The sequence below is a fragment of the Nycticebus coucang genome, chromosome 7 (assembly GCF_027406575.1).
Source record: "Nycticebus coucang isolate mNycCou1 chromosome 7, mNycCou1.pri, whole genome shotgun sequence".
Classification (NCBI taxonomy): Eukaryota; Metazoa; Chordata; class Mammalia; order Primates; family Lorisidae; genus Nycticebus; species Nycticebus coucang.
Window position 1 is genome coordinate 98,146,613 of NC_069786.1, and position 263,999 is coordinate 98,410,611.

General features: G+C 41.2%; 7 protein-coding genes, 1 non-coding gene and 3 pseudogenes across 21 annotated transcripts; 7 read left to right on the top strand and 4 right to left on the bottom strand.

Annotated features, from left to right (window-relative positions):
* Positions 1–503: 503 nt before the first annotated feature.
* Positions 504–16,420, bottom strand: PPIL3 (peptidylprolyl isomerase like 3). Of its 3 annotated transcripts, none has more exons than XM_053596655.1 (7): positions 16,353–16,420; positions 14,306–14,388; positions 12,777–12,851; positions 11,692–11,785; positions 9,277–9,344; positions 4,555–4,673; positions 504–2,452 (listed from the first exon to the last, which is right to left on the bottom strand). In XM_053596655.1, the coding sequence occupies exons 2-7, from the start codon at positions 14,306–14,308 to the stop codon at positions 2,326–2,328; spliced, it is 486 nt and encodes a 161-aa protein (XP_053452630.1). In that variant the 5' UTR covers positions 14,309–14,388; positions 16,353–16,420; the 3' UTR covers positions 504–2,325. The 3 variants fall into 3 exon arrangements, with proteins under 3 accessions (XP_053452630.1, XP_053452629.1, XP_053452628.1); XM_053596654.1 differs by lacking the exon at positions 16,353–16,420 and adding an exon at positions 16,219–16,314; XM_053596653.1 differs by lacking the exon at positions 16,353–16,420 and adding an exon at positions 16,065–16,204.
* LOC128589849 (40S ribosomal protein S2-like) lies at positions 9,464–10,370 on the top strand. The gene has a single exon (XM_053596652.1). The coding sequence runs from the start codon at positions 9,483–9,485 to the stop codon at positions 10,362–10,364; it is 882 nt and encodes a 293-aa protein (XP_053452627.1). The 5' UTR covers positions 9,464–9,482; the 3' UTR covers positions 10,365–10,370.
* Positions 16,355–37,308, top strand: NIF3L1 (NGG1 interacting factor 3 like 1). 2 transcript variants are annotated; one of them, XM_053596650.1, is made up of 7 exons: positions 16,355–16,487; positions 19,060–19,520; positions 22,603–22,765; positions 26,865–26,991; positions 30,916–31,054; positions 32,749–32,832; positions 36,873–37,308. In XM_053596650.1, exons 2-7 carry the CDS (start codon positions 19,085–19,087, stop codon positions 37,055–37,057), a joined length of 1,134 nt encoding a protein of 377 aa, XP_053452625.1. In that variant the 5' UTR covers positions 16,355–16,487; positions 19,060–19,084; the 3' UTR covers positions 37,058–37,308. The 2 variants fall into 2 exon arrangements, with proteins under 2 accessions (XP_053452625.1, XP_053452626.1); XM_053596651.1 differs by lacking the exons at positions 16,355–16,487; positions 22,603–22,765 and having other exon boundaries at positions 17,901–19,520; positions 26,855–26,991.
* Positions 37,309–44,704: 7,396 nt separating this feature from the next.
* LOC128589854 (serine/threonine-protein kinase Sgk1-like) lies at positions 44,705–47,403 on the top strand (annotated as a pseudogene). Its single transcript, XR_008381140.1, has 2 exons — positions 44,705–45,545; positions 45,811–47,403. The product of XR_008381140.1 is annotated as a serine/threonine-protein kinase Sgk1-like (transcript).
* A 4,198-nt stretch (positions 47,404–51,601) lies between these two features.
* ORC2 (origin recognition complex subunit 2) lies at positions 51,602–113,236 on the bottom strand. Of its 2 annotated transcripts, XM_053596623.1 has the most exons (18): positions 112,960–113,236; positions 108,464–108,508; positions 106,855–106,958; positions 105,978–106,127; positions 98,406–98,495; positions 89,781–89,873; positions 88,534–88,565; positions 85,274–85,331; positions 81,610–81,803; positions 80,687–80,785; positions 73,934–74,043; positions 69,036–69,168; positions 68,355–68,451; positions 62,098–62,244; positions 60,707–60,878; positions 57,481–57,542; positions 55,954–56,072; positions 51,602–52,812 (listed from the first exon to the last, which is right to left on the bottom strand). In XM_053596623.1, the coding sequence occupies exons 3-18, from the start codon at positions 106,949–106,951 to the stop codon at positions 52,726–52,728; spliced, it is 1,740 nt and encodes a 579-aa protein (XP_053452598.1). In that variant the 5' UTR covers positions 106,952–106,958; positions 108,464–108,508; positions 112,960–113,236; the 3' UTR covers positions 51,602–52,725. The 2 variants fall into 2 exon arrangements, with proteins under 2 accessions (XP_053452598.1, XP_053452599.1); XM_053596624.1 differs by lacking the exon at positions 106,855–106,958.
* Positions 113,237–124,634: 11,398 nt separating this feature from the next.
* HYCC2 (hyccin PI4KA lipid kinase complex subunit 2) lies at positions 124,635–221,923 on the bottom strand. 6 transcript variants are annotated; one of them, XM_053596617.1, is made up of 14 exons: positions 221,180–221,258; positions 221,055–221,084; positions 188,756–188,851; positions 180,301–180,379; positions 179,022–179,123; positions 171,653–171,832; positions 164,171–164,251; positions 161,255–161,370; positions 144,550–144,645; positions 138,769–138,885; positions 138,160–138,247; positions 132,403–132,562; positions 131,478–131,645; positions 124,635–126,925 (listed from the first exon to the last, which is right to left on the bottom strand). In XM_053596617.1, the coding sequence occupies exons 4-14, from the start codon at positions 180,349–180,351 to the stop codon at positions 126,324–126,326; spliced, it is 1,761 nt and encodes a 586-aa protein (XP_053452592.1). In that variant the 5' UTR covers positions 180,352–180,379; positions 188,756–188,851; positions 221,055–221,084; positions 221,180–221,258; the 3' UTR covers positions 124,635–126,323. The 6 variants fall into 6 exon arrangements, with proteins under 6 accessions (XP_053452592.1, XP_053452595.1, XP_053452593.1 ...); XM_053596620.1 differs by lacking the exons at positions 221,055–221,084; positions 221,180–221,258 and adding an exon at positions 221,880–221,923 and having other exon boundaries at positions 180,301–180,380; positions 188,758–188,851; XM_053596618.1 differs by lacking the exons at positions 221,055–221,084; positions 221,180–221,258 and adding an exon at positions 221,724–221,873 and having other exon boundaries at positions 180,301–180,380; positions 188,758–188,851.
* LOC128591101 (small nucleolar RNA ZL8) lies at positions 169,048–169,129 on the top strand. The gene has a single exon (XR_008381528.1). It is a non-coding gene; the product is annotated as a small nucleolar RNA ZL8 (small nucleolar RNA).
* Positions 175,539–176,797, top strand: LOC128589853 (cytochrome c, somatic). The gene has a single exon (XM_053596660.1). The coding sequence runs from the start codon at positions 175,601–175,603 to the stop codon at positions 175,916–175,918; it is 318 nt and encodes a 105-aa protein (XP_053452635.1). The 5' UTR covers positions 175,539–175,600; the 3' UTR covers positions 175,919–176,797.
* Positions 182,215–193,945, top strand: LOC128589757 (tRNA-uridine aminocarboxypropyltransferase 2-like; annotated as a pseudogene).
* On the bottom strand, positions 211,270–212,511 carry LOC128589758 (60S ribosomal protein L37a-like; annotated as a pseudogene).
* A 148-nt stretch (positions 221,924–222,071) lies between the features above and the next one.
* Positions 222,072–234,608, top strand: NDUFB3 (NADH:ubiquinone oxidoreductase subunit B3). Of its 4 annotated transcripts, none has more exons than XM_053596658.1 (3): positions 222,072–222,247; positions 231,096–231,237; positions 234,316–234,608. In XM_053596658.1, the coding sequence occupies exons 2-3, from the start codon at positions 231,098–231,100 to the stop codon at positions 234,470–234,472; spliced, it is 297 nt and encodes a 98-aa protein (XP_053452633.1). In that variant the 5' UTR covers positions 222,072–222,247; positions 231,096–231,097; the 3' UTR covers positions 234,473–234,608. The 4 variants fall into 4 exon arrangements, with proteins under 4 accessions (XP_053452633.1, XP_053452632.1, XP_053452634.1 ...); XM_053596657.1 differs by having other exon boundaries at positions 222,076–222,372; XM_053596659.1 differs by lacking the exon at positions 222,072–222,247 and adding an exon at positions 222,457–222,587.
* Positions 234,609–263,999: the final 29,391 nt, after the last annotated feature.

Genomic DNA, 263,999 nt, shown 5'->3' on the forward strand with positions numbered 1-263,999 from the left:
AAAGGGAAGGAGGGGGGTGGGTAGGGTCTTGGTGTGTGCCACACCTTTTGGGGGCAAAACACAATCGTAAGAGGGACTTTATCTAACAAATGCAATCAATGTAACCTGGTTTCTTGTATCCTCAATGAATTCCCAACAATAAATTAAAAAAAAAAAGGCCAACCTGAGGGCTGTAGTTTGCCAACCTCTAGGGTAAGGTGGGAAAGTTACTTTCTTTTTTTTTATTTTATTATTATTTTTTTTTTTTGTAGAGACAGAGTCTCACATTATGGCCCTCGGTAGAGTGCCGTGGCCTCACACAGCTCACAGAAACCTCCAAGTCCTGGGCTTAAGCGATTCTCTTGCCTCAGCCTCCCGAGTAGCTGGGACTACAGGCGCCCGCCACAACATCCGGCTATTTTTTGGTTGCAGTTTGGCCGGGGCTGGGTCTGAACCCGCCACCCTCGGTATATGGGGCTGGCGCCTTACCGACTGAGCCACAGGCGCCGCCCAAGGAAACTTACTTTCTTTTTATTTATTTATATTTTTTGAGACAGTCTCACTTTGTTCCCCTCAGTAGCATGCCATAGTGTCACAGTTGACAGCAATCTCAAACTCTTGGGCTTAAGTGATTCTCTTGTCTCAAAAAACCAAAACAACAAAAGACAAATATTTGGAAAAGTTTTAGGAATACCCAAATCTAACCAAGGTGATCTAGTCAGCGAGTAGAATGTGGATCTAAGTAAGGTGATCAAGGCAGTAAGGGGATTATGTGGTTCTTTTTTTTTTTTTTTTTGAGACAAGAGTCTCACTCTTGCCCTGGGTAGAATGCTGTGGCAACATCATAGCTCACAGCAATCTCAATCTCTTGGGCTCAAGCAAATCTCTTGCCTCAGCCTCCCAAGTAGCTGGGACTATTCTATGCCCAGCTAGGAATATGGTTCTTTTTTTTATTATTATTTATAATCTTATTTTTATTTATTTATTTATTTATTTTTTGAGACAGTCTCAAACTATTGCCCTGGGCAGAGTGCCGTAGCATCACAGCTCACAGCAACCTCCAACTCCTAGGCTCAAGCAATTCTCCTGCCTCTGCCTCCCAAGTGGCTGGGACTACAGGCGCTTGCCATAATGCCCGGCTATTTTTTGGTTGCAGGCATCATTGTTTGGCAGGTCAGGGCTGGATTTGAACCTGCTAGTTCAGGTGTATGTGGCTGGTGCCCTAGCCACTTGAGCCACAGGCGCTGAGCCATGGAATATGATTCTTGATGTAATCAATGGCAGAGTCTCCTAAATGGCTTGATTAGATGAGATCCCTATGGTGGATATGAATATTTAGGAGAGCAGTTTCCATTTACTGACTACATGCTAGAAGCTTTACACACATTATTTCTTTCTTTTTTTTTTTTTTTTGTAGAGACAGAGTCTCACTGTACCGCCCTCGGGTAGAGTGCCGTGGTGTCACATGGCTCACAGCAACCTCCAGCTCCTGGGCCCACGCGATTCTCTTGCCTCAGCCTCCCGAGTAGCTGGGACTACAGGCGCCCGCCACAACGCCCGGCTATACACACATTATTTCATTTAAGCCTCACAATAGTCTTATAAGGGAATATTATTTGTGGGTGAGAATATTAATGAGAGATTAACTTGCTTAAAGTCACACAGCAGGGAGCACAGCTGTGATTATAACATAGTCCAGGACTGCACAACTGTTGCTCTTAACCAAGTCACTGCATTTTTCAAATGGATCTTCTGTAGAGCTCTATTGTTCAATATTTTAAAAGACATGATTTTTAAAAATATACACGAGCAAATCAGTTGGGAAATGTTGTGTGATTACTTAGAGATTACTTAGAGCACTTCTTAGAAACTTTACTACAAATCTAAAGACCAGAGAAAATAGTGAATGGAATGGCTGGCCTTTCTAGATAATCTCTCTACCCTGTCTCTCCTTTTTCTAACTGTATACAGCAAATAATTAATAGAAAATAATACTTCCAGGATATGGACTATATATGGTAAGAGTATGTAATTAGGGTACTCAAAAATGTCAGGACTTAATTGAGGCTCAGCATATAAAAATAAAAGTTTATATGTAACAAAAATTAAAAAGACATTTTTAAGATTTAAAAAATACATTGGATAGTAGTTGGTGTAAGAATATGCTCTAAGAATGGGGATAAAAACTGTTGGGCTGCCTCCCCTCCATACCAACATTTCATCACAGATCTTAGCTGTAAACAAGCAGAAAAATGATGCAATCTCTGACATAATTAAAACTGGGTAAACCACAATAGGTGTGTCCTGGCAAATAGTTTGTCAAGTATTTGTCCAGGTCTATTATAGTTACTGAGCAAATGGATTGGCATGAATAGTTATGTCCTTAATGTGCACATCATTAAGAGGTCGATAGGTCTTCTCATTTATTGGTAACTTCTCCAATTCATCTAGAGTTTCCAGACCATCTATTACCCTGAAAAAAAAAAAAACAATAAAATGCGTGAAAATCTGCTCAGAATGAAACACGATATCCACATTTTTATAGCAATTATAATCTCCTTAAAAGAAAAGGATCATGTCTTACAGTTCCTTGAATTCTTTAGTTGAATGTGTAAGAAAATGCTGACTTAGAAAATTTTGTTATATGCCATAAATATGGATCACAATTCAGAAATACAACTTTTTTTTTTTTGAGACAGGGTCTCACTATGTTGCCCTGGGTAGAGTGCTGTTGCATCACAGCTCACAGCAACCTTCAACTACTGGGCTTAGGCGATTCTCTTGCCTCAGCCTCCTGAGTAGCTGGGACTACAAGTGCCCACCACACCACCTGGTCATGTTTTGGTTGTAGTTGTCATTGTTGTTTGGCAGGCCCAGGCTGGATTCTAACCCACCAGCTCCAGTGTATGTGACTGGCACCTTAGCCGCTGAGCTGTAGGTGCAGAGCCCAGAAATAAAATTTTTCATGCCTTTAGTCAACAATACAAAGGGTAGGAATACTTCTATCAATTTACCTAATACTACATTCTATCTCACTCATACAGTCACACAGAAAAGGAAAACAAATTTGTTTATTTTATTTTATTTTTATTTTTATTTTTTAGAGACAGAGTCTCACTTTGTCACCCTCAGTAGAGTTCTGTGGCATCACAGCTCACAGCAACCTCCAACTCCTGGGCTTAGGCAATTCTCTTGCCTCAGCCTCCCGAGTAGTTGGGACTACAAATGTCCACAACAGCACCTGGCTATTTTTTTGTTGCAGTTTGGCTGGAGCTGGGTTTTAACCCACCACCCTTGTAGAAGCCCTACTCACTGAGCCACAGGCGCCACGCTTTTTTTTTTTGAGACAGAGTCTCACTTTGTCACCCTTGGAAGAGTACCGTGGCATCTTAACTCACAGCAACCTCAAACTCTTAGGCTCACGCAATCCTCTTGCCTCAGCCTCCCAAGTAGCTGGGACTATAGGCTGCCACAGCACCCGGCTATTTTTAGAGACGAAAAGTCTCTCTCTGGCTCAGGCTGGTCTTGAACCTGTGAGCTCAGGCAATTCACCCACCTCAGTCCCAGAGTGCTAGGATTACAGGCGTGAGCCACCACGCCTGGCCTTGAAATAAAATTGTTTTTATATACTCTCACAAAACTTCTGATACTAAATATGTGGGTTTTTCCAAATCTCTGGGCATCCTACAATTTAATTCTCACAATGTTCAGAACAAGCAAAGACCCCACAGGTTGCTCCCTACTTCGGATGCCAGTTCATATGAATTGTGGGGACCCATATCACCCCACTCTGTTCAATAATTTGCTGAAGTGGCTCTAAGAACTCAGGTAGCATTTTATTTATTATTATGGCTTATTATAAAGGATGCAACTCAGAGCTGGTAGAAGAGCTTCACAGGGCACGGCAGAGGAGAGAAACACAGAGCTTCCACACCTGCATGTGTTCACCAACCAAGAAGCTCTCCAGACTGAGGCTTTCAAGAAGGTTCCAGCACCTGGGACCTGTAATTACACCTGTGATCCCAGCACTTTGGGAGGCTAAGGTGGGTGGATTGCTTGAGCTCAGGAGCTCGAGACCAGCCTGAGCAAGAGAGAGACCCCATCTCTAAAAACAGCCAGGCGATGTGACGGGTACCTATAGTGCCAACTACTCGGGAGACTGAGGCAAGAGAATCGCTTGAGCCCAAGAGTTTGAGGTTGCTGTGAGTATGATACCATTCTACTCTACCAAGGGAAGCTAAAGATGGTTGTGAGAAAGACAGAGGTGCCTGAACTCACCATGTCAGTCCATCTTATTTAATCCACTATTATTCAGCTCTGTTAGTTGTTGTGAGATGCTATTCTTAATGAAAACAGATACATTATTGATTAGCATAACAATCCTGAAAAAACAATTTTTGGCCCCTCTTTTATAAAACAAGTAAAATGAGGCTCAGAGAGGTTACAACTTTCCCAAAGTCACAGTACACTTGCTGTTATATTGCTCTTATCAATGTCACTTATGCTACTATCATAGCTAAGCACATGCACTTCTTGCATTGAAGTGTCAAAGAAAACCATAACCAAAATACTCACTTTCCAAATACTGTGTATTTCATGTCCAAATGTGGCTGCTTGCCATAGGTGATGAAGAACTGAGATCCATTGGTGTTGGGGCCATTATTAGCCATAGATACAACACCTCTAACGTTGTGCTGAAAAAGACCAAAGTATAAAGTTCTGTTTTATTCAAATATTCCAAACATAGGATTAAAGCAACACATGTGCTTTAACAACCTTCTTAATATTTAAGGAACCAAGAAAACTTAACCACTTTCTCGGTATTAGACTAATCCAAATGTTCAGGTTCTGTATTATCCATATCCCTGAAAACTTGTATGTAAATTGTTTACATAACAAATCCTAATGCTCAATTAATGTCATTCACTTTGAAGAAGTATAGCCACAAACACTTTTAGCAATAGCAATGTACTAATATAAGAAGAACAATCCTTACATTTATATTAAGGGATGGTGTGATGGAATGAACGATTAGGCAGATTTTTTCTTTTTTGAGACAGAGTCTCATTATGTCACCCTTGGTAGAGTGCTGTGGCATCACAGCTCACAGCAACCTCAAACTCTTGGGCTCAAGTGATATTCTTGCCTCAGCCTTCCAAGTAACTGGGACTACAGGTGCCCACCACAAAGCCTGGCTATTTTTTGTTGCAGTTGTCATTGTTGTTTAGCTGGCCGGGGCCAGGTTCAAACCCACCATCTTTGGTGTATGTGGCTGGTGCCGTAACCACTGTGTTACGGACACCGAGCCTCTTGTTAGTTTCTTATCTATAAAATAAAGGAAGCTGGACTAGTTCAGGTGTCTATTCATAGTTCACATGCTCATAAGGGTCATGCAGATAAAGCAGATAAAGTGAGAGAGTGGAATGTGAACATTAGGGAGAGATGGAGCCTGGCAAAACTAATCATGGTCTTTTTGCTAATGGCATTAAAAGTTTTTTTTGGTTTGTTTTTTAACTGTTAGCCAATGATTCAACTGAGAATGCATCTGTGGGTCTTCCACCCATGGGCAGTTAGTTCATAACTCCAGAACTGAATGATCTAAGGAAGAGCTCATTGAGCTGTAATAACATAATACTATTTGTGTATAGGAATTAAGGGCATGTGTATAGGAATTAAGAGGGCCTTACTGATAAAACTAAAGACATGAGCACGTATGTGTTATAGCAAGTTACCCAAATATAAAATACACTTCAAATAATTCCACTGATTACTCTAGCTTTAGCAGGTGACACTAATTCAACATGGCATGGAGATGTAGCTACATAAAAAAATTAATGCTGTTTCCCTAAAGGTACATTTTTAAATTAATAAAATAAATATCCATTAACATATCTCCCAGTTTTCAGAGTTAAATTTACCAATTTGTTGCAAATGCCTATGAGCTCCTCTGCATTACCTCAACCTTTCCAAGAGGTTGCAAGAGATTATTAAGACGTAACCACTATTTCTTCTTCTTCTTCTTTTTTTGAGACAGTTTTATTTTGTCACCTTTGGTAGAGTGCTATGATGTCACAGCTCACAGCAACTTCAAACTCTTGGGCTTAAGTGATTCTCTTGCCTAAGCCTCCCAAGTAGCACAGGCACCCACCACAACAGCCAGCTACTTTTGGTTGCAGTTGTCATTGTTGTATAGCTGGCTGGGGCTGGGTTTGAACCACCAGCCTGGGTGTATGTGCTGGCAATGTAACCACTGTGCTAAAGGAGCCAAGCCTCTCCTATAACCACTATTTTGATGCGCTTATATATGCCAAAACAATACATTGTTTCCTTTTCCTTCTGAACTCTGTAAAATGACATTACACAACATTAGTCTTCTGGGAAATGCTTTTTACACTTCACATTGCTATAGTTTCTTTTCTTATTTTTATACACTTCACATTGCTACAGTTTCTTTTCTTTTCGAGACAGAGTTTCACTTTGTTGCCCTCTGTAGAGTGCCTTGGGATTACAGCTCACACCACCTCAAATTCTTGGGCTTAAGCACCGATTTTTGCCTCAGCCTCCCAAGTAGCTGGGACTACAGGCACTTACAGCCCGGCTATTTTTTAGAGATGGGGTCTCACTATAGCACAGGCTGGTCTTGAAATCCTGAGTTTAGGCAATCCACCTGCCTCGACCTCCCAAGTGCTGGGATTTATAGGTGTGTGCCACTGCACCAGGCTGGCTAGTTTCCAAGATTCATATATATAAATGTAGCCATAGTTCATTGACTTTTTTTTTTTTTTTTACTATGAGATATTTCACTACTGAATATGTTAAAATTTATCCACGCTACAATCAATGGACATTTGGGTTGTTTGTAGATTTTTGTTATTGCACATGGTACATCAGGAACACTCCTGTATTTGTCTTTTGTGCTCACATACAAGTTTCTCTTGGGCAAACATTTCAGAATGGAATTACTGGGTTAGACTACGTGAACATTCAGTATACTTCCACAACGTTGTGTATTGTATAAAATAATGGTTCTTAACCCTGGTTGCAAAGGAATCACCAAGAAACCTTAAAATACAGTCAAGGTCCTAACCAGTTCTACTGATAACTGTTCACCTCTATTTTGTGGAGGTTAAGGCCCTAATCTTTTAGTTTTAAAATGTTTAAAAGGTGATTTTCTTGCAATCACTTGTTTTCAACGGGTATAGGGAAGCAGTCATTAATGTAGTAATTAATGCCTAGAAAATTTAGTTCCTAATTCAAATTATTCCTAGTCTCATCATCCAGAGATACACACAACAACGAATTTTTTTTCAGAATTTTTGTGGGCATATTTGAATGTAACTGAAATATAATACACTCAATGGCATATTCTGATTGAGTATTACCTTTCTACTAATTACAAAGTTATCATTGTATGCAGATATAAAGTTTGAAAGACCACTTTTTTCTTTTTTTTTTTTTTAGAGACAGGGTCTCACTCTATTGCTCTCAGTAGAGGGCCACGGTGTCACAACTCACAGCAACCTCCAACTCCTGGCTTAGGCAATTCTCTTGCCTCAGACTCCAGAGTAGCTGGGACTACAAGCGCCCGTCACAATGCCCACCTATTTTTTTATTGCAGTTTGGCAGGGGCCAGGTTCGAACCCGCCACCCTTGGTATATGGGGCCAGCGCCCTACCCACTGAACCACAGGTGCTGCCCAGTCATGGCCTATTTTTAATTTTAGAAAATAACTCTTTAAAAAGTTTGAAAAGGGGCGGCGCCTGTGGCTCAAGGAGTAGGGCGCCGGTCCCATATGCCAGAGGTGGCGGGTTCAAACCTAGCCCCGGCCAAAAAACAAAACACACACACAAAAAAAAGTTTGAAAAGGGCGGCGCCTGTGGCTAGGTCTGTAGGGTGCCAGCCCCATATACCGAGGGTGGCGGGTTCAAACCCAGCCCCGGCTGAACTGCAACCAAAAAATAGCTGGGCGTTGTGGCGGGCGTCTGTAGTCCCAGCTACTCGGGAGGCTGAGGCAAAAGAATCTCTTAAGCCCAGGACTTGGAGGTTGCTGTGAGCTGTGTGATGCCATGGCACTCTACCGAGGGCCATAAAGTGAGACTCTGTCTCTACAAAAAAAAAAAAAAAAAAAAAAAAGTTTGAAAAGACAGAAAAATATAACAAAAAAATTAAAAATCTCTACTTTTACCACGGTGCAGATCTATTTATACACATACCTCTTTGACCTAGCTGAGATCTACCACAAGTATTAAGTCAATACAGAAATTCCAACTATCTAACGGAAAATAATGCCCTGACTTCACCACTATGCAATGAATCAATGTAATAAAACTGCACTTGTACCTGATGTATACTAATAAAAGATAAGTGGGGGAGGCAGCACTCGTAGCTCAGTGGGTAGGGCGCTGGCCACATTCATGGAGGCTGGTGGGTTTGACCCGGGCCTAGGCCTGCTAAACAATGACAACTGCAACAAAAAAAATAGCTGGGTGTTGTGGTGGGTGCCTGTAGTCCCAGCTACTTGGAGTTTGAGGTTGCTATGAGCTGTGACACCACAGTACTTTACCGAGGGTGACATACTGAGACTCTGTCTCAGAAAAAAAAAAAAAAGTGGGGGAAAAAAGGGAAAAGGATGAAAGTTGGGGATTGATTATGGGCAATATTGCAACCAGGAGGTTTGATGGTCTTTCCTCCCACTCTCAAAAAAGGCCACTGAGGGTGGCACCTGTGGCTCAGTGAGTAGGGCACCAGCCCCATATACTGAGGGTGGCGGGTTCAAACCTGGCCCTGGCCAAACTGCAACAAAAAAATAGCCAGGCATTGTGGTGGGCGCCTGTAGTCCCAGCTACTCAGGAGGCTGAAGCAAGAGAATTGCCTAAGCCCAAGAGCTGGAGGTTGCTGTGAGCTGTGATGCTATAGCACTCTACTGAGGGCGACAAAGTGAGACTGTGTCTCAAAAAAAAAAAAAAAAAGCCACTGATTCATGTCATTCAGCATGAATTTTATAGTGAGATATTAAGTTCTTTCAGTATATTACTAGTCGAATACTTCAGATTGGGCTCAAAGATGAGCTCGGTTACTGTCAAGATCTATGAGATGGTGAGATTCCAGGATACATGTCAGGCCAAAACTGCCAATGATATTTTCCTTCTTCCTGAGATCATTTAATAAGTATGCAAAACTACAAAGAAGTATACTAATTTAGTAATAATGTTTACTTGTATTACTGTAACACATGTATCAAGTTTCTCAGTGTAACTAGGCATGAGAAAATAGATTATTTGAAACACTGGGATATACCTTAAGATATTCACTATATTCATCCTCAAACTTCTTGCCCCAGATACTGCTACCTCCTCTTCCAGTACCTATATTACAAAACAAGCAAATCAAAAATTACCTAAAGTTGAAAAGGGTTCATTTCCTAAAACTTAAGGCTACATTATAGTGTAACTCTTTTAAGTACAAATAAAATTTGATATGGCTTTTCTGACGAAAAACACCAAATGGCGGATGACGCCAGTGCAGCGGGAGGGCCTGGAGGCCCTGGGGGCCCTGGAATGGGAGACCGTGGTGATTTCCGTGGAGGCTTCGGCAGCGGCATCCGTGGCTGGGGTCGCGGCCGGGGTCGGGGCCGGGGCCGAGGCCGCGGAGCTCGCGGAGGCAAGGCCGAGGACAAAGAGTGGATGCCCGTCACCAAGCTGAGCCGCCTGGTCAAGGACATGAAGATCAAATCCCTGGAGGAGATATATCTTTTCTCTCTGCCCATTAAGGAATCTGAGATCATTGATTTTTTCTTGGGGGCATCTCTCAAGGATGAAGTTCTGAAGATTATGCCAGTGCAAAAACAGACCCGCGCTGGTCAGCGGACCAGGTTCAAGGCGTTTGTTGCTATTGGGGACTACAATGGTCACGTTGGTCTGGGTGTTAAGTGTTCCAAGGAAGTAGCCACTGCCATCCGAGGTGCCATCATCCTGGCCAAGCTCTCTATTGTCCCAGTGCGGAGAGGCTACTGGGGGAATAAGATTGGCAAGCCTCACACTGTTCCTTGCAAGGTGACAGGCCGCTGTGGCTCTGTGCTGGTACGTCTCATCCCTGCTCCTAGAGGAACTGGCATTGTCTCAGTGCCTGTGCCTAAGAAGCTGCTAATGATGGCTGGGATTGATGACTGCTACACTTCAGCCAGGGGCTGCACTGCCACCCTGGGCAACTTTGCCAAGGCCACTTTTGATGCCATTTCCAAGACCTACAGCTATCTCACTCCTGATCTCTGGAAAGAGACAGTGTTCACCAAGTCTCCTTACCAAGAATTCACTGACCATCTTGTCAAGACCCATACCAGAGTCTCTGTGCAGAGGACCCAGGCTCCAGCTGTGGCTACAACATAGGGTTTTTATGCAATAATAAAGTGAATTGAGTCTGTTAAAAAAAAAAAAAAAAATTTGATATGGCCTCTTGTACTTTCCCAAATTTAACTTTACAGAAATAAAGAATAAAATACCTAAAAAACAGATAGCTTGGCAGTGCCTGTAGTTCAGTGGGTAGGGTGCCGGCCACATACACCAAGGCTGGTGGGTTCAAATCCGGCCTGGGCCAGCTAAAGCAACAATGACAATTGCAACAGAAAAATAGCCAGGCGATGTGGTGGGTGCCTGTAGTCCCAGCTACTTGGGAGGCTGAGGCAAGAGAATTGCTTAAGCCCAGGAGTTGGAGGTTGCTGTGAGCTGTGAAGCCACGGCACTCTTCTGAGGGCAACAAGGTGAGACAGTCTCAAACAACAAACAAACAAAAAAAAACCCCAACTAAAATACAAAACAAAACAAAAACAGACAGCTTTGGGCCAGGAGTTGAAGGCTAGCCTGAGCAAGAGCAAGACATCATCTCTACAAAAAATAGGAAAATTTAGCTGGGCAGGTGTGGCACATGCTTGTAGTCTCAAACTACTCAAGAGACTGAGGCAGGACACTCATTTAAATCCAGGAGCTCAAGGTTACTGTGAGCTATGATGATCCCACTGCATTCTAGCCCAGGCTACAGAGTGAGACTCAGTCTTAAAAAAAAAAAATCTTGCTATGGTAAGGTGGCTCAGTTATAAAAAGTCCACATGCTGGGCAGTGCCTGTGGCTCAGTGAGTAGGGTGCTAGCCCCATATACCGAGGGTGGCAGGTTTGAACCCAGCCCCGGCCAAACTGCAATAAAAAATAGCCAGACGTTGTGGCAGGTGCCTGTAGTCCCAGCTACTTGGAAGGCTGAGGCAAGAGAATTGCCTAAGCCCAGGAGCTGGAGGTTGCTGTGAGCTGTGATGCCACAGCACTCTACTGAGGGCCACAAAGTGAGACTCTGTCTCTTTAAAAACAAAAACAAGGGCGGCGCCTATGGCTCAGTCGGTAAGGCGCCGGCCCCATATACGGAGGGTGGCGGGTTCAAACCTGGCCCCAGCCAAACTGCAACCAAAAAATAGCCGGGCATTGTGGCGGGCGCCTGTAGTCCCAGCTACTTGGGAGGCTGAGGCAAGAGAATCGCTTAAGCCCAGGAGTTGGAGGTTGCTGTGAGCTGTGTGAGGCCACAGCACTCTACCGAGGGCCATGGAGTGAGACTCTGTCTCTGCAAAAAAAAAAAAAAAAAACTCCATGCTTTCCTTTTGTATGTTTCTTTTACTCTCTTCTTTAGACTATCTATCTAATTCCCTAGGTTTTAGTTAATGGAATAACTTACCTGTTGGATCTCCTGTTTGAACCATGAATCCTTTGATATTTCTATGAAATATACAGCCATTGTAGTAATTACTGGCACAAAGAGCCAAGAAATTCTGAAGAAAATAAAAACAATGATTGAAAAATGATATAGCAGAAATCCATTTAAGACAAAGAATCAATTATACTTACTGAATATAACTATAGCAGCATGTTTAAACCATGACTTTTAGGCACTTTTGAACAATGCTACTTCCCTGTCTAAAACCCTTCAATAGCTTCCTTTGCTGTTGGAATAAAACGCAAAATTTTCAGGAGGGCCTAATAAGCCCTGCAGGACTGGCTTCTCTCTACCCCTTCCCAGTTACTTACTACATCAACCCGATCAGCATGCTGACAATTTATCCACACAGGGCAGATTTCCCCACTCTGGGGCCTTTGTGTCTGTTATCTCTAGACCTACAATGTCCTCTCTGCACCTCTTCCCACCGAGATGACTTCATACCTCCTGCAATGAAAGCACTACCCTCTTGACTATACCTGCCCTCATCTTTTCCCTTTAAGTCTTTCCTTTCCCATTATTCTCTATCTCAACCCTTATTTCTCTCAAGGCATTATCACCTTTTAGAATTATTTAATTGTCCCACCCTATTTTCCCAGCTAGAATATTAGGTCCAGGAGGGTAAGAAACATCTGCTATTAATCACTGTAACCCCAGACCTTGGCAAGACAACTTTTCACAATTCAAACATGAATGTATGAATGAACACATACATGCAGCTGACTCTTTTTCCTTCTATCCTTATCATTTAAACTGGTGAAATAATGGATAGGACAGTTCATGAATATCCTGATGATTGTGTTTCTGAGGAAAAATGAGCCGAAACAGAAAGATGGTGGCCATTCTACGGTTACAGAAAAATTATCCACCTTCTCTTTGATCCATCTTTGACATCAGTGGGAAATCAGGCCAGAAAACTTATGGCTAGTTTTTCCTTACAGTGCTTTTACAGAAGCTTTTGTTGTTGTTCAGGTTAGATACTTTGATTTCCAAATGGTTATCCTGTTGCTTTAGCTGATATTTAATGTGTAAATAATGGTACTCACCTCACATGTCTTGGGTGTTCTCTCACAGAAGATTTCTATTTTAATATCACCTACATCTGTATGCAATGTCACAGACTATAAGGAAGAAAGAATGTGAGAACAAATGAAATTTCTTCAGGTGACTTTACGCACTGTATTATTTCCCTAAATGTTCAAGATGATAATGTGAATTAAAAAGAGACAGTAAGAGGCCAAGGCAGGTGGATTGCTTTGAGCTTAGGAGTTTGAGACCAGCCTGAACAAGAGCGAGACCTAAAGATAGCTGGGCTTTGTAACAGGTGCCCGTAGTATCAGCTACTCCATAGGCTGAGCCAAGAGGATCGCTTGAGCCCAAGAGTTTGAGATTGTTGTGAGATACGATACCATGACACTCTCCCCAGGCAGGGCAACAGTGAGACTCTGTCTCAAAAAAAAAAAAATGTGAGGGCGGCGCCTGTGGCTCAGTGAGCAGGGTGCCGGCCCCATATACCGAGGGTGGCGGGTTCAAACCCGGCCCCGGCCAAACTGCAACAAAAAAATAGCCGGGCATTGTGGCGTGCGCCTGTAGTCCCAGCTACTCGGGAGGCTGAGGCAGGAGAATTGCCTAAGCCCAGGAGCTGAAGGTTGCTGTGAGCTGTGTGATGCCACGGCACTCTACCGAGGGCGATAAAGTGAAACTCTGTCTCCCCCCCCCAAAAAAAAAAAAAAAATGTGTTATCTTGGTGCCTGTGGCTCAGGCCGCCAAGGTGCCAGCCACATACACCTGAGCTGGCGGGTTCAAATCCAGCCTGGGCCCGCCAAACAACAATGCCAGGCTGCAATCAAAAAATAGCCAGGCGTTGTTGTGGGCGCCTGTAGTCCCAGCTACTTGGGAGGCTGAGGCAAAAGAATTGCCTAGGCCCAAGAGTTGGAGGTTGCTGTGAGCTGTAACACCACAATACCCTACTGAGGGCAACATAATGAGACTCTCTCAAAAAACATAAATAAATAAAGTATTACACTTGTTTATTTTCTTTTCATCCAACTTCCCCTTTCCATCTCTAACTTGTCAACAATCTTTTCCCATAAAGATAAATTCTGTGCATTTTAATTGAAAACATTACAAATTTAAAAATAATTTTGCTTATTTCTGGTTTTCTTTTTTGTACAGACAGAGTCTCACTTTATGGCCCTCGGTAGAGTGCCGTGGCATCACACAGCTCACAGCAACCTCCAACTCCTGGGCTGAAGCGATTCTCTTGCCTCAGCCTCCTGACTAGCTGGGACTACAGGCGCCCGCCACAACGCCCAGCTATTTTTTGGTTTTGCAGTTCAGCTGGGGCCGGGTTTGAACCCGCCACCCTCAGTATATGGGGCTGGCGCCTTACCGACTGAGCCACAGGCGCCGCCCTTATTTCTGGTTTTTAATGAATCATTCAATATTGCATGCCTACAGCCTACATTTCTGTCTTGCCACTAAAATTTCCCATGTACATTTCCCTTGACTGAATTTCTAAAAAATTACTAACAATGTTTTATGAAATATTTCATAATAATTCTACAAAGCTTACCATTTTTCTTCTTGATGGCTTAAATATTCAGGAAGGATTATTTAATATCTCACTCTTAACCGGAGATGCTCAAAAATAAGTCTCTATGCCCAAAAGAAAAAAGAATTAAGATCACTTTTCTCTCGCCTTAACTCACATACACTGATCTTTACCTTATATTTGAAAGAAAACTCCTGAACTCGGCTCCCATAGCTCAGTGGTTAGGGAGCCAGCCACATACACTGGGGCTGGCAGTTTCGACCTGGCCTGGGCCTGCTAAACAATGACAACTACAACAAAAAAACTGCCCGCTGTTGTGGCAGGCACCTGTAGTCCCAGCTACTTGGGAGGCTGAGGCAAGAGAATTACTTAAGCCCAAGAGTTGGAGGTTGCTGTGAGCTGTGACCCCAGTGAGACTCTGTCTCAAAAAAAAAAATCCTTGAGAGGCATCACCCTAATAAAAATCCCCCTACATAAGTGATGAGAAACCCTACCGGACTCACATCCCCCAATTCCCCCTTCTCTTACTCTTCTTTGAGAGCCTCCTTGCAAGTCTTCCAACAAGCCAGGTATCTTCCCAGCTTAGGGAGCAGGCACTGGTTTTGCCCTTTTCCAGGAACACTTACACTCGACATCTGTTAATTTCCTTACCTGCAAGTCTCCTCTTAAGTTTCAAGTTTAATTTTTTGGGGGGAGAGGGGCAGAGTCTGTGTCATTGTCAGTAGAGTGCTGTACCATCACAGCTTACAGCAACCTCAAACTCTTGGGCTTCAGTGATTCTCTTGCCTCAGCCTCCCAAGTTGCTGGGACTACAGGCGCCCGCCACAATGCCCAGGTATTTTTTTGTTGCAGTTGTCATTGTTGTTTAGCAGGCCCAGGCCAGGTTCTAATCCGCCTGTCTCGGTGTATGTGGCCGCGCCATAGCCTACAGGCGCCAAGCGAAGTTTCAGGTTTAATTGCCTTGACAACCGTATTTAAAACTGTTTTAGGTGGGGTGGATGGCTCATGCCTGTAATCCCAGCACTTTGGAAGGCAAAGGCAAGAGGATTGCTTGACACCAGCAGTTCACTTTGAGCAAGAGCAAGATGCAAAAAATAGAAACATTACATGCAAGATACAAAAAATAGAAAAATTAGTCAGGCACAGTTGTGTGTACTTGCAGTCCTAGCTACTCTGGAAGGTGAGGCAGGAGGATCCCTTAAACCGGAATTTTGAGGTTGCAGTGAGCTATGATGACACCAATGCACTCTAGCCTAGGACAGAGCAAGACCCCTGTCGCAAAGCAAAACAAAACTTTTTTTTGTTTTGTTTTGTTTTTTTGTAGAGACAAGAGTCTCACTTTACTGCCCTCGGTAGAGTGCCGTGGCGTCACACGGCTCACAGCAACCTCCAGCTCTTGGGCTTATGTGATTCTCTTGCCTCAGCCTCCCGAGCAGCTGGGACTACAGGAGCCCACCACAACGCCCGGCTATTTTTTTGTTGCAGTTTGGCCGGGGCTGCGTTTGAACCCGCCACCCTCGGCATATGGGGCCGGCGCCCCACTCACTGAGCCACAGGCGCCGCCCAGCAAAACAAAACTTTTAACTCTAGGACCTGGCCTATTTCCTTTCCCTATAGCGCTTACCACTAAATACTATGAACTTTATTTACTCTGACGTTCCAACAATAGCCTTGCCGCCCCGAATGTCCACTCTGAGTATACTAAAAACTAAAAGTGCAACAAAGAAGTCAGCAAGCATCTGAGTTAATGAAAGAATGCATGATGTTAGTCCATACTTACTTATGCAGTATGGTTTGCACAGCCGTTGTTAAAACAGGAAAGATGCAACCACAGATGCCCACATAGGTCAACTGGTTCAAAATGGTGATTTTTTTTTTTGGACTAGCGGAAGTTGAGCGCGGGACTAACAGAGAATGGCCCGGTACCTTCTCACCTCCTTCCTCCTTTCTTCTTATCTCAAACCAAAACGGCTAGAACTGTCATTTATCCCCACCCACTTGAAATCTGACGGCGAAAAGGAGCTTTATTAACAACGACACTGGGACGAGAAGCATTACCCGAAACTACCTCTAAGGGTGCCCCATACTTCGCGGTAAAACGAACAGAACCACGTCCGCCCGGCTCCTTCCCCCAACCCAGAGCCGCCGCGCCCGGAGCTCCGGCGCAGGATCGGAAGTGACGCAGGAGCAAGTGGCGGGTCTGGTGAGTAGTGGGCGATTTAAACAGTCGCGTGGATAGTTGTGACGCTCGTGATAGGTGCTGATTAGGGCAATTTCTGACTGTTATGGTGGTGCTGCAGAGGACAAGGACAGATGAGATTGGGGCAGGAAACTGTCCTGCCTCACGAGAACCTAGGGCGCTTTGGGGGCGGGGGTCCTGCTGACTCAAGGACTTACTGTGTCACCTTCCTCTTCACTGTCATGGAAAAGGCCTGAAGTGGCTCTGAAATGAGGAATAGATAAAGTAACTTGGAGGGAGCACTTTGCAAATTGTAAATGTTACTGAACAATAGCAAACACGGGGGTTACTCTACCATAGTCATTTCCAGCTTTACAAATGTGTAAATCTCGCGACAGCGTGAACTGGGTACCATTTCCTTTCCTCAGAGGAAGAAACTGCAGAGTTTAAGTAGCTCACTGTTACAATCGCTACTGTGCCTCTGAGAGTCATTGTATCTTCAGCATTAGTGCTCTTACCCACAATGCTATGCACCTTTCGATTGTCTTTATTAACTTGGGAGCTGGCTAAATTTAGAAGAGTCTGGAGAGTGGAGTAGTATCAAGACCACTAGATAAGGGGTCCTCAAAATGCGGCCCGCGGGCCACATGAGGCGGCGTGATTGCATTTGTTCTCGTTTTGTTTTTTTTACTTCAAAATAAGATATGTGCAGTGTGCATAGGAATTTGTTCATAGTTTTTTCTTTTAAACTGTAGTCCGGCCCTCCAGCGGTCTGAGGGACAGTGAATTGGCCCCCTGTTTAAAAAGTTTGAGGACGTATGCACTAGATAGTTGAAGACCTCAAGTGGCTTTTGGAGGTCGCACATCTCATTAAATATTTTTGCGGTAGAAATGTTGAAAATAATTTGCTTTTGAAATAAGTGGGTTATGGATATTTCATTAAATTTACAATTGGTTAAGCTGGCTGTTAATTATGATACATAACCATGCATGAAATGTCTTTCTTCAAAAACCAAAATGTGGGTGTGAAGTTTAAGAATGAAGTTGACAATGTTATCCTTTGTAGATATTTGATTGAGCATTTACTAATTTTATGGTTTTCATATTTTACAGTCAACTATTCATTTATTTATTTATTTATGACAGTCTTTCTCTGTTGCCCAGGGCTGTGCCGTGGCCTCAGCTCAGCTCACAGCAACCTCAAAATTCTGGGTTGAATCGATCCTTCTGCCTCAGCCTCCCAACTAGCTGGGACTACAGGCTCTGACCCCAATGTCCAATTAATTTTTTTTATTTTTTGAGACAGAGCCTCAAGCTGTCGCCCTGGGTAGAGTGCTGTAGCATCACAGCTCACAGCAACCTCCAACTCCTGGGCTCAAGCAATTCTCCTGCCTCCGCCTCCCAAGTACCTGGGACTACAGGTGCCCAGCACAACGCCTGGCTATTTTTTGGTTGTAGTTGTCATTGTTACTTGTCAGGCCCAGGCTGGAGTCAAACCCTCCAGCTCAGGTGTATGTGGCTGGCGCCTTCGCTGCTTGAGCCACAGGCGCTGAGCCTAATTTTTTTATTTGTAGTAGAGACAGGTCTTGCTCTTGCTCAGGCTCATCATGAATTTCAGAGCTCAAGGGATCCTCCCACCTCAGCCTCCAGAGTGCTAGGATTAGAGGCATGAGCTACCATACCCAACCAGAGCCAACAATATTTTTCCAGCTCATCCACCTTCCCTATATTACCAAGCTTTCCAGTCTTGTGTTGGATGTAGAGACGTTTAGAAGGCTTATAGGCTGTGTGGGCTAAATGCTTGGCCTTTTGAAGATGTTGGTTGGTTCAGGAGCAGCAGCTTCTGCCTTGACCCTGCCCATTTGTAAAGTGACTTACCTATGTTTCCCTTAATTCTTGTTGTTGATAAAGCACTTGAAATTTTAAATTTTTCGATAAAGCATTTTTTAGTCCCATTATACGTCATGCCAACTCAATATTGTTGCAGTCACGAGAGGGAGACTGTCAGTCTCTGCAGCAAGCATTCAGTGCTGGCTTATGCTGGTGATACTGAGATTTATTAAAGGTAGTTCCTATCCTCCAGTAGCTTTACCATACTAAGGGAGACAGACCAACAGAACTATGTAACATGAGAATAATAGGGGGAGGGGAGGGCTAGAGAAAAACATCAAAAAGGACGATTTGTCAAGAAAAGCTTTATTTAGGAAGTCAAAGTGGGGTCTTGGGAAAAGGAATGGTAATATTATAGGGAGGATGGTGGTTGAAGCAAGCGTGGGGAGAATAAGAACAAAACTGTGGTGGTTATGTGGAGGAGATAAACATTTGTGTACTATGTACCAGGCTGTGCTAGGTGACATTAATTCATTTGCCCCCCTGGGTCACCTGTGAGGTAGGTTTTAGTGTCTCCAATCTGTAGGTGAGAAAACAGGCTCCAAGAGGGTAAATGACTTACTTAAGCTACAATGTGCTTGCAAGTGTCAGAGCCACTGTTTGAACCCAGATCTCTAATGGCAGCTCCTTTGCCCATATTCTTTGATGCCTCAAAGATCTGAGCATAAAGCGTCTGTGTGTACCATTTTCTGTGTTTTGACTTCAGACACCCAGGTTTACCTGATTTCTGAATGTTATCATCTTGTGTACGCCTGGGCCTGACGACAATCCGACTTGCAGATTCCTCTATCTGTACTTTTTCCCGTTCCTTCATGGACTTGAAGGCTCTCCTTTCCTCCTTGAATGACTTTGCATCCCTCTCATTTGCTGAGAGTTGGGACAATGTTGGATTACTGGTGGAACCAAGCCCACCACATACTGTAAAAACACTCTTCCTAACGAATGACTTGACTGAAGAAGTGATGAATGAGGCACTGCAAAAGAAGGCGGACCTCATTCTCTCCTACCATCCACCTATTTTCCGACCCATGAAGCGCATAACCTGGAAAACCTGGAAGGAGCGCCTTGTGATCCAAGCTCTAGAGAACAGAGTTGGTATCTACTCTCCTCACACAGCCTATGATGCCGCACCCCAAGGAGTCAACAACTGGTTGGCTAAAGGGCTTGGTGAGAAGCCTCTTTGTTCATAATCAACATTTTCCTATAAATCTGCAACTTTACAAGAATGGTTTTCTTGTAAAGTTTTAACTGCTTTAGGAGTGGGGAGGGGATTGTATTTTTTTTGTGTGTGTGTGTGTGTGTTTTGTTTTTTCTTTGGCTGGGGCTGGGTTTGAACCCACCACCTCCGGCATATGGGACCAGTGCCCTACTCCTTGAGCCACAGGCGCTGCCCTGTATTTTTATTTATTTATTTATTTTTGCCAGTTGAGTGCTATGGCATCATAGCTCACAGCAACCTCAAACTTTTGGGCTCAAGTGATCTTCTTGCCTCAGCCTCCTAAGTAGCTGGGACTACAGGCCCTCTCCACAATGTTTGGCTATTTTTTAGAGATGGGGTCTCACTCTTGCTCATGCTGGTCTCAAACCTGTGAGGTCAGGCATTCCACTTGCCTCAGCCTCCCAGAGTGCTGGGATTACAGGAGTGAGCAATGACACCCAGCCTTATTATTATATATTTAAAAATAATGTTGCTAGGTTGGGTGCGGTGGCTTGCAGCAACCTCAAACCCTTGGGCTCAAGTAACCTTCTGTCTCAAAAAAAAAAAAAAGAAAGAAAAGAAAAGAGAGAGAGAGAAGAAAGGAAAGAAAAAAAGAAAGAAGGGAGGGAGGGAGGAAAAAGACTGGGTGGTGGCTCACGCCTGTAATCCCAGCACTCTGGGAGGCCAAGGCAGGTGGATTCCTGAGCTCATGAGTTCGAGAGCACCCAAGAGCAAGACCCTTGTCTCTAAAGAATAGCTGGGCATTGTGATAGGCACCTGTAGTCCCAGCTACTTGGGAGGCTGAGGCAAGAGAATCACTTAAGCCCAAGAGTTGGAGGTTGCTGTGAGCTGTGATCCCACAGCACTCTACCCAGGACGACACAGTGAGACTGTCTCAATAAAAAAAGAAGAAGAAAGAAAAATGAAGCATTTTTAATCCCTTTTTTTGTTTTTGTTTTTGTTTGTTTTTTGTCTCACTTTATAAAGTGACTGTGTCTCACTTTATCGCCCTCAGTAAAGTGCCATGGCATCACAGAGCTCACAGCAACCTCCAACTCCTGGACTTAGGCGATTCTCTTGTCTCGCCTCCTGAGTAGCCAGGACTACAGATGCCCACCACAATGCCCGGCTATTTTTTGTTGCAGTTTGGCCAGGGCTGGGTTCGAACCCGCTACCCTCGGCATATGGGGCTGGCGCCCTACCCACTGAGCCACAGGCACCTCCCTTTTGTTGTTTTTTGAGACAGAGTCTCATTCTTATCATCCTGGGTAGAGTGCCATAGTGTCACAGCTTACAACCTCAAACTCTTGGGCTGGATCAATCTTTTGTCTCAGCCTCCTAAGTAGCTGGGTCTACAGGCATGCACTGCCATGCCTGGCTGGTTTTTCTCTTTTAGTAGAGACAGGGTCTCACTCTTATTCAGACTGGTCTTGAACCCTTGAACTCAAGCAATCTACCTGCCTTGGCCTCCCACAGCACTAGGAGTACAGAGGTGAGCCACTCTGCCCAGCCATTTTTATCCTAGATCAATAAAGAGAGCATGAGAAGTTGTTTCTTTTTTTTTATTTGTTGTTGTTGTTGTTGTTGTTATTGAGACAGAGTCACTTTGTTGCCCTTGGTAGAGTGCCATGGGGGGTCACAGCAACCTCAAACTCTTGGGCTTAAGTGATTCTTTTCCTTCAGCCTCCCAAGTAGCTGGGACTACAGGTACCCACCACAACACCCGGCTATTATTTTTTGTGTTTGTTTTTAGCAATTCTGGGCTGGGTTCAAACCCACCAGCCCTGAGGCATGTGGCTGGTGCCCTACCCACTGTGCTACAGGCACTGCCCACATGAGAAGTCTTTGTTGCTACATTGAGCTTTGTGATTTCTCACTGTGTAGCACAGTACCTAGCATCAGGCCCTCAAAAAATGCTCGTTGAATTGAAAGCTCAGGCCTTTACAGAAAACACTTGATATGTTGATTAAACAGACATCTGGGTTCTATTGAATGCCTATTTATACCCAGCACAATAAGGGAATTCAGCATATTTATTTTAATAAATCTTTGTAATTTATTCACTTTGGGCTGAAGCTTTTATGAAAATATGATCTGGATTAATGTGCTCAGATTATGAGCATTTGCCACCTGAATCATGGTTTACATGGGTAGATTTACCAAGCAGTAAACAATTCTAGGTATTATATAAAAATCCATGAGTCATGCGGCGCCTGTGGCTCAGTCGGTAAGGCGCCGGCCCCATATACCAAGGGTGGCCCCATATACCGAGGGTGACGGGTTCAAACCCAGTCCCGGCCAAACTGCAACCAAAAAATAGCTGGGCATTGTGGCGGGTGCCTGTAGTCCCAGCTACTCGGGAGGCTGAGGCAAGAGAATCGCTTAAGCCTAGGAGTTGGAGGTTGCTGTGAGCTGTGTGAGGCCATGGCACTCTACAGGAGGGCCATAAAGTGAGACTCTGTCTCTACAAAAAAAAAAAAAAAAAATCATGAGTCAGTCTTCAAGTTTTTCTGAAATTTAAAAATCTTCTGGAAAATAGTTCTCTAAATTGTATGTTCGTGCCAAAGGCCTACATTATGGGGACTGTGTATCTAAGGGGAATATGTGTGTGTGTGTGTGCACGCACACTATATAAGCATAGGGAATGGATCTTTTAAAAAGTCATTTCTTGACTCAGCACTCGTAGTTCAGTGAGTAGAGTGCCAGCCACATACACCAAAGGTGGCCGGTTTGAGCCCGGCCCAGGCCTGCTAAACAACAATGACAACTGCCACCAAAAAAAAAAAAATGGCCAGGCATTGTGGGGGTGCCTTTGGTCCCAGCTACTTGGATTGGAGGCTGAAGCAAGAGAATCGCTTGAGCCCAAGAGTTGGAGGTTGCTGTGAGCTGTAACGTCAGGGTACTCTACTCTGCTGAGGGCAACATAGTGAGACTCTGTCTCAAAAAAAAAAAAAAAGTAATTTCTTACAAATTTTGTCTATCATAGCTTATCTTTTTAATCTTAAAAAATAAACCACAGAAACTCCCATTTCCCCACAATTGTTTCTTTAGGTGCTTGTACCTCCAGGCCCATACAGCCTTCCAAAGCACCCAACTACCCTACAGAGGGAACCCACCGAGTAGAATTCAATGTTAACCATACCCAAGACCTGGACAAAGTCATATCTGCAATGAAAGGAATCATAGATGTTTCTATCACTTCTTTTTCTGCTAGGTACAATTTATTTTTCTTTTTTTGTGTGTGTATTTATGTGTAAGCATCTTCCTTAAGAAAGTCTGTAACCCTGATATTCAGGTTTGAAAGAAATCATTTTCCCTAAGGTTGGTTTATAAAGCAGCATACTACTCATTGGCATGGGGATTGTAGAATTAGAGAACTATGGCTTCTTTTCCAAACAATGAAAATTATAGATAACACTGAATATTTTCTACATGGGAGAGACTATGCATTTTATATGCAACATTTATAATTCTCCTGGTAATGTTGAAAGGTAGTTGTTTTTACTTCAGAGGATAAAGATAACCCTAGTGATGTAGAAATAACATAAGGTGTATCTTACCCTCATTGATTCCTAGCAAATCACTGAGTCCTAGGCCCTTTAGAGGAAGAATATGTTTAAGTGCCTCTTAAGAGGTCAATCATTGGATAATTTAGGGCAGAGATAGGAGATTTTCTCTTAGGCTTATTTATCTTAATGTCTGTGGGAACATCAAGGACAAGTTGTAGAAAGCTGAGACTTAACAATTTTTTTTTTTGCAGTTTTTTGGCCGGGGCTGGGTTTGAACCCGCCACCTCCAGTGTATGGGGCCGGTACCCTACTCCTCTGAGCCACAGGCACCGCCCTTAACAATTGTTTAAATAAAAAACACAGATAAATGTAATGCCTTTATTAAAATTAAAACCTATGTTGGCTAATACCAAAAAGTGATCTCTTCAATGAGTGATTTTTTTTCCCCATATATAAAACTAAAATTTATTTATTTATTTTTTTTGTGTGTGTTTTTTTTTTTTTTGGCGGGGGGGAGCTGGGTTTGAACCCACCACCTCCGGCATATGGGACCGGCGCCCTACTCCTTGAGCCACAGGTGCTGCCCTAAAATTTATTTTAATATTATTGGTAATATCTCAAATATTTACCATCATAGATGATTTAGATATGTCCTTTCTTTAGAAATCTTTAAAATGAATCACATAATCTCAATGAGTGAGTTTTAAGTATAGATTGCTTATAGTAAAATCATTGCTGGCTAGGGCCATAGCTCAAACCTGTAATCCCAGCACTTTAGGAGGCTGAGGCAGGAGAATCGCTTGAGGCTAGGAGTTTGAGACTAGCCTGGGCAACACTGTGACACCTTGTCTCTACAAAATATTTTTAGTGGCACATGCCGTAGTACTGTGGCAAAATAAATTTTTTTAAAGCCAAATACAGGGTAATTTTAAAATATTATTTTTGTTTTTATTTATTTATTTATTGTTTTGTTTTATATTATTTTTTTTTGAGACAGAGTCATACTATGTTTCCCTGGGCAGAGTGCCGTGGTTGCTTGAGCAACCTCAAACTCTTGGGCTCAAGCAATTCTCTTGCCTCAGCCTTCCAAGTAGCTGGGACTACAGGTGCCTCCCCCAACGCCCGGCTATTTTTATATTTTTTATTTATTTATTTATTTTGTGAGACAGAGTCTCAATTTGTTGCCCTTGGTAGAATGCTGTGGCGTCACACAGCTCACAGCAACCTCCAACTCCTGGGCTTAGGCGATTCTCTTGCCTCAGCCTCCCAAGTAGCTGGGATTACAGGTGCCGCCACAATGCTCGGCTATTTTTTTGTTGCAGTTGTCATTGTTGTTTAGCTGGCTCGGACCAAGTTCAAACCCACCAGCCTCAGTGTATGTGGGCAGCACCCTACCCACTGAGCTATGGGTGCTACCCTTAAAATATTACTGAATGAACAGAAGAATCTCCTGGCAGGTTGTCAAGCAAACCCCATTATAATTACAAAGATCTAGGATGAAGCCAACGATCTGCATCTTTAGTATATACCACATTAACAATGAGGCAGGAGGTTCTTGAATCACCCTCTGAGAAGCAATGCCTTGCCAGGGGTCCTCAAACTTTTTAAACGGGGCCAGTTCACTGTCCCTCAGACCGTTGGAGGGCCAGACTATAGTTTAAAAAATAAATTGTGAACAAATTCCTATGCACACTGCACATAATCACACCACCGCATGTGGCCCGCAGGCCATAGTTTGAGGACCCCTGCTAGAGCCTCCAAAAAGATGGGCATCAAGAAAGTTTTTTATTTATGGCCGAGAGTGGTGGCTCACAACAGTAATCCCAGCACTTGGGAGGCTGAGGCAGTGGATTGCCTTGAGCTCACGAGTTCGAGGCCAGCCTGAGCAAGAGCGAGACCCCCACCCCCGCCCCCGGTCTCAAAAACATCTGGGCATCATGGCAGGCGCCTGTAGTCCCAGATACCTGGGAGGCTGAGGTAAGAGAATCGCTTGTGCCCAGAATTTGAGGTTTCTGTGAGCTATGATGCCAGGGCATTCTACCAAGACAACAAATTGAGATTGTCTCAAAAAATTTGTTTTTGTTTTTTGAGACAGAGTTTTACTTTTCGCCCTCAGTGGAGTGCTCTGGCTCGCAGCAACCTCAAACTCTTGGGTTTAAGCAATTCTCTTGCCTCAGCCTCCCAATTAGCTGGGACTACAGGCATCCTCCACAACTCCCAGCTATTTTTAGAGATGGGGTGCGGGGGGGCCTCACTCTTGGTCAGGCTGGTCTCAAACTTGTGAGCTGAGGCAATCCACTGCCTCAGCCTCCCAAATGCTGGGATTACAGGTATGAGCCACCCGACCTGGCCTTAAAGGACTCTTAAAGATAACCTGGAAGCATCTGTAGAACTTTAAGAAGGAAAAACAATGTCTGGACCTCTGTCTAATGGTAAAACCCAGACATTATCTCTAACACAAAAAAACTGGAACCAAACTGAAAAGCACATCAGTAGGAAGAGGAGTGCTATAGAACATGAGTAATAAGAAACACTACGCTGTAACTAAGAAGGAGATTGTAGGCTTGCTCCTGTGGCTCAGTGGCTAGGGCGCCAACCACATACTCTGGAAGCTGCCAGGTTCGAACCTAGCCTGGGCCTGCCAAACAACAATGACACCTATAACCAAAAGATAGCTGGGCATTGTGGCTGGTGCCTTTAGTCCCAGCTACTCGGAAGCTGAGGCAAGAGAATCGCTTAAGCCTGAGAGTTTGAGTGCCACAGCACTACCAAAGGTGACATAGTGAGACTCTGTCTCAAAAAAAAAAAAAAAAAAATATATATATATATATATATATATACACAAAGATCTCTAAGACCTCCTATTATGTTAAAAAAAGGCAAAGACATATCATTAAGAAAAAAGTGTAAAACAAAACTATATATTTCTTCATGACCCTGTACATGTTTGGAAAGATACCAACATCTCTGGATAATTTTTATTTTAATTCCCTCAACTATTTCAGGACATTTGCAATGGTGTTTTTTTTTGTTTGTTTGTTTGTTTGTTTGTTTTTTTGTAGAGACAGAGTCTCACTCTACTGCCCTTGGTAGAGTGCTGTGGCGTCACACGGCTCACAGCAACCTCCAGCTCTTGGGCTTACGTGATTCTCTGGCCTCAGCCTCCCAAGCAGCTGGGACTACAGGCGCCCACCACAACGCCAGGCTATTTTTGTTGCAGTTTGGCGGGGCTGGGTTTGAACCCACCACCCTCGGTATATGGGGCCGGCACCCTACTCAGCCACAGGCGCCACCCTGCAATGGTGTTTTTTTTTTAAGACAGGGTCTTGTTCTGTTATCCAGGCTGAAGTGCATCATAGCTCATTGCAGCCTCAAACTTTGGGGCTGAAGCCTCCCAGGTAGCTAAGACTACAGGCATGCACCACTGCCCAGCACAGCCAATTGCTGATGCACAATTGAGATTAAGAACAGTTCTAGAATAATGGTTTCCAGGTGAGGTCCCTGGGCTAGCAACGTTGGCATCAGCTGAAACTTGTTAGGTAAATTCTCAGACCTTCACCTAGACCAGAAGCTTGAGGGTGGAGCCAGCATTGTTTCAGTAAATCCCCCAGGTGATTCGGATGCATGCCACAGTTTAAGAAACACTTCTAGAAAATGGATTGGTTTGGGATTAAATGGGTTCTGTTGGTTAAATCCTTAGTTCCATGTTAATCTAATCTCTCATCATACAGCAGGTTTGTAAACTGGAAGTTTTTAAAAATACATTTTGTTTATATTTATCCTAAACTAATGAGTGATCTCTAGGATTGATGATGAAGAACAAACACGGATCAGTGTGAATTGTACTCAGAAGGCTTTGATGCAGTTGGTGGATTTTCTCTCCCAGAACCAACAGCTTTATCAGAAGACTGAAATTCTGTCACTAGAGAAGGTAATTAAAATGTTTTAGCATTTGATTTTGTATGGCTGTGCATTTCCTCACAGCATTATTGATTTTTAATTTTCTTAATTTTTTATTTTTTTGGCCAGGGCCGGGTTTGAACCCACCACCCCAGTATATGGGGCTGGCGCCCTAGTCCTTGAGCCACGGGCACCGCCCCTCACAGTGTTATTGAAGTGTAACTGGTACACCAAGAATCACACATGTTTAGTGCATACAATTTGAGTTTCATTTCTCTGCATTTTTTTTTTTTTTTTGTAGAGACAGAGTCTCACTGTACCGCCCTCTGTAGAGTGCTGTGGCATCACACGGCTCACAGCAACCTCTACTCTTGGGCTTACGCATTTCTCTGCATTTTTCTTCAGCAAATTCGTTTATAAATTGTTTTTTTGCTTTGTTTTGTTTTTTTTGAGACACAGTCTCACTCTGTTGCCCTGGGTAGAGTGCTGTGATGTCATAGCTCACAGTAACGTCAAACTCCTGGGTTTAAGTGGTCCCCTTGCTTCAGCCTTCTGAGTAACTGGGACTACAGGCGCCCGGCACAACTCCCAGCTGTTTTTAGAAATGGGATCTCATCTGGCTCAGGCTGGTTTTGAACTCCTGAGCTCAAGCAGTCCTTTTGTCTTGGCCTCCCAGAGTGATAGGATTACAGGTGCCCTGTTCCTTACTAATTGTTAGATCAACAGGCCATTTAACTATTACCTAAGAAGTATAAAGTGGCAGTGAGAACTTAATTGTCATGCAAATGAGCCGATTCAGACAGGCTGACAAAAAACTTAGGAACTGAGGGCCAGTATGCCTTGCCTTTATTCAGCTTGTGGGCGGGAGATGAAGCATGGGAAGTCTATCCAGGCAGAAGGTCCTGTACACTTACACATCCAGGGGAACAACAGTGACAAAGTGGCAAGCAGCAGTTGCATAATCATGACATTACAAATGTGCCCAGTTATGGCTAAGAAAACCATAGCAACTTGCAGCAGAACCGTGGACGAGAAAGATCAAACAACTTCTTCTTGCCCCACGTTAATATTCCCTGGAAAGTACATTGAAAGGGAGACATTCCAGGAATAGGAATATGTTGGTACTTCTTCGTGTTACAGACTTGGTTATAGGTTTGGTTTGATCTCTTCCTTTTTTTTTTTTTTTTTGCGGTTTTTGGCTGGGGCTGGGTTTGAACCCACCACCTCCGGCATATGGGGCCGGTGCCCTACCTCTTTGAGCCACAGGCACTGCCTTGGTTTGATCTCTTCTTAAATGACCCTTTCCTTGGACCATGTTATTTACTCTTCTCACTTGACAGCCATTCGTGTGATGATGGTTCTTCTATCTTTACTTTTTGTGTCAGAATGCTTTCTTGAGGTAAAAAAAAAAGTATATAGGGTGGCGCCTGTGGCTCAAAGGAGTAGGGCACCGGCCCCATATGCTGGAGGTGGCGGGTTCAAACCTAGACCTGGCCAAAAATTGCAAAAAAAAAAAAAAAAGTATATAAAAGAATATCCAACTACTTTATTACTTTATTTTGTGGGGTTTTTTTTTTTTTTAGAGACAGAGTCTCACTCTGTCGCCCTCAGTAGAGTACTGTGGCATCACAGCTCACAGCAAACTCCAGCTCTTGGGCTTAGGCGATTCTCTTGCCTCAGCCTCTCAAGTAGCTGGGACTATAGGCGCCTGCCACAATGCTCAGCTATTTTTTTTGTTGCAGTTTGGCAGGGGCTAGGTTCGAACCTGCCACCCTCAGTATATGGGGCTGGCGCCCCACTCACTGAGCCACAGGTGCCGCCCCGTTTTTGTTTTTTATTTTATTTTATTTTTTTGAGACAGACTCTCACTTTGTCACCTTTGGTAGAGTACAGTAGTGTCATAGCTCACAGCAACCTCAAACTTTTGTGCTCAAGTGATCCTCTTGTCTCAACCTCCCAAGTAGCTGGGACTACGGGTGCCTGTCACAATGTCTGGCTAGTTTTAGAGACAGGGGTCTCGCTTTTGCTCAGGCTGGTCTTGAACTCCTGGAGCTCAAGCAATCCATCTGCCTCGGCCTTGCAGAGTGCTCTGATTATAGGCGTGACCCACTGTGCCCTGCCTGCTTTTTTTTTTTTTTATTGAGTTAGGCTCTTACTCTGTCACCCAGGCTACAGTGTGGTGGCATCATCACAGTTCAAACTCCTGGGCTCAAGCAATCCTCCTACCTCAACCTCCTAGTAGTTTGGGCTACAGGTATATGCCACCATGCTCAGCTAATTTTTCCATCTTTTATAAAGATGGGGATCTCTTGCTCAGGCTAGTCTTGAACTCGTGGCCTCAACATCTCAAAGTGCTAGGATTACAGGCATGAGTCACCTCACCCAGCCTTCGACTACTTTCTGAATGTCTTCTGCTTACTGAGCCCATAAGTGTTTTACATCTAGTACATACAAAATGACTTTATCCCCAGCCTTAATATCTTAATATCTTTTGTTTTATTCTATTTTGTAGTAAGGTATTATTGTCTACTTTATTTTCCAAGTTTCCACAGTTCTTCCTTTGGTACAAGCCCTGCTAATTCTGTCCCTCAGTGTTTTTTCTCCCCTTTGGTAGCTCTGCCACCACAGTAGTTGAAACTCTCATCTTTCCTCTTGGGATATTAGTAGTCTCCTCACTGGGTGTCTACAAAAGAAAGTCCAGGCTTTTTAGCACACTGTGGGAAATGCTTAATGATCTGCTCCAGCCCCAACCTCCTTCCCCATCACATGCTCTCCATATCAGCCGTACTGGCTACTTCTTTTTCTACCCACATGTTCCCACAACACTGGCTACTTTTGAGCCCTTACAGGGTATTCTCTTGGGCTGCTGGCACCTTCGTACATTCTCTCTGTTTAACATGCCTTTATCTTGCCAATAGTCACCTGCCTTTACATTACCCCATGCTTTTTTTTTTTTTTGACTCGGTTTGATTTTTCTCTAATCCAAGTCCTTGTAAAACTTTTTTGAATGTACTTTCTCCAAGTACCACACCCCTACTGCCAGCTTATTTAGTTTATTACATTGTGCTCCTGTAATAATAGTACTTACTTTGTATTTAAACACTTTTAAACTCCCCCCCTCCTAGAAGCCAAAATGTTTTTGTTAAGCCAAGGTGGGTGGATTGCTTGAGCTCACGCGTTCAAGACCAGCCTGAGCAAAAGCGAGACTCCATCTGTACTAAAAATGGAAAAACTGAGACAAGAGGATCACTTGAGCCAAGTTGGATGTTGCTGTGAGCAATGATGTCACAGCACTACCCAGGGCAACAGATTGAGACTCTTTCGCGCAAAAAAAAAACAAAAAACTGTTTTTTTGTTTTTTTTTTTTTGGTAGAGACAGAGTCTCACGTTATGGCCCTCGGTAGAGTGCCGTGGCCTCACACAGCTCACAGCAACCTCCAACTCCTGGGCCCAAGCGATTCTCCTGCCTCAGCCTCCCGAGTAGCTGGGACTACAGGTGCCCGCCACAATGCCCGGCTATTTTTTTTTTTTGGTTGCAGTTTGGCCAGGGCTGGGTTTGAACCCGCCACCCTCGGTATATGGGGCCGGCGCCCTACCGACTGAGCCACAGGCGCCGCCCCAAAAACTGTTTTTGTTAGCTGGGCATTGTGGTGGGTGCCAGCTACTTGGGAGGCTGAGGCAAAGAGAATCGCCTAAGCCCAGGAGTTGGAGGTTGCTGTGAGCTGTGTGACGCCACGGCACTCTACCGAGGGTGATAGCGTAAGACTCTGTCTCTACAAAACCAAAACAAAAAACTGTTTCTGTTAAGTTTGCACCCCATACTTTAGCATGGAGCTTGCTATAGTAAGCTCATAGTGTGCGTGTTTTATTGATTTCAATATTTGCTGTTTGTTTAACAAGTTTGTGTTTTTAGGATTGATAATGGTCAGCATTTCTAATTTGTGTTTCTTTTCAGCCTTTGCTTCTACGTACTGGAATGGGGCGATTATGCACACTGGATGAATCTGTCTCCTTGGCAACCCTGATTGAACGAATCAAAAGCCACCTGAAACTATCTCATGTTCGCTTAGCTCTTGGGGTAGGGAAGACCTTAGGTAAATATATCACCTTCATTTATTCGATATAACTACTGATAACATTGGACAAAAGTTGAAACTCTTGGTTGTATTAATGTAAATGGTAGAAAATGTGTGAGCAGCTCATAGATGTTTTATCTGGCAGTGTGAGCAAGGTTCCACTGTGTAATATATCTTTTTTTTTTTTATGTAGAGACAGAGTCTCGCTTTATGGCCCTTGGTAGAGTGCCGCGGCCTCACACAGCTCACAGCAACCTCCAGCTCCTGAGCTTAAGCGATTCTCTTGCCTCAGCCTCCCGAGTAGCTGGGACTACAGGCGCCCACCACAACGCCCGGCTATTTTTTGGTTGCAGTTTGGCCGGGGCTGGGTTTGAACCCGTCACCCTTGGTATATGGGGCCGGCGCCTTACCGACTGAGCCACAGGCGCCGCCCTGTGTAATATATCTTAATGGCTTAATCAGTGAGGTTTAGTTCTCAGTCATGCTGTGTTTTCATCTCAAGTCAGTAGAGAAAGTCTGATGATGGTGGACTTGGTCACTATTGCAGAGAGAATATTTTGGAGGGTTTTAAAAAGCCACCAGTTAACTTCCAGGCTGGAAATGAAATATGTTATAAGACTTATGCTCAGACTTGGCCCCCATAGCACAGTGGTTATGGTGCCAGCCACATACACTGAGGGTAGCGGGTTTGAACCTGGTCTGGGCCAACTAAACAACTGCAACAAAAAAATAGCCGGACATGGCAGGCACCTGTAGTCCCAGCTACTTGGGAGGCTGAGGCAAGAGAATCGCTTAAGCCCAGGAGTTTGAGGTTGCTGTGAGCTACGATGCCACGATACTCTACCGAGGGTGACAAAGTGAGACTCTGTTTCAAAAAAACAAACAAACAAAAAAGACTTATGCTCAACTCATCTTCCAAAATTAGTCACATTGCCCAGCTCTAAGTCTTGTAATCACTGTCTTCTGGTTTTCTTAGTATTTTGGAGAACAAAAAGAATGAATAGACGTTAGTTGGATACAGGCAGAGAGCCCAGCACTGTCCTGAGTCTTTCCTAGCTCTCTGTTGCAGCAGCAGTGGGGCATGGTGGCTGTAGATGTGAATTCTGAGTTCAGACAACATTCAGATAATGTCCTATCTGCTGTATGATTTTGACAGGATTTTTAACTCCTCTGTGTCCCAGAGTGGTCTTATGGTCCGTGTGACATGGCATAGTGCCTGTGCATGTTAAGTACAGTCGAAGGGCCAGCTGTTGTTAGTTATGGGGCAGATAAATTACTCCCATTTACAGGTCAAAAATCGAGATTCAAGGAAATGAGTAATATGTCTCAAAGTACACAATTAGGTCAAACTATTCATGGGAGTTAGTTTCCAGAAAAGTGGACGGCAGAGGTGGGATCTTAGTTTTGATCCAGCTCCAAAGCCCTCCTGCCTTGACACATCACAGTCCTACACTGCAGTGACCGCTGATGAAGTGTCCATTTGAGAAACTTAGATGCTGCAGAGTGAAGTCTGCATTACATCAAGGATTTTTGGTACAAATTGTATTATTAAAATGAAAAGGAGGGCGGCGCCTGTGGCTCAGCGGGTAGGGCGCCGGTCCCATATGCCGGAGGTGGCGGGTTCAAACCCAGCCCCGGCCAAAAAAAAAAAAAAAAAAAAAAAATGAAAAGGAATTGTAAAACATTGGTCTCTTGTTTCCTTTATCTTGAAGAGTCCCAAGTCAAAGTCGTGGCCCTGTGTGCTGGTTCTGGGAGCAGCGTTCTGCAGGGTGTAGAGGCTGACCTCTACCTTACAGGTAGGGCAGGCTTTGTGTCCCTCTTTCCCATCTATGGTTTACTTTTTACAAATATAAAAAAATAGCAGATTTTAGGACAGTGCCTGGCAGATAGAAGATGTTAATAAATACCTGAATTAAACAGGAACTACACCAGCATTAGGGATGTATTTTAATCTTTATGGAGGAAGGAGATCATTGAGTAACTTATTAGGTTATCTCAAAGTTGATGTTTAACATTTATTTAACCTACCTTCTTCCGAAACCTGATTCCACTCAAATTTCATGTCAGTTAATACTTTGTACCCTGTCGTATAAGCTAGAAAAATGGCTTCTCTTCCTCACCACTCCTCCACTGGCTGCTTCCATGACTGTCCTGCTTCCCACACCCATGCCTTGTTACATGTCCAGCTCTCTTAGAAAGGCTGCTGTACTCAGAACGTCATCACATCCAGAAGAACAGGAGCAAGCCTGCTGTACTAGCTCTGAACCAATAAACTGAAAATGTATATGACTATTGTCTGTTTTCTTCTGAAGATGTAAGATTTTTATGAGCCTTCAAGTTTGTACTAGAATGCAATGAACTTTCAAAATATAGGCAGCCTGACCATATCTTACAGCACGGCATGTGACTATATTAAAATTTATTTTAACATTTTATGTAGAAGGAACATTAAACCTTCTACGTAAGGTTAATGTTAGATAGTACAATAACCTCCTGAGTGTCCTTTACCTAGGTTACTAATGGTTATATTTGGTCACATTTGTACACTGTGTACGTAGATGTGTATGTGTGTATGCATGTATATACACATCATGTATATGAGCTAAAAACATTTTTTACATACATACATCAATGTGTGCATGTATATATATTTTTTATGTATTTTCCCCAGAACCATTTTGGAATAAATTGCAGAAATAATGGCCTTTTACTTATTAGTACTTCAGCATATAATCACTTAAGAACAGGACATTCTTGTATAAGACCATGGAACAGTTATCAAATTTGGGAATTTAATATTGTTAAAACACTTGATATACAGCCTATATATCATTATTATTTTTTTGAAACAGTCTCACTTTGTCACCCCCTGGTAGAGTGCGGTGGCATCATAGCTCTCAGCAACCTCAGACTCCTGGGCTCAAGCAGTTCTCTTGCCTCACCCTCCCACGTAGCTAGGACTACAATCACCCACCACAATGCCTGGCTATTTTTAGAGGCAGGGTCTCACTCTGGCTCAGACTAGAACCAGTGAGCTCAGGCGATTCACCCAACTTGGCCTCCTGGAGTGCTGGTCTTTTTTTTCCTTTTTGAGATGGGGTCTCACTGTATTGGCCAGGCTAGAATCCTGTGGCATCATCATAGCTCACAGCAACCTCAGACTCCTGTCTTCAAGTGATCCTCCTGCCTCAGCCCCTCCAGTAACTGGGACTACAGGCACCCGCCACAATGCCTGACTAATTTTTTAAATAGTTTGTGGACATGGAGTCTTGCTCTGTTGCTCAGGCTGTTCTTGAACTCTGGTCTTAATCGATCCTCCCAAAGTGCTAGGATTTCAGGCATGAGCCACCATGCCCAGTCTATAGCATTTCTTGCTCTGATCCATATCCAATCCATGATCACATACTGCATTTGGTTATTATATCTCTTCAGTCTCCTTCAAGCTGGAATAGTTTGTTAACTTTATTTTGATAGCATTGACATTTTAGAAGATTACAGGCCATTTGTTTTATAGTTATCTCTCTATTTGGAGTGTGTGTTTCCTCACAAATAATTTTTTTAAACTAATTTTTTTTTTGAGACAGAGTCTCACTTGGTCACCCTTGGTAGAGTGCCTTGGTGTCTTAGCTCACAGCAGCCTCAAACTTGTGGGTTCAAGTGATTCTCTTGCCTCAGCCTCCCAAGCAGCTGGGACTACAGGTGTCTGCCACACCGTCTGGCTATTTTTTTAGAGATAGTGTCTCGCTCTGGCTTAGGCTGGTCTTGAACCTGTGAGCTCAGGCAATCCACCCGTCTCAGCCTCCCAAGTGCTGAGATTACAAGCATGAACCACTGCGCCCAGCCTTAACTAATTTTTTTAAAAACGGAAAATAGTATGTACATAAGATACATTCAAACAGTTTCAAAATGTTAAAGTATCTTTCCTATTTGACTATCAGGAGAAATAAAACATATTACCCGGGTAACTTTAGATGTCTGTTTTCCGTGAACTATCACTTTGAATATACTTCAAGGCTGGAAGCACTAACTAAAGGACCAAATATTGGCTTCTGCCAAAGCTCATCACCCTTCCTGAGAGCCTGAGGCAGTCAGTGTTTGTGTGGTAATAGGTTAAGGGTAATATCCTATAAAGACCAGCAGATGGGGAGCTTGCTCCTTGGCAAATGTAAATTCTCTCTCACTTAGCTCTTTCGCTTTCTATTTGCTCCTTTTCTCCTACAGCCACCATCCTGAGCCAAGCTCTTCGCTCCTTTGGCTTCAGCTATTATTGCAGAGTCCCCACATTCATGCCTTCTCCAGCTAGTGAGTTTATAATAGTCCAGGCAGCCTCTTAACTAAAGCATGGCTTCTACCTAGGCCAGCTTAGTGTTTTTTTCTCCCTTTTACTTTACTGTTATAGATAAAATATTTTAAAAGGTACATGAATAAAAACAATTCCTTATAGTGAAATGACACATACGGGGGGGAAAAGTGTGAGGAACTGAAAATTTCTGGGAATAAACAAATTCATTTACTTTTTTTCTTTTTTATACCCTTTTTTTTTGCAGTTTTTGCTGCCACTTCCAGTTTATGGGGCCAGCACCCTACTCCTTGGGCCACAGGCGCCACCCCCTTTTTTATAACTTTATGTTTCTAATTATATTTAATAGTTAAAAATTATGCTTTTACAAACAAAAGAAATTGTGTAAAATGCATTTTTGCTCTTTTTTTTTTTTTGAGACAGAGCCTCACTTTATCACCCTCTGTAGAGTGCGTTGGCGTCACAGCTCACAGCATCCTCCAACTCCTGGGTTTAGGCGATTCTCTTGTCTCAGCCTCCCGAATAGCTGGGACTACAGGCACCTACCATAGCGCCTGGCTATTTTTTTGTTGTTGTTGTTGCAGTTTGGCTAGGGTTGGGTTTGAATCCGCCACCCTCGGCATATGGGACCGGCACCCTACTCACTGAGCCACAGGCGCCTCCCGCATTTTTGCTCTTAAATTAGAAGCCATAAAATTCACAAATGGTATTTATAAAAATTCAAAACATTATGTTTAAATTTTCCCCGGATCTTTTAAGAACATACAAGATCCCCTTCTGCTAATAACTTCAGAATTTCTAGGAATTCTGCCTAAGTCAAAGAAAAATACTTGTTTGTTTTTTTGCCAGGGCCGGGTTTTAACCCGCCACCTCTGGAATTTGGGGCCAGCACCCTAGTCCTTTGAGCCACAGGCGCCACCCAAAATACTTGTGTTTAATGTGGAAATAATCATAAACTCATTTCATCCTTATGAGTTGGATTAAGGTTGATAGTGAAAATATTGGAGCTCATAAAGCATAAAAGTCTTCTGGGAATTATACCTAGGATTTTCTCCTGAGGTATTTATTACTTACATAAGAAGCAGGCTTTCTGAAAGCCCTGCTTTGCTTAGCATTGTTTATTTTATTATAGAAACAGTTTGAATGGGTGTATACAGATCTGGTTCTGACTAAATATGCTGTTTTTGTTTTTTTTTTGCATTTTTTGGCTGGGGCTGGGTTTGAACCCGCCACCTCCGGCATATGGGGCGGGCACCCTACTCCTTGAGCCACAGGCACCACCCACTATGCTGGTTTAGATACTTGTCTTGGGGTCTACAATAGAGAAAGAAGTTGGAATTCTCAGCGGGATGGTCTCTCTCTTGTTTTAAGTCAAAAGACATACATAGCTGTACATAGCTTTCTAGATTTATATGCAAAGTAATTCTACAGTGTTACATTTACTTTATGCAGAATATAAACTCCATGCTGTTGTGATTTAGCATTCCCCAGATTCCATGTCTAATATGTAAGTATTTGCTGTTTCCGTTTTGGCAGGTGAGATGTCCCATCATGACATTCTGGATGCTGCTTCCCGAGGAATAAATGTCATCCTTTGTGAACATAGCAACACTGAACGAGGCTTTCTTTCCGACCTTCGAGATATGCTGGGTGCTCACTTGGAGAACAAGATTAATATCATCCTGTCAGAGACAGACAGGGACCCTCTTCGTGTAGTATAATATATATCGGAACATCAGGATAACAAAATCTACGAATAAATTAGATCCCAGCTCAAATTCATAATATGAGTCAGCAGAGTTCCTGTCCTTCCTAAAGAATGTCTTAGAATGTATTATCATTTCCAGTTTGTTAATCTGGTTCACCAAATGTTCTGTAGCTCATAAGGTTAAAACTGTAATGTAGCTACTATATTAAAGAACGAATACTCATGATACGCTCTAGGAAAGATGGACGAAAATCTGTTCACTTACTCTTAGGAAGTAGCTCAAATAATAGTTTAATTATAGATAGGATATGTCGATCTAGATCTTTCTGGCCTTGTTTAGTTTAAAAATATAGTTAAGTTTGGGCGGCGCTTGTGGCTCGTGGGTAAGGTGCCGGCCCCATAGGCCGAGAGTGGTGGGTTCAAACCCAGCCCCGGCCAAACTGCAACAAAAAATAGCCAGGTGTTGTGGCAGGTGCTTGTGGTCCCAGCTACTTTGGAGGCTGATGCAAGAGAATCACCTAAGCCCAAGAGCTGGTGGTTTCTGTGAGCTGTGACGTCACGGCACTCTACAGAGGGTGACTAAGTGAGACTCTGTCTCTAAAAATATATATATATATATATAGTTAAGTTTGAACACTTGTTTCTAGTAGCCTCTTTGGGGTGATAAGGTCTATCTGTATGCCCTGTTCTACTTCGGCCTAAATTCCAGTCCCCCACCTAAATTCCAGAATCAGGATGGAATTTTTCTAAACATGTACTAATCATATTACTATTACTTTATTGCTTTATAGGTGACTCCCTTATAATTTTCTTTCTCTCCATGGTCCTTTGTTCCTGCTTTTTCTTTCACTTCCTTCTGGGGCATTGAGCTTGGCTGTCTTACCCAGTGGTCAGGGTCAGGGAGTGAAATTCCAAGGAGAAAGAACAAAGACAGACATCTCAAAATATCATCCTGTCCCATTTAATTCGGAACCTTTATCCACTTGGATGCTCCTTTAACAGGCCTGTGCTCTGCTGTGGGGCTTACTGCCTCGCTGCTGCCACTGTGACAGGGCAAATTCCTTTCTTTACCCTAAGACTACTGCTTGTTCTCAAGTCATCTGGCCAATGCAATATTCCGTAGACTTTGAACTTTAGGCATGCTTGCCCTTTTGATTTTGTAAAAAAGAGAGAGAATAGAAAGTTTTTGAGAGTTTTTGTTGTTTGTTTTTTTTAAGAGACAGTGTCTTATTCTGTCACCTAGGCTGGAGTGTAGTGGCATGGCCATAGCTCACTGCAGCCTTGAAGTCCTACACATAAGGGATCTTCCACTGAGGCTCCTGAGTTGTTGTGACGTTAGGTATGTTACCACACTTGGCTAATTTTTTACTTTTTTGTAGAGAAGAGGTCTTGCTCTGTTGCCCAAGCTAGTCTCAAACTCTGGCCTCAAACAATCTTCCTATCTCTGCCTTCCAAAGTGCTGGGATTACAGGCGTGAGCCATAGGACCCTATCACATATAATTTTTGTTTCATGTTTTTTTCTTTTTTTGCATTGATGTTAGACTGGGGTCTAGGTCCCTGGTCACCCTTGCACCACAGCAGGAGCAGCAGTGTTTTTGTTTAGTTTCGTTTTGAGACAGAGTCTCACTATGTTGCCCCGGGTAGAGTGCTGTGGTGTCATAGCTCACAGCAACCTCCAACTCTTGGGCTTAAGCAAGTCTCTTGCCTCAGCCTCCCAAGTAGCTGGGACTACAGGCACCCACCACAACGCCTGGCTATTGTTTTTTTTATTATTCCCTTTGGCTGTAGTTGTCCTTTAGCTGGCCTGGGCTGGATTCAAACCCGCCAGCACCGATATATGTGGCTGATGCCCTAGTAACTGAGCTATAGGAGCCGAGGCTGTTTCTCTTTTTTTACCTTATTTTGTTTATTGTAAAATTCAGATAATATAAAATTCACCATTTTATCTTTTTTTTTTTTTTTTTTTGAGACAGTCTCACTATGTCGCCCTGGGTAGAGTGCTGTGATGTCACAGCAACCTCAAATTCTTGGGCTTAAGTGATTCTCTTGGCCTCAGCCTCCCAGGTAGCTGGGACTACAGGCGCCCGCCACAGTCCCTGCCTATTTTTTTATTGTAGTTGTCATTGTTGTTTAGCAGGCCCGGTCGGGCTTGAACCCACCTGCCTGGGTGCATGTTGCCGGCACCCAACCACTGAGCTAAGGGCACCGAGCCTTTTTCTTTTTTTTTTTTCTTGAGACAGAGCCTCAAGCTGTCACCCTGGGTAGAGTGCTGTGGCATCACAGCTCACAGCAACCTCCAACTCCTGGGCTTAAGCGATTCTCTTGCCTCAGCCTCCCAAGTAGCTGGGACTACAGGTCCCACCACCACACTCAACTACTTTTTGGTTGTAGTTTTCATTGTTGTTTGGCAGGCCTGGGCTGGATTCGAACTCACCAGCTCTGGTGTATGTGGATGGTGCCTTAGCCACTTGAGCTACAGGTGCTCATCCCCATTTTATTTTTATTTATTTTTATTTTGAGACAAAGTCTCACTCTATTGCCCAGGCTAGAGTCCCATGGTGTCAGCCTAGCTCACAGCAACCTCAGACTCCTGGGGTTCAAGTGACCCCCTGCCTCACCTCCAAAGTAACTGGGACTACAGTCATAACTTTTAAATATTTAACTCATCTTCAATGCAGGATTATTAAAATACAAAAGAATGCTGTTTAACAGTAATTTTTTAAAATGTCATTTTTCTCGGGCAGCGCTTGTGGCTCAGCAAGTAGGGCACTGGCCCCATATACCAAGGGTGGTGGGTTCAAACCTGGCCCCGGCCAAACTGCAACAAAAAAATAGCCGGGCGTTGTGGCGGGTGCCTGTAGTCCCAGCTACTCGGGAGGCTGAGGCAAGAGAATCGCCCAAGCCTAAGAGCTCGAGGTTGCTGTGAGCTGTGACTCATGGTACTCTACCCATGACGACAAAGTGAGACTGTCTCTAAAAAAATAAATTAAAAAATGTCATTTTTAAGCCTAGTGTCTAATGACATATTTTTCTTTGTTTTGCTGATTTAATATATAAGGCCCCATTTTTACATGAAATATAATAGTTGTTTAGTAAAGCCTAGTCTTCATGGGGTGGCACCTGTGGCTCAAAGGAGTAGGGCTCTGGCCCCATATACTGGAGGTGGTGGGTTCAAACCCAACCCTGGCCAAAACCTGCAAAAAAAAAAAAAAAAAAAAACAAAGCCTAGTCTTCACTAGTTTAATAGTTGTTCAATAAAGCCAGAAAGCATTCTCTCACAGGGTTCAATGATCCCAGGGAAACAGCCTTAGTCCTATAGCACTGACATTGCCTTTGATGCCCAAATGGACTGTCTGCATTCCAGGTGGAAGGTTGCAGATCGTAACAACAGGTGTCCCCATCTGTGTTCTGCACAAGTCCAACACATTCCCTTTGGCCACACCTTGTGTAATTCCTTGTGCACTTGCGTATGTTCATGCTTCCAACTGATCTAGATTGGGATCCCAGTCAGTCGCCTATGGCAGGAAAGGAGTGAAGCCAGCCAGATGGTGAGATCAATAACTCAGTTCAAGGCAACTGCTGCTGGGAGAAGGAAGGGCCAGGGTGGCCAAGTCTTCCTGATCTTTCAGGGGAGTACAGGAAATGTGGGTTTTTGATAGGTCTCCAGAGTCTGAAATGTTAACTAAAAACGTTGTTTTTAATGTGGCTCAAACGGACCTTATTATCCAGAAGAGGAAAAGGAGGTAAATGAGAGGCAGCTGTCCCAAGAAGCCACACAAGCGAGGGCGACAGAGCCCAATGTTTCAAGAAAGGTTCTCTGGGGGATGTGAAATACACCTCCTGAGATGCTTAGAAGCTCAGAGGACGGTGACTAAGACCTTGACGCCCAGCCGCCCCATCCCAGCTGAGTGACTCGCAGCCCTCTGCGCGTGCACGGCGTCCTCCATTCCCTGAGTGCCACGGGTTCCTCTGCCTCTGGACTTTGTCCTCTGTTCCTTGGTTGATCTCCAAAGCTGTTAGCTGGCACTGGCCTCCCAATGCCTGCTGCAAGCCAGACTCCTGCTCCGCGCTCCCAGAAGGGCCCACACAGACCCTCTTTTCTGGCCCTAAGGCACCCAGAAACAGGTCCCGTTTACACCCAGGGCAGAGTGACAGTCCCAGCAAACACACAGCCCACCCCAACCATTGCACAGAGTCTAGCCCAGGGTCTGGCCAGGGTGGGAGTCCCAGCCAATATGCAGGGACTGGCAGCTAAGTGCCTATTACTGTTACATGTAAAGACATTTAGCTCTCAAAATAATACCAGCAGTTACTTACACTACATTAAGTTTCTGCAAGGCACTCTAATGGTTGCCTTACACACATTAACACTTACAATCATCAAGCTAAGTCCCAGACACTGTGAATAAGTTCTTGGAAAGTGCAACTTCAAGCCAGAGACATAAAGAAACCAATTTAACCATAGGCTAATTTGTGGGCCTTTCAAAAGCCAGGGTAAAGCTTGCAAGCGGGCCACCCTTGTACTGCTCACTGGGAAGAAAGGAGCCTGAAGGGGCCCAGTCCGGGGAATGTCTACGTCACTATGCCTGTGTGGGGAAAACAGCAGTGGAGGTGGCTGAGGCCCTCAACTAGTAGCTTAGGCTGGAGAAGCTGAGATGTCTGCCTGAGGTGATGAGACTTGCTCCCCCACACTCTCGTGCTGGCATCCTTATCTGGCCTCTTCAGATGTTCCCTTACCCTATGTCCCTGTTTACCCTTTACCCACCCTCCTGGGGGCTGGAATCTCCCCTCTCTCATTCTTCACCTTGACTGCTGTGCATCCCTGCACGTATACTCTGTTACATACCCAATAAAAAGACCCCGGTAAACAGGACGGGGGCTGCATTGTTCTCATGCGGCCACTTGCTCCATGCAATAGCATATGCCCTTACAGGTTTCCAGTTTTATGCACTAAATTTGGTGTAAGTTTCATCCTTTCCTCAGTGCGTCTCCCTTGCTGGCCCTGTAGCAGGTTGGGGTCCACTAGATGCCCAACGCTAATTGATATAAACAATAGTTAAATTCCTGGCCCAGCACCATGGCTCATGCCTTTAATCCTAGTACTCTGGGAGCCCGAGGCAGGAGATTCACTTGAGCTCTGAAGTTGGAGACCAGCCTGAGCAAGAGTGACCCTGTCTCTTTTAGAAATAGAAAATCAGGGCGGCGCCTGTGGCTCAGTGAGTAGGGCGCCGGCCCCATATGCCGAGGGTGGTGGGTTCAAACCCGGCCCCGGCCAAACTGCAACAAAAAAATAGCCGGGCATTGTGGCGGGCGCCTGTAGTCCCCGCTGCTCGGGAGGCTGAGGCAAGAGAATCATGTAAGCCCAAGAGTTAGAGGTTGCTGTGAGCCGTGTGACGCCTCGGCACTCTACCCTAGGGCGGTACAGTGAGACTCTGTCTCTACAAAAAGAAATAGAAAATCAGCTGGGTGTTGTGGGTGCCTGTTGTCTCAAGCTACTCTGGAGCTTGAGCCCAGCAGTTTGAAGTTGCTGTGAACTAGACTGACACCATGGCACTGTAGTCTGGGTAACAGAGTGAGTCTTTCTCAAAACAAACAAACAAAAAAAAAAGTGTGTGTGTTTGGGGGGGAGGGGATGCTCGGTGCCTGTAGCACAGTGGTTATGGTGCCAACCACATAGACCGAGGCTGGCAGGTTCGCCAGCCGGTTTGAACCCAGCCTGGGCTAGCTGAACAATGACAACTGTAACAACAACAAAAAATAGCCGGGTGTTGTGGCGGGCGCCTGTAGTCCCAGCTACTTGGGAGACTGAGGCAAGAGAATTGCTTAAGCCCAAGAGTTGGAGGTTGCTGTGAGCTGTAATGGTACAGCACTCTACCCAGGGTGACATAGTGAAACTCTGTCTCGAAAAAAAAAAAAAAGTGGGGGGTTTCCAATTCTGAGAATTCTCCACTCTTTTCATGAATATCCATCCCCAACTTAACATAAAATTAGAGAATCAGAATAAAAGGAGAAATCTTGTTAAACTCAGGGTCTCCTCTACTCTAGGGTGCTGACCCATTCCTTCTCTGGAATGTACTATGCTTTAAGGAAACTCTGGCACTTCACCTGCTTGCCTGCTCTGCTCATTTATTCTGTGGACTCAGTATCAGTAACCATTCTTCAGTACTATAAAGAACCTGGAAACATGGGGACCTGATATCTGGTACTAACACCTAACACTACCATGTAGAAAACAAAAGATTCTTTTCAAAATATTACTGTTCAATGATAACGCAACTAGTCATCCAGTTTTGCTGGAGATGTACAAAAAGATGTGTTTTCATGCCTGCTAACACAACGTTCATTCTGCAGCCCATGAATCAAGGAGTAATTTTGATTTTTAAATCTAAGAAGTATGTTTTGCCATTGACAGTGATTCCTCTGATGATTTTCAGCACAGTTGAAAACCTTCTGGAAAGCAGTCACCATTACAGATGCCACTTAAAACATTAGTGAATCATGGGAGATCAACATATCAACATAAAAAGGAGTTTGGAAGAAATTGATTCCAACCATCAGGGATGAATTTTAAGTGTTCATGAATTTTAAGTGTTCAAAACTACAGTACAGGCCGGGTGTGGTGGATTGCCTGAGCTCACACGTTCGAGACCAGCCTGAGCCAGAGCGAGACCTCGTCTCTAAAAAATAGGCAGGTGTTGTGGCGGGCGCCTGTAGTCCCAGCTACTGGGGAGGCTGAGGCAAGAGAATCGCTTAAGCCCAAGAGTCTGAGGTTGCTATGAGCTGTGATGCCAGGGCACTCTACCAAGAGCGACAAAGTGAGACTCTGTCTCAAAAAAAAAAAAAAAAAAAGACTTCAGTAGAGGAAGTAATTGCTGATATTGTGGAAATTGGAGAAAGAACAAGAATTGGAAGTGGAGTCCAAAGGAAACTGTGACTAAATTGCTGCAATCTCATGATAAAACTTTAACAGATGAGGACTTTGGTTTCTTGAGATGGAGTCTATTCCTGGTAAAGATGTTGTGCAGTGTTGCAATAATAACATAGGATTTAGAATTTTATACAAACTTAGTAAAGCAGCAGCAGGGTTTGAAGGGACTGATTCAAATTTTGAAAAAAGTTCTACTGTGGATAAAATGCTTTTGAAAGCACTATGTTATAGAGAGAAATCTTTCATGAAATGAAGAGTCAACTGATGTGGTAACCTTCACTGTTATATTAAAATTAATTGTCACAGCCACTCCAATCTTAGCAATCACCACTCTGATTAGTCAGCAGCTATCAATATTAAGGCAAGACCTTCCACCACCAAAAAGATTATGACTCAGCGAAGGCTCAGATGATAGTGTCTTTTAGCAACATTTTAAAATTGAGGTACATACTTTAAGACATAATGTTATTATACACTTAATAAACTATGTTGTAAACGTAACGTTTTACATACATTGGGAAACCAAAACATTCATTTGACTTGTCTTGTGATATTTGCTTTATTGCAGTGGTCTGGAACTAAACCCACAATATCTCAGAGGTATGCCTGAATATATTGAATATAGTATGAATATTGCATAATTAGAAAAAAATCTGAAACATTTCGAGTTCCAACCGTTTTGGATAACAGATACTCAACTTATATTATTTTAAGATGTTAGTTGTATGCCTTTGCTTTTTATACTTTAACCCGCGTGACAGGCCACATGTGCTGGCTCATGCTTGTAATCCCAACATTCTGGGAGGGTGGAGGTGAGAGAATTGCTTGAGACCAGGAGTTCAAGATGAGTGGACAACACAGCAGAATCCCATCTCTTAAAAAAAAAAAAAGAAAGAAAGAAAGAAAAAAAATTAAGAAAAAAGGTGCGGTGTTGGCTGAGCCGGTGTCCAGTCATCAACAGCCTGATTTATTCCCTCGGAAGCGATGACGGTGAAAACTGAGGCTGCTAGGGGTCCCCTCACTTACTCCAGAATGAGGGGAAAGGTAGCAGTTCTTATTGCTTTCATGAAACAGAGGAGGATGGCCTGAACTACTTTATTCAGAGGATTGCTAATAACTCCTATGCATGCAAGCACCCCGTTCAGTCCATCTTGAAAATCTCCCAGCCCCAGGAGCCTGAGCTTATGAATGCCAACCCTTCTCCTCCACCAAGTCCTTCTCAGCAAATCAACCTTGGTCCATCATCCAACCCTCATGCTAAACCATCTGACTTTCACTTCTTGAAAGTGATTGGGAAAGGCAGTTTTGGAAAGGTTCTTCTAGCAAGACACAAGGCAGAAGAAGTGTTCTATGCAGTCAAAGTTTTACAGAAGAAAGCAATCCTGAAAAAGGAGAAGCATATGATGTCAGAGTGCAATGTTTTATTGAAGAATGTGAAACACCCTTTCTTGGTGGGCCTTCACTTCTCTTTCCACACTGCAGACAAATTGTACTTTGTTCTAGACTACATTAATGGTGAAGAGTTGTTCTACAATCTCCAGAGGGAGCGCTGCTTCCTGGAACCACGGGCTCGTTTCGTTTTTTTTTTTTTTTGTAGAGACAGATTCTCACTTTATGGCCCTCGGTAGAGTGCTGTGGCCTCATCCAGCTCACAGCAACCTCCAACTCCTGGGCTTAAGCGATTCTCTTGCCTCAGCCTCCCGAGTAGCTGGGACTACAGGCGCCCGCCACAACGCCTGGCTATTTTTTTTTTTTTTTGGTTGCAGTTTGGCTGGGGTCGGGTTTGAACCCGCCACCCTCGGTATATGGGGCCGGCACCCTACCCACTGAGCCACAGGCGCCGCCCCACCACGGGCTCGTTTCAATGCTGCTGAAATAGCCAGTGCCTTGAGTTACCTGCACTCTCTGAACATGGTCTATAGAGACTTAAAACCTGAGAATATTCTGCTAGACTCCCAGGGACACATTGTCCTTACCGACTTTGGACTGTGCAAGGAAAACATTGAGAACCATGGCACGACGTCTACCTTCTGTCGTACACCTGAGTGTCTGGCACCTGAGGTGCTCCATAAGCAGACTTATGACTGGACTGTGGACTGGTGGTGCCTGGGGGCTGTCTTGTATGAGATGCTGTATGGCCTGCCTCCTTTTTATAGCCAAAACACAGCTGAGATGTGACAACATTCTGAACAAGCCTCTCCAGTTGAAACCAAATAACACAAATTCTGCAAGGCACCTCCTGGAAGGCCTCCTGCAGGACAGGACAAAGTGGCTTGGTGCCAAGGATGACTTTATGGAGATTAAGAGTCATGTCTTCTTCTCCCTAATTAACTGGGATGATCTCATTAATAAGATTACTCCTCCTTTTAACCCAAATGTGAGTGGACCCAGCAACCTGCAGCACTTTGATCCCGAGTTTACCGCCAGTCCCCAACTCCATTGGCGGGTCCCCTGACAGCATCCTCATGACAGCCAGCGTCAAGGAAGCTGTGGAGGCTTTCCTAGGCTTCTCCTATGCACCTCCCATGGACTTCTTCCTCTGAACAACCTTGGGGTTGCTTTTGAAGGATTTTGTGTGTTTTAAATGTTTTAGTTAGGCTTTTGGTGGAGCTGCTGGCTGACATCTTTAAAAGAGAATTTGCACATCTCTGGAAGCTTAGCAATCTTGCACAGTTTGCTGGAAGCTTTTGGAAGAGCACATCCTCAGTGAGCTCATGACGTTTTCATTTTCATTCTTACTTCCAACATGGTGCTATCTCTGAAATGAGCATTACAGTGCCACCTTAGACGCAGGAGTCTTGTCAGAAGGAAGGCAGTGTTCTAAGAAGGTTCTCCTGCAGGTTTATCTAGGCTGTGATAATAAATATTATGAAATGTGCCTTTTCTGAAGAGATCGTGTTAGCTCCAAAGCTTTTCCTATTGCAGTGTTTCAGTTCTTTACTCTTTCCTTGTGGACTTACTCTGTGAACAGTGGAATGAGTGTGGTATGCTTGATCACAGACGATGGATTTTGTTATAAGCATCAATGTGACACTTGCAGGACACTACAACGTGGGACATTGGAAGATATTTGGAAGATAAATTTATGTGTAGACTTTTTTTTTGTAAGATACAGTTAAAACTAACTTTATTGAAATGGTCTTGCAAAGACTTGTATTCAGATGCTTAAAGAAAGCATTGCTGCTACAAATATTTCTATTTTTAGAAAGGGTTTTTATGGACCAATGCACCAGTTGTCAGTCAGAGCCGCTGGTGTTTTCATTGTTTAAAAATGTCACCTGTAAAATGGGCATTATTTATGTTTTTTTTTTTTTACATTCCTGATAATTGTATAAAGAAAATCTGTACATTGGGTTATAACACTAGTATATTTAAACTTATAGGCTTATTTGTAATGTAAACCATTTTAATGTACTGTAATTAACATGGTTATAATATGTACAATTCTTTTCCCACCACACAACTTTTTTGTGTGTGATAAACCAATTTTGGTTTGCAATAAAATCTTCAAAAATATTTAAAAAAAAAAAAAGGTGCATGAGAACATTTGTTGGAGATTTAGTTAAAATGAAGATTGACTCAGACGTTTGCATACAGTCCAAGAATTTTTGGGCTCCCAAGAGACGTAGATGTTGCCATTTTGAGGACCACGCTTTGGGAAAGAAAGGTAAAGATGGTGACCTAAATACAGGGTGTCCCAAAGGTTACCATACATACATAGGGAAAGTGGGAAATTGTAACTAAATGTACCTTTATCTATAAAATAAATAAAATGATAAAATATTTCTCCATGTGTTGATATATAAATATAAAAAATATAAAATATGAGCTTGTGAACTTTTCCTATGTATGGTGACTGTTGGGATGCCCTGTACGTGGGAAAGCTTGGGGCCAAAATGTTATAGAACTATTATGAAATTTTGGTAATGAGTTTCATATTGTATTCATGTTTAAAGTTATGTTTTTCATAGCATGAATTATCTCAAATTTAATACATTGAAGATACTACAAATTTTAATGTTACTAAAACCTTTTATTTTTATTTTTTTTGTAGAGACAGAGTTTTACTTTACCGCCCTCGGTAGAGTGCCGTGGCGTTGCACGGCTCACAGCAACCTCCAGCTCTTGGGCTTCCGCGATTCTCTTGCCTCAGCCTCCCGAGCAGCTGGGACTACAGGCGCCCGCCACAACGCCCGGCTATTTTTTTGTTGTTGCAGTTTGGCCGGGGCTGGGTTTGAACCCACCACCCTTGGTACATGGGGCCGGCGCCCTGCTCACTGAGCCACAGGTGCCGCCCAAACCTTTTAAATAGATGTTTCATGTTTTCATATCCTTAAGACTCCTGGCAGAGCCTTCTATGTAGTAAGTGCTCAACGTTAATTAAAATGGTTTAACAGCAATTTGAAAAATTAAAATGTAGGACACCCCCTAAGGAAGAAGTCAAGTAATTACGGTACAGAAAGCCTGAGAACAAAGTATAATTTATTCATCCCTTGGTTTTCAGGAGCCACAATCTGTGATAAGGCAGGCTCTTATGACTCACTGTTATCTGATAGCTATTCAAAATTAAGCTGGAAGAGTCATCTCACCTCCTAGAATGTAGGAAAGTACATTTTGAACAATGCTACTGGTTTCAAATTTGAATTAGCTAGAAAAAAATAAGTAAACTTCTTTTTTTTTTGTAGAGACAGAGTTTCACTTTATGGCTCTCGGTAGAGTGCCGTGGCGTCACACGGCTCACAGCAACCTCTAACTATTGGGCTTAGGAGATTCTCCTGCCTCAGCCTCCTGAGTAGCTGGGACTACAGGCGCCCGCCACAACACCCGGCTATTTTTTTGTTGCAGTTTGGCCAGGGCTGGGTTTGAACTCAAACCCGCCACCCTCAGCATATGGGGCCGGCGCCCTACTCACTGAGCCACAGGCGCCACCCTAAAAAAAAAAATAAGTAAACTTCTAAAGTTAGAAATTTTGTTTAAAAATTACCCCAAAACCTATGAACCATCCCCCAAAAGCCACTGATGTTTTATATGAATGAAATGATCATACATTGAAACAAACATGATGCTTAAAGTTTAGTTTCTAGACTACTAGAACTAATCGAGCTCCTCTTACACAAGAAATCCAGGATTATGCCAAGTTATAAAAAGTAAATGTTTTAGGGCGGCTCCTGTGGCTCAAAGGAGTAGGGCGCCGGCCCCATATGCTGGAGGTGGCAGGTTCAAACCAGGCCCCGGCCAAAAACTGCAAAAAAAAAAAAAGTTAATGTTTGAAATACTTTTTTTTTTTTTTTTAAGACAGAGGCTCAAGCTGTCACCCTGGGTAGAGTGCTGTGCTGACAGCAACCTCCAACTGTTGGGCTCAAGAGATCCTCTTGCCTCAGTTGTTCTATTTTTATTTATTCATTTATTTAGAGACAATCTCACTGTGACCCTGGGTAGAGTGCCATAGTGTCACAGCTCACAGCAACCTCAAACTCCTGGGCTTAAGAAATTCTCTTGTCTCAGCCTCCCAAGTAGCTGGGACTACAGGTGCCCGCCACAAAGCCCGGCTATTTTGTAGAGATGGGGTCTCGCTCTTGCTCAGGCTGGTCTCGAAGCCCTGAGTACAGACAATCCACTTGCCTTAGCCATCCAAAGTCCTAAGATTATAAGCATGAGCCACCACTGTGCCTGGCCCTAGGCTTTGTATATTTTTTATACTGTAATGGTTATTATAAACCAGATGTACTAAGCAAAAAAGTAAGGCACAGGGCGGCGCCTGTGGCTCAGTTGGTGGGGTGCCGGCCCCATATACGGAGGGTGGCGGGTTCAAGCCCCGTCCCGGCCAAACTGCAACCAGAAAATCGCCGGGCGTTGTGGTGGGCGCCTGTAGTCCCAGCTACTCGGGAGGCTGAGGCAAGAGAGTCGCTTAAGCCCAGGAGTTGGAGGTTGCTGTGAGCTGTGTGAGGCCACGGCGCTCTACTGAGGGCCAGAAAGTGAGACTCTGTCTCTACAAAAAAAAAAATTAAGGTACAAACCAGCAAATATATATTACCATTGGTGTTATTTTATTATTTTTTTTTTTCTGAGTCTCACTTTGTTACCCTTGGTAGAGTGTCGTAACATCACAGCTCACGGCAACCTCAAACTTTTGGGCTTGAGCGATTCTCTTGCCTTAGCCTCCCAAGTAACTGGGACTACAGGTGCCTGCCAGAACACCCGGCTATTTTTGGACACAGGGTCTCACTGTGGCTCAGACTGTTCTCAAACCCATGAGCTCAGGGTAATCCACCTACCTCAGCCTCCTAGAGTGCTAAGTAAGATTATAGGGATGAGCCACTATGTTTGGCCTTACCATTTGTGTTTTTAAAACGGGACCAATGGATACATAATGCATAGACTATTTTTTTTTTTTTGAAACAGAATCTCATTTTGTCACTGTCAGTAGAGTGCTATAGCGTCATAACTCATAGCAACCTCAAACACGTGGGCTCAAGCATTTTCTTGCCTCAGCCTCCAGAGTAGATGGGACTACAGGCGTCTGCCACAATGCCTGGCTATTTCCAGAGGCAGGCTCTCACTCTTTCTCAGGCTGGTCTTGAACCTGTGAGCTCAGGCAATCCACCCTCCTCGGCCTCCCAGAGTGTTAGGATTACAGGCATGAGTCACCATGCCTGGCCTTTATAGACCATGTCTTGATCAATACCTAAGAAAATGCTATTAGTGGTTGCCTAAAGGACTGGGGATTAGGAAGTGGGAACAAAATTCATGTTCATTGAATTTTTTTTTCTTTTTTTTTGGCCGGGGCTGGGTTTGAACCCGCCACCTTCGGCATATGGGACCTGCGCTCTACCCCTTTGAGCCACAGGCGCCGCCCATGTTCATTGAATTTTGATACTATCAAAAACTTTTTTTTTTTGGTTTAGCACCTGTCGCTCAGTGGTTAGGGCATCGGCCCCATACACTGGGGCTGGCAGGTTAGAACCAGGCTTGGGACTGCTAAAAAACGACAACTACAAAAAAAATAGCCAGGTGTTGTGGTGGGCGCCTGTAGTCCTAGCTACTTGGGAGGCTGAGGCAAGAGAATCACTGAAGCCTAAGAGTTTGAGGTTGCTGTGAGCTGTGATGCTATGGTACTCTACCGAGGGTGGCATAGTGAGATTCTTGTCTCAAAAAAAAAAAAAAAAAAAGTCTTAAATCTGTCGCCTTGGGTAGAGTGTGATGGCATCATCATAACTCACAGTAACCTCCACTTCTTGGGTTCAAGCAATCCTCTTGCCTCAGTCCCCTCAAGTAGCTAGGACTATAGGTGTGTATCACTATGCCTGGCTAAGTTTTTCTATTTTTAATAGAGATAGGGTCTAGAACTCCTGAGCTTAAGTGATCCACCCACCTTAGCCTCCCAGAGTGCTAGGATTATAGGCGTTAGCCATAGCTCCCAGCCATATTAAACATTTTTTAAAATCAGATTCATGTACAAATTTAAATATTTTGATTAGCAGTTATATACTTAAGACTAAATGCTTAATAGATTTAACATAAAATTACTTAATTATATGCCACAAGGAAACTATAAAAAAAAATTCCAAGCATTTTTATAAATATGTTCATGAAAGAGGTCTATGAAATAAGAAATAAGTGAAAAATGCTGATGTAGTACGTATTTTATTATAGTGGTATCTTAGGAAAGAATTTCATTTCCAAGTATGAAATATTTCAGGGTGTCTAAAAACTATAAGCTGACAACGGTAGCCTCAGTTGGCCTTTTTCCTTAGTGTAACCTCAGCAAAATATATAGCAGACTTGAAAGCATCATTTTATGGAAAAAAAAAACATCATACATTAAGTGTTGAGTCTATCTGACAGAAGGATTAAGATTAACAGGCAGCCATTAAAATGCTATTCAACTAAAAAAAAATGCTATTCACCTGCATGTTATTCAAGAAAAAAAAAAGTCAATATACAAGAATAAGGAATGTTTTTATTTTCTCTTGTCTCGAAATGTAATTCAGGATTTTATTTTTCTAGCCTGGCTTCTCACTTGTATCATGAAGGTCATGGCATAGACATAAACTGTTCCAAATATTATGTATTGTTTATGTGCTTTCTAGGTTGGGTATATAACCCTAAATATTCCTTAGGTTTTTTCTACTATCCCAACAGAAATAGTAGTATATTCCCTGCCTCAACCCCTAAGTACATAGCCTAAGTCCAAAAGGAGAAAGCTGGATCACCTACTTCTTCCCAGTCTGTACCTTTTGATAAGCTGTTTCAGACACAGTAAGAGATGATCTACCTTCTCCGTTACACTCATTGGTTTTGAGACACACAGCAGCAAAGACAGCCAATTTATGTGGTGCCCGTGTCTTTATGCTTCCACACTCTGGAACAAGCACACTTGCAAACAATCAGCTCGGGGAGTGTTAAAAGGCCCTCGAAAAAATCAGGAATATTATCTCTAGTATAAAAGAATTCAAAAACATCCCAGTTCCAAATAATCCCTGAGCACACTGTTCATTCAAGCAAGAAGTCTCCAGAGAGGTAATGAATGAAAGGCACATTTTCTCCAACTTGAGAACCGCTGCATAGTACTAGAGACTGTACACCAGCCAGGCTAATCAGAAGTTCTAAATGATAACATCCGCACTTCCCAAATTGAAATCTTATACCCTGGAAAAATAATCTAATGGATGTAAACACAACTTTCCACCAGAGGAGTGGCAACTGGGGTACAACAACTCTTCCCTGGAAGGTTCAGGAGTAAAGCATAGCTTCAAGCTTCCTCCTCTTCCTTTTCCAAGAAATCAGTCAATGTTTCGTTGTCAACAGGAATTAATAAATATTCCACTCCATCAGTTCCCTAAAAGATGAAAGAATCCTCTGTAAGTCATTCATAGCAGGTATTTGTTATAGGTTAAAGGGAAAATGGATTTGATTTCTTTGATGCAATATTTGAAGTAAATATGTAAGTATAAAAATTAAGGCAACAGGGTACACAGATTTATATGTCTATTTACACACACGGAGTTAAACTACTCTACAGTGGAAAAGACGACTAGTAAGAGGGTAGGTAGGGGAACACTTACTTTCTTCACTGTGCTGTAGGTCCTCCTTTGTCTCCTGCCCTGTCCAGACTCTGACATTACTCATTTCTCTGTTCTTTTTTCCCCCCCTTTCAGCAAACTTGTTCTCTATTGGCCTCTTTTCCCCCTTCCTTTTTAAAGCAGGGCCTTGCTCAGAGGCCAACCTGAGTGTATTGCTTGAGCTCAGGAGTTCAAAAGAACAGCCTGAGGCAGAGTGAGATTCCATCTCTACTAAAAACAGAATAACTAGCCAGGCCTGGTGGTGCATACCTGTAATCTCATCTACTTGGGAGGCTGCGGCAAAAGGACTGTTCTAGACGGAGAGTTTGAGGCTGCTGTGAGCTATGATGCCACAGCACTCTACCTAAGGCGACAGAGTGAGAATGTCTTTTTTTTTTTTTTTTAATCTTTTTTTTTTTTCTTCACAGTTTTTGGCTGTGGCCAGGTTTGAACCCACCACCTCTGGTATATGGGGCCAGCGCCTTACTCCTTTGAGCCACAGGCGCTGCCCGTGAGAATGTCTTAAAACGAAACAAACAAAGAAAAAAAAAGAGGATCTTCCTCTATCACCCAAGCTAGAGTTCAGTGGAGTTATCATAGCTCACAACAACCTCAAATTCCTGGGGCTCAGTGAAGCTATCCTCTTGACTCAGCCTCCCAAATACCTGGGACTACAAGTGCCTGCCAGGCTAATTTTTTCTATTTTTAGCAGAGATGGGGTCTCACTTTGCTCCGGCTGGTTTCAAACTCCTGAGCTCAAGGGATCCTCCCACCTTGGCCTTGTAGCGTGCTAGGATTACAGACATGAGCTACTTGCACCTGGCCCAGGTATATCCTATTTTTTTTTTGTAGAGACAGAGTCTCACTGTACCGCCCTCGGGTAGAGTGCTGTGGCGTCACACGGCTCACAGCAACCTCTAACTCTTGGGCTTACGTGATTCTCTTGCCTCAGCCTCCCAAGCAGCTGGGAGTTGTGGGACTACAGGGGCCCGCCACAACGCCCGGCTATTTTTTTGTTGCAGTTTGGCCGGGGCCGGGTTTGAACCGTCCACCCTCGGCATATGGGGCCGGGGCCGGCGCCCTACTCACTGAGCCACAGGCGCCACCCTCCTATTTTTAAATAACCCTCACTAAACCTCATCCCTCTCCATCTATCATCCTACCTCCTCAACTTACCAGGAGACTTGTCTATATGGCAATCTCCACTTCCCCACTTCTCACTTGACATAGTTCAACACAACTTCTGCTCCTATTAGTACATCACTTGCTCAGACCACCTGGCAATTCCATATTCCTAAATCCCATAGACATTTTCAGGCTTCATCTTTTTGGCCTCTCAGCAGCATCTGACACTGCTGACTATGCTCTCTTCCTTGAAACATACTACCCTTGGCTTCTGTGACATCACATCCACCCTTCCCAGTTCTCTGTTTCACTCTTCTCTGCAGGCTTATCCTTTACATGGCTGTTAAATGTCAGACATCTAGGCTTAGTTCCTGGTTTTCTAATTTCACTAAACATCTTCCCTCTTGGAGATCCCCCCCAATGCCTGGTTTCAGTTAAAATCTAAATGCATTATAATCATAATATTTTATCTCCAGCCCAGATTTTCTTCTGATATTTTGTGCCAGGTAACCAACTGCCTAGTCGGAAATCTCAAATGAACCTCAACAAGAGTAAGTCTAAATTTACTAAGATCATAAAGTCATCATCTGTCTCCCCAAATGTTGCTCTTCCAGTTTTTCATTCAATGATGGTGCGATGAAAAACTGGAAGAAACCAGGAGTCATTCTTGACACATTCCTGTCCCTTGGCCGCCATATCCCATCTATCATCCATTCTTGTATATCTTGAATCCAATTACTTTCTCTCTTCACCATCAGCTGACCCAGAATAGTCACAGATTCCTGGCTGGCCTCTGCACATCCATTTGTGGCAGTCCCATCCTATTCTGCCAATTCCACTTTCCAAAATAATTAGAATAATTTTAAAAATGACTATTGATTATTTTAGAATAAAGATTAAAATCCTTTCCTTGCACTGAAGGACGACATGCCCTTATATCATCATCACTGGCCTTTTTGTTCCAGGGACTCCGTGTGTGTTGTTCCTGGCCGAGAATACTCTTCCCTTCTGGTTTTGACTCAGCTCAGTGGTCTCTTCTGATATCCATAATTAGGTCAAATACATCTATCTTATTATGCTCTTTCAGACCATGTACCTTCAGATTATTGGACTTACTCATACAGTTGAACTTTTACATGTGTGATTACTTGACTAACGTCTATCTCCCGATTACACTTTAAGCTCTGTGAGAAAAACAATTATGCTTTGTTTACTACTTATCCTAACACTGAGTATAATATCAGAAATACAGTTTGTACTTAATAAATATAGACTATTATTGAATAGAGGGAAGAGATAAGGAAATAGAACTATTTGGCTCATATATATATATATATATATTTTTTTTTTTTTGAGACAGAGCCTCAAGCTGTCACCCTGGGTAGAGTGCTGTGGCATCACAGCTCACAGCAACCCCCAACTCCTGGGCTCAAGCGATTCTCCTACCTCCGCCTCCCAAGTAGCTGGGATTACAGGCACCTGCCACAGTGCCTGGCTATTTTTAGAGACCAGGTCTTGCTCTGGCTCAGTCTGGTCTCAAACCTGTGAGCTCAGGCAATCCACCCACCTCGACTAGGATAATAGGCATGAGCCACTGCGCCCAGCCCAATGTTTTCTGCTCTTAAGCAGAGTACTTCTACCATGGCTCTTTTTATATAACTCAAACAGCACAATGCCTAAGTGAATCCTTGTGACCGATCATGGAACCTCAGTTTCAAAATCAGGTTTGAGTCAAAGGTATACACTGGATATACACGATTCCTGGCATACAACGTTATAACACAGAATTTTACCTTCTTTGTTCTTATAAGCCTGTGGTCTCTAAATTCAGTTAATTGGGCTCGGAGTGTCAGATCACTATTGACGAGGAATGCCTCCCGACACTGCTGGTAAAAATCTTGAAAAGAAAGTCCTGGTGAGTTCAAAATGACATGTGAACCTAAGTTAGTATTTAACACACAACCCCATGTATAACTACACAAAAGGACACAGAACAAAAGTGCTGCTAGCATATTATGCCAGAGCAGTCAACAACTCCTGATTCAAAAAAAAGTAAGTATTTCTGAAAAAAGCAAAATTGGAGAACATTTAGGCAGATATTGTGGCTTATAGTTTTTAAAGAGAACTGACTAGTGAAAGTAGTCAGCTGAGTGTAACATAACCTGTAGGAAGTTTTAAATAGCATGAATAAAGTTAACTTTCATTTTACTTATTTTTAGAGACAGCTCCTTGTTATGTTGCCCTGACTGTAGTATGATGACTATTCACAGATGCAGTTATAGTGCACTATAGCCTTGAACCCCAGGGCTCAAGCAGCCTTCTGCGTCAGCCTCCGAGTAGCTGTGATTATGGTGCCTCCTACCATGCCTGGCTAGTTTTTCTAAGACAGAGACTTACTTTGTCACCCTCAGTAGAGTGCTGTAGCATCACAGCTCACAGCAACCTCAAACGCTTGGGCTCAAGCAATTCTCTTGCCTCAGCCTTCCAAGTAGCTGGGACTACAGGTGCCTCCCCCAATGCCCAGCTATTTTTATATATTATTTATTTATTTTTTGTGTGAGACAGAGTCTCAAGTTGTCACCCTGGGCAGAGTGCCATGGCGTCACAGCTCACAGCAACCTCAAACTCTTGGGCTTAAGCGATTCTCTTGTCTCAGACTCCCCAAGTAGCTGGGACTACAGGTGCCCGCCCACAAAGCCTGGTTATTTTTTTTTTTTGTGGTAGTATTTTTAGCTGGCCTGGGTCGGGTTCAAACCCACCAGCCTAGGTGTATGTGGCCAGCACCGTACCCACTGAGCTATGGGTGCTGCCATCTGGCTACTTTTAGAAATGGGGTCTCGCTCTGGCTCAAGCTGGTCTTGAACCTGTGAGCTCAGGCAATCCACCTGCCTTGGCTTCCCAGAGTGCTAGGATTACAGGCGAGAGCCACCGCGCCTGGCCCTACTTTATCTTTTAGTAGAGATAGGGCCTCAGTCTTGCTCAGACTAGACTGGAACTCCTGAGCTCAAGTGATCCTCCTGCCTTGGCCTCCCAAGTCTAGGATTATAGGTGTGAGCTTCCATGCCTGGACTATTGAATTTGTCTTTGAACTGATGTTGGACCTGGACTATTGAATTTGTCTTTGAACTGATGTTGGAAAGCAGCCTGTTCAGCTGGGCTGCTTGCAAATTTGCTATGTGGCAGACATGCCCCTCATGGAGTGATTACTAATTCACTGCTGTGAAAAACTGCAGTGTTACCTTATCATTAGATTTCAGAAAAAGGGATTTATGGGGTGAAATAAAAGCTATATAACTTAATATATCATAAGTATTAGATACCAATGTACGAAGGGTTATCCTGGTTATCCAGCTGATACTTTATTAGTAGCCTGAAAATTCCCCTAAGGATAAAAAGAAAACAAAAATTAAATCCAGAAAGTTAACATCCAAAGACAAAAATTAGTAGTACGTTACACTGAGAAAATGCTAACACGTAGCCTGTCTGCATTATCTTCATTCCTTTCTGTAAAGAATATGATCTTCTTCCCCACTTAAACAGAAAAAACTTTTTAACTTCCTTTTATGAAAAATCTAAAAGTATTTTTGGTTTTACTTCTGACTATAAATTGGTTTTTGTAGAGAACATAAAATATATACTACCACCTAAGGAGGAAAATAATAATCCCATAACCTTAACATAACGGCCATACATAACAGCCCTTAATATTTGGCATTGAGATCATCCTGGGTGTGCTATCTTAAATCTTTGTGAGCTGAGACAGGGTAGAAATACATAAATTCATACATTTACATCTGGCATACACCGTTTTCTTTTTGAGATTCTTTTGAATATCTATTGTTCAGGTTAGAGTGCTGTGGCATCAGCCTAGCTCACAGCAACCTCAAACTTACGGGTTCAGGTGATCCTCTTGCCTCGGCCTCCCCAGTAGCTGGGACTATAGGCATGCACCATGACCTCTGGCTAAGTTTTTCCTATTTTTAGTAGACTTCATTCTACTGGCTTCATTCTTATTAGGCTTGTCTTGAACTACCTGAGCTCAAGGGGTTCTCCTGCCTGAGCCTCCCTGAGTGCTAGAATACAGGAGTAAGACACCACGCCCGGCCCAATTTTATAATATTAAAAATAACCTTGTATTAAATGAAACTATATATGTTTCTCTGTATTTTGAAAATTCAGTTTCCTAAAAAATAAGTGAGACTAGCAAAGACAGTTTGTTTGTTTGAGAAGAGTCTCACTTTACTGCCCTTGGTAGAGTGCTGTGGCATCATAGCTCATAGCAATATCAAACTGTTGGGCTCAAGTGATCCTCTTGTCTCAGCCTCCCGAGTAGTGGGACTATAGGCACCCACCACAACACCAGCTATTTTTAGAGATGAGGGTCTCACTCTTGCTCAGGCTGGTGATGACTGACACCATCTGACCGACAGTTTGTTTTTCAAATAAGAATGAGGGGGGCGGCGCCTGTGGCTCAACGGGTAGGGCGCCGGTCCCATATGCCGGAGGTGGCAGGTTCAAGCCCAGCCCCGGCCAAAAAAAAAAAAAAAAAAAAAAAAAAAAAGAATGAGGGGACACTTCTAGGTAAGATAGCATAATACTTTCACCATTAATTCCCATTTATTCCAAACACGCAGTATAATAGATAAAAACAAAACGGAAGGCCAGGCATAGTGGCTCACACTTGTAATCCTAGCACTCTGCAAGGCTGAGGCAAGTGGATTGCTTGAGCTCAGGAGTTTGAGACCAACCTGAAAAAGAGTGAGATCCCTTCTCTACTAAAAAACAATAGAAAAAATTAGCTGGGCCTTGTGGCTATACCTATAGTCCCCGCTACTTGGAAGGCTGAGGCAGGAGAATCCCTTGCGAACAAGAGTCTGAGGTTGCTTTGAGTTAGGATGACACCACAGCACTCTACCTTCGGCAACAAAGTGAGACTTTGTCTCAAAAAATAAATCAAATATATAGTGTGGCTCAAAATAAGAATAGTTCAGTGGAACAGAACCTACAGTGGTAAGTAAAGTTGAAGCCACAGCCCAGCTGATTCTGGGTGTAGAAGCAGCATTAGCAGCTAGGAATTTGACTTACTTATGTGGAGTGACAGTAGCATAACCATAACATTTATAGTCCAACCGGTATTTGTTTAGGACAAATGCTAAACCAGACAGATGGTAGGTGTGAAAATACAACCACATAAAACAGTGTTATATAGTGTTCACATTTATATATCAATATGAATAGAAATTAATAGTATGCACGGAAATGAAAAGTACCATTTCTGAATGGTACTAACCCAAGGAAATAGAGAAGAGTAGGCAGAGGACGAAGTACACAGGGATGCTCAGGCATATCTTTGCTGTTACCCCTACTGATTTCTTTTTTTCTTTGTATTATTTTTTTTTTTTTTTGAGACAGAATCTCACTTTGTAGCCCTCTGTAGAGTACTGTGAATTCATAACTTATAGCAACCTCAAAGTCTTGGGGTCAAGCGATCCTCTTGCCTCAGCCTACCGAGTAGCTGGGACTACAGGCTCCTGCCACAATGCCCACTTGGTTTTATTTATTTATTTATATTTATTTATTTTTGGAGACAGAGTCTCACTTTGTTGCCCTCGGTAGAATGTCGTGGCATCACAGCTCACAGCAACATCAAACTCTTGGGCTTAAGCGATTCTCTCGCTTCAGCCTCCCAAGTAGCTGGGATTATAGGCACCTGCCACAAAGCCTGGCTTTTTTTTTTTTTTTTTTTGCAGCTTTTGGCCGGGACTGGGTTTGAACCTGCCACCTCTGGTATATGGGGCCGGTGCCCTACTCCTTTTAGAAGAGTATTTCACAATACTTTTTATCTATTTAAATCTTAATGATCTATTCTTAGCAATTTTTTGTTTCTTGTTTTTAAAGAATTCATCTTGATAAATATAGTTATAGAATTTAATTCTTGTGTGCGGGGGTAGAGTTCACTAGTAAAAGCCTGTTTCAGCAGGCTAATTATATAATTTACATTTTGCGGGCTTATGCTATATCTAGCTTGTCTTAGCTTTTATTAATTTGGATATGCCTCTTGGTTAAGCTGCTGAAAGGGCTTCAGTGAAGACATACAGAGATGCTTAAGAGCATGACATTTGGAGCTAGACAGATCAGTATCAAAATCTTTGTGCAATTAACCGTCCACCTTAGTTACAAGCATCAAATGACCTATTGCATATCACAATGTTCAATATGTAATTAAAAATAACAATAAAATTTAAGTACAAGCCACCAAATTCTGCTTTTTTCCCATGGTGATCAGTTAGATACTCTTATTCAGAACTATCAAAATGTATTAAGAAAAAAATGTTGGTACTGTTGTTTAATTATTGGGCAGTTTCATAGACAACTACTGAGTACCCTGCCTAATGTAATACAATAATGGCAACTATTATTACTATTATTTCTCTTCATTCTTCAAACTAAGCAGAGATCTTAGTATCAGTATTAAAACCTAGTAGTGTATAGTGTATTAAAATGTGTAGAGTATTTTTAAAAAAGAAATACAGTTTTTATCCTTACCTTGCATTAGGGGTAAGGCTTCGTAAGACATGAGTCAAGGAATTAAGTGGTAGGGATCCAGACTGTTTAACCAGAAGAGAATTCTCATAGGAGGTTTCTTCAGTATAAGGACTATATGTAGTAGTTTCATACCATAGCCAGTTATACAGACTTTGCTTTGCATGATCCCACACTAAATAGAGCACATGGTCAAAAAAAACCCAAACAAACAAATAAACACACACACATAAAGCCTACCAAGAATTAGAAAGCATTTTCATGTTACTAAGTTCCATCCTAGGAAACAATGAGAAAGCATTAAATCAAAATGAATCCTAAAATTTTTCATTTTTCCTACCTCCCCATCCAGATCAGTAACTCCAAATTTCGTTGTCTACCAATAACTGAATCTTTACTTGTACATTAATTATAAATTAAAATATCTTAGCACTAATAAGGCACTGTTTAAAAAAATTAATAATTTAGGCTGGGTGTGGTGGCTGACATATGTAATCCTAGTGCTCTTGGGAGGGCGAGGCAAGAGGATTGCTTGACTTAGGAGTTTGACACCAGCCTGAGCAACAGTGAGAACCCATCTCTACTTAAAATAGAAAAAATTGTGCAGGCATTGTGACAAGTGCCAGTCCAAGCTACTCAGGAGGCTGAGGCAAGAGGGTGACTTGAGCTCAGGAGTTTGAGATTACTTTCAGTTAGGCTGATGCCACAGCACTCTAGCCTAGACTGGACAAGAGAGTGAGACTGTGTCCAAAAAAAAAAATAATAATAATAATTAATTAATAATTTAACATTTGGGCAGCGCCTGTGGCTCAGTCGGTAAGGTGCCAGCCCCATATACCGAGGGTGGCGGGTTCAAACCCGGCCCCGGCCGAACTGCAACCAAAAAATAGCCGGGCGTTGTGACGGGCACCTGTAGTCCCAGCTACTCGGGAGGCTGAGGCAAGAGAATCGCCTAAGCCCAGGAGTTGGAGGTTGCTGTGAGCTGTGTGAGGCCACGGCACTCTACCGAGGGCCATAAAGTGAGACTCTGTCTCTACGAAAAAAAAAAATAAATAAAATAATTTAACATTTTGTTCTGCAGGATTATCACAAAGTCTGAACTGAGTTCAAAATTAAGTGTTATAATACCACAAAAGGATAAAAACCTAAAATAATAGTTGGTCTCTCTCTCATGTAACTTTAGGTATAAAACACACTCCTTTAGTGTGAATTTTTATTTCCAAAAATTATGTTCTAAGTAAGCCTGGGATGCATTTTAGCAACCTGTGCTTTTAAACATGTAACCAGAGAAAAGTATACTAAAAACACAATAAAGAAATTTTCTTAAATCATTAAGAAAATTAATTTTACAACACTGATAGCTCAAGAAAGAAAAATAGTAATATTTTACTTACTGAGAGGGGCATTGAGGTGATCAATAGATGCTATAAGGTATATGTTATGCAAAGAGGACAACTGTCCAATGATTTGCTGGCTCTTGTCTCCTCTCAACATTTGGCTATCCAAATTGTGGATAAGAAGGAAGAGTTCTAAAGAAGAATCTAAAAGGAAAGGGAATGCAATTATTATTTTTAACAACATTTCAGTCATTATTCCCTTACCTCACATAATGCCTAAGTATTAAGGAACATATCAAAGGAGTATAGGATAAAATAATGATCGCTTGGGGGTATGTAATTTATTTAAGAAGATATGTCATTGACTCATAAAATAGGCAAGAGACGGTTAGCACTTACATCAAACCCTAAAGAAAGCAGTTAGTTAATAAGGCATAGGGAAAAAAGACAAAATGCATATAATAGATGGGAGGTTTAATCTAAACATGTTGCATTACAAGGTCAGAGTGGAGGGGATACCAAAAATAGAAAACAAAAGTTTTCTTTTTTTTTTTTTTTTGTAGAGACAGAGTTTCACTTTATGGCCCTTGGTAGAGTGCCATGGCATCATACAGTTCACAGCAACCTCCAACTCCTGGGCTTAAGCGATTCTCTTGCCTCAGCCTCCCGAGTAGCTGGGACTACAGGCGCCCGCCACAACGCCCAGCTATTTTTTTTTTTTTTGGTTGCAGTTCAGCCGGGGCCGGGTTTGAACCCACCACCCTCGGAATATGGGGCTGGCGCCTTACCGACTGAGCCACAGACGCCGCACGAAAACGAAAGTTTTCATTAAGCATTTAAAGATTATGTAGCAGACCTTGTTTATTTTTTACTTTTTTTTTTTTGAGACAGAGTTTCATTTTGTGGCCCTCAGAAGAGTGCCATGGTGTCATAGCTCATGGCAACCTCAAACTCTTGGGCTCAAGCAATCCACTTGCCTCAGCCTCCCAAGTAGCTGGGACTATAGGCGACTGCCACAACACTTGGCTATTTTTAGAGACAGAGTCTCCCTCACTTAGGCTAGTCTTGAACTTGTAAGCTCAGGTGATCCACCCACCTCAGCCTCCCAGAGTGGGCAAACCTTGATTATTACAAAAGCCAAAGGAGACTAAAGAAGGGTGAAGGGACTTAGAATATCACACAAGGCATCAGAAAGATCATAGAAATTACTGTATTTAGCCACGTATAATGCAAACTTTTCTGCCCAAATTTTTGAATGAAAAATAAGTATGTGCATTACACATGGGTAGTAAACTAACTCCATATCCATGTACATTTTTTTTTTTTTTAGAGACAGAGTCTTGCTTTGCCACCCTTGGTAGAGTGCCATAGCGTCACAGCTCACAGCAACCTTTGTCACCCTCGGTAGAATGCCATGGCATCACAGCTCACAGCAACCTCCAGCTCTTGGGCTTAGGCGATTCTCTTGCCTCGGCTTCCCAAGTACCTGGGACTACAGGCACCTGCCACAAGAACGCCCAGCTACTTTTTTGTTGCAGTTTGGCCGGGGCTGGGGTTGAACCTGCCACCCTTGGTATATGGGGCAGGTGCCCTACTCACTGAGCCACAGGCACCACCCAAATTCTTTCATTTACGTTTATGCATTGAAGTGTAACTCTAGAAAGCAATATTGAAAATAATACCCTGGAATATGATAATAGATTTTGTTGAACTTATGACAAATCTGCAACAAAAGCATTTTTGGCCAATGTAGAATAACATACTTCTTCCTCAAAATTTGGGCCAAAACTGGCATGTGTGTTATACACATGAGCACATTATATATAGCAAACATAAGTCAGTGAAGGAAACATTTAGAGGATGGAGCTGTTGACATCAACAATACAGCAGAGATCAAGATAAAGAATAAACCAAGGTCAATGGCTTAGTAGAACAGAAATTAGAGTGATTATCAAGCAGTTCACAGAACAAAGAAATTAAAGCAAATACATTTTAAAAAAAGGGTGATGCATTTAAAAACTCTGAAATCAAATGAAAATAGGAAAATACAACTGTAAAGTAGCAGCAGTATAAGGTACATTTTTTTCTATACATGTTTAAAAGGCAAGGGTATTTGGCTGGGTGCCCATAGCTCAGTGTTTAGGGCGCTGGCCACATGCACCAGGGCTGGCAGGTTCAAATCCAGCCCCCAGCCTGCTAAACAAACAAACAAAAAAAACCTACTTGGGAGGCTGAGGTAAGAGAATCGCTGAAGCCCCAAAGTTTGAGGTTGCTGTGAGCTGTGATGCCACCGCACTCTACCAAGGGTGACAAAGTAAGACTCTGTCTCAAAAAAAAAAAAAAAAAAAAAAAAAGGCAAGGGTATTGAGAAGTCTCTCAGAGACTGGTAAGAAATGGGACACTTGGTGTATACAATGGAATATAAGCCTTTTAGAGGCTTAGGGTAAATGGACAAGAGAGACAACATAGTGACAAAGATTCTGAGACGATCTCAAAAACTCAAATTCTTTGAATTCTGGAAGTCACCACAGTTAACCGTGTTAAAGACAAATTCACACATGTATATAAAAACACATTAAAAAAAACTTAGGCACCTATTTTAATGAACATATAAACAATATTGGGCTATTTTAATAAGGATCCGTGCTAAAGGGATAAACAGTAATGCCTTTTCTATTCTATAGGTAGAAGAACATATGAATTATTAAAATGGACATTGAAATCGGGTGGCACCTGTGGCTCAGTCGGTACGGCGCCGGCCCCATATACCGAGGGTGGTGGGTTCAAACCCGGCCCCGGCCAAAACTGCAACCAAAAAATAGCCGGGTGTTGTGGCAGGCACCTGTAGTCCCAGCTACTCGGGAGGCTGAGGCAAGAGAATCGCTTAAGCCCAGGAGTTGGAGGTTGCTGTGAGCTGTGTGACGCCACGGCACTCTACCGAGGGCCAAAAAGTGAGACTCTGTCTCTACAAAAAAAAAAAACAAAAAAAACAAATGGACATTGAAATCTAAAGAGGGGGGTGCCGTCTGTGGCTCAGTGAGTAGGGCGCTGGCCCCATATAACGAGGGTGGTGGGTGTGTATATATATATATATATACACAAAAAAATTGCCGGGCATTGTGGCAGGCGCCTGTAGTCCCAGCTACTCAGGAGGCTGAGGCAAGAGAATCGCCTAAACCCAGGAGTTGGAGGTTGCTATGAGCTGTGACGCCACAGCACTCTACTGAGGGCGATAAAGTGAGACTCTTGTCTTTAAAAAAAGAAGAAATCTAAAGAGGGATCAGAAAGATAAGCTAAAATTTGGGCGGCACCTGTGGCTCAGTCGGTAGGGTGCCGGCCCCATATGCCAAGGGTGGCAGGTTCAAACCCGGCCCCGGCCAAACTGAGGGCCATAAAGTGAGACTCTGTCTCTATAAAAAAAAAACAAAGAAAGATAAGCTAAAATTCTTATAGGAGTAAAATACTGTAGCAATTGATTCTTTTTTTTTTTTTGTAGAGACAGAGTCTCACTGTACCGCCCTCGGGTAGAGTGCCGTGGCGTCACACGGCTCACAGCAACCTCCAACTCTTGGGCTTACGCGATTCTCTTGCCTCAGCCTCCCGAGCAGCTGGGATACAGGCGCCCGCCACGACACCCGGCTATTGTTTTGTTGCAGTTTGGCCGGGGCTGGGTTTGAACCCGCCACCCTCGGCATATGGGGCTGGTGCCCTACTCACTGAGCCACAGGCGCCGCCCGCAATTGATTCTTAATTAAATAATAAGGTTGAAATAACCGGAAACAAACTAAGCAAATTTATTTTATGAAAAACCTGCCAGTAATTCACTATATGCCTACATAATCAATGAACAAGGAATGTTCATACATGCAGTTAGTTCTGAGGTTCAGTGAAATATATATATATGTGTTTGTTTGTTTTTTTGAGACAGAGCCTCAAGCTATTGCCCTGGGTAGAGTGCCATGGCGTCACAGCTCACAGCAACCTCCAACTCCTGGGCTTAAGATTTTCTTGCCTCAGCCTCCCGAGTAGCTGGGACTACAGGTGCCTGCTACAATCAATGACTGGCTATTTTTTGGTTGTAGTTGTCATTGTTTGGCAGGCCCAGGCTGGATTCAAACCTGCCAGCTCTGGTGTATGTGGCTGGTGCCTTAGCCGCTTGAGCTACATGTGCCAAGCCAAAATATATATACTTGACTATTATTATGTTATGTTCTGTAAAGTTGTTGCAAACACTGAAACAGTTAATACCGAACCAGTGCTGCTAGAGGAAATAGAGGTGAGGTTCCTGTGGGAGCATTTTTGGCAGTTTTTGGCCAGGGCTGGGTTTGAACCCACCACCTCCGGCATATGGGGCCGGCGCCCTACCCCTTTGAGCCAGAGGAGCCGCCCGGGAGCATTTTTATCAGCTGATCAATATGTAGGTTTGTTTTATGTGTATTTCTGTTAAAGACACCGTTATTGTTAATACACACTGTTAATCCATTAACAGTGAACTCACAGTCAATAGCAGGTAAGTCATACCTGAAGGAAATTTATGAAACACAGGTGTTTTTCCCACAAGGCACATGACAGCTTTCTTGTGCTTAACAACACTGGATAGTACTTTTAGCACTATGCTTGGGGACCATTTTAAATAGCCAAATCACTAATAAAAATCATAGAAGTCTGGGAAATGTGGCATTAAATAACGCAAAAAGGACACTTGTTTTACAGTATGAGAGAAACCATTTGACCTCTGGGAAATGTATGCAGTGGGTGATTCAAATATTTTGCCTCTCTGAGAATGCCTGCACATGGCTGTGAAAGTGTCAAGAATATTGATTTGGGGATTTTCTTTTTTTTTCAGCACAGTTCTGTACTACAAATTATTTTGATAATTTTGGGATTACAAATCAATGTTAGTAAATATCGAAATTTGGAATTATGGAATTTGTGAGTAATGAGAATCAATGGTACTTGTTTCAAATGTGTAGTTTGTATAAGAACGTATATTGTCAATGTCTATAAAGGACAATAGATAAAATGGGTTTAGAAGCCTGAAGGGAAGAAATTTGGAACAGAAAACATTTCAGCTAGGAAATGAAGGGAAGGGAAAACTTAAGAATGCACTAGGATATTGACAAGATAAATAAAAGTGCTATGAAAATGAAGCTAGGATTATTATCATTCTAAAAAATCTGTTAAATCAGGTAAGCATATCAATTACTCCTTTTAATTGTGGTTTTTTTTTTTTTTGAGACAGAGTCTCAAGCTGTGCCCTTGGTAGAGTGCTGTAGTGTCATAGCTCACAGCAACCTCAAACTCTTAAACTTAAGCGATTCTCTTGCCCCACGCTCCTAAGTAGCTGGGACTATAGGTGCCTGGCTATTTTTTGGTTGTAGTTGTCGTTGTTGTTTGGAGGCCTGGGCTGGATTCAAACCCACCAGCTCTGGTGTATGTGGCTGGAGCCCTACCCATTGAGCTACAGGCGCTGAGCCTACTCCTTTTAATTCTTAAACAACGACTAAATGACAATAAATTATTATAACCCAATTATTATCATCTCCAATTTTTCTTTTCTTTCTTTCTTTTTTTTTTTTTTTAGAGACAGAGTCTCGCTTCGTCACCCTTGGTAGAGTGCCATGGTGTCACAGCTCACAGCAACCTCCAGCTCTTGGGCTTAGGCGATTCTCTTGTCCCGAGTAGCTGGGAGTATAGGCGCCAGCCACAATGCCCGGCTATTTTTATTTGTTGTTGCAGTTTGGCCGGGGCTGGGTTTGAACCCGCCACCTTCAGTACTGATGTGGCGCCCTACTCACTGAGCCACTGGCGCCGCCACATCTCCAATTTTTCGATATACTCATGTAACCAAAACATTCGTACTAAAAGAATAATAACAATAACAACAACAACAAAATAGTCTTTTCTTCATTCCACAGATCTTAGTATATGAGAGTATCCCATTGTAGGATATTTACTCAATAGAAGAAAAATGAGAAAGTTTCATAAAATATTAAACAATATAAAAATATCAGACAAAGATATAGCACTCAGCTGGAAGCACTTTACATTGGTAAAACAAAAACTTACATTATTCTGAAATAAGAAGCTTTTGGCTATACAAATTTAAGATAGTAGGAGTAACTATTTCTTTTTAGATAAATGAAATTCACAGAAAAAGTTCATAGAAAAAGAATGAATTATCTTAGAGAAATCAAAATCAGCACTGAGATAAGTGCCATTACTAAAATAATCCTTTTTGTGTATAAAAATACATGAATAAACAGAAGTATATACTTAACTTCATCCTAAAACTACAGAACATCTCAAGTTACCTTCTTTAAATTTGTTTATTATCCACTCTAGCTGATCCAGTACACTTCGGAAAGTACCCATATAATCCAGGACTTCTTCTGTTATAGAATTCAGGACCTATAGGTATAAGAGGTACCAAAATAATTTACTCTGTCATACAGGACAAACATAACTAACGAATCAATCCTTTACACTAAGGACACTTTTAAAAAGGAATACTATGTTGGTTAATATCCAGTATCCAAAACCTTTACATTAATTTTCAAATGATAAAGAGATTCAAGCATTTAAAATATAATAATAAAATAATCCATGATAAATGTAGTATGAAACTCAAACTATTTGTATTTTTATTATTTCTAGAGTACTAAAGTGACATAAAAGTACAATAAAACTGAAGATCCCCAAATCCCATCCTTCAGAGAAATACCAATGATATTTGGTATAGTAGACAAAGCTAACATTTTCCTACATTTTAATACCTGTCAGATACAAAGTAGGAAATCCAAAGATGGAGTTTCAAAGCTAAATTCCTGAGTCCACACACATGATTCTAAGCACCATGCAATCCTACTAGTATGAAGGCTAAAATAAGAAGCCTTTAAATTTAATTTTCCAGGATGAAAAACAGTATCCTCATGAATGTGGGCTATGGATTGGCAGAAGTAGATGCTGTTCCCTTTAACATTTTTGAAACTTACGGATTTTACACTGATTCCAGGAAAGAAGCCATTGATGACAACATGAGTAGAATCTTGCAGCATGGAAGTTCGGAATCTTTCTAGTAAATCTCTCTTAGAGCCCAAACCATAAAGCACAATGTTGAACCCAAGGCTGTTAGGAAAGATAGTATTCATGAAATTAAAGTTTAATATCTCTCTCTCTTTTTTTATTTTGAGACAGAGTCTTACTTTATCGCCTTTGGTAGAGGGCTGTGGTGTCACAGCTCACAGCAACCTCAAACTCTTGGGCTCAAGCGATTCTCTTGCTTCAGCCTCCCAAGTAGCTGGGACTACAGGCACCTGCCACAATGCCCAGCTATTTTAGAGATGGGGTCTTGCTCTTGCTCAGGCTGGTCTTGAACCGGTGAGCTCAGGCAATCCACCTACCTCATCCTCCCAAAGTTCTAGGCTTGCAGACATGAGCTATTGCACCTTTTTTTTTTTTTTGTGATTTTTGGCCGGGGCTGGGTTTGAACCCGCCACCTCCGGCATATGGGACCGGCGCCCTACTCCTTGAGCCACAGGTGCCGCCCTGCACCTTTTTTTTTTTGGAGACAGAGTCTAGCTTTGTTGCCTCAGCTAGAGTGTAGTTTCAGGGTAGCTCACTGTAACCTCAAAATCCTGGGCTCAAGTGATCCTCATCCCTCCGCCTCCTAAGTAGTTGGCACTACAAGGTGCTCTGCACAACACTCAGCTGATTTTTCTATTTTTAGTAGAGACGGGGTCTCACTCTTGCTCAGGCTGGTCTCAAGCTCCTGAACTCAATCTTCTCACTTCAGCCTCCCAGAGTGCTAGGATTACACGTATGAGCCACAGTGCCCGGCTTCCTTAAAGTAATCTTATAAAGAATTCTAGGGAGAACTGGGATGGTTAAATAACTAATTATTGTTTCCCAAGTTACACAAAGTAAAGGCATAATTTCATTATTTGTACACAAAGTTTACATATAGTTCCAATTTTTTCAGCAACTTTCTCTCCAGTTCTCATTACCTTTCAAGTAAGAGATACCTAGAGGCAAGGGAGACCATACCCAATAATGTACTGTAGACAGTTCTAAAAGTTGAAGCAAAGTTTAACTTAATGAATTAAATTGGAAAGATAAGTCTTAACTACCCAACTAGAACTTTACCTTAGAAATGCAAACAATGTAACCTAATCATATGTGCCCTCATATTAATTTGAAATTTTAAAAAATTGGAAAAATAACCAGGAGCTAAATAATAAAGGTCTTACTAAGTCATACTAAGATGTTGGACTTAATTTCAAAGGCAATAAGCACTTAAAAGTTACTAATAAGTTATTAACAGAAAAATTTTATTTTTATTTATTATTATTTCTTTTTATTTAGAGATAGTCTCACTTTATCACCCTCAGTAGAGCGCTGTGGTATCACAGCTCACAGCAACCTCCAGCTTTTGGGCTTAGTGATTTTCTTCCCTTAGCCTGCTGAGTAGCTGGGACTACAGGCACCTGGCACAACGCCTGGCTATTTTTTTTTTTTTTTTTTGGTTGCAGTTTGGCTGGGGCCAGGTTTGAACCCGCCACCCTCGGTATATGGGGCTAGTGCCTTACCGACTGAGCCACAGGTGCCACCCCGCCTGGCTATTTTTTTGTTGCAGTTTGGCCAAAGTCAGGTTTGAACCCACCACCCTTGCTATATGCGGTCGGCACCCTACTCACAGAGCCACAGGCACTGCCCTACTTTTTATTTTTTGAGACAGAGTCTCAAGCTGTCGCCTTGGGTAGAGTGCCATGCTGTTACCACTCACAGCAACCTCAAACTCTTGCTTAAGCAATTCTCTTGCCTCAGCCTCCCAAAGTAGCTAGGACTGCAGACACCTGCCACAACACTGGCTATTGTTGGTGTTGTTGCAGTTGTCATTCTTGTTTTAGCTGGCCTAGAATAACAGTGCCGGGTTCGAACCTGCCAGGCTTGGTATATGTGGCCAGCACCCTACCCACTGAGCTACGGGTGCTGCCCAAGAAAAGTTTTAGATAGTAAAGTAACATGATCTTTTTAGAAAGCTTACAATGGACAGGAACGAGGAACAAAACTGCACAAATGAAGAGCTTAGGTGTCTTGGAGGAAAATGTGAGGTGTCAAAAGCTTTAGTAGTAGGTAAAATCAGTAAGATTTTCATTTGAATTTGGAGACTGAAAGAAATGGAATATTTAAGAATGATTCAGTTTCCAGGAAACCATATGAATGGGACAACTAACATTCTGTTCTGGATTAGCAGAATCAGGTGAGAATGATTGGTTTAAAATGTATGTTGAATTATTTACAAGATATCCAAGTAGAAACTTTCAATATTCATTCAGATATCCGTGTCGGCTGCTGAGGTGTGAGGACTGGGTTGGAGGAAACAGTAGAAGTCATTCATACACAAAAAGCAACTGAAGCCAAGAGTGTGAATGAGATGACTCAGAACACCAAGAATTAGGAGGTCAGGCTAAAGTCCAACTCCATGAATGTTTATGAATGAAACAGTATTTATGTGATGCTCTCTGACAATGCAGCCTAGAAATAGAAGAACAAAAAAATAACACCAAGGGTGGAAATTAGCAATATCTAAGCATCAGAAAGAAACAGGCAAGGGAATTCACAGAGCTAGCCAATTCTACTGAAGTAGCTGACTATTAGGTCCAATCTGGGAAGTAAAGCAAATCAAAGATATCTAAGGTGACACACTGGGAGAGGGAAGAACTTATGGGCTGAGAGACAAGATTAAAGCAAAGGGCTGCTTTATGTATTTATAATGCATAGATGCACAAATATTTATTGAGAGAAGCTGAGGTTCTTATAAGGAAGATGATCATTTTCTTCCTAGCATAACCCTGGGACATACTGGCAAAAGAAAACCAGGATTAACTGCAGGAAATTGCAATAATTTCTATGTTTGGTTTTTTTTTTTTTTTGAGACAGAGTCTCACTTTCTTGCCCCCAGTAGAGTGCTGTGCTGTCATAGTTCATAGCAACTTCAAACTCTTAGGCTCAATTGATCCTCTTGCCTCAGCCTCCCTAGTAGCTAAAACTATAGCTACCACCTACAATGCCTGGCTATTTTTTAGAGATGGGTCTCACTCTTGCTCAGGCTGGTCTTGAACTCATGAGTTCAAGTGATCCACCCGCCTCCACCTCCCAGAGTGCTGGGATTACAGGAATGAGCCACTGCACATAGCCGATTTCTGTTTTCTTCTGCTTGGTGGAGCTGCCGTCTTTTTTACCCCAGTGACAATGTATGTTAGGGTACATTTTAAGCACTTCCTTATATTATTTAAAATAAAAACACAGAAGTAATTATAGTTTAATGGCTGCGTACAGTGGCTCACACAGTAGTCTCAGTGCTTTGGGAAGGTGAGCCAGGATCACTTGAGGCCAGGAGTTTAGGATAGCAACATAGTGATACCCCGTCTCTAAAAAAACTTTTTTTAGGGTGGCACCCATAGCTCAGTAGGTAAGGGCTGGCCACATACACCAAGGCTAGTGGGTTTAAACCCTGTTAACTGTGAGCTATGAAACCATGCACTCTATGGAGAGTGACATAATGAGACTCTGTCTCAAAAAACCAAAAAAATCCTTTTAAAAAAAATTTAAAAAATAATACACTTATTCACCTTGAAAAGTTAAATTTTCAAGTATTTTTATGACTAGTAAGTTCTAATTCTAATAGAGCCAGGCACAGAGGCTCACCCCTGTTATCCTACCACTCTGGGAGGCTAAGACGGGTAGATAGCTTGAGCTCACAGAGTTCAAGACCAGCCTGAGCAAGCGTGAGATCCCTGTCTTTAAAAAGTAGCTGGGCATGGGCGGCGCCTGTGGCTCAAGGAGTAGGGCACCAGCCCCATATACCGGGGGTAGCAGGTCTGGCCAAAAACTGCAAAAATAAATAAATAAATAAATAAATAAATAAATAAATCTGGGCATTGTGGCAAGTGGCTGTAGTCCCAGCTACTTGGGAAGCTGAGGCAAGAGGATCGCTAAAGCTCAAGAGTTTGAGGTTGCTATGAGCTATGATGCGATGGTACTCTACCAAGGATGGCAAAGTGAGACTCTGTCTCAAAAAAAAAGTTCTAATCTAAGAAATGTTATTTATTTTACCAATGTCTGTAACGTCTGATAAATTTAAAACCACATACTTTTTTTTTTTTGTGAGACAGAGTCTCACTATATCACACTCATGAGTGCCGTAATGTCATAGCTCACAGCAATCTCAAACTCTAAGGCTTAAGCGAGTCTATTGCCTCAGTCTCCCAAGTAGCTGGGACTACAGGTGCCTGCCATAAGGCCTGGCTATTTTTTTGTTGCAGTTGTCATTGTTGTTTAGCAGGCCTGGGCCAGGTTTGAACCTACCTGCCCTGGTGTATGTGGCTGGTTCCCTAACCACTGAGCACGGGCACCCGGCCAAAACCACATTTTCTTTTTTTTTCGTAGAGACAGAGTCTCACTTTATGGCCCTTGGTAGAGTGCCGTGGCATCACACAGCTCACAGCAACCTCCAGCTCCTGGGCTTAAGCGATTCTCTTATCTCAGCCTCCTGAGTAGCTGGGACTACAGGCGCCCAACACAACACCTGGCTATTTTTTTGTTGCAGTTTGGGCATATGGGGCCAGCGCCCTACTCACTGAGCCACAGGCGCCGCCCCAAAACCACATTTTCTTACAAACTGTAAAATTTTTGAAAAGAGTCATATAAGAAAATAAAATTTCTATATTTGAATCATAAAACAAGGAAGTATCTATCTCTTTATTTGTACATATAAAGAAATATACAAGGCCATTATAAAAAGAAAGTTAAATATGTTAAATTACTCTAACAGGAAGATATATATAAATATATTATTAACTTTGCAAGAGTTTGTAATGATAATACTCACTGTAACTGCAGCATCCATTTATGAAATAATTTCTCATATTGTTGATTTAGTTGTGTAAGTTCAGAAGAAAAGGAAGGTGAAACCGTGCTCAATAAGTTATGCAATGTTTGCTTAAAAAAAGAGGAGGGGAAAAATTATTCTCAAACCACATACATCAAATCAATCCAAATTAAAACTATTTCCTTTGAAGCTGAGGTTAGAAGAAGCCATCAGTGGAAATATTAATCAGGTTTGACTGTATCAACTGAATATATAAAATACTTCAAAAATGATTTAAATACTTTTCTTAAAACTTTTTAACATTCTTTTTAGTACAAATATGTAATAATAATAAAGAATTTGCTAAGTTTTGTCCAGAACCATTTAAATGATTATAAATCTCAAATATAAGGCTTTAATTTCTAAAAAGATTATTGCTATAAGATGATTAAATTTACCCCCCAGCTTTAACAATAAATCAATCCAGACAGACTTTTAAAACCCCATGGATTGGCTGGGTGCAGTGGCTCATGCCTGTAATCCTAGTACTCTGGGAGGCAGAGGTGGGTGGATAGCTTGAGTCCACAAGTTCGAGACCAGCCTGAGCAAAAGCGAGACCCCATCTGTACTAAAAATAGAAAAAACAAAAACAAAAACAAAACTGGGGCAAGAAGATCACTTGACCCCAAGAGTTGGAGGTTGCTGTGAGCTATGATGCCATGGCACTCTACCCAGAGCAACAGCTTGAGACTCCATCTCCAAAAAATAAAACAAACAAAAAAATCCCCACAGATTTCAAGCCAGGCATGATGGCTCATGCCTGTAATCCTAGCACTCTGAAAAGCTGATTGTGCTGAGAAGTTGGAGACCTATCTGAATAAGAGTGAGATCCTGGGCTCAGCACCCGTAGCACAGTAGTTATGGCGCCGGCCACATGCACCGAGGCTGGTGGGTTTGAACCCAGCCTGACCTGAGCCAGCTAAACAACAATGACAACTCCAACAAAAAACAGCCAGGCATTCTGGTGGATGCCTGTAGTCCCAGCTACTTGGGAGGCTGAGGCAAAAGAATCGCTTAAGCCCAAGAGTTTGAGGTTGCTGTGAGCTGTGACACCACAGCAGGACACTCTACCACGGCGACGTAGTGACACTCTGTCACAAAAAAAAAAAAAGAGTGAGATCCTGTCTCTACTAAAGATAGAAAAAATTAGGGCTGGGTGTGGTGGCTCATGCCTGTAATCTCAGCACACTGAGAGGCCAAGGTGGTTGGATCTCCAGAGGTCATGAGTTGTAGACCAGCCTGAGCAAGAGCGAGACCTGCCTCTAAAAATAGCTGGGCCTTGTGGTGGGAGCCTGTAGTCCCAGCAACTCGGGAGGCTGAGGCAAGAGGATGGCTTAAGCTCAAGAGTTTCAGGTTGCTATGAGCTATGATGCTACAGCACTCTACCCAGGCAACAGTTTGAGACTCTGTCTAAAAAAAACCCAAACAAACCCACAATTCGACACCCCACTACTAAATTTGACTGGGCTTTGTAAATTTGTTTTTTATTTTTATTTTTGTTTTGAGACAGAGTTACACTTTATTGCCCTCAGTAGAGTACTGTGGTGTCATAATTCACAGCAACCTCACTCTTGGGCTCAAATGATCCCCTTGCCTCAGCCTCCCAAGTAGCTTGGACTATAGGCGCCTGCCACAATGCCCAGCTATTTTTAGATATGCGGTTTCAATCTTGGATCAGGCTGGTCTCAAACTCATGAGCTCAGGGGATCTACCCATCTCAGCCTCCCAGAGTGCTAGGATTAAAGGCATGAGCCACTGCACTCAGCCTAAATTTCATTGGCTTAAAAAAAAAATCCACTTAGTGATTTGAAAAAATGTAAAAGCTTAAGGAAAGAGTTCAGTTGTTTTTTTTTCTGAGACAGCCTCAAGCTGTTGCCCTGGGTAGAGTGCATCACAGCTCACAGCAACCTCCAACTCTTGGGCTTAAGCGATTCTCTTGCCTCAGCCTCCCAAGTAGCTGGGATCACAGTCGCCCACCATAACACCGGGCTATTTTTTGGTTGTAGCTGTCATTGTTGTTTGGCAGGCCCAGGCTGGATTCGAACCCACCAGCTCTAGTGTATATAGCTGGCACCTCACCTGCTTGAGCGACAGGCACAGAGCCAAGAGTTCAGTATTAATGCTCAGAAAGAAAATATTAAAGTTTCTATATAGTTTATTTACTGTTATCATTAGTAAAAAATAAATCTATATCACCACTCTTCTTTTTCTAGCAAATTATTTTTAATAAGTATGGCTAATTTTTTTTGTTTTTTGAGACAGAGTCTTATTATGTCATCCCGCGTAGAGTGTTGTGGCGTCACAGCTCACAGCAACCTCAAACTCTTGGGTGTAAGTGATTCTCTTGCCTAAGCCTTCCAAGTAGCTGGGACTATAGGTGCCTGCCACAACCCCTGGCTATTTTTTGTTGTAGTTGTCACTGTTTTTTAGCAGACCGGGCTGGGTTCAAACCCGCCAGCCTCAGTGTATGTGGCCAGCACTGTAACCATTGTGCTATAAGTGTGCCAAGTATGGCCAATTTTTAAAACCAACGTAAACAAACTTAGGAAAGTGCATTGCCCTGGACCCAAAGCTTGGTAATTTATAGTGGTGAATCAAGCACAGTTCATTTTTCTTTTTTTGAGAGTCTTCCTATGTCACTCTCGGTAGAGTGCCATGGTATCACAGCTCACAGGAACCTCAAACTCTTGGACTTATGTGATTCTCTTGCCTCAGCCTTCTGAGTAGCTGGGACTACAGGCGCCAGCCACAACACCTGGCTAATTTTTGGTTGCATTTGTCATTGTTTAGCAGGCCCGGGCTGGGCTCGAACCTCCAGCCTTGGTGTATGTGGCCAGCGCCCTACTCACTGAGCTATGGATGCCGAGCCCACAGTTCATTTTCTAAATGAACACTCCAGTCAAAAGCAGCATATGCACCGCTATTCTGGCACTACCATGTTCGCATGGTTCTACCTTTCAAGTAAAATTTTCTTTTTAATTTTTTAAATTTTTGATTTCAGAATGTGATAGGAATACAAATGTTTTGATTAAATGCGGCACTTTTTTGTACAGTGTGAGTCAAGGTTATAATTGTGTCTATCTCCCAGATAGTGTACACTATGCCCATTAGGTGTGAATTTGTCTGTCTGCTCCTGCCCCCTACCACCTGCTTGATTTCCATTGAATTTTACATGTGTGCGTGTGTGTCGATCATTTAGATGTACTTTAAAAGTGATAACATACTCTTTTATTTTTATTTATTTATTTATTTTTTTTTTTTGTAGAGACAGAGTCTCACTTTATGGCCCTCAGTAGAGTGCCATGGCATCACACAGCTCACAGCAACCTCCAACTCCTGGGCTTAAGCGATTCTCTTGCCTCAGCCTCCCAAGTAGCTGGGACTACAGGCGCCCGCCACAACGCCTGGCTAAAAAGTGATAACATACTCTTTTAATACTGAAGAGTAGAGCTGCAATCGATATCCCGGGCATTTTGGCCTGTACAGTGTTTATTTACCTATATATTTAAAGAGAAATAGTACCAATTTTAAGTAAAACTGTTAAGTAGGTAGCTAAAAACATTTCTCTTCTCCCAATGGTCATTTATACTGGATTATCTGAGCATATTCACACTTGAGTGTTAACTCTGGAATGCTACTTCCTCTATGCGCTTTCATTTCAAACTTTAATAGTTAACAGTGAATTGTACTATTGCCCCCAATTACCCTCTCCCTGTATCACATGACTTAGTAGTTCCTCCCACTAAAAGGGTTGAATATTGTTCCCTGCCCTTTGACTTTGTATTTAGCCATGTGATTTGCTGTGGCTACTAGAATGAGGCAGAAGTGACACTGCCAGTTTTGAGCCTAGGCTTTAAGAGGCCATGTGTTGTTCCACTTTTTCTTAGGCTTCTGCCACAGTCATGAGAAGAATACGCCTCAGTCAGCCCACTGGCCCAATGAGGAAGAGACATGTAGTAGTAGTAAATCCTGGAGCAGTCAATCCCAGCTGACCCACAAATATGAGAATAAATGCTTATGGTTACATCATACTGAGATTGTACTGGCTGGCTATGCTATGTCTACAATCAATGAAAGGTGTTCCCTTCCCTCATTAACAGGTGTTTCTTTCATCCTCCTAGAGATCATTTTGCCCCCAACTCCTATAAGGTAGTATTTTGACCATAGATTCATTTGTTCTTCTCTCATTTTGCTAATATAAAAATATAAATTCTGGGCGGCGCCTGTGGCTCAGTCTGTAAGGCACTGGCCCCATATACCGAGGGTGGCAGGTTCAAACCCGGCCCCGGCTGAACTGCAACCAAAAAATAGCTGGGCGTTGTGGCAGGCGCCTGTAGTCCCAGCTACTCGGGAGGCTGAGGCAAGAGAATCACTTAAGCCCAGGAGTTGGAGGTTGCTGTAAGCTGTGACTCCCCAGCACTCCGCCCAGGGTGACAGAGTGAGACTGTCTCAAGAAAAAGAAAGATAGAAAGACAGAGAGATAGGGCGGCACCTATGGCTCAGTCAGTAGGGCGCCGGCCCCATATACCGAGGGTGGCGGGTTCTAAACCCAGCCCCGGCCAAACTGCAACCAAAAAATAGCTGGGCGTTGTGGCAGGCGCCTGTAGTCCCAGCTACTCGGGAGGCTGAGGCAAGAGAATCACTTAAGCCCAGGAGTTGGAGGTTGCTGTAAGCTGTGACTCCCCAGCACTCCGCCCAGGGTGACAGAGTGAGACTGTCTCAAGAAAAAGAAAGATAGAAAGACAGAGAGATAGGGCGGCACCTATGGCTCAGTCGGTAGGGCGCCGGCCCCATATACCGAGGGTGGCGGGTTCTAAACCCAGCCCCGGCCAAACTGCAACCAAAAAATAGCCGGGCGTTGTGGCGGGCGCCTGTAGTCCCAGCTACTCGGGAGGCTGAGGCAAGAGAATCGCTTAAGCCCAGGAGTTGGAGGTTGCTGTAAGCTGTGTGAGGCCACGGCACTCTACCGAGGGCCATAAAGTGAGACTCTGTCTCTATTAAAAAAATAAATAAATAAAATAAATAAATTCTAAGCAAATGTTAGTGGCATAATCTGGAATAATCTGGCTTCTTGACACTAATTTTCACTTCGTTTTTGTTCTGAGTCTCAATACTAGTGAGGCAGGTGAGCAGAAAACCTCAAAAAATATGTAAACCCTATTTTTCAAGTCATAGAGACTTATCCCATATTCCCTTCTCTCTTTTCTATAGCTCAAGAACTTCCCCAAAAATCCCTAAAACTCACTAAATTTTAGAAAATTCACTTAGAAAATTCAATAATTCTGATTTGCAGAGTAGGGTAAAATCTTGACGATCCTTTATCTCATAATAACCTCTTCTAGACTTAGATTATCAAATCCATGTACTACTGACTTAAAGATTTTCTCTCTGATGGTTCTGTCTTTTTTCTTAGATAGGTATCAGTCAAAACCACAAGTATGACCGATATATTTTTGTAAAATGAGCTACTAGAACCACCATACATAGGAACTTTGTTATCCTACTGTGCCAGACAGGTTTTCCATAATATCATCAAGCAGGATAAGCTCTACTTTTTTTTTTGAGACACAGTTTCACTATGTTGCCCTGTGTAGAGTACTGCGGTATCACAGCTCACAGCAACCTCAAACTCTTCGGCTTACACAATTCTCCTGCCTCAGCCTCCCGAGTAGCTGGGACTATAGGTGCCCGCCACAATGCCTGGCTATTTTGTTGTTGTTGTAGTTGTCATTATTGCTTTAGCTGGCCCAGACTGGGTTCGAACCTGCCAGCCTCGGTGTATGTGGCCAGCACTGTAACCAATGTAGTGACAGTACCGAGCCAATAACCTCTAGTTTTTGCAAAATTTGTAACTGAGAAAAAGCAGGTTACAATCATTTTTTTAAGTTTCAGATTAATATGAGGGAACGATTAGGTTACAATGTTTGCATTTGCTAGGCAAAGTCCCCACTGTAGTTGTGTCCCAAACCCAGGAAATGTACCATATACCCTTACACTGTGCCCATTAGGTGGGAGCCCACCAATCCTTCTCCCTCCACCCTCATCCCCCCAATTAAATTTGAGTTTTTCTCTTGTGTGGGCATGTTCCAATCATTTTTTTATGACCAATGTGCAATTCAACGAACACCTGGCTTAAATAAATAATGATGGTAGTTCTACATGGATTATCAAGAAACTGTGACCCTAATGACTTTTTTTTTTTGAGACAGAGCCTCAAGCTGTCGCCCTGGGTAGAGTGCTGTGGCATCACAGCTCACAGCAACCTCCAACTCCTGCTCTTGAGTGATTCTCCTGCTTCTGCCTCCCAAGTAGCTGGGATTACAGGCACCCATCACAATGCCCACAACGGCTTTTTTTTTTATTGCAGCCTTTATCATTGTTATTTGGCAGGCCCAGGCTGGATTTGAACCCGCCAGCTCAGGTGTATGTGGCTGGCGCCTTAGCCGCTTGAGCCACAGGAGCCGAGCTGACACTGATGGGTTTTTATAGATCATGAACAAATGATAAAAATGTACAATTATAGTATATCAAAAAGAATTGTAATTATTTAGCATATATAATGAAACACACAATAATCACATCAAATTTGTGTCTCATTTGATAAAGGCAATAATTGTGTTTGTGTACACTTACTCTTTAGATTTGTTGTTTATGCAGTATACTTTTCAGGAAATGATAAAAAATAAGTTAGAAGTAACATTCCTTGCAACATACCTGATCCAGTTTAGCTCTCCTTAGCTTCTGCAATGTTCTATCAGAGGTTAAAACTTTTGAACTGCTATGAGCTTCAAAGTATTCTTCTACTAAGTTGCTCTGAAATTAATAAAGTCAGTTCTTGTAGTTTCAGACATGTATTTGTCTTATATTAAAACTAGACAGTAATATTAGTATAAAAGGACACGTAAGACTCTTGGCCAGCTGTGGTGGCTCACACGGGTAATCCTAGTTCTTTGGGAGGCTGAGGTAGGAGCATTGTGTGGTCAGGAGTTTTGAGACCAGCCTAAACAAGAGAGAGACCTCATTTCTTCAAAAAATATATACTTGGGAGGCTGAGGAAGAACTCCTGACCCTAGGAATTTGAGATTGCAGTGATCTATGATACACTACTGCACTCTACCTAGGCCAAGGAGCGAGACTCTGTCTCAAAAAATACATTTATTATTATTATTAATTTGAAACAGAGTCTCACTCTGTTGCCCCATTAGCCAGGACTAGAGGCACCTGCCATATTTCTCTGTTTACTAGAGGTGGGGTCTCCCTCTTGCATAGGCTGCTTGCTCTCAAACTCCTGAGCTCAAGGGATCGTCCTGCCGTGGCCTCCCAGAGTGCTAGGATTACAGGCATGAGCCACTGTTCTCAGCCAAAAGAAATTATTTACAAGTTCATTTTTATATAACTGAATTAAGATGTCACCTTTAGTATAGATTGTAGTATTAATTCATGAATATGTAGACAAGGCAGAGTAGAAGGTCCCAAAATAAATAAACAAATATATTTGGGGATTTATGTGTAAGGCTGAGAAACAGAAAAGTGTGGAGAATAATAATTTTGATCCCTCACATGGATCTCTTCTCTTAGGGAAGGCCACTTTGCAGTCTTACATAATTTTTCTTTAAGGTCAAAGTCTCTCCACTTACTCTTTTATCTCTTTTTATTTTCTTAGAAGGTGTTTCTTTGCAATCAGGGGCTGAAACTACTCTATTCTGAGCGTCCATCTTTTGGCTGAGTACAACTGCACTAATGTCCTCTTCAGACTCCTGTGCAACCCCTTCGTCATCCTCTGAGTTAGAAGCAGAATATTCACTTTCACTGTCAGAATGAGATCTTGAAACTGTGGGAGGAAAAAAAGCAATTGGGAAAACCTCATAGTTTGACAATGGAAATAGTGTGGATGTTGAAGAAAGCCCCACCCTGGAGGGTGACTCCTGGTAACTATCTTTTTCTTCTGCCACATTCATGTACTTGCTTGCTAAGCTTCCCTCACAGCTGGAGTTGGCTATGTCATTACTTAGTCCTAATTTCATGAAAGCTAATTAATAAATTCTGTGAGCACCAGTCTCCTCATTTGCTAAATGAGACTCAAAGTGCCTAAATGAATAAGCCAGTGTGAAGATCACACTGAAATATATAGGAAGTAAGTAATAACGCCTGACGCACAGGAACTGTGGTGGAAACCGGCAGTCATACCTGAAACCATTCTCCTTCCTTCTTCCTTGCAAACAGAACTTCATTATTTTTATTTATTATTATTATTATTTTTTTTTGTAGAGACAGAGTCTCACTTTATGGTCCTCGGTAGAGTGCCGTGGCCTCACACAGCTCACAGCAACCTCCAGCTCCTGGGCTTAAGCGATTCTCTTGCCTCAGCCTCCCAAGTAGCTGGGACTACAGGCGCCCGCCACAACGCCTGGCTATTTTTTGGTTGCAGTTTGGCCGGGGCTGGGTTTGAACCCGCCACCCTCGGTATATGGGGCCAGCACCCTACCGACTGAGCCACAGGCGCCGCCCAGAACTTCATTATTTTTAAATGGGGCAGTATGCTTCACCCTAGAGGATGACTCATGGTAACTGTCTTTTACTTCTGCCATACTCATGGACTAGCTTCCTAAGCTTCCCTTGCAAATAGAGTTGGCTACGTAACCCTATGTAGCTAGAAGCTTCTGGGAAAGATGCACCTCACAGAAGCCCTTGTTTTCACTCATAGCTTAAAGTTATGAAAGCCTCATTGCAATATGAAGTATCAAACCTAAAGATGAAAAATGCTGGTGGCAGAAAAAAACACAGGAAGAATCTGGGTCCTTAATGACACTGCGTCATTATAGCAAGGATGGAATTTCTGTCTCTATACTTCATATGATGTGAGATACTTAAAATGCCCATGACTTAAATCACCCCTGTGGAATTTTCTGTTGCTGCCAGCTAAGAATGCCACCCTAATAATACAGCATTCAGAAATCATAGCTACTATTAATACTACTACTAAAACATACACATTCTAGCCCAGAATTGATTTCAAGAATTAAGTTTTTCAATAAACCACAAACCCACTCCCACCACTCCCCAGAAATAACACAGCTAGTTTTATACTTATTAATGAGGATAAAGCTAGTTTCATACTTAACAGGTATAAATTGTTTTTAAGAATTAACTTCCAAAATATGAATAACTTTAACCGATCTGTCATATTTATTTTGAATAATAGATATATTTCAGAGGATTATCCAGAATTAATATACAACAAATATAAATACTAAATAAGAAAAAAAGAATAGGGACAATGGGTCAAGCGTGTGATCCTAGCACTTTGGGAAGCCAAGGCAGAATTGCTTGATCAGCCTAGGCAATAAAGTGAGATTCCACCGTTACAAAAAATTAAAAAAAAAAAAAAAAATTAGGCAGGGTTGGTGGAGTGAACCTATAGTCCTAGGTACTCAAGAGGCTGGGGGAGAAAGATTGCTTGAGCCCAGGAGTTTAAGGTTGCTGTGAGCTATAATAATACCATTGACTCATGGTAACTGTCTTTAACCAGGCAACAGAATGAGACTGTCTTACCAAAAAAAAAAAAAAACAAAGGCTAAACTGAGAGGAATGCCGGCTTATACAGCTTAGCAGATTAAGGTGTGCACTAACTGCTGCCCATGGTATGTGCATAGCTTAGAAGTGGAAGCAGGCTCCAGAAAATGTCTCTGCCTTATTTACACCTATACCTCCTACATGTAGGCATATATGCTTTTTGAGGTGACCCAGAAGGAAGAGGGAAATTCCCCTTCTCTCTAAAGAGGTCTCTTCTTCAGAGTAAGGAGAAAACAGGTAGATAGATTTGACAGAAAATAATAATCATGGGCAGCGCCTGTGGCTCAGTCGGTAGGGCGCCAGCCCCATATACCGAGGGTGGCGGGTTCAAACCCGGCCCCGGCCAAACTGCAACCAAAAAATAGCCGGGGGTTGTGGCAGGCGCCTGTAGTCCCGGCTGCTCGGGAGGCTGAGGGAAGAGAATCGCGTAAGCCCAAGAGTTAGAGGTTGCTGTGAGCCGTGTGATGCCACCGCACTCTACCGAGGGCCATAAAGTGAGACTCTGTCTCTACAAAAAAAAAAAAAAAGAAAAGAAAATAATAATCATAATTGTATGTTGTCTTTTACTACTTCAGATACCAATTTATTCAGCATTACAATTTTTATAGTGATTAAAAATATAGTTTTAACAGCCCTTTGAAATTCATACCTTGAAAAGAAAGGACTACAGCATAAAGCCCTGATGTTTGGCTCAATTTAACAATGTTAGCTAATATTATTATTCCCAAGGAGTCAACACCAAGCTAGGAGCTGACATTTTTCTGAAATATAAAAGTCAGTCTTACCACTGAGTGTAAGGAATTAAAAAAAAAAAAAGAAAACAAATATAAAGGTCAATAAGTCATTTGCTCCTAAGTTAAACATTCCCAAATCTGAAACTATTTTTAATTTCCCAAAAGGTAGGACCCACGTCTATTTAGTTGACTTTGTATGGCATTCAATACAACTATGAATATTTAATATTATTTCATTGTAAAATTGCTAAATAAATCAGTAGAACCACTTCCAAACTATCTTCAAAAAGATTAACAGGCGTGCTATTTAATTGGAGAGATATTTTAACTGACTTCAATGTCCATTAACTATAATGTGAAAGATACAGCGCTGAATGTTGGAGTTAAAAGATAAGATATAGTACTTGCCCTTAAGCAATCTACAGTTGGAGGACACGAGCACATCCTTTCTTTCATGAAAAGAAACAGCAATAAGTAATCATAATAATTATTACGATAACAGATAACTAATAGCTAATAGTTGTTAAGGTCATAGCAATGTCAAGCACTACACTAAGAACTTTTGATGTCCTTTATTTCGATTAATCTTCAAAACATCTCTGAGGCTGGTAGTAGTATCATTATACCTATTTCAAGAATGAAAAATTGAGGCACATAGAGGTCCCAGTAAATAGCAGACCAAAACCAAGCAGCTGAAGTCTAGAATCTGTATACTTAACTATTACTGCCCTTAATTTTTTTTAATTTAAAAAAATTTTATCTTATTTATTTAAATTTCAGGTTAACATGAGGTTACAAACAACTAGGTTACAATGTTTGCGTTTATTAGGTACAGTCCCTCTTGAAGTTGTGTCCCACACCTAAGAGGTGTCCCATATACCCTTATACTGCCCATTAAGTGGGACCACACCAAACCCCCTCCCCCTCCATACTCCCATGCCCTTTGTTTAGATGTTACTTTTTACAAAATCTTCAGGTAAAAAGAAATACATACCTATTAATCTTTTTCTTAGACTACGAGGTGTTATTGACAGAAGTTCACTTTTGTCATTCTGTTTAAAAATAAAAAAGCGTAATAGCTAAATAAGTTAATATTATAAAAATGAATGACTAATGTGAATGAAAGAAGCTTGAAAACTCCCATTAGACTAAATTACAACTAGATGAGCCTAGTTCCTAGAACTAGAAGATAATGACAAATGAATTTGTTGAAACAAAAAGCAAGAATCTAACAACAAAACAACTTAACAAATTTCAAAGGATTACAAAAGCGACTCTAGAAACCGAATTTCAGACATTTGTATAGTATATATATAAAAAGTATTAAGTGGGCAGCGCCTGTGGCTCAGTGAGTAGGGTGTTGGCCCCATACCAGCCAAACTGCAACAAAAACCCAGCCCCAGCCAAACTGCAACAAAAAAATAGCCAGGTGTTGTGGCAGGCACCTGTGGTCCCAGCTACTCGAGAGGCTGAGGCAAGAGAATTGTCTAAGCCCAGGAGTTGGAGGTTGCTGTGAGCTGTGATGTAGGGCACTCTACTGAGGGTGACAAAGTGATACCCTGTCACTAAAAAAAAAAAAAAAAAAGTATATAAAGTATGTAAAGAACAAAACATGATTATATCAGCCTTTGAATCTCTTTTTACCTATCAGATTGGTATTTTTTAAAAGGAAATAATGTGAAATGATGATGACCATGAAAGGAAATGGGCACTCCAGTCAATATTATATGGCAATGGACTTTTTAATGTGCTAGAAATTTACTGATGTTTAAAATATTACATTCTATAAAGAAGAGAGAAATAAAGATGTATACATTTTTACTTTCTGCATTTAAAAATTTTAAACTTTATGGAAGTACAAAGTATGTTTTCTTCTCATATACTTTGACACTATTAAATTTCTAGCATATTAAAATGTTTACTGTTAGATACACATTAATTTCTGGCACTACTGATAAAAAAGATAAAGTACATTACGTTTGGCAAAATATGAAAATATGACAAAAAATGTTAAGTCTATCATCTTGTTACTAGGTTTATGGTACTAGTAACAAATGTCAATAAAATCTGATTTGGGATATTAAGAATAGTACTATAATGCCTAAGCTGATTCCTCACCAACAGGTTTATATAGTATGTTTCAATTTTTTTTTCTTTCCTGAGACAGAGTCTCACTATGTCACCCTCAATAGTGCCGTGGCATCACAGCTCACGGCAACCTCAAACTCTTGGGCTTACTCTCTTGCTTCAGTTTCCCAAGTAGCTGGGACTACAGGCGCCTGCCACAATACCTGGCTGTTTTTTTGTTGCAACTGTCATTGTTGTTTAGCAGGCCTGGTCTGGGTTCCAACCCTCTGGCCTTGGTGTTATGTGGCTGGCGCCCTAACCACTGAGCTACGGGTGCCGAGCCATGTTTCAAATTTTTTGATAAAGATCCTCAAGATTGTTTTTACATTTTGGCTCAGTGCCCATAACTCAGTGGTTAGGGTGCTGGCCACATACACCGAGGTAGGTGGGTTTGAACCTGGTCCAGGCCTGCTAAACAGTAATGACAATTGCAACTGAAAAATAACTGGGTGTTGTGGAGGATGCCTATATTCCAGCTACTTGGGATGCTGAGGCAAGAGAATCTCTAAAGCCCAAGAATTTGAGGTTGCCGTGAGCTGTGATGCTACAGCACTCTACCGAGGATGACATAGTGAGACTCTGTCTCAAAAAAATAAAAATAAATATATTTTTTTACATTTTGCCATCTTGATCCAGTACACATGTGTATATGTATATATAAAACTGAAAAAAAAATTAAAACAATACTTACAAAATGGAAATTTTAAATTCTTTTCTATTTCATTATTAAAAATAAGGCTATATTCTACTAAACTGGTTTCAAGAATGAGAATTGAGACAACCATCTCCTTGCTGTTTCTATCAATACTAAAGCATCACATCCCCAACTTTACCCAACATCAATTAGTTCCCCATCTTGAAAAGCCTTCCTTATACCACTTGAACATAGGATCCCAAACCCTATAGATTATTTTCTATTTAACTTGCTTTTCTAAGACAGTATAGTAAGACTCTGTCACAGTGATGTTGTTTCTCATTGCAGTGTGTAGCTTTGTTTGAGCAACAAGTTTTCTGACCATCATTCAGGAGTGCTGACAAGATCTATGTGCTGTAAATACAAATTGAAACAAGAATGCTATAACGTATCTAAGTTTTTGAATGGATTATGGCAATGAATTTTTTTTTATAGTGATACAATAAGACTTATATGAGACATAGGGAAATAAGCATTATTAAAGACAGAGAAGATTCTCACATAGCTAATGCCACTCCTAGACTTGCCTAAACAGGGCATTCTTGCAAAGGCCATAAATATCTAGACTCACATTTTTATTTAAGGGTCTGCTTAACTCAATCTGTATGTAAGCCCAAGCATGCCTAAACCTACTGCCACCCAGGGTTGACACTCTGACCACCCACATACTTAATGTCCTGGATTCGTCTCTGACTACTTGGGTGTGGCCAAATCAGGTAGGGCCACTTGACAAGGCATAGTGAAAAAATAAAACCAGAAACACAAAGGATGAGATGAGAACTGTCAATTTCTTTTAGATGCCCTGGAATGAATTTACCTAAAATAGTTTAGTTTTCAAATATAAAAGGAAAGCAGGCTCAGCACCTGTGGCTCAAGCAGCTAAGGCACCAGCCACATACACCTGAGCTGGTGGGTTTGAATCCAGCCCGGGCCCACCAAACAACGATGGCTGCAACAAAAAAATAGCCAGGTGTTGTGGCGAGTGCCTGTAATCCCGGCTACTTGGGAGGCGGAGGCAGGAGAATCGGGTGAGCTCAGGAGTTAGGAGGTTGCTGTGAGCTGTGATACCACAGCACTCTACCCAGAGCGACAGCTTGAGACTCTGTCTCAAAAAAAAAAAAGAAAAACAAAACAAAACACTAAAAATTTCAGGCCAGCTGCACTAAATTAAAAATACCCAGGGATAGTTCTGGAACAGCAAAAAAAAGAACAACAGTTTGGTCCAAAAAGCCTAGCTTCATTTTCCAGCATTTTTCCTTCTGGTTACATGAACTCGAGCAAGTCATTTCATCTTGCTGAACATCAAATTCTCCATCTATTACTTAGCACTATATAAATTAAGAGATAAAAATTTCCATGAACTTTTGGCTATTTGTTAGCATGTCTTACTTTGTAACACTAAAGGTGTTGCTTGTTTTTAGTCAGTTGCTTACCTTCAGTTCAACTCTGTCTGGAGCAGAATGCTCTAAAGAATGAAACAAAAAGCCATGACTTACTACAAATATTTTAATTACATCTCCACTAGAGGTTGTATTATCACTACTAATTACGTGATTACTCTCATTAATTTCAGTGACTTCCTACATTTCTATAGCATTCTAACAAGAAAAAAATGGAGCCCTCTTTTTTTTTTTCTTTTTTGAAACAGAGTTTTACTTTGTCGCCCTCAGTAGAGTACTGTGGCGTCACAGCTCACAGCAAGCTTCAACTCCTGGACTTAAGCAATTCTCCTGCCTCAGCCCCACCCCCAGTAAGCTAAAAATGGAGCCCTTTTTATTTTTGATTATTACAAAGGTCACAGGGATAGAGGCTCAATGGCGCAAGCTACTCAGGAGGTTGAGCAGGAAGATCACTTGAGCCCAGGAGTTCGAGGCTACGATACACTATGATTACACTTGTGAATAGCCACTGCATTCTAGCCTGGGCAATACAGTGAGATCCCATCTTGAATAAAAAATAAATGAAGATTAAAAAGCACACTGTTTAGGGCGGCGCCTGTGGCTCAGTCGGTAAGGCGCCGGCCCCATATACCGAGGGTGGCGGGTTCAAACCCGGCCCCGGCCAAACTGCAACCAAAAAAAATAGCCGGGCGTTGTGGCGGGCGCCTGTAGTCCCAGCTGCTCGGGAGGCTGAGGCAAGAGAATCGCCTAAGCCCAGGAGTTGGAGGTTGCTGTGAGCTGTGTGAGGCCACGGCACTCTACCGAGGGCCATAAAAGTGGGACTCTGTCTCTACAAAAAAAAAAAAAAAAAAAAAAAAAAAAAAAAAAAGCACACTGTTTAATCTAGTGGGAATGGGTCATTCAAAATAGCTGCTCCACAATCCTCTGCAATCTATAAAACATATAAACCTCAAAAGCGTTTTATTTCATATAGCATTTGCCAGGGCCAAATCTTCCATTAATAATTGTGTAACTCAAGCAAATGACAATGGGACTTAAAAGACTACTTCTAGTTGGCCTTGTCAACTTGCATAATCTCAGTTAGCATAGATATATTCCCCTTTTGTTGACTGCTTAATATGAACAGTAAGGTACACAGGTCAGAGTATTAACTGCACTCTACTGAATGAATTTTCAGAGTAGAAAAGAATATTTAAAAATTCACATACATGAGAAAAAAGTAACCTCTAACTTGAAGCAACTACGAAAACTCCTTTTAAAAAACTGAGGTAATGTCTTACCTTTGCTACTTTGAGGAATGTTTATCATAACTTCAGGATCATTCTTCAAACTGAATGAATCACTTTTTCTTGGTGTTTTTGCCAGTTCTGAAGCTATAAACAAACCATGAAATATATTTAAAAACCCTTTAGAGGACAACAGCACATGAAAAAGGGAAACAGCCTTATTTCGTTTATATAATTCTTTTTTTGAGACACAGTCTCAGTCTAACTCATAGCAACCTCAAACTCCTAGGTTCAAGTGATACCCCTGCCTCAGCGTTCTGAGTACATGGGACTACGGGTGCCTGCCACAATGCCCAGCCAGGTTTTTCTATTTTTAAAAGAGACAGGGTCTCACTCTTGTTCACAATGGGCTGGAATTCCTGAGCTCAAGGGATTCTCCCACCTTGGCCTCCCAGAGTGCTAGGATTATAGGCATGAGCCATCAGGCACAGCCATTTACATAAATTCCTCTTTTTTTTTCTGAGACAGAGTCTCAATGTGTCACCATTGGTAGAGTGCCATGATGTCACAGCTCATAGCAACCTCAAACTCTTGGGTTTAAGTGATTCTCTTGTCCCAGCCTCCTATTAGCTCAGACTATAGGCGCCCGCCAAAACGCCTGGCTATTTTTTTGTTATTGTTGTCGTTGTTTAGCAGGCCTGGGCTTGGTTCGAACTCGCTAGCCTCAGTGTATGTGGCTGGTGACCTAGCTACTGAGCTATAGGCGCCAAGCCTACATAAATTCTTTAAAAAACCAAAACCTACTTTCACCAGATTGATTACTAAACCTAGTCATATTAAAAGTACTACTAGGCCAGGCACAGTGGCTCACTCTTGTAGTCCCAGCTACTTAGGAGGTTGAGGCAAAAGGATTACTTGAGCCCACAGAGTGTAAGGTTGCTGTGAGCTAGGCTGAAGCTAAGGAATTCTACCCAGGGTGACACAGTGAGACTCTGTCTCAAAAAAAAAAAAAAAGGCATTACTTTTTTTCTCATCTATTTAATTAGCTGTCTTCTCCATATCTTCAAATCTTCCTTCAATTATCCATGTTTCTCAAAACAAAGAACATGGACATTGCTGCCTTCTCTAATTATCATACTCTCTTCTTGCCTTTAACCACTTACATTCCTTCCATTTCTGACCATTATTTACCTGAGGCACATCTTTGCAAGGGGGTAAGAAAGAAGGGCCAGAAAGTGGGAACTAAGATTAAATAAAAACTATGAGTAGTTAAAATCACATTTTAAAATTTCTTACATCTTCCACAAAGTGTGGTACACTTTATTTTGTGTCTAAAGCTCTACAATACATATGAATAATGTATAAAATATGTTATAGAACAGATGGCCATTTCTACAATCGAGCAGATGAAACAGTGAGTTTCCGTGTAGGGGCCATTTTAAATGAAAAATATAACCTTTAATGATGCTCCCACTCGCACTGTGAGATGCATGGGAGAAATGATCCCAAATGAAAGAACAGATTTACCTTTCCCAAGTTAATATCAACACTGGGATATTGCTCACTGAGAAAAAAGGTACATACTAAATTATCTCCCTTTGAACATTTTTAATGGAGAAAATATAGTTGAATTTGCATAAGTTAAAGCCATTTTACTGGCTCCTAAACCCTTTCTAACCCTGCTTCCATTTTTATCCTCTAATCTTGAAACTGTCGTAAGATACTCAGGATAAGCTCCACAAATGCACTGGCTTCTTGTTTTTTCTTAAATTTCCTTGGTCAATTATATGATTCACCAGGGATTTTTTACTTAAATCTTCCCTGGATAATATTTGTATTATTTGGGTCTTATAACTATATGCCGGTCACCTGGCTACTTTTGGTATTTATTCCATCTCTTCCTCACTGTCCTCATGCTTCCCAACATTCTAGGCACTTGGATTAAAGGCTGCTGATCAACAGGATAGGGGAAAAAACTCATATCAACAAAAGCACATTAAGTACAAAGCAACTTAGCTGAGATAATTTCAGTTTTCTATTGAAACATTAAAAAGTCTCTGATTTAGTAACTATTAAACTACAAAGGAACAGGGAAAAAGAAAAGAATTGAAAAGGAAAAAGAAGAAGATAGTCATTCATATGAGCATATAGAGATAGGCAGATATTTGAATATCTCTTGGACGAATCAAACTCAGCATGTCTAAAAAGCCCTAAGAACAATGCTAGTACAATTACTTTCCCCCCAAAACGCCTCTTCCTACTCTATTCCCTCTCCTATCTCACAGTACCTATCTATAAAGATGCTAAGTCTAGAAATCAGAAGATCATCCTAGAATCCAGCTTCCTTACCCTACCCCATTCTTTTTTTTTTTTTTTTTGAGACACAGTCTCAAGCTATTGCCCTGGGTAGAGTGCCTTGCAGTCACAGCTCACAGCAATCTCAAACTCTTGGAGCTTAAGCAATTCTCTTGCCTCAGCCTCCCAAGTAGCTGGGACTATAGGTGCCTGCCACAACGCCCAGATATATATCTATTTTCTTGGTTGTAGTTGTCATTGTTGTTTGGCAGGCCCAGGCTGGATTCGAACCTGCCAGCTTTAATGTACGTGGCTGGCGCCCTAGCCACTGAGCTACAGGTGCTGAGCCTACCCTAGCCCATTCTTGACTGCATCTCTAGTTTATCACCTCACTCTACTCCTACAGGTCCCACCTTCACTGTCACCATTTCCACCTGGACTCTTTTAAGTGTAGCTGGTTCACATCGCCAGCATGAGCATTCTAAGATTCAATTCTAATCAAGTAACCTTTCTACTAAAAACCACCCAATGACTTCTCCTCACTTTATCCATACATGGAATATATACTCCTTTGCTTGATATACAGACCCTTCATTATTCAGCCCTACCTTAACAAGTACCATCTTTACTAGAATCCATTTTGCAGTTTGTGCTCCTATCATACCTTGGGACTTGCCGTTTCCTGAATGAATCATGCCTTTTCCTCTTGAATATCCCCATCTCCTAGTCTTCCTGACACTTTTTTCCTTTGGTCAACATATCTTCCTAATTTTTATTTTAATTTCAGATTAATATGAAGGTACAATTAGGTCACAATGTTTGCATTTGTTAAAGTCCCTGTTGTAGTTGTGTCCTGAACCCAAGAGACGTGCCATAAACCCTTTCATTGTGCCCATTAGGTGGGGGTACCTCAATCCCCCTCCCTTCTCCCCTCTCATCTCTCCCTCCAATTTGAATTGAGTTTTTCTCCTATGTGGGCATGAATTAGTTCATCTACTGGCTTCACAATAGTATCAAGTACCTGGATGTTTGCTTTTCCAGTTTTGCACACATATAACTTATTTTTTTGCAGTTTTTGGCCAGGGCTGGGTTTGAACCTGCCACCTCCGGCATATGGGGCCAGCACACTACTCCTTTGAGCCACAGGAGCCACCCCTGCTTTTCCAGTTTTGTGACACTTTACTACCTGATACATGCTTATTCATCCCTTAAGAACTTGCACTATCACCCATTATCCTTGTTTTCTCTCAAAAGAATTCCTTTTTACTTTGGGTAACCACTGTAGCTTGTATATAACTCTATGAAAGCTGTGTGTAATAACAGTTACAGGTGCAACCTTTGAATTAAACAGGAGTGGGATTTAAACTCAGCTCTACCACCTCTCTGTGATTTTGGACAAGGGCTCAACCTCTCTAGTTTCGGTCTCCACAGTATCATCTAAATAGATGGACAGGTAAGTCACTGAGCACAAATCCTAGCATACTGAAACTGCTTAGCAGAAACTTACAAACAATTCTTTTACTTCTGTTTTTATTTCTATCAATAGGTATAATCGTCACTAATCTGTGGAAAAAGTGTCTCATTTTGTGGAATCCTTTGTCTTCTCTTCTGAGAAGTCAAGAAATGACTGATGAATGGAATACTGTCACGGAACAGGAGCTCCTCAGATACACTTTCAAATGCAGGTCTTACATGACTTAGAATTACTTTTTATAAGTATTAGCAAAAATACAGATACTACTGCTTGGCCCTATCAAACCTCCTGTCCAACCTGCTTCCCTTCTCATCACAGCTCACAGCAACCTCAAACTCTTGGGTTCAAGAGATTCTCTAGTCTCAGCCTCCCAGGTAGCTGGGACTATAGGCGTCTGCCACAACACCTGGCTATTTTTTCCTGAAGTTGTCATCACTGCTGTTTAGCTGCCTGGGCCGGGTTTGAACCTGCCAGCCTTGGTATATATGGCCAGGGCTGTAACCACTGTGCTACGGGTGCTGAGCCGCAAGGTGTTTTTTATATTTAAAATAAACACCCTTCATTCCATTTCTAACCTCTTCTCTAGGGCCAAAGTACAATAATGCTATGATGAACATTTTCCTAATTTCCTTATTCCAAATCACCCTATATTTTAGTACTACTCAAAGTATATGGTCCATGAGCTAGTATCAGTCCATAAACTGGTACTGATTTATGGTAAGTACAGAAATTAAGAATAAATGTTTAGAAATCTTTAGTTATTTGATTTGCTGCAATATTCAGATTCATGAACACATTTCACTGAACAAGGAATCAGCTCAAGTTATGCACAACAGGACACGTTCAACACGGGATATTTCCAAGTTAATTTGTCAAACTCAATTCAAAAGTATATATGGCTGGGTTCAGTGGCTCACACCTGTAATCCCAGCATTTGGGAGGCCAAGGCAGGTGGATTAACTGAGTTCACAGATTTGAGACCAGCCTGAGTCAAGAGTGAGACCTCCTCTCTAAAAATAGTCGGGTGTTGTGGCAGGCACCTGTAGTCCCAGCTACATGGGAGGCTGAGGCAAGAGAACCACTTAAGCCCAAGAGTTTGAGATTGCTGTGAGCTGTGATGCCACAGCACTCTACCAAGGGCAAAAAAGTGAGACTGTCTCAAAAAATAAAAATAAAAAAGGTGTATAAAACGTGGAATCTGTAAGTTCACCAAAAGATAATACAAAATGTTTGCTGAAAGTGTACATATAAGCATATAATATGGTGAATCACTACTTAACATACAACTTAATTAAAAATGAAAGTGACAAATAGTTCTAAATAGCGATTCTCTATGTCAGGGGCCGACAAGCTATAAGCCTAAGACCTAATCAGTCTTTCACTTATTTTAAGTAAAGTTTTATGGGAACACAGACACAGCATCATCTTCCATCATCTATATCTGCTTTCGGGTTACAACAGCAAACCTGGCCATCACAGAGACTATCCGGCCTATAGAGCCAAAAATATTTACTGTCTGGCTCTTTACAGAAAAGTGTCTGCTGGCCTCTCCTCTATATCAATCACCTATATGCATACTTTCAATTCATGTGTAAAGCTTTTGTAATTTTTTTCTGGCTCCTACTTCATATTTGTTTTGATGATATTAAGTGAAATATAATGGTAAAGCTGTTGAACCTGATAATAAAAAAGTAAGAGTATTGGGCGGCACCTGTGGCTCAGCGGGTAGGGCACCAGACCCATATACCACGAGTGGTAGGTTCAAATCTGGCCCCGGCCAAACTGCAACAAAAAAAATAGCCAGGTGTTGTGTGTGGGCGCCTGTAGTCCCAGCTACTTGGGAGGCTGAGGCAAGAGAATTCCCTAAGCCCAGGAGTTAGAGGTTGCTGTGAGCTGTGTGATACCACAGCACTCCACTGAGGGCCATAAAGTGAGACTCTGGTCTCTACAAAAAAAAAAAAAGGGGGGGGGTATAAAATTTGTGCATCTTTTATTTTTCATTTCACTAATAATTCATCTCTATTGCATTTTACACAACAAACTAATCTGTGCCAAATTATAACTTCTCATCAATGTATTATCTGGCCTGTCTTACACACACACACACGGGTCATTACAAATGTTTTGAGATACACAAAAATCAAGAAATGTAAGAAACAAACGAAGCCCTCCCAGCAACCCTGAGAAGCCAAGCAAGTTAAAACTTGCATGGGTGGATCAGAAAGGACACTATTGGCTATTTCTTGGGAGTGAAATAATGGACTGTAATAGTCTGTCTCAAAACTTTTGTAGTGTGTGTATATACACACAGAAATAAGTCACTATGAAAGTTTTATGTTTCTTGATTTTTCCATATCTCAAAACTTTTGTAATAACCAATATTTATGTATATATATATATTTTAAAGATAATTATTTTACTTCACATACTTATATACATTTGTAGCAATAACACTTAAAACTAGCATCTCCCAAACCATCTCAACCCCAGCACCTGGTAACTACCATTATTTTCTTTGCTTCTACTATGGCTTTTTTTTTTTTTGAGATACAGTCTCACTCTGTTGTTCCAGTTTAGAGTGCCATGACACCATCCTAGCTCACAGTAACCTTGAACCCTTAGGTTCAAGTGATTCTCCTGCCCTAGCCTCCCAAATAGCTGAACTCCACCACAATGCCTGGCTAATTTTTTCTATTTTTAGTAGAGATGGGGTCTTGCTCTTGCGAAGGTTGGTCTCGAACTTTTAAGCTCAAGCAACCCTCCAATCTCAGCCTCTCAGAGTGCTAGGATTATAGGTGTGTTCCACTGTACTCAGCCTTATTATATGATTCTTTATGTCAATAATTCAGTTTGGCAAATGACTAACTCATGTTCAGAAACACAGGTTTTATAACTGCTTCCTTTACGTCATCAGTGTTAACGTGTAACGAGTGTGATTTTTACATGACCAGAAATGTTTACACAGGTCATTGGCTAATGACTGAATAAAAAATGCACCACTTAAGAAATATACATATGTTGGGCGGTGCCTGTGGCTCAGTGAGTAGGGTGCTGGCCCCATATACTGAGGGTGGTGGGCTCAAACCCAGCCCCGGCCGAACTGCAACAAAAAAATAGCCGGGCGTTGTGGCGGGCGTCTGTAGTCCCAGCTGCTCGGGAGGCTGAGGCAAGAGAATCACATAAGCCCAAGAGCTGGAGGTTGCTGTGAGCTGTGTGACGCCACGGCACTCTACCGAGGGCAGTAAAGTGAGACTCTGTCTCCACAAAAAAAAAAAAACCTAAAAAAAAAAAAAAGAAATATACATGTTTTATAATTACAGATTATAAGCCCTCTTATAGAACTATTTTTTACCAGATAGACAACTACATACTCTTGACTTTCTGGTACTACCAAACCTTTGTGTATTATGGATCTTGTTAATTTTCAAAGGGCTTTCGTGTATATCATTCCCTTCCCTTAAAGCTTTCAAAAATGGGCCAGGTGCAGTGGCTCATGCCTGTAATCCTAGCACTCTGGGAGGCTGAGACAGGTAGAATGCTTGAGCTCAGGAGTTTAAGACCAGTCAAAGCAAGAGCAAGACTTCATCTCTATTAAAGATAGAAAAATTAGCTGGGCGTTGTGGTGAGCTCCTATAGTAGTCCCAGATACTTGGGAAGCTGAGGCATGAGGATCCTTGAGCCCAAGAGTTTGAGGTTGCTGTGAGCTAGGCTGATTTCATAGCACTCTACCCAGGGTGACAGAGTGAGACTGTGTCTCAAAAAAAAAAAAAAGCTTTTAAAAATGACATCAAACTACAAGATCCAATTCCACTGTCATCTGAATTTTTTTTTTTTTTGAGACAGAGTCCCACTATGTTGCCCTCAATAGAGTGCCATGGTGTCACAGAGCACAGCAACCTCCAACTCTTGGGCTTAAGCGATTCTCTTGCCTCAGCCTCCTAAGTAGCTGGTACTACAGGCGCCTGCCACAATGCCCAGATATTTTTTTTTTTACTGTTGTTGTAGTTGTCACTGTTGTTTAGCTGGCCCAGGCTGCATTCGAACCCACCACCCTCAGTGTATGTGGCCAGCGCCCTACTCACTGAGCTATGGGCACCGCCTTAGTTTAGTTTTCTTAAAATCACCAATTCAGGTGTAATTGATATAGGTGGAAACTTCAGTTAGAAAAACCATTTCTAACAATTTTTTTTGGTGGGAGTGGGGAGAAGACAGGGTCTTGCTCTGTTGCTCTAGCTAGAGTGCAGCAGCAGCAGCATCACGTTCGCTCAAAGCAATCGCAAACTCCTGGGCTCAACTGATCCTTCCGCCTTAGCCCCCCAAGTAGCTGGGAATTTAAAAACTCAAACCATCATGCCTAGCTAATTTTTCTTTTTGTAGAGATGGGATTTCATTCTTGCTCAGGCTGGTCTTGAATTCCTGAGCTCAAGGAATCCTCTTTCTTTGGCCTCTCAAAGTGATAGGATTATAGGTGTCTGGCACTGCACCTGGCTTTATTCCTAACAATTTTATGTAAAAGGTTTTCTATAATACAAACAACATTTTTCTAAACAAAGTGTAAAACTATTATTTAATCACTTCAGAATATCTTAAGTCATTCATTACTTCACAAAAATTTATTAAGAACCTAAGCTAGGTATTTTGGGAAGAAGAAAGGAAAAATGAAGACTGGGTTCCTACTATGAGAAGCTTATAATTTAGCTAAGAACAGAAAACATCTGAGCATGAAATAAAAATAATTTTACATACCATTTAAAATGACATCACTCTCTTACTCTATCATCATTCACTAATTGTAGGGACTCTCTCATCATTTTTCTAGGAAATGCAATGGGATGATAATCATGGGGAATGTGGTTATATACACCTTAGGAGAGGTGAATAGTAATTACAGAAACAGGAAAGCAACATACCTAATTTTGTCATCTTTTCAGAGTGTTTTCTATTCTGAAAAGAGTAAACTTTATTCCCACCATCTGTAGCAGAGCCATTTTTCAATGATTCTGAAAAAGAAAATGCAACATACATTTAAGATGAAAGCAAAAAGTTACTTACCAGGGGAAAAAAGATAAAAATCTTTTTTTTGGCCGGGGCTGGGTTTGAACCCACCACCTCTGGCATGTGGGACTGGCGCCCTACTCCTTGAGCCACAGGCGCCGCCCAAAAAAGATAAAAATCTTAACTAAAACTCACAGCCTTGCACACAGTTTTAGTAACAAATATATATGTGTGTAATATTTAAAAACACATAATAAAGAAAACAGACTATGACACTGTATATAAAATTTAACACACAAAACACAGATACACACAAAAATACAGGTAAAAACAAAAAACAAACCATAGACTACAATATATATTCACTTCATGACAGTAATTGCTTTGGGAGGAATAAAAGGGATTTTATTGGTTATATTTCTTTCTTGAATCAAATGTAGAAAGTACATCTGAGCAAGAGCAAGACCCTGTCTCTAAAAATAGCTGGGTGTTGGGACGGCGCCTGTGGCTCAGTGTGTAGGGCACTGACCCCATATACCGAGGGTGGTGGGTTCGAGCCCGGCCCCAGCCAAACTGCAACAAAAAAAAGCCGGGTGTTGTGGCGGACGCCTGTAGTCCCAGCTACTTGAGAGGCTGAGATAAGAGAATCGCCTAAGCCCAGGAGTTGGAGGTTGCTGTGAGATGTGTGACGCCACGGCACTCCTCTACCAAGGGTGATAAAGTGAGACTCTATCTCTACAAAAAAAAAAAAAAAAAATAGCTGGGTGTTGTGGTGGGCGCCTGTAGTCCCAGCTACTTGGGAGGCTGTGGCAAGAAAATCGCTTGAGCCCAGGAGTCTGAGGTTGCTGTGAGCTGTGATGCTACAGCACTCTAACTGAGGACAAGTGAGGGTGCCTCAAAAAAAAAAAGTACAATTGCTGAGGATGAAATTTAAACAGCTGTTGTATGGCAGAAGCTCTCTTAAAAGACCTGACTTACATGACATTCTTAAATCTCTGCTTTAAATATCAACAAGTGCTATCTCTAAAATATAGAAGGTTCATTTCTAATAGCCTACTCTCTAGCACAGCGATTCTCAAAGTGTGGTCTGGGGACTGTAGAGGTCTCTAAGGCCCAAACTACTTCATAATAATATTAAGGCATTAATTACCTTTTGACTCAGTCAAGACTGTACAGTGAAGTATTCCAGAAAGTACACAACATGTTATGATATATCACTTGGCTAATGGAATGTGTGAAGCAGATGTTAAAGATATTTTTTAAAATGTAAAACAATACCCTCCTCACTAATTTTCTTTTGGAAACAGATATATTTAAGTTCAATGAACAGTTAAACCTTTATAAGCTGACCACTCAAGGGACTGTAACAAATCATCAACATAAAAGGTGGTTAACATAAGGAACTAGGCCTGCTATACTGATACATACATGTGGTGTACGTCTAATACATGTAAATTAGGTCAACTTAAGGAGGTGGTCAGCTATGGAGGGTCTACTATATGTAATTTATGTTCATACGTAATAGTAATAGTCCCAAATTCTTCCAAAGTAGGTGTTCCCTTCAGTCTGTATTTGCACTAATATTTGATTTTAAAAAAACTCCTTAATCTTGCCAAACCAGTGGTAAAAAGTGCATCTCATGAAGAGCGGTATCTTAATTTCCATTTCCCTAATCACCAATTAGCTTCAAAGTTTTTTCACAAATGTTCTCTTTTAGAAGAAATATCTTTTCTATGCTATAGCCTGACTTTTCACTCTCTTATAGTATCAGATGAAAAGAAGTTGTTTTATTAAAAAAGACTTTGCACTAATCCTTTTACTATCTCCATAGTTGTCTTTTTTAGAATGTCACATAGTTGGAATCACACAGTAGGTAGCTTTTTTACATTGGCTTCATTCACTAAGTAACATGCTTTTAAGGTTCTTCTATTGCTTTTTAATGGCTTGATAGCGCTCTTTTTTTTTTGTAGAGACAAGAGTCTCACTTTATGGCCCTCGGTAGAGTGCCGTGGCATCACACAGCTCACAGCAACCTCCAACTCCTGGGCTTAAGTGATTTTCTTGCCTCAGCCTCTTGAGTAGCTGGGACTACAGGCGCCCGCCACAACGCCCGGCTATTTTTTGGTTGCAGTTTGTCTGGGGCTGGGTTTGAACCCACCACCCTCGGTATATGGGGCTAGTGCCTTATCCACCGAGTCACAGGCGCGGCCCGACAGCTCTCTTTTTATTTAAGCACTGAATAATATTCCATGGTCAGGTGGATGTATCAGTTTGTTTATCCATTCATTTACTGAAGGACATTTTTCTTGCTTCCAAGTTTTGGCAATTGTGAATAAAGCTACTGTAAAGGTCGACATGCAGGTATTTATATGGACATAAGTTTTTAAATAATTTGATTAAACACCAAAGACAATAATTGCTGGAATGTGTGGTAAGGACTGTTTGTAAGAAACTGCCCAAATGTCTTTCCTTTTTTTTTTTGTAGAGACAGAGCCTCACTTTATTGCCCTTGGCAGAGTGCTATGATGTCACAGTTCACGGCAAACTCCAGTTCTTGGGCTTAGGTGATTCTTTTGCCTCAGCCTCCCGAGCAGGTGGGACTACATGCGCCCGCCACAACGCCCGGCTATTTTTTAGTTGCAGTTTGGCTGGGACCGGGTTTGAACCTGCCACCCTCGGTATATGGGGCTGGCGCCCTACTCACTGAGCCACAGGCGCCGCCCCCCCAAATGTCTTTCAAGTATACCATTTTGCATTCCAACCAGTAATACAAGAGAGTTGTCATTGCTCCACAACCTTGTCAGAATTTTATGTTGTCAGTGTTTGTGATTTCTGCTAATTTTACATGTAATAGGTTTATAATGGTATTTCACTGTTTTAATTTGCAATTCCGTAATAATATGATATTAAGCATCCTTTCATATCCTTCTTAGCATTTGCATATTTTCTTTAATCAGGTGTCTATTCAGGTCCATTGCCTTTTTTTATGTGTTTTATTTTTATTTATTTTTTAGAGACAGAGTTTTATTTTGTCCCCCTCAGTAGTGTGCTGTGGTATCACAGCTCACAGCAACCTCCAGCTCTTGGGCATAAGCAATTTTCTTGCCTCAGCTTCCCAAGCAGCTAGGACTACAGGTGCCTGCCACAACGCCCAGCTATTTTTTTTGTTGCAGTTTGGCCAGGGCTGGGTTTGAACCCGCCACCCTCAGTATATGGGGCTGGTGCCCTACTCACTGAGCCACAGGTGGCACCCTATTTTTGTTTTTTCCTAATATAGGGTCTCACTTTATCACCGTTGGTAGAGTGCCGTAGTGTCTTAGCTCACAGACAGCAACCTTAAACTCTTGGACTCAAGAGATTCTCTTGCCTCGGTCTCCCAAGTAGCTAGACTACAGGCTTCTATCACAACGCCCGGCTATTTCCTTTTTTTTTTTTTTAAGAGATGGGGTCTCACTCTGGCTCAGGCTGGTCTCGAACCTGTGAGCTTAGGCAATCTACCCACCTTAGCCTCCCAAGTGCTGGGATTACAGCCATGAGCCACTGTGCCCGGCCCATTTTTTGAGATAGAATCTTAGTCACCCTGGGTAGAGTGCCATGGCATTATAGCTCACAGCAACCTCAAAGTCCTGGGCAGAAGTGATCCTCTTGCCTTAGCCTCCAGAGTAGCTGGGACTACAGCTGCCCACCACAGTGCCCTGCTAGTTTTTCTATTTTTAGTAGGGTCGGGTTCTTACTTTTGCTCAGGCTGGTCTTGAACTCCTAAGCTCAAGCAATCCTCCTGCCTCAGCCTCCCAGAGTGCTGGGATTATAGGTGTGAAGCACTGCATTGGCCTTTTTTAAATTGAATTCTTATTCTTGAATTTTAAGAGTTCTTTGTATATTTTAGATCAACAGTTCTGTATCAGATATATTTTTTTGCAACTGTGTACAGTGGCTCACAACTATAATACCAGTAACTCAGGAAGCTGAGGGGATCACTTGAGCCCAGAAGTTTGAGACCAACTTGGGCAACAAATTGAGATACTATCTCTATAAACAAACAAACAAGGGTGGCGCCTGTGGCTCAGTTGGTAAGGCGCCGGCCCCATATACTGAGGGTGGCAGGTTCAAACCCGGCCCCGGCCAAACTGCAACAAAAAAATAGCCGGGCGTTGTGGCGGGCGCCTATAGTCCCAGCTACTCGGGAGGCTGAGGCAAGAGAATCGCTTAAGCCCAGGAGTTGGAAGTTGCTGTGAGCTGTGTGAGGCCACGGCACTCTACCGAGGGCCATAAAGTGAGACTCTGTCTCTACAAAAAAAAAAAAAAAAACAAAAAAAACAAACAAACAAACCCACAAAAATTAATCAGGCATGTTAACATGTGCCTGTAGACCCACTTATGCAGGAAGCTAAGGCTATAGGATTGCTTAAGTCCAGGAGTCCAAGGCTGCAGTGAGCTATGATTGCACTACTGTACTTCAACCTGAACAACAGACCAAGACTCAGTCTCTAAAACCAACAAAAAGATGTCTTTTGCAAATATTTTCTCCCAGTCTGTAGTTTGCTGCCTTATTCTCTTGAGAAACACTGAATTTTAATTAGTTAAATTTATTAATTTTTTTCTTTTGATTACACATTTTTAGGAAAATTTTCTACAATTAAGACCAAAACAATATTTTCTCTTAAAAGCATTTGCCATTTGTTTTTCATATTTAAGTGTTTAATTAATTTGTTTATATGGGAAATAGACATCCAATTTCTTTTTTTCATGGGAATATGCAATTGTACAACACCATTTATTTATTTATTTACTTATTTATTTTTTTGAGTCAGAGTCTTAAGCTGTTGCCCTGCCCTGGGTAGAGTGCCATGGCATGATAGCTCACAGCAACCTCCAACTTGGGCTCAAGCGATCCTCTTGCCTCAGTTTTTCTTGAGACAGAGTCTCAATCTGTTGCCCCGGGTAGAGTACTGTGGTGTCACAGCTCACAGCAACCTTATTGCCTCAGTTTTTCTATTTTTAGTAGAGATGAGGTCTCGCTTTTGTTTAGGCTGGTCTCAAACTTGTAATCTTAAGCAATCCACCTGCCTTGGCCTCCCAGAGTGCTAGGATTATAGGAGTGAGTTCTCAACACCATTTAGCCTAGTGATCTACTTCTATCATATATCTAGTTTCTATATATGCAGTTGATATGAGAGAACTTGTTGCTACAATTATATAACTAAAGAAATATTGTACACTTGTTTATAGCAGCATTACTCACAGTAGTGAAAAAGTAGAAGTAACTCAAGTGTCCACCTACGAATGAGTGGTTAACAAAAGATGTATATACATACAATGAAATATTATTCAACCTCTAAAAGGGAGATTACATGCCACAATATGAATTAACTTTTTTTTTTTTTTTTTTGCAGTTTTTTGGCCGGGGCTAGGTTTGAACCCGCCACCTCCAGCATACAGGGCCGGTGCCCTACTTTCAGCCATAGGCGCCGCCCGAACTTTTTTTTTTTTGAGACAGTCTCAAGCTGTCACCCTGGGTAGAGTGCCATGGCATCACAGCTCACAACAACCTCCAATTCCTCGGCTCAAGCGATTCTCCTGCCTTTGCCTCCCAAGTAGCTGGGACTACAGAGGCCCGCCACAATGCCTGGCTAGTTTTTGGTTGCAGCCGTCATTGTTTGGCGGGTGTGGGCTGGATTCGAACATGCCAGCTCAGGTGTACGTGGCTGGTGCCTTAGCCGCTTGAGCCACAGGTGCCGAGCTGACATGAGTGAACCTTAAGAACATTATGCTAAGTGAAGTAAGTCAGTCACAAAAAAATAAATACTACATGATTCTACTTATAGGAGGTATATACAGTAATCAAATTCATAAAGCACAAAGTAGAAGGGTGGTTTCGAAAGTTTGAAAGAAGAGAGGTCTAGAAAATTGTTTAATGGGTAAGAATTTCAGTTTTATAAGATGAAGAGTTTTAGAGAGTGGTCTTAAAACAGTGTAATGCCATGGAACTATACACTTAAAACTCATTTAGATGCAAGGTTTTATGTGTATTTCACCATGATATCTTAAAAATATTTTTTGTCATTATACTACTATTTAAGTGAAGCTATACGTATTAAAATCATAATATTTTAAAACATTTAAAACTATTTTTATCCATACCTTGCATGCTTTATATGAGATAGGATTTAAAGTTGTATTCAGGGATATGGAAACTATAACCATAGGCAGTAAATTGAAAGTCAGTTAGAAGGGTCCTCATTAAAATATAATTTTCTTTTTTTGACACAGAATCTCAAGCTGTTGCCCTGGGTGGAGTACCGTGGTGTCATAGCTCACAGCAACCTTCAACTTTTGGACTCAACTGATCCTCTTGCCTCAGTTTTTCTATTTTTAGCAGAGATGGGAGTCTTGATTTTACTCAGGCTGGTCTCAAACTTGTGAGCTTAAGTAATCTGCCTGCCTTGGCCTCCCAGAGTGCTAGCATTAGACATAAGCCAATGTGCCCAGCCTCACTAAAACATAATTTAAGCTTAAAAAAATGTTTTACATATAATCTGTCAGGAAGCTGGCTGATGTATTTAGGAAAAAAAAAATCCATAATATCAGCATGCCTGGGTTTGAACATTACTTTTTGGAATCTTCTTTCTAAATAATTCTATAGGCACAGCACCTGTAGCTCAAGAGGCTAGGGCGCCAGCCACATACATCTGAGCTGGTGGGTTCGAATCCAGCCGGGGCCCACCAAACAATGATGGCTGCAACCAAAAATATAGCCAGGCGTTGTGGCAGGTGCCTGTGGTCCCACCTACTTGGGAGGCAGAGGCAGGAGAATTGCTTGAGCCCAAGAGTTGGAGGTTGCTGTGAGCTGTGATGTCACAGCACTCTACCCAGGGTGAGAGCTTGAGGCTCTGTCTCAAAAAAAAAAAAAAAAATAACAATAAAATTTAAAATATATATATATATATATTTCTATAAAGAAGATCAAGATATCAAGGAACAACTTGTTTTTTTTTTTTTTTGTGGTTTTTGGCTGGGGTTGGGTTTGAACCCGCCACCTCCGGCATATGGGACAGACGCCCTACTCCTTGAGCCACAGGCGCCACCCAATAACTTGTTTTAGGGCGGTGCCTGTGGCTCAGTGAGTAGGGCGCCGGCCCCATATGCCGAGGGTGGCGGGTTCAAACCCAGCCCCGGCCAAACTGCAACAACAACAACAAAAAAAACTTGTTTTATAAGTTATTTTAAGTAAGTTAAAAATGTAAGTATGTTAAGAAATAACATTAGAGTAGTTGGGCTACAAGTTCCTTCTTTTTAAAAATAATTAAGTGTAAGAATGGTTGTTTTAATAAAAAGAACTGTGGAGAAGAAACCTGAAGCAGATACTTTCCAGATGAGAAACACGGTAATTAAGTATACCACTGTTTAACCCACCAGACTACGTCTGTGTACCCTGCAAAGCAATTTCTGTATATACCTGTAACTATACATTTTTCTCCCCCAAATACCTTGAACATCTCTTCCCAAAACTTCCACATAGTTCCGATCTTTTAAGACTTCCTGGTCATCTTCCTCCAAATCAAAATCATATTCTGGCGTCTTTATTATTTTTTTTGTGTTGACCAAAAGCTGAGCTCGCTCCTTCTTTAATTTAGTTCCTATTAAGAACATCCAGAGAATTACAATATGACAGGCACACATTCTTTCTATATAATACATTTAAATAAGTAAACAAACGGTACTACTTACACTATTACTTAAAAGCTAGGGAAAAAGTGTTTTCTCTTTGATTATAACTAAGTTAAAAAAAAAATACCTTATTAAGTGTGTGTGTAAGCCTTTTTTTTTTTTTTTTTTGAGACGAGTCACACTATGTCACCCTCAGTAGAGTGCCGTTGCGTCACAGCTCACAGCAACCTCTAACTCTTGGGCTTAAGCAATTCTCTTACCTCAACCTCCCAAGTAGCTGGGACTACAGGCGCCCGCCACAACACCCGGCTATTTTTTTGTTGCAGTTGTCATTGTTATTTAGCAGGCCTAAGCCAAGTTTAAACCCACCAGCTTCAGTGTATGTGGCCAGCACCCTAACCACTGAGCTACAAGGGCTGAGCCTGAAAGTATATATTTTGGGGAATCAAAATAACCACATATTTTAAGTTATTACTTATGACTACTACTGAGCATTTTATATTAAATGAGGCTTTATTTTAAAATTTCAATTAAAGTTTCAGATAATTAAACTAAAAATTAAAGCTTTTATTTAGTCTTCGTAGATCAAATATTTTGTACTGTATTTCCAAATTAAAATGTTAAAGTATTTTTAAAAGTGATATAATCTATGAGCATTACAATAACCATCTCTTCAATTGCATAATCACTTAGTACCTCCTTCTCTATCAAGAATGTGATTAAGAACATCATCATCTCCCACAAATTGAACCTCCAGCATCTTGTCTTCCTTTATTTCCAGTTTACTTGCCATTGTCAACCTAAACAAAGGCAAAAAAATCACTCAAAATTGATGAAGAATTCACACTGTCAATCAAACATTCACATGATAAATACATGTCTTTATATCATATTTTAAAAAGGCTTTTTAAATATAAAAGGGATAGCTGGGCAAAGTGGCTCACGCCTGTAATCCTAGTTTGGGAGGCTGAGGGGAGTAGATTGTGCACACAGGCTTAAGACCAGCCTGAGCCAGAACAAAGACCTCATTTCAAAAATAGCTGGGCCTTGTGGCAGGGGCCTGTAAGTCCCAGCTATTTGGGAGGCTGAGACAAAAGAACCACTTGAGCCCAGGAGTTTTAGGTTGCTGTGAACTATGATGCCACGCACTTTACCAAGGGTGACAAACTAAGACTCTGTCTCCAAAAAAAAAAAGTATAAAAGGGACGCTATGTATTATTATATTAATATATATCTGACTATAGGTAATTCTTGATCTGAAAAATGAGGGACAAGGGGAAATAATGTGAAGATGTGAGAGGAGTTCAACTCAATTAAAGTAAGGAAACTATGTTGAGAAAATAACTTATTTGTAAAGAAAGTTCTAACTAATCCAGATAATAACCTCATTAACAGAAACAGGATAGATAGTTGATACATGTGTTTAGAAAAGGGGCAGCAGCCTGAAACCCTAGCACTCTGGGAGGTGGAGGTGGCGGATCACTTGAGCTCAGGAGTTCAAGACTAACCTTAGCAAGAGCAAGACCCCACCTCTTGAAAAAAAAAAAAAAAAAAAGACACCAGACATTGTGGTGGGTGCCTGCAGTCCCAGCTCCTTGGGAGGCTGAGGCAAGAGGATCTCTTGAGCCCAAGAGTTTGAGGTTGCTGTGAGCTATGACACACAGCACTCAACCCCAGGGTGACTAAGACTCTGTCTCCAAAAAAAAAAAAAAAAAAGAGAAAAGAAAGGGGGCAGAAGAATTAATGTTTGGTGGATTTTATTATCTGTTTGATACAAAGATATATTCCATTGAGGGAAGTCTGCCATACTTCATTAGTGTTCCAAGCCTGGATCAAATAACCCTCAAGCCCCTTCTTTTACTTTTATCGAATACTTATCAAACAACTTTATGAATATGGCATTCTAGGTACTTTGCAACTAAATAGTAAATGTTAATCTTTCTGACACTTCATAGTAGTTCCTTACTGAACAAAATTCAGAGTTCGGCAAGCGAAAGTTTGATCAACTCTCACTATTTTGACAAAATTCAGTTTCCAGAATTTATACTGCTAAGGCCTGAAACTAACTAACGATAATTCCAACTGCTGCCAACTAATCAGTTTATCCCAAAAAAGACTCAGCATTCTTGAATTTTTTTCCTCTCCTCTCTTTAAATCCTGTTTTTAACTTTTCTTTTGACAAGAGTAACTATTGATTGTATCTCTCATGAGTTAGTATCTACATGCAGATACTAATAATTCAATATTGCCAAGTTTTCTTTTGACAGCTGGCACATTTAAATAACTTGTTTCAGATTTCATTTACCTTTTAAGGTACTACATATTCTGCAGCTGGAAAATTTAGAGTCACCTGTAATTGGAAAAAAGAACTCAGTTAGGGTCAGCGTATGGGACAATGAAAGCAATGAGGCAAAATTAGGAAGTGCTCAAATTTTAACAAACATGGATGAACAGACAAATGTAGACCTTACAAAGCTAAAGCTGTCATGATAGTAGTTAAGAACAAAATAATTATATCAGGCGGTGCCTCTGGCTCAGTGGGCAGGGCGCTGGCCTCATATACCAAGGGTGGCGGGTTCAAACCTGACCCCGGCCAAACTGCAACAACAACAAAAAAATAATAATTATACATTTGGACAGGAAGCTCTAGAGACTGATAACAACTGCATTTGGGGGTGTAGGAAGACAAAATCTGAGTACTTACAATGTGCTAGATATTGTTTGAGTGCTCTAAATGAATTCTCATTTAATTCTCACAACAACTTTATGAGGTTTACACTTTGTACACAAATAAATACTTCATCTATAATTTATGACCACTACTTATAAAACGTGTCCTCCTGGGCCATATTTTTGTCACGACGCAGGTTCCTATTATGGGGAATCTGGGTGCAGTAGAGAAAAAGTTTAATGCACTTACCTGATGTTTGTATAAAATAAACTAACAATTTCTTTAATAGTATTTGTATAAAGAAGTAAGTTCTGGTGGCGCCTGTGGCTCAGTCGGTAAGGCGCTAGCCCCATATACCAAGGGTGACGGGTTCAAACCCGGCCCCGGCTGAACTGCAACCAAAAAAAATAGCTGGGCGTTGTGGAGGGCGCTGTAGTCCCAGCTACTCGGGAGGCTGAGGCAAGAGAATCGCTTAAGCCCAGGAGTTGGAGGTTGCTGTGAGCTGTGTGATGCCATGGCACTCTACCAAGGGCCATAAAGTGAGACTCTGTCTCTATACACACACACAAAAAGAAGTAAGTCCTGTGAGGGGCTGTTTGTCAGGTATTGTATTAGGCACTTCTACATATACAAGGTCATTAAATCTGCGGGTTCTTTGAGCTAGATAGTTTGCATCTCTATGTATTATATACAGCAGAACCTCCATAGCTGACTATCTCCTTACACTGACAACCTCTTTAAGTTGTCCTAATTTTCATACACCAGACCTGTACCATGTGTACATATCAGTACAGTACGGCTAGTTCCTTATGTTGACCACCTCCATATGTTGACCAATTTGTTATAGACCCTTGGGTAGCCAACTCACAGAAGTTCTACTGTATATAATCTATCCAATTTAAAGATGAGTAAACTGTAGCTCAAGTGGCTAAGGCGCCAGGCACATACACCAGAGCTTGCAGGTTCGAATCCAGCCTAGGCCTGCCAAAGAATGACTACAACAACAACAAAAAAATAGCCGGGTATTGTGGCAGGCGCCTGTAGTCCCAGCCATTCAGGAGGCTGAGGCAAGAGAATCGCTTAAGCCCAGGAGTTTGAGGTTGCTGTGAGCTGTGAAGCCACAGCTCTCTACCCAAGGCTATAGCTTGAGGATCTGTCTCAAAAAAAAAAAAAAAAAAAAAGATGAGTAAATTGAAGCTAAAGATTAAATAATTCATCCAAATTCACATTAGAAAAGTGTACTAGAGTTGAAACCTAAATTTGATCAATTCCTAAATTCCTGATTATTATACCACATACTTCTGCCATTAAATAAAAATGTATCCTACATGCTTGTTTTAACCTCTGCAAATTATTCATAAAGTCTAATCATTTCCCACATAACGGTATACTTCAAATACCCAAAGATTGAGAGGTTAAGGACTGAAAATGAGAGGTTATTTCAAGATATGAACGAAAGGAAGTGGAGTCCAGGTTCTGTGTGGGCAACATGGCCTTTATGCACTCTTGTGGGAGCGGACTGAGTTTGAAAAAGAAGTCAGCATGTGGGTTAAGGCAGGGTGGGAATATAAGAGTGCGGGGTGGTGGTGGTGGTGGTGTAGGGATTGGTGTACTCATTTCTTCCTGGGCAGGACATTCTTTCCTGGGCTGGACGGTTCTATTTGGGAGGGTCCCAACATTCTCTATAGTCTTCTAACTTTTCATTTGATTGGTCATGGTTCAAAGAGTATGGCCAGATTCAACATAATCTACATTATTTTTTTTTTTTTTTTTTGTAGAGACAGAGTCTCACTTTATGGCCCTCGGTAGAGTGCCGTGGCCTCACACAGCTCACAGCAACCTCCAACTCCTGGGCTTAAGCGATTCTCTTGCCTCAGCCTCCCGAGTAGCTGGGACTACAGGCGCCCGCCACAATGCCCGGCTATTTTTATTTTTTGTTGCAGTTTGGCCGGGGCTGGGTTTGAACCCGCCACCCTCGGCATATGGGGCCGGCGCCCTACCGACTGAGCCACAGGCGCCGCCCAATCTACATTATTTTTATTTACTTATTTATTTATGTTCTGCAGTGATAATGAGCAAATGCAATAAAACAAATTATAAACTATAAATGCTAATGAGGTATCTGGATTAGGGAAAATATAAAGAAAATAAAAGCATGCAAAGAATTTTGGGCTTTGAATTTCCTGGCAACCAAAGTGAAAAAGGAATAAAGGTCTGTTACATAATTCTCATTAGTAAAAGCTTAGTATAACAGGCAGTGCCCTTGGCTCAGTGGGTATGGTGTCGGCCACATGCCCCAGGGCTGGCAGGCTCTAACCCAGCCCAGGCCAGCTAAACAACAGGGACAAGTGCAACAACAACAACAACAAAACAGCCAGGTATTGTGGCAGGTCCCTGTAGTCCCAGCTACTAGGGAGGCTGAGGCAGGAGAATGGCTTGAGCTCAGGAGTTGGAGGTTGCTGTAAGCTGTGATGTCACAGCACTCTACCGGGGGCAACATAGGGAAACTGTTTCAAAAAAAAAAAAAAAAAAAAAGCTTAGTATAATAGTTCTTTCAGGGAGGTAAAAAAGACTTTCTAGGAATTTAAAAACAAATATTCTAGGCTACTAAATATTGTCCTAGGCAATTTCCCAATAGTATTTTACTTAAGAATTGCCAGGATAGCAAGTGGATTGCCTGAGCCCATGAGTTCAAGACCAGCCCCAGCCAGAGCAAGACCTCCTCACTAAAAATAGCCAGGCATTGTGGCAGGTGCCTGTAGTCCCAGCTACTTGGGAGGCTCAGGCAAGATAATTACTTGAGCCCAAGAGTTTGAGGCTGCTATGAGCTGTGAGGGCACATGGCACTCTACTGAGGGCGACAAAATGACACTCTGTTTGAAAAAATGAAGTGCCAGATAGAAGAAGCATAACTCACTCTGAATGCACGTTCACAAACATGTTTTCTAGATTTTAAAGCATCTTATTAGTACAAAGTAGCCAAACAGAAGAAATTCCTAAAAAGACCTCATAAGAAACTTTCTTTTCTCTCCAACAGTTTCTGAAAAAAACACTGCTTAACAATCACCTGGTAAAATGCAATATTTAGTGGTCATCTATAATCCTTCAAGGCACTTCCTTGGTGCTTAGAGATCAACTCCTTTCATGGAATTAACTTCAAGGCAATTTAGCAGCACCACGTGAGGAATAACAGCAACCTACTTTCCTTTGAGAGCAAATAAAGGATTAGCTGCAATTTAAAAAAATGTAACCCTTTTAAAAAGAAAATGGTATGAATTAGTGGCTAAGTACTAATTTTAATATTGGAAAAATGTGGGTTTCTAATCTCAATGCCACACTTTATAACCGTGTAGCTTTGTCCATAGTGAAGATTAAATGAAATCATGTGCCTGACATGAAAAGTGTTCTTTCAGTGCTCCCTATTACCAATATCTTTACTTTTAAACTTCACAATGCGGATCTCTGTACACCTCTACCTCATGCAACATCTAATACAAAAAGTGCTCAGTACGTGATGGAATAATGTCCCTTTAACGTGCAGGGTGCCATTACACAAAGTTTAGGGCCATGCTATTTTTCTTCAGGTTGCAGTTTAACTAGGGGAACGTGTACTGGTTTTATTAGGATTTTAACTGCTAAGTGAAAAGTAATGCTTCAACATCCTTTTAACTCTACCCAAAAAGCCTGGTCTATCAAATCCGAGCATGGTCCGAAGGTGACCGATGGCGCTTTTACGCTGGGATGACATCAAAGGTTGTCGCTATCATGGTAATTTTCTGGGGCATGACCTCTGTCTCCTCATCCCTCACAGGGAGACTTTATACTTTCGTAACATTTCTTCTGTTGAATCAGAGGGCTCTGTAGCCGGGAAACAGGTATGCTAACATCAGGAATCCCTCGCACACAGTCTATCACAGACTGAAGAGCAGTCTTTGGCTGGTGCCTCCAGCCGCTGACCAGTAGGCTGCGTTTCACCAGCCCGGGGTTCCCGGGCCCGCGGGCACTCTGCAGAGGGCAAAGACAGAGGCGCAGAGACCTTGTCCCGAACACCCAGGGAAGCCTCGAGACGCGCGACCCGGGGACACGGCCACCCTAGGCTCGGCCGCGGGGCCGGGCGCACCTGGACTCACCTCACAATCCCGGAGCGATGCAGGAAAAGGAGGCAGCCTGCCCCGACGCCCCACGGCGCCCTGCTAGGTTTCCGCCCAGCGCGGCTCCAGCCCCCACACGCCTGCCGACGATACCCTGCTGAGTCGTCGCCGCAGAGAAGGCAAGTTCGGCCCTAACAGAAGACCACAACTTCTGGTAGTCTGCGCAGAGCCCGACCTAGCAGGGAACGCCCGGAGGGCGCCTAGGAGACTGGGGGCCTGCGTGCGAACACCGAATCTCCCGCCCTGGTCAGGGGGCGGTGCCTTGCGAAACCAATAGGAAGCGGAGTCGGCCAAGAGCGACGGCTCCAGCGGCCATTTGCCGCTGGCCAGTCGGCCCCGCCCAGCAGGAAACCGGCGGAAAACGAATTCTTTAGGCCTGAGTTCGGGGTCTTTCCTGTCCTCTTTCCGTTTCCGGGGAAGAGTGGAAGAAATGTAGCTTGAACAGGGAGAAGTTCGTGGAGGGAAGGGGGCTGACAGGTTGCTCTGTCTGCGGCAATCTTAAAAGTGTTCGTTGGTTTATCTAAGTACCTTTTCTCGATGAAAAACATGAGAATGGTTCGCTTTTTTTTTTTTTTTAAACATTTCCTCATTTGGTGTGAAAGGTAGGATCTTGTACATCTCAAGGATTTGGGGGAGGGAGGAGAGGAGCCGGTCCTTCCTATGCAGAGAATTAGGGCCCGAGCGCTGAATATGGAGATGAGAGCAGACTACTAATGTGATGAAGAGGGAGGGAGATAGAATCAATAGACGTAGAGAAAATGAGGAACAAAAGGAACGAACCTGGACTGGGGTACGCACAGTATAACTAGCAGAATACTGTTTCTTTTGGATTCATTTATTCCTGCAAACTAGACGATAAGGATACAATATTGAGCGAGGCAACCACGATCTCTGCCCTCACAGTATATACCTAGCACGGGAAAATATTTAAAGGACAATATTGAGAAAAATAAGATTGAAGAAGTGCAAGCATTTATTGGAGCTCTTGGCAGGAGTATCTAAATCTTGGCAGGCCATAAGGAGTCAAGAACAATTTCTTTGGAGGAAAAGATGTTTAAACTGAAACATAAGGGTTGGATAGATTTAGACCAAGCAAAGAGGAAGGGTAAAATTTTCCAGGTAGAAAGTCTGAATCAATGTAACAGGTGTGTAAAGTTCAAGAATCGGTTCTGAATTTAGGGCACTGGTCAGATTTGTAGTGAAATATCATTGGATAAAGGAGGTAGGAGTGGAAAAGAAGAGATGAAGTCACACAATTTGGAAGCAGTTTAGGAAATACATTTAGAAAGATATGTGATAGTAGCCTTGATTTATTTAGGGAATACATTTGAGAAATGATAACAGCTTTAAGAAAACGAAAGGAAGGCCGGGCGCTGTGGCTCACACCTGTAATCCCAGCACTCTGGAAGGCCGAAGCAGATTACCTGAGCTCACTGGTTCAAGACCAGCCTGCGCCAGAGTGAGACCCTGTATTTAAAAATAGCCAGGTGTTGTGGTAGGTTGTGTGTAGTCCCAGCTATTTGGGAAGCTGAGACAAGAGAATCACTTGAGTACAAGAGTTTGAGATTGCTGTGAGCTGTAATGCCACAGTACTCTACTGAGGGTGACATAGTGAGACTCTGTCTCAAAAAAAAAAAAAAAAAAAAGAAAGAAAATGAAGGGGAGCCCAAGTACAGTGGCTATAATTAGCACTCTGGATGGCTGAGGCTGGAGGATCACTTGAGGTCATGAGTTCGAGACCAACCTGATTGAGAGCAGAACCCCATCTCTACAAAAACAGGAAACTTCGCCAGCTGGGGTGGCATATGCCTCCAGTCCCAGCTACCCAGGAGGCTGAGGCAGGAGGATCACTTGAGCCCAGGAGTTTGACATTGCAGTGAGCTGTATTGAGGTCACTGCATTCTAGGCTGAGCAACAAAGCATGACTGTCTCAAAAGAAGGAAAAGGTAATTTTCAGTTCATTGTAACTTTAAAGAAAAAATTGGGGGGATGAGTAGAGACAAAAGATAAAAAAAAACATAGCCGAACAGTTAACAATGGCTTGCTGGGCATCTCTTCCTGTAGTCCCAACTACTCACGAGGCTGGGGCATGGAGGTTGCTTGAACTGAGAAGTTCCAAGCCGCAGTATGCTATGATCTTGCCTGTGAATAGCCATTGAGCCCCCAGCCTGGTCAGCATAGCGAGACGCTGTTTTTTTTTTTTTTTTTAGAGACAGAGTCTTACTTTATCACCCTTGGTAGAGTACTGTGGTGTCACAGCTCATAGCAACCTCAGACTCGGGCTCAAGTGATTCTCTTGCCTCAGCCTCCCAAGTAGCTGGAACTACTGGTGCCCGCCACAATGCCTGGCTATTTTTTGTTGTTGTTGCAGTTTGGCTGGGCCTGGGTTCGAACCCACCACCCTCGGTATATGAGGCCAGCACCCTACCCACTGAGCCACAGGCACCATCAAGACACTGTCTCTTAAAAAAAAAAAAAAATTGTAACCTAACAATTGCAATCAGTGTAACCTGGCTTATTGTACCCTCAGTGAATCCCCAACAATAAAAAAAAAGAAAAAAAAATTGTAATCACAGCTACTTGGTAGGTTGAGGTAGAAGGAGTTCGAGACCAACCTATTATCTGTTGCCTGAGTCTAACTCTGTTGAAGAATTGAAGATCTAAGAATACTGAATAGATATGTTCAACTTTATGTCAGAATTTTACAGTGTGTATAAAGTCATAGCAGTTGTGAATAAAGTATATATTTCTTAGAATTCTGTAAGAAATTCCCTACTGAGGGGCAGTGCCTGTGGCTCAGTCGGTAAGGCGCCGGCCCCATATACCGAGGGTGGCGGGTTCAAACCCGGCCCCAGCTGAACTGCAACCAAAAAAAAAAAAAATAGCCGGGCGTTGTGGCGGGCGCCTGTAGTCCCAGCTACTGGGAGGCTGAGGCAAGAGAACCGCTTAAGCCCAGGAGTTGGAGGTTGCTGTGAGCTGTGTGATGCCATGGCACTCTATCGAGGGCCATAAAGTGAGACTGTGTCTCTACAAAAAAAAAAAGAAATTCCCTACTGAATATTAGAATTAAAATAAAATTCTTACTGAATCTTAATAGTTTTCAGTTAAATAATGATTCTGAGCTAAGTTTGTACTGGTCAGCATGACTGGGGCTGACCATTTTGTTAATGAAAACATAACTAATAAGGCAGAGGCTCCTGCCTGTAATCCTAGCACTGGGGAGGCTGAGGCGGGTGGATTATCTGAGCTAACAGATTTGAGACCAGCCTGAGCCAGAGCGTAGCAGGGCGTAACAGGCACCTGTAGTCTCAGCTACTTGGGAGGCTCAGGCAAGAGAATCGCTTGAGCCCAAGAGTTTGAGGTTGCTCTGAGCTATGATGCAACTGCACTCTACCAAGGGTGACAAAGTGATGTCTCAAAAAACAAACAAAAACTAATGTTTCCATTTTTGACATGTGTCAACTTGTTCTCTAAGGTAAAGTCCCTAAATATGGGTCCTTCAAGTGAGTTTTAGGAGAAGCCAGTCCCACTCCTTTCTGCTGTTAACATCTTGAACAAGGCTAAAAGCTATTATCATAGATTATCCTATTTGCAATATAACCCAGGGCCCAAACACAAGACACTATTTCTGTCCTCTCCCAAATACTTAAAAAGAACATTAAATCATAATGTTTAAGTCAGTCCAGCGAAGTTCAGATTTCCTTTCATAATACCTGGCAACTATTTTATATGGATGGGAGAAGGGATGGGGAAAAGAACTGTCAGGTATTTTAAAGTTTTATGTTTTGGGAGTCTCTTCTGCTTTATTATGGTGTAAAAATGGTTTTCTCAACTGAGGTGCCTTTATGGAACCAAATAAGGACAATTTTATCATTTCTCCCAAGATGGTACTCAACTACAACTACTGTATATGCATAGAAGAGTAAATTTGTAACTGAGGTTGCCTAGGATATTAAGACTGTATTCTTTCGTGGATTTAGTTTGTCTATTAGTAATCTAGCTTTGTTGGGATCTAGCTCTCCCTTTCTTCACATCCCCCACAGGGGGCTTGGCCTTACAGGGATAGGGAAGGTGTCTGGCAAATATACTTGGTTGAAAACAATCGACACTATTATGAAGTATTACAATATAATAATGTTTAAGTTCACAAGTGCATGAACCTAAGTGGGTTCAATCTTATCTCTATGACTTTGTATTATATATTGAATGTACTTTACTTTTTTTTTTTTTTACTTTTCTTATAAAGGGAGAATAGTAGTACTTTTATGTAATGCAACTGTATTAAGAGAATTACTGCATTTTCTTTAAAATATTTGGGATGGCTCAGTGCCCGTAGCTCAGTGGTTAGGGCACCGGCCACATGCACCGAGGCTGGTGGGTTCGAACCCGGCCCAGGCCAGCTAAACAACGACAACAACAAAAAAAATAGCCGGGCATTGTGGTGGGTGCCTGTAGTCCCAGCTACTTGGGAGGCTGAGGCAAGAGAATGGCTTAAACCCAAGAGTTTGATGTTGCTGTGAGCTGTGATGCTACAGTACTCTACCAAGGGTGACATAGTGAGACTGTCTCAAAAAAAAAAGTAAAAATAAAATAAAGTATTTGGGATGGTGCTGAGCACATCCTAATCACTCAATAAATGTTAGTTGTTACAGTTTTCATATGAGAGACTCTTTGGACCATAAAAAATTGTAACCTACCTGGATGAGAGAAGTATGTATGGGGAGGAATAGTGCCTCCACTATTTTATTAATATCACAGCTGTATTATAATACCTTAAAGGAAAATGGCTTTTCCCATTGTACTTCTCTGAATTGTCTAAGGTTTTCAAAATGAGCAAGTATTCCATATCTGATAAAAGCAAAAATTGGAACTGTCAATTGGTGAGTCTTACCCTTCCTAACAAATGCAGATCCAGAGTTAAGAACTGTTAGTATTTGGATTAAGGCATAATAAACAAGATATCAAAAAGACAATGTGCTTTATATTGCTTGAATCTAAAATAAAATGGAGAACAAAAGCTTTTGTCCATAACAAGCATAATAGTCATAAGGAAAAAAGGCATAAAAGATTTTTCTAGAAAATGCATGTAAAGAAAGGGAAAGGAAAAGAAGGCCTAGGCTCAACCCTTAATTAAACCCATGTTACAAGAGAAGACTAAAGTATTTTTAGAAAACAATGTGGGAAAGATCAAAAAGTTTAATTGCTGGTGAGGGTGTGAGGAAACAGGCACTTTAACACATTGTTAAATGGAATGTAAATGGTATTTAACAATGTTGGCTCCTCTTTATAAGAACCCAAGAAAGAAAACTTTCTAACATTTCAGTATTAGAAACACTTATGTTTTACCTGAGAAACTGATTTAATTTTAAGGACATCTGAAAATCATATAATCTCTCTTTACATTTGTCCGCTTTAAAATTCAGTGCTGAATTGTTAGTATCCTTGCAGTTAACTAGAAATATATTGCATATGTTATATGTATAAATCTCATGCCTACCTTTGTTTTTTCTTATTTTATGGTGTTACATGTAATTTTACATACTGCCTTAATAGGGTGTGACACAAATTAAAAGTTCAGATATACACATATAAAATGGAGTGCTTTGAAAAAAGATAACGATGAAAGGCCCTTTTAAGATATAAAATTTAGGTAGGATAAAAATCAACTCAGGGAAATTCAGTTAAAAGCCAAATAAAGCTGTATTTTTATACTGTACAAAAGAAAATTTACATTCTTAATGTAACTAGATATACTTAGGGAGAAATTACACATCTCTCAAGAAACAATATTTAATATCTTAGATATGTTTCTGCATTGCAGACTGATATTGATTGAATTTTATACATCTTTATTTACATTAACTTAAAATATTTTTTTCATCTCTGGCAGATATTTACAAAGTCAACAGTGACTACTACATTTCACATTTCAACAATCAACAGCATTAATCAGTTCAGTAAGACAAGATAACGGCTTACATGCACCAATAAATATGATCTTAAATGTGTGGTTTTTTTCCTTCAGTTCTGAAAAAAATGAAGGTTTGTACTAGTCCTAGGTTAAAAGGACATCACTCAATAGGGGTCATAATTTCTGTGTGCCTATCCTATTTATATTTCACCAGCACTATTCTCTGAATACTTGGTAAGTTTATAACAAGCTATAGGTTGAAGCTGGTAAAAACCCTGATCTGTACTTTCCATATCCTTTCATAAGGCAAACATAAAAAATGGGACATTTCCTGTTTGCCTGTCCATTGTGACAGAGATCAGATTACATAATGACAAAAGTAGTAAAAAGTCCTTCAGAAATAGTAGCTCAGGAGAGCCACATTATCATGAGAAGAACTGAGAAAATAATCTTTGCACCCTAAAAACTGTTTCACTTTAACCAGTTAAACTGAATGTAAAGCCAGCATGATTTTTAGAATAAGAAAGATTTAAAGTAAAGTAGATAAACTTACTACAAATATTTTAAAACATCACATGGAGTACAAAGCCGTCTCAATTTGGTTTGGATGATAAAACTTAAAAAACAAAAACAAAACACCCCAAACCAGTATCAGTGGTTGTTAGAAAGCTAATTTTTTCTAGCCAGGCATTGTGGAGGGCGTCTGTAGTCCCAGCTACTTGCAAGGCTGAGGCAAGAGAATCACTTGAGCCCAGGAGTTTGAGGTTGCTGTGAGCTATGATGCCACGGCACTGTACCAAGGGCGACAAAGTTAAGACTTGTCTCAAAAAAAAAAAAAAAAAGCTTTCAAGATAACTGATCAATATATTCATTACTTTTTTTTTTTAATTAAACTTTTTTTTTTTATTATGTTCATTACTTTTTAACTACCACCTATAAGAAAAAAATACATAGAACCTATTTGGAACATTGTTTAATATATAATTATACTTCGTGATTTTACTGGTCCAAACATTTAAAAATGAACATTTGAGCTTTTCTTAACCTAATCATGTTTTTCTGCAAAGGAAAAAAAACAGTAATCATGTACATAAATTATGTAAACAAAACTATACTAATTTAACCAATATCATACTTATTTTTTTCCAATATCATACTAGAAATAATTGCTATTGACCATTGTAAAACGTGCATTTCCATAATTTCTCTCCTCCATTTTACTTAAAAAAATCTCACAATATTATACAATATACCAATTTGAGGAATTTCCCTCTTTTATGCAATACTGATGAACAAAATTCTTATTTAAGGAGACGTGAAAATGTGCCATAAGAAATATTTGGATATAACCTTAAACTGGTACTTCTACTGGAAGTGTAAAATATTGACATTTTACTGACATAAGAAAACCTCAAATGGAATTTTTTTAGCTACCGTAAACCTATTTTTAGGTCAAAGAATCTTTTAATATTTATTTGGGTTAAATAGGCTTCATTCCTTAATAGTTCTGTACTTTAAAAATATTTGGTAGGTATTTTCTTTGGTAAACTGTGTTGTCAATGAAGATGTAAAGAATTTCCTCTGATACCACTAACACTGAGCTGTTTACAGTTGATACAGCAAATCAGATTAGTATCAATTTGTAGTTGGGAATGGATTGTCCAGTTAAGTTCATTTCTCTTTGAAAACAGAAGATTCTTTATTAGACCTACCTCCAGATGCAATTTTGAAAAACTCATTTACACTTTAAGCTAAACTTAATTGTTTTTGTAGAACTGATAACTAAACATAATAGCAGACATGTGAATATGCCTCAATTTGTAAACAAGATTAACATACTTTCTCAAAATATGTTAGACCCTAGCAAAACATAGACCCTACAGTTCTGTACTGTGCTGCCAGTTATTTCACATCATTCCCAGCTTTCTGTTAACTTCTATCCTGAATTGTTTGCTCTTATGTATATTTCTCATGGGACTAATGGCTTAGATTACAAAAATACTGGAAAGATTGAAGTTTCCAAACTTTTGTAGTTGTATGGTTAGGTCTAGAAGGAATGTGCTTACATGGGCAGGGAGGTTGGGTGATGATGACTCCTCTGTGAATAGTATTTCCTATGTATGCTCAGTGCCAGTATGATACGCCCATTAGGTACACACAAAGCAAATAATACTAAAATTTATGTTTTACATTATCAATATGACCACCTGTACATGGAAAATAGTACCAATCCGTTGACTCATTATGATTTTATTAGCACTGTTAACAACTTTACACTGCATTCATCTTCCTGTAATCTGGCAATATTCTAATTTATAAGAATTTAAGTTATCAATTTCTAGTTGATATTCAAACAACTTGTTTCTAAAAAGCACTATTAAAAAATTAAAGTACAAATAAGTGTCTCAACCAACTTAGTGGTGAAACAATAACGATAATCATTCAACTTGAAAGATAAAAAAACCTCATGTTCAAACTGTTTAACATAGCCATACTATAGAAAAATTGCCCTAAAATACTTAGATTCTCATATAACTGGCATGACTTATTAAACTTTTTAAAAGTGGAAAACAAGTGTGTAACTGAAATACTGATTTTTTAAAAAACCAAACACATAAAACTCTGTAATCCCAGATCAGAAATAGAGAAATCCTTGCCAGCCAGTGTTCATAAAAATAGACTACTACTCCTAAAGACAGATACTGTTATTTTTATTTACAAATGAACATGCAGAGAATTGAATGACACAACTGATTGTCAACAACTAAAGTACTAAAAAATGGACCCATACAAACCTCACAAAGTGAGGTAGGAAAAATACCCCACTTCATTAAAATATTCACAAAAGTAGTGCAAAATAATCTGAAAGAGGTTATTCTCAGTATTCCAGTGTCTAATAAATAATTGTAATTAATTAAACTAAGAGGAATTTGAGAATATAGTTTGGAAATAATAAGCTTATATAGCTGAGACTACTGCCTTTAGAACATTTTATATGTTAAATGACATGGTTACCATTCTGCAATGGAATCATAAGCTTTACACTACAAATCTTTATCAATCACATAAAGAAATATTGCTTGTATCTATTCTCAGCATAAGAGTCAATCCCTTTGTCTACATTAGAAATTAATAAGATCAAATTTATTTAAAGTCTATTTTCCAATATCCCATTGTGCAATATAATTAACTTGCCACCGTGGTGACTGAAAACTGGCTGATTTAAAAATTACTTTAAGGGCGGCGCCTGTGGCTCAGTCGGTAAGGCGCCGGCCCCATATACCGAGGGTGGCAGGTTCGAACCCGGCCCCAGCCAAACTGCAACCAAAAAATAGCCGGGCGTTGTGGCGGGCGCCTGTAGTCCCAGCTACTCGGAAGGCTGAGGCAAGAGAATTGCTTAAGCCCAGGAGTTGGAGGTTGCTGTGAGCTGTGTGAGGCCACGGCACTCTACCGAGGGCCATAAAGTGAGACTCTGTCTCTACAAAAAAAAAAAAAAAAAAAAAAAAAAAAAAATTACTTTAAAATATCTAGAAACACTGATCAAAGCCATTTATTTCACTGGGTTTATTTTGCATTAAATAAATGCCCAGAAATATAATTAACTATAAAATGGCAGCATACAACTGTTGTGTGGCAGAAAAATAGTAAGGCATAAGTTAGAATAAATAATAATGTATCTGGGCGGCGCCTGTGGCTCAATGGCGTAGGGCACCGGCCCCATATGCTGGAGGTGGTGGGTTCAAACCCAGCCCCAGCCAAAAACTGCAAAAAAAAAAAAAAAAAAAGAATAATGTATCTAATGTATGTACCCATCTATCCATATAGATTTCCAACACTTCCCCATCCATATTTATTATTCTTTTTTCTGGATTTGATACTTTTCGTAATATACTGGGTTCACCAACTACTATACTAGAATCTATAGAAATTCAGAGGGTTATATACCACATTTATCAGAGTAGCATAAAAGCAGGCATTGGGGTTGTTAATATGCATTTGACAGGAGACTGGGTTTGATTCTGACTCTGCGTTAGTCATGTGGTCTTGATCACATCACAACTTTTTGAGCCTCAGTTTCCTGAGGATGAGTGTGGATGCTGAGAGGATGTGGGAGACTAGCTAGATTATCCCTAGGATATCATCCAGCACAGAAATTCTGGTTCTATAATAAATAGGCACAGATTGGGCAGCGCCTGTGGCTCAAAGGAGTAGGGCGCCGGCCCCATATGCCGGAGGTGGCGGGTTCAAGCCTCAGCCCCGGCCAAAAAAAAAAAAAAAAAAAAAATAGGCACAGAAGAGTGAATTGGAATGGGGTGGTGGTAAAGTTCAGGATTTAAAATTATAGCCATTTTCCCCCTAGTGTCTTAAAATATTTTCTTATTTAAAAATCTTACTTGCAAGTTAACATTTTACTTTACATTTTAGTTTGTTCTCTAGTAATTAATGTCATAGAGAAGAGTTCCCCAAACCTTTAGATATTTCTTTGTATTCCTTAATCCAAGCTGGCATAGATGGCATCAACCAAATTGTTTTATTATAAAAAACAAGTATTTTCTCTAATATCTTCTGTATAGATAGATGGACTTTTTATGGTAATAAGAATAAAATAGGGCAGCACCTGTGGCTCAAGGAGTAGGGCGCCAGTCCCATATGCCGGAGGTGGCGGGTTCAAACCCAGCCCTGGCCAAAAAATAAAAAGAATAAAATAAAAGGTTGTTAAAGTTTGAAGTTTGAATACTGCTGGCATATATTTGTAACAGCTATTCTATATCAGAAATAAAATTTTAACTAAACTCTAATAAGTGATGCAAATGCCTATCACAAATCTCTTAGAAAATTTGACTTCCAATTTGTTAAACTAACTCATTTCATTTTAACTTTCTCTTGCACAAGAAATCTGCTCTTAAGATCCTGAATGCAAAATGAAATGTTTCTTCACTGGGGCCAAATCATATCACTTAAAAGAACGGGGAAAAAAACATGTTGCAGAGTCATGAAACATTAATGGGTACGTATACATACAACATATGTACATGCAGATAAATGAAATCCTCTAAGATGAAAATCATTTAAAACCAACTTTTCAGGTATAATGTAATATTTCTAACCAGAGGAAAATTTTATATTTATTGTATCTTTTGCTGTAATTTGGCATTATTTGGTATTTCTTTCTTGCTTTAACTAAAATCATGCTAGATTTAGATGCCAGTAAATGCACAATTTGTTGAATTAAAAACAGTTCTTTAGGCTCCTAAGTAAACCAGGTATTTCTGCCATAAAGTGACTAACTTCCAGCCAAAGCCAAGATCTCACTCCCAGATAAATACAATGCTTCTTTCCTTATATACCTGCCCCCCTTAGCATGTTATAAACCTTTATACCTCATTTATTTTGGCTGTTTTTAAATTCTTTTTCTTTGACATCCCTTAAATTAAAAGAAATAAGGGAAAGCTAAAATATGTCTCCGTGATATATACATATACACATCATATATATAAACACACAATCAAGTAATTGTCTATCAATTTGATCTTTACCACAGACTTTGGCAATGTTGTAGATATTAGTTCGGGTTTTAGTTTTCCATTTTCATATAAGCTGAAAATGTTATAGACTACTAAATTCAAACAAGCATCATTGTTCTTATAAAGATTTTAACAGAAAGTCCCTCTTTAAAAAAAAATGTTCTTGCAATAAATAAAAGGGGAGACTTTTAGGTGTGAGAAAAAAAGGCATTTTTCTGTTTATCAAAATCTATGGTAATTTTAATTGGTAGAGATAAAATTTTAAACTCTGTTAAGTGAATACTTGCTTTCTATAAATTAAGGATTTTTTTTCTTTCACAATAGTAAAGTAAAAACATCTACATGTACACAGCACTAACAGCTCTGATGTATTCTGTGGAAGGATAACTTACAGCAGTTCAAGTCACAATATGCTGATTTTTAAAAACTGAATACATTCCCTTCTTTTTTAAACATTAGTGCCTGAGACCCAGAAGAGGTTATAATAAAATCTTATTCAGCCAAATCAGAACTAATTTTTTTTTTAACTGATAATGTATTTTTTAGCCTTTCAGCAGTTACCAAATGCTACTTACATACATTCAACATCTAGCTTACTGGCATGATTTCCAAGTTTTATAAAAATGAAAAACTTTGTAGATATATGATTAGAATGTACACAAATTGCATTACATTAAACACAAAGGCAGTGTGGTCCCTGTAGGAGAAATCAAGTCAGTACCCCCTGGTAGAATGTTCTATAAAAATGTGTCACATTGAAGCATCAGTGTTTTCAGCCAATTATCTCTCCCTGATGTATTTCCTTGGAGTATGTAATCTATCAGGACTTCAGGTTTCTTAATCCAAAATATCTGACTGAATTTAGGTACACCTAGAAAGCAGCTGAAAGGGTTTCTCTAATAGTCTAATGTAAAAGTGGACTGAGAAATCCCTCTCTTTACCTGAAGATGTACTATTCTACTTCAGTCATCATCAGCTCACAAAGGAAAAGAAAAAAACAATCAAAACCTCCCCTCTCACACACACAATCCCATACAAGCTAAACAAAAACCCAGCACCAAAGTGTCAATCATTCCTGGGAAATAGAACTTGCCCCTTGGATTCTCTGATTTGTTAGCTGTTCAGACTTTAAGGACAGAAATGATCTTATGTCCTTGTGGGGAAGAGGGAAGACATGTTAATAATGACTATAGAGCCATTGACAAAGTGCATTATCAATTACACAATCAACTTGGAGCTCTGCCCCTCTAATGAAGGTGGTCACAATTTGATTTAAATGCCTCAGTATTTGAACATTTATGTCCTTGGGATAAAGGAGATGGGGGAAAAAAGAGCTACCCTCATTTTAATGAAAAGTGCAGCACTACCACCTTTCCCCATGGTTTTCTAGAAAATGATTGCACAGACTCAGAGAAGTCCAAAGTCATAGCAGAATCTCTGAGGCACTCCTGGTTAAGAGAGAAAAAATATGATCCAGAATCTTCATAGTTCTGTAGATTATGAGAACAAACCCGTTTTGTTTTGTTTTTAAGCAAAAGCCAAAGAATCATTTCATAGGGATCATATACACCATTTCCTCTTACATATCCTCAATCTCACAGTGTTGAAATGGGACCGATCAGCCTACGATGGATTGCACATCACCCAAGGAGAAAGGAAGGCATGGAAAAGGCAAATATTTTATACTGCTTCACAAACACATTTACAAGGAAAGGTGAAGGGAAGATATAGGAAAGAGGGAAAATAAAACCTTATTGCTGTTTCCATACAAAAAAATGGTATGAAGATACCTAAACTAAATCAGATCTGATTATGGTCACCAGTATTTTCACAATGTGTGATGAAGTGTCTTCTTGCACAATGAAATATGTTCAGTTTAAGCAGAAAGAGGAGAGAGGATGTCAAAACTACACCTGGGATATTAGCTGCATATTGAAACTTGGGGATCGAGACTGCTTGGTTAAGGGGGCTCCTGGACTGAGGAGCTCTTTACCTTCACCAGCTTGACCTAGCCGGTCTTCCTGTAGACTGATAGTTGAGTATCGATTAGCACTGTTAGCTGCTAAATTAGTAACTCCCTCAGTTCCAACCCCAATGCTGGTACTTGCTTGACTGCCATTTACATAGTCAAATGATTTACTTGAGGAAGCACTGGCTGTCCGGATTAGACTTATACTATTGGTTTTTGGCACCACCTGGCCAGCAGGCAGGCTCAGGTGTTTTTTCATCGGTGTCAGCTCAACTGAATCTACACTAAGATCAGCTGGTTGCTGTATATACTGCTTGCGAACTACTGAATCTCGAGGGCTCTCAATGGATTTGATGGCAGAGGCTGTTTCTTTATCCTTGGCTGAACGCCCAGTTGCTACTTTCCTTAAGCTTCCCCTCTGAGAAGAAGAGGATGGTTTGGTCCCAATTGGCTGACTGCTGAGGGAAGCCCCTGATGAAAATCCTTCATCTGCATCATTTACGTTTACAGACTCCTCTCCTCCATTTACACCCTCAGCACCTAAAAAAACAAATCAGACAAACTCAGAAGTAGCTAAATTAAGTAAGTAACATCTGTGAATAACAACACTGACCTTATCTTTTGAGTAATAGTTGCTATAGTTTGGCAATAGCCCCACTATCAACACTGCCACTGAATAGAGGAATAAATCTTAATCTACACAGAATTCTAACATGCTATTCATTCTGTTAATTCAGCTTTAATTAGTATAGCTTTTGTAGAACTACCCAGAAACATATTTAGTATACTATCAATATTTAAGCACATAAAACAACTAGGTAAAATAACAACTTTTTAAAACATAAATCCTTATAATATACTCTATAATTCATTTGCAATGACGATATGTATTTCTTTAAAAAAAAACAAAATAACACGTTTTCCCTCACCTTCTTTAACCTACCATAAGATAGACTTTACAAAAAAAGACCCTCTTCTAAAAACTCATTTATGCCTCAAGCCAAACCCGTTTTACTGAAATAAAATTTTGTATTTATTCAACAGCTATTTCTATATGGCTTTAAAACCTTCAATGTAGAACAAGTAATTTTGTAACTCAAAACTAAAAAACTACATTGCTTCCAGTAACTTCATACTCATATTTTGTCTTATGGACACATCTACTCACTGGTTTCCACTTTTTCTCAATCAATTAATGTCGAAAAAATATCAGGGAGCAAGGTAGGGAACCAGCAGGATATTTTAAAAGGATTTGTATTTTTTGTATTGTGCATATAATATCTGGGACTCTTAACATTGAAATATATTATTGTCATAATCACAAAATACTATCATGTCCCATCATATTTCATAAAGAAACTGCAGTTAATGAAAAAAAATCTTATCTTGGATTTTTGTGGGAAGAAGAGAAGCATATATAATATAGTGAGCTTGTGATATCCAAATAGCCCAGTTCTCTTACTGAAAGTATGATCAGTATTCTCTTAAAAAGTAATACATTTGCTTCTTTCAAAAACTGATATTGGTTTGCTCATTATATAAGTTTCCCAGCCTGCAAGAAATCTGAATCTACATAACACATATCACCATAACAGTTAAGGTAAAATATTAGGAAAGGATCTAAACAAATGTTACTTTGAGATACAGGTTACCTAAGCAAAATATATATCAAATATTTAAGCATAATTTTTTATTTGACATAGAACCTAGAAAAATAAAACTTTTTTTAGCTATATTTTCTAATATGGGTTATTTTCTTCCTTCCAAAGAAGAGTGAAATAGTCTTTTTCTAAAGCAAAAGGTACCTGTTATATCCAGCAGTTTGAATAATCTTTAATCATCATGCAAAGCATATGAAAATGCATTTACTAAGAACAGTAGCAGCTGACACCACTTCTCTCAACCCCTTCGAAAGAATTATATGTAATGTACCTCAAAATGAAAACTTTAAATTATATTCATGTTATTTTAATAATTTACTTACAATTTGTATAAAGAACTCCAAAATGCCCAAGAAAAGATAGTTACTGGTTCAGAATTGATATTAGTAATATAAAACTGGGGGGAAACAGAAACATATTATTGGGTGTATCTATTTAATTAGGAAAGGAGACTGAGAGATTTAGTGCAAGCTTCTGAATCTTGCTACATGCAGATCTGATGCCCAAGCGATAAAGACTGTAAAAAAGATGATAACATGAAAGCCACCATGCAAGAGAATCTACTGATATTTTATATATTAAGAAATGCTGCTTCAATATAATGGAACACTGACTATATTTTAATTACAGATAATGACCTCAGCTTAGTAATTTTAATTCTACTTTAAAAAGTCACAAATAGAATATTATTTGTAATCCTAGCACCCTGCGGGGCTGAGGCGGGTGGATTGCCCTGAGCTCACAGGTTTGTGACTAGCCTGAGCAAGAGCAAGAGCGAGACCCGTCTCTAAAAAAAAATAGCCAGACATTGTAGCAGGCGCCTGTGGTCTCAGCTACTTGGGAGGCTGAGGCAAGAGAATCGCTTGAGCCCAAGAGTTTGAGGTTTCTGTAAGCTGTGGTTCCACGGCACTCTACCAGGAGCAACAAAGTAAGACTCTGTGTCTCAAAAAAAAAAAAAAAAAAAAAAATGTTATCTGACAATCATGGTAAAGTTAGGTGATGGGCATATATTCTCCCTTCAATTTCAACATATAATAACCCCAAATTTTAATTGTAAAACCACCTAAATCCATCATAGTAAAAAATGTTTTCTTTTTTCTTCATGATTTTTAGTCATTTTCTTCCTGCTGTTTAAAAAACTTTAGGGAATAAAAAGGCAATTGTGTCTCAAAACATTCTTCCTTTGTAATTTTAGGTAACAATAACTCCATTCATGGTCCAAAAAGACAATTGAAAAGAATTTTTAAAGAACTTTTCTATTGATAGCTGGTTTTTCTTGTAAATTTAGGTTATACTAATGTTGATTTAAAAAAAAAAAACATTTAATCTAGATTAAAAGATAAAATAACATTTTTAGAAATTTCAAACATTCAAGAAACTTCTCTTTCCTCCCAGCTATACCATCTTACAACTGACTTTTATCAGTGATGAGGTATTAAAGTAGGCTGTTTGAATATTTAGTAGGATTGTACAGGATTAAAAAAGAATTACTACTTTGGTTCCTTTGTTTCAAAGTGTATGACTTTCGATGAATTGGAAGAAATACTTCAACTTAATCCCACACTTTCTAGAATTTTATCAACTGGTAGTTAATACAGTACTACATTTAGCACAAGTACTCCCAACATTCTAACAATGGTAATAGATATTACCAAGAATGTTGAGAAATAGACTATTGTTTAGGCCACATTTGGATACATCTCATATTCTCATTTTTATGTGTTTACACAAGATAAAACTGACTCCTAAGGAAAACATAAAGAGATATATAAAAAACAAAAAGAGAAGGCTGCATCTTTCACAGCCATATAAAGGATTTCTAAAACAGAACCAACTCTTTTGTGTCCCTAGGTCATGCACATGCAACAGTGTTAAATGATATAAGGTCAACCTGGGCAAATGGGCAAGGGAACAGAGAGTAGATTTAGATTCTTACTGAGCATGCTCAAATTTCTAATGCACCAAAGAGCAAGAGACTTCCCTAAGGAGGAAGTTAACTGCTTTATGTATGTTTGGGGGCTGGGGGTGGGGTTGAGACAGAGTCTCACTATGTCGCCCTGGGTAGAGTGCCATGGCATCACAGCTCACAGTAACCTCTAACTCCTGGGCTCAAGCCATTCTCCTGCCTCAGCCTCCCAAGCAGCTGGGACTACAGGCGCCCGCCACAATGCCCAGCTATTTAGTTTTTGGTTGTAGGTATTATTGTTGTTTGGCAGTCCTGGGCTGGATTCAAACCCACCACCTTTGGTGTATGTGGCTGGCACCCTAGCTGCTGAGCTACAGGCACTAAGCCTGCTTTATGTGTGTTTGGCCTTTAAAATAAGTAAACACATACTTTGAAAACTACTTGGCTTATTTCATAAACTACCCTGTTTCCCCGAAAATAAGACAGTGTCTTATTTTAAGGTGTGTTCCCAAAGATGCACTAGGTCTTATTTTCAGGGGACGTCTTATCATTCCTGTAAGTAGGTCTTATTTTCAGAGGAAGTCTTATTTTCGGGGAAACAGGGTAGTGTAAAGTTTCCATAGTAGCAATATATTGGATAATTTAAAAAGCTATTTGGCCTATAATTCCCTCTTTCACAAAGCTAACATGTAAAACAGCAAGTAAACACTACTCTGAGAGAAGTGTTCTTTTAAGGTAGTGGTGGTAGGTATATGTGTAAAAAATTTCTGATTTTGAGATATCTACATTGTAGAATCAAGGATCTAGTAGAATATCTGACCTTAACAATACACTTCAGTTCTGTTAGGGAGCTATATAACCCTAATTTACAATAAAGTACATAATGAAGTGTGCAGCAGAACAGCATATTTATAGAGGAAAGATGTCAATAGTTCACTAGCTAGACCTAAGCAATTTGATCTGCAGATTCTGAAAAACCAATCAATACAAGCAACTTTGTCAAAGAGATAAAAAAATTCTGAACTGAACACCAAAAGATCAGATAAATTGGTCGGCTCCACTTCAGTTTCTCAAAGATAATATACTAATGTCACAAAACTCTCTTCACAGATTTTTAAAGAATTACTATATAAATGAAATCATTCATACTGACTAATTGGGCTCATGTCCATTGGGTGCATTTTTCTTTCCTAATGTTAGAATAAACATGCTCAGTAATGAAAAAATTCCAAGCATTTGCAGATCTTTTGGAGAGAGGCCCCTGCCTTGTTAGTAGCCATGCCAAGCTGTTCTTTGATTACACAGGGATGCAGATTCCAGGCCAGCACAAATGGCAACTAAAAATTATACCTGACCTGGTCCTAGGCATATGGGAAGGGAGGGTGCTTTTCAGGGAGGAACTAATACACCCTGAAGTAGTAGAAACACACACTGGAATGGAAAAATATTCTGCTTGGGAATAGAGAGCCAGAATTTTTCTCCAGCAACTGCCTCACTGACTTCTGCCTCCTCATCTCTGTCCTACCCTCTGTTGTGGCTGCTGCCGAGTTGGGCTCCGGCGAGCCATGCTCAGGGGTCCTGCGCACCAGCACCTCCCCCTCTTGCACACGTTTGATCCCTAGGTCAGTGGAGCCGAGTTGGATCGGGGAGCCAGGAATACTCGAGTCAGCCTCGTTTGAGAAGTCAAAGCCATCTGGGATTCAACATATAAAATTTTAGTGCTTTTGTGCTGCTCTATTCTGTTCTGAGCATTTTGACCCAGGCAGATAAGAGAATGTATATATATGGATATGATATAAACACAAATACTATTTATAGAGTTAACATGTGTGTGCACAGCATGCACACACATAAGGCAGCAGATGAACAATGTGAGGTTTGCAAATGAATAGGACAGAAAAATTTGGATCATTAAAATGGTAATTAGTATCTTTTAGGCAAGACAGCTTGACTATTCAAGCACCATATGTCTATGAAGTACTGCTGGATTCAGCACTTACAAAAAAAGGAAAAGCAAAGATAAATATCAAGAAACAATTCTTTATGAATACTGTATGTAGTATACTGTTAGTTTGGTCAGTTATATAGTTTTTTCCCACAATGCTCATACATGCACCTTCCCTCCTCTCCCCCCAGTATGGTAACAGAGTTATAGCAACTTATTTACTATTATGACTGCTAGTTAAAACAGAAAAAATTAACCTGATCTTATTTCTTACTTTCTGTCTTGACATTCATAAAGCAGTCTAAATAGTATCCTTCTACTTTATAAGTATACAATACATTTATATTAAAATGACTTTAGGCATTTAATCACATTTCTAGTGCTATTTTTAAAAATTAAAAAAATTTAATTATACAGAGTCCTATTAATACATGCTAAAACAGTCGTAAAGAAAGTGATAAATTTATATGAATCCTTCAGTAGACTACAGGGACTTTGCACTCACCTTCTCTCCTCCATCTATGACGACGAATTGAAGCTGTTGTAATTGCAGTCCGAGAAATCCTCGGCACTGTTGGGGTGACTTCCACTTTAAGTACTTTCTGGCCTTCTTGTGAAGAATCAGGAGCATCAAATGGTAATGAGTTTTTCATGGCATTGGCAACCTAAAAAGATAATATAAGTCTATACAAATTTACAACCTATATGCAGATTTTGTATATTCTGTACTTTATGTTTCCATAATATTTTGAATATCTAAAACTTGTATTATAACATATAAGAGTACATATTTGTCAGAAATATATCTGACATTGTTCTGTATTCTATTTTTCTATTTTATTTTTTTTTTTTTTGAGAGAGTCTCATGCTGTTGCTCCCAGGCTAGAGTGCCGTGGTATCAGCCTAGCTCACAGCAACCTCAAACTCTAAGGCTCAAGCCACCCTCCTGCCTCAGCCTCCTGCGTTTAGATTCATTTCTCCCAGTCTCAATTCCCAGTTGTCCCAAATTCAGCCTATTTTACTCTTTCTCCCCACCTCATCCCTCAGCTGCTTTTAACAGAAATCACTTAGTGTCTCTAACATCTTAAGTACAAACAGGAATTTGACAAACTATATTACTTTTATGTCAAAACAAAATTTGTTAGTCAATTGATTTCACATATGTGTAACTCAAGGAGAGAAGAGAAAACTTGACAAAGGAGTGTCACAGCTCAAAGAAATTTTGGAAATTGTGAATCTGTGGGGGGGGGGTAGAGAAGGGAATGTGCAATTGATTAGAAAAAGAGTACTATTTCATTAATGTGATCATAAAACATCATGTCCCCCATCTTTTGGTAAAATAAAGTCAGGGACACCATGACCTTTGTTTGGAAGCTGCTGGAGAAGTTAAATATGTGTAGTGATATTTTACAAGAAATAAGAAATAATAAGCAATACATCTGTGGCTGCTACATAAACAGACTGATGTGCAAAGAAAATAACATTTCAGGACTTTGCAAATTTATTATGCAAAAGGGAAAAGTTAATCCTTGGAGTCATGAAATTCAGCTCTGGGTGCATGACCATTGCTTCCTGACCTTTGTGTTGACATGTGGTACATTAACCAGACTCCCTAGTCTTCATTCAAACCTAGGCTAAATGATTCTGGACATAAAAACCCTTGTGAGGGCGGCGCCTGTGGCTCAGTGAGTAGGGTACCAGCCCCATATGCCGAGGGTTGCAGGTTCAAACCCGGCCCCACCGAACTGCAACAAAAAAATAGTCAGGCATTGTGGTGGGTGCCTGTGGTCCCAGCTACTAGGGAGGCTGAGGCAAGAGAATCGCCTAAGCCCAGGAGTTGGAGTTTGCAGTCTACCAAGGGTGATAAAGTAAGACTCTTTATCTCTACAAAAGAAAAGAAAAACCTTGTGATTGTTACTTCTTTACAAGAGAATGTTAAGAAGCCCCCTTTAGGGTGGCGCCTGTGGGTCAAAGGAGTAGGGCGCTGATCCTATATGCCAGAGGTGGTGGGTTCAAACCCAGCCCCGGCCAAAAACGGCAAAAAAAGAAAAAAAAAAAAAAAAAGAAGCCCCCTTAAAGTGTAATCAATAATAGCCAATCAAATCTTCTATCTGTTAGTCTTATATGGAAAATGTAATTCTGTTCAGCACTTCCACTTTTGCCTATAAGTAGAATAAATGATTCTCACTTTCCCCTCACCAGGAGTACTGACCATCATTCTTTGGCTTTTGTGTTTACTTTGGACAACCATCATACTTTCAGCTTGAATAAACTCATTTAACTGGAAAAAAACCAGAAACTTCAGGGTTCAAGTGATTCTCCTGCCTCAGCCTCATCAGTAGCTGAGACTACAGGCGCCAGCCACAATGCCTGGGATAATTTCTCTAGTTTTTTTCTTTTAGTAGAGACAGAGTCTCACTCTTGCTCAGGCTGATTTCAAACTCTTAAGCTCAAGTGATCTGCCTAGTTCAGGCCCCCAGTTGCTAGGATTACAGGCATGAGCTACCACACTCAGCCTATATTCTACTTTTTTTTTTTTTTAATGAGCCAAAGTTCTGTACATAGGCTTTTCAAATGAAAAATGATTTTTTAAAATGTAAGTCACATACCCCACTGATTCCTTGAAGTTACTACCAAAGAGAAAAAGCATTCCAAAGAAAGAAAATTATTTAACATTTGAATCCTGATAGAGGTCAATTTAGAATAAGTTTCTTTCTTTTTCTTTTTTTTTTTTTTTTGAGACAGAAACAAGCTGTTACCCATGGTACAGTGCTGTGGCATGATAGCTCACAGTAACCTCCAACTCAGGTCAAGCGATCCTCTTGACTCAGTTTTTTTCTATTTTTAGTAGAGACGGGGTCTTTCTTTTTGCTCAGGCTGGTATCGAACCCATGAGCTCAAGCTACTACCCACCTCACCTCCCACACTGCTAGGATTACAGGCAGAAGCCTCCGGGCCCGACCAAAATAAGTTTCTTTTTTTTGTTTTTTGAGACAGTCTAAAGCTGTCGCCCTGGGTAGCGTACCATGGTGTCACAGCTCACAGCAACCTCAAACTCTTGGGCTTAAGCGATTCTCTTGCCTCAGCCTCCCAAGTAGCTGGGACTACAGGTGCCGGCCACAACACCTGGCTATTTTTTTTTTGGCGGGGGGGTGGTTGTAGTTGTCGTTGTTTGGCAGGCCTCCTGGTCTGCATTCAAACTCGCCAGCTCCAGTGCCCTAGCTGCTGAGCCACAGGCGCTGAGTCTAGAATAAGTTTCTTAAAGTATCTCATTCTTCAGATGATCAAAACAAAATAACAAAATTTAATCTCTGATAACATTAGGATCATCTGTAGTACTCTTTTTACATGAGGAGATATTTTCCCTAAATTCTTCCAACATTTTCTCCCACCATTTTTGGCTCCCTAAGGAAGAAAGTGAGATACCTCATTGGTGCGTAACTGCCACTTAACTGGTCCGTGTTTCTTAACTGGGTTGTCTTAATCTAGCAAGGATCTTGAGCTAAAGAATTGTCTTTCTTTCCTCTCTTTCCACCTGGATAAGAGCAACTGGAAGGTAGCAAGTTGGATGGGTGTACTTGATCTTCCCACTCAAACCTTCTCTCCAGTGGGTTGTTCCATGATTGGGAATGGAGAGTTAGGTCTTTCAGTTTAGCCTTTATCAGTATTTCTATTTGTCAATTATTTTCTAGATTTGAATAGGAAAAAGGGTTATTATTTATTGGATCCCTCAGAGATTCCTAACAAAAAAAAAAATACTCTAGAACTAGAAATTACTAATCTCTTTACCTATATTGCCTTGGAAATGTCACCTTTACTTAATTTATAAGATTGTTGCAGGCATAAACTATGAATTTTAAGAGTCCCATAAATGCAAAGTATTATTATGATGATACAATTTATCTTTGTTGTAATATAACCCTTAGGGTAATATTAGGGATACTGGGATAAGAAAAAACAAGAATTCAAATATCAGAGAATTACTATAAATGCTAATTCAATAAATTTATATTTAGCTTAAACTATTAAAAACCAATATAAATAAAATGGCTTTTTGAAAAGTTGTACTGTACTCAAAATGATACAAGTAGAAAATTACATTACAAGAACACAATTATAAGAATACTATAGGCTGGGTGCAGTGGCTCATGCCTGCAATCCTAGCTCTCTGGGAGGCTGAGGTCAGTGAATTACTTTAGCTCAGGAGTTCGAGACCAGCCTGAGCAAGAAAGACCCCATCTCTACTAAAAGTAGAAAACCTAGCCTGGAGTAGTGGCACACACCTGTAGTCCCAGGTACTTGGCAGACTGAGGCAAGAGGAGTGCTCAAGCTCAGAAGTTTGACATCACTGTGAGCTACAATAACTCCATGGCACTCTACCCAGGGTGACAGAGTAAAACTCCGTCTCAAAAAACAAACAAACAAACAAAACAAAACAAAACTATAAAAAGCTTAATCAGAAAGAAGTAAAAACATCCACATTTGAATCACCCAGACAATTATTAGCATTTTGTATATCTCCTCTGTCCCATCAAGTTTAAAAAAAAAAAAAGTTACATAATATTTTTTCTATTACAAGATAGCATTTTTCTTCAAAATCTCAAATATATAATTTTATCAAATAAATATAAGTTAAATAATTCTCTGTGGAATTTTTTTATTCCCTTGCAATTAAGAAAAGCACTGTAATATTGTCCTTTTTTTTTTTTTTTTTTTTTTTGTTGCAGTTTGGCCAAGACTGGGTTTGAACCCACCACCCTTGGCATATGGGGCCGGTGCCCTACTCACTGAGCCACAGGCGCCGCCCTCTAATATTGTCCTTATAATACTTTTTTTTTTCTTTTTGAGATGGAGTCTCACTATGTCACCCTCATTAGAGTACAGTGGCATCACAGCTCACAGCAACCTCTAACTCTTGGGCTTAAGCGAGTCTCTTGCCTCAGCCTGTAGCTGAGGACTCCCAGCTCAGGAGTTCGAGACCAGCCTGAGCAAGAAAGACCCCATCTCTACTAAAAGTAGAAAAACTAGCCAGGACTGGGACTACAGGTGCCTGCCACAACGCCCGGCTATTTTTTGTTTTTGCTGTCGTCATTGTTGTTTTAGCTGGCCTGGGCTGGGTTCGAACCTGTCAGCCTCAGTGCATGTGGCCAGTGACATAACCACTGTGCTATAGGTGCTGAGCCCATAATACTTTTTTTGGAATTTAGTTTCCTGGAATACATTGCTAGACGTGGGACAGAAGGTTAAAAAAAAAAGACAAAAAGCCCACACATACACACATTACAAAACTACTTCTGCAGAGGGATGTTTAGAGCTGTTTCATACTGCCACTGTAAAGAATGCTTTACTCACTCAGCTCTTGGATGTTTACATTTGTTTTTTAATTGATTACTTACCATTTGGACATATACTTATTTTGTGGTAGAATATGAAGTTTTTTTATTTAGAATAAAATATTAACTCTCTTTCATGTCATGCCAGCTAAAATAATTTTCTCAGTATACTGCATGTTAATTTTGCTTTTAGAAAAACCGATGGTTTAGAATTTAGATGATTCTAAATCTAAATCAAGGGAGGAAAAAAAAAATCAATTTTTTTTTAGTGACTTGTCAGCCTAGCTTACAGCAACCTCAAATTCCTAGGTTCAAGTGATCCTCCTGCCTCAGCCTCCCAAGTAGCTAGGACTACAGGTACCTGCCATTTCCACCAGCTAATTTTCTGTTTTTAGAAGAGGCAGGGTTTTGCTGTTGCTCGGGGTGGTCTTGAACTCCTCAGCTCATGGGATCCTCCCACCTTGGCATTCCAGAGTGCTAGGATTACAGGTGTCAGCCACTGTGCTTGGCCAACATGTTAAATATTTTTTCACCACAATTGGGCACAGTGGCTCATACCTGTAATCCCAGCACTTTGGGAGGCTGAAGCAGACAGATGACTTAAGCCCCTGAGTTCAAGATCAGCCTGGACAACATAGTGAAACTCCATCTCTATAAAAAAAATTTAAAACTTAGCTAGGCATAGTAGTGTGGGTCTATATTCCTAACTACTCAGGAGGCTGAGGCAGGAGGATCATTTGAGCTCAGGAGTTTGAGACTATAGTGGGCTATGATCACGCCACTGTATTCCAGCCTGGGAAACAGAGAAGGACCCTGTCTCAAAAAAAAAAATCAAATTTAATTTAATTTTTAAATAATAATTTTTGATCCAGTAGTGCCATTTTAAAGTACAGTTATATTTAATAAGGAGTAAAAAAAAACCAACTTACCAATAATGGTTGAGAAAAAAGTTCTAGCTGAGCTCTATAAATGATGTCATCAAGAACTTCCTGGCCAAGCTCCCACTGTCCATTATACCTATGGAGAAGCAGATCATTCACTATCTTAGGCAAATATCTCTAATCTTCATCACAACTTTTTTTTTACTGTTCCAGGTCCCACTATTTTGGTCATGAAGATTTTCACATCGAATTTTACATCATTTCATTTATAAATTATCCCAGTTATAAGAAAAAAATGAAGACTTCAAATACTATCTTTAAAATAGGTTACAGATGTTTCTTCACATAAATTGGTTTTTATTATGCTGATATTCATAATAATCTATTTAATGCATTCATGAAAACCAGGGTTACGAACTATGTAGCGATACAGTTTTCCACATAGAAAACATGACAATTTCTAGACTTCAATTTTAATGACTAATTATACTTTGGCCATTTATGTGTAAAAAGTACTAAAAGAAAGCCATATTAGAAAAGCAAGATAACAAGCTCATCATGGAACAAAGGATTCGGTGTTGTGTGTGATGAGGAAGAAAGTGAAATATCAAAAATTTCCAAACATTATTCATAAAATGTTGTGCTCCACCTACTTACATAGCATAATAAACCCCTGTGAGAAGTTGCACCATAAATTCAGGATCCAATACTATTCGACCACAGAGTTCTTTCCAATGTTTTTCATGTTGCCGTGGAAACCCACTTACACAAACCCTAGGAAAATATAGCATTTAACATGTGTGACCTTCTGATTCATTACGTAGTTTTTTCATTCATAAGTTCATTTATTTGGTTTATTCATTCCTCAAATATTTACTAAGTGCCTGTTACATTCCAGTCACTGTTCTGGGACTAGGCTATATCCATGAACAGATAAAAATAAATAAATAAAATCTGAACCCTCAAAAAGTACACATTCTAGTGGATTGTATCCATAAAAGCAACAACTTTTCTCAAATAGCAAACCACCTCTTTCAGTCATCCTTCTCTGTCTTCCCTATCATACACACAAACATATGCATAACTTTCACTCATCTCAACTTGTATCAAGCTGAATTATTGGGAAGTACATAAATCTCAAAACAAAGACACATTTTAAAATACAGTTGTCTGTGAGGCCATCTTTAATTAAAGTACCATAAATAACTTCCTGCCTTTTATCTCACTAAGAGACACTTCCAAAAAATTTATGCTTGATAATTACCAAAAGTTATACTGTAGTTATATTTCATTTTATTATTTTTTATATATATATATGTATTTTTTTAGAGACAGAGTCTCACTTTGTCACCCTCAGTAGAGTGCTGTGGCATCGCACAGCTCACAGCAACCTCCAACTCCTGGGCTTAGGCGATTCTCTTGCCTCAGCTTCCCAAGTAGCTGGGACTACAGGCACCCGCCACAATGCCCGGCTATATTTTTCGTTGCAGTTTGGCGGGGGCCACATTTGAACCCGCCACCCTTGGTATATGGGGCAGGCACCACCCTATTATTTTTTATTTTAAGACAGAGTCTCATTATGTCACCCTTGGTAGAGTGCCGTCACTTCACAGTTCACAGCAACCTCCAACTCCTGGGCTCAAGCAATTCTCCTGTCTCAGCCACCCAAGTAGCTGGAACTATAGGCGCCCGCCACAAAGCCCGGCTATTTGTTGTTGTTGTTGTTGTTGTTGTAGTTGTCATTGTTGTTTAGCAGGCCCAGGCTAGGTTTGAACCGCCAGCCTTGATATAAGTGGCTGGTGCACTAACAACTGAGCTATAAGCGCGGAGCCTACTTATAATTTTTAATCAATTAACTTATTACTATAATTATTATGATGAGTCAAGAAGAAATTTTTTAGTGTTTAGTGCCTTAAGGTCTCAGGAAATTTTTTAAAAAGTTCAATTCATACACTCATTTTTTGTAGGAGATAAGTGTATTAAGTGATCAGTAAAAGACTTTCAATTGAAAATGGCATCATGTTAAGATATAATTACATGAGGAAAGTAGGCTGGAAATTAAATTTCAAGAAGAAAAATAAACAATATAATGTCAGACTATTTTTGCTTTTTGTTTTCCAGAGACAAAGTCTCTACCCCCTGAGCTATGATTGTACCACTGCATTTCTGGGCTTCGAGTAATCCTCCTATATGACCCTCCTCAGGAATAGGGACTACAGGCATGGGCCATCATACCAGCTAACTCTTTTTTTTGAGACAGAGTCTCACTATGTCACCCTTGGTAGAGTGCTGTGGTATCACAGCTCACAGCAACCTCAAACTCTTGGCCTTAAGTGATTCTCTTGCCTCAGCCTCCCAAGTAGCTGGGACTACAGGTGCCTGCCACAATGCCCGGCTATGTTGTTGCGGTTGTCATTGTTGTTTAGCTGGCCTGGGCTGGATTCGAACCTGCCAGCCTCGGTGTATGTGGCTGGCACGGTAACCACTGTGCTATAGGCACTGAGCCATGGCAGCTAAATTTAAAAACTTTTTTAGAGACAGTGTTTATGTTGCCCCAGGTGATATTGAACTCCCGGCCTAAGTGATCCTCCTATCTCAGCCTCCCAAAGTGCTGTGACTATATTCGGCATGAACTATCATCTCTGGACAAAACATGTTCTTTTATTCCTCGAATGGATGATGGTGGCTATCATATCATTGTGGATTTATATTATGTACATTTAAAATACTGACTCAACAGTTATTTTTTATTATGTCAGCATTTACATACTAGAAATTAAATAATAGACAACTATTTAGGGTAGAATTAAAATTTTTAAATGAAACTTAAAAATGTACAAGTGGAAGGCCAGGCACAGTGGCTCACGCCTATAATCCTAGCACTCTAGGAGGCCAAGGTGGGTGGATTGCTTGAGATCAGGAGTTTGAGATCAGCTTGAGCAAGAGTGAAACCCTGGTACTTGGGAGGCTGAGGCAAAAGGATCAAATGAGCCCAAGAGTTTGAAGTTGCTGTGAGATATAATGCCACACCACTCTACCAAGGGTGACCAAATGAAATTCTGTCTCAAAAAAAAAAAAAAAAAAAAGTACAAGTAGATACATAGGTTTTCTTTCTTCTTTTTTTGTAGAGACAGAGTCTCACTTTATGGCCCTCAGCAGAGTGCCATGGCATCACACAGCTCACAGCAACCTCCAACTCCTGGGCTTAAGCGATTCTCTTGCCTCAGCCTCCCAAGTAGCTGGGACTATAGGCGCCCGCCACAATGCCCAGCTATTTTTTGATTGCAGTTCGGCCGGGGCCGGGTTTGAACCCGCCACCCTCGGTATATGGGGCCGGTGCCCTACCCACTGAGCCACAGGCGCTGCCCAGGTTTTCTTTCTTTAAAGCTTTTTTGTTAATGTCATCTTGGCTATAGGTGTATTTTTTTTGCAAAATTCTTTAGGGGATATGAACAGAAGTTTGGGGACTATTAAACTCTGCCATTGCTTTCATTATTAAGAGACTATTAAAGGCCATGATGTGTTGCCAATAAAAGACCTGGCAGATTTCTTTTAATGAACCCAAAATTATCACTCATAAATAAATTTATCTCCAAATAGGCAGTGAGTAGCCTCTAGATTCGAGATAAGAACTTTGTTAGCCATTAATCATCTTATTACAGGCAAGAGAAAATAATATACTTATTTTAAGATAATCTATAAAATCAAAGTTATAGTTTATTTATTTATTTGAGACAGAGTCTCACTTTGTCACCCCCAGTAGAGTCCCGTGGCGTCCTAGCTCACAGCAACCTCAAACTCTTGGGCTTAAGTGATGCTCTTGCCTCAGCCTCCCTAGCAGCTGGGACTACAGGCCTGGCTGTTTTCAGAGATGAGATCTCACTCTGGTACAGGCTGTTTTTAGAAAGGAGATCTCACTCTGGCTCAAGTTGGTCTCGAACCTGAGAGCTCAGACAATCCACCTGCCTCAGCCTCCCAGAGTGCTAGGATTGCAGGCATGAGCCAACGTGCCCAGTCTCAGTTATAGCTAATTTAGGTTGGTCTTCCCCCGTTTAACAAAATTAGTAAGTTTTGTTATAAACAGGATCACATTCTCTTCCCAGCAATACAAAAGCATGTGAATTTGAGCAAAGCATTTGTTGTGGATAAGACTCTTGGGGTCCAAGATCCCTCCTTCTGGTATTCACCTCGTGTCATCCCCTCCCCTTTGAGTGAGCATGAGATCTGTAACTTGCTTCTAACCAACAGAACACAAAGGTGATGGGATTCCATGATTATGTGATTATATTACATAAGATCTTGCTGCAGTCACTCTCACTCCTCTGGCTTCGAAGAAGAAAGCTGCCATGTTGTAGGCTGCCTATGTTGGGAGGCCCACATACAAGGAGCTGAGGATGGCCTCCAGCAGACAGCTACAATAACTGAAGCACTCAGGATGGTGCCTGTGGCTCAGTGAGTAGGGCACCTCCATATACTGAGGGTGGTGGGTTCAAACTCGGCCCTGGCCAAACTGCAACAAATAAACTAGCCGGACGTTGTGGCGGGCGCCTGTAATCCCAGCTATTCGGGAGGCTGAGACAAGAGAACTGCCTAAGCCTAAGAGCTGGAGGTTGCTGTGAGCTGTGACACCACAGCACTCTACCAAGGGCAACAAAGTGAGATTCTGTCTCTTAAAAAAAAAAAATTAATAATAACTGAAACACTCAGTCCTAGAGCACAGGAACTGAATTCTGCCAACAAAAGTGTTGAGCCTCTGATGAGACTGCAGCTCCAGCTACTATCTTAACTATAGCCTTATAAGATCCTAAGCAGAGGGCCTCAGCTAAGATATGCTCAGATTACTGACACAAGAAACTATGAAATAATAAGTGTGATACGTTATGCTGTTAAATTTGTGATAATTTGTTATATAGAAATAGAAACTAATATAGTATTTAACGTTTCTAGGAGCTTGGTTTCCTTAAGTAAAAATCAGCTGAAAGGATGAACGCAGAATTCCTTTTTTTTTTTTCTAATTTTTGAGACAGAGTCTCTCCCTCTGTCACTTTAGGTAGAGTACCATGGTGTCATAGCTCACAGCAACTTCTTCCTTTTTTCATTTTAAGAGACAGAGTCTCACCTTATTGTCCTCGGTAGAGTGCCATGGTGTCACAGCTCACAGCAACCTCCAACTCCTGGACTTAGGCAATTCTCCTGCCCCAGCCTCCCGAGTAGCTGGGACTACAGGCGCCCTCCACAATGCCCGGCTATCTTTTGTTGCAGTTTGCCTGGGGCCCAGGTTTGAACCACCCACACTCGGTATATGGGGCCGGTGCTCTACCCACTGAGCCGTAGGCGCTGCCCCATAGCAACTTCAAACTCTTGGATTAAAGTGATCCTTTTGCCTCAGCCAGGTACCAACCACAATGCCCAGCTAGTTTTTCTATTTTTAGTACAGAGAGAGGGTCTCATTCCTGGTCAGGCTGGTCTTGAACTCCTGAGCTCAAGCAATCCACCTGCCTCAGCTTCCCAAAGTGCTAGTTTTACAAGTATGAGCCACTGTGCCTGGCCAGAATTCCTTTTATAACTGAAATTATTTGTCTCCAAACTAATTTGTATTATTAAAGTTTTTTGATATGATGGAAATTTCTATTTCCACACGTCTGTCCAAATTATTAGAAATTATTCTTTAGTAAGATTATGATCTATGAAACATATAGAGTACTCCCCCCAACACACAAAAATAAGATACACAGATAATTGGTGCTATTGCTAATCAAATTCTCCAACACAGAGACAGTTACTTAAAAAATGTATGGGGAGGCTGGGTGCCTGTGGCTCAACGGCTAAGGCGCCAGCCACACACACCTGCACTTGCGGGCTTGAATCTAGCCCAGGCCTGCTAAACAACAATGACAGCTACAACCAAAAAATACCCGGGCGTTGTGGCGGGCACCTGTGGTCCCAGCTACTTGGGAGGCTAAAGCAAGAGAACAGCTTAAGCCCAAGAGTTAGAGGTTGCCGTGAGCAGTGATGCTACAGCACTCAACCCCGGGAGACAGCTTGAGGTTCTGCCTAAAAAAAAAAAAAAAAAAAAAAAAAACGTATAGGGAAAGGGTGACATTCTTTAAGACTCTCCTCATTTATAAGACTATTTAGTCAAAGCTCTCAAAGTGATTTATAAAAACTAGAATCCAGGGAATGATTAGGTATATTAGTAAACAACTCCAAACTGAGATGTCCTGGTAGAGACCCACATTCAGCTAGAAAATATTTCATCAATGCTGAAGTCACATTTCAGAAGTCATGAGGATAAGGATTCCTACAGGAATCTGTGAAATTTGTTTACTACTATTGTCACCAGAAGTCAGAATTGTGCCTAGTATACAGAATGTGCTCAATAAATATCTGTCAAATAAATATACAAATACGAAGGTTAATAATAATTACTCTTCTCACCTGGAGCCCATCCGACAAAGAGACTGGTAAGATGAGGCAGGCATATACACAATAGCTGAATTATAACACAGCATGAGAAAACTTAGAACTTCAAACCTTAAAAAAAAAAAAGAGAGCAAAGTATTACAATTATTTCTACTAGAGACTGTAGTAATTGAATTATTCAGGGGATGGTTATAATTATGCCTTCATATTGACCTTCATGATTTCTCAATCAGATTACAATAGAACATCCTCAAAAGATTTCTGTTTCTGATCTCCTCATTACAAGTCATATCTCTTGCCCCTTCTATATTTTATTCTCTAAAAAAATAAATCATCGGGCGATGCCTATGGCTCAAAGGGGTGGGGCACCAGCCCCATATGCCGGAGGTGGCGGGTTCAAACCCAGCCCTGGCCAAAAACTGCCAAAAAAAAAAAATCATCATGCTTAAACAGATGACTCTCCTATCAACAAAAGTCCACCATCTCCCTACTGACTTCATGATAAGGCCCAAACTTAACCATAAGATCCTTTAAAATCCATCCTCAATCTACCTCTACAGCCTTACTTCCCTCCACCGCCCACCACATATACTACACTATGTCAGTCTTACCACCCCACCAATATGCTTTCATAATTATTTGCTTTTATGCAAGCTGCTCCTTCTTACTAGAATATACTTTTTCGCTTGGGTGATTCTTGCTAAGACCTCAAGTCCTGGCTTAAATTTTTACCTTAGCCACATAGCTATTCTTATTTTCTTTGCTAAAATAGACTGTTCCTTTATCTGTGTAGCTCTAACATATTTATCCCATTGAACTGTTAGTTCTTGGGCTCTACCTCTGTTTTACCCATTTAAGTAATAAGCAGCTTTAGAACCAAGACTCTGATTTATTCATCTCTAACACTAATGTCCAGTGAAGTGTCTAATACATTATAATTGCTCAATAAATATTTACTGAATGAATAAATGTTTTTCTAATCTTTATAACCTCTAAGAAAGTTACTCCTAAAACCACTTAATGGATGTACATTAATTAAGAACCTTTTAAAAACATGTGTTTCTGTGTTTTAACAGACACTGACTGAATTTCCAAGGCAAAACCAAGGAAAATTGTACTTCTAAAAAGCTTCGGGCATGATATATGAAAACTCTTTATACTATTGTCACAATTTTTTTTTTTTTTTGAGATAGTCTCATTATGTTGCCCTCATAGAGTGCCATGGTGTCAAGCTCACAGCAACCTCAAACTCTTGGGCTTAACTGATTCTCTTGCCTCAGCCTCCCAAGTAGCTGGGACTATAGGTATCTGCCACAACGCCCAGCTATTTTTTGGTTGTAGTTGTCATTGTTGTTTGGCAGGCCTGGGCTGGATTCGAACCTGCCAGCTCCGGTGTATGTGGCTGGCGCCCTAGGTGCTGAGCTACAGGTGCTGAGCCTATTTTTGCAATTTTCGTATTATTAAATCTGAAATTTTTGTCCATTTCAAAATGGAAAGTTAAAAATCCAATTCAAAAGCACTCATACCTTCAAAATCCTTCTCTTTCTCTGTACAGGGGAAGGTAAGGTATAGGTAAGACAGGAGGTTTATTTTCTGAATGGTTAAAAAAAGAATTTCTATCTGAGAACCACTAAGCACAACCATGATTCTTGAGGGGGTAAGTACAGGGGATGGATGAAGATGGAGGGAAACACCATACTGAAATATGTCTGAGTGGATATTGAGACCTCAAGCTCTTTCCCTACTTGGCCACCAGAATACTGTCAGCCAGATCTCTAGATAAGGGAGTAGAAGAGTTTTTCCTAGGGAATTTGGTCACCCTGAGAAGAATGACTTAAAGATAGGACCTGCAATATTTCTCAACTGAATATCTCTATAAGACCACCCTATGGTGATGTTCATAGTCATACTAATATGGTCAGAACATCTCAGTTTTTATTCCCCTACTCTTAAATATGAGGGGGAAAAAAAAGATTACCAGGTATGTAAGAAACTCTAATAAAAAAAAAGAGACTAGGGCGGCGCCTGTGGCTCAGTCGGTAAAGCGCCGGCCCCATATACCGAGGGTGGTGGGTTCAAACCTGGTCCCGGCCAAACTGCAACCAAAAATAGCCGGGCGTTGTGGTGGGCACCTGTAATCCCAGCTACTCGGGAGGCTGAGGCAAGAGAATCGCTTAAGCCCAGGAGTTGGAGGTTGCTGTGAGCTGTGTGATGCCATGGCACTCTACCAAGGGCCATAAAGTGAGACTCTGTCTCTACAAAAAAAAAAAAAAAAAGAAAGAAAAAAGAGACTAAAATAAAAAGGGGGAAAAGGAAACAGCAAAACGAAAAAAATACTTTTGAATAAATAAAATTATCCTTAATGTCCTCAAAAATATGAGAAGATACTGTTCCTTAAAAAAAAGATCATTTCAGGGCGGCGCCTGTGGCTCAAGGAGTAGGGCGCTGGTCCCATAGGCCAGAGGTGGCAGGTTCAAATCCAGCCCGGGCCAAAAAAACCACAAGAAAAAAAAAAAAAAAAAAAAAAGATCATTTCAAAAGAGCACTCAGGGAACAAAAAAAATCTTTTGATATACAAAATATGACCATGGGAATGACAAACTCAAAGAAAGACTGGCAGATGAAGAAATATCCCAGCTGTGCCAGAAAGTACAACAAAAGGGAAAAAGATAAGGCAAATAAGCCCACCAATCCCGGAGATCTAACATCCAATGATAAAAGCTCCAGAAAGGCCAGGCATCATGGCTCACACCTGTAATCCTAGTAGTCTAGGTGATAGCTTGAGCTCACGAATTTGAGGTCAGCCTGAAAAGAGAGAGACCCCCATCTCCACTAAAAACAGAAAAACTGAGGCAAAAGGATCACTTGAGCCCAAGAGTTGGAGGTTGCTGTCAGCTATGATGATGCCATGGCACTCTACCCAGGGTGACAGCTTGAGATTCAGTCTCAAAAAAAAAAAAAAAAAACAACAAACAAAAAAACAAAAGACCACTAAGAGGCCAAACTAACCAACAATAATAATTCAAGAAAATTTCTCAATCTGAAGGCAATGAATTCTCAAATCAAAAAGGTCCACCTAGTATTCAGCATAATAAAAGAAACAAACCTATACCAAGAAATATCACAATAAAATTTCAGAACACTAGAAACTGAGGATGAAGAAAATGGGGGGTGGGGTGGGGGTTTACAGGAAACAGTAGATCCGCCCAGGAAAAAGGCAACAAGAACTCCCAGGATAATGGTGAAGAAAGATTTCAAGATAATAACTGTACACCAGGTAAAGAGGGCAACATAGTCCAGATCAGAGTCAAAAGGCTTCAGGATCACTTGAGCCGAAGAGTATAAGTTTGCCGTGAACTATGATGCCACAGCACTCTACCCAGTGACACTCTACTTTTGTTTTTTGTGTCAAAAAAAACAAACGAACAACAACAACAAAAAAAGACACAACCAGGATTTTTCAGCTGTGGCATTATGGCATTTGAAGCCAGACAAGTATTGTTGAGGCTGTCCTATGTCCATTGTAGGATGGTGAGCAGCATCCCCGACCTCCACACACTACATGCCTGAAGCAGCTTTTTCCTCACCCAGTTCTCCCAACCAAACAAGTCTCTAGGCATTGTTAAATGGTTCATAAGAGGAAATAGGAGAGAGAGTTAACAATTGCAGTTTTTCTTTTCTTTCTTTCTTTTTTTTTTTGAGACAGAGTCTCACTATGTCGCCCTTGGTAGAGTGCCTTGACATCACAGCTCACAGCAATCTCAAACTCTTAGGCTCAAGCCATTATCTTGCCTCAGCCTCCCAAGTAGCTGGAACTACAGGCGAAGATTGCAGTTTTTCTTAATAAACTGCCTAACACATTTTTAACTTGGGGGGAAATGTGTATTCTTGATATAATTAACTATATACAAAACTAAAACATGCAGCAAAAACAACAGCACAATGAGATACTACTCTTCATACACACTAAGATGGCTACAATCAAAAAGATGGAAAGTAAGTGAGGATGTGGAAAATCTGTTACTCTCATACAGAGCTGATGGGATGTCAAATGGCATACATACTCTGGAAAGCAGTATGATAGCTCCTCAAATTTAAATGTTAAATTACTATATGACCCAGCAATTCTACTCCTAAGTATGTACTGAAAAGGAATGAAAGTATATGTTTACACAAAAGTTCCTAAATAAATGTTCATAATAACTGCTAGGGTCTGAATTTTTGTATCTCCTCATAATTCTATGTTGAAACCTAATCCTCCATGTAGTGGTACTGAAAGACAGGGCCTTTGGGAGTTAATTAGGTCATGAGGACTCTGCCCTCATCAGTCCCCTTGTAAAAGAGACCCAAGGGAGCTTATTCACCTTTTCTGCTATGTGAGAACACAACTGACAAATGGATAAATAAAAGGTAGTACATGTAGGAAGTTAGTCCCCATACAACCATGAGTATCTCCGGTGTTCTGTGGCAACAAGGAAATGAAGAAAATAAAGACAATAGAAATAGAACAGAATTTATAGAGTGGGTGAGGTCGGGGGCAATGCCCTTTATGTGAGAGACAGTGACAACCCCAAACAGTAGATGTACTCAGTTTTTATTATTTTTTTGATCACTAAATGAATGTTTGTAATAACAATATTGTAATTTTTGTAGTTTTTCATGTCCTATTTTATTATCCACTCAATTATCTTTTAGTTATTTTTTAAACATTTATTAATCAATAACAGGATTATAGAATCTATAATTTCCAAGGCAATTGGAACTAGATATAACTCAGTTAATTTTTTGTTTTTCTGTGGGCATATCAGTTGACAATGTACTCGTATCAAGAGTCAGGGAGAAAAATGTTGAATCTTCTTACCTCAAACCTACAAGAACTAGGTTTCTTTTTGTTTAATTAGTCAGTTGTATGCGTTTTCTTAGTTAATCTTAAAATGGCCTTTTAAGCCCTTTTAGGCCCTAATGGACCTTTTGTCTGGGGTCCTTTCTGGCTTCAGCCAGGCCCTTGTAGGCCTTTTTCCTGAAGCCCTCCCTGACTTCAGCCAGGCCCTTTAGGCCTTTTTCTTGATGTCTTTTGATGTTCATGTCAAGTTGTCTCGTGAAGCTCCCTATATAGTATGTCTTTTTTTTTTTTTTTTTTTTTTTGAGACAGAGCCTCCAACTGTCGCCCTGGGTAGAGTGCTGTGGCATCACAGCTCACAACAACCTCTAACTCCTGAACTCAAGTGATTCTCCTGCCGCCACCTCCCAAGTAGCTGGGACTACAGACGCCTGCCACAACGCCGTGCTATTTTTTTGTTGCAGCCATCATTGTTGTTTGGTGGGCCCAGGCTGGATTCGTACACACCAGCTCAGGTGTATGTGGCTGGCGCCTTAGCCACTTGAGCCACAGGCGCTGAGCCATATAGTATGTTTTTTTGAAAGCTCATGTCCTCACCCATTGTTCTGTATACCTGATCCTGATCACAAAGCTTTTGCATAATTATTTTATTATTATATCAATTTAACACTATTCCAATAATCTAACCTCCCTAATGTTCACCCACAAGTACATCTATACAATCAAATATTTTTCAAATATAAAAAGGAAGTATTGGGTGGCACCTGTGGCTCAAAGGAGTAGGGTGCCAGCCCCATATGCCAGAGGTGGCTGTTTCAAACCCAGCCCTGGCCAAAAACTACCAAAAAAAAAAGGAAGTATTAATACATGACGCCAAAAAAACCTGAACAACATGCTAAGTGACAGAAGCCAGACCCAAAAGGCTACATGCTATATGGTATATGAGTCCATTTATATGAAATGTCAGAGATAGTCAGTAAGTGGTTACCCGGGGTAGCAGTCGGGTGGGGGGGAGAACTGACTATAATGGCTATGGAGTTCCTTTTTGGTATGATAAAAATGTTCTGAAATTAGATAGTGGTGGTGGTTGTGCAACCTTGTGAATACACTAAAAACTATCCAATTATATTTTTTTAATTTTTAGCATAACATGAAAATCTAAATTTATTCAATATAAGAATGGCTATAAATTGATGGTACATATAAAATCTGGAATAATTAGTCATTGAAAAAGAATGAGGAAAAAAATAAAATAAAGAATGAGGAAATCTCTATGTGTTGCTAGAGAAAGAAGTCCAAGACTTTTTCTTCAATGAAAAAAAGCAAATTGTAAAATATATACAACTGAATCCCAAGTATATGGGCCTGCATGTGTTTAAGGTTCAAAATATCCTTCTGTATGCATTAAAACATTCTAGAAGGACATATTAAAAATTGCTAACAGTTTAATTACTAGGAATAGAAATAGGTGCTTAAAAGGGAAAGGACACATTTACTTTTTTCTTTGTGCTCTTATCTATTTTTCCTTTATACCCTATTCTATTTTAAATTTACTACAGTATATAATTTTATACTTTTTAAAAATTTAAATTAGAAAACCCCCACAGCACTCTACCAAGGGTGATAAAATAAGACTCTATCTCTTAGTGTAAGTTCTATGTACCAAGGTCATGTCATAAACTATATTATGAATTTATAGTTTCAAAAAATAAATAAATAAATAATAAAATTAGAAAACAAAAAAGGAATCATGTAACCAATTTTCATGCAAGCTAGTATGCAGACTGTACTTATGAACCAATATTCTTTTTTTTTCTTGAGACAGAGTTATTTAAGCTGTCGCTCAGGGAAGAGTACCGTGGCATCACAGCTCACAGCAACCTCCAGCTCTTGGGCTCAAGCAATTCTCTTGCCTCAGCTTCCCAAGTAGCTGGGACTACAGGTGCCCACCACAATGCCTGGCTATTTTTTTTTTTGTTATTGCAGTTGTCATTATTGTTTTTAGCTGGCCCGGGCCGGGTTCAAACCCGCCAGCCTCAGTGTATGTGACGGCACCCTACCCACTAAGCTACGGGCACCGCCGAAAACCAACATTCTTATATAAGTTTATAATGCAGAAAGATTTACATAAACCCAATATCACTATATAGAAAAAACACAGACTGCTACTTCACGTTGGCATAAGGCCTCTTCAAGTGTTATATGTGTACAGCACCTTGCACACTAACAAAGGACAAAAACAACGCGTCAGGACAGAAGGGAAGCTGTTGCATTTTCTGTCATATGTGTGATACTGAGAAGACTAAACAAAAAATCAGAATTCCAGATTGAAGCACTTCAAAGGCCAATGACTATGGAAATTTGCTTGAACCTATATTCTTTCTATAACTTTAGCAGTATAACCAATAATATAAGTGTATTATTATACTACAAACAAAATATTACAGAAAGAATAGTAGTATCAACCAACATTTATTAATGTCAGGTACTAAGCAGGTTTTGGGCACTACCTCATTTATTTGTCACAACAACCATGTAGAGTAGTATGTAGTAAAGAATTTGGCCTTGCCTAAAGAGAGTTCTGGCCTTGGTCTCAGCATCTGCAGAAGCTGAGTAGAACATATGCCATACCTGATAAGTATCTTTGTTTAGGGTAGAGGCTAGTGACACAGGATCTTGTTGGTAAACAAAGGCTATTACTAGATTAGGAAAATATGGGAATGGATGGTTGATGAGATTATGTGAAGTGACTGTATAAGTTAAACATCACTAATACATAAATTTGAAATGTTACAAAATGTGAGATTCTGAGTGTCAACGTGATGCCACAAGTGGAAAATTTCAGATCTGACCTCATATAATGAGTTGTAGTCAAAATTTTGTATCAGCTGGACGTGGTGGCTCACACCTGTAATCCTAGCACTCTGGGAGGCCGAGGCAAGTGGACTGCCTGAGCTCACAGGTTTGAGACCAGCTTGAGCAAGAGTGAGACTTCATTGCTACAAATAGCCAAGTGTTTTGGTGGGCACCTGTCATCCCAGCTAGTAGGGAGGCTGAGGCAAGAGAATCACTTGAGCCCAAGAGTTTGAGGCTGCTGTGAGCTGTGACACCACAGCAAATTGCAAAAGTGACTCTGTCTCAAAAAATAAAACAAAACTTTGTTTCATACATGAAATTATTATAAGTATTACATAAAGTTACCTTCAGGCTATGTGTATAAAGTGTATATGAAACATAAAAGAATTCCATGTTTAGACTTGGGTTCCCATCCCTAAGATATCTCATTACACATATACAAATGTATTCTGGAAAGAAATCTTTGCAAACAGTTAGACATGCTGCCTGGGAACCAGTAAGACTGCCCAAGCTCATGAAGGTGTACAATAGTGCTGTGTAGTGTACAAATTAGAGTTAATGGTAAAAGCCAGTAAGTGCCACCCAGCAACAACTGCTGGGATTTAAGACCAGAAAATTTCCTTTTAAGAGACAACTAGTTTGCCATTATGCCCTGAGATTGCCCCTTCGACTAAATGACACAAAATAATCCTGAAACTGAAGTGATATTATGTCTTGGGTGATGTCAGTGAAACGCTCAAATGGGAAGGGCAGTACCCAAGAGATAGAAAATAAAACAGAAATGGTTTGTGCAAGGATGAGAGAGGATATCTGGGGCAGAATGTGTTCTGATTTGACAAAAAAAACAAAGGCTTCTCACAGAAGCCCAAGGACACTCCTACAAGGTCCTCCCCATGGTAACTCAGCTGTTAGGAATTTGTAAAACTTAGCTTCCTGGGTCCTTGAAACTAACACTTGCTGCTTGCTTCTGTTTCTATGAACCCTGCACATGATTTGACACCTCCAATGAGAGGTAATACGGTAATTCCTTTGTCTGTCTACTTGTGAGTCCAAGAAAAGGTCAGGAACAGAACTGATAGCTTGGCCATTTTGGATTCTAGTCTGCCACAGCTCCACCGGCTGAAATAAAACTCCTTCCTCTTCTATCACTGGTGTCCTCCGGGTGATTCTTTTTCTTTTCTTTCTTTTCTTTTTTTTTTTTTTGGTCACTGTCTTTTTTATCAGGTGAGTCTTTTTTCTCCCCTTTCTCTCCATTGGGCCTAGATTCCTGCTATAAGGACACACTACCAAAAGAATGCAAAGAGAAACTCAGTACTCAGAAGCAGGAAGCTGCTTGTTCCCCTGGGCTACTGCAACCACCCCAGGAGCTGCCAGATTCTATTACTTCCTAGAAAATACCCTATAAACAGTTCTCTACTGACCAACAAGGAGCTGTTTGGTTTATGGATGGCAGTTCCAAGGTGAATGGTCAGTATATGATTTGGAAGATTGCCACTCTGATTGAAAGAGATAAAAAAAAAAAAAAAGAAAAAAGAAAGAAAAGAAAACAAAACAAAAAATAGGCGGCGAATAGGATGCCAGCCCCATATACCTACCGGAGGTAGCAGGTTCAAACCCAGCCCAGCCAAAAACTCCAAAAAAAAGAAAGAAAGAGATAAAAACAAATCAGCTAGCCAGGTCAGCTGAACCACATGTAGTCTGCTACTACCCTGTTTTCCCGAAAATAAGACAGTGTCTTATTTTAAGGTGTGCTCACAAAGATGCGCTAGGTCTTATTTTCAGGGGACGTCTTATCTTTCCTGTAAGTAGGTCTTATTTTTGGAGGATGTCTTATTTTCGGGGAAACAGGGTAGTTGGGTTTTCATTAACTCCTCAGAGGTGGACAATAGCCTGACCACGTGGTTAGGCAGAAGGATAATGAAAAATTGGGTGCCTATATGAAGAACAGCCGTATGGAAATCACAATGGGAAACTGAGGAGTACATTCAAGTAGGATATATTGATCCACATCAGGAGAACCCCCTTCCAGAATCAGGTGACTGGTACCAGTGAGCAGAGATCTCTGTGTGCTCACTTGGAGTAGCCACTTGGGTCTATGCAATGAGTGCACATGGTGGAATGCAGCAGTGCAGAGATGGGTTGAATTTAAAGATATTCCTTTTGTACCCTATGTGGCACAAAATGCCAATGAAAGAGACAAAGACTACAGATGACTATGGGGCACATTCCCATGGGGGAAGGTCTGCACATAACTGGCAAGCTGAACTAATGCCATTAGGCCTGGAGGCTACAAATGGGTCTTGACAGGAACAGACACTCTGCTTTGGGCTTTGCTTACCAAATTGTAGATCAAATGTCCAGAGTGGTATAAAAGAACCAGAAGATAATATGCCAATATGGACCAATGAATTACATTTATTGAACAAAGAACACAATTACAGTTCATAAGGTCCAACAATGGGCAAAGAAATATCCCCATAGCTCAGTGAGTAGGGTGCCAGCCCCAGATACCGAGGGTGGTGGATTCAAACCTGGCCCTGGCCAAACTGTAACAAAAAATAGCCGGGCGTTGTAGTGGACACCTGTAGCCCCAGCTACTTGGGAGGCCGAGGCAAGAGATTTGCCTAAGCCCAAGAGCTGGAGGTTGCTGTGAGCTGTGACGCCACAGCACTCTACTAAGGGCAACAAAGTAAGACTGTCTCTTAAAAAAAAGTAATGGAATTGAATGGAAACAACAACAAAAAAAAGGAGCTAGAATGATCAACTGAAACATTTGTGGTCTGAAAGGAAGAAGGAAAAGATAAAGGAAGAAAGTGCTCCCTCACAGGCCTTCATGATTGTACTTAATATCAGAGGGACCAGAGGGGGGATTATCAGCTTATAGGTTCCTCTTTTTTTCAGAATTTGGGAGGAGGAGTGAAGGGATAATGCTGGTATGACTATGCAGTTCTTCCCATGAGGTGAGGCTAACATGAGGTAGAGATGGTGGTTGATCAGGCTTTTCTCTTTTCTCCCCATATCACCTTTTTTATTCCTACTAAGGCAGTGGTACCATACCAAGGCTGCAACTGTGGGTGTGGGAAGCAGAAATGACTCCCAATCAAGAAACTAGAACTTTAGAATGTCAGAATTCCTAAAGGCCTAATGAGGTGGGTTGGGTTGTGCCTTGACGTTACCTAACAAACTGGGCTTGACAGAATGGAGATGTATCACCTAGTCAAGATAGCACACTAGTTCTGTAACTGTGTAAATCTACCCTGTATCACTCAGCCAGAGGCATGGTTAGACTAGTATTGCTGCCAGTCTGGACCAACACAGTGCACAAACCTAACATCTCTTCCAAAAGTAGAAAAGTTACATACAAATGCAGAGAGAGAGGAACAGAAGCAGAGATTTTTTTTTTAAATGAATAAATTGGGGATTTATTCAGGATTACATTACCACTTGTAAAGGAAAAGTAAACTCAGGACCACCAAAACTCATAATGCCAAAAAGGACTGCACCTTCTTTCCCATACAAGTAACTATGAGTTCACGATTCTGTGTCGTGACCTTATACATAAACCAGATTTCCACAACAACAAAGATCCTTTGCCCCTCCAGATGGCTTTCCTCACAGATTGCTTACAGGGAATTGCCTTGTTAGTCCTAAAACCGTTCAGGGTCTTTGGCCCCAAAAACCAAATACATGCAAATTTAACATTAAAGCTACAACCTAAATAAATCCTTAAACTTGAGTTCAGTTAAATTTCCCATTAATGATGCTGATTACAAGTTTATTTCCACAGATACAAACCAAGAACAGATGAGATCAGCTACTCCTATGCCTATTGTAAGACTATGAGCTCTGACAATTAAGTTCATAAACTCATCCTAGAAACAGTACTGATATAGGGGTGATATTCATTCGTTAATATGCTCATTAACATTGAAAAGGTGTCTCCCCTCTACCAAGTCCTGGCCAAATGTAATTCTCAAGACCTTATACCCCTAGACAAAGGACCCTCTGTGGAGACTTCCCACTTGAGTCATCCCTCTGCCAGAAGCTCTAGTGCTTTTTATTCCTTCTGTATTCCTTTCTATCTACCTTTATCTTATCCCTGGATCTCCAGTCTGTGGGTTCATTCTTCCAATCCTGAAGATAAAGGACCAACAGCAGAAAGAAACTCCAGTAACAGTACTACATTCTTCACTGCTAAATATCACTATGGTCACCTTCAAAGTAGTCCCCTTGGGAAGCTATGCACCGAGACCAGTGGAACTCTTTTTTTGGAATGGCCATAAAAGCTGTCATTGTGTTATCCTTCATGTCCTGAATGTCATCAAAATGTCTTCCTTTCAATATTTCCTTTATCTTCAGGTAAAGAAAAAAGTCATTGGGGTCTGGATCAGGTGAGTAGGGAGGGTGTTGCAACACTGTTATTTATTGGCTAAAAACTTCCTCACAGTGCTGTGTGAGCTGGAGCATTGTCATGATGCAAGAGACATCAATTGCATTAACCGGTCAGATTGTTTTTGTCTAACTTTTTCACACAGCCTTTTCAGCAATTCCAAATAGTAAACTTGGTTAACTGTCCAGTTAGTACAAATTCATTAATGAATAATCAAAAAAGTTTAGCAACATCATTTTGACTTTTTTTTTTTTTTTTTTTTTGAGACAGTCTCACTCTGTCCCCCTGGGTAGAGTGCCGTGGTATCACAACAGCAACCTCAAACTCTTAGGCTTAAGCGATTATCTTGCCTCAGTTTCCCCAGTAGCTGGGACTATAGGTGCCTGCCACAATGCCCAGCTATTTTTTGCTGCAGTTGTCATTGTTGTTTAGCTGGCCCAGGCCGGGTTCGAACCCGCCAACTTCTGTGTATGTGGCTGACACTGTAACCACTGTGCTATGGCGCCAAGCCGCATTTTGTCTCTTGATTTGGACTGATGGAACTTTTTTGGTCATGGAAAATTGGCTGACTTCCATTGTGCACTCTGATGCTTTATTTCAGGGTAATAATGATAATACCCATGTTTCAGCACCAGTGATAACATGACTCAAAATATCGTCTTGCCACTACAAAAGGTCTTGGCAAACTTCAACTCTCCTGTTTCTGTTCTTTGGTAAGCTTCATTGGGAACATTTTTGCACACACCTTTCTTGTGCCAAAATTTTCAGTTAAGATTTTCCTGTTTGTCTATTGCTGTTTACTTGGTCTTCTGGGCTTATTATACTCAGCCGATGATTTTGACACATAACTTGACAAATTTTTGCAATGTTTTCATCAGTTCTGCTTATTACTGGCTATCCCAACCTCTCATTAGTGATGCTTTCTTTCCCCTCAGAAAAATCCATTTATACACTGCCATTTTCTTCATGGCATTATCCCCATAAACTTGCACTAACATGTCCCTGATTTCATTTCCACTCTTGGCCAAGTTTAACAAGAAATTTAATGTTTGTTCATTGCTTTAAGCTTCAACAGTCTCACAATGGCACAGAAATACATGCAATAATGAATGCCATTCAGGAGGACACCACCACACATCAACATGAGCATAGCTGTGAGACACTCATACACCGAGGTTATAAAATCTTATTGAGCTGTTTGTACAGTGCAGACAAGGTAAGCACATGGTAAGTTTATGAACTTAATTGTCAATCCTAATACATAACTTATCTTCTTTCCCTTTACTCCCTTTTTGAACAATCACATTATCTTATGTAACAAGAACATATCCATTTGCCTCACTGTCTACCCTCCTCCATTTCCTTTCTCTTGTTTACCCTCTCCTTGAAATGCCCTATTTCCAAATCCCTGGAAAGACAGCCCAGGCCACAGAGATAAGTTTGTGGTTTGTGCTTATCCCAGCTACGTCCTTAGATTTTGGCTTAATCATTTAAGCGTGACTCTAGATTTCAGTTACTCATTATTTAAGTTATCAGACCTTGAAAGAGGCTTAGAGAAAGAGATAAAGTCTATTAGTTCATTTATGCCAGATGCCTGAAAGGGTAAAGTCATAGTTAGTGAGACTACTCCTGCTTTTAAAACCTAATAAAGTTGAATACAATATTGTAAACTTCAGTGGCACCATTCTGGGAGACAGTTTGGTCATATGAAATGCCGATTAACTGGAATAATTGTTAATGATTGGCTAGGATTCCAGTAATGTGCCAGTATCTTTGGCTCTTATTTTTCAGGTTTCATCTACTGCCATTTTGTGACATAACTTAGCACTATTGGTTAGATTAAAATACTAGTCAAATGTATTGGTAAATTGAATTCCTTCTTTGGATGAATACTAATAGAATATGACTGGCTTGAGGAAGTAGACAAATCATGAGCCAATTTCTATGACAAATAGTTCTGCACAAGTTTATCACAAGTAACAACAAGAAGAGGGGTGAGAAAGAGTAATCACAAAACATGAAAATGTATGTGGTTGCTTTAGAGGATGAATTGATTATTTCCTTCTTTTTTTTTTTTTTATGTCGCCCTTGGTAGAGTGCTGTGGCATCATAGCTCACAGCAACCTCAAACTTTTGGGCTTAAGTGATTTTCTTGCCTGAGCCTCCCAAGTAGCTGGGACAACAGGCATCTGCCACAACACCTGGCTATTTTTGTTGTTTTGCAGTTGTCATTGTTGTTTAACTGACACAGGCTGGGTTCTCCTTCAGTGTATGTGGCTGGTGCTGTAACCACTGTATTACAGGTTCAGTCTATCCCAAACCTACATTGGCTCTTCCAAATGTTAGGCTTTTCTTTTTTTTTTTTTTTGGTAGAGACAGAGTCTCACTTTATGGCCCTCGGTAGAGTGCCGTGGCCTCACACAGCTCACAGCAACCTCCAACTCCTGGGCTGAAGCGATTCTCTTGCCTCAGCCTCCTGAGCAGCTGGGACTACAGGCGCCCGCCACAACGCCCGGCTATTTTTTGGTTTGCAGTTTGGCCGGGGCCGGGTTTGAACCCGCCACCCTCGGTATATGGGGCCGGCGCCTTACCGACTGAGCCACAGGCGCCGCCTGTGTTAGGCTTTTCTTAATGACTGTATTGATGTGTTTGTCAAATAAATGCTATACTAAACATAGACGCCCAGATAAACATGATTATATTTGCTTGAGAGCTTTGGCCAGAGACTAGGGGATGGCCTGTGGAGTAAATACAGATGCTCCTTGATTTAATGGAATTGCATGCCAATAAATCCGTCACAAATTGGAAATTTCATAAGTATAGGGTCCCTTCATGGTCGCCACTTGTCGGGTCCCATCTGGGGTGCCACTTGTCGGGGCCTGGGCCTGGCCAGGTCTCTGGCCCCAGCTAGCTATGTTCCCTCGGACCTCTATGTTATTATCTTGCTTGGAAACAATTACCCTTAGGTGCCTGAGGGCTATTCGCCTTAGCAGAAGGGAGAGAGAGAGACAGTATTCAAGGGAGAAAAGCAGTCTTATTAGAAGAGTACATCTTAGCAGTCTTTCATAGAGAGACACCATGCAGGCATTCTGCAGGCAGGAGAAGCGAAAGAGTAAGAGTGAGCGGGTCCATGAAAGAAAGTGTGCACTCTCCCTGACTGCCTTCTCCTGCAGCTTCTTATAGACGTGATCCTGTGGTTACTTACACCACAGGTGTAGTAACTGCCAATTACTGATATTCTTGTTTCACGAGCTCTCTGTGTTCAGGAGAGTCAAATCCCTTCCCCATGCCCTTATCACCAAGGTGTCATATTACCAAGATGTTACAGGTGTTTCTTATATTTGCAGAATGTTCCAAGCATAACTCTTGTTTCTCCTTTCCTTAAAGCTATATGGTCTGCTACACATAAGACAAAATGCATTTAATACATTTAACTTACCAAACATCATAGCTCACCTGGCGGACTTTAAGAGTGCTCAGAACACTTGCAGTAGCCTACAGTTGGCCTATTTTATAACAAAGTGTTGAATACCTTAATTTATTGAATACTGTGCTAAAAGCAAAACACAGAATGGTTATATGAATTTGAAATATGTTTCTATTTCAAATTCAAGTATTGCTTTCTTTTAGACCACTGTGAAGTTGAAAAGTTGTAAGTTCAACCACATAATTCGGAAAATGTCTATAATTAGGCCTTTGCTGCTAGGAAGGAATCTATGTCATATCTGATAGCAGTGTCTTTGCTTAGGGCAGATGCTGGTGACACCAGGACTTAGGATGGGGCTGGCCATATCTGACACTCTTAGGTAGGAGTTGGTTGGCCACATCAGAAAGAAATACCATGTGTTTTAAGGCGGTAGCTCTGGGTCACATGGTATCAGTCCACCTGGAGGCTAAGATCAACCAGGCAGGCAATCAATCTAATCAATCATGGCTATATACTGAAGCCTCAATAAAACCAGAGCTTGAGTGAACTTTCCTTTTGTCAACATTTTGTGTTTACTCTCACACAATGATGACAAAAGATTAATGTATCCTGACTCTATGAGAAAGGACAATAGAAGTTTTGTGTCTAGAACCCTCCATTCTCTACCTCCTGTATGCTTCTTCCTTTGACTGATTTTAACCTGCATCATTTCCCTGTAATAAACCATAATTGTGTGTATAATGGCTCAGTGAATTCTGTGAGTCCTAATAAATTATCAAACAAGAGCTTGGTTTTGGGAACTACTCAAAACAGTTGGTGTCAGAAGTGAGGTCAGTCACTGTTGAGGTAACTGTACCCTCAAACCCTGCAGTTTGTCTAATTTCAGTTACTAATCCCATTTTGCAAAGAAAGCAAGGTGTCGAGAGTAGATAAACTGCCCGAAGGGGCAAAAGCCCTAAACTGCAGTACTAGGACAGGAATGAATCCTGGTTTGGCTACCTTCCCATTCACATTTTTAGTCTTCATATTACATTATACAAGATGACATACCATAATACCAAACATTAGACAGATGAGTATATCACTACTATGATGTATTTCATAAGTATGAACTCCTGGACACGTCTCATACCACGCTTGAGCTAAAATACAGTCAACTATTAAGTGTAAATTAACAATTGTTATTGTATACAGTTTTCACCATTACCGGTTTTGCGCAGTGAATGTTTCCCTCTGAGGATGAAGATCACTATAAACAACTCTGATGAGATCATGCTGACACAATGCTCCTTCTGTCAAAGCCATGGATCCAATTGTTGAGGGCTACAAAAATTAAGGCATAGTATGAGACAGTGTCTCTCAAAGGAAGTAAAAATCCGTGTCATGTAATTTTTGTTTCAACAAAAGGCAGTTTCAGAATTACTTATTCTTCTTTCCCAAATTATTTCCCATTCCACAATTACATAATTTTTGTTTAACTTTATTATTCACAACAGGTCACTAATCCTTTCGAAAATTACAAATGTAAAATATATAAACTAAAAATATACCTATTTTTTGAAAGATTATGAAATAAATCTCTATGTTTAGGAAAGAGAATAAGTGGCTGAAAAAATGAGAGGTTAAAAATAAATCAATTTTTTTTTTTTTTTGGAGACAGAGCCTCAAAAGTGGCGTCACAGCTCACAGCAACCTCCAACTCCTGGGCTCAAGCAATTTTCCTACCTCCACCTCCCAAGTAGCTGGGACTTCAGGTGCCCGCCACAACACCCGGCTATTTTTTTGGTTGTAGTTGTTTGGTGAGCCTGGGCTGGATTCAAACCCGCCAGCTCTGGTGTATGTGGCCGGTGCCTTAGCCACTTGAGCTACAGGCACCACCAAAATACATCAATTTTGGCTAGGCCCTAGAGGTCACGCCTGTAATCCTAGCATTCTGGGAAATCAAGGTGGGAGGATCCCTTGAGTTCAGGAGTTTCAGACCAGCCTGAGCAAGATTAGCCACGTGCTGTAGTGGGTGCCTATAGTCCCAGCTACTTGGAAGGCTGAGGCAGGAAGATCTCTTGAACCTAGGAGTGTGAGGTTGCTGTGAGCTAGTCTGACACGATGGGACTCTAGCCTTGGGCAACAGAATGAGACTCTATCTCAAATAAACCAAAAAGAAACAAACAAAAAGAAACCCAAACCATAAATTTTGTCTATATTCTAGAATACAACAGAGTTGCTTATAACACAAACAATATTGAAGACCATGATTAAATGTCTCTTTAATACTAACATAATTGATTTCATGTTTCTAAAATCAAAAGAACCATCTATTCATTAATGCTTCACTACTCCTCTCCATTTTATTTCATAACATGATACACAGAAGTTAATTAAAATAGATTACTGAGCAATATTCTATGGTTAAATGATTCTCAGCTAAATAGGAGACAGTCTATTTCCAACACAGAACAAAGTCCCAGGGGAATTAATTAAAAATTTAACAGTTATATAGATCGATGGGACAAGCAGGAGTCTGTGTGTTACAGGGAAAATGGAATATAATGTTTAGCCTACTAATAAAGTTTCTTTAAAAATACTTTATGCACTAATGGCCACCACAGATCAGAGGTTTGATTCATAACACATTCTCTTATTGCATTTTACTTAAAGAAACCAGATAGAAAGAGTTCAGCTTAAAAGGTATCTATCTATATGATTATCAAAGTTCCCACACTCTTCGACCAAATAAATATAAACAAAAAAAGTACTTTACTGGCTCGGTGCCCATAGCTCAGTGGATAGGGTGCTGGCCAGGTACACTGAGGCAAGACAGTTCAAACCTAGGCCTGGTAAACAACAATGAAAACTGCAAGGCGGCTTGGCACTTGTAGCTCAGTGGCTAGGGCACCAGCCACATATACTGGAGCTGACAGGTTCGAACCCAGCCCAGGCCTGCCAAACAACAATGACAACTATAACCAGAAGAAAAAAAACAAAACAAAACTGCAACAAAGAAATAGTTAGGCATTGTTGCGGGCGCCTGTAGTCCTGGCTACTCGGGAGGCTGAGGCAAGAGAATCACTTAAGGGCGGCGCCTATGGCTCAAAGGAGTAGGGCGCCGGCCCCATATGCTGGAGGTGGCGGGTTCAAATCCAGCCCCAGCCATGAACTGCAAAAAGAAAAAAAGAGAGAGAATCACTTAAGCCCAAGAGTTTGATGTTGCTGGGAGCTGTGAAGCCACAGCACTCTACCCAGGGTGACATAGTGAAACCCGATCTCAAAAAAAAAAAGAAGTACATTACTAAACAGAACACATCAATTAAATTCCTTTAAACTTAAATACAATAATTAGAGCATTAACATTCTTCTAAGGAGTTATTTTTCTAAAGAATAAAAATAACCCAATCTAATATACATGATTTTCAAGCAATATGAGAGACTTTAAAAAATTAAAGATTTATTTTGGAGATAAAAGTCTCACAATGTTGCCCCAGGCTAGAGTGCCATGGCGTCATAGCTCACAACAACCTACAACAACTTCAAACTCCTGGGTTCAAGCAATCCTCTTGCCTCAGCCTCCCAAGTAGCTGGGACTACAGGCCTGTACCACCACACCTGGTTAACTTTTTCTATTTTTAGTAGACACACGGTCTCACTCTCGTTCAGGCTGGTCTCAAACTCCTAAGCTCAAGCAATCCACCTGCCTCAGCCTCATAGAGTGCTAAGATTACAAGTGTGAATCACCGTACCCAGCCTAAAAATTAAAGAATATTTTGAAAATTCATAGAAGATTAATAAAAAAGCTTTAAAAAAAGATACTGGTAGAAGAATAAAGAAATGAACAAGAAAGAAAAAGAAAATTTTCCAGTAATTACTTTCTGCCTCTCTGTAACAGCTCAGTCTTATATCACTATTAATAAACACCTATTTTTAAGAAGCAAATCAGTAAAGTTTTGTTTGTTTATTTGGCCAGGGCTGGGTTTGAACCCACCATCTCCGGTACATGGGGCCACTGCCCTACTCCTTTGAGCCACAGGTGCCACCCAGTAAAGATTTTTAAAAATATTTACCTCTGGTAAGAAATTGACTTTTTATCTCTTACTCAATATAATTTTAAAACATTTCCAATGTCACTTACTTCATGATATATTGAAGGCTTGGACAAGGAAGGGATAGTGAAAGATAGAACTTTATTGTTTCCGTCTTTGTCAGCAATTTCCTATAGCCCAAAAATACACAGACATAGTGAAATAATCACAAGGCTACATTATAAGGAATAACAATTACATTCTTAACTTACAGAATATATCACTGGCAATTAAAGATTTTCAGAAACACTAATATATAAAAATATTTCTGCCATAGTATATCTTTTCTAACTTAGCAAATCTGTACACTTTCATAGTAGAGTTATAATCCACAAAGAAATACCAAGCAAAATACTATACTAAATCAAATACAATGACAGCAAACACATGAAGCAGGTACACAAATCGATTTTATGTTAAATTTACATATAGAACAGGGAGATTACAAGTGACTATTAGACCTCTTAGTAGAAATATGGCTGAGCTAAACAGATTAAAATCAAAGGTTAAGAGATCCACACTTAGTAAAATAAGAAAAATACATTGTCCTAACAGAAAACAATTTTTTTCCAACTTTAAAGTGTAACTGAAAAAAATTACATGTATTTTTGATACACAACATGATGTTCTGATATATGTATACCCTAACATATACAATACCTCGTATAGTTTTTTTAAATGGTGAGAACATTGAAGAATCAATCTTATATAAAAGAAACTCTTAAAATCATTCAGCAATAAATTACCTGAAATTAGCTATAAATGAACAATTACTAGTCCAAGTGATTAAAAATAAATTTGTAAATTTTACTGAGCTGCAAGAAAATGCTTATGATATTTTAAAAAGCACTTTCTCTCTCTCTCTCTCTCTCTCTTTTTTGTGGGGGAGAAGAGCAGAGTCTTGCTATGTCCCCCTGGATGGAGTGCTCACAGCAAACTCAAACTCTTGGGTTAAGCAATCCTCTTGCAGGTCTCCTAAGTAGCTGGGGCTACAGGCACCAACCACAATGCTCCAGATAGTTTTTCTATTTTTAGTATAGAGGGGATCTTGCTCTTGCTCAAGCTGGTCTCGAATTCCTGAGTTCAGGCAATCCACCTGCCTCAGCCTCCCAGAGTGCTAGCATTACAGTGGTAAGCCATCGCATCTAGCCAACATTTTCTCTCTTCATAAAAAGGGCAATGGGCTTGGTGCCCATAACTCAGTGGTTAGGACATGAGCCACATACACCGGGGCTTGAAGGTTCTAACCCAGCCCAGGCCTGCTAAACAATGATGACAACTACAACAAAAAAATAGCCAAGTGTTGTGACGGGTGCCTGTAGTCCCAGCTACTTTGGAGGCTGAGGCAAGAGAATTACTTAAGCCCAAGAGTTTGAGGTGCTGTGAGCTGTGATGCCAGAGCACTCTACTGAGATCGACATAGTGAGACTCTGTCTCAAAAGAAAAGGGGGTGGGGGGGACAATGGTATCCTTAACTTCTGTCTCTGGCACCTCCCATCTTCCTTGGGTATCAATAGGTATGTGCCTACAGATGACAATATTAGAGAAGTCAAAGTTGCATCACTTCTTTTCCCCACTGTCTTACTTTTCTGTTTTCTTTTACAACTTACATTAGTATGCATCACCAGCAGAAAATCTACAAAGAGCTCCCTTGAGCTCAGACACTGAGTAGTAAAGGAAGAAACAATAAAACCAATAGAGCCCAAAAGAATTTCCCTATAGGGCTCATTTCTGAATTTGTTGTGTCATAGTAGAGTACTGATCATATACGAATAATGGTCATACCTCTACTTTTGGCAGGAATATAGGTCCTATGAGAGCCTGGCACAGTGGCTTACACCTCTAATCCTAGCACTCTGGGAGGCTGAAGCAGAAGGACTGCCTGAGCTCACAGATTCAAGACCAGCCTGAGCCAGAGTAAGACCTGTCATCTCAGTTACTTGGAAGGCTAAGACAAGAGAAGTGCTTGAGCCCAAGAGTTTGAGGTTGTGTGAGTTCTGACACCATGGCCCTCTACCAAGGGGACAAAGTGAGACTGTCTCAAAAAATAAACAAATAAAATAAATAAATAAATAGTCCTATGAAAGGTCATATAACTTCTCAAACTAGTTCCCACCCCATCATTTATCCCACTTCAGATAAATCCTATGCTAAGAAGAATGGGTCTGATTTAAATTAGGCAAAAATACTTCACTTATTTATTTGTTTATTTTTTGGAGACAGAATCTTACTATGTTGCCCTCGGTAGAGTGCCGTAGCGTCACAGCTCATAGCAACCTCCAACTCCTGGGCTCAAGCCATTCTCTTGCCTCAGCCTCCCAAGTAGCTGGGACTACAGGCACCCCCACAACACCTGGCTACTTTTTGCTGCAGTTGTCATTGTTGTTTAGCTGGCCTAGGCCAAGTTCGAACCCACCAGTCTCGGTGTGTGTAGCTGGCGCCATAACCACTGTTCTATGGGTGCCGAGCCAGGCAAAAACACTTTAATTTTTATTCCTAAATTTCAAATTAAGCCAAGTACTTTTGATTTATCTCTGTGTGTATTTGTGAAGAGGGTATGGTGAAATCTGTTTGAACTGAAACAATATAAAACTCGCTGTAAACTGAAACAATATGAAACACGCTGAGGTTATCTGAGAACAGTGGAATTGGGGAAGGAAAGAAGAAAAGGAGAAGTGAGTATTCAGAAGAAACCCAGTGGGGTAAGAAAAACAGAGAACCAGGGAGAAGAAAGAACACAGACCTCAAGATAATAATTAAAAGAAGTTAGAAGCCTAGGATTGCATTTCTGGCATACAACAGAGCATTTTTTCATAGTATACTGATTGTGAGATGCCAAAAGATAATTAAACTATACCACCAACAGTACTGCCAACAAGCTTTGCAAAATATTTTTGCTTCATTTATCCTATTACTAAATTTTATTACACTAAACAAATAAAATGACACCTTAATGTTAAATATGATCTAAAACACCAAACTCAATTTTTATATCAACAAACATTTACTAAGTGTCTATCTATCCTAAGCACCACAGAAAACAGTAATATATAAAACAAATTTCCTTCTTTAAAAGAAAAAAATCAGGCAAGTTAAGAAAGTAGAGAATTTTATTCTTACACTAGCTTTTCATTTTAAGAAACCCACTTATAATTTTAATAAAATGATAAACATTTATAAACATCTTAGGCAGCATGTTGAATTCTTCAAATTGTTTTTAATCCTAAAATATTTCATTGCTGTTTTACAAATGAGGTAACTGAAGTCAAGATATTAAGTAATATGCCCAAATTTGAAATAGCCAATAAGAGGCAGGATATGATTTTGAACTCAATACAAGTGAGTTTAAAACCTATGCTCCTTCCTTCAGTCTTCTAGTGATAGAAATGTATTCTAAGTATTTTTTTTTTTTTTGGTGTATGTTTTATTTTATTTATTTATTTATTTATTTTTTTGTAGAGACAGAGAGTCTCACTTTATGGCCCTTGGTAGAGTGCCATGGCCTCACACAGCTCATAGCAACCTCCAGCTCCTGGGCTTAAGCGATTCTCTTGCCTCAGCCTCCCGAGTAGCTGGGACTACAGGCGCCCGCCACAACGCCCGGCTATTTTTTTGTTGCAGTTTGGCCGGAGCTGGGTTTGAACCCGCCACCCTCGGCATGTGGGGCCGGCGCCCTACTCACTGAGCCGCAGGCACTGCCCTATTCTAAGTATTTTTTAAGTGCTAATACTTAGAGGAGTAATGACTGGCACAGAGACTATTTCTTGTAAGACTCAACTTTCTTATCCTTACTATTTTTCAACTGTAAAACTAAACTTTATTATGTGAAGCATTTGTTTGCAATGTACTGAGTATACAGAATATAAGACTCCAAAGGGCAGGGATTACAATACCAATGATGCCTAAACTGGCATCATGAAAAACACAAAATAATATTTAAGGTACTTAATTCCTTAGAAGAAAAGAGTTGCATAAATAATGTAGCATCGGGTGGCACCTGTGGCTCAGTCGGTAAGGCGCCAGCCCCATATGCCGAGGGTGGCGGGTTCAAACCCGACCCCGGCCAAACTGCAACCAAAAAATAGCCGGGCGTTGTGAGGGGCGCCTGTAGTCCCAGCTACTCGGGAGGCTGAGGCAAGAGAATCGCTTAAGCCCAGGAGTTGGAGGTTGCTGTGAGCTGTGTGAGGCCATGGCACTCTACTGAGGGCCATAAAGTGAGACTCTGTCTCTACAAAAAAAAAAAAAGTAGCATCAAATTCATTAAGAAATTATCAAATAATTACTAATTTACCAATTTTATCATCAAACTACATTTTGAATTGGAAATTTACATAAGCAAGCTCCAAATTCTAAAGCTAAACAGAATCAACAGTATTATGCCAGTAGTTTCTCAATTCCCTGCTCAATGACTTCAAGATACATACATAAATTCCACAATTCCTGATGAATTCAGGTAACTGTCCAATTTTGTAGCAGTGCATGAAGGTGGAGACATGACGTGCTATTTTGTTTCCTTGCACTGCATGTGAAAAGGAGCCCTGCTGCCAAGTCTTCAGAAAGAACCTACGTATTAATAGATGTTCCCATGTTCCCAAACGTTCCCACACCCTTTCACTTTGCTTCCTACAGTCCTTATAAACTTTAAGGACTTCCCTTCCTTTCAGGCATGCCCCCCTAAACTATAAAATTAATCAAGCCTCAGTCTTCAAGTTCCATGTAAGACCCCAAGCATCTCAGCAGTGTGAGTGGTTTTCTTCTTTCCCTCTAGTTTCTACTGTGTTTTTACTCGGATTTTAAAAACCATAACATGCTATAATAGTATATTGACTTCTTCTTCCCTTCCCTGATGTCCTTAAAGAAGAAAAAATCCTATGTAGACTTCCTCTACTCTTCTCAATTATAGACATAGCACTTAAAATATAAGGAACAGTGATAATGATGACTTGGATGGACTAGAGTCTCTGAGCTTTTTTTTCTGAGGATCTTTGGAACCACCTGATCCACTCACTCCCCTCTATCCTGTCTGGTGCCCCCCAACATGTCCATCTTCATATTTTTACTACCAATTGCCCACCTTCATATTTTACTGTGGTTTTATTATGTATTCCTTTTATGAAATTTCGGGATTTTGCTGTCACAAAGGATGTCCTCTAGCTGGTGTTGAGCAGATTCTAGGAACTTCTTTCCTGTGTTAACCTGTGTGAGCAGCTACAGTCATATTGGAGAAAAAAACTCACCTAGAAATTTGGGGGCACTTATGTGACAAGTAGATAGCTCTCACTTTACCTTGTACAACTATCTGGTTTTATCTGAAGAATTCCAATCAAATAATTTAAAGCAAAAAAATATATAAGGAACAGTGATTGCATTTAATTTATAATCCCCAAGTCTCTCTGCATAGCACAATCAGGTTCATCTTTTCATTTTTTTTTTAGAGACAGAGTCTTACTTATCACCCTAGGTAGAGTGCTGTAGCATCACAGCTCACAGCAACCTCCAACTCTTGGGCTTAGGTGATTCTCTTGCCTCAGCCTCCTGAGTAGCTGGGACTACTGGTGCCCACCACAACGCCCGGCTATTTTTTGTTGTTGTTGTTGCAGTTTGGCTGGGGCCAGGTTTGAACCCGCCACCCTTGGTATATAGGGCCAGTGCCCTACCCACTGAGCCACAGGCACCACCCAGGTTAATCTTTTCCTAATACATAATACAATTCTTCTGTTCAAAACCCTCTAATTACTTTAAAGAAAATCTAAACTTAGGCTGGGTGTGATGGCTCATGCCTATAATCCTACCCCTGTGGGAGGTAGAGGAGAGTGGATTGCTTGAGAACTGAGGAGTTTGAGACCAGCCTGGGCAAGATTGAGACCCTGTCTTTATAAAAATAGCTGGGCATTGTGGTGGGTGCCCCATCTCTAAAAATACCCAGGAGTGGGTGGTGCCTGTGGCTCAGTGGGCAGGGCACCGGCCCATATACCAAGGGTGGCGGGTTCAAACCCAGCCCCAACCAAACTGCAAAAAAATAGCTGGGCGTTGTGGTGGGTGCCTGTAGTCCCAGCTACTTAGGAGACTGAGGCAAGAGAATTGCCTAAGCCCAAGAGCTGGAGGTTGCTGTGAGCTGTGACATCACAGCACTCTACCAAGGGCAACAAAGTGAGCCACTGTCTCTAAAAAATAATAATAATACCCAGGAGTTGTGGTGTGAACATGTTGTAGTCATAGCTACCTGGAAAAATGAGGCAAGAGGATCACTTGAGCCCAAGAGTTTGAGGTTGCTGTGAGCTACAATACCATAGCACTCTACCAAGGGCAACAAAGTGAGACTCTGTCTCCATAAACAAATAAAGAAAGAGGCTCAGTGCCTGTAGCTCAGCAGCTAGGGCGCCAGCCACATACACCACAGCTGGCGGGTTCGAACCCAGCCCGGGCCTGCCAAACAACAATGACAACTACAACCACAAAATAGCTGGGTGTTGTGGCGGGCACCTATAGTGCCAGCTACTTGGGAGGCTGAGGCAAGAAAATTTCTTAAGCCCAAGAGTTTGAGGTTGCTGTGAACTGTGACGTCACAGCAGCTACTGAGGGCGACACAGTGAGACTCCATCTCACAAAAAAAAAAAAAAGAAAGAAATCCTAGACTTGAACTCTGCACTTTAACAAGACTCTCCAAAACTGATCCAAAATCATCATTTCCTGCTTGCATATATAGTCTGCACTTCAATTACTTTTTTTTTTTTGTAGAGACAGAGTCTCACTGTATCGCCCTTGGTAGAGTGCCGTGGCGTCACACGGCTCACAGCAACCTCTAACTCTTAGGCTTAAGCGATTCTCTTGCCTCAGCCTCCCGAGCAGCTGGGACTACAGGTGCCCGCCACAACGCCCAGCTATTTTTTTGTTGCAGTTTGGCCGGGGCTGGGTTTGAACCCACCACCCTCGGCATATGGGGCCGGCACCCTACTCACTGAGCCACAGGCGCCGCCCTACTTTTTATTTCTAGGATATGACTTTCTTGCTTCTCTGCTAATGATCATTACTTTTTCCTGAAATCTCACCTACTCCTAATTTCAATTTGTTAAAACTATAATTCTTTGTAAAGCCAAGCTTACATTTATTACAAAAATAAAGCCTGCCATGATAAATTTAGTTAACATTTGAGTTTCTCTCTGAAATCCTCTTTTATCACACAAACTACATTATTAGTCACCTGTAAACATGTCTTCTTTAGTAAAGCAGAAGTTCCCTATAAGTAATACCACGTCTAGTGCTTTGTATTTTCAGTACCCAGTTCAATGTTACACAGAAAGCATTCACAAATATTGGTTAAATAATCTGAAGAAATAAGTCATAAAATATTAATAATGTTACTAATTAGTCTCACCTACTTTATAAAATGCATATCAATACTTACCTCTATACTTAAGTAATTCAAATAAATATTCGGTAAACATTTATTTTTCTATAAACATTCCTTAAGTATTATTTCAGAGGACTTTAAAAAATACTTAAAGTTTCCCAAACTTTCATTTTCAACTTACCAAATTGTAAATTCCTAATAGAAGTGCTTCAATGCAACCATTACTCTGCCTGTCTCGACTAACTGTAAGCCGTAAATAAACCCACATCAATTCTGGCAAGAACTGCAGTGTGAACCTCTTAAGTCGAACTTCAGAGCTACGATAGAGCTCAAACAGCTGGTGGCAGACAGGCTCCAGGAGCTAAAAGGCAAATAAAGTGCATTAGTTATCACCATTCTTTCAGCTATAACTCTATTTTCTTTTTTTGGCCGGGGCTGGGTTTGAACCCGCCACCTCCGGCATATGGGACCGGCGCCCTACTCCTTGAGCCACAGGCGCCGCCCATAACTCTATTTTTTTAAAGAGATGGGGTCTTTCTCTGTTGTCCAGGCTGAAGTGCCGTGGCACAATCACAGTTCACATAGCCTTGAACACCTGGGCTCATGCGATCTTCCTGCCTCAGCTTCCTAATTAGCTGGGACTACAGAAGCATGCCACCACTCCCTACTCTGTAACTCTCATTTTCTAAAAGGTATATGTATACCTGTATAATATTTTTTAAAATAAATTCTTGCTATTAATTTCTTGATATTTTCAGTGAAATTTATCTCTACTTATGTAAAGAGCACACAAATTAACAAATCCACTAACTGTAAGTATGAATATTTTATGTCAATATAATATAAACATACCTTTCAATACATTGTACTACTAAATTTATTATATAATTAGTCCTACAGCCAATTTACTACATTTATATTTGGTGATTTTCTCCTTCTGTTCTTACCAACTCTTACTACTTTCCATTTTCAAAAGATTCTTTTGGAATAAAATAATTTTACAATTTTTTTTTTTTTGTAGAGACAGAGTCTCACTGTACCGCCCTTAGTAGAGTGCCGTGGCGTCACAAGGCTCACAGCAACCTCCAACTCTTGGGCTTCCGCGATTCTCTTGCCTCAGCCTCCCAAGCAGCTGGGACTACAGGCGCCCGCCACAATGCCCGGCTATTTTTTTGTTGCAGTTTGGCCGGGGCTGGGTTTGAACCTGCCACCCTCGGCATATGGGGCCGGCGCCCTACTCACTGAGCCACAGGCGCCGCCTGGAATAAAATAATTTTAAATAATCTGGTTGGAAACAAACTTTAAATCTCAACTGAGACTATGATTTAAACAAATTACATACTACTCAGTATAAAAAAGGGATTTTGCACCACTTATTTGGGTATCTAAAATTCTAGCCAATATTTTAAATATACATAAGAAAAAAAACTCAGGTGGCGCCTATGGCTCAATGGAGTAGGGCACCAGCCCCATATGCTGGAGGTGGCGGGTTCAAACCCCCCCAGCCAAAAACTGCAAAAAAAAGAAAAAAAAAAAACTGATTATTTTATGTTTTAAAACTGACTTAAATTTCTCTAATTATATTTATTTGAAAGATTTTGAAAAGGAGTAAAATATATAGAAATAGCTTTTTAAATGTTTAATTTTTTCATATGACATCACACAATATGACTTATGAGGAATTTAATGACCTAGAAAACTAAAGAAAATGAGCAGTTAAAATAAACTTCTCCACTTTCCTCTAAATGTATATTACCAATTTAGAATGGTTTTGCTAGAAAACCGCACACTGCACAAAACCGGCTATCACTTTAAAGTTTATATAAAACATTGATAAGAAACTATAACTTTTAAATTAAAGTTTAAAATTAATTCTTTTAAAAATTAGTAATAATTTTTAATCAGAAATTTCATCACCTTTATCCTGAATGATTAAAATAATGCATATCCTTTTGAAAATCTGAATATAATTATATATGTTCGTAATAATCTAACATTCTAGAAAAAAGTCACTATCACAACTGTAAAAGCAAAAGTCAACAAATCTATGTCAATTATACAGTTAGCTTAAGCTTAGCTACTGAAGAACAACTCTAAAGCTTAAAAAATTTACACATACATACCCTAGTCTAGAAAATATTAAGCCCTTTATGTGGAATAACTATCAGAGAATAATTTTTTATATCTTCAACTTTCTGCTAACACTGAAGTCTAGATCAGTCAGACAATAGTTGAAGGTCACAGAAGTGAGTCATGAAGGAAGATACTAAATTCAGGTCTTCCTGTATTAAGCTAATGTTTCCACTCTATCAGATTTCCTATAGGACAATGAAAGTGTGGGTTGTTTAACTACAACTAGTATATTTCATGTAGTGCCAACAATGAACAAGTAATAAACCTCTGAAAATGGTCAATTTTTGGTATCTTTCTTAAATACTGATAGCAACGTTCAGCTCTTTTGGGGAAGTAAAGATTGTTGCTCTCATAAATTTATTAAAAATATGGCCCACTGTGATAGCTCACACCTGTAATCCTAGCACTCTGGGAAGCTGAAACCGGTAGACTGCTTGAGCTCAGGGGTTCAAGACCAACCTGAGCAGGAGCGAGATCCAATCTCTACTACAAATAGAAAAACTAGCCAGGCATAGTGGCTAGCGCTTGTGGTCCCAGCTACATGAGAAGGTTAAGCCTAAGAGTCTGAGGTTGTTGTGAACTATGATGCCAAAGCACTCTACCCAGGATGACAGAGTGAGACTCTGTCTCAAAAAACTAAATAAATAAAATAAAATAAAAATATATACTTATGTTGCAAATTCAGTCTCTTCTTTAGTAAACACTCTCCAAAGATTGCCTTCTCTAAATTTTATGAGCCTTGGGACAATTATAATGAAGTTCTGTTATGAAAACTTTAACCTTCCAGTGGTTATACATGCCTACATTGGCACATAGGCCACTATATTTTAATTAAGCACAGTAAAGAAATACACAGTCACCAAAATTATTACTGTTTTTTTTTTTTAATGGACAAGGGTGGATGTTGGCAATCTAGTAAATAACTTTTAGTCACATACCACTATAAAACAAGACTATTAATAACTTACCAATGCTGTTAAAACTTTTAATTCTAAGCATAAATTTCATGCCATCATGTTCTCAAATTCTCAATAAATGACTCTAACTTCCCTTAAATTGCACTATCACTCATATCAAAGGTATTAAAAATCATTATCCTCATCTAAAAAAACATTCTAAGAATAACTGATACCTTTCCTAAATTTAGCAAATACTGTTTTGACATTATAATTAGGAAGAGATGTGGTATCTGATGAACATACTGAGAGCATTTTGGATGGAAGAATGAAGAGCGAAACTTACAGAAAGGGGTTAAAGAAAGAATGTGAGGAAGAAGAAATAGAAACCAGTAGACAGACATTATAAATAAACTACAACTTATGGAAGTTCATCTGTGAACAGGGACAAAGAAATGGGGTAGATAAAGTAGGCAAGGTCAAAGAAAGTAACCTTTTTAAAAAAAAAGAAAAAAGTATGTATTTACCACATTCCATTCAGCAGGGAAAGAAAAAATAAAATCAATGGTAGAGGGAAGAAAGGATGATTACGGAAGTGGAGTCCTTGAAGTGACTAGAGATGGGATCCAGGCCTAAGTAGAGAAGATGGCCTTTGATACAACTGGAGCACTTCACCTACTGAACACCAGAAAAGGCAAGAGAGTATGGGCAGAGATGCTGGTAAGGTGGTAAATTTGAATAGGAAAATAAGAGAGCTCCCAACTATTTTCTTCTTCTTTTTTTTAATGACATAGAAAGCAACTGAAAATTAAAGCAGAAAGTGAGTATGAGGAAAGAGAAGGTGTAAAATGAACAGTGTACCAAAGAAGCAAAGCAAGGCTACCTTTTCTGTGCCCACTGGAGATTTGTAGTCCTGAATTTAAAATGGAGAAAGTCAACTAAATTGTGTTTTCTCTATGCATGTTCAGCTGCTCAGGTACAGGCAGAAAGTAAATGGGTGGCTGACTTTTATCCAGTATTAAAAATTTCCCCAGACGGCAGGACGTCCGGCTTCCAGCTCGTAACTTTAGTACTGTTAGCAACCAAAGAGAGAATTAAATATGGGTGATATTGAGAAAGGCAAGAAGATTTTTGTTCAGAAGTGTGCCCAGTGCCATACTGTGGAAAAAGGAGGCAAGCACAAGACTGGACCAAATCTCCATGGTCTCTTTGGGAGGAAGACAGGTCAGGCTTCTGGCTTCTCTTACACAGACGCCAATAAGAACAAAGGCATAACCTGGGGAGAAGATACACTGATGGAGTATTTGGAGAATCCCAAGAAGTACATCCCTGGAACAAAAATGATCTTCGCTGGCATTAAGAAGAAGGGAGAAAGGGCAGACTTGATAGCTTATCTCAAAAAAGCTACAAATGAGTAATAGATGGCCATTGCCTTATTTATTACAAAAGAGAAATATCTCACGGCTTTTTTTTATGTGTACCATAATTTAATTGGTCTCATTTACCAGAATTCAGATCATGAATGAGTGACAGAATATTTTTGTTGGACAGTCCCCGTTTAACTAAGTCTGGCTTGTGGTTAAATGAATATGATCGGTTTTTTGGATTTTGATAGTGATTCCAGTTCAGTAAATGCATCACTGTTTTCCATTTCTAAAGATATGTTCATATTTAATTAGCAATGTTTACCTTTTCACAAAGATAGTAAATTGCCATCCCAAAGCCTATTGAAGATTGGTTTTATATTAAGATTTATATAACTGATTATGTGAATATATTTAAATACTGGGGAAATCTCCTCACTGTCTCAGAACCAAGCAAGACTCACTGATGTTTTAATTGGTGTTCATTAGCCTGTTAAAGGTGAGGGCTGGAGAGAGGGTAGCAATGTTTACTTTGTACTTTTGATCTTTATCACGCCAATATAATTTCCCTGGGTCTACTAAAATGCTGCCTTTTATTTATTGAAAGGCATTTTAGTGTGGTTTATGTGTAATGTCAAATAAAAAATATTTAACATTTATTTTATAGACAATCTATAAGGTCATGCTTTGAAAAGTCAATATGTCAAGAAATGGCAAATTAAACTTTTGAATTATTTACTACCTAAGTCAGGTTAAGTTATAATTTGGGATTGTCTTTCAGCAACTCTTCAGAAACACATAAAACTGTGTAACAACTATATGTGTGTGATTAGTAATGGTGCTTTTGCCAACTCATTACGTGAATTAGAAGAGATATACACAGATTTTAAAATGATGTGTGATCATAACATAATTAAAAACAAAAATCACAGAAAAAAAAAAAAAAAAAAATTTCCCCAATAAATATGAATTAAAATGAGAGGCAAAGGTGCCAAGAATGTTTCCAAGGGAATAGCTGTAATGATGGACCAAAAAAATTTATCTAGGAAAAAAACAGAAATGAGACATTGAGGGGAAAAAAAAAGGCATTCAAATCATGAAAAAATGATAGTGTTAATGGACTGGAGGTCTACTTGAAGTAGAAGAACTAACAGACTGACTAGTAATAGTAATTAGGTACAAGAAAAAATAAAGCAGTATGTTAGTCTGGAGTTTAAAACTGAAGCTATATATAACATGAGCTGTCATGAAATGTATTATTAAACCTCTAGGAAATATGTTCTGAAGAACTTTTATGGTCTTGAAAGCAAAATTGTTTGTAAGGTTGTAGTTAAGTTCAATTTTATATTAAATACGGCATATGACAATTTTCTAACATAATTTGTTAACTCAATAGTATATGTGATTATGTTTCAGAATATAACAAAATCAGGACAAAAAGGGCTATCTTTCTTTTTTTTTTTTTTTAATTTGGCCGGGGCTGGGTTTGAACCCGCCACCTCCGGCATATGGGACCGGCGCCCTACCCGCTGAGCCACAGGCGCCGCCCCAGGGCTATCTTTCTATGACCAAAGTCTAGAATTTTCAACTTCTCTAGAATTTTTCATTTTGTTTTTCTAGAGACTGAACACATAGTTAGAAACTTAAGACCTGACAGGAGACAAGATAGAAACCCTGACCTGGTTAGCAACTGGTTGATTATAATGAATGCCAGATTTGAGCTCAGATCCCTCGAGGTGTAATTTTTTCAATACTAGCCATGATCCCAAGGTCCCACTCATTAATATATGACATATGAAAATGTAAAGCACTGAGAATAACTTTTCTTCATGTGATAGCATCCAAAGTATTTTTTAAAAAGGAAAAGGATGTTGTTTACATATTGGGAGCCCTAATAAAAATAATATCACCTTAGAATCTCATTTTGTGCCTTGCTGTTCTCCCAATCAATATTTATTACTCATAATGCACATAAAATACTAAATTGTAGGGAAATAATTATATAGAATATCGGACCACCGCTCATGAAGAGCTTACACTCTAAAGAGAAAGCGTAAGACAAATTTTAATAAGCAAAGCTTAAATGTTAAGAGCGCAAAACAAGGGGTAGGGAATAAATACGTTCATCATTCAAACATAAAATTCTGAAAACTTCTGAACAAGAAGGATATGCACGTATATAACCCATACCTAAAGTTATACAACATTCAGAAATACACCGCAAGAGAAAAATAAGCAAATGGATCCTGCAGTTGCTGCTACAAATAGCAACAGATGCAAGTCTAACTGAGAGCCAATCCAAATTTAGGAGACAGAAAAGAAAGAGGTCAATAAGCAAGCTTTTAGTGATAGGACAAAAATGAAGATGCACTTTAAGTTAAGCTGCTGGTTAGGAGATGATTACCTGAACTTCTTCAAACTCACTCCAGTACACAGCAGTGGCACTCTTGGAGGCTGTATCTGGGAAGATAAGAAGCTACTTTCCTGTGTGTTCCTTTCATTTTCACTTTAAAGCATACATGAAATCCAGTGGTGATAAAACTGTATGTCATACTATTGTGTTAATGGAAAGATAATGTGTGTATTTTGCATATGTTAACATATTCAATAGCCGTACTTCAATCACAAGGCTGAATAATAGAAAACTCTTATTCTAAGTTTATTGATATTGACTATTAAGATTTAAAAGTGCTTCATCTGATCATTTTCAGGCTAAATTTATTAGCACTATCATTTCATGCCCTAAGTTTGATTTCACTGATTAGAATGATTATACATAGTTATATATTATCAATAAAATAACTGTAAGCAATACTTAAAATAAATAAAGCTGAATCAGTATACCCTTAAAATATGGCTTCCAGAGCAGGAAACATTCCAGAAAAGGAAACAGAAAAGTTTCAAATTAAATAAATATTGAGATGATGGTCACTCAAATCAAGAATCAAAATAAACTGTCTTCAACAGGAAAAAAACTGACCAAAACATTTTAAAATATGGAAAGAGAACAGGGAAAGCCAGAGCAACTATCAGAATGAAAAACAGCAGAAAGAAAACTTTCAGACCCACAAGAAAGAAAACTTGAAAACTCACATTTATATGCTTTAGTACACATATTTTACTACATAGAAATTATTTTTCTTACAAGCTTTCCTACCTCATTATCCGAATCTTGAATGACTTTATAGAGGGCTGGTACAAGTGTTTTTTTCCGGTGTAGAGTTGCTGCATAATTAGTGATCTGAGTGTCAGGTAATGCCTAAAAGAAACCACCAAAGGAAAACAAAAGTGAACTTAGAATTTGGGAAGTCAGGAACTTTTTTGAGTATCTCTCAAAAAGATTTATGAAAGAGTCAAGTAAGAAAAGTAGGGCCGTGTGCAATGGCTCATAGCTGTAATCCTAGCATTCTGGGAGGCCATGGTGATGTGGATCTCTTGAGCTCAGGAGTTCAAAGACCAGCCTGACCAAGGGAGAGATCCTGTCTCTAATAAAAATAGAAAAAAAAAAAAAAACAACAACAACCAAGCCTGGCATATTGGCAAGGGCCTATAGTCCCAGCTACTTAGGATGCGGAGGCAAGAGGATTAGTCAAGCCCAAGAGTTGAAGGTGCTGTGAGCTATGATGCCACAGCACTCTACCCAGGGCAATGAAGGGGGACTGTCTCAAAAAAAAAAAAACAAAAACAAAAAAAACCTATTTGATTTTTCATTACAAGATAAGCATAAATCCTATTTTTATGCCTTATTAAATCTCGGAGATGTCCCTCTTTTATTGAATATATTTAAAAATTTAAATATCCCCTCATCACTCCTAACAACTATCTTCATTTTTAAATATTACGTTGGGCTTTTATTCACATTAGTGCTTTTTAAAAATACTGCAATGATAAAGTACACTATTTCTGCTTCACATCATATTTGCTTATCTTTCTCCATAGAATGAATATTCACTGTTTTAATTACTGACAAAGAATCATATAATAAGGCCCAGCATATAATAAGGCCCAGAATTACTCACGCCCATAATTCTAGCACTGTGAGGGGCTGAGGCAGGAAGATCCCTTGAGTTCAGGAGTACGAGACAAGCCTGAGCAACAGTAAGACCCTGTCTCTACTAAAAATAGAAAAATTAGGTGGATATTCTTTTTTTTTTTGGCCGGGGCTGGGTTTGAACCCGCCACCTCTGGCATATGGGACCAGCGCCCTACTCCTTGAGCCACAGGCGCCGCCTCTGGTGGATATTCTTGTGGGCAGCTTAGTGCCAGCTATTGAGAGGCTGAGGTAATAGGATCACGTGAACTCAGGTGTGTGAGGTTGCTATAAGCTAAACTGACACCGAAGCAGTCTAGCTTGGGCAACAGAGTAAAACTCCGTCTCAGAAAAACAAACAAACAAAAAAAAACACGTACGCATTCTTATCCCCAATCCAATTTACCTTGAATTCTGATAACCATTCTTCTACAACACCACGTTCAGATCCCAGCATCTTCTTTCACCTTCTATTTCTCTTTTATCTGTAAAGAGAAAAAGTAGTGAACCTGAAAATAGTATTACTTGCAGAAACTGCCAAAAGTAAATGATGTATGCCTTTCACTACAGGAGAAACTCATCTAGTAAATATTCTGTGTTTTTTTTTGTTGTTGTTGTTGTTTGTCTTGCAGTTTATGGCCGGGGCTGGGTTTGAACCTGCCACCTCCAACATATGGAGGGCCAGCGCCCTACTCCTTTGAGCCACAGGCACCACCTTCCTGCCTTTTTTTTTTTTTTTTTGTGAGACAGAAGCTCACTATGTAGCCCTGGGTAGAGTGCCGTAGCATCACGGCTCACAGCAACCTCAAACTCTTGGGCTTAAGTAGTTCTCTTGCCTCAGCCTCTCAAGTAGCTGGGACTACAGGCATCTGCCACAACTGGCTAGTTTTTGGTTGTAGTTGTCATTGTTGTTTGGCAGGCGTGGGCTGAATTCGAACCCACCAGCTCTGGTGTATGTGGCCGGCACCCTAGCTGCTGAGCCACAGGCACCGAGCCAAGTAAATATTTTAGATAAGGAGACTTGCTTTTAGTTTGGAGTGAGAATTTTTTGGAAATAATTTCTATTTTTAATGATATATTTGAAATCTATTATCCTAATGCTTTCATATTTTCCCCATCAATTATACTTCAAAGTGGCAAAGACAAGTGGCCTGAGAGAAATCACACAGCACATTATCCAAGACAAATGCAGTCTATGCCTGAAGCTCTTGCCAAATATACAATTGGCATAAGTTACACTCATAGTACAAACCAATGTGACAGATAATACATGACAAAGCTACATAAGCTAGAAAGCAAGGGTCATACATTCAGCAAACTGATAAACGTATATGCACTATACAAAATAAAGCTACTAAATGCAGAATACAAATGTCTACATACAATAACTAAGAAAATGCCATGAAGGCTACGTTGAACAGTTTGATGAGAATATTTCAGATTATATATGAAACCAGCACATTGTACCCCCTGATTGCACTAATGTACACAGCTATGATTTAACAATAAAAAAAAGAAAAAAATAAAATTATCCAAAAAAAAAAGATCTATACATTTTCTAAAATAAAAAAATGTCCAAGGAGAAAAAGTAAACTGTACAGTAAGATGCAAACTATACTTCCCCTTTAGTGCTAAGGTAGTTGCCCCTGGAAATTTCTCAGCACCTAAGTAGGCAACGGCCCAAAAAGCAAAAAAGGGATTAAGAAATTCATTGATGGGTGGCTCTTGTGGCTCAGTGGGCACCAGCCCCATATACCAAGAGTGGAGGGTTCAAACCTGGCCTCAGCCAAACTGCAACAAAAAAAGAGCCGAGCATTGTGGTGGGCACCTATAGTCCCAGCTATTCAGGAGGTTGAGGCAAGAGAATCGCCTAAGCCCTGGAGTTGGAGGTGGCTGTGAGCTGTGACACCACAGTACTCTACTGAGGGCGATAAAAGTGAGACTCTGTCTCAAAAAAAAAAAAAAAAAAGAAAGAAATCCATTGATTTATTCCATAAATACTTCTTCTTCTTTTTTTTTTTTTTTTTGTAGAGACAGAGTCTCACTTTACTGCCCTCGGTAGAGTGCCGTGGCGTCACAAGGCTCACAGCAACCTCCAGCTATTAGGCTTATGTGATTCTCTTGCCTCAGCCTCCCGAGCAGCTGGGACTACAGGCGCCCGCCACAACGCCCGGCTATTTTTTTGTTGTTGTTGTTGTAGTTTGGCCGGGGCTGGGTTTGAACCCACCACCCTCGGCATATGGGGCCAGCGCCCTACTCACTGAGCCACAGGCGCCGCCTCCATAAATACTTCTTAAGCACCAATTATATGCCAGCCATCATGCTAGAAGCCAAAAATAAGCTGGTAAACAAATCCAGATGTAGACCTACTCTAATGAAGCATTTATCTAGTGGAGGAGACCAAACACATTTTTGCCAAGAGATGCAGAATTAGAAGGAAAGACGCACAAAAGCATAAAACAAAGGAACCAAATGTTGACTAAGAAATCAAAGGAGGCTTCTCTGAGGCAGCATTGAAATAAGAGGAGTAGAAAAAGTACATTCTAGGAAGAGGAAATAGCTTGCATAAAAATCATGTGGCAAGAAAAAAACCCAGAAAATTATAGAATCTGAAGGAAGATCCAAGTGGCTTGGAGCACCAAGGGCAAGGGATAAGAGTTGAAGATGGAAAGGCAGGCATGGTCCAGTGGTATAAGAAGTCTAGAAATTTTAGTGTAGTGGTGGAAAAAGGACAAATTTTTCCAAAATAAAATCAGAACTTAAAACAATATCCATATTTCTGATATTTACTTTTACTGGAAAATTTTTTAAAAATCCTGCAGTATCTTAACTTTTTGCTCCATGATTTTATACATATAAAATAAAAAATCAATAAAATTTAGTCTTATTACTCATTTCTCATTTTAAAAATTCTTTATTTTTTCTTTCTTAATAATTTTTTTTTTTTTTTGAAGTTTTTGGCTGGGGCTGGGTTTGAACCCGCCGCCTCCAGCATGTGGGACCGGTGCCCTACTCCTTTGAGCCACAGGCACCACCCTTAAAAATTCTTATTATAAATAATATATGCCTTGGCTCAGTGTCTATATCTCAGCAGCTAGGATTCCAGCCACATACACTGGAGCTAGTGGGTTCAAATCTAGCCCAAACCTGCCAAACAACAATGACAACTACAACCAAAAAATAGCCAGGTGTTGTGGCAGGTACCTGTAGTCCCAGCTGCTTGAGAGGCTGAGGCAAGAGAATCGCTTAAGCCCAGAGTTGGAGATTGCTGTGAGCTGTGATGCCATTGCACTCTACTCATGGCGACATAGTGAGAATTTGTCTCAAAAAAAAAATTAATTAATTTAAAAAAATAATAATAATATATGTCTGTAAAATACCACAAGTTAGAAAATCCTATCACCCAATCCACCCACAAATGTAAACATTATTTGTTTTGTTTTTTTGGCCGGGGCTGGGTTTGAACCCACCACCTCCATCAGATGGGGCCAGCACCCTACTCCTTTGAGCCACAGGCATCACCCAAATGTAAACATTATTACCCATGCTTTCAAATGTACATTTATATACATGTATTTATATGTGTGTATGTAATTTAAATAGTCATGTTCATATCACAGTGTTCTACATTGTGCTTTTTACATTCGCTAAAAATTCAAAAAGCCTGTTTGTTGATCTATCTTACTCTCTTTAAGAAATTTTTTTTTTTTTTTGTAGAGATAGAGTCTCATTTTATCACCCTCGGTAGAGTGCCGTGGCGTCACACAGCTCACAGCAACCTCCAACTCCTGGGTTCAGGCGATTCTTCCACCTTAACCTCTCGAGTAGCTGAGACCGCAGGCACCCGCCACAATGCCCAGCGATTTTTTTGTTTCACTTTGGCCAGGGCTGGGTTTGAACCCTCCACCCTTGGTATATGGGGTGGGTGCCCTACCCATTGAGCCATAGGTGCCGCCCTTTAACAAAGTTTTTAATAAAAACCCCTATCTGTCCAATAACTTACTGATAGGCACACAGATTGTTTTCAACTTTCTTATATTACAAAGAAATGTTACAATGAAAATGCTTATATGTATATTTGTGTATTTGTTTCTTCTATAACATAAATTCTAAAAATTAAATTTAAAATCGTAAGATTACAGGATATGTTATTGCTAGTATATCCAAACATAAATAAAAATCTCCAAACTATAACCCTTCAAAGATTTTTAAAAAGCATATGACTCTTGGCGGCGCCTGTGGCTCAGTCGGTAAGGCACCAGCCCCATATGCCGAGGGTGGCGGGTTCAAACCCGGCCCCGGCCAAACTGCAACAAAAAAATAGCCGGGCGTTGTGGCGGGCGCCTGTAGTCCCAGCTACTTGGGAGGCTGAGGCAGGAGAATCGCTTAAGCCCAGGAGTTAGAGGTTGCTGTGAGCTGTGTGAGGCCACGGCACTCTACCGAGGGCCATAAAGTGAAACTCTGTCTCTACAAAAAAAAAAAAAAAAAAAAAAAAAAAAAAAAAAAAAGCATATGACTCTTACATGTACAGAATAAATTTTCCCTCTCTCTATATGTATATAAAGTTACTACCTCAGCATAGAAACCTAATCTAAATATGAAATCTTCAATCTTCCTGCATTTATTAATATACTTTTTGGCACCAGGGACCAGTTTCATGGAAGACAATTTTTCCACAGACCAGGCAGGCAGGAGAGATGGTTTTGGGATGATTCGAGTACATTACATTTATCATGCACTTTATTTCTATTATTATTACACTGTAGTATATAATGAAATAACTATACAACTCATCATAAAACAGATGCATGTTAATTGTCACTTGCCATTAATTAATAGTTTTGATATGAGTCTGCATGCAATTGACTTATTATTGATTTATTATGGTCTCTGTACAGTCAAAGCTCTCTGCTAATCTGTATTTGCAGCTGCTCCCCAGCTGCAACACTACCTCAGCTCTACGTCAAATCATCAGACATTAGATTCTCATGAGGAATATACAACTTAGGTCCCTTGCATTTGCAGTTTTCCTTTTTTTTTTTTTTTTGTGAGCCAGAGTCTCACCCTGGGGTTGAGTGCCAAGGCATCATAGCTCACAGGAACATCAAACTTTTGGGCTCAAGTGATTCTCTTGCCTCAGTCCCTCCCAAGTATATGGGAATATAAGCACCTGTCACAACATCTAGCTATTTTTAGAGATGGGTCTTACTCTAGCTCAGGTTGGTCTCAAACTCCACGAGCTCAAGCAATCCACCCATCTCAGCCGCCCGGAGTGCTACAATTAGAGGCATGAGCCACTCCCTGCTCTGTGTTCTGGCAATTTTCAGTAGGATTTGTGCTCCTCTGAGAATCTAATGCCTCCATTGATGTGACAAGAGGCAGGATCTCAGGCAGTGAAGCAAGCATAGAGGCTATAAATACAGATAGAGCTTCAACTGAAAATACAAATGAGGCTTTTCTAGCCTGCTGTTCACTACCTGCTATGTGGACTGGTTTCTAAAAGGCCACAGACTGGTAGCAGTCCATGGCCTGATACATAAGACTTTTAAAGATAATATATTAAAAATCAGAATCACAACATTCTAGTGAGTACCTATTACTAAAACATTACTCTGGAATTTATTTTAGAATGTGATATGATATTAACACCTGACAATTTTTTTCTCTCAGTTGTTTTAATAGATTGTTTGCATGTCCCTTTTTTTATTTTTCAGAGACTGGAAATGCTACTAAAGTCTCACATACCGTATGTTTGTAACTATTCCTGTTTTACTTTCTCCATTGATTTTGCACCATGACTACAATCTTTCAATTACTTTAATACAGAATAGTACAAATCAGACTCTCATTCTTTTTTTCTAAAAGTATATTTCATCATTATTGCTTGCTTCATTCATGATTAGACCGTTTTTTTTTTTTTTTTTTTTTTTTTTTTTGGCCAGGGCTGGGTTTGAACCTGCCACCTCCGGTATATGGGGCTGGCACCCTACTCCTTGAGCCACAGGCGCCGTCCTATGATTAGACTTTTTTATGAATTTCTTTCCCATACCCCATCCTTAGAAGAATTAAATGTGTAAGTTAATTCTAAATTACATCTTCAGGGCGGTACCTGTGGCTCAAAGGAGTAGGGCACTGGCGGGTTCAAACCCAGCCCCGGCCAAAAAACTGCAAAAAATATATAAATAAATAAAATAAAAATTAAAAAATATATATTTAAAAAAATAAATAAATAAATGACATCTTCACAATACTGAGTTATCCCATACAGGAACATAATACTGTCCTTTATTAAAAATCCTCTTTCATGTGTCTTAGTATAAATTTTGTGTTTTCTTCATATAGGTCAAAACAATTTCCAATTAATTCCTAAATACCTTGGTATTTTTTGCTGCATTTGTCATTGGGATTCTTTTCCATTATGTTTTCCATGTGTGTTTATGTTTTGGTGTGTGTTCCCCCTATTTCCTCCTCCCTCCGACCCCCTACCCCTCTTCTCATTTCCTTTGTAGCATTTAGCACAAACTATAATTATCTTATTTGTTTACTTATACTGTCTGCCTTTCCCATTAGACTCTGTAATTCACAGAGATAGGCATTATATCCTAAGTGCTGAGCACATAGCAGGCCCACAAACATCTGCTGATTTGGTTACTTGTGCTAATGAACATAACTTATTAGTACCTTTAGCACTCACAGCTTTATTTTAGGTCCTAATAAAACCTAAAATTTTTGTCTGTGTTTTCTGCATGGTTATGGTTAATAATTTTATTTTGAAAACTAAATATAGATGGAAGTTAAATAGCTTCTTCAAAAAATTTCCCCCATAAATATATAGTTATTTTTTAATAAAAATTAAGTTAAAAGCAGAGAGAGGGAAGGAGGGAGAGGGGTGTGGCCTTGGTGTGTGCCACACCTTCTGGGGCAAGACATGATTGCAAGAGGGACTTTACCTAACAAATGCAATCAGTGTAACCCAGCTTATTGTACCCTCAATGAATCCCCAACAATAAAAAAAATACATAAATAAGTTAAAAAAAAAATAGACCATGAAGAAAAAAAAAAATTTGCCTATGTTTTTGCATGGTTATGGTTAATAATTTTATTTGGAAAACTAAATTAGATGGAAGTTAAACAGCTTCTTCAGAACTCATCCATTGGAAGATAGAAAAATACTTGGAAATTTTTGACACATATTCTCCCAGACACATGAATCAGCAACACCAACCTTGCCCAGGTTTGAAAACAGAGACTGATAGATTTGGCAATTTTGCTGTCTTTTAATTAACTGGCATATGCAGGCAATCTCCTACTAAGACAACTGTTTGTTCTCAAAGGCTACATTATACAGTGATATACTGTAGACATATTATCACCCCGAAAAGAACACAGTTGTGTCATCAAAGCTCACTGCAACCCCAAACTAAACCCAGCCCTGGCCAAAACTACAAATAAATAAAATAAATAAAAATTGCAAAAGATTTAAAAAAAGAAAAAAAGAAATCATCCTGCCTCAGCCTCCTGAGTAGCTGGAACTACAGGCACATGCTACCATGCCTAGCTAATTTTTTCTATTTCACTTTTGCTTAAGCTGGTATCCCTTGCTCAGTCTGGTATCAAATTCCTGATTTCAAGGAATCCTCACACCTCACCATCACACAGGGCTAAAGTTACAGGTGTGAGCCACTACACCCAGTCCCTGTAGACATTTAAAGCAGCAATTAGGAACACATTTCACTTAAAATTTCAAACTCAGGGCAGCGCCTGTGGCTCAAGGGAGTAGGACACCGGCCCCATATACCGGAGGTGGCAGGTTCAAACCCAGCCCCAGCCAAAAACTACAAAAAAAAAAAAAAATCAACCTCAATGCAGTGCTACTAATGTCAATTGAAATGATAAGTTAATAAAAGAATATACAAGGCTAAATTCTAGAAATACCAAGTAGATGAGTACAGCTACTTCACAATTTACTTGCCTGGAAGCTGATGATGACTTTCTTCTGACAAGACACATCCTGATTTTAAAAGTGTTAAAATGTGGAGAAAATAGGGTCTTAAAAGGGAGGGAATAAGTTATTGTTAAGCCTAACAAGCATAAACACTACACCAGATGTTTTCTATATTTTACCTAACTTAATAGGCAACAGAATTTAGTGGTTTAGAGCAGTATTTGTCAACCTTTTTGGTCTCAGAAGTCTTTTGATTTATAAAGTTCATTTATGGGGCGGTGCCTGTGGCTCAATGTGTAGGGCGCCAGCCCCACATACTGAGGGTGGTGGGTTCAAACCCGGTCCCGGCCAAACTGCAACAACAACAACAACAACAAAAAATAGCCAGGCATTGTGGCAGGGGCCTGTAGTCCCAGCTACTCGGGAAGCTGAAGCAAGAGAATGGCCCAAGCCCAAGAGCTAGAGGTTGCTATGAGCTGTGATGTCACAGCACTCTACCGAGGAAGACAAAATAAAACTCTGTCTCTTAAAAAAAAAAAAAAAGTTCATTTATGAGGTTGGGCGGAATGGCTCAAGCCTGTAATCCCAGCACTCAGGCTGAGGCGGGTAGATTGCTTAACCTCAGAGTTCCAGACCAGTCTGAGTAAGAGCAAGACCCCGTCTCTATCAAAAATAGAAAAAGTAAGCAAGAGGATGGCTTGAGCCCAAGAATTTGAGGTTGCTGTGAGCTATGACACCACCACACTCTACCCAGCATGACAGAATGAGACTCTATCCCCCCCCCAAAAAAGATGATTATTTAAGGTAAAATTGCTTAATAGAAGCTACCTACCACAGATTACTCAAAATGCTAACATGTCTAACCATATAGAAAATGTATTCTTTATCCTTTAAAAAGTTAAAGTTTTAATTTTACCTTTTTTAAGATCAGTTTTCTAAAGGAGGAGGTGGCACAGGAATGCAGCAGAGTTCAAGTGTGGAATTCATTTGTTGGAGTTAAATATTTTTAGCACTAGAAAAAAATGAAAAATTGAAATATTAATGTAATATTCTGAAAAATATAATACAAAGAACAGTTTTGATAAGACATTTATAATAAAACATTTTAACAAATGGATCCACAAACTTTCTATAACAATTAGCATACTTGTATACTTTTATCAAACCTAAGAAAAACCATCATTTTAGAAACAGAAAATCTGAATTTTAGTTTCAAATTTGCCATTAATTATCTGTAAGGCCTTGAGCAGGCTACTTAATTTTTATCAGCCTCACGCAAATAAACAAAAAATTCTATGCCTCTAATTTTTGAAGTATGTTACAGTGATTTCTCTCTCACACATAACACTCACACAAAAAAATCATTTTTTTAAATGCTCTTGGTAAAATCTGAATATGCTTACGTGAAAATGAGTTTCATATAACTTTAAAATGTATTTTTTTTTTTTTTTTGTAGAGACAGAGTCTCACTTTACCGCCCTAGGTAGAGTGTCGTGGCATCACACGGCTCACAGCAACCTCCAGCTCTTGGGCTTATGTGATTCTCCTGCCTCAGCCTCCCGAATAGCTGGGACTACAGGCGCCCGCCACAACGCCGGCCACCCTTTGGTTGCAGTTTGGCCGGGGCTGGGCTCCAACCCACCACCCTCGGTATATGGGGCCGGCACCCTACTCACTGAGCCACAGGCGCTGCCCAAAATGTATTATTTTTTAAAAAAGAACACAGAAAATGCTTGAATTTATGGCATTAAAAACATATTAAAAGATTTTTGGTCAGAGAAAATAATTTCAAAATGCTACCTCTCATTCAAAACTGTATCAACAATTTTAACATCTAAAATACTAATAGAAGTCCAAAAATGGTGGGGGCTCACACTCCTAGCTCTCTGAGAAGCCAAGGCAGGTGGATTGCTTGAGCTCTGGTGTTGGAGAACAGCATGAGCTAGAGCGAGACCCCCAGCCAGGTGTTGTGGCAGATGCCTACAATCCTAGCTACTTTGAGGGGCTAAGGCAAGAGGATCTCGTGAGCCCAAGAGTTTGAGGTTTGTTGTGAGCTATGACACCATGGCACTCTACTCAGGGCAACCAAGTGAGACTCTATCTATACATAAATAAATAAAATACTAATAGAAATTAACATTTTAAAATATGTTCATTAACAAAATATAGTTTTTAGGCGGCGCCTGTGGCTCAGTGAGTAGGGCGCCAGCCCCATATGCCGAGGGTGGCGGGTTCAAACCCAGCCCCGGCCGAACTGCAACAAAAAAATAGCCGGGCATTGTGGTGGGCGCCTGTAGTTCCAGCTGCTTGGGAGGCTGAGGCAAGAGAATCACGTAAGCCCAAGAGCTGGAGGTTGCTGTGAGCTGTGTGACGCCACGGCACTCTACCCAGGGTGACACAGTGAGACTCCGTCTCTACAAAAAAAAAAAAAAAAATATATATATATAGTTTTTAAATACAAAGAATATACAATAAAATTCTCTTGGAATTAAATCATATCATTATAAAGCCTCCAATTTTTTTTTTTTGAGACAAGAGTCTCACTATGTTGTCCTCAGTAGAGTACCGTAGTGTCATAGCTCACAGCAACCTCCAACTCTTGGGCTTAAGCAATTCTCTTGCCTCAGCCTCCCAAGTAGCTGGGACTACAGGTGCCAACCACAATGCTTGGCTATTTTTTGGTTGTAGTTATCATTGTTGTTTAGCTGGCCCAAGATGGGTTCGAACCCACCAGCCTCGGTGTATATGGCTGGCACCGTAACCACTATGCTATGGGCACCAAGCAAAAGCCTCAAATATTTTTTAAACTGAAGATCTGTCAGGACCCTCTACACCAACCACAGCAGCTGACTCTTCATGACTTATACACTGGGCTTTCACATGAGATTTTTATTTAATCAGAAAATTCTGTAGTAGGGAAAAAACTTAATGCCTTTGGAAAGATATATAAGAGACTGGTAACACTCTGAGAGGGGCACTTAATATCAAGGAAATGGGGATGGGAATAAGCCTCTTTCTTTTTATACCTGGTGAATTTTAAACTATCAAGACAACTGCCACATTTTGAAGCAGGGTAAGTAGGCAGACTGGAGAGCTATCCAGGGAACCTCTGTTGAGACAGTTCTATAATCTTTCAGGGCTAAGGAGACAGATACCTACTAGGTCCTCAATTAAAAACAGAAAACACACACACAAAGGACAAATAAGAGAAAAACTGAGTTTTATTAAACTTTAGCACTTCAATCCTGCTTTGTTGGAGGAAATTAGCTCCTTACCAATGAAAGAACACTGTCTGGAGCTTCTATAGTTCTCTCACAGACAAAGTCTGACACATGATAAAAAAGTTAACTATGGGCAAGAGGGACTTTACCTAACAATTGCAATCAGTGTAACCTGGCTTATTGTACCCTCAATGAATCCCCAACAATAAAAAAAAAAAAAAAAGTAACTATGGGGTGGTGCCTGTGACTCAAAGGAGTAGGGTGCCGGCCCCATATGCCGGAGGTGGCGGGTTCAAACCCAGACCAGGCCAAAAACTGCAAAAAAAAAAAAAAAAATTAACTATGTAAAGAAGAAAATAAAGAGAAAACTAGACAAGAGAATCAAATGCACAGATGACTTAACAATGGAGTTAACACATAAAGACAATTATTTAAAGTAATTCTAACTAATAGAAAATAGAGGGGAAAATGAACAAAACTGATGAAAGATGAAACATTTCACCAATGAATTCGGATCTATAAAAAAATCAGCGTCTGTACCACAGGGGTTACAGAGCCAGCCATATACACTGAGGCAGGTGGGTTCGAATCCTGTCCGGGCCAGCTAAAACAACAATGACAACTGCACAAAAAATAGTTGGGCATTGTGGCGGGGGCCTGTAGTCCTAGCTACTTGGGAGGCTGAGGGAAGAGAATCATTTAAGTCCAAGAGTTTGAGGTTGCTGCGAGCTGTGACAGCACTGCACTCTACCGAGGGCAAGTGAGACTTTGTCTCAAAAAACGAACAAAAAAAATAAATGAGCATTCTAGTATTGAAAAATATAATGTATGAAATTAAGAACTCAATATATTGGTTTTATAGCAAATTCAACCCAGCAGAATACAGGATTAGTGAACTACAGACAAGTCAATAAAAAATACTCAAACTGGGGGCAGCCCCTGTGGCTCAAAGTGGTAGGGCGCCGGTCCCATATGCCAAAGGCGGTAGGTTCAAACCCAGCCCTGGCCAAAACCCACAAAAAAAAAAAAAAATACTCAAACTGGGGCGGCCCCTGTGGCTCAAAGGGGTAGGGTGGTGGGTTCATACCCAGCCCTGGCCAAAAACTGCAAAAAAAAAAAAAAAAAACTCAAACTGGGTGGTGCCTTGGCTCAGTGAGTGGGGCGCTGGCCCCATATACCGAGGGTGGCGGGTTCAAACCCAGCCCCGGCTGAACTGCAACCAAAAAATGGCCGGCGTTGTGGCGGGCGCCTGTAGTCCCAGCTGCTCGGGAGGCTGAGGCAGGAGAATCCGGAAAGCCCAAGAGCTGGAGGTTGCTGTGAGTCCTGTGACGTCGCAGCATTCTACCAAGGGTGGTAAAATGAGACTGTCTCTACAAAAAAAAAAAAAAAAAAATACTCAAACTGCATAAAGGGAAAAGAGTAGAAGGAGAAAGGGAAGACAGGGATAGGAGGAGGAAGAGAAGTTTACAAAGATTGTAGGGCATGTGCAGTGTCTAACATACATATGACATAAGTCCCAGACAAGAGGAAACAGATACATATACAAGATTCAATTAAAGAATAACTTGGGCAGAGTGTGGTGGCTCACACCTGTAATCCCAGCACTCCTTGAGGCCAAGGCAGGTGGATTGCTTAGCTCAGGAGTTTAAGACCAGCCTGAGCAACAGTGAGACCCTATCTCTACTGAAAAGAAAAAAATCCGACCCCAGCTGGTAGCAACACTTCAATGCGACGGCACGACCCGTGCGCCCGTCATAGAGTCGCAGAAAGAGGCGCGAACCCTCCCCAAGACCGCCGCATGGCCGGGCCGCCGGGGCTCAAGGTCTCAGACACCGAAGGAACAAAGAGCAGCAGGACGGCAGAACGCCAGCTGCGGCTGCCCTGAACGCAGAGGCAGGCGCCGCTGGTGCCCACGGTCTGTGAGAGCTGCCAGTAGAACCGGTGAAGCGGAGGCCCGAGTGCAGCCGCTGCAGCCGGCCTCAGAAAATGTGCTTGTGGGAGGCGCCTGTGGCTCAGTGAGTAGAGCGCTGGCCCCATATGCCGAGGGTGGCGGGTTCAAACCCAGCCCCGGCCAAACTGCAACAAAAAAATAGCCGGGCGTTGTGGCGGGCGCCTGTAGTTCCAGCTGCTCGGGAGGCTGAAGCAAGATAATTGCATAATACCCAAGGGCAGTACAGTGAGACTCTGCCTCCACAAAAAAATAAATAAATAAAAGAAAGTGTGCTTGTGTCCATTTTTACCAGTGCACCCTCTGAATATCTCTACCCACTTGTATATTATTCAGCATCCAGCAGAGAAAAAGTGTAGCGGACAGTTCCTCTATTAGCAGCATGCCTTCCCCAGGACAGGTGTAAAGATTGGTCGTCGCTTCAATGAAGAAAGAGATCCTGAACTTTCGACTGTTTGTCGGAACTCTGGTACATTAATATTATTTCCAGGGGCTGATACTGCTAATTTGGAAGAATTTATATTAGATTCTCCTGTTCATCCTTCCACAATCATCATTATTGATGGTACCTGGAGCCAGGCTAAGGACATTTTCTGTAAGAATTTCTAGTTCTGACTTCCCAAACAGGCGCAGTTAAAAACTAACATTTCTAGTCAGTACTTAATTCAGATGCAACCAACAAACAGGTGCCTTTCTACACTGGAGTGTGCAGCTGTTGCTCTTTCCATCCTAGAAAAGAACAGTTTTATATATATATATATAAGAGACTTTGCTTCGCCCTCTTCAAGCTTTATGTTCTTTCCAGCTCCAGCATGGTGCTCAAATACACCTCAGCTAGGAATACCTTCTGAAAAATGGATTATATCCTAAGCTATTGCCAAAGAACAAACGTAAACTCAGGAAAATGGAACTGTTAATGAGTAGCGTTAAAATTTAGTACAATTGTTCTTATGGTACTAGTTGACCTGACTTCATCAGACAATATCTAGTTAATTGTTCACTCAGTTTAGATCTATGGGTTTTTGACTCTTTAAAGAAGAGAGTTATATACTAATCTTGTCCAGAAGAAAGAAAGAAACCAACTAGCCATCAAAATAACAATAAAAAACTTCACTGACTCTGCAAAAAGATGTCATACTGTATTTGTTTTTAAAAATGTGCCTCTAAGACATTTTTTCAAATCCGTGACTTAAAATATGATTAGTTGCTGAGCTGGGTTAGAGGTTTTTACTATAAAATGGAAGGAAGTTGTTGTCCTAATTGGAACAGTATTGTTTCTGTTAATGTATATGGATTATTAGGTGTGGAGCAATAACAGACCTACGTCAATTTACAATCACATACTGAACTTTATAGTTTAAAATAAGCAGCAAAAGAAAATGGCTTAGATTCAACTTATTTATTTTGTAAAGTAGTATAAAAGAATAAGGAGGGCGGCGCCAGTAGCTCAGTGAGTAGGGCGCCGGCCCCATATGCCGAGGGTGGCGGGTTCAAACCCAGCCCCGGCCAAACGGCAACAAAAAAATAGCCGGGCGTTGTGGCGGGCGCCTGTAGTCCCAGCTGCTCGGGAGGCTGAGGCAAGAGAATCGCGTAAGCCCAAGAGTTAGAGGTTGCTGTGAGCCGTGTGACGCCACGGCACTCTACCCGAGGGTGGTACAGTGAGACTCTGTCTCTACAAAAAAAAAAAAAAAAAAAGAATAAGGAAACTGTAAGTATTCTTTAGGGGCTAAACTTCACCTGAGCTAATGTGATTTAAGTTTCTGTCGATTTCCATATTTTTAAAGACGTACATGTAATTTTGAAATCACATATATTTTCATTTGTAATCAGTCTGGATAAGTTTTGATTTTTTGTTGTATTCATCTGTATAAATCTTTTGAATATTCATCTAATAGTTTATTGATTGTAGTAAACTGCTATTGAAGTTTTTATGTAGAAAGTAAAATATAATACAGCTGTTATTTTGAGAACATATTTCTGTAAGTAGTCCTATTTAATTTAAACTTTGTTTAATGGGAAAAAATTTTTAATTTGAGAGAACAAATTCCTCTGCCCAGTGGGGAACATATTTATTAAGATGTTGTACTAAATAACATGTATGTAATGTATACTTATATCCAACTTAAATTGACTGCAGTTATATGCAAATTTTCATAAGAAATGGGGACCTTGTTTTGGTCTTTTTTATAATTTCTAGAGTTTCCTGTATTTGGTGTTAAGTTGTAAGGAAAAGCTAAACAAGCATTTGTATGTAAGCTCGATAACATTTTTTTTTTTGTAGAGACAAAGTCTCACTTTACCGCCCTTGGTAGAGTGCCATGACGTCATAAGACTCATAGCAACCTCTAGCTCTTGGGCTTACGCGATTCTCTTGCCTCAGCCTCCTGACCAGCTGGAACTACAGGCGCCCGCCACAGTGCCCAGCTATTTTTTGGTTGCAGTTTGGCCGGGGCTGGGTTTGAACCCGCCACCCTCGGTATATGGGGCCGGCACCCTACTCACTGAGCCACGGGTGCCAAAGCTCGATAAAATTTTTGTGTGTATGTGAGAAACATGAGCATCCACCAGAGGTTGTTTTTGACAATTTTTATGTTTATGTATTTGTTTATTTTTGCCCGGGGTTAGACCCTTATTAAAAAGCTGGTCACAGTTAAAATGATAATATTTGGGAAAACTATGCAGGAAATATTTTAAAATATTAAAAGTTAGATTCCTGTCTTTTATTGTTGACTTATATTTGGATTTAATAACAATTTATCAGATTTTTATTTTTTTTGTAGAGACAGAGTCTCACTGTACTGCCCTCAGGTAGAGTGCCGTGGTGTCACATGGCTCACAGCAATCTCTAACTCTTGGGCTTACACGATTCTCTTGCCTCAGCCTCCGGAGCAGCTGGGACTACAGGCGCCCGCCACAACGCCCGGCTATTTTTTTGTTGGAGTTTGGCTGGGGCTGGGTTTGAACCCGCCACTCTCGGCATATGGGGCTGGCGCCCTACTCACTGAGCCACAGGCGCCGCCCCAATTTAGCAGATTGTTAAACTAAAATACCTAATATCAAATGATTATTTGGTATAACAGAGAAAAATATAGTAATAATGTGTAATGGTTTCTTAACAAATGGCCTAAAATCATCTCAAGGTAATTGTTTTCGCATTAATTTAAACTGTATAAAAAAAAAAAAGAAAAGAAAAAAATCAGCTGGATGTCATGGTGGGTGCCTATAGTCCCAGCTACTCAGGAGGCTGAGGCAAACAGATCACTTGAGCCCAAGAGATTGAGGTTGCTGTGAGCTATGATGATGCCACAGTGAGGAAGATGGGAAGGAAGAACAGCTGATCATCAAAGAAACAGTAAGACTGACAGATTTCTCAACAGAAACAAAGCCAGAATACAATAAAATGACATTATTAAAGGCATGAAAATAACTGCCAACCTAGAATACTATGTCCAGAAAAAATATCCTTCAAAAATTAACATGAAAACCAGCCAAAGTGACTCCCACCTATAATCCCAGCATTTTGAGAGGCTGAGTCAGAGGATCCCTTGAACCCAAGAGTATGAAATCAGCTTGAGCCACATAGTGGACCCCATCTTTAAACAATTGTTTTTTTCAGGCAGTGCCTGTGGCTCAGTGGGTGGAGCACTGGCCCCATATACCAAGGGTGGCGGATTCAAACACAGCCCCAGCCAAACTGCAACAAAAAATAGCCAGGTGTTGTGGCGGGCACCTGTAGTCCCAGCTACTCAGGAGGCTGAGACAAGAGACTCGCCTAAGCCCAGGAGTTGGAGGTTGCTGTGAGCTGTGACGCTCAGCACTCTACCGAGGGCAAAAATAATTTTTTTTTTTCATTAGAGCAAATAACAGAAAAAATGTGCTGGTATGTTTCTGTAGTCTCACCTACTCAGGAGGCTAAAGCAGGAGGACAGCTTGAGCCCAAGATCTTGAGGTTCCAGTGAGCTATAATGACACCACTGCTTGTTAGCCAGAAACAGATCAAGACCCTGTCTCAAAAAATAAAAATGTTTGGAACAAAAAGAAATTTCTCATCAGCAAGCCTGTACTAAAAGAAAATTAAGGGAGTTACTCAAACATAAATTAATTATCCTACATTGGAAACATAGGAAAGAATAAACATTGTCAGACAGGCTAAATAATGTAAGGAAATAAGTTGTGATAGTTCAAAACAATAACTGGAGTGTATAAGGTTTAAAAATTTTTGACTCGGCGCCTGTGGTTCAAGCGCTGGCTGGTTCAAATCCAGCCCAGCCTGCCAAACAACAATGATGGCTGCAACCAAAAAATTGCCAGGCACTGTGGCGGGCACCTGTAGTCCCAGCTACTTGGGAGGCGGAGGCAGGAGAATCGCTTGAGCCCAGGAGTTGGAGGCTGCTGTGAGCTGTGATGCTATGGCACTCTACCCAGGATGACAGCTTGAGGCTGTCTCAAAAATAATAATAATAATAATGTTTATTATGCTACAATAAGTTAGAGGATGTTGTAAATTTTTAGGATAACCATTAAAACAAAGTTTTATATGTATGTATATATATAAAATAGAGAAAAAATTTTAATATTTAATCTAAAAGCAGATGACAAAGAAAAAAACAGATGGACAAAGAGCAAACAATAATAAGGTTATACATATAAACCCAACTATTTTAGTAATTATAGTATATGAACAAACTACTTCAAGTAAAAAGATTAAGTCTGTCAGACTGGATTAAATGAAGAAAAATAGTCTTTAAATGGCAAACACCCTACTTATATACATAAAAAGATCGAAAGTAGAGGATGGATAAAATATACCATGCAACACTAACCAATGGAAAACTGATGTGCTCTGCTAATGTCAGAGCACACTCTGGTAGGCCAAGGCAGGAGGATCCTTTAAGGACCAGCCTGAGCAAAAGGAAGATCCCATCTCTACTAAAAATAGAAAAAATTAGCCTGGGACAAGAGAGTGAGACTGTCTCAACAACAACAACAAAAAAAAAAAAAAAAGAAAAGAAAAAAGAAACTACACAAAACTTGTATACAAAGTCTTGCAGAAAACAGAAAATAATAAAAAAAAAACTTCTTATTTTTAAAAACCAGTGCAACCAGGATGCCAAAACATTAACACAAATGTTACAAGAAAGGAAAATCATAAGAAAAATCTCATGAACATAGATACAAAAATATCGATGTATTAACAAATAAAACATAGCAATACACACACACATAAATTACATATACGAAAAGAATTTATTCCAGGAGAAAATCATATGATCATCCAAATCGGTGCAGAAAATGCATATGACAAATTCAATACCTATTCACATTTAAAACCTATTGGAAAATTCACGAAGAATATCCATAAAAAGCCTGTAGCAAGCATTATAGTCAGTGGTAAAATACTGAAAACTTACCCACTGATGTTGAAAACAAGACAGAGATGACCATTATCACAACTGCTATTCAACACTGACTTTGCTAGCAGGCCTAGCTAGTAAAGTAAGTCAAAAAAAAAACAATAAGGACCAGAAGAAATGTCATTCACAGACTATATGTTTATGTACCAAAAACCCAAAAGATTCTACAAATTTTTAGAATTTATAAGTCAATTTACCTGGGTTTCTGGATATAAAGTTAAATATAAAAATCAGTAGTTTCTATAAACCATACACAAATTTTTAAAAATTTAACTTACAAAAGCATTTCAATAAAAACTAAAAATAAATCTGACAAAAATGTATAAGACCTCTACACAGAAAATGAGAAAACATTTCTGATTACTTCTTGGCTAAGATCAAGTGAAAAAAACACTTCTGAGAGAAATTAAAAGTCTAAGTTAGTGGAAAAATATATTACACCATGTTCATGAGTTGTTAACACTCACAGTAGTCAAAAATCCTATTGCCCACCTCCCCTTCTTGGGGACAAAATCTCACTTTGTCACCCTAGGTAGAGTACCATGACCTCATAGCTCACAGCAATCTCAAACTCTTAGACTCAAGCAATCCTCTTGCCTCAGACTCCCAAGTAGCTGGGTCTATAGGCCCCTGCCACAATGCCCAGTTTTAGAATTAGAGACTAGGTCTCACTCTTGCCCAGCCTGGTCTTGAATTCCTGAGCTCAAGCATTCCATCCACCTTAGCCTTCCAGAGTGCTAGGATTATAGGCGTGAGCCACTGAGCCCCTGACTTCCTCTCCTCTTTTAAAGAGAAATTGACAGGCTGCGCCTGTGGCTCAAAAGAGTAGGGCACCAGCCCTATATGCCAGAGGTGGTGCGTTCAAACCCAGCCCTGGCCAAACAATGCAAACAAATATAAATAAATAAATAAAAGAACAAGCCCTCCTTAAAAAAAAAAAAATTGACAAACATTCTAAAATCCCTATGGAAATTCAGGGAACCAAGAACAACCAGCCAATGCAAATCCAAAAAACAACAAAAATAGAACTTATATTCTTAAGATACTAAAATGTCTGTGGTAGATGATAAACTGTATAAAGCTTCCAGGAAGCCCTATTAGGAAAATCACAACATAGACCACTAGACATAGAAGTTCACGTAAACAGGGTTTCTCAACATTGACACTACTAGCACATGATCGCTCATGATATTGTGAGAGGCTGTCCTATGCTTAATAAGATTAAGTTTAGCCATTTCCCTGGCCTCTATCCACTAGATGCCCCTAGCATTTTCCCTGACTTGTGGCAAACAAAATATCTCCAAACATTGCCAAGTGTCCCTTGGGGAGAAAAAAAACCTGACCCCAGATGAGAACCACTGCTTTACAAAAGACCTATGCCCTCTTCTGCAGATTATCAGCTCCTTACCTGGCTTTTGAGCCCTAGTAGAAACTAAGCATGGGGCTCGGCACCTGTAGCAGTGATTATGGTGCCAGCCACATACACCAAGAGTGGTGGGTTAGAACCCAGCCTGGGCCAGCTAAACAACTGCAACAACAACAATGACAAAAAATAGCCAGGGGTTGTGGCAGGAGCCTGTAGTCCCAGCTGCTCAGGAGGCTGAGGCAAGAGAATCACTTAAGCCCAAGAGTTCAAAGTTGCTGTGAGCTGTGACGCTACAGCACTCTACCGAGGGCGACATAGTGAAACTCTGTCTCAACAAAAAAAAAAAAAAAAGAAGAAAAAAAGAAAGAAACTAAGCATGGATCAAAGTGACCATGTGACCCTGACAGACTCTCAAGATCCAAGTGTTCTGATCCACCAAGCTGGAAAGCTAAAATGTACTAGCAGGATTCCATCATTAAGTGGAAATTATATTGTATGTCAGATATTAGTTTTTCCTCTCTTTTGGGGCATATCAGAAGACTGTACCTTCCCATTCTAAGTCCGATGTGACATTATGACTTGCCTTGATCCAAGAACAGAAATGATTTCTGTAGAAACATTTAATTGCCAGTATGCAATTCTCCAGCCTATTCTTGCCTTGCCACTATCATAAGAGAAGCAGATGCTTCGCTTATGAGAAGAGATTTGATGCTGACCTATCATAAGAAGAGCTGCTAGGAATCACCCAGACTTGCAGCAGTTTTACATGAGAATAAATAAATATTTTTTAAAATTTTAATGGGGCAGTGCCTATGGCTTAGTGAGTAGGGCGCCGGCCCCATATTCCAAGGGTGGCAGGTTCAAATCTGGCCCCAGCCAAACTGCAACAAAAAATAGCCAGGTGTTGTGGTAGGTGCCTATAGTCCCAGCTACTCGGGAGGCTGAGGCAAGAGAATCGCCTAAGCCCAAGAACTGGAGGTTGCTGTGAGCTGTGACGCCACGGCACTCCACCAAGGGTGACAAAGTGAGATCTGTCTCTAAAAAAAATAAATAAAATAAAATAAAAATAAATAAAAACAAAATTTTAAGCCATGGCTTGGCACCCATAGTTCAGTGGTTAGGGCACTGGCTGCATACACCGGAGCTGGCAGGTTCAACCCAGCCTGGGCCTGCTAAAACAACACCAACAAAAATAGCCGGGCATTGTGGCGAGCACTGTAGTCCCACCTACTTGGGAGGTTGAGGCAAGAGAATCACTTAAGCCCAAGAGTTTGAGGTTGCTGTGAGCTGTGATACTACAGCACTCTACTAAGAGCGACATAGTGAGACTCTGTCTCAAAAATAAATAAATAAATAAAATTTCAAGCCATTATGTGAGGATTGGTTGCTACCACTATATACCAGCTAATCATGACTACAATGATTATAATATACGTTAAGATTACAGCATGTGCCCAAAGTATAAATAACTAAAAGAATAAATAGTTCAAACCCTCGTAGTGCTTCCTGCTATCAATACTAACTAATTCTCCCTTAATCTATGGCCCTGTAGAGTTCCCTATGACCAAATGAAAGAAGAAAAAAAAATTAGACCTGGTTTACACATGGTTCCATATAATTTGCTACACAGCAATGGAACTCTAGGGCAGCATAAAAAAGAAATCCTTCTGGTTGCTGTGAGCTGTGACGCCACAGCACTTAACCAAGGGCAACAAAGTGAAACTCTGTCTCTAAAAAAAAAAAAAAAAGAAATCCTTCTAGTAGGCAGAGCTTCAAGCAATATATATGGTTGTTCACTATGCCTGAAGAGAGAAGACCAGAGGTACAATCTATGATTTGCCTAAATGGTCTTTTGTGACCAGTACTTGCTTGATAGGCTCAAGAACATAATGGCCCTGTCAGCAAGAATAGAATTGTACCCTAGCTTAATACAGACTTTCCCTTATCAATGCTGACGAATTTCAGTTTAAGACTGTGATGTGCTAGACTGTCTCTCATCTCACTCATTTTCTTCAGGTATCCTTATCTTTGGAATACCTTTCAACTACCCTCTATCCTAATCACCCTACTTTCTTTCAATCCTCAGATCAACAATTGCCTTCTCTATAAAGCAGCAGTTCTCAACCTGTGGGTCACAACCCGTCCGTAACAATGAAAATACATCCTGCATATCAGATATTTACATTACGATCATAACAGTAGTAAAATTGCAGTTATGAATTAGCAACGAAAATAATTTTATGGTTTATAGGGCAGGGCCTGTGGCTCAGCGGGTAGGGTGCCAGCCCAATATGCTGAGGGTGGCGGGTTCAAACCCAGCCCCGGCCAAACTGCAATAATTTTATGGTTTACGGGCGGCGCCTGTGGCTCAAGGAGTGGGGCGCCGGTCCCATATGCCGGAGGTGGTGGGTTCAAACCTAGCCCCGGCCAAAAAAAAAAAAAAAAAATTTTATGGTTTACATGGATGGGGCTGGAACATAGTCTTCTTAGTAAAGTATCTCAAGAATGGAAGAAAAAGTATCCAGTGTACTCAGCCCTACTACGAAACTAATTTATGGCTTTCATATGAAAGCTATAACCCAGTTATAACCTAAGATTATGGGGAAAGGGAAGAGGGAGGGAAGGGGAGGGGGGAGGATGGGCGGAGGGAGGGTGATTGGTGGGATTACACCCACAGTGCATCTTACAAGGGTACATGTGAAACTTACTAAATGTAGAATATAAATGCCTTAACACAATAACTAAGAAAATGCCAGGAAGGCTATGTTAACCAGTGTGATGAAAATGTCAAATGGTATATAAAACCAGTGTATGGTGCCCCATGATTGCATTAATGTACACAGCAATGATTTAGTAATAAAAAAAAAGAAAAGAATTTTATGGTTGGGGGTCACCACAACATGAGGAACTGTATTAAAGGGTCGCGGCATTAGGAAGGTTGAGAACCACTGCTATAAAGCCTTTCTATAGCATACAACCCTGTACCAATTCAAAGCCTTCTCTTTCACCCTCAACAAGTTCATAACCTAGGGTCTTAAGCCCCCAGGGATCTGTAATAGAATTCATAAACTGATAAAAAGACAATTATTTTTACCAACCTCTAAAATCTATGATTTAGATTATACATGCAGACAAAATAATAAAACCACCATAGTATTTTTTTTTTTTTTTTTTTGTAGAGACAAGAGTCTCACTTTATGGCCCTCGGTAGAGTGCCGTGGCCTCACACGGCTCACAGCAACCTCCAACTCCTGGGCTTACGTGATTCTCTTGCCTCAGCCTCCCGAGCAGCTGGGACTACAGGCGCCCGCCACAACGCCCGGCTATTTCTTTGTTGCAGTTTGGCTGGGGCTGGGCCTGAACCCGCCACCCTCGGCATATGGGGCTGGCACCCTACTCACTGAGCCACAGGCACCGCCCGAAATTACCGGTTTCTTAATACTAAATTACATTTGTCACAGATATTAAATAACATTTATGCTTATCAATACTTCATGACTCTTTTCTCTAGTCAGAGTGCTTCTGCCCCATCCCACTCCAGATAAAAATGTTTCCAATCTCATCTCTCTAGATATTTAGCTAAACATTTTTATTTTGGTATTTCTATGGGTGTGCTTTTGGATGAGATTAATATTTAAAATGCTTAGACTGAGTAAAATAAATTGTCCTCCCTAACGTGGCTGGGCCTCATATAATCAGTTGAAGGACTGACTAGACCAAAAAAGCTAACCCTCCCCCAAATAAGAGAGTTAGTTTCTTCTGCCCAACTGCATTCAAACTAGGACATGTGCATTTTCCTGCTTTTAGTCTCAAACTGAAACATTAGCTCTTCCTGGGTCTCAAGCTTTCAGTCCCTGAAGTGGAACTGTATCACCTGGCTCTCAGACCTTCAGACTCTAACTGGAATGACACCGTCAGCTCTCCTGAGTCTTCGGCTTGCCAACCACCCTGCAGATCTAAGGACTTGTCCAACTTCCTTTTTTTTTTGCAGTTTTTTGGCCAGGGCCGGGTTTGAACCGGTATGTGGGGCTGGTGACCTACTCCTGGAGCCACAGGCGCCACCCAGGACTTGTCCAACTTCTTAATTGTGTAAGCCAAATCCTTACAATAAGCCTTATTTTAAAAATCATACACATACCCTATTGATTCTATTTCTCTGTAGAACCCTGAGGAATTACAGTTCCTGATTCTGAAACATAAAGATGTGTAGAATCCATCTTATACCTTTTAGAACAAGAACTCAAGATCAACTCAGATCAACATCTGAGAAGGCAACTGTTGACCTGGCATTGAAATGTGGATGGGAATACCTAGCCCTTATACTGGGCATTTTGTTACCATGCCTTCTTCAGTAGAACATGGGCATCTAAGTGAGATTGGTGGCTAGACACCCAACCAGAGAACAAATGTTAATCTTTCTTCTTAATGGCATGTAAAACAGAGAATGACTCTTTTAGAACTTTACTTAGCTTTAGAGAAGAAAAACAACCCTTTCCTTTCTCCTAAGGGAGCAAAGAATAGTTGATTTCTTTCCATTAATACTGCTCTTCCAAAGAGGTCAGCTCCCCTTCTACCTCTTTAGCCGCTTATAAATTAATGAGATGGGCAGAGTTTTAATGGTAACTAGTTCCAACAACCCATAGTACTTAATGCCTTCTGTTCTCAGAAATATGTATGCAGGCTTCTTAGTACTATCACCAACCATAACTTCTCTATGACAGGGACTCATAATTGTGTTTGCATTTCCAGTTCTTTTTTTTTTTTTTTTTTTTTTTGCGTTTTTTGGCCAGGGCTGGGTTTGAACCCGCCACCTTCGGCATATGGGGTCAGGGCCCTACTCCTTTGAGCCACAGGCGCCACCCTCATTTCCAGTTCTTAACAGGACCTAGTATATAGCATTTAATTCATATCTATAGAATGAAGAGCTTAATAGCAACAACCGGATAATCAGTAGCATATACAGTAGAGAAGATAAAAAGCATGACAACGATTACTAGTTCCCATCCAACATAGATCCTTACCTCACCACCACTGATCTAGTCTACAAATTCAGCTAAAAGCCATTCCTGAACCTTACTTGCAGCTAAGGACAGCTAATTAGGTCACAAGAAGCACTATGTAAACATCAAAGCAGTACCCTCAACCCCGTAAATGCATCAATGTACAAAGTTATAATTTAATAAAAAATAATTAAAAGATGAGAGATATGTACCTCTCTCCTTCTTTCTGTCTAGAACATGGATGTGATGGCTGGGGATTCAGCATCATAGGCAATCTTGAGAACAAAAGCCACATACTAAGGATAGCAAACGGTAAAGAAGCAGCCTGGGTCCTTTACAACCTATGGAGTTGGCATATACACCCTGGCCAGGGGTCCTCAAACTTCAGCCCACAGGCTACATGAGGCGGTGTGATTGTATTTGTTCCCATTTTGGTTTTTTACTTCAAAATAAGATATGTGCAGTGCGCATAGGAATTTGTTCATAGTTTTTTTTTTTAAACTATACTCCGGCCCTCCAACGGTCTGGGGGACAGTGAACTGGCCCCCTGTTTAAAAAGTTTGAGGACCCCCTGCGCGCCTAGACTATCTACCTCTGTGTTTTGGTTTTATTTTAACAAGACAAGAAATAAACTATTATCTTGTTTAAGCAACGGTTACTTTTTACCTCTTTTTTTTTGTTGTTGCAGTTTGGTCAGGGCCAGGTTTGAACCCGCCACCCTTGGTATATGGGGCCGCCGCCCTACTTTTTTTTTATTTTTGCAGTTTTTGGCCGGGGCCGGGTTTGAACCCGCCACCTCCAGTAATGGGGCCAGCATCCTACTCCTTTGAGCCACAGGTGCCACCCACTTTTTACCTCTTTATAGTAAACATAATTCTAACTGACAAGGCTATAAAGAGATTTAGGAACAAATCTATAGTCTAAGACACCAACAGCCATCTCAGCTATATCTCAATTTGATGTTGATAAGGTGTAAGATGTAATACAGAGGAACCTCCATAAATGATCACCTCCCTAACTGACCATCTTCTTAAGTTGACCTAATTTTCATAGACTGGACATGTACCACAAATATTAGTATAGTAGGCCTAGTTCCTTGTGTTGATCAACTCTGTTACGCTGACCAGTTTGTTACAGTCCCTCGGGTGGTCAACTTACAGAAGTTCTACTATATTTCTACTGAAGTGGAAGGGTTAAAATAGGAAGCAAGACTAAACAAAAAGCCTCTACTCTTTGAAGACACACTATCATTACAGTTCAGCTGGACAGATGTTTAGAGTCCTTATGTATACTACCAAATTTCATAATATAGTAGTATAAATTTTTGCCAACATGTGATAGTTATGTTCTAAAAAAGTAGCGTGACTTGGAAAACTGTGACTGGAAAGACCAAATTATATGAAAATGAGGGGTTAGGAAAATAAAACATTTTGATTAAAGTTTTTTCGTTGTTTTTTTTTTTTTTTTTTTTTGAGACAGAGTCTCACCATGTGGCCCTCAGTAGAGTGCTATGACTTCACAGCTCACAGCAACCTCCAACTCTTGGGCTTAAGCGATTCTCTTATCTCAGCCTCCCAAGTAGCTGGGTCTACAGGTGCCTGCCACAACTCCCGGCTATTTTTTTGTTGCAGTTGTCATTGTTGTTTAGCTGATCCAGGTGGGGTTTGAACCCACCACCCTTGGTACATGTGACCAGCGCGCCAAGCCTTAAAGAAAGTTTTTAAACTGTTTTAAAACCTGTTCAAATGGCTCAGTGCCCATAGCTCAGTGGTTAGGGTGCCATCCACATACACCAGGCTAGTGGGTTCCAACCTGGCCAGAACCTGCTAATCAACAATGACAACTACAACAACAACAACAAATAGCCAGGCATTGTGGTGGGCGCCTGTAGTCCCAGCTACTTGGGAGGCTGAGGCAAGAGAATTGCTTAAGCCCTGGAGTTTGGGATTACTGTGAACTGTGACGCAACAGCACTCTACCAAGGACAACAACATAGTGAGACTCTATTTGAAAAACAAAACAAAACAAAATAAAAACCTGTTCATAGCCGGGCATTGTGGCAGGCGCCTGTAGTCCCAGCTACTCGGGAGGCTGAGGCAAGAGAATCGCTTAAGCCCAGGAGTTGGAGGTTGCTGTGAGCTGTGTGAGGCCACGGTAGTCTACGGAGGGCCATAAAGTGAGACTCTGTCTCTACAAAAAAAAAAAAAAAAACCTGTTCAAATAAAAAATAAAAAACAGTTGATTCTTCTATACATTAGCCTCCTTCGATTTTTTTTAAACTATAGAGACCTAATTAACTATAGTTAATAATAATGAATTATATAATTAAAATTTGCTAAGCAGTTCAGTGCCTGTGGCTCAAACAGCTAAGGCGCCAGCCATACACACCTGAGCTGGCAGGTTCAAATCCAGCCCGGGCCCACCAAACAACAATGACAGCTGCAACCAAAAAAATACCCGGGCATTGTGGTGGGCGCCTGTAGTCCCAGCTACTTGGGAGGCAGAGGCAGAAGAATCACTTGAGTCCAGGGGTTGGAGGTTGCTGTGAACTATGATGTCACGGCACTCTACCCAGGGCAATGGCTTGAAGCTCTGTCTCAAAAAAAAAAAAAAAAAAAAAAAAAATTGCAAATGATGGCAATTAATGCCAAAATCTCCAGGGCAATGATCTGAGAAGTTGCTAAAAAATTTGCACAGGAATTTGGAATGGCAGATATCCAAGCATTAAGGGGCTGGCTCAAGAAATTTAAACTGCGATATGAGATCTCCCAGAAAGTCTTATGTGGTTGAACCCGAGGTTCCAATAGAAGTTGTGGAAGAGGGGGCAGCGCCTGTGGCTCAGCGGGTAAGGCGCCAGCCCCATATGCCGAGGGTGGTGGGTTCAAACCCAGCCCTGGCCAAACTGCAACAAAAAAATAGCCGGGCGTTGTGGTGGGCGCCTGTAGTCCCAGCTACTTGGGAGGCTGAGTCAAGAGAATCGACTAAGCCCAAGGATTTGGAGGTTGCTGTGAGCTGTGTGACACCACGGCACTCTACCGAGGGTGATAAGGTGAGACTCTGTCTCTACAAAAAAAAAAAAAAAAAATTTGGGCAGCGCCTGTGGCTCAGTCAGTAAGGCGCCGGCCCCATATACCGAGGGTGGTGGGTTCAAACCCAGCCCCGGCCCCATATACCGAGGGTGGCGGGTTCAAACCCAGCCCCGGCCAAACTGCAACCAAAAAATAGCCGGGCGTTGTGGCGGGCGCCTGTAGTCCCAGCTGCTCGGGAGGCTGAGGCAAGAGAATCGCTTAAGCCCAGGAGTTGGAGGTTGCTGTGAGCTGTGTGAGGCCACGGCACTCTACAGAGGGCCATAAAGTGAGACTCTGTCTCTACAAAAAAAAAAAAAAAAAAAAAAGAAGTTGTGGAAGAGTTCATCAAAAATTTCCTAGACTTCAACTGACAAGTGTAGACTCTTTCAAGGAGATGCTTGACAGGAGCCTCATCATGAACGATGACAAATGTAAGTGCAGAAAACTTTCCAAAGAACATTTCACAGTTCAGCGTTGCGCTAGCTCAACTGGAGAGAAACTAAAGCCCTTGGTCAGGGGTCCTCAAACTTTTTAAACAGGGGGCCAGTTCACTGTCCCTCAGACCGTTGGAGGGCTGGACTATAGTTTAAAAAAAACTATGAACAAATTCCTATGCACACTGCACATATCTTAAGTAAAAAAACAAAACGGGAACAAATATAATCACACCGCCTCATGTGGCCTGAGAGCCGCAGTTTAAGGACCCCTGCTTGGTAACTGATAAATTAGGAAAGCCGCACACATTCAAAAACCTGAAGCCCAAAGAACTGCTCATCACTTGGAGACCAAAATGCTCAAGGATGACTGGTGCCCTGTTTTAGGAGTGGGTAAAGGATGCTGACCAAGAAATGAAGAAGAAATGGTCTAGTCTACTGACAGTAGACAACTGTTCTGGCCACCCACAAGTGAATCGTTCCACAAACATGACAATGAAATTTCTGCCTCCAAACAAGATCAAGATTCCAATCTCAACCAAGACATCACCAAAACATCTGAAATGCACTATCATGCCTAGCTCCTGCAATGGGTCATTACTAAAACACAAACCTGTGGTCTACCTAAGGAATCAACTTTATCTGCTGTGTCAGTTAACACTCTGGATGTTGTCCTCAGGATCAGTTCTGCTTGAAATAATGTTCAGCCAGAAATAATAAAATAGTGTTTCGGGCGGCACCTGTGGCTCAGTGAGTAGGGCGCCGGCCCCATATGCCGAGGGTGGCGGGTTCAAACCCGGCCCCGGCCAAATTGCAACAAAAAAAAAAAAAATAGCCGGGCGTTGTGGCGGGCGCCTGTAGTCCCAGCTACTCGGGAGGCTGAGGCAAGAGAATCGCGTAAGCTCAAGAGTTAGAGGTTGCTGTGAGCCGTGTGACGCCACGGCACTCTACCTGAGGGCGGTATGTGAGACTCTGTCTCTACAAAAAAAAAAAATAATAAAAAAAAAATAAAATAGTGTTTCAAGAAAGTTGGATTTAGGCCAGGTGCAGCACTAATCCTAGCACTCTGGGAGGCCAATTGGGAGGCAGTCCACACCGAATTTGGGCTAGACTTGTGACTTGTTTCAAATGAATATAATGAAAGGGCCATTTGTATACATGTAAGTTCAAAGCTTATGCCTCAAAGAGGTCTCGCAGTTTCAACCTTCACTTTCGTAGGAGGCCACCTTGCAAATGTCACGTAAGGATGCCAGACTAGCTACTAGAGGATGAAAGGGCACACTGAGAAGAACTGAGGCACTTCAATGGATAGCAAATACCACTGCCAACATGTGATTGAGGACATCTTGGATCTTCCAGTTCAGCCAGTTCTCCTTGTGAATTCAGCTACACGAGAGAGCCAAAGGAACTCAAAAGAGGAGCTGCCCACCCAACCCTATAGTCATAAAAAATATTTAATCTTTTTGTATTGTCTTTAAGTTTTGGGTCAGTTTGTTAGGTAGCAATACCAAACAAATTATTATTATTATTTTTTTTTTTTTTGAGACAGATTCTCATTCTGTTGTCCCAGACTGGAGTGCCGTGGCATCAGCCTAGCTCGTAGTAACCTAAAACTGCCTGGGACTATAGGCACCCACCAGAATGCCCAACAAATTTTTCTTTTTTTTTTTGGCCGGAGTTGGGTTTGAACCCGCCACCTCCAGTAAATGGGGGCACCACCCCCAACTAATTTTTCTATTTTTAGTACAGACGGGTGTCATTCTTGCTCAGGCTGGTCTCAAACTCCTGATCTCAAGCAATCCACTCGCTTCAGCCTCCCAGAGTACTAGTGAGTCACCCCACTTGGCCCAAACAAACTTTAAAATAACATACTTAAAGTTTCTTGAAGGTAAAAGTTAAAAAAAAAAAAAAAAATCACTTGAGATTTTTCTGTTTTTATCTTTAATTTATCTATTACAGCATTCTATTCCAAAATTTAATCCACCTATTACAGTATCCTGAAGTCACGCTAACTGCAATGTTTTATTCCACTATGATTAAAAATAAATTATTAAGGGTGGCACCTGTGGCTCAAGGAGTAGGGCGCCGGTCCCATATGCCGGAGGTAGCGAGTTCAAAATAAATTATTAATACATGCATAAAAGTACAATGGGAAACTATGAAAAGATTTTGTGGGAAGTGAGTAACGTGTGACAGACCCTTTAGAAACATCACTCTGGAGAAGCGCCTGTGGCTCAGTGAATAGGGCGCCGGCCCCATATTCCAAGGGTGGTGGGTTCAAACCCAGCCCCAGCCAAACTGCAACAAAAAAATAGCCGGGTGTGTGGCAGGCCCCTGTGGTCCCAGCTGCTCAGGAGGCTGAGGCAAGAGAATCGCCTAAGCCCAAGAGCTGGAGGTTGCTGTGAGTCCTGTGACGTCATGGCACTCTATTGAGGGTGGTAAAGTGAGACTCTGTCTCTACAAAAAAGAACACTCTGGGTGGTGCCTATGGCTCAAGAGTAGGGCTCCAGCCCCATATACCAGAGGTGGCGGGTTCAAACTCGGCCCCAGCCAAAAACTGCAAAAATTAAAAAAAAAAAAAAAAATAGAAAGACCACTCTGTAAAAAGAAAAGAAAGAAAATCCAGGGGATATGGAGTTCCTTAGAGGAAGGGCAAGGGGAGATGGAAGGGAGAGAAAGATCACGCTAGGTGCATTGTAGAATAAAGAAAAGACTGAGGGCACTGTGACTAAAAAGACGACATTAGAATGGTCCTAGTGAGAGGGCTACTGAAAGGTTAGAAGCTTCAACTATTGCTGCTGCAAGCAATTACTACTACTACCAACACCACCAACTAATATTTCTTATGTATTTATGATGCACCAAGTCCTATAATAAGAACCTTCTGTGTATTTGTTCATTCAATTCTTTTTTTTTTTTTTTGTGGTTTTGGCTGGGGCTGGGTTTGAACCCATCACCTCCGGCATATGGGACCAGCGCCCTACTCCTTGAGCCACAGGCGCTGCCCAATTCAATTCTTATAATAACCCTTACTAAGAACTTTTTTTAGTGCGGCACCTATGGCTCACGGGGTAGGGCACTGGCCCCATATATAGAGGATGGCGGGTTCAAACCCGGCCCTGGCCAAACTGCAACAGAAGTAGTGGGCACCTGTAGTCCCAGCTACTGGGGAGGCTGAGGCAAGAGAATCATCTAAGCCCAGGAGTTGGAGGTTGCTGTGAGCTGTGATGCCACGGTACTCTACCAAGGGCAATAAAGTAAGACTCTGTCTCTAAAAAAAAAACCTCTTTTTTAACCTATCAATATATAAACTAACCTAATCTATTTAATACAGACTACTGAAAAGGTAGAGCTTCTATTGGTCTTTCAATTCCTTCAGTCTTCTGATGGTGGACTTTACTATGACATCAGAAGTGATGTTATAGGTCCAGCCACCAGTAGCTACTGTTTTAATGAAGGAACCATAGTGCCAGATCCCCACAGCTCATCTCTTCAACTTGGATTTGCTACAGGAGGAGGAAGTGTATTTCGGGTACTGGCTAATTCCAATTTTCTTCACCATTTTCTGAAGGGAGGCACCATATCAAGTCCCACATTTACCGATGATCCTGACCTTGGTGCATTTTAGCCATGTTGCTGTGAACCACAGTCAAGCCCAGGGTGCAAAATAACTTTAATTTTAATCTTGTAGACAATATAGTTGGGTAGCAAGAATATACTTTTTAAAAACACTTTTAGTCAGGCTCAGTGGCTCACGCCTGTAATCCCAACACTCTGGGAGGCCAAGGGAGGTGGATCTCCTGAGCTCACGACATCAGCCTGAGCCAGAGCAAAACCCCTGTCTCTAAAAATAGCCCGGTGTAGTGGTGGGCACCTGTATTCCCAGCTACTGGGGAGGCTGAGGCAAGGGGATCACTTGAGCCTAAGAATTTGAGGTTGCTGTGAGCTATGACAGCACAGCACTATACCTAGGATGACAAAGTGAGACTCTGTCTCAAAAACTAACTAAATAAATAAAAACACTTTTAATTTTCAAATAATTAGGAACTCACAGGAAGTTACAAAAAAGAAAAAAATGCCAGGAGGTCTCCTGTACCCTTTGCCCAGCTTCCCCCTATGGTAGTAACATCTTGGATAACTGTAGTAAAATATCAAGACTGGGAGGACATTAGTACAGTCTACAGAGCTTATTCAGATCTCACCAGTCTTACAAGCATTCATTTGCGTGTGTGCACGTGTGGACAGTTCTATGCAACCTTATTATACAAGTAATCAGGTAATTGTGTAAATACCATCTCAATCAAGATACAGAACCATTCTATCACCAAAAGGCTCCCTCCTTGTCTCACACCCACTCCCCTTTCCCTGTTTCTTTAACCCTGGCAACCACAGATCAATTACCCATTTCTTTAGCTATTTCAAGTATGTTATATTAATGGAATCATACAATACGTAACCTTTTGAGGTTGGCTTTTTTCACTGGAGACTCATCCAGGTTGTTACATGTATCAATATTCCATTCTTTTTTATTGCTGCATAGAAGTCCATGATATAGATATACCACCAATTCATTTTTCACTTGTTGAAGAACATTTAGGTTGTTTCCAGTTTGAGGCTTCTAGGAGTAAAGCTGCTATAAGTATTCCAGTGCAGGTTTTTGTGTGAATCTAAGTTTCAATTTCTCTGGAATAAATGCTCAAGAGTGCAAGTGTTAAGTTGTACAACTCTATTTTTTTTTTTTTTTTTTTTTTGTAGAGACAGAGTTTCACTGTACCGCCCTCGGGTAGAGTGCCGTGGCGTCACACGGCTCACAGCAACATCTACTCTTGGGCTTACGTGATTCTCTTGCCTCAGCCTCCCAAGCAGCTGGGACTACAGGCGCCCGCCACAACGCCTGGCTATTTTTTGTTGCCGTTTGGCCGGGGCAGGGTTTGAACCCACCACCCTCAGCATATGGGGCCGGTGCCCTACTCACTGAGCCACAGGCGCCACCCTGTACAACTCTATTTTTAAAGATAAGGACTGAAATACTATAAATGGTGGAACTAGGATTTTTGTTGTTGTTGCTGCTGCTCCTGGTAGAGTGCCCTGGCATCATAGCTGACAGCAACCTCTAACTTTTGGGCTCAAACAATTCTCTTGCCTCAGCCTCTCAAGTAGCTGGGACTACAGGTGCCTGCCACAACAGCCGACTATTTTTAGAGATGGGGGGTCTCACCAACTCAGGCTGGTCTTGAACTCATGAGCTCAGGTGATCCGCCCACCTGAGCCTCTCAAAGTGCTGGGATTACAGGTGTGAGCCCTGTGCCCGGCTGGAGCTAGGACTCTAATCTAGATAATCTGTCTATTGGCCTTACCTCTTCATAATATGTTTAGTGAGAAACATAAATGGAATTAAAGAAAGAGTAAGAAGGTAAAGTCAAAAGAACCTAGCATTGTGCAGATAAGGAGTATGTAAGTGTTAAAGGTTAATGTCAGGCTCCAGCTTCAGCACACTAGATAGATGATAAAAGGGAAAACATAAATTCACTTTTAGACATACTGTGTTTGGAGGATAGATCATTCACATCTATCAGGCAATTAGATGTACAATAAAGAATAGATTAAGAAAAACATCTGAGGGCGGCGCCTGTGGCTCAGTGAGTAGGGCGAGCCAGCCCTATATACTGAGGGTGGTGGGTTCGAACCCAGCCCCAGCCAAACTGCAACAACAAAAAAATAGCCAGGCATTGTGGCAGGCACCTGTAATCCCAGCTACTCAGGAGGCTAAGGCAAGAGAATTGCCTAAGCCCAAGAGTTGGAGGTTGCTGTGAGCTGTGACAGCACTCTACTGAGGGTGACAGAGTAAGACTCTGTCTCTAAAAAAAAAATAAATAAAAACATCTGAATTAGAAATACAGATTTTAACATATTAATATGTTAACTGGATTTTTTAAAAAAGGATCATAAGTGACAGGGTATAGAACAAAAGAGATTTAGAAGCCTAAAGAATAGAAATATTTAAGTCTTTATATTCACTGTCCCTGTTTTTTTCCACGAGCAATAAAATAGTAGGTACTACATAATACTGAAATTCATATTAATTTTAGATTTTTTTTCTTTTTCTTTGAGAACTGGTCTTACATTGTTGCCCAAGCTAGAGTGCAGTGGCATCATCATAGCTCACTACAACCTCAAACTCCTGGGCTGAAGCAATCCTCCCAGGTGCGCCTCCCAAAGTGCTAGTATTATAGGCACCAATCACCTTGCTTGGCCTAACTTTAGATTTTATAAGCATGTTATGCTCTCTGTTTGAGTCTTATAATCACCTTAAAAAGGAGAAAGGACAGTGATATACTTGCCCAACTCCAAACTCTTTTTTATTTAAAAACAATGAACTGAATAAAAGAATGAACTATGAAAGAAATACATACTGATTAAACAGCATCAATAGAAAACAATCTAAGTTTCCCACTCTGCTCAGTATCCAACTCTCTCTTCCCACCATTTTTTTTTTTAAATAAATGGGGAAAGTACATTACTTAAACATTAATTTTTTTTTTTTTTTTTTTTTTGGAGACAGAGCCTTAAGCTGTCACCCTGGGTAGAGTGCTGTGGCATCACAGCTCACAGCAACCTCCAACTCTTGGGCCCAAGCGATTCTCATGCCTCAGCCTCCCAAGTAGCTGGGACTACAGGCACCCTCCACAAAGCCCGGCTATTTTTTGGTTGTAGCTGTCATTGCTGTTTGGCAGGCCCAGGCTGGATTCGAACCTGCCAGCTCTGGTGTATGTGGCTGGCACCCTAGCCACTTGAGCTACAGGCGCCAAGCCTAAACATTAACTTTTAATTCAACTTGTTAATATGTTGTTTAGGATATTGCAACCTCATTTATATGTGACCTATGTTTGTAATTTCCCCTTTATAATAATATATTTTCTCCAATTTTAATAACAAGCGTGCACAGATCAAGTAGAATAATTTTGAAGTATTTCTTCTTTTTCTATTGTCTATAAGATTTGGCATGATCTGTTTTTCGAAATTATCTTTTACTTTTATTTATAAATATTAGTTGTCTATTTTTTGAAACTTAAAAAAAATAAGTTAACTGATGATCCATATTGGATCTCAGAGTCAAAGCATTCTATAATAGACATACTCTTATTTGACAACGTCAATGTTACTTTCTTTGCATAATCATCACCATTATTATTACTGCTTAATATTTCGATGTAGCAATTGTCTGATTCCTTTTCTGATTGTATTTATGTTCCTTCATTCTTTATGAGGTTTTGTTTCTAGTCCTTATCTTAAACATTGTTACTGTTATTAAATTTTAAGCCTTTTTAATTTTGTGAAGGCAAAAAAAAATGGAAACTAATAAATACATGTATATGTAAAAATAAAAAATAATAAAAAATAAAAAAATAAATGGGGAAATGGTTCGGCACCCATAGTTGAGTGAGTAGGCTGCCAGCCACATACACAGAGGCTGGCAGGTTTGAGCCCAGCCTGTACCTGCTAAACAGCAACAACAACTGCAACCAAAAAGCAGCCTGGCATTATGGCAGGCGCCTGTAGTTCCAGCTACTCAGGAGGCTGAGGCAAGATAATTGCTTAAGCCCAAGAGTTAGAGGTCACTGTGAGCTGTGACGCCACGGCACTCTACTGAGGGTGACATGGTGAGACTCCGTCTCAAAAAATAAATAAATAAATAAATAAAATAAAATAAAATAGAACAGAACAGGGCGGCGCCTCTGGCTCAGTAAGTAGGGTACGGGCCCCATATACAGAGAGTGGCAGGTTCAAACCCAGCCCCAGCCAAAGCGCAACAACAACAACAAAAAAATAGCCGGGCACTGTGACAGGCGCCTGTAGCCCCAGCTACTCAGGAGGCTGAGGCAAGAGAATCGCCTAAGCCCAAGAGCTGGAGGTTGCTGTGAGCTGTGACGTCACAGCATTCTACGGAGGGTGACAAAGTGAGACTCTGTCTCAAAATAAATACATAAATAAAATAAAATAGAACAAATGGAGCGGCACCTGTGGCTCAGTGGGTGGTGCGCCAGCCCCATATACCGAGGGTAGCGGGTTCAAACCTGGCCCCGGCCGAACTACAACAAAAAAATAGCTGGGCGTTGTGGCGGGCGCCTGTAGTCCCAGCTACTCGGGAGGCTGAGGCAACAAAATCACCTAAACCCAGGAGTTGCAGGTTGCTGTGAGCTGTGTGGCGCCACAGCACTCTACCAAGGGCAATTATGTGAGACTGTCTCTAAAAAAAGAAAAATAGAACAAATGGGAGAAGGAATTTAAGGAGGATAACTGGCAAATCTTAGTAGCAAACAAAAGTCTATATAAATTAAAAATCAAACACTATCAAGAGTCAAGTATCAATAATTACAAAAGAGATTTGGCTCTGACATTTTTTGGAGTTTAGTGTGTTACCAAAGAACAAAATAACTATTCAGTAACCCGTGACTTGCTATTCAATAGATTGGGGCTATTTACCATGTCTTCTGACTACTTTCTTCCCAGTTATATTTCAGACCTAGAAAGTACTATAATTCTATAAATAACCAAGGTCCTCTCCATATATTACATCACTGAGTTTTTGCTGCTTTCCTCGAAATTAAAGTCTATTCATTTACTGTTTCTCATACTTGTTTTCATAACAGCCAAATATCCAGACAGAAAGTTTGTAAAAATGAACCATGAATTTCTAAACTGGACCTACCTGAAGATCAATGCATTCACAATTTCAAGTATGTATGTATGTATTTATTTAGACAGAGTTTCACTCTGTCGCCCTGGATAGAGGGCCATGGCATCATAGCTTACAGCAACCTCAAACTCTTAGGCTCAAGCGAATCTCTTGCCTTAGCATCTTGAGTAGCAGGGACTACAAGCGTCCACCACAATGCCCAGCTATTTTTTTTTTTTTTTTTGTAGAGACAGAGTTTCACTTTATTGCCCTCTGCCGTGGCATCACACATCTCACAGTAACCTCCAACTCCTGGGCTTAGGCGATTCTCCTGCCTCAGCCTCCCGAGTAGCTGGGACCACAGGTGCCCGCCACAACGCCCGGCTATTTTTTTGTTGCAGTTTGGCCCGGGCTGGGTTTGAACCCGCCACCCTCGGCATATGGGGCCGGCGCCCTGCTCACTGAGCCACAGGCGCTGCCCTGCCCAGCTATTTTTTAGAGATGGGGTCTAGCTATTACTTAGGCTGGTCTTGAACTTGTGAGATCAAGCAATCCACGTGCCCTGGCCTCCCAGAGTGCTGGGATTACAGGTGTGAGCCACCGTGCCTGGCCATGTTTTCAAGTTTTAATAATATTGTGTGAATGTTTGTGCAAAGATTAACGTATTCACTGTATCATACCATTATTGAAAAGCTCCTTTAATCAAGAAAACTCTAGTTCTTACTTTCCAGTTTTAGTTTAATTCTAGACAGTTTTCAGAGACATTTAAGAGAACAGGATATGAGTAAGTATCTGTGCAAATCAGCACAGGTCTGAATCATAAGAGAAATTAGCTTGGTTTATGGAAAGCAGCTAAATGCCAAGTAAAAACTAATCCAAACCAAAACATTTAGCACAATTTTTATTTCTGGCAACTTCAGCTCCTAGCTACAAAAGCTATCCTAGCTATGACATTAAGTGGTGAAAATTTATTGAGCTATAAAAAATATGGTAGATTTGGCAGCCTTTCTTTCAAGCTAAAACTACTGTTACTGGTTCATAACACAAATGCCAGAGCCTTGCTAGATCAATGATTTTAAAGTGGAAGCCCATGGTAAACCAAATCATCAAGGGAATTTCTTTTTCAAAATATGTCTACACCATTCATATTTTCCCATTACTAAGATTCTGAAGGAAAAGTAGAGATGATTTTTAAAAATGTGCCTTTTTCAAAACTTCCAGATTATTGGGCGGCGCCTGTGGCTCAGTCCATAGGGCGCCAGCCCCATATACCGAGGGTGGCGGGTTCAAACCCGGCCCCGGCTGAACTGCAACCAAAAAAAAATAGCCGGGCGTTGTGGCGGGCGCCTGTAGTCCCAGCTACTCGGGAGGCTGAGGCAAGAGAATCGCTTAAGCCCAGGAGTTGGAGGTTGCTGTGAGCTGTGTGAGGCCACGGCACTCTACCGAGGGCCATAAAGTGAGACTCTGTCTCTACAAAAAAAAAAAAATAATAATCAAAACTTCCAGATTATTTAGAGGTATCTATTTTCACCTTCATAAAGAATTCTTGAATTAGGTTCAACCCTCTTGCTCAGGGGTCCTCAAACTACGGCCTGCAGGCCACATGCGGCAGTGTGAATTGTATTTGTTCCCGTTTTGGTTTTTACTTCAAAATAAGATATGTGCAGTGTGCATAGGAATTTGTTCATAGTTGTTTTTTTTTTTAAACTATAGTCCGGCCCTCCAATAGTCTGAGAGGCAGTGAATTGGCCCCCTATTTAAAAAGTTTGAGGACCGGGCGGCGCCTGTGGCTCAACGGGTAGGGCGCCGGTCCCATATGCCGGAGGTGGCGGGTTCAAGCCCAGCCCCGGCCAAAAATAAAAAAAAAAAAAAAAACTAAAAAGTTTGAGGACCCTGCTCTTACTAAACACTATCAGTAGCACGTATAAGAAGCAGAGATACAAAGTGACAAGAGAGCAGAGATACAAAGTGACAAGAGCTCAGCAGAAGGGCAAGCAGAAAATTGGCTGTACTCATAAAAGATGTAAGCCACTTTCAGAGCTTTCAGTGCCAGCTCCCTCCAGAATCCACTACATTACATTTTAGACAATGACAAATATTCATTCCATCATTCTGAGAAAAACACATAGTCTGCTACCCAGATAACAATGTAAAAATAAGCAATTCTGGACATCAAAAAAACTAAGACACCACGGACAACAAAAGACAAAAATTCCTCTGTTCTGGCATTAAAAGAACAATAACAAAGTACTATTGTGGTAACTTATTTAGAGACTTCTACCAATATTTTATCATATTATTTTTCCACTATGTAGCTTTCTTTGTTTTCTATAATAAAGCTCAGTCAAGCTGAAAATTTTAATCATTGTGGAACTTAATAAACCATAAGATTCCAAAACCGTCCATTAAAAACAAACGAACTTAAATCCAAATTGTGTTTCAAGATAGTTCAAGGGTTGGATTAAAAATTAAGTTTTCAAGGTTCACTTTAGAGCAAACAATTATACTTCTTTACAATCAAGGTTTCAAATTCCTTATAAAAAGCTCCAATATTGAAATGTTTCAGAAAAGAAGACTTCTATAATGTATAATAATCCAACTACTATTATATGCTGATTTGGACTATGCTTCTTAAACTGCTGGGTGATTTCCTACTCAATGTTCAACTTACAGAATTCTATGATGACACCTACAGGCTATTCAAAATCAGCCATTAGTTCTCTAAGACGGCTTGAGTAGGCTGGTTACATAATAAGAACACACACACACAGACACACACACACACACACACACCGCACCATGCATAAAGGCAAGGATTTGGTCACAGGTACTCAAAACACTACAGAATTGCACCTAAAATAGAACCAGAAGTTTCCTTTGTGACAGAGAGTATTACTCTGTAAAAAGACAGGAAAAAGTGAAACCACAAGTATCAATTAAAATTTTTACCTAAAGCACTGAAAAATATCTCAGTACTCTGAACATTTCTGAACAAATTCTAATGACCTACTTCTCTTCCACCAAATGATATTTTGAGGGAAATATTGAAATTTTGACTTAGGTTCATATATAGTAATATAAATTATCATGAATAGAAGAAAAAAAAAATCTTTAGCTGGGCGTTGTGGCCGGTGCCTGTAGTCCCAGCTACTCGGGAGGCTGAGGCAAGAGAATCACCTAAGCCCAGGAGTTGGAGGTTGCTGTGAGCTGTGTGAGGCCACGGCACTCTACCGAGGGCCATATAGTGAGACTCTGTCTCTACAAAAAAAAAAAATAAAATAATAATAATAAAAGAAAATCATAAAGTTTTTCTGACATGTAGAACTAAAATAAGCTCAGGACAATTATAAATGCGCTACTACTACATTAGATCTTATCTTCTAAGATAAAGGCAACATTTCAAACAGCTTACATTTTAACCATTTATAATGCTGCTTCTTTTTTTTTTTTGTAGAGACAGAGTCTCACTTTATGGCCCTCGGTAGAGTGCCGTGGCCTCACACAGCTCACAGCAACCTCCAACTCCTGGGTTTAAGCGATTCTCTTGCCTCAGCCTCCCGAGCAGCTGGGACTACAGGCGCCCGCCACAATGCCCGGCTATTTTTTGGTTGCAGTTTGGCCGGGGCTGGGTTTGAACCCACCACCCTCGGTATATGGGGCCGGCGCCTTACCGACTGAGCCACAGGCGCCGTCTATAATGCTGCTTCTAAAACTGTTTTTCAGTGAACTATAAAATCAAGTTTTTATGTAGTTTGTCCTTCCATAACACACACTAAATGGAAGTCCTATTTTAATTTCATAATGCAAACAATGAATTATAGGTACGTAAAACCTTTTTAAAACAATTTATAGATAAGTATCTCTACAAATACATTTTACCTCAAAGAAGTTACTTTTAAACCTAAGAAATAAATAACTCATAACTAGCTTTTCAGACTTAGCAAACTACTTAAAAGTTGAACTTTTTCCACCTCAATTCAGACCACCAACTTATTTTCACAGTCCCTAACAGTCACAGTTTCTGGCAAAAAAATAAATCAATCAATCAACCAACTAACTTTCTAATCATTTTCCACCTTGCACTTACCTCCTACTATAGAATTTTTAAGGCTCTTTCCTGAAGATTAAAAAAAAAAATGTTATCAGCCTCGACCTTCAAAAAAATTCATGAACCACAAAACATGAACCTGACCACATTCATCGCAAACTAACATTGTAGCTTATCCATCTGGGATAAGCTCTTCGTGATTATTCTCTCCTCCATGCTGTCACCCCTTCCCTTCTAGAGCCTGCCTGGGTTAAGAAGACACTGAAGCCAACGAAAAAAGTGTTCGGAAACATCAGTAGGTTGCAAGACCTCCTCTTCGAGGAGGGACAACCTAGTTGTTTGGGTAAATAACAGCCAAGGATTACATAACGTACAGCTGTAAAGAGTTTCCAGGATCTGACCATCAGTACATATCTTCTCCGTTTCCCCCTCCCCAGCTCAGGGAATGGCCCTAAGCAGCAATCCCTAGGATTTGTCTCAGGTGTCTGCAATGCCGCGTCCTTTTCTCGCTTGGGGTTTCTTAGAAGGTATTTCTCCAGTCCTCACTACATTGTCTTGCCCCCGCCTCGCCCCTCCCTCTCTCCCAGTGCCACCGCAGCCCCCTACCACCACCCGTCTTAGGTAGGCCCCCGTGTCACCCCACAGGGCTCAGCCTCAACGCGCTTCAGCTACTGCCTTCTCCTCCTCACGACCCTCCCGAGCTGCTACCTGGTTCACGAGAAGCTCCGAGATCACCAACACTCCGGCTCTCGTCTTCTTGGACCACCCTCGTCAGCTCCCCTCTACAGTTTCCTCAGCCGGAGAAAAAGAAAAACCCTCCTGATCTAGCACTTTGCGTCCCCCAAAGACAGCACCGCCGCCTACCTGTCACCCCGCTGTCTCCGGCTCCCTACCGCCACCGCCTCCCGCAGCAGCCTGCCAACTGCATTGCAACAAGCAGCCCCCTCATTGGTCGAGTGCACGCTCTCACCAACAGCCTCACTTATTGGCTGCAGCACGCCTGTGTCCCTCCTTCTGTGCAATGTCTAAAGATTCCGGGGTGGAACAAGGAAGACATCTCCTCTTCCCTGCCGTTCTTTCGGCCACAGTATTTCTGACTCCATCAGACTGCAGATGCACATACGTGGGGAAAATATCAACATTCAGCCTTTCTCATGTGATCTCCATCTGTTTCAGGAATCTTTGACTCATTACCGGAACGCTAAACGGCCCCTCCGCTTTCCCGCCGTAAGGTAGTCAAGATGACAATCTCCGTTTCCGGTGGGCTCTCTCGGGAGTGCTGAGTGTCCTGAGAGGTCAAAGCTGCTAGACGTTAAATTAGGGATTTGGTGAGAGACCCCTTGACTAGGAATAAGAGGTAGGCTTTATGCTGGGGAACCTGGAAAGGAAGTGGCTAAATGGAGAAGGACAGTGGGCGGGGAAGCTCAGGAGGGAAAGATGTCGAAGAACTGGCGAGAGAACTATGAAGTCCTAGTTTAGAGGTGGGGTATGTAAACGTGGTTGGAGGAAAAATGTAATGTTGCTGTGATTGTTAAGCACCACACTGCCCTGTAGTGTTTTGGGTTGGATGGGGTAAGTGGTATTTGGTTTGGTTTACCTTTGGATCGAACAAAGACCAAAAACGGCCTCAAGACTGAAAACGTGTAAAATAGAAATACGTGTAATTGCTGACTTACAAAATTGTATGGTTTTAGTTAAAATGTTCCTGCTATAATTGTTAACGATACAGTATTAAAGTGAAAAAAAAAAAACAGTATTCAAAATCACATCTAGTTTTAGAGCGCAAGCTATTTGTGTATGTTGTGTATGTACAGAGAGTGCCCAAACTGTGTGTACACATTTTAAGAAAGGAAATAACGGCCCCGCGCTTGTGGCTCAAGTGGCTAAGGCGCCAGCCACATACACCTGAGCTGGCGGGTTCGAATCCAGCCCGGGCCCGCCAAACACGGCTGCAACAAAAAAATAGCCGGGCGTTGTGGCAGGCGCCTGCAGTCCCAGCTACTTGGGAGGCCGAGGCAGGACAATCGCTTGAGTCCGGGAGTTAGAGGTTGCTGTGAGCTGTGATGGCACAGCACTCTACCCAGAGCGACAGCTTGAGGCTCTGTCTCAAAAAAAAAAAAGGAAAGGAAATAACTGTTAAATTCGTAATATTCAATGTATACCAATAACAGAAAATGAGTGCAAGTCACGTTGAGCACCTCTTATAATTGCAGAAGTCAAATCGAGTATTATAAATTTAATATAGTTTTTTCCTTACTTAAATGTGTATACATTTCGAGCCTAGCCTGAGCAAAAGCAAGACCCCGTCTCTACTAAAATAGAAAAACTGAGGCAAGAGGATCGCTTGAGCCCAGGAGTTGGAGGTTGCTGTGAGCTGTGACACCATGGCACTCTACCCAGGGTGACAGCTTGAGATTCTGTCATAAAAAAAGAAAAATGTGTATACAATTGTTTTGGCGCCCTCTTGTATATAGGGGCAAGGACTAGAAGGGACATTAAAAGTGGTAACAGTTCGCTTTTGTTTTTATGAAAGGAAGTTAGGATATATACTTGAAAGTGGTTGACTAAAATTTCGTGTAGTGGATGTGGCATTATTCTCTCTCTTTTTTTTTTCTTTCTTACGCAAAGTATTCCAGCACTTTTTCTGTACTACAGTTTCTTTTAGTGGAGGTTGGTCTCCAACAGACTTTTAGGTTCACTTCAGACATAGGGAGATAGTTTTTAAGGTAATCATTATCGCATGTTCTTTTTTCTTTCGTGTTCTTTCTTTATTGAACTACTGTTCTTATTTAAACAGCTTTGAAATGGAAATAACTGCTTTTGAGTCTTCTGCACAATTTAAGTCCCTTTTTCTAGTTTTATTTTTTATTGTCAAGTATACACAACATAAGAGTGTATAAAGCATATATACATTTTAATGAGTTACAGTCAAGCGAATGCTCATGTCACCACCCCTTAGATTCAGAAATAAAACATTGCCACGTATAGTCCCAGCTACTTGGGAGGCTGAGGCAAGAGAATTTCTTAACCCCAAGAGTTTGAGGTTGCATGAGCTGTGATGTTATGGCACTCTACCGAGGGCAACATAGTGAGACTCTGTCTAAAAAAAAAAAAATTGCCAATAACTTAGAATATGCATTCTTAACAAGGAAGATTGCCCTAGGAGGAGGTGAAAATTGGTTCTTGAGGTTGGGTGGGATGACTCACACCTGTAATCCTAGCACTCTGGAAGGCCGAGGTGGGTGGGTTGCTTGAGCTCAGGAGTTTGAGACCAGCCTGTGCAAGAGTGAGACCCTGTCTCTAAAAACAGCTGGGTGTTGTGGCTGGCACCTGTAGTCCCAGCTACTCCAGAGGCTGAGGCAAGAGGATCTCTTGACCCCAAGAGTTTGAGGTTACGTGAGCTATAACTCCATGGCACTCAGCCCCAGGGCAACTGAGTGAGATGCTGTCTCAAAAGAAATAAATAAATAAAAATTAGAAAAAGATACATGCACTTTGATCCCATTTATATTGACTTGAATAGAAAAAATACATAGCCAGGCATTGTAGCAGGTGCCTATAGTTCCAGTTACTTGGCAAACTGGCAGAAGAACCACTTGATCCGAGGAATTCGAGGTTGCTGTGAGCCAGGCTGACACCAAGGCGCTCTTGCCTGGGGCAACAGAGTTAGACTCTGTCACCAAAAAAAAAAAAGGAAAGAAGTAAAAGTCAAGCCACATAGGTAATCTTAAATTTTCAAGTAGCCATATGTAAATGTTTTTAAATTTCAGATTAATATGAGGGTGCCGATGATTAGGTTACATTGTTTACATTTGTTAGGTAAAGCCTAAATTGTAGTTGAGCCCTTCACCCAGGAGATGTATCCTATACCTTTACATTGTGCCCTTAAGGTAAGAGCACACCAACCCTCCTTCCTCCTCCCCCTTCCCCTGACTTGAATTTGATTTTGTTTCATATCGTAAAATGATTAAAGATAAGATTAATTTAAATAAAATATTTCATCTAATCTAGTATATTGAAAATATTATTTCAAGATGTAATCAGCATTAAAAGTTACTAAGTTTTAGGGGGGCACCTGTGGCTCAGTGGGTAGGGCACCAGCCCCATATACAGAGGGTGGTGTGTTTGAACCTGGCCCTGCCAGCTAAAACAGCAGTGGCAACTGCAACAAAAATAGCTGGGCAATGTGGCAGGTGCCTGTAGTCCCAGCTACTCGGGAGGCTAAGGCGAAAGAATTGCTTAAGCCCAAGAGATGGAGGTTGCTGTGAGCTGTGATGCCATGGTGCTCTACAAAGGGCAATAGAGTGAGACTCTGTCTCAGATAAAAAAGAAAAAATTACTAACTTTTGCTGGGCACAGTGGTTCACGCTTGAAATACCAGCACTTGGGAGGCTGAGGCTGGTTGCCTGAGCTCACAGGTTCGAGGCCAGCCTGAGCCAGAGTAAGACCCCATCTCTAAAAATAGCCAGGCATTGTAGTAGGCACCTGTAATCCCAGCTACTTGGGAGGCTGAGGCAAGAGGATCACTTGAACCCTAGAATTTGAGGTTGCTGTGAACAACAAAAAAAAAAGGTTACTAAGTTTTCATAAATACAAACACTGATCTGTGTTTCAATTTACAAGTGAAAAGGTAGATTCATATACCCAAATTGTTTGAATATATTTTAATATTTTCTGATAACTGATTTGAGAATCTGTTTTAAGATTAAAATTAACTGAAATTAAATTAAAATTCCCAGTTTCCCAATTGCACTAGCCACATTTTCACTTTTTTTTTTTTTTTTTTTGTGGTTTTTGGCCAGGGCTAGGTTTGAAACCGCCACCTCCGGCATATGGAACCGGAGCCCTACTCCTTGAGCCACAGGCACCGCCCACTAGCCACATTTTCAAGAGCCAGTGGCTACCCTATTGGACCGTGCAGAACCGGGAATGGAATTGTTGTCCATAGGTATTTGAATGTTCAACTTTTATAGGTCATCCCAATTTTTCAGAATGGTTGTGCTAAGTAACATTCTCACCAGCTGGGTGTAAAGGTGAAAGGAACATCACAATGTGTTTTTTCCAGTTGTCAAAATCTTGCAAGATAGGTTTTATCCTAATGTTTTATGAAAACAACAAAGTTCAAAGAGATTAAAGGTTAAGGGATTTGCCTTGGATTTCACAATTTTGGGGAGGGGGAGAGTTTCACTTTGTCACCCTTGGTGGAGTGCCATGGTGTCATAGTTCACAGTGACCTCAAACTCTTGGGCTAAAGCGATTCTCTTGCTCAGCCTCCTGAGTAGCTGGGACTACAGGTGCCCACCACAATGCCTGGCTAAGGATTTCACAAATATTAATAGTGCACAGTAGGAGAATTTTTTTTTTTTTTTTGGCCGGGGCTGGGTTTGAACCCACCACCTCTGGCATATGGGACCGGCGCCCTACCCGCTGAGCCACAGGCGCTGCCCCACAGTAGGAGAATTCTAAACTCTTTTCTCTTAAGTGATCAGGATATCATCGATTTTTGGCTATTCTGAAGTAGAAATAATTGCTACAGAAAATGAAAAATTTTCCCTAATAATAATGTTGTTCAACTTTTGGTTCTTTTAGAAAAAATTTAAATGTTATATTTGTAAATTTCTATGAAAGAACTTTTCCTTAAATATTTTAATTAAACAGAAAGGAAAACATTGAATTTATTTCTAAAACTTTGCGTAGGGTATGTACATGTTCATTTTTTTCAAAGATTTATGTTAACCAGTGTGATGAAAGTGTGTCAAACAGTCTGTGAAGCTAGTGAATGGTGCCCCATGATCATATCAATGTACACAGCTATGATTTAATAAAAAAATAAAAAGAAAAAAGAAAAAAACAAAGATTTATCTTTCAAATTACTTAATAGTTTGAGCACAGTAATAGAGTAACTTCAAAATAGTTTTCATCCCATAGTAATGTTTCAACTTTTATTTTCAAAAACAAACCACTTTATCAAAATTCTTTGGACATTTGTCTTGTAATTTCTGTCAAGTACATTGATACTCAATTAGGGTTGATAGTCTAGAATTGATAGTTGTCAAGTAAGGATTTGTCTTAGAATCCTTTAAACATTTTTTAAATGAAACATTATGGGCCAGATGTAGTGCCTCACACCTACAATCCCAGCACTTGAAAGGCCAAGGCAGGTGGATTGCCAGAGCTCACAGGTTCAAGACCAGCCTGAGCCAGAGCAAGACCTCGTCTCTAAAATTAGCTAGGCGTTGTGGCCGGCACCTGTAGTCCCAGCTACTTGGGAGGCCAAGGCAAGAGGATCACTTGAGCCTAAGAGTTTGAGGTTGCTGTAAGCTATGATACCAAGCACTCTACAGAGGGCAACAAAGTGAGACTGTGTCTCAAAATATAAGTAACTAGGGCGGCGCCTGTGGCTCAGTGAGCAGGGTGCCAGCCCCATATACCGAGGGTGGCGGGTTCAAACCCGGCGCTGGCCAAATTGCAATAAAAAAATAGCCAGGTTGGGCAGCGCCTGTGGCTCAAGGAGTAGGGCGCCGGTCCCATATGCCAGAGGTGGCGGGTTCAAACCCAGCCCCGGCCAAAAACCAAAAAAAAAAAATAGCCAGGCGTTGTGGCGGGTGCCTGTAGTCCCAGCTACTCGGAAGGCTGAGGCAGGAGAATCGCCTAGGCCCAGGAGTTGGAGGTTGCTGCAAGCTGTGTGACGCCACGGCACTCTACTCAGGGCCATAAAGTGAGACTTGTCTCTACAAAAAAAAAAAATGATAAGTAACTAAATAAATGAAACATTATTTTGTGTGTCTTTTTTTGAGACTGAGTCTCACTCATTCTCCTTGAGGTTGAGTGCCATGGCCTCATAGCTCACAGCAATCTCAAACTCTTGGGCTCAAGCAATCCTCTTGCATCAACCTCCCAAGTAGCTGGGACTACAGGCACCCACCACAACGCTCAGCTATTTTTTTTTTTTTTTTTTTTTTTTTTTAATTTGGCCGGGGCTGGGTTTGAACCCACCACCTCCGGCATATGGGACCGGCGCCCAACCTGCTGAGCCACAGGCGCCGCCCAACGCTCAGCTATTTTTAGAGACAGGGTCTCACTCTTGCTCAGGCTGTTCTCGAGCTTCTGAGTTCAAGCAGTCCGCCAGCCTCCATCTCCCAGAGTAATGGCATTATAGGCATGAGCCATTGCACTTAGACTGAAACATTATTTTAAAACAAATTGGGGACATGCATGGTGGTTCATACCTGTAATCCTAACACTCTGGGAGGTCGAGGTGGGTGGATTATTTGAGCCAAGAGTTGGAGACTGGCTCAGCATCTGTGGCTCAAGTGGCTAAGGCGCCAGCCACATACACCTGAACTGGCGGGTTCAAATGCAGCCCGGGCCTGCCAAACAACAGTGACAGCTGCAACCAAAAAATAGCCAGGCATTGTGGCGGGTGCCTGTAGTCCTAACTACTTGGGAGGCAGAGGCAGGAGAATCGCTTGAGCCCAGTAGTTGGAGGTTGCTGTGAGCTGTGATGCCACAGCACTTTACCCAGGGCGACAGCTTGAGGCTCTGTCTCAAAAAAAAAAAAAAAAAAGAGTTGGAGACCAGTCTGAGCAAGAGGAAGACCCTATCTCTACTAAAAATTGAAAAACAAGCAAGGCATCATAGCAGGATCAGCAAACTGCAGCCTACAGGCTAAATTCTGCCTACTTCCTATTTTTGTAAGGTCCATGGGCTAAAAATGATTTTTACAGATAAACATTTGCTTTACTAAGGAACATTAACTTTGAGCTCCAGTTAAGCAAAACAAAATGTTACCCCTAAAAATTCTGTTGCCTAGCAAGCATTGCTTACTACAGCTTCAAATTCCTGGGCTCAAATGATCTTCCTCTCTCAGCCTCCCTAGTACTTGGGATATAGGTGCTGGTTACCACGCCCACTTAATTGTTTCTATTTTTAGTAGAAACAGGATCTTACTCTTGCTCAGGCTAGTTTTGAACTCCTAACCTCAAGCGATGGTCCCACCTGGGTCTCCCAGGGTGTTAAAGTTACAGGTGTCAGGCACCTGCCTGGCCCAGATTTTTTTTTTTTTTCTTTTTTTTGAGGCAGAGTCTCACTTTGTCACCCTTGGTAGAGTGCCATAGCATCATAGCTCACAGCAACCTCAAACTCCTGGGCTTAAGCAATTATCTTGCCTCAGCCTCTCAAGTAGCTGGGACTACAGGTGCCCGCCATGGTGTCCGCCACAGCGCCAGGCTATTTTTAGAGATGAGGTCTCACTCTGGGTCAGGCTGGTCTCAAACCTGTGAGCTCGGGCAGTTCACCTGCCTCAGCCTCCCAAGTGCTGGGGTTACAGGCATGAGCCACCGCCCCCGGCCAGAATTCAGTTTTTTAATTAGGATACCAGTATAACCAAAATTATATTCAATTTTTAGTTATTATGTTAACTTTGTCAATAAAATATTTATAGAAATTTGTTTTCTCTATACATAACATAATATCCTTGATTTTAGCATTTCTGCTCACAGAACCTAAAATATTTATTATCTACCTCTTTACAGAAAAACTTACATAATCATGTATTTAAAAACAATAGTACTGCAGGCTCGGCACCTGTAGTACAGTGGTTACGGCACTGGCCACATACACCAAGTCTGGCAGGTTCGAACCCAGCCTGGGCCAGCTGAACAACCAAGACAACTGCAACAACAAAAAAAATAGCCAGGCGTTGTGGTGGGCACCTGTGGTCCCAGCTGCTTGGGAGGCTGAGGCAAGAGATCGCTTAAGCCCAGGAGTTTGAGGTGCTGTGAGCTATAATGCAACGGCACTCTACCAAGGGTCACACACTAAGATTCTGTCTCAAAAAAAAAAAAAAAAATAGTACTGCGTTCTGAAGGAAGTGGGTAAAAAACCTAGTATATGCAACATCTTGTTATGCATATTTATATATTACGTATGAAAACACTGAAAAGAGGAAAACAATATTGCTAAGAAATTAGGAGCCAGTTTCTGAAACCAAACTGCAAGGTTTAAATCTGAATTGTACTATTTACCTTTCAAAAGTTACTTAACTTTGTGATGAAAATATGTCAAATGGTATATGAAACCAGTGTATGGTGCCCCATGATTGCATTAATGTACACAGCTATGATTTAATAAAAAAAAAAGTTACTTCTTGGAGTCGTAGTACTGTCTTCATCTGGAAAATGGGGATAATTTGTAATCATTTGAAGAGTTGTTTTAGAGTTAATACATGGCATAGAATACCTGGCACATAAGGCTCAATAAATGTTTGCTATTATAATGAAGAAAGGAACTATCGAGACCAGTCTAAGCAAGAACAAGACCCTATCTCTACTAAAAATAGACAAAAAAAAAAAAGAATAAAAAACTAGTTAGGTGTTGTGGTGAGCACCTTAGTCCCAGCTACTTGGGAGGCTGAGGGAAGAGGATCGCCTGAGCCCAAAAGATTGAGGTTACTGTGAGCTGTGATGCTACAGTGCTACCCAGGGCAACAAAGTAAGACTCTATCTCAAAAAAAAAAAGGAACCAAATGATAAAAGGTTTCCTCCGAGTGGTGGGGTTACTGGTTATTTTTCTTTTTTATATTTTGTGTACATATTTGCTAACTGAATATACACCTCTTGTGTAATAAGACACTTTTATAAAAAATGTTTAACTAGAATTTTAAAATAATTGTATTGGTCTTATTTGTAAAGCATTAACTTTAAATGTTTCACATGAAAACATAAATGATACTGCTTGGCGCCTGTGGCTCAAACGGCTAAGGCGCCAGCCACAAACACCTGAGCTGGCGGGTTCAAATCCAGCCTAGGCCCGCCAAACAACAACGACGGCTGCAACCAAAAAATAGCTGGGCATTGTGACAGACACCTGTAGTCCCAGTTACTTGGGAGTCAGAAGCAGGAGAATCGCCTGAGCCCAGGAGTTGGAGGTTGCTGGGTGATGCCGCGGCACTTTACCCAGGGCAACAGCTTCAGGCTCTGTCTCAAAAAACAAACAAAAAAAAACCCCATAAACAATAAATTTGAGTATTTGATATTTATAGCCTGCATGTTTCTTTCTTATTTTAATCTTTTCCTATAGTCATGGCCCACGGACATGGACATGAACATGGACATAGGAAAATGGAACTTCCAGATTATAAGCAATGGAAGATAGAAGGGACACCATTAGAAACTGTCCAAAAGAAGCTGGCAGCACAAGGGCTAAGGGATCCATGGGGCCGGTAAGATGAACTAAGTAACTTAGGTAGAACTGTCCTCGGTGTCTATGTACTTTTTCTTTTTCCTTTTATTGTCTTTTTTTTTTGAGACAGAGTCTCACTCTGTTGCCCAGACTAGAGCACCACCATGGTGTCAGCTTGGCCCACAGCAACCTCAAACTCAACGGCTCAAGGGATATTCCTGCCTCAGCCTTCCCTGTAGCTGGGACTACAAGTGCCTGCCACAACCCCACAACCCATGGCTAAATTTTCTACTTCTAGTGGTGATAGGATCTTGCTCTTACTCAGGATGGCCTCAAACTCTTGAGCTCAAGCAATCCTCTCACCTCAGCCAGCCACAATGCTAGAACTATAAGGATGAGTCACCACACCCAGTCTTATGGTCCATCTTTTTTGTCACCTTTTAATTTTATATCCATTGTATGGATATTCCTCATTTTGTTCACCATTTATCTTTAGGGTTGTTTCTAGCTTTTGGCTATTTTGAGTAAACAAGTACAAGTCCATATGGACATATATTTGTATTCTTTTGGATAAATACCTAAGAGTGGGATTTCTGGATCATCTGATAAATGTATGATTATTTTTATAAAAAAACTCCTCCATTGTTTTCCAAAGTGGTTGTACTATGCATTGCCATCGGTAATATATGAGAATTTCAGTTGTTTAATGTCCTCATCAACACCATGTTTTATCGGTCTTTTAATTTTAGCCATTTTAGTGAATATAATAGTATTAACTCTTTGTGGCTTTAATTTGCATTTTCGTGAAGACTTAATGGTAATGAGAATCTTTTTTATATGCTTGTTTGTTGCTTATATTTTCTCTTAGGTAAAATTTCTATTCAAATATTTTGCCCATTCTATTTAGCAGAGTATTTTTCTTCTCATTGAGTTATAAAACTCCTTTATATATTGTGTCAGGTAGTAGTAGATCTCTTTAAGTTTTTTAAATTGTTTTAGCTGGTCTAAGTCCCTTGCATTTACATATAAATTTTAAAATAAGCTTATCCACTTTTACAAAAAGCCTATTTGTATATTAATGGAGATCATACTGAATCTGTTTCACATAGATTCACAACGTAAATATTTTATGTCTGCTTTGATTCAAAGTCATGTCGCATTGGGATAATTGATGTCTTAACAATGTTGAATCTTCTACCAACAGACAATGTAGATCCTCTGCAACTTTCTCAGAAGTATTTTGTTGCTTTATATACAGGTCTTGCGCATATTTTATTAAATTTATCCTGAATTAGTACCTTTTTTATGCTACTGAAAGTAGTATTTTTAAATCTCAGTTTCTAATCCTTTCTATTCCTAGATTACTGAGAGTTTTGTTTTATTATTATTAATGAGTGTTGAATTGCGTTAAATGCTTTCTCTATATCTATTAAAATGCTCACACAGTTTTTTTCTTTTTTATTCTAAAGGTGAATGGCTTTTATTGATTTTTTTCCAAATAATAAGCCAATCTTGCATTCCTGAGGTGAACTCTACTTCATCATGATGTATTATCCTTTTCTATATTGCTAGATTTAATTTTCTAAAATTTTGGTGAGAGTGTTCACACCTGTGATCCTAGCACTTTGGGAGACTGAAGGATGAGGACCACTGGAGCCCAGGAGTTCAAGACCAGCCTGGGCAACATAGTAAGGCACTGTCTCTATAAAAAGCGAAAAAATTAGCTGGTGCAGGTACATGCACCTTCGCTTCCAAGTACTCAGGTAGCTGAGGCAGGAGGAATGCGTGAGCCCAGGAATTTAAGGTTGCCAATGCACTCTAGCCAGAGCAACGGAGGGTGACCCTGTCTCAACAACAACAAAAAAATATGTTCAGCTATGTTCATGAGGGATATTCTGCAGGGTTTTTTCCTTCTGACATCTTTGTATGATTTTGGTATCTAAATTAGATTCAATGAGGTCTTATATTTTCTCATAAGTTAGATTTTTAGAGTTAAGTGGTTTTTGTTTTTCATAACATCTTTTTTTTTTTCACTGAATTGTCCTTATCTATGTGAAGACTTTTTTCCTAGAGCTTTCTGACTTCTGTTTACTACTCTATTCAGAATACTCAGAAGAATGTTTGCCAGAGCAAGAAATCAGTCTTCTAAAGTTCAGGCTGCTATGACAGGGAAAAGCTGCAATCCTCTTGAATATTAATAGCGATGTCAAGTGTTAACATACTTCTATGCCAAAATATATCACACAGGAACCTGTTTAATCTTTGTAACAACACTATAAAGTAGATAATAATCATCATTGACTAGAAGAGGAAGCAGACCTGGACAGGTTAAGTATCTTGCCCAGCCTGAAATACTATAAATCTAGTGTAAGTGGCAGAGCAAAGATTAATGCTCAAGTCTCTAACTTCATCTTTCATTTTTTATGATGTTGTAATGACTAGTATGAGCAGAGCCATCTAGCTGACCTGTGATGGATAGGCTGAAGGAGGGTTGTAGTTGAAAGTTCTATTAACTCCTGAGTAGTTAGACAGTGAAATGTGACATTATTAAGTGGGTTTTTTTTTTCTTTTATATGTGAGAATTGGGCATATATACTTAATATATATATTAAGATACATACTTAATTATCCTATGCCACAGAAAGATTCCTATTGTGATCCACTCGTCTTATATAGAGTTGCATTTAACTGTGTTAGAAAGATGAAAATTCATGGGCGGCGCCTGTGGCTCAGTCGGTAGGGCGCCAGCCCCATATACCGAGGGTGGCGGGTTCAGACCCGGCCCCTGCCAAACTGCAACCAAAAAATGGCCAGGCGTTGTGGCGGGCGCCTGTAGTCCCAGCTACTTGGGAGGCTGAGGCAAGAGAATCGCTTAAGCCCAGGAGTTGGAGGTTGCTGTGAGCTGTGTGAGGCCACGGCACTCTACCGAGGGCCATGAAGTGAGAAAAAAAAGAAAGATGAAAATTCAATTTATTCTATTCAATGAATATACATAAGTTATGTGGGGGTCAAGCAGGTTGGCTCACGCCTGTAATCCTACACTCTGGGAGACTAACGTGGGAGAATCTCCTGAGCTCAAGTTTTGTGTGATTATAATTTCCCTTTTTTTTCCCTGTAGGAATGAAGCTTGGAGATACATGGGTGGCTTTGCAAACAATGTTTCCTTTGTTGGTGCTTTATTAAAAGGATTCAAATGGGGATTTGCTGCATTTGTGGTAGCTCTAGGGGCTGAATATTACCTGAAGTCCCAGAACAAAGATAAGAAACATCACTAAAGATAATACCTGGACATATCTTACTGGTTTCTTAACTCTCTTATAAAATTAAGATTTCTTCACTATAGCCTATTTGTCTCTGTGTTTGTCTCTTAAAGAATGTAAGTAAGATTTAATAAAGTAAGAAAAGCACATGCCAATCTGTTTTTGTTATTCTTTAAAAAAAAAAGGTATCTCAGGCCATATTAGATTTGATTTTTTTTTGGGGGGGGGGGTGTTTGCAGTTTTTGTCCAGAGCCAGGTTTGAACCCACCACCTTTGGTATATGGGGCCAGCACCCTACTCCTTGAGCCACAGGTGCCACCCAGATTTGATTTAGAATACATCAGAGGTTGGGGACCAGCAGTACAATCTGCATGTATCAGGCAGCCAGCATATATTTAACTCTAAAATAGATATGTTCACAGAAGTGTCCAGCCTTTTTTTCTCTGCTGCACGTTGGCAGAATAAGAATTGTCTTGGGACACACATTATATACACAAATACTAACAAAAGCTGATTAGCGGGCGGCGCCTGTGGCTCAGTAGGTAAGGCGCCGGCCCCATATACCGAGGGTGGCGGGTTCAAACCTGGCCCTGGCCAAACTGCAACCAAAAAATAGCCAGGCGTTGTGGCGGGCGCCTGTAGTCCCAGCTACTCGGGAGGCTGAGGCAAGAGAATCACTTAAGCCCAGGAGTTGGAGGTTGCTGTGAGCTGTGTGAGGCCACGGCACTCTACCAAGGGCCATAAAGTGAGACTCTGTCTCTACAAAAAAAAAAAGCTGATTAGCAAAAAAAAGGTCTGTGCCACAGATAAGCAAAAAGTCCTCACAAAATCAGCATGTGGCCTGTGGGCCAGCAGGTTGAACACCCCTGTTCAAAGGTTTCTAAATGGCAGTTGACCTTGCTGCTTTTATCATCCTCTTCAGGTGGTTTAGAGGGATGTAGCTTATACTATAAGTACTTGCTTCTGCCTGGTTCTGGTTGACAATCTGTGCATCATATTTACTTTTTGATTTCTGACATCTTGGCCAGCTGTTTATGAAGGGGATCTTCAGTTACATCTGCCATATCTTTCCTTGGGGAGGGGGGGTTGATCTATTCTGGTTATTCATGTTACCAGAGTTTTTCCACTAATTCCGTCCCATGATTATTTTACACCATTTGATTTTTCCCCTGGAGCTTTGTCGAGGACCCGTATAGTGCTATGGCCTGAGAAACTGGGGACCTGTTTGGTGTGGTGGGGCTAAGTGCTTCTGTCTTGTTTTCAGCTGGTCTCTGTCCGATCCTAGTGAAACAGTCACTCTGGGTTGAAGTCTCAGCTGTGGAGAAATACCAGCAATTAAGTCACCCCACCCCCCATAAGCAACAAGTGGAAAAGGAAAATCAAACCTTCCTATAACCACACACCCAGGGCACCACTTGAATAGTCCTCGGGCGATTGGCTCAGTTCAAAAGGTACAAATCAATTGTCTCAGTCAGCACCTGTGTCAGGTGGGAGAGTTCAGAGGCAGGGAGGGCACACAGCTACCAGAGTCCCTGGCTGGACGAGCGGGCCGGTGTGGAGTCAGGGTACAGGAGGGAGGACGCAGGGTTGCGCAGCTCCCGCAGTTCCTGGTCAGGGCATGCGGAGGCCTGGTGGGCTTGGGTCACGGGTTGGGGATCGTGGCGCAGCTCTTATGGAGGTCCGGGCGGCGCCAAGCCCAGGAGTTTGAGGTTGCTGTGAGGTGTGACACCACGGCACTCTACCCAGGGCAACAGCCCGAGGCTCCAGTGTGCCAAAACCAGTCTCACCCTGAGGGTTAAGGCTGTAATGCAGCTCAGTCCCCACCTTTAGACTGCTCAGTCACTAGGTTACTAGCTCCCGCCTGATCCCTGCTCTTCGACCCTGAGGGCAGAGCTTGCCAGGACAGTTCTCTCACAATGGCTCCCTCCAGCCCACAGCTGAACACTATTAGCTCTGTCCCGGGCCCTAGACAATGCCCAGAGTTCTCCACAGTCCTGCTCAAGCTTTTCCCAAGGCAGTTCAACTGAGTGCCAAGTCCAAAAACACGGAAACAGTTCACAGGTAAGGTCTTTCCGGTTTGCAGTCTCACTGCTGCTTGTACTTACAGCTGCTGGTGGGATTAGGTCTATCGAACACACGCAACCACTTACCAGTTTTCCACTGTTTTTGTCCTCCTCTTGGAGTCCCTTGCTGACTCCCTGTATCCTTAAAGGGATGATTATAGGCAGATCCTACCAGCCAGAGTTGCCTGGAGTCTTATCTCCCCAGACTCACCGTGCCTTTGCAGGGAAGCTGTTACTCGGCCGCCATCTTGGAAATCAAATCTCTTTTTTGCTTTCTGTTTGGCATTCAGTTGCTTATGATTCTCTGTGATGTCCCATCAGTAAGGATTTACTGCAAAGAGGAATTTAAGGAGAGGCCTCAACTTATCCTAATAACAAACAATGATAACCAGAACATACTCATAAGCCATTTGGAGAGGTCTAAAAAGGGCCTTGAGGCTGTGGTTCCTGTTCATGTCCCACTGTCAACAAAAGATAAGCTATATTCCATTCTTTTTTTTTGAGACAGAGTATCAATCTGTGCCTAGGCTAGAGTGATGTGGCTTTAGCCTAGCTCACAGCAACCTCAAACGCCTGGGCTTAAGCAATCCTCCTGCCTCAGCTTCCCAAATAGTGGGGACTATAGGCGGACACCACTTTGCCAGGTTACTTTTTCTATTTTATTAGTAGAAATGTGCTCTTGCTCTTGCTCAGGCTTGTCTCTAGCTTCTGAAATCAAGGGATCTTCCCTCTTCATCCTCCCAGAATGTTGGGCTTATAGGCACCATCCACCACACCTTTTTGAACAAAAAGGAGAATGGGGCTCGGCGCCTGTGGCTCAAGTGGCTAAGGCGCCAGCCACATACACACCCAAGCTGGCAAGTTTGAATCCAGCCCATGCCTGCCAAACAATAATGACAGCTGCAACCAAAAAATAGCCGGTTGTTGTGGCAGGCGCCTGTAGTCCCAGCTACTTGGGAGGCTGAGGCAGGAGAATGGCTTGAGCCCAGGAGTTGGAGGTTGCTGTGAGCTGTGATGTTACAGTACTCTACCCAGGGTGACAGCTTGAGGCTCTGTCTCAAAAAAAAAAGGAGAATGGCGGCGGCTGTGGCTCAAAGGAGTAAGGCGCCGGCCCCATATACGAGAGGTGGTAACAGGTTCAAACCCAGCCCCAACCAAAACTGCAAAAAAAAAAAAAAAAAGAGAGAGAGATCAGCATAGCGCCCAACCCAAATTATTGAGACAGCTTGGCTGGGACTCCGGACTAGAAGTCATAATACCTGGATTCAAATCCTACCTCTGCTCTTTGCTCATGTGACATGTTACAGAATAAATCATTTAAAAAAAAAAAAAGGAGAGGCCGGGCGTGGTGGCTCACGCCTGTAGTCCCAGCGCTGTGGGAGGCCGAGGCGGGTGGATTGCCTGAGCTCAGAGGTTCAAAACCCATATGAGCAGCAGTCAGCCAGAGTAAGACCCCGTCTCTACCAACAACATCAAAAACAGACAGCACTGCAGGACAAAGAAAATCAACAAAAAAGGAGTACTTCAAACAAACATGAACAAGCACACTGAAATTAAAAATAAAAAAAAAAATTTAAAAAAAAAAAAAAAAAAAAAAAGGAGAATGGTTTGTGAATCTAGAATCCTGGAAAACTTTTTGGCAAACAGTCATTGCATCAGTCCTTGTGTTTAAATATGAGTATTTTCATTATAACTTGAAAAATATTCAACCATTTAAAGATACTTAAATACCACATTTTCTTTGTATATAACTACCTTCGGAAGTTAAACTTTTAAAATATGTCAAGAATTTTATTATCATCATCATTATTACCAAGTTTGGCAGACAAAAGCTCTTACAACAGTTTTGACTTAAAATTTGGAGAATCATAGGATGGAAGGGGCAAAATAAAAAAAACTTGGAGAAATTTAAAAACATTTTAACTATGTAACAAAATATGTATATTTATTTATAATATATTATATTATTGTATATTATAAACATATAAACTACTTAAAATACTAACTCATTTAAAGATCAAATTATTTATGCCATATACTGTATTGGATCGAATTGCTTTTGATACCTATAAACTATCTAAAATTGCTTTACCAGTAAAAAACGAAAATCAAAATCTCCATATCTTAAGGTCTGTATCTTTTTCTGTTTAATCTCTCATGCAACAAAATGAAGTAACTCTTTTGAAATACAGCCCCAAATTACAAAACTTAACTGAAATGAATTTTTTTTTTTGAGAGAGAGTCTCACTTTGTCACACTTGGTAGAGTGCTGTGGCGTCATAGCTCACAGCAACCTCAAATTCTTGGGCTCAAGCGATTGTCTTCCCTCAGCCTCCGTAGTAGCTGAGACTACAGGCACCTGCCACAACGCCCAGCTATTTTTATTTTTTTGTTCAAACCTGAACCAGGTTTAAACCCACCAGCCCCGAGCATGTGGCCAGCGCCCTAACCATTGAGTGCAGGAGCCCAGCCTGAAATAAATTCTGGTTGTTGCTAAAGACTTACGTTTCTGGGAATGAATTACAAAATAGAAACATTACAAAGTAAGAATAAATACACGTAAAATGAAAATCAGAAGATTTTGTGGCATTTGAAAAAGTCATATATTTTCATTTTGTATTTTTTTGTTTGTTTTGTTTTTAGAGACAGAGTCTCACTTTGTCGCCCTTGGTAGAGTGCTATGGCATAACAGCTCACAGTAACCTCCAGCTCTTGGGCTTAGACGATTCTCTTGCCTCAGCCTCCCGAGTAGCTGGGACTACAGGCGCCCACCACAACGCCTGGCTATTTTTTTGTTGCAGTTTGGCTGGCGCCGGGTTTGAACCCGCCACCCTCCATGTATGGGGCTTGTGCCCTACTCACTGAGCCACAGGCACCACCCTTCATTTTGTATTTTAAAACTGAATGACCAGGCACGGGGGCTCACGTCTGTAATCCTAGCACTCTGGGAGGCTGAGGCGGGTGGATTGTGTGACCTAAGGAGTTCAAAACCAGCCTGAGCAAGCGTGAGACCCCTTCTCTAAAAAAGTAGCTGGGCAGGGTGGCACCTGTGGCTCAGTGAGTAGGGCGCCGGCCCCATATGCCAAGGGTGGTGGGTTCAAACTCAGCCCCGGCCAAACTGCAACAACAAAAAAAAATAGCCGGGCATTGTGGCGGGCGCCTGTGGTCCCGGCTACTCAGGAGGCTGAGGCAGGAAAATCGCCTAAGCCCAGGAGTTGGAGGTTGCTGTGAGCTGTGTGAGGCCATGGCACTCTACCGAGGGCAATAAAGTGAAACTCTGTCTCTACGAAAAAAAAAAAAAAGTAGCTGGGCATTGTGGTGGGCACCTGTAGTCCTAGCTAGGTCAGAGGCTGAGGCAAAAAGATATCTTAAGCCCAAGAGTTTGAGGTGGCTATGAGCTATGACACCATTGTGCTCTATTGCGGGCAAAAAAGTGAGACTTTGTCTCAAATAAATAAATAAAGTAAAACTGAAAGAATAATTTTTTTTTTTTTTTTGGCCGGGGCTGGGTTTGAACCCGCCACCTCCAGCATATGGGGCCGGCACCCTACTCCTTTGAGCCACAGGAAAGAATGATTCTTAATAATGTGCCCAAACACCTCTCCTCAAAGCAAATCATGGCTAAAAAAAAATTTTCCTTTTAGATTTTTATCAATCATACTACTAATAAATTATTAAGGCTCTATAAATGAAGCACTCCTTGAAAATGTTCTACCTACTCTCATTTTAATTAATTCTCAAACTGAACTTTAAAATAATAACATTTACCATAAATTTTCTTTCTGATCAGTAATCAAATATCTTTCTAAATAAAATACAGGCATTTTTCCTTATCATGGAATAAGAAAGCTTTTAATATTTACATTACACATTTAAATAAATTACACATGTAAGCAAATGTTTCATAAGTATACCTCTTCTTTGCTATATATATGACATATTTTGTTTTCTTGCTTCAGAATTTTTCTGAATAATACTAACCGTTCAGTGACATAGTACTGATGGCCAAGTCAGTGGTTCACAGTAACCATGGCAATAACTGTCCTAAAAATAAAGACTGCCTTTGTCACCACAGATGAGATCATCTTACTGAGAAAGAATCAGATTCATAGGCAGCAGCATCACCTAGACCTTGGAATCCCATGTGGTTGTAACACAACACGATAGCATGAGCGTTTAATACAGATATAAAGGCTTAAAATTAGATTTTTACATTCAAAAAAGACTTCCTAGTACAACATATTTAAAAACTAAAACTATATCCATAGATGCTAAATAATTTTCAACAAAAAAGTACATCACAATTCGGGTGGTGCCTGTGGCTCAGTGGGTAGGGCGCAGGCCCTATATACCGAGGATGATGGGTTCGAACCCGGCCCCGGCCAGCTAAAACAGCAGTGGCAACTGCAACAAAAATAGCCGGGCATTGTGGTGGGCATCTGTAGTCCCATGTACTCAGGAGGCTGAGGCAAGAGAATTGCCCTAGCCCAAGAGCTTGAGGTTGCTGTGAGCTGTGATGTTACAGCCCTCTACTGAGGGTGACAAAGTGAGACTGTCTCAAAAAAATATATATAAAGAAATACATCACAATTCATACACAAGTTAACAATATGAGGATTTAACTTAAAGTATTAATTTCTTTTTTTTTCTTTTTCTTTCTTTTTTTTTTGTGAGTTATGGAAGGCTGGAGCCATATTTCTGCTCCAAACGCCCTCCTTTTTATGTATTTATTTATTTTAATATATACCTCATCTCGTTTATTTAATTATTGCATTAAGACATTTATATTCTGGGGCGGCGCCTGTGGCTCAGTCCGTAAGGCGCCGGCCCCATATACCGAGGGTGGCGGGTTCAAACCCGGCCCCCGGCCAAAACTGCAACCAAAAAATAGCCGGGCGTTGTGGCGGGCACCTGTAGTCCCAGCTACTCGGGAGGCTGAAGCAAGAGAATCACTTAAGCCCAGGAGTTGGAGGTTGCTGTGAGCTGTGTGAGGCCATGGCACTCTACCGAGGGCCATAAAGTGAGACTCTGTCTCTACAAAAAAAAAAAAAGACATTTATATTCTGGACGGCGCCTGTGGCTCAGTCGGTAGGGCGCCGGCCCCATATACCGAGGGTGGCGGGTTCAAACCCAGCCCCCGCCAAACTGCAACCAAAAAATAGCCAGGCGTTATGGCGGGCGCCTGTAGTCCCAGTTACTCGGGAGGCTGAGGCAAGAGAATCGCTTAAGCCCAGGAGTTGGAGGTTGCTGTGAGCTGTGTGAGGCCACGGCACTCTACCGAGGGCCATAAAGTGGGACTCTGTCTCTACAAAAAAAAAAAGACATTTATATTCTATACTAATAGATGCGACATATACCCTTGTATTATGCACCATAGGTGTGACCCACCATTCACCCTCCCTCTACCTGACCTCCCCCCTCCCTTCCCATCGGCCCCAGTCCCTCCTTCATCTTATGAAACCAATTTACAATCACCCTCCTTTTTAGGCTTAACCTCAACAGTGGCTGGGGTGAAGGGTTGTTATTCTCATTGTATTAAAATACCAGTTGCTTCAGTGTGTCAAAGTCCAAAATGAAACAATCTTTCAAAAAGAGTTTGTGGGGCAGCACCTGTGGCTCAGTCGGTAAGGCGCCGGCCCCATATACCGAGGGTGGCGGGTTCAAACCCCGCCCCGGCCGAACTGCAATAAAAAAAATAGCCGGGCATTGTGGCGGGCACCTGTAGTCGCAGCTACTTGGGAGGCTGAGGCAAGAGAATCACTTAAGCCCAAGAGTTTGAGGTTGCTGTGAGCTGTGACACCACAGTACTCTATGGAGGGCAACGTAATAAAACTCTGTCTCAAAAAATAAAAAAAGAAAGAAAGAAATATGAACATTTATCACAATGTATCATAATTATACATTTACTTGTCCAACTTCCTTATTAAACTATTGATTTCTGGAAGACAGGGACTATACTTATGTAACTGTATCTGTTAAATGAATGAATTCATAATTAGAGATCTAAAAATACAAATGAGAAAAAAAAATAAAAATGAGAATGCGCTATGATTTAATTAAAAAAAAAAGAGAGAGAGAGAGAGAATGAGGTATTAGAAACTATTTGCCATAGATTAACACCTCATTTCGTAACTCCGTAAAGATTCAGTGCAAATGAGGGATTGGAGAGATTCACATATTTGCCAATGACTATGAGACTTCATGGATTCCAATTATTGTCAGGAAACTGAAATCATGAACAAAAGGCCTGTGATACTGACTTGGGCACAGATTTCAGAATTGGAAGGTACTTCCTCGATCCCATGGTGAGAAAGTTAAAAATGAGCTCAGCCTCAGTATACTGTCACTACTTTGTAACTTTACCCTACTTGTTGAGTTGGTGATAAAAATACTGTCAAAGGTAGAAAAACAGGCCTGCGCAGTGGTTCACGCCTGTAATCCCAGGACTCTACCCAATCTACTCAAGGCGGGTAGATTGCCTGAGCTCACAGGTTCCAGGCCAGCCTGAGCCAGAGCAAGACTTCATCTCTAAAAATAGCTGGACATTATGGTGGACGCCTGTAGTCCCAGCTACTCAGGAAGCTGAGGCAAGAGAATCGCTTGAGCCCAAGAGCTAGATGTTGCTGTGAGGTATGACGCCACAGGACTCTATCAAGGGTGACAAAGTGATACTGTCTCAAAAAAAAAAGAAAAAAACAAAAAAGGTAGAGAATTTATGCATAATGTAACCCATTACTTCATGGCAGTTTTATTCAGTGAACATCTCTCCTTTATTACATTGGTCATTTGGGATTTTTTGTTTTGTTTTGTTGTAATTACAAGGAATAAGTCAGGCCAGGTGGCTCATGCTATAATCCTTGCACTCTGAGGCTGAGGCAGACAGATTTGCTTGAGGTGAGGAGTTTGAGACCAGCCTGAGCAAGTTCAAGACCCTGTTTCTACTAAAAATAGAAAAACTAGAAGGGTGTAGTGCTGCCTGCCTAGAGTCCCAGCTATTCAAGAGGTTAAGATAAGAGGGTTGCTCAAGCCCAAGAGTTTGAAGTTGCTGTGAGTAACGACACCCAGGCACTCTACCTAGGGCAACAGAGTAAGACTTTGTCTCAAAAAATAAATAAATAAAAAATGCAATAAAACCTCTGCATACAAATAATAGGGCATGTTTGCCCAACCTTCTTCCCGTGTACAAGTCAAGGGAGCTCCGTGGAACTGTAACTAGAACAGAGGCAGACTTCTCAGCTCCTTTTCTTCGAATTATATTCATTCATTTGACAAATATTTATTTATTTATTTATTTATTTTGGCCGGGGCTGGGTTTTAACCCGCCACCTCCAGCATGTGGGGCTGATGCCTACTCCTTTGAGCCACAGGCGCCACCTGACAAACATTTATTGAGTACCTCCTAGGTACCAGTGCACTCAGCATGTATTAATGAACAAATTTTTTCTTTTCTTGATACTCACATTTCAGTGTAGTACTACTATTTATTCCAGATGCTAATAGTGGGGTTTCTCATTATCTGGCAGGCAACCACTGACATTTTGTATATTTTACCATCCACACATTTTTTTTTCCAGAAATCTAAATTTATTTATTTAAAAAAAAAAAAAAAACATTTTAGGCTGGAGAGGTGGCTCACGCCTGTAATCCTAGCACTCTAGGAGGCCTAGGTAAGAGGATCCCTTGAGCTCAGGAGCTCAAGACCAGCCTGAGCAAGAACTAGACCATGTCTCTACTAAAAAAAGTAAGAAAAATTAGCCAGGTGGTGTGGGAGGTGCCTGTGGTCCCAGGTACTTGGGAGCTGAGGCAGGAGGATCACTTCAAGCCAGGACTTCAAGATTGCTGTGAGCTAGGCAATGCCCGGGAACTCTAGCCTGGGCAATAGAGGGGGATCCTACCTCCAAAAAACAATTAGAGTCTCACTATGTTACCCAGGCTGGATTCAAACTCTTTGCTTCCAGGCCTTAGGAGATAACCTCCTGCCTCAGCCTCCCAGGCATAAACCACTGCACCCAGCATTAAATCAGTATCTAGGGTGGGCTGTAGAGTCTTCTTTTAATTGATCATCAAAAGTGATCATGTAAAGAAAGAAATAAAATACTATCAGAAGGCTGGCATTCTTCCCATCTTTCCTTGGAATGCCAGCACAACTTTCTGGCTTGCTCCTTTTCTCTCCCCTGCCCCCATCTGCCCCTCTCTCACTCCCTGCTCTCTGTTCTATTCTCTCCCACTTTCTCATCTCTTCCTCCCACTATTTCCCCTCTCCCTAATATTAAATATGCTCTTATATTCTTAAAAAAGGCTAAGCTGGGGACAGTGGCTCACGCCTGTAATCTTAGCACTCTGGGAGGTTAAGGTGGGTGGATTGCTTGAGCTTTGGCATTCAAGGTCAGCCCAAGCAAGCATGAAACTCATCTCTAAAAATAGCCAGACATTGTGGCAGGCACCTGTAATCTCAGCTACTTGGGAAGCTGAGGGGAGAATCGCTTTAGCCCAAGAGTCTGAGGTTGCAGTGCGCTATGATGCCAGGGCACTCTATCGAGACTGTCTCCAAAAAAAAAAAAATGCTTACAGAGGGAATAAAAGCACAATCAGTTGGCTTTGAAAGTTTCATAATATGTCCCTCCTCTATCTATGCACACTACCCTTCTCTTTTAAATCAGAAATCTCCATCTAGGCTTGGTGCCTATAGCTCAGTGGCTAGGGCACTGAAGGGTTTGAACCCAGTCCGGGCCTGCCAAACAATGACAATTACAACAAAAAAATAGCTGGGCATTGTGGCAGGCACCTGTAGTCCCAGCTTCTTGGGAGGCTGAAGCAAGAGAATCACTTAAGCCCAAGAATTTGAGGTTGCTGTGAGCTGTGACGTCACAGCACTCTACTGAGGGCGACAAAATGAGATTCTGTCTCAAAAAAAAAGAAAAGAAAAGAAATCTCCATCTGGATCAGCGGTTCTCAACCTGTGGGTCATGAATTGTATTAAAGGGCTGTAGCATTAGGAAGGTTGAGAACCACTGATCTAGATAAAACTAGATAATCTCATCCAATTTATGCATTATTTTAATCTACCTACAAGTATTACTATACTTGCTTTATATATAGCACATCACTCCACTACCCTTTAAGGTCAACTGAGTATTCTTGTTAAAGATATTAAAGTGCATACCAAAATGTATAATTCCAAAATCTAAAGTAACAAAGTGGCTCACATATGCAACCTTTGCTGAGAAGGTAGTGGGTTAGTATGGCATACTGGGCTATATGAGACGTGACCTGATTGTGTTCTTCAGGAGGTGGAGCTGCCTCGGTCATGTAGATTAACAGGAAGGATTCTCTTCTGTGCTCAGGGTCCTATGGGTTGTAGGCCATGAAAGATGTTAAGGCATCTTCTTGCCAAGCCAGGAACCACATCGACTTAGCTTCAACACCATAGAGTTCCAACTCCAACCACAGTTGATGGTTAAAAAGAAGAAAAATGGGCGGGGCACAGTGCCTCACACCTGTAATCCTAGCACTCTAGGAGGCTGAGGCAGGTGAATTGCTTGGGCTCTGGAGTTTCAGACCAGCCTAAAGCCAGAGTGAGACCCCCATCTCTAAAAATAGCCGGGCATTGTGGTGGGTTCCTGTAGTTTTAGCTACTCAGGAGGCTGAGGCAACAGAATCACTTGAGCCCAAGAGTTTGAGGTTGCTGTGAGCTATGACGCCACAGCACTCTACCGAGGGTGACAAAGTGACACTCTGTCTCAAAAAAGAAGGAAGGAAGGAATTAAGGAAGGAAGGAAGGAAGGAAGGAAGGAAGGAAGGAAGGAAGGAAGGAAACTGGTTGTAGTTACAGGTTATTTTTCAGTATTTTTTTCACTCCTTGTCTGACTTATTGGAACATAGTTCTTGCCACTAATGTAGTAAGTCCCATTTCTTCAAGCCCTCTGCATGATGCTTATACCTGACTTAAACTTTATCTCATTCTATTTTACTTTACTGTTGTCTTGCCTGTAAGACAACTCCACGAGACTCCATGAGACTAAGACCAGGTACTTTCAACTTTATTTTCTCACTCTTTCCTTACCACCACATGGTGGGTCCAGATGTTCACTAAAATAAAAATATTGCTGTGTTCCAGGACTTTGTTGACCTTAGCCTCCCTTAAAAATAACTGTGATGGGCAGCGCCTGTGTTTCAGTGAGTGGGACGCCGGCCCCATATACCAAGGGTGGCGGGTTGGAACCCAGCCCCGGCCAAACTGAAACAAAAAAAATAGCAGGGCATTGTGTCTGGTGCCTGTGGTCCCAGCTACTCAGGAAAATTGAGTAAGCCCAGGAGGAAAATTGGGCTTACTGAGGCAGGAAAATTGCCTAAGCTCAGGAGTTGGAGGTTGCTGTGACACCACAGCACACTACTGAGGATGATAAAGTGCGACTCTGTCTCTAAAAAAAAAAAAAGAAAGAAAAGAAAATAGCTGTGTGGGCGGCGCCTGTGGCTCAGTTGGTAAGGCGCCGGCCCCATATACCGAGGGTGGTGGGTTCAAACCCGGCCCCAGCTGAACTACAACCAAAAAATAGCCGGGCATTGTGGCGGGCGCCTGTAGTCCCAGCTACTCAGGAGGCTGAGGCAAGAGAATCGCTTAAGCCCAGGAGTTGGAGGTTGCTGTGAGCTGTGTGATGCCACGGCACTCTACCGAGGGCCATAAAGTGAGACTGTCTCTACAAAAAAAAAAAAAAAAAAGAAAGGAAGAAAGAAAATAGCTGTGATGCCAGGCACAGTGGCTCATGCCTGTAATCCTAGCACTCAGGGAGGCTGAGGCAGATGGATTGCTTAATTTCAGGAGTTCGAGACCAGCCTGAGCAACAGTGAGACCCTGTCTCTAAAAAAAGAGAAATAGGTGTTGTGGCAGGCACCTGTAGTCCCAGCTAGTCAGAAGACTGAGGCAGGAGGATCACTTTAGCTCAAGAGCACAAGGTTGCTATGAGTCACAATGCTGTGGCACTCTACCAAGGGTGACAAAGTGAGACTCTGTGTCAAAAAAAATTAGGGGGGGCAGGGGGGCAGCGCCTGTGGCTCAAAGGAGTAGGGTCCGCTGGAAAGAAAGGAAGGAAGGAAGGAAGGTAGGAAGAGAAAAGAAAAGAAAAGAAAATAGCTGATAACTCAATTTATATAAAAGTGCCTTGCTATAAAGCTAGTATTTCTAAAAGAAGAAAAAAAAAAGAGCAAAAGGCCAGGTGTGCGGGGGTGGGGGGCTCATGCCTGTAATCCCAGCACTCTGGGAGGCTGAAGTGAGCGGATTGCCTGAGCTCACAGGTTCGAGACCAGCCTGAGCTAGAGCAACACCCCATCTCTAAAAATGCCTAGGCATTGTGTCGGGTGCCTGTAGTCTCAGCTACTTGGGAGACTGAGGCAAGAGAATTGCCTGAGCCCAAGAGTTTGGGGTTGCTGTGAGCTGTGATGCCAGGGCATTCTACCGGGCAGCAACAAAGTGAGACTCTATCTCAAAAAAAAAAAAAGAAGAAGAAGAGGGCGGCGCCTGTGGCTCAGTCGGTAGGGCGCCGGCCCCATATACCGAGGGTGGTGGGTTCAAACCCGGCCCCGGCCAAACTGCAACCAAAAAATAGCTGGGTGTTGTGGCGGGTGCCTGTAGTCCCAGCTACCTGGGAGGCTGAGGCAAGAGAATCGCTTAAGCCCAGGAGTTGGAGGTTGCTGTGAGCTGTATGATGCCACGGCACTCTACCGAGGGCCATAAAGTGAGACTCTGTCTCTACAAAAAAGAAAAAAAAAGAAGCAACAGCAAAAAAAGAATACGAATATTTCTCATAAGTCCTATTTCATTTGAGGACATATTTCAATTCAAGCTCCAGTTTTCCATAACAAATACAACTGAAATTGTCAACTTGATGAAACTTTCATGGCAACCAGGTGTATTTCAATATTATCTAGAATTTGGCCATATGGTCAAAAAATTTAAATTGTTTCTGAAAATTTTTCCCAGGAAAGGGGGCAGGAATGGTGTTTGTCCTATGTGGTATAGGTTGTCAGATCTGGGGTAGAGGCATTTAGCAAACCATGTCTAGAGACAGTGCTGAGAGTCAAAGCCAGATAATCCTTGCCAAACAGATTGTGTAAGTAAACTGATGCAAGGACATGAGCATAGATTGGAATTCAAAGGGATCATCAAGCCAAGAGGGCAAAGAAAAGATATAGAACAACTCTGGTCTGTAAATGGCAGGTTATCTGGATGAAAGCTAGTGACAGCCTAAGGCTGGATCTCATGTGTTAGGGTTGGTCTCATTCATTTAAGAGTCTAACATATGATCATTGCAACAACAACAACAACAACAAAAAATAGCCGGGTGTTGTGCTGGGCACCTATAGTCCCAGCTACTTGGGAGGCTGAGTCAAGACAATCACTTAAGCCCAAGAGTTTGAGGTTGATGTGAACTGTGACACCACGGCACTCTACCCAGGGCAACAGCTTGAGACTGTCTCAAAACAAAGAGTCTAGAATGGAATGGACACTAAACTTCATATGCTGGCAAAATTGGGGGGATATTCATTCCACAAGTGTTCAAGCACTCTGGCAGAGATGGTTAGCTGTCCACTAAAATCTGCCCCCTTTCCATATTATAGAATCACCCTTAGGAAGTGGCTGCCAACCCAGGGTTTATGTTTTTCCACCCCTACTATACCTGGCATTGCATTGTGAGTAAGTGTCTAATTTTCTCTATGGAATTCGAGTGGAAGTGGAGTGTATCATTCTTGGGACAAGGCTTTTAAGAAGCCGGTACGCCCTTTTCACACTCTTTCCTTGTCTGCTCTCTCAATGATGAAGATAACAAGAACCCTGTGAATGGTGAAGCCAATGTAGGAAGAATCAACAGTTCCTAAAATCACTACATGGAAGAAAGCTGCCTACCAGAAACACCACATTGAAGAGTTATTAATTTTGTCATTGATAAGTGATGACAAAATTAACTTGTATGGTGTTAGCTACTGCATTTGGGGTGTTACTTTGTTAAAGTAGTGAATGTTATCCAACTAATACAGGGACCTATGAGTGCCAGACATTGTGCTAATTCTGAATATACAATGACAATCAAATGAGTCATAGTCCTTGTCCAGGTGGATCTTGAAGATTAGTAAAGAAGGATAAAAATAAACAAATGGGCCAGGAATGGTGGCTCTTGCCTATAATCCTAGCATTCTGGTAGGCCAAAGTGTCTTGTTCTTGAACTTCCCAATTCCAAAACTGTGAGAAATAAATTTCTTTTTTTTTTTGTAGAGACAGAGTCTCACTTTATGGCCCTCGGTAGAGTGCCGTGGCCTCACACAGCTCACAGCAACCTCCAACTCCTGGGCTTAAGCGATTCTCTTGCCTCAGCCTCCTGAGTAGCTGGGACTACAGGCACCTGCCACAACGCCCGGCTATTTTTTGGTTGCAGTTCAGCAGGGGCCGGGTTTGAACCTGCCACCCTCGGTATATGGGGTCGGCGCCCTACCGACTGAGCCACAGGCACCGCCTGAGAAATAAATTTCTATTGCTCATAAGCTACCCAGCCTATGGTATTCTGCTACATCAGCCAACATGGGTTAAGAATGGGTGTTGAGGGCAGTGCCTGTGCCTGAGTGAGTAGGGCGCTGCCACAAGGGTGGCAGGTTCAAATCTGACCCCGGCGAACTGCAACAAAAAAATAGCTGGGCGTTGTGGCGGGCGCCTGTAGTCCCAGCTACTCGGGAGGCTGAGGCAAGAGAATTGCCTAAGCCCAGGAGTTGGAGGTTCCTGTGAGCTGTGATATGCCATAGCACTCTACCGAGGGCAACAAAGTGTGACTCTGTCTCTAAAAAAAAAAAAAAAAAGCTGGGCATTGTGGCAGGCGCACATAGTCTCAGCTATTTGGAGGCTGAGGCAAAAGAATCCCTTGAGCCCAAGAATTGGAGGTTGCTGTGAGCTATGATACCACAGCACTCTACTGAGGGCAACAAAGTGAGACTCTATCTCAAAAAACAAAAAAATTTGCACTCAGATCTTTTAGCTCACAGCCCATGTTTTTTCCTGCTACACCATACTATGATTTTATTACTTACACAATGATTAATAAGCATACAATTTTTTTCAAGACAGAGTCTCACTCTGTAACGCTGGGTAGAGTACCGTGATGTCATAGCTTATAGCAACCTCATACTCTTGGGCTCAAGAGAACCTCTTGCCTCAGCCTCCCACATAGTTGGAACGATAGGCACCCCTACAACGCCCACCTGGTTTTTCTATTTTTAGTAGAGACAAACTCTTGCTCTTGCTCAAGACGGTCTTAAACTCCTGAGCTTAGGTGATTCATCTGCCTCAGTCTCTTAGAGTGCTAGGATTGCAGGCCTGAGCCACCAAGCCCAGTCTAGCCAGTTCTTTCTGTTATCTGTTAGTAGTCTACATTCTAGGACCTCTTCGATGGTAGAGCTACACTGTTCTTGGAGCTACACTTAGCACCTAGAATAATCCATGACAAAAAGTACTCAATGAATGTTACTGGATAAATGCATGATAGACTCAAAATAATTATATACGAAGCATATTTTTCAAACTTATTTTCTAATCCAGCAAGGGCTATAAAAATTCATAATAAGTTGATCAAGTAGGAATTTACTCTGCTGCATTTTTTAACAATTTCAACAATAATAATTGCTTCACTTACACCATCATCTCCTCTCACTCAACCTTGAAACAATCATGCTCTTGCTCAATTTTTAGACCCAGCATTGGTCTCTAATCTTCCTTCCTGAATGACTCCCAGTCCAAAGTCTTCCTTTTGTTCTCATATTTAACCTAAATACAGCATTTTAATTATATATTTATTAAATACATGAGTTGTTCTTCTTACAGAATTCATGGCTCGGTGCCTGTAGCTCAGTGGCTAGGGCACCAGCCACATTCACTGGAGCTAGCAGGTTCAAACCTAGCCCAGGCCCGCCAAACAACAATGACAACTACAACCAAAAAGTAGCCGGGCATTGTGGCGGGCACCTGTAGTCCCAACTACTTGGGAGGCTGAGGCAAGAGAATCGCTTAAGCCCAAGAGTTTGAGGTTGCTGTGAGCTGTGACACTGCGGCACTTTACCAAGGGCGACATAGTGAGACTCTGTTTCAAAATAAATAAATAAATAATTTAGCATTATTATGCATAAATAATAATCAAAGGCAATATTTTTCCAGTTATTTGTATCGTCAATTAAGTTAATATATTGCAGGAAACAACTCTCTAAGAATTAAAATATCTTTTTTTATATTTGAATTATCTTTCATAAAAAGCCTCCTAAAATGTATGAAATATTTTTCTTCCTCTTGAAACAGCATGCATAGAACGTTCTTTGACCTTTTTACAAGTCACACTATGATCGAAAGCATCTGTTACTGCACTGGTCCATGACACAGAGATGCCCAGACACTAAGTGACTCCAGTTGCTTTTTCTGTCATTTTCATCACATATTCTTTTGCTTCATATACAGCCAGCTGTCCCTTCTTGCTCCTGATTCAGCTCCGGAAACTCCTTTTCTAATTCTCAGCTCCTAATAATCTAGGAAACCAGCCAAATAAATGAACTTGTTAACATTTGTGATAAAAATAACTAGACTCCAAAGATCTTATAAATAAACTGAATTAATTTTGTAACACATTTTTTTGTGCTCTCAAATGCCTCCTTTTTACTTCCTAGCTCTTGGCTAGGTTGTTGACTAAAAATTATTTCCTGATAAACAAAGCATTAGCTCATATGTATTGTCAATAAAATATGTATAACTTCATACAAATGCATGTATAATATTGCATTATTCAAAGAGAGTTTTACATCTGCATGTCCTCAGGAATTCCTTGAGGACAAGAATTCTATTTCTTAGAAATTCAAAAATGTTTGCTAAATGAATAGATATTATAGCATATCCTCTTGATTTTTTTTTTCTTTTTTTGAGACAGAACCCCAAGCTGTTGCCCTGGGGTAGAGTGCCATGGTGTCATAGCTCACAGCAACCTCCAACGCCTGGGCTTAAGTGATTCTCTTGCCTCAGCCTCCCAAGTAGCTGGGACTACAGGTGCCTGCCACAGTGCCTGGCTATTTTTTGGTTGTAGTTGTCATTGTTGTTTAGCAGGCCTGAGCTGGATTTGAACCCAAATCCAGCTCTGGTTTATGTGGCTGGCACCTTAGCGCTTGAGCTACAGGCACCCAGCCTAGCCTCTTGATATTTTTTTTAAGTTTTTTTTTTTTTTGGTAGAGACAGAGTCTCACATACCACCCTCAGGTAGAGTGCCGTGGCATCACACAGCTCACAGCAACCTCTAACTCTTGGGCTTACGCGATTCTCTTGCCTCAGCCTCCCGAGCAGCTGGGACCACAGGCGCCTGCCACAATGCCCGGCTATTTTTTTGTTGCAGTTTGGCCGGGGCTGGGTTTGAACCCGCCACCCTCAGCATATGGGGCCAGCGCCCTACTCACTGAGCCACAGGCGCGGCCCTTCTTTTTTTTTTTTTAATTTTGCTTTCAGTTTCAGCTGGCTTTTACTCTTCTTAGTTTGAATTTTTTTTTTATTTGCTTTTTTTTTTTCTTTCTTCCTTTAGTGAGTCTCTTGCCCTTTGCCTCCCAAGTAGCTGGGATTACAGGTGCCCTCCACAACACCCGGCTTTTTTTTTTTTTTTGGTAGAGACGGGGTTTCACCCTGTCTCACTCCGGCTTATGCTGGTCTCGAACCTCCGAGCTCAGAGAATCCACCCGCCTTGGCCTCCCACAGTGCTAGGACTACAGGCGTGAGCCACCACGCCCGGCCTAGCCTCTTGATTTAATAGAAATTTATTTTTTAGGGGCGGCGCCTGTGGCTCAAGGAGTAGGGCGCCGGTCCCATATGCCGGAGGTGGTGGGTTCAAACCCAGCCCTGGCCAAAAACCAAAAAAAAAAAAAAAAAGAAATTTATTTTTTAATTCATTTGCTCCTTTGCACCTAACTGGGGGAGGTAGGATGATGTAAGAAGAGGTGTAATGGAAGTTGTTAAGACAACTTCTAAGCCCTGTGTGTAGGACCTCTGCCTTTTATGCCCACTATATTCTCAGAAGCTAGATCAATGTCTGGTACACAGTAGTTAATTTATTTAGCACCTACCTACTCTATACCAGGTATAGTCTTTTTTTTGGCCAGGTATATTCTAAAGATTAATTTAATTGGTATAATAATTCTGTAAGGTTAGGACTATTATTCCCTTTTTTCGGATGAGAAAACTAAAGCACATAAAAGAAACCTGCCCAAAGTCACACAGCTAGTGAGAGGAAGAGCCAGAATTTAAACTCAGAACTAGTTCCAGTCAGTACTCTTAACCCTTATATAATAGTGCCAGATATATTTTTGGAAATGACTTAATTACTAATTTCTGCATCTTTTTTTTTTTTTTTTTTTGAGACAGTCTCACTTTGTCACCCCTGGTAGAGTGCTGTGGCGTCACAGCTCACAGCAACCTCGAACTCCTGGGCTTAAGTGATTCTCTTGCCTCAGCCTCCTGAGTAGCTGGGATTGCAGATGCCTGCCAGAACACCCGGCTATTTTTAAAGACGGGTCTTGCTCTTGTTCAGGCTGGTCTGGAACCTGTGAGCTCAGACAATCCACCTGCCTCAGCCTCCCAGAGTGCTAGGATTACAGTCTTGAGCCACCACGCTCAATTTCTGCATTTTGATTTGTTTATGAAGTCTGATGGTACAAATCTGTACTCAACTTCTGCAGAAATGCAGCCATATTAGAATGAGGTGTTCTCTGTATTTTTCTCAACAATGTATTCTTTGGGGTGGTGCCTGTGGCTCAAGGAGTAGGGTGCCGGCCCTGTATACCAGAGGAGGTGGTGGGTTCAATCCTGGCCATGGCCAAAAACTAAAATAGTTCAATTCTCAATAAATTAGAAACGTCTACATTAAAAAAACAAACAAGGGCGGTGCCTGTGGCTCAGTGAGTAGGGCACTGGCCCCATATACCAAGGGTGGTGGGTTCAAATCCAGCCCTGGCCAAACTGCAACAACAACAACAACAAAAATAGCTGGGCGTTGTGGCAGGAGTCCCAGGTACTTGGGAGGCTGAGGTAAGAGAATCACCTAAACCCAGGAGTTGGAGGTTGCTGTGAGCTGTGACGCCACAGCGCTTTACCGAGGGTGAGAAAGTGAGACTCTGTCTCTAAAAAAAAAAAAGCAAACAAAAAAACAATGTGTTCTTCGTATGGAGTGAGGTGGCTCCTGCCTGTAATCCTAGCACTCTGAGAGGCTGAGCCAGGACAAGATTCTTGTGTAGGCAAGATTCAGACTGGGGAGGTTTTCTTTTGTTTGTTTGTGCCTAGGAAATAGAGCTGAACATTTGTAGCTCATGCCTGTAGAACTCTGGGAGACTGAGGCTGGAGGATTGCTTGAGCTCAGGAGTTCAGGACAAGCCTGAGCAAGAGTGAGACCAGGTGTGGCGCCCCTAACACAGTGGTTCCGGCACCAGCCACATACAATGAAGTTGGTGGGTTCGAACCCAGACAGGGCCAGCTAAACAACAATGACAACTGCAACAAAAAATAGCCAGATGTTGTGGTGGGTGCCTGTAATCCTAGCTACTTGGGAGGCTGAGACAAGAGAATTGCTTAAACCCAAGAGTCTGAGGTTGCTGTGATGCCATGGCACTCTACCTAGGGGTGAGACTCTGTCTCAAAAAAAAAAAAAGTGAGACCAGACTAAGCAAGAGTGAGACCTCCATCTCTATTAAAAATAGAAAAACTAGCAGGGAGTTGTGGCAGGCGCCTATAATCCCAGCTACTTGAAAAGCTGAGGCCAAGAGGATAGATAGCTTGAGATCAGGAGTTTGAGGTTGTTCTGAATTGATGACACTGGAGCACTCTAGCCAGGGGCAGCAGAGTAAGACTCTGTCTCAAAAAGAAAAAAAGGCTTGGCACCTGTGGCTCAAGTGGCTAAGGTGCCAGCCACATACACCTGAGCTAGTGGGTTCGAATCCAGCCCGGGCCCGCCAAACAACAATGAGAGCTGCAACCAAAAAATAGCTGGACGTTGTGGTGGGCACCTATAATCCCAGCTACCTGGGAGGCAGAGACAGAAGAATCGCTTGAGCCCAGGAGTTGGAGGTTGCTGTGAGCTATGATGTCACAGCACTCTACCCAGGGTGACAGCTTGAGGCTCTGTCTCAAAAAAAGAAAAGAAAAAAAAAAGCTGGATGTGGTGGTTCACTCCTGTAATCCCAACACTGTGGGAGGCTGAGGTGGGAGGATTGCTCGAGTTCAGGAGTTCAAGGCTTGTCTGAGCTAGAGTGAGACTCTGACTCATGAAAACAATAGAAAATCCTAGCCAGGCACTGCAGTGGGCTCCTGTAATCCCAGTGGCTTTGGAGGCTGAGGCAGCAAGAATCTGAGGTTGCACTGAGCTACGATGCCATTGCACTCTGCTCAGGGCATAGGGTAGAACTCTGTCTCACCAAAAAAAAAAAAAAAGAAAGAAAGAAAGAAAGGAAGGAAAGGAAGAAAAAAAGGAAGGAAGGAAGGAAGAAAGATCCTACTAATCCCTGAGTCCAAACTGTCTGAGATTCTGATTTAATTAGTCGGGATAGTAGGTGGTCACTTGAGATTTTTTAAGGCTCCTCTGGGAGAGTCTAATGTGCAGCCAAGATTGATGATCACTGGATTTGATGAAAGCCCAAGCATTCATTGGTTCTTTGCTAAGTATGGAGAAAGAAGGACAGAGAGGCTTACTCAATACTTCCCTTAAACCCAGCCTACTGGGGACCCTGCAGTTGGCCCTGATAGAAGGGCCCTGTCCCACCCATCTCTTCTGGAGCTGTGCCCTTCCCTCAGGTGGTGAGAAAGATCAGAGAGGTGGAATAAATCTATGAGGCCAAGAGGATATGCCCACACAGAGATACTGTGTCTAGTATCCTCTCTGGGTACCCAAAAGCCCTGAGACTCCTACGGGGGCCTGTATTAGTCTCTTCCCTGATTTGATACTCTGTATTGTGAGGATGTACATCCTTAAGTCCAAGAGGTGGCTGATTATAGGAGGATGAGAATGGAATGTGGACTTGCAGATTGGAGTACACAGTTCATTGTTTGAGGGCCGCTGGGGCCAGGGCCAGGGATGGTACAGGGGTACAGAGCTAAATGCCTGCCCCTACTGTCCTGCCAAATGAGAAGACAATGTAGGCTCCCAATGTGGGCCAGGAAAAGCCCTCAGGCAAAGAAGTGGATATGGAAGTCACAGTGGTATGTGTTGAAGTGGTACGAATCAGAGAGTATGCGAGGTAGGGCTCAGTTGACTCCATTATGATGGTTCCACTGACAGTCATAACAGGCTTTTGCTTGCAATGGGGTGGATCGGAGGTGGTGATAGAGGTTAGGTGATCTAAAATAGTGGTTTTCAAGTTAAGGACAGAGGCTGATATGTAATAAAATTGTCCTTAGTCTACTGAAAAATGAGAGACATACATGCAACATAGCGATTCTTTCACAAATCTCAGGGTGTTCAAGTTAAAAAGTTATTCCTGAGTGGCGCCTGTAGCTCAATGCGTAAGGCGCCGGCCACATACGCCAAGGCTGGCAGGTTTGAACCTGGCCCGGGCCAGCTAAACAACAAGGACAACTGCAACAAAAAAATAGCTGGGCATTGTGGCGGGCACCTGTAGTCCCAGCTATTAGGGAGGCTGAGGCAAGAGAATTGGTTAAGCCCAAGAGTTTGAGGTTGCTGTGAGCTGTGACGTCACAGCACTCCACCGAGGGTGACATAGTGAAACTCTGTCTCAAAAAGAAAAAGAAAAAGAGTATACTTACTATGCTTTGAACGTATTTAAAAAATAATTAATGATCTTTAAAAAATTTCATGGCATACCTAAGATCCTCTCATGGCACACTGGTTGAAAATCACTGCCCTATAGCATGGGCTCTAGAATTAGACTCCATGGATTTGAACCCAAATGCTGCTAATTATTGCCTGTATGAGTTTAAAATCTGGTTACCTAATTATTTAGCTTCTCTGAGCCTTAGTTTTTCCATTAGCAGTATGAGGACACTGGTCTCTATGGGAGGATTATATGAAATGATTGTGTATAAAAAAAAAAAGAAATGATGTGTATAAAGCACATATTAATTTGCCTAAAGGCCAGGCCACAGTGGCTCATGCCTGTAATCCCAGCACTTTGTGGAGCTGAGGCAGGAGTCTGAGACCAGCCTGGACAATATAACAAGACTCTGTTTCTAAAAAAGAAAAATTAATTAAAATTTTAAAAAACATTAGCCGGGCATAGTGGTGGATACCTGTAGTATCAACTACTTGGGAGGCTGAGGCAGGAGGATCACTTGAACCCAGGATTTTGAAGTTATAGCGAGCTATGTTTACACCACTGCACTCTAGCCTGGGTGACAGAGTGCCTTCCTATCTCGGGGCGGGGGGTGGGGGCGAGTTTAAAATGTAATAGTAGCTACCACTTCTTGCATGCTTTCAAATGGGAGCTCTTCAAAGTAACTTCTTAGGCCCCAGGAGGGGATGTATACATGAGAGACTCTCCCATGTGTCCTGAGTCATGGAAAAACAGCCCTATTTTTAACTTCACTGTCAGGTACTGAAGCAGTGTTCACCTTTTTATGTCTGGCTCCTTTTTTTTTTTACTTTTTGAACAGAGTCTCATTTTGCCGCCCTCAGTAGAGTGCCATGGTGCCACCTCTCATAGTAACCTCAAACTCTTGGGCTTAAGTGATGCTCTTGCCTCAGCCTCCCAAGCAGCTGGGACTATAGGGCCCACCACAATGCCCGGCAATTTTTTTTTATTTTTTGGTTGTAGTTGTCATTGTTGTTTGGCAGACTCAGGCTGGATTCGAACATGCCAGCTCTGGTATATGTGGCTGCCCCCCTAGCCACTGAGCTACAGGTGCTGAGCCTATGTCTAGCTTCTTTAATTTAGCACAATATTTTCTTTTTTTTTATTGTTAAATCATAGCTGTGTACATTAGTGCAATCAAGGGGTACAATGTAGCACAATATTTTCTTCCCAAACATTTCACTATAGAAATGTTTATAATAAAAGAAAGGCTATGGGTGGCGCCTGTGGCTCAGTCGGTAAGGCGCCGGCCCAATATACCGAGAGTGGCGGGTTCAAACCCGGCCCCGGCCAAACTGCAACCACAAAAAAAAAAAAAAAAAAAAAAAAATAGCCGGGCATTGTGGCGGGCGCCTGTAGTCCCAGCTACTTGGGAGGCTGAGGCAAGAGAATCGCTTAAGCCCAGGAGTTGGAGGTTGCTGTGAGCTGTGTGAGGCCACGGCACTCTACTGAGAGCCATAAAGTGAGACTCTGTCTCTACAAAAAAAAAAAAAAGAAAGGCCAGGTGTGGTAGCTTATGCTTGTAATTCCAGCATTTTTGGAGGCTGAAGCAGGAGGATCACTTGAGCCCAGGAGTTTGAGACCAGGCTTGGCAAATTATCAAGACCCTGTTTCTAAAAAATTAAGAAAAAAAGTATTTGGGTGTGGTGGTGCATGCCTGTAGTCCAGCTACTCAGGAGGATCACTTAAGCTCAGGAGTTCAAGGCTGCGGTGAGTTGTGATCATGCCACTGTATTCCAGCCTAGGTGATGGAGCAAAACTCTATCTAAAAGTAAAGAAAGGGCTTGGCGCCTGTGGCTCAAACAGCTAAGGCATCAGTCACATGCACCTAAGCTGGCGGGTTCGAATCCAGCCTGGGCCTGCCAAACAACAATGACAACTATAACCAAAAAATAGCCGGTGTTGTGGTGGGCGCCTGTAGTCCCAGCTACTTGGGAGGCGGAGGCAGGAGAATCGCTTGAACCCAGGAGCTGGAGGTTGCTATGAGCTATAATGCCATGGCACTCTATCCAGGGTGACAGCTTGAGGCTCTGTCTCAAAAAAATATAAATAAATAAATAAATAAATAAATAAAAGTAAAGAAGGAAAATAAATTTGAGAAAATAAAAGAAGAAAAGCCAGAGTGTCCAAGCATTTATTTTGTTTTGGGAAAGAGCTCCTTTGCTCAGTGCAGAATTAAAGTAGGTCATCACAAAGAAGGAGCACCAGCAGTGTGACTCAGAGATGTCACATCTCCTCTTAGGCTTGTTCTCCATCAGTGTCAGCATCTTCCTCCAAGTCTGCAACATTGTTGAACTAGCTGGTGGTTTTTAGGCTCAGATGATTTTTCTCTCCTGACCTTGACTACCTTTCTCTGTCAGACTCTCTACTCAACACATTCCTTTGGAGCTTTGTAAGGAAGACAACAGACAAAACTCTAACGGACCATGGCAGAGACCAGATGGATGCAGGAACTAGAGAAACACAGCTAAAGATGTATTGTCACTGAAAAGAAAAAGATGGTGAAATTCTGGTTGGCAAAGAGAAGCAAGTCAAGGACAGACCCAGTGTTTCAAGGCAGATAATGGAATTAAGGTCTACAGAGAGACTGAGAAAGGATGATCAGAAAAGTGGGAGGTAAGTCTGGAGAGAGTGGGGTCCTATAAATAAAGGAAGAAGGAAGAGAGGTCAAGAGTGCCTGACTAAGATAAGGGGTGCCTTCTAATTAAGAAACATCATCAATCTTTCCCCTACACACGCTGGAAGCCCTGGCAGACAGGCCTTTCCTCTGCAGGCAGGAGATAAGAAGAGTCATCTCTGCTACATGTGATCAATTTAAAAAGAAAAATGCAAAAACTGATCTTGGAGGTTCCCCAAGGAAATAATCAGGAGGCTGAGGCAGGAGGATCTCATGAACCTAGGAGTTTGAGATTACAGTGAACCAGGATCTTCCATTGTGATGCTCAGAATGGATTAGATCCACTCAGGAGCTCAGAGCTTCCAATCTACTTTTGTTTGTCTGTTTTTTGTTTGTTTTTTGAGACAGAGTCTCAAGCTGTTGCCCTGGGTAAAGTGCTATGGTGTCACAGTTCACAGCAACCTCCAACTCTTGGGCTTAAGCAATTCTCTTGCCTCAGCCTCCTGAGTAGCTGGGACTACAGGCGCCCACCACAATGCCTGGCTATTTTTTGGTTGCGGTTGTCATTGTTGTTTAGCAGGCCCGGGCTGGGCTTGAACCTGCCACTTTCGGTGTATGTGGCCGGCACCCTACTCACTGAGCTACAGGTGCTGAGCCTGTTTATTTTATTTTTTTGAGACAGAGTCTCATTCTGTCACCCTGGGTACAGGGCTATGGTGTCATCATAGCTCACAGCAACCTCAAACTCTTGAGTTTTTTTTTTTTTGTAGAGACAGAGTCTCACTGTACCGCCCTCGGGTAGAGTGCCGTGGCGTCACACGGCTCACAGCAACCTCTAACACTTGGGCTTATGCGATTCTCTTGCCTCAGCCTCCCGAGCAGCTGGGACTACTGGCGCCCACCACAACGCCCGGCTATTTTTTTGTTTTTGTTGCAGTTTGGCCGGGGTTGGGTTTGAACCTACCACCTTCGGCATATGGGGCTGGCGCCCTACTCACTGAGCCACAGGCGCCACCCCCAAACTCTTGAGTTTAAAGGATCCTCTTGCCTCAGCCTCACCATTAGCTGGAACTACAGGCACCTGCCATGGTGCCCGGCTAATTTTTTCTATTTTTAGTAGAGACAAGGTCTTGCTCTTGCTCAGGCTGGTCTTGAATTCCTGAGCTCAAGCAATCTACCTGCCTTGGCCTCTCAGAGTGCTAGGATTACAGTCATGAGCTACCACTGAAAGGTGTAAACGGTGGCACCCAGAGACGAGGCCACTGTGGAGATGTTCAGGACAGGTTTATTGAAAGGGGAGGGTGACCTGCCTGGGTAGTGCAAAGATGACATCTGCTCCCAGGAGGCAGTTAGGCACCCCAACAACCATGCCCAGACTAGACCTTGAATTTAAATCATTACAACTAGAGTCAAAGACATCTTTATTAATCTAAATAGGATCCATTACAATCAACACAGTATTACCAAGAAGATATAAGTTTGTTTCTTCCTATAGTGTAAAAAATCCATGCCATGAACTCTTGGAATCTACATCCTCTTGGTTATGGAAGTATTTTCTTGCAAAAAGTTATGGAGATGCTTGAAGGAGTGGTAATCATTTGGCTAGAAGTCAGGTGAATGTGGCAGATGAGGCAAAATTGCTAGTATTATAGCCTGAGCCACTGCACCTGATGTTTGGCTAACTTTTCTATTTTTAGTAGAGACAGGGTCTTTCTCTTCATTAGGCTGGTTTGGAACTCCTGAGCTCAAATGACCCTTCTGCCTCAGCCTCCTAGAGTGCTTAGGATTATAGGTGTGAGCCACTTCACCTGGCCAAGAATTCTTTATATATATTTTAGTTTTATGCCCACTGTGAGATATATATTGCAAATATCTTCCCTTTGTTTTTGGCTTGCCTTTTTCTTTTCTTCTTCTTCTTTTTTTTAAGACAGAGCCTCAAGCTGTTGCCCTGGGTAGAGTGCTGTGGCATCACAGCTCACAGCAACCTCCAACTCCTGGGCTCAAGCTATTCTCCTTCCTTCGCCTCCCAAGTAGCTGGGACTACAGGTGACCACCAGAATGCCTGGCTATTTTTTTTTGGTTGCAGCTATCATTGTTATTTGGTGGGCCCAGGCTGGATTTAAATCCGTCAGCTCAGGTGTATGTGGCTGGTGCCTTAGCCGCTTGAGCCACAGGCGCCAAGCCTGGCTTGCCTTTTTCATTTTGCAAACAGTGGTCTTTTGTAAAGAAGATTTACATTGTTTTTTTTTTTTTTTGAGACAGGCTCTTGCTCTATTGCCCAGGCTGGAGTGCAGTGGCACGATCATAGCTCAATGTAATTTCCATCTCCAACTTCTGGTAATTCTCTCACTTTAGCCTCCCAAGGACGGAGGCCTACAGTTTGTGACACCACACCTACTTATTTATTTTTTTTATTTGAACTTTTTGTAAAGATAGGTTTCTGCTATGTTGCTCAGCCTGGTCTCAGACTCTTGGCCTCAGGAGAAACTCCCACTTCAGCCTCCCAAGTAGCACCTGGGGTTACAGGTGTGCACCACCACGCCCAGCTAATTTTGAAATTTTTTTGTAAAGAGTGGGTTTCACTATGTTGCTCAGGTAGATCTCAAACTTCTGCCTTTAGGAGATCCTTCTGTGTCAGCCTCTCCAAATGCTAGGATTACAGGGTTGAGCTACCAACCCTGGCCCAGATTTTAATGTTTTGGTTAAGACCAATTTATAAAAGTTTTCTTTTATGATTGATGCTTTTTATTGTCTTAAGAAATCTTTGGTTACACCAAGGTTACTAAGAATTTCATATATTTAGTAATGGAAATCAATTAAATATTATACAAATATATAACACAGTAAGCCTTATGAAGGTGAGCATAGAAAGCTAAGACATAAAAGAATATAGTTTCCGGGCGACACCTGTGGCTCAAAGGGCTAGGGCGCCGGCCCCATATGCCAGAGGTGGTGAGTTCAAACCCAGCCCTGGCCAGAAACTGCAAAAAAAAAAAAAAAAGAATATAGTTTCCATTCACATAAAGTTCAAAAACAGTCATAACCTTGGCTCGGCGCCCGTAGGACAGTGGTTATGGTGCCAGCCATACAAACCGAGGCTGGCAGGTTCGAACCCGGCGTGGACCAGCTAACAACAATGACAACTGCAGCAAAAAAACAGCCAGGCGCTGTGGCAGGTGCCTGTAGTCCCAGCTTCTCGGGAGGCTGAGACAAGAGAATCACTTAAGCCCAGGAGTTTGAGGTTGCTGTGAGCTGTGATGCCAGGGCAGTCTACCGAGGGTCATATAGTTAGACTCTGTCTCAAAAAAAAAAAAACAATCGGGGCAAGACATGATTGCAAGAGGGACTTTGCCTAACAGTTGCAATCAGTGTAACCTGGCTTATTGTACCCTCAATGAATTCCCAACAATAAAAAAAAAAAAAAAGAAAACAACCAAAAAAAATACATTCATAGCCAGATGAGGGCAGTGGCTCAAGCCTGTAACTCTGGGAGGCCAAGGAAGGAACATCACTTGAGTTCAGGTGTTTGACACCAGCCTAAATAAGAGCAAGGCCCCATATCTACTAAAAATATAAAAATTAGCCAAGCATGGTCCTGTAGTCCCACCCACTAGGGAGGCTGAGGCAGGAGGATTGCTCACACCCAGGATTTTGAAGTTGCAATGAGCTATGATGACACCACTGCACTCTAGCCAGGGCCACAGAGTGAGACTGTCTCAAAAACAAACAACAACAGCAGCAACAAAATAGTCAAAGCTAAGCTATGCTGAGATGCATAGGTAAATGGTAAAATTTATAAACAAAGTCAAGGAAATCATTATCTTCAAAGTTAGGCAGTAATTATCTCTAGGGGTAGGAAGTGGGTTATGATCAGGGAGGGGCACACAGGAACACACTGAGATGTTTCTATTTTGTGTCTTGGATGGTGGTTTTATGGTGTTTGGTTTATGCTTTTTTTTTTTTTTTTTTAGACAGAGTTTTACTCTGTTGCCTTGGAGTTGTTATGGTAGCA

What these genes read in the sequence shown, in the direction of transcription:
- ORC2 (XM_053596623.1), bottom strand. Translation starts at nt 106,951, where the DNA reads ATGGCAAGTAAACTGGAAATAAAGGAAGACAAGATGCTGGAGGTTCAA. An exon ending in TTTGGGAAGAGATGTTCAAG is followed by an intron (nt 98,496 to 105,977) that starts GTATTTGGGGGA and finishes TTTCTTTTTCAG; the next exon opens with AATCATTGAAAAATGGCTCT. An exon ending in AGCCTTACCCCTAATGCAAG is followed by an intron (nt 57,543 to 60,706) that starts GTAAGGATAAAA and finishes TTTTATCCTTAG; the next exon opens with GGGAATTTTCAGGCTACTAA.
- NIF3L1 (XM_053596650.1), top strand. Translation starts at nt 19,085, where the DNA reads ATGTTATCATCTTGTGTACGCCTGGGCCTGACGACAATCCGACTTGCA. An exon ending in ATCACTTCTTTTTCTGCTAG is followed by an intron (nt 22,766 to 26,864) that starts GTACAATTTATT and finishes AGTGATCTCTAG; the next exon opens with GATTGATGATGAAGAACAAA. An exon ending in AAATTCTGTCACTAGAGAAG is followed by an intron (nt 26,992 to 30,915) that starts GTAATTAAAATG and finishes GTTTCTTTTCAG; the next exon opens with CCTTTGCTTCTACGTACTGG.
- NDUFB3 (XM_053596656.1), top strand. An exon ending in CTAAGGGATCCATGGGGCCG is followed by an intron (nt 231,238 to 234,315) that starts GTAAGATGAACT and finishes TTTTCCCTGTAG; the next exon opens with GAATGAAGCTTGGAGATACA.
- LOC128589849 (XM_053596652.1), top strand. Translation starts at nt 9,483, where the DNA reads ATGGCGGATGACGCCAGTGCAGCGGGAGGGCCTGGAGGCCCTGGGGGC.
- LOC128589853 (XM_053596660.1), top strand. Translation starts at nt 175,601, where the DNA reads ATGGGTGATATTGAGAAAGGCAAGAAGATTTTTGTTCAGAAGTGTGCC.
- HYCC2 (XM_053596620.1), bottom strand. Translation starts at nt 180,351, where the DNA reads ATGCTGGGATCTGAACGTGGTGTTGTAGAAGAATGGTTATCAGAATTC. An exon ending in ACATTCACTGCGCAAAACCG is followed by an intron (nt 144,646 to 161,254) that starts GTAATGGTGAAA and finishes TTTTTTTTTAAG; the next exon opens with GTTTGAAGTTCTAAGTTTTC. An exon ending in TCATAGATGGAGGAGAGAAG is followed by an intron (nt 131,646 to 132,402) that starts GTGAGTGCAAAG and finishes GTTGAATCCCAG; the next exon opens with ATGGCTTTGACTTCTCAAAC.
- PPIL3 (XM_053596655.1), bottom strand. An exon ending in GAACACCCAAGACATGTGAG is followed by an intron (nt 11,786 to 12,776) that starts GTGAGTACCATT and finishes TATTTTCTTCAG; the next exon opens with AATTTCTTGGCTCTTTGTGC. An exon ending in AAATACACAGTATTTGGAAA is followed by an intron (nt 2,453 to 4,554) that starts GTGAGTATTTTG and finishes TTTTTTTTTCAG; the next exon opens with GGTAATAGATGGTCTGGAAA.